Genomic DNA, 288,358 nt, shown 5'->3' with positions numbered 1-288,358 from the left:
CCAAAAAAAATGCGATCTACTGCATTTTCTTTGTCTAGAAAAACAACTCTCATCAAAAGAAATCTATCAAGAAAATCTGGCATATCCTCTCTTTGGTAAACCTCAATGGCATTTTTCAATTTACCACTGTGTTTACAATTCCTTCCTTTTCTTCCCATTTCCTAAATATGACTGCATGCATTTGTTACTCCCCAGTCATGTACTCTACCTGTCCTTACTGAACTGGTTGGCTAAAAATGTCTCATAGCAAATCTGTGATTTGATACAGTTTTATTACCAAATAATTTATTGACTGTTTTTTAGGAATAGAGTTAACCTTTTTCTCCTTTTTCTGTTGAGTGCTTGGGGAAGAACAGCGTAAATCCATTAGTATCACTACAGTCAAGATTTTTCCTTCTCCAATGGCTCAACCTTTATTTATTATTCATTATTTCTTGGTGAAAGAGGGATTGTTAAAGGATTGTGCTAGACTAATTAAATAAAATAGGATCATATTAACTTGTTCTGCTTTGGGATCTAACTTTAGAATCAGGGGCTGAGACTTGGAACTACTTTAGCTAAAATTGAGTGACTGACTTACAAATTCAGGTTGGAAAAAAAGTGAAAATCCAATGCCACTTTTCAGTAGGTCTGACAGTTTGAGATTGCAGTGACTAAAAATATTCCTTATTTAGTGACATGCCCTCAACCCTGGAGATGAGATCTCTTCACCTCCTTTCACGGAATGTCTGGTTTAGAATAGGACAAATAGATGTTTTGACCAGTAACTTAATGTTGGTGTTTGGTTATTTTTATTTTAGAAAAGCATTTTCAGTCCTGATGGATTCAAAAGGTCCCAGGGGCCCTGATCAGCTCTCATCTTCTTTGCTTCCTCAGAGACTTATTCTTATTTAGTGGTCCTGCTTGTGCTGAGCATCTGAAGTCCACAAGTCTCACCTCCCTAATTGTCAGAGCAGGACTAACAGGAGTAGAGCTGTGTTATAAATTTTGACAATTTTAGCTACATGGCTATGGGTCCTTCAGCTGGGAAATACACATTGTTCACTTTTTTGAAAAGCAAAATTGAAATCTACGCTACACCCAGCTCTGCAATTGAAAAGCTGGAGGGCTTTTTTGTTAAATATATTTTCCCTGAGATGTGCATAGCTTTTCCCGTCTCAAAGACTCTCCTTTTGTAGGTCCATCTGTAGTTCCAAAAATATGCAGGCTTTTTACTTTGCGGTAACTTTTTTTTATCACCCACATGAAAGTTCATAATTTTGAACAGATCAAGTGGATCAAAGATGATCTCTGAAAGGAACATCTCTCAAGAGAAGTAGATTTAAGATCTGCTGGGAGAACTCATTCAAAATCCTCCATTCAAAGGCTCTAAGGTAATCTGACAAATTTTGTGACAAATCAGTAATTCTGATTCTATTTGGAGTCATTAGCTTTGGGGTGCGGTGGGCATTTTGCATGGTATGGGTACACTAATTCCTGTTTCTATATCATTACATGACACGACACTTCACAAGTAGTTTCCTGCCAACAACTTTTTTCTTGATTTCTCTGAAAAAAACATTTTTCCCCTTATATCACAGGGCAGTTTATCAACGGATATATAATTTTCCTAGGGCCACCTAAAAAGTAATTCAGATACTTTTGTATTTTATATATTCTGCTTTCTGTAATACTTTAGCAATCTAACTCCTTCACTTTATTTATGGGGTTTGTTACGTATTCCTAAAATTTGAGTAGGGTGTGAATACATGTAAGTGCATTTTTACCAGTAAAACAAGCAAATTAATAAAATGCTTATGAAGTGTATATTAAGAGGACAAAGAGGATAGGAATTTCCTTGTCATTGCACCTCTGCTTTTACCTCAGAAACAGTGAGTGGGCAATTCAAGGGGGAAGAATTCTGCTCTCAGCTAGAAGTTTGAAACCCCCTTTAAATTAATGAGAGTTCCTTACACATATATTAGACCAGAATTCTGGTCACAGAGTTTTAAAATGAAAATTACCTATTTATTTATCTAATCCAGATTTCTTTCAGAGTTAAAGACTTAAAAGTTTGCCTGTACTATAGAGTTGCATCACTGTCTAGCAATATGTTTCTATTTAAAAAAAAATATATACATATAGTCATATAGATATTCTACTGTGGATAGCTGCTCTTATATCACAGAGAAAGATTTTTTTTCTATAAAATCTTTAGAACAGTCTGGCTGAATACATTGTATGTGGTTATAAGAATGTAAGTATCTAAGTTTAACAGGAAAAAGTCATAGTCTAAACTCAATAATTTTACTGAAAAAAACGTATGCTTAAACCAGGGTTGCAATCACGAATTTTAGGCCAATTTCTCAGAAGTGAGTAAGCTCAATGTTGAACCTGTTACACAGCTAATTCAGGTAAGGTCCTAGGCATTTAGATTATCAGATGCTGGTCTGAATAGACATTGTTTCTGTGAAAAAAGGTAAGGGATTTTGGACTAATAACTTGAGCGGCTGCAGAAAGGCATTTCTTTATCCCCAAATTTTATTTGTCATAAAATATTTTTAAAGAAGAGATGTAAAAAAACTGAGTAGTCCTAGCGACTGGCAGTGCTGTTCAAAGGCCATATACTCAGTAGATGAGAGTTAGACCACATCCTTTTCTTATCTCTGCATCAGCTACCCCATGCTCACAGAAAAGCAACCTATTCCCAACCCAGTAGAAGTGTGCTGATCTTGTACATACACCTAGCAGAAAGTAAGTCATTCATTTCACTGAAGGTAGTTCCACAGAAATGCATTAATTAACATTCTTACAGAGTGTCCCATCACTGAAATCAAGTGATGATATGTATAAAAATGAGAAAAAGATTTAGCAATACTTTATTCCTCTTTGCAGAAATGACTGCCAAAAAATGGTTGTGGTACTGAATATCAGTACTGCAGTATATCAGCAGGGATATGAAATACCTTAGTCCTGCATTTTTTTCTGGTTTAGAGGGCAAGTATTTTACATTTCTAAAAGTTAATTAACTCATTACAGAAAGAAAGTTTGGAAGCAAAAGTTTAAGTGAGTCTACAAGCAATCCCAGAAATTTGCATAGAGTAAAGGTGGAAGGAAGCTTATTTTGAAATTTCTTCATAGAAAAATAGGTCAGTATTATTATGAAAAACCTGAGGTCACATTGATTTTAGATAGCTCCACTTTGGTCATACCTGAAAAGGGCAAATAAATATTTAAGGAAAAATATTTCAGATGCACTTTACAGAGTGCTGCTACTTGAGCTAAATGGAAAAAAAAAAACAACAACCAATCCCCCACAACAACCAAAAAGCAAGTAGGCAGCCACCCTCCCTGGCATGTTCAGAGAGATAGATAAATCACAGCAAACACCCCAAGGATCAATGACTCTTAGCTGTGTCAGAAGAAAATTGAATATGAGCCAGCAGTGTGCCCAGGTGGCCAAGAAGGCCAACAGCATCCTGGCCTGTATCAGAAACAGTGTGGCCAGCAGGAGCAGGGAGGTGATCGTGCCCCTGTACTCGGCGCTGGTGAGGCCGCACCTCGAATCCTGTGTTCAGTTTTGGGCCCCTCATTACAAGAAGGACATTGAGGTGCTGGAGTGTGTCCAGAGAAGGGCGACGAAGCTGGTGAGGGGTCTGGAGCACAAGTCTTATGAGGAGCGGCTGAGGGAACTGGGGTTGTTCAGCCTGGAGAAGAGGAGGCTGAGGGGAGACCTCATCGCTCTGTACAATTACCTGAAAGGGGGTTGCAGAGAGGTGGGTGTTGGTCTCTTCTCCCAAGTGACAAGTGATAGAACGAGAGGAAATGGCCTCAAGTTGCGCCAGGGGAGCTTTAGGCTGGATAGTAGGAAAAACTTCTTTACTGAGAGAGTAGTGAAGCATTGGAACAGGCTGCCCAGGGAAGTGGTGGAGTCACCCTCACTGGAGGTGTTCAAGGAATGTGTGGACATGGCATTGTGGGACATAGTTTAGTGGGCATGGTGGTGTTGGGTTGATGGTTGGACTTGATGATCTTACAGGCCTTTTCTAACCTTAATGATTCTGTGTGATTATGTGTTTGTGTGAAGTTCAGGAATATTCTTTGGGTACCTGAGCTTCCTGCCTTTTTACTTGGAAACCACAGTTTTAGTTTGAATGCTTTTGTTGTTCAAGCTATCAGGTAGGAAGTCAAGTCCCTGGTCATTTAGTACTTCACAAGTCAAAAAGACTGTGATCAAGAGAATGTACAGCTTTAAACAGTGAGATTACCACAGAATAAGCCAAGGTCAAGGATGTTGTACTTTCAGTGGTATTGAAAAATACCTAATGTATATAAAACAAATGGAAATGGAAAGAATATGCTGTGCACATACAGTCCAATAAGCCAGTGATGACACTGATTTCACAATTTCTGCATGACATTCCTCACAAATTACTATTAATTCTGTTCAAATCCTACCGTATCTTTGCTTCCTGCATAGTCTAAAAGAACTATCAGAAGATTTTGCAAAAAATCTTAAAGGACGACAAGAATAATGCATATGCTAACTAGGAAATAAGTGTGTCACCATGGTATAAATAAATTATCTACTTTCTCCAAGTTGCAGATGATACATTAGAGTATTTTACTGAAGAATATCTCAGCACAGAGATGCATTTGCAGTAGAGATTCTAATAAAGAGTGGCCATTAAACAGAATTAAGCATATACAAAACACTGAGCACTAAAAATACTGTCTGATTTCATAATTTTAGTTACCACCCATACTGACTGAGCATATCCCAGGGAAGGTACCCAGTCATTCCAGAAGCCGTATAGAACAGCAGTACTCAGAGAGAAGAAAAAAAATTAAAATATATAAGCACTTATGAAAAGACAAGCAGTGTGTCACTTCCCAGCATTTGCCAGTTCACAGCATGTACATTGCAAGAGTACAGCTCTCGTGTGTGTAAAAGGACATTAGGAACTATATTACAAATTAATTTACAAGGTTAAATTACAAAACCCAAAAATGAGGTCTGCATGAAGCTGGTTTACAAAGCAGTGATACTGGCATATTCCATCAGTGTTTCAGTCCTTATCAAGATTTTGAAGTGGTTAACTTCCCTTTAAAACCTGGAAGTTGTTCTCACCCTTCTACTAGGAGTAAGTCAGACTGATTCTTCAAACCAGGATAGAAATACTTCATAAAATTATCCTGCTTGTGAACCTTGGCAATGGACACAATGACACTGAGTGTAGAGAGCTAACCGTGAAGTTCCCACCAGAAACCCTTTACTTATTTTTAGAAACCTCTCACAAATTATTGTGTTGATTCTGTGACTGGAACTTGCATTTCCTGAATCAGGTTTAAACTTCTCTACTGGACTTTTTAAAAGCAAAATGACTGTAGATAAAGACAACCAGGACTCAGGCTACCCCCTGGAGAAAAACCTGGCAAACACAGGAAATAATACTTTTTGCATACTTACTGAGATTGTCAGTGGATGCATTTTACTTCTTGGAAGAATATCAAAAATAATATTCAGGAGCAAAATGATGTTGTAACCCTATATGACAGCCACATTTTTGAGCAAGACTCTCAGGTCATCAGCTTCCAATATACACCTTTTTCTTCCTTCTCCGTATAGAAAGGAGATGCATGAAGTAAGCCTCTGACTGACTTACATTTTGTTTGTTTGCTTGTTTGATGAAATGATCAAACTATATAAAGAAGGGAAACACTGTCATGTGAAATTTTTGATTTTGTCAGAAAACACTACTTTCTATCCAAAGAACAAACAATCCCCCAACATATCATCTCGCAAACAAATTTCTCTATTGTAGCTGACTTGATTTCAGCTGGATTTATATATTCCAGAATCAAACCCTTTCTAAACATCCTGGGAAAAAAGGATCAATGTTCTGTCCATTTATTATGGCCAGACAGAGGTAGCTCATTGTGTCACATAACATCCACAAACTATTCCGCAGTTTGTTTTTTTTCCTTTGGCAGCAGAAATACAGGAAACCCTTTCAAAAATCATGTACAGAACAGGCTAGATAAAAACACTGATTTCTTTTGTTGCTGTTGATGACTAATAGACTGTTTCAAATATGAAAGAAACTATATACAAAAATCAAAATGAGAAGGAAATGAGAAAATGTGAAGAGTGAAGTCTGAGGAAAAACACAGATGCTGCAGTAAAAGGGTTGAAAGAAAATATGATTTTTTAATTACATGAGATTACCTGTGCCTATATACATTAAATTGCAAATTTGCTATTTTCTTACTGTTATAAATCCGACAGGACTTATTTGTTAGGAATTTTAATTATGCATTTACATACCTTTAGTCACACATAGATTGTATGTTTCTAGTGCACAGCTCTTTGTGATAGATTTTCCATATGAAATAGTCTATTGGTCATAAACCAAATAGAAAATAAAAAATCAGTGCCTTCTCAATGTATTCATTCTGCCTTGTAATTGGTATTTACAAGCTAGTGATTACTCTCTCACAGTCCAAAAAAATATAATGGCAAATATCAGATGTTTCATAGTTTGTATGCACTGCTCCTTGCCACTGTGTTCTTCTCTAGTGTAGACTTTAGCAGTCTGAGCTGGGTGGTTGATGGTTTCAGATTGTTTTCCTTTACATTTTTTCATGGCCTTTTGTTTTTCAGTCACAAAAACTTTTTAATGTTTATTCCCTGCTTAAGCAAATATTAACTTGTCAGCTTGTACCTAAATTTCACCAAGCTTTTCCTATTGCACTTAATTTTAAAGAAGAGCTTTGATGATTAAAATGTGTGTCTCCTGGAAAATGAATATTGCAAACATAGAGTAATGTATTCCAACAGTGAATAATGAATAGCTAATAAAAGATATTAAACAAGAAGGATGTCAAAAATGTGTTTTAGCTATCATTAAAAGATCACACTGTCTTCCCTTCCTCTGTTACATACAGTAGCCTGTAGCCAACAGCAAAACTTGATAATAACATCTTGAGACGTAAAGACATTCTATGATCAGTTTCATGTCTTTAGGGCAATAATGAAATCCTAATGTGTAGTAAAAGTTTCTTTGAGTGGTACAGTAATAATCAAATATATTTGTGACTGACATTTGTTCTGTGTTTGTACAGAGAAGGTAAAATATTCTGATTCTTAAATGAACATTTATTTTATATCTACATATTCCTATGTTCCAGGCACCTAAAACTGTTAAAGACTGTGAAAGCAAGAAATGGTCCCTAGAACCTCAGCCTTGAGCAGCTGTAACTACATAGCCTCTCCACGTCTTCTTCTTCAGAAGGACACCACTTGTAAAAGAAATTTTAACTGAACCTTCAGATCCCTCTCATGGGGACGCCGCTGCCCACTTATCTTTGCCCACATCACTATGACCTTTTGCACAGGAAAAATTTCTGATTTTGGTGCTTAACAGAGAGCCTCAAGAGCACATTTTGGAACACAATGAAAAAGCTCATGTAAGCCAGCATATAGCAGAACTGATGCCATCCTGTTTAGTTACTGGCTCAAAGAGCAGTGGTATGCTATAGAGAGTGTTTTTCAGCTTATCAGGAACCACACTGGATTCATTTCATGATTTTAGCACTGAGAATTCATCTCTATTAATATTTCTTAAAAGGTATCGTTCAAGCAACTAATAATCCAACTCCTTTTTATCAGGAAAACAACAGTTAACAGACTACATATTGATGTGCACTTTATACCATAACACAGTAGTTAGAGCAGCCACTGAGATGCAGGGGAACCTGAGCTAAGCTCCCTTCATTGCCTGATGGGAGATAAGTCTGTATCTGCAAATGATTTCATAGTCACTGGAATATCAGCTATTCTGGGTGAGGTACCGCCAGAAGTTGATCCATTTTGCATGGTGAACAAAAAGATTTATTCAGTGAAAGAGGCACACAGAAAGAGAACTTTAAAGATGTCCCCAGGCTTCATGTATTTTACAGACATGAGAGGTATTAATGCAGAGAACCCCATCACCTTTTCTGATGGCTTATTGGGGTCTTCCTGTGGCTTACTGTTAGGCCTCCTTCCCTGCCCTTTTCTAGTCATCCTCCTAGAAAACACAGTTTAGAAAACTTTGTCTTGAAAGACTCAGTGGCAACTGCTGCTCTCTCCTGCTGTCACTCATACTGTCTGGGGAAAGGATGGCTCATGGACCTCGGTAGCAGGTTTGCACCTTGTCCCAGGCACACTCCTCTGACCACCTAGACTAAGCTCCCCTGAATCCATTCTGGGTCGGAACTGCCCTGCCCTGGGACCAGCTCTGTCTGTAAAGGTCATGCACATCCTGGTACAACGCCATAGCTCAGGACTTCTTTGCCACTTGACACGTTAAAGGAAACATAATACCAGAAATATTACTAAACCTAACAATTACTTCTGTCAACTTGCCTTGTATTTTACAGCTATAAGATTCAAGGAAATCTTATTCATAATTAATACCACAGACAAAATAGCAGAAATAATATTAATACATATTTATACTCCATAGCTTTGAATAATTTCAGATACACTTATTATCATAACTAAGCTATGGAATTCTTTAAAACTCTAGTAAAAATGGAAGAAAAAGAGTACTGTATAAGAACTTCAGATTGAGGTCATGTTTTTCAGCTCAGCCAAAACAGTTCACAGATGTCACCAGTTAACCAGAATGAATTTCAGTGGCTCCACCAAAATGAACTGCTTATCAGGTTGGACATAGCATCTGTTTAAAAAGCACTTCAACTTATCAATACCACTCAGAATAAAGATCCGAAAGAAAGTATTATCTCCATCTCGAGCTGCAGGGCAGAAGATGGATGCAGAAGTGTTTTGCAAATTAAAGTTGAATGAATGGCAGCTACACTGCATTCTCCAGACAGCAGTGAAGACCCACTTGAGCAACCTTTGGATTAGGATCAAATCCTAGTAGAAATCTAGAGGCAGTAGCTTGGTAGCTGGATAGAATTCAAAACCTGTAGAAAATGCAGTGAAAATACAGAGGCAATGGGATCCATGGTGATCTCAATGCTGCCAGGGATACACAGGACAAGCATTCACAGAATCACAGAATCACTAAGGTTGGAAAAGACCTGTAAGATCATCAAGTCCAATCATCAACTAACACCACAATGCCCACTAAACCATGTCCCACAGTGCCTTGACCACACGTTCCTTGAATACCTCCAGGGATGCTGACTCCACCACTTCCCTAGGCAGCTTATTCCAGTGTCTCACCACTCTCTCAGTAAAGAAATTTTTCCTAATATCCAGCCTGAACCTCCCCTGGCGCAACTTGAGGCCATTTCCTCTTGTCCTGACACTAGTCACATGGGAGAAGAGGCCAACACCCACCTCTCTGCAACCCCCTTTCAGGTAATTGTAGAGAGTGATGAGGTCTCCCCTCAGCCTCCTCTTCTCCAGACTGAACAACCCCAGTTCCCTCAGCCGCTCCTCATAAGACTTGTGCTCCAGACCCCTCACCAGCTTCGCTGCCCTTCTCTGGACACACTCCAGCACCTCAATGTCCTTCTTGTAGTGAGGGGCCCAAAACTGAACACAGTACTCGAGGTGTGGCCTCACCAGCACCGAGTACAGGGGCACGATCACCTCCCTACTCCTGCTGGCCACACCATTTCTGATACAGGCCAGGATGCCGTTGGCCTTCTTGGCCACCTGGGCACACTGCTGGCTCATATTCAGCCGGCTGTCAATCAACACCCCCAGGTCCTTTTCTGCGGGGCAGCTTTCCAGCCACTCGTCCCCAAGGCTGTAGCGTTGCATGGGGTTGCTGTGACCAAAGTGCAGGACCCGGCACTTGGCCTTGTTGAACCTCATACAATTGGCCTCGGCCCATGGATCCAGCCTGTCCAGATCCCTCTGCAGAGCCTTCCAACCCTCAAGCAGATCAACACTCCCACCCAACTTGGTGTCATCTGCAAACTTGCTGAGGGAGCACTCAATCCCCTCATCCAGATCACCGATACAGATATTAAACAAGACCGGCCCCAAAACTGAGCCCTGGGGGACTCCGCTTGTGACCGGCCGCCAAATGGATTTCACACCGTTCACCACGACTCTCTGGGCTCGGCCATCCAGCCAGTTTTTTACCCAGCAAAGAGTACACCTGTCTAAGCCACGATTTGCCAGCTTCTCCAGGAGAATACTGTGGGGGACAGTGTCGAAGGCTTTACTGAAGTCCAGGTAGACAACATCGACAGCCTCTCCCTCACCCACTAGGCGGGTCACCTGGCCATAGAAGGAGATCAGGTTGGTCAAGCAGGACCTGCCCTTCATGAACCCATGCTGGCTGGGCCTGATCCCTTGGTTGTCCTGCACGTGCCCTGTGAGCACCCTCAAGATGAACCTCTCCATACTCTTCCCTGGCAGAAAGGTCAGGCTGACAGGCCTGTAGTTCCCAAGATCCCCCTTCCGGCCCTTCTTGTCATGGGCGTCACATTGGCAAGCCTCCAGTCATCTGGGACCTCCCCTGTTAACCAGGACTGTTGATAAATGATGGAGAGTGGTTTGGCAAGCTCCTCCACCAGCTCCCTCAGCACCCTTGGGTGGATGCCATCAGGCCCCATAGACTTGTGAGGGTCCAGGTGGCATAGCAGGTTGTTAACTGCTTCCTCCTGGATCATGGGGAGTTTGATTTGCTCTCCATCCTTGTCTTCCGGCTCAGGGAGCTGAATACCCTGAGAATACCTGGTCTGGCTATTAAAGACTGAGGCAAATATGGCACTAAGTACCTCAGCCTTTTCCTCATCCTTGGTGACAATGTTCCCCCTCCCGCATCCAGTAAAGGATGGAGATTCTCCTTGGCTCTCTTTGTTGTTAATGTATTGGTCTGTCTAATTTAACAGCAGTGTCTCTGGGGTAGACCTTTAAATAGGGGTCTGAGCATAACTCTGATGTCTATGTGAGAAGTTGAATCAGATCTCTACTACGATCAGACTTCATTTTCTTTCAGACTTTCTTCCCCCGAAGATAGCACCATGCAGATTACACCATTTCCCTTCACATTTGCTGACGTTATTTGCTTAAAATGGGCCCTAGAAAAAGAGACAGAACCAAGTCCTGTGAACCTTCTCTCTATGAAGCTTATACATGTAAAAAATCATGTAGGAATTCTACTTCTATGAGTGGAAACCTTGAAAACTATCTCAGAGATGAAGACCACCACAGCCTCTTCCTGCATCACGTAGTCTCAAACATCAGAGAAACCCCACCATTATTAAGGGTCCTGAAGTCTGACAACATGTCAATTTAGATTGAGACAGCTTGTCCATGATTTCTTGCACTCACTTCTGACATATATGAAGGATCAAGAAAAGTTTCCTGACCAATTCTGATGCAGTTTGCAAACCTCAGGAAAGCATTTCTCCTTCTGAACCTCCAAGTCTGCTGTGGGGCTTCCTCAGGAACAAAGCTCACTATCCTTTCTCGCTTGCCAATTCTGATAAGGCCATAACTCAAGGAAGAAAATAAGGAAGTCTTCTGAAGTTCCTCAGAAGTTATCATACAAAAATAGAAATTGCCAAGACTAATAAGTTCCAACAATTGTTCATTGATCTGGCAGTGTTTGAGCATGTATGAAAACTTTGATGTTTGTAACTTGAAAGTTTTCAGAGCAGTATCTCTCAAGAAATATTAATCGGGTGTATGCATAATTTAAGTCAAAACTTCAAAGCTTCTGTATCTGCAGAAATCACTTCAGAACAGGAGTATTTATGAGACATTTGAATTATTCCTACAGTGCAAATGAACAAAATGAATACAAGAGGAAAAGTTGAAGTAGAGGAAGAAGAGAACAGGATGGATAACAGAAGAGATTAACTAGAATATAATGATGAAAGGCAGATTATTATTTGTGATTATTATATAGTGCATTATATATATATCATGTATTACATCAATATATTAATCAATACATGAATGTACTGCTGTGATAATTTCCACCCCTGAATATACTGACTTATGTAAAAATGTTTTACTGGGACCTTGTTGCCATTACCTTATTCCCCAAATCACCACTCTACGTGTCTGTGGTAGATTGGCATGATCCTGGTCTTCACATTGTCTGAAGGATTGTGCTTATTCTCTTCATTTGTTGGGCTTCTAAATAGCAGCACTAGGAACCATATTGTACTGCGTTTGCATGGCAAGGTTTGGTAGCAGGGGGGCTCCAGGGGTGGTTTCTGTCAGAAGCATCTAGAAGCTTCCCTTATCTCTGATATAGCCAATGCCAGCCGGCTGCAAGACAGACCCGCCACTGGCCAAGGCCGAGCTGATCAGCAATGGTGGTAGCACCTCTGGGATAAAGTATTTAAGAAAGGGCAAAACCAACTGTGCAACAGCAGTCAGAGAAGAGAGGAGTGAGAATATGTGAGAGAAACAACTCTGCAGACACCAAGGTCAGCGAAGAAGGAGGGGGAGGAGGTGCTCCAGGCACTGGAGCAGAGATTCCCCTGCAGCCCATGGTGAAGACCATGGTGAGGCAGGCTGTTCTCTGCAGCCCATGGAGGTCCACGGTGGAGCAGATATCCACCTGCAGCCCATGGAGGACCCCACGCCAGAGCAGGTGGATGCCTGAAGGAGGCTGTGACCCCATGGGAAGCCCACGCTGAAGCAAACTCCTGGCAGGACCTCTGGCCCCATGGAGAGAGGAGCCCATGCTGGAGCAGGTTTGCTGGCAGGACTTGTGAGCCCATGGGGGACCCACGCTGGAGCAGTCTGTTCCTGAAGGACTGTACCCCATGGAAGGGACCCACGCTGGAGCAGTTCGTGAAGAACTGCAGCCCGTGGGAAGGACCCACATTGGAGAAGTTCGTGGAGGACTGTCTCCCATGGGAGGGACCCCACACTGGAGCAGGGGAAGCGTGTGAGGAGGAAGGAGCAGCAGAAACAATCTGTGATGAACTGACTGCAACCCCCATTCCCCGTCCCCCTGTGCCACTTGGGGGGAGGAGGTAGAGAAAATCAGGAGCAAAGTTGAGCCCGGGAAGAAAGGAGGGGTAGGGGGAAGGTGTTTTTAAGATTTGATTTTATTTCTCGTTATCCTACTCTGATTTTGATTGGCAATAAATTAAACTAATTTCTCCAAGTCGAGTCTTTTTTGCCCGTGATGGTAACAGTGAGGGATCTCCCTGTCCTTATCTCGACCCACGAGCCTTTTGTTGTATTTTCCCTGTCCAGCTGAGGAAGGGGAGTGATAGAGCGGCTTTGGTGGGCACCTGGCATCCAGCCAGGGTCAATCCACCACAGACATCAGTACAGATAATTCGTCGTTGACTAATTAGAGTAGAGATGTGATTAATAAGGTTCTGTGCAGTACAGAGTTGTAAACATCCTGTGTCTTAATAGAGGATCTGATATGTTGCTCAAAGGTGGCTGACAAAGTAAAAAGAAGAGTTGCAAGTAAATAGCAATTCAAAGGAAAAGTTCAAAATAGGGAGATTTTCTGCTCTTTGCCTGGAAGAGGCAAAGAGCAGAAACTAGAGCTGAGCAAACAGTGTAGAAAATACAACAGTTTTTAAACTTGGTTCAAGCTAGCTCACACTGAACATTTTGCATAAGACAAAATCTCTCCTGTCAAAAAGATCATGAAAAGAACAAAAATTAGAGTGGTATGAAAGTCATCTAATGAAGGGAAATGGTGTAAAGGAAACCCATTTTCACTCCCATGACCACGGGAACGTAGATGTCTGGTAACCAATAATTACCTGGAAATAGCTGATGGGTTGAATATGTGTTCTGAATATGCAACACAGTGGATCAGCCAAGGAAAGAATACTAATTTTTTTTTTCCAAAGCTGAGGTCGACTTCATAGTCCAATGAATTAAACGATATTTTCTTTGTATTGCACTTACAGAAATTAGTTCACAGAAAAATGTATGAGCTTTAATAACAAATATTGTTACAACTATTTTTGCAAGAGCTTACACAACAGTTAGCGAAAAGCCCTGTTGTTTTTCTAAACACAGCATCCTTTTTTTTTTTCCCCAAGATTTCATTGTATGATAATATTTCTAATTGCTACCAACTCATTTGGTCCAAAGACAAGAAATTTAAAGAATCTTCCTTCATCTCCTGCTGCACCGTGGGACAGAAGCATCCCCAAACCCAGCTCTATAGGAGTTGTATGACCATGGGGGAAAAAGAAAAGAGATCTGTACCTAACAGCTTTATGAGATGATGGGATACATGGAGATAGTGAAATACTCCCCTTTTCCTTTTCACACCATTTATATGGAGCAAAGTAACGCCGAAGAAATATTAGCAACCAGTAGAGGTGATTGGAAAGAGTTCTTCCACACTGTAGAGATTTTTATTATTTCAATAGTTTTCTGTTTCACATCACAATTACAGTGTCCATAACCCACCAAACAGTGAGATTTATGGACCTCAGAACACCTGAAACAGCACGTTCACTTAGGGTGGGAAAAAGTCTAAGCTGAGACACTGGGTTGTATAACCCAGAATATTGATATAAACCCCGCTTTCACGCATCACAGTTGAGTCTGTTACCATCAGCCCATGCAAAAAGGGTTTGCCTAGCATGGAAGTCTCAGCCACAGAAGAGAAATCTTTCTTACCAAAAGCATCAGTAAAAGCAGTCCATGCTCCTAGGAGCTTAGGTTTCTATGGGCAGTATATTTAATTCTCAGCCAGCTCTAGTGCACCAACAGTCATTCTGTGCCAGTACAATAACTTGCTGAGAAGTATTAAAGCACTGAGTCAGTGCTTTATACAGTTGTGTTTGAAAGGAAAAAAAAATATGCTTTTGCCAGTATAGTTTATTTTATTGGAAGAAATGATATAAATTATAGCACAACACTTCCCTTTCCTGGCACAGGCTGTCTCTACAGAAAAAGCATTTACCAGTAGAGCTGCACCAACTTAGCTATATCAACAAACCTGTTGTAATACATAAAATGCCTGAGACAGGCACAATCAGTCTAAGAGTTGCTTCTGGTGCAAAAGTGGCCTTCAAGTCCTTAACATGAAATACAATCCTAACTTAATTGCATTTCAGTCTCTATAAAGTGATATAATACATGGCACCATCACAATAGGCAAAATATGCTGAAAAGAACACAGTCATTGTCATCAAATAAAAATAGAATATAGGGGAAGTTTAGCCTGGATATTAGGAAAAATTTCTTTACTGAGAGAGAGGTGAAGCATTGGAACAGGCTGCCCAGGCAGGTGGTGGAGTCATCATCCCTGGAGGTATTCAAGGGACATATGGACGTGGCATTGCAGGACATGGTTTAGTGGGCATGGTGGTGTTGGGTTGATGGTTGGACTTGGTGATCTTACAGGTCTTTTCCAACCTTAATGATTCTGTGATTCTGTAAAAAACAGGTGAATAAACTGAATAATCTGGAAAAAATGCTTCATTTTTGTTAAAGTTACTGTCAATGCCTCCTATTGCATTGCTGACCCTTGGACATGATTTGGCCTCTGGGCTCTTTCGGTTGGAAAGTGGATGGAAATGAAAGAGAAAAATCCTAGAAGAAGCAACTGAGAATGCAACTTAGAAGACAGTATCAGCAGAATATTTTCCTCTTCCCCTCCTCGCCTTTAATCTTCACTATTTAGTCTGCCTTCAGATTATAAGGAATTAGATTTTCCCTTGGTTTTCTTTGTTTCCTTTCAGAAACAAATACTTCAAGGTCTAATGGAGATTACTAATGAAAATGTAGAGTCTCAGGTATATTCATAACCAAATGGGTTGACCTCACTTCATTGGAAAATGTGATATGAGTGTCATGCAGATCATTAAGAAGTCTCTGGTATATGACCAGTCACATTTTTCAGGTTTTCATGGAAATGTTTTCAAACATTAAATAAAAGCAGAGAGTTATTCATTGCTGTCTATTGATCCTTTTGTATTTATACCTTCTATTTAAAAAACTGTCAGGAAGTGAGTGAAAACAAAACTAACTGTCACATGACATAACAAACAGTCAAAATTAACTGTGCCACTTCTGTGAAAGCAGCCTGTGTCAACAGTGAGTGGTTAAGAATTATGGTCCATGAGAAGACGCTGTGTTCTCAAAATCCTGCTGAGGGTCAGCGTGTTCCCAAAGTCCAAAATAAAGCAGTCAGGTTTAGTACAGAATGCTCTTTGGCTGAATATTTTTAAACACTTAGGACCAGATCTCATCTGCTTCAATCAAGGCTTGATTACTGAAACCTGTTTCCATAAGGCCCTGCAGAAGGACTAGAACTGCTTAAATCTTCAAAACATCCCTCATTGCCCATCTATGTCCAGAAATACCTGTGTTGGAATGTGTGATTCAAATTCTATTACAATTTTGTTTGGTATTTAAATGCTTTTTGAAAAACCCCAAGGTACTAACTATGGCCCTGAATCAGCTTCTAGGCAATGTAACTTTTGATGGCTTCCCACTGTCAGAAAACGTGTGAGACTATCTTGGGTGTAATAAATATAAGGTCACAACAACAGCCGTCCTTTTTCCTGAACTGAGTTGATACACTAGTCCTATGCTTCCCAGAAATACTTTTGAAGGAGGAAATAATTTTCTCTTGTGAGAAAGACTATCACTTGTACTGGTTTGTACCATAAAGTGTCAGAAAGTGTCCTTCAAGTTCCATGTGTGTGCCATTCAAAGAAAGGAAACCATAAATGCAATGAATGCATAATAATGATGTGTGAATAAATAAATCAGATGGCTCTAAAATAAATCTCCTCTTTTAAAAATGTACTTACATTTTTTTAATTACATAAATTCTAGCCAAGGATCAAATTAAAGACTTGTTAATGAAAGTGCTGCCTTAAATCAGAACCATAAAAGTAAATGTCAGTAGAAATAACTGAGAAGAGACACATGACACTGCACTAAAGTCCAGCTCTGGTATCAGAGTTATCAGAGTTATTAGAGCACGTCATTTCCTTTTGTAAAAAATCATGATTCACAACTACATAAACATGCTTTTCCGAGGAAAGAAAGAGTGCTCTCTTCTCAGATTGTCAGATACTGTTCTGGTGTAAATCAAAATGAGTCTGCTGAAGCAACAAGAACACAGATTTACCTTGGTTGAAAACAGGGTCGAAAATATTTATTTTGTTATCTAAAGAAAAATAACACTAAATAAATGTTGAGATTCTCAATGTTTTAAATGAAACCAGTAGCTTCTTATGGAAGAAATGAACAACTTTTAAATAAAAGTTTTCTTTCTTTCTACTTTGAAAGAGGGTCAGGACCTGCCTACAAAAAGGCTGAGAATGTTTCTCTTCACAATTCAGAGTCTCTACACCCTGAGCTGCTGTGCTTCAAAGGCTTTGCAGAGGAGATGCCCACCAGCTTACACTGATATGCTCTTGCACTAAAGAAACACTGAATGTTTTACCGCAGGGAGAGTCCTCGCTTCCTTTACCTCATGTAACTACACCTGGACTTTTCTACAGAAGGTAAAACAAATCCCAAAATGACAACTGAGACCCAGAGTCACAAGAGGAGAAACCTTCTGCCATCCCTTGGTTTCCTGTCAGAAATTTTCCAGTTTACACAAAAACTTTAGAACACATTTTCTAATAAATTATTTTCCAGTGTGTTTCAGGTTTGGTTTTGTTTTCTTCTACAAAGAATCACAGGTTTGAATGGACATTTGGAGGTCAGTTGATCTTAACAGCTGCTCAAAGGGCCAGTTAGGCTTACATCCTGTAGTAGTCACTCATTAACAACAAGAGGAAAAAAGGCAAGTCTAAAATAAATTTGAAATCTCATTTGAAATAGAAAAACCCTACAACAAGCATAAGAACTGATGAGGAAAGCTGCAGAGTTAATCCCCAGACATAGATAAAGAGATTATGAACAGCTATAAAATGCACATGTTAACAAGATGTGCGCTATATTGAAATGAGGACATCCTTCTGGAGCATCATGAAAGATGTGTCCAAAGATGTGGTGCAGTATTTCCAGGACTCCCAAAAGTATTTGTGCAAAAAAAAAATATACAACAGGATCATGTAGCAGCTGGGAGGCAACGGCACATCACAGTCACGTAATAAGCTTACAACATGTTTTTTCACTTCTAAAGCTCAGATTTGTCATCTTTTAATGTAATATAATAAGAGGGTTGTGTTGTTGTTTTATAAAGTGGGGAGCAGAGCACTTATTCTATTTTTCTAAAAGCAATTTTTTTAACTGTCCGTTAAATTATTATGTTTTGTCCATTTTAAACAATTTACAACAAACACAGTGCTCTATGAGGCATCAGGCACTTGAAACCTCCAGTGGCTGCTGAAACCAGCAATTGTAACTTATTTATCAGAGCTATGGCTATGCTAGAAGCCTGAAAAAATCTGCAAAAGCTACTATATATTCAGATTTCTTTTTCTTTTTTTTAAACATACTTTATTCATGGTCAAAGATAAACATAAACCTACAAAAGAAAGGAAGGCTGATATTAGAATAGCGCATGTATGTCTGCTAAGTGTTTTCTGTAAAGGATACTAAGAGATGTGGAAAATGTTTAGAAAAGAACTGTAGAGTTGATCTCAGGTCTGGAATAAAAATACCTTGCACTGACAGATTTAGAGCATACAATTTGTTGAGTCTGTCAAAAGAAACAGGAGCTGGAACTTGATTATATCATGGAACTGCCTTGACAGGAAGAAAATAAGTTCCAAACACCTTTATAATCTTGAGAAAAAGTACACTGAGAAACAACGTTTGGGGGCTGAAGCTAAACAAATTAACATTTAAAAATTCAGCATGTATTTTTTCATTTGGCTTCCAAAAGAAAGGAATTGTGTTATGTCTGTCTTGTCTGTCTGTCTATACCTGCTCGTGCTTGAGCCTCTTGGTAAATTTCCACCATGTTTGCCACAGAAGTAGATTTATTATCCCAGAAGTACTGTCTCAGAAATGACTAAGTCTCTGCAAGCTGCCAGAAAATAAGCAACTAGAGGAGAAAGACCATGTAGATTCTCCCCAGTGCGGGAAAGACATGTGCTTAGCTCCCATTAGACACCAAAGAATCCCTACTGGAAGAGCTGTTACCCACGCTCTAACTATAAGGAAAAGCTTCTATTACAGCTAACATGTTGCTAGACACTGGAGAATCTGAATTTGAGACATAAATCCATAGGAACACTAGATGTTGTTTCTACTACTTGCAGAACTAACAGCTAAAATGAGGATGCTTAAACTCTGGAGCAAAATAAGAAGGGAAGAAATACACTACCTTAATTTATCGCTATCTCCAATAAGGTCATGTCAGGTTCGTTTTTTATGTACACATGGTAAGAGCTTTTGTCCTGGACAGTCTCACATCTACACAGAAGAGAATATCAAAGGATAGAGGAATGAAACAAAGAAACATCACAATTTCAGAGTCATTATGTGATTAAAAAAGGTATGGGTTGTGCTTCTTGGAGAGCGGCTAGAAAAAATGGGACAATGGGCTATTGCCCATTTCAATAAGAAAGGACACAACTTGAAAGCTACGACTGCTCTGTTAGTCAAGCACAACCCAAGACTGTGGTTAAGCTACAGCTCATGTACTACCCTCACTGTTTTTCCTAAATGCAAGTGTATACATACTGAGTGTGATCCACCTGGGAACAGGAAGCATCTGAACAGCATATGTGTGGCAAAGAAGGCTCGCTGTAGCCTTGTGGTCATGGTTTTAGTACAAATAGAATCATAAAGGAACAAAAACCTACTTCATATAACCAATAGGTCAATGACAAGGGCACTCACCTGGAAGGTGAAGGACATATTTCCAAATCTCTGTTGCTCCTGATTTAGAGCAAGGATCTGCAGCTGGTTTATTGCATCCCAACCAACTCTCCTCGCCCATAAGTTTTAAAGGCAGATTCACGCTTGTCCTCTCCTCTCTCAGGTCAAAACTGTATTTTACTATTTCATGCAACTGCAATAGTGTCATCCAAGAAAATTGCAAAGGAGGTGTTGTCCTTGGAAGTGAGAGACTTGGTCTCAGCTTCCAAACAGGTCTCCTGCTGCTCAACTGGATGTTCCAGCTACTGGCTTAAATAGGCTGCTAACTGCAGTGTCTCTTCTCTATCACTTACGCAAGGTCTGATCCAGCTCTGAGGATGCCTGCCAAATAAGGCCTTGCAGATGATGAGACAGGGAATGTCCAATTTCAAGATCTCGCCAGTATTTGCAGATGTGGATTTGACTGTGTGACTATGTACAAACCACTGTCAGAGACGGCATTTCACGTTCCAGGTTAACTGACAGTGAGACAAGCATTTTCATTAATACAGTGGTGCCTAAATATTGTACATGGGCCAAGAAGCCTATAGAGGCTGTCAAAGTTGTGAATCACATGGCTTCTCACTTTACCCATCTCAGGTCATTCTCCAGTTTTGCACTGCATGACCTGAAATTTCATGTCAAATTGGTTCTCCCCTGGAATACCTCCATTCTTTCTGAGACATGGCTTTCCAAGAGGCAGTCTCCTGATCTGTGCAGGTGCTCTGCGTTCACAGTTGTGAGATTTTTGGCTCACTATTCAACTACACTGAAATACATCCCACATGAATAAGCAAAATTTACCAGGTAATCCAAATTTCCCTGGGTAGCCATTTAATCCTCACCATTATCTGTCTACAAAGCATCTCATCCATGCATTTTATCAACTCTGATCATAAATATATTTTAAGATCATAATGAACAGCATCCAGCCTCATCCGAATATCATCAGTACTCCTTGAAAACCCTTCAGTCCATGATTCCCTTTGACACTTGCTTTTTGGGATTTGCTAGTTAGTGAATTCTTAATCTGTTTAATATGTGCTTGAGTGACAATGTAAAGTGACCATTTTTAATCAGAATATCATGCAGTGCTAAGTTAAAGACATTATAAAGTTCTATTAGAATTGAGTAATCAGTTACCTCTATCAACCAAACTTACAATTTTCTTGGACTGAACTCAGCATCATCGTTCCTAGGCTTTATAGAAGTTGCTTACTCATTGTTATTAGGATGAACTATTAAAAACTATTTCTTGGCTAAGGTGAATTGATCCTAAATGTCTTAAGTGGCCGATAGTATTCATTCCAAGCACTCACAGCAATAGCAGAGAGGTTTCATACCTGCTAACCTTGGAGACCAGTGTTTTCTTTACAGCCCACTTTGTTTATATTTCAACATGGTTCATTTATAGTTTAACAGGTCACTCACTAACGCCTAGGGAACATTACTATTGGAGAACTGTACAATACTGGAGTAAAAAACCTGTGCTGCTGTGAAAAAATGGACATTTTAAAGCCTAAAGTGTTTTCTGATTTGAAGTAGAGACTATTTAGCGTTAATGTCTGGTCTTTTTCCTTTGCCAACATAATATTTTAACAACCTTCTCTTACAAACCAATAGGCTACCATATACTAGTCCTAAGTTTTCTACCCACCCTGAAATGTATAAAGTGAAGAGAACAAACAGAATATTAATTTGATGTGTCAGGAGAGCTTGAAAAAGAGAACAGCGGAAAAAGCAAAGAAGAAACGGGGAAGTTACAAATGTGAATTCTTGCATTTTGCTGGTCCAGGGCACGGGTAGTGCCCTCAAGCAAACATGATTCCATCCAATGGGAGAGTTTCCTGAACACACGATGTAGGGTGCACAGTTACACAGTTAGGCTCTAAAGGGCATTATTTTAACAAAACATGATGGAGTTTGCCATTAAAATTGAAAAAGAACTATACAAATTAAAAAACACGAAAATGAAAAGTCCTAGTTAGATGCTTTTTTTTTCCAGGGTGTTATTTTTTTCCAGAAGTTTGCCCAAATCAAACCACTTTGTTCACCACAATGAATTTTTCAAAAGCATCATCTGATATTAAAATGTCAGCACTTTCTCTTCTGTGTTCCTAAAGATGTCCAACAAAAACTTCTGCCGGTATTTCCACAGTCACTAACAACAGCTGGAAAATTCTTGTTGAAGTTTTAAATTGTTGACTGAAAAGTGATCAGAAACCATTGCGCAACACTCAGAGGAGGCTGACTGGAAAGATCTGATGAGCATTAGTAAGGGTTAGATATGGTCCAACTTGCCCTTATAGTGTAATCAAAATCCTATCTCAAAGTTTTGTCACAGCTCTTATATGAATGACAGCAACAATCTATTTCCACCCAGATTTGTAGCAAGATTGCAGCCAAAAGACCAGAGCATTTGAGGCTTTCTTCCTCCTCTGACTGGGAGGCAGCAGTTTGCTTCACAGACTGCTGATTTCTCTGCAACAGTAGTTCCATTAATACCTGTCTCTTGTTAAAAGGTTACACCCACCCCAGCCAAGAACAAAATAAAACACAAAAGGAAGTAACACTGAAGATCTGTCTATGTTAATATTCCTCTCTATTTTTTCACAACAACAATGAAGGAGAACAGCAGAAACAATTGTTTCTTGCTATCAGTTTGACATAATACGAAGCAAGTGGTTATGGAAGAAATATAGTATTAGCTATCCAAGCATGCATTCAGCCTAGTATGTGCACTCATGTGCGCTGGAAAAACACAGTGCATAAATGCAAACACAACTGTTTGAGAACTGGCAGTATCTCATGTACACGGATGGGCAGTTACATGGAGAAAAGTATGTTCAAAAATTCATTCAACATACTTCATTTCACGCTTCGCTCGAATACTGGATTCACAGATGTTTATGACCCTCCCAAAGCAATGCACACAAATACTCACAGAAGCAGCTTTGGCTGCAAAAATGTTCAAAGAAAGGACAGTCCTAGTACACAGCAATGTGCATCACACCTTCCAGCTTTCTGAAGCATAAATATAGGACACAATCACAGAAAGTGAAAAAGACAAAAAAAATATTCAGGTAGGGAAATGAAGATGCTGCGAGTTTTATATTCTGAATATAAATAAATTCTCTAATATCACTTTCATAATTTTTTATTGTCCGTGTAAATTATCTCCAGTGACATAAATGAAGTAACACTAAATTTATGCTAGAAGGGAGGTAGCTTTGGCATTGAAATGGAACCAATGGAGAACTTCTTTTTACATGTTTTCAAGGGAGCATTTTCTCAGGAGGCATTCATGAATTGATATTGAAAGCTATTTGTGTATTTGGGAATCACTCAGTGAGGAAACAGAAACATCTCACTGCTATTTCCCATTCTTGGAGTATGGTAATGTTGCAAAACCATTATTGACAAAAGCTGCTAAATGTCAGCATCCCCATGAATGCATCTTTCCCTCTTTCACACAGAAATTGTCAGCTATCTGTCTGGCTGCTCCTGTCTCCAGGGTCCTCAAAAGGCAGAGCCAAGGTAGGTAGGGAAAGGTCAGGCCTGGAGTCACACAAAGCTGCTCCCACATGGTTCCCATGGAACTTTTCCAGTGATGCAACTTGTTGTACTGTCCATTCCAGATATGACCAAAAGCAAAGACTCTGGAGACTTTGATCCTGCAAGTGGCCTGAAGGTTGTTGGAGACCAGGCCGGTCACAAGGAACTGCCCCAGGAAGATTCCCTCTTCCTATGGGATGATATGAATAGTAATAATGGCACACACTGTGTGACAATGCCATAAATTACCGATAGAATGTTACACTGTCCTTACAAGCAATGGCAAAAAGTCTAAGGCAATGAAGAATCAGGGCTATTACATTTGGTATTGTCCATTTAGGCAAGACTTCTTGCCCATGTGATTCTCACTATGGGGCTAGATTTGTGACAGATTTCTTTTTTTTTTTCAGTCTGATGATGCTCAATGTCACCATTTTTCAGTCTGATGATGCTCAATGTCACCATTAACCCAAAATGTCACCATTAACCCAAAATGTTAATAGATTTTTGTAATTTTTTCAAAATAACATTTTTGCCAGTACTTGTTATTTTTAAAGTTTTCACAGAAAGAGATGAGTTTTTGCAAAACTTCCTATTTTTCCCTGTCCCTTTATCTCTGTGTGTGAAAGCATTCTCAGACATTTTCCTTTTAGTAAATTTTCTATTAACCTATGAAGTCACATTAGAATGCTTTATAGACAAGTCTTGCTTGGTTAGTTATATTGCAGCAAACTGTCTTCCCTATGTGATTAAAAAATAAATATTAAGCCACCTTAATCCCAAGATATGTCACTATATAATTAACGGCTCTTGTTTGGTACTTCACCTTATAAAAAGATAGTTGATTTTGTTTTTCCAAATAAGTATAAATAATTCAAGAAAGTGTTTTTCTAGGGAGTTTATTACCTATAAAGATGCAGCTTTTAAGATAGCCTTTAGTATAAAATATGTATAACTGCCACATATATTATTAACAGGTACCCAAAATTGTTAGAACAGTACCTTATTACCAGAAAAACAAATGAGAATCCTGATACGGAATTCTGTATCAGAAGAGATGTGTGAAAGTAGACTGTTTTTTTCTTAAATGTATCTGCATTCCCTTCATGGGAATTTAAACAAATCTCAGTGTAAGGGCTTCATGATGTTTTGTCTCATTGTTACAAGTTTAGAGATAGCAGGAGAAAATAAGAGCTTGTCTCACAGAAAGAGAAAAATCATGTCTCTCTGGAAGGGAAAATAAGCATATTTACCATCGAGAGGACAATCTGCTATTTCATTCCTTTGATGCAGTTCGTATTATGATGGTCACGATGTCAGGATTAATTAGACCAGAGGGTGGTGTAAATGCCAAAAGAAAAAGTTGCCGTACATCTGTTCTAATTTCTCTCATGAACATTCCTTCAGTGAGTAAGTGAAGAATGTGGCTTGGGCCATCTGTGACCCAGTTAGAGGGAGCAGGACGGCTTGTTGCCTTGCGGGTGCCAGGACAGGAGCTGTGACAAGAAGGTCAAAGGATGGTCTGAAGAGTGCTGGGGAATTTCCACTCGTATGCGAACCTCTGACTGGAGAGAGGTAGGAGAGACTCTCAGGTGACCTGAGTGACCTTGAAAGGGAAACTAAAAGCTGGATCTTCTCGGGCAATCCTCTCTAGGATAATATTCAGACTGTTAGCAAAGGAATAGGCATATTGATAAGTGTCCATTTATTGATGCAGAAATAGTGCCAGGAAGAAAGCCAGTTAGAATCCCTATGGGAGGAGGAAAAAGTGTCTTCTTACATCAACTTTGAACAGGACTTAAGACACCCAATAGGAAAGAAGGAAAGATGGCAGATGACTCTTTTTAAAGATTCAATACAAGTTTTATGTTGACCTGTACTTTCAATATAAATTTTAGAAAAATGAGATGGGGATGCTTTACATGATATAATGAGCAAGGAGCAAAAGCTGTGTGTGTTTGATTGGCTATCTGTGAAGTCAAAAGAACAGAGCAGATAAGATAAGCCAGCAGAAATTCCACATGTGGTTTTCAAATGTCGGGTCATACAGAACTTGGGGAATGACGGTTAGGAAAATAGTAAAATCGTAGTCAACCTGAATGTATTTCTCACACGCAGCTGCCTTACAGGCACCAAAATTCGGTTAAATTGGGCCAGCAAGAATCTGTGTATTATCTGGTAAGGATTAATAAAAATACTGACAGTCAACACAGAAGAGGATTGGAAAGCAATGAGTTAAAAAAAAAGTAATAAAAGAATAAACTATTTGAGAGCTGAGAAAGTGCTATGTAAACAGCCAAGTGGAGATGAGTTTGTAATAAGCAATAATGGCCATCAGAAAGTCAGTGCAATTTTCTGTTCAATAAGCTAAGGGATCACGTCCTGGGGTTATAGCTTTCCTCCACGTGCTAGGAAAGAATTTAGAGAGGTGTAATTAACAATCATGCTTCTACAGGGATTAGCTGAAGAGAAAAAATTGTACAGGGATGGAAAGGAATTAGCTAACAGCACTGTAATGCCAATAGGAGAAAGCAAGGTACTCAGCTTTGTCAAAAAAAAAAAAAAAACCACAGGAAAAAAAAAGACAGGGAGTTTTTAATAAGGTATCCACTTGAATGGGCATAACTACAAAGGAACACGATTCAAAAAAATAAAGGATATGAATAAGGGTGGGGAAGAGAAGAAATTATACGAAACAGCAGGAAATTTAAGGATAAGCGTTGTGAGAAAGTGTCCCTCACACAAGTGGAGCCTATGAAAGTGAAGAACATCCTCTTCAGGAACTGCTGAACCATATGTCTATAAAAAGCTCCAGAGAAAGCGTTAAAAAGACAGTCTGATGGAGCTAACAAGCTTTCATTAAAGGTAGCTAGGCTAAATAATACACACCTAGAGGTCATTTCCACCACTAATTTTCTATAGCACTTAATTGAATTAATGAAAAGTTGGAACTTTCATTCAAAAGCACATTGAAACAGATAGGCTTAAAATTGTTCCAGGAAGGTGTTGCTTAACTATTAGTTTGATTTACTAGTACTACTAAGCAAAACGATTACCAAGAGATTCTACTCAGAGAAAGAATTGGGAATAATCTCTCAGATCTTTTCACAGGCTCAGAGGTACAAAATAATCCTGACTTTTTTTCGTGAAGGTCCCCGATTTGCTCGAACACCAGCAGTCCTGAATTACTCTGTTACTGTCTTCTTCCTAATGTCTACTATGCATCAATAGTTACAATGGAGAGAGATTGATAGAAAGCTGAGATTTAGTAGCAACTCAGCAATTAAATTGCACAACTAGTCTTTGTTCTACTGTTCCCTGGTGGTTACAATCCTGTTCATTAATCTGCATGTTGATTATAGCCCCTCTGTGATATTGATCTGTGTTTCACAGTCCTGTGATTGCAAGAACATGTAGTTGCCACGGGCAGCTACAGTAATGCATACACTTCAAACTGATGCTGAAATACTTAAAGCTAAAAAGAAAAAAATCTACTGGTCCTTAAATTGATTTGAGCTTATGTACTTTTGCCATGGCAATGTTTTATTTTTCCCTCCAGTCACTGTTAATACAAAGAAAAATTAAACAAATTTGGACAAAAGAAAAAGAAAAAAACACCAAACAAAAAAAACCCCTTAGAAGTTGTTTGACTCGGGGAATCTCACAAACAGTATTTTGTAATCATTGAACCAATTTTATGTCTTTACCACAACTTCTTCCCCTTGTTTAGATATATTTGTGTGGACAAGTACAAGGAAGCCTATTATTTGTCATTTATTCTCTAAGACACAGTGAATGCATTTCTCTTCCTCTTGAATCCTAGTCCCATATTCTGAATCTTCTGTATTTTTATTTGAATTTGCTCTAATGTAACAATTGTTTAATTTGTTTTTTGTTTATTTAAAGAATGCACACTCAGATGGAATAGTCCATCTGTGGATTCATCCATGCTTGAATTGGACGATTATCCTGACAGCTGTCTTCTCTGTGCATCTATGCCACCAGATACAAGACCAGAGGTGAAAGCTCTTGGCTGGAGGAGGCCCTCACATGACACCTGGAAGAAAATCCTGAGAGTGATGTAGGGGGACAATCTGAACGAGAGACATTTTATATATGATTGTACAGACAGAGAAGGTATTACAGAAGACGTGCAGGAAGGGGGAAGATGAATCTTAACACCGAGGCTGCCTGGAAAAAGCATGTAATGTAACAGCAAGTAACAGCAAAAGAAGAGCGGGGCTGGTATGTGTGTGCACCCCAGGAGCCCAACCCTGTCCCTTTGAGAGACAGCCCACTATGTCAGCGACTTTCCTCTGGTGAGGCACAGAAAACACTCCTCAACTAGTTTTATTCCAGATTTCTCTTGTGATGAAAAGGGAGTCACTGCAAAGAAGAAAAAAATGTTGCTGAAAGGAAAACAGAGGGAAGAAAAATGACTGGAGAGAAGAAAGGGACTGATGGGGAAAAAAAGAGAAGTGTGAAATGAATAGAAGCAGCAAAACAAAAAAAACAAAGGAGGGAAAGTAGCATTAAAAAGACGAAAGTTTTTCTGCAATATCCATCTTTAAGAATGAAGAGCAAAACCAGATGCACTACAAAATCAGTTTGATTATCATTAGGACGGCTAACTATAATAAGATATTATCCCAGTCCTGAAACATTCATGTATTTACAACCTGGGGATTTTTCTGTCATTTAAAAAAAAATTTTCTGCCCTGAATCAGGAAGAATTTGAGAAATCTTTTTTTTAAATTGTTTTTGCAACTAATAATACTGGTTCAGCCAATAACCACTAAGTTACAATGCAAATGTGAAAAATTTGGGTTTGGATTCTTGGTTTTACTGGTTTTGTGCAGAGATTTGTACAAGGCTGTCATATATTTATGTGAGTGCCCTATGAGTATAGTTCACATACTATGAGATCCTTGTGTCAGTCTCTTTCAAGATGACTATTTGCAAAGATTATTCAATATCTTCTGTTGGTGCTATTCCATTTTATATGGATTTAAATTATGTAAAATATGCACTGGGTCAAGAACTATGTGAAAGTTCTGCCTCACTTGCAACGAAGCTAATAGCTGAGGTGGTTTAAGACTACCGTAATCACTGCTAAACTTGACACTTCACTAGGGATTACAAATCAGGCTTGATTAAAGTGAACCCATACCTTGGCTGCTGGAGTTCCTAGCTTGACATCTTAATACAAACCTGCCTTTGTTGGGGGAGTTACATGAATATGCTGGGCTGTGAAATGAAGCATAAGAACACGTTTGCACTCCTTCTTGCCAGCAACCTTTGGCAGAGAGACAGAGCAGGCAACTGTGGGCAGCAGCTTCTTAAACTGCCGAGCTAGATACATCAAAAATTTTCTGCCTGACTGTTAATTCTTGACCCAGTGGTAATGGTACCCAGCTGAGAAGGGACAATCCCAAGTCACATCACTTCCAGAGTTAAGCAGAACAGATATTTACTCCTTGCCTTGCTCAGAGAAGTGTCCTGTGTCCGACAGTATCTGGTTCTGGTTTTTCACCAGCACTTCCTGTGGATCACTGAAAATTTTACCAAAAAAAGCAGTTTGTTGAAACAGATCAAAAGCCATGGTGTGTTTACACTTTAGTGAAGCAGTGTGGCTTGTTTTCTGCTTTCTGCCCAGCTCCCGAACCATACAGACACCTTGAACACAACAACAGAGAGCTCTAAATGATCCGGAGATTTTCTCTGACAATATTTTTATTATCAAACATCTGGCTGGGCTTCTTTTTCATTCACTGACTGCTTGATTCATTGCCAGCAGTTCTCTGCCAGTGGAAACATCCACCCCAGTGGACGGCTAACAGCACTATGCCTTTAACTTCTGGCCAGATTTCACAGAGCTTAGCCGGCAGGACAGCGCCCGGACCCTGCAGGGGCTCTCTGGTGCCAGGAGCTGCTGGGGCTTCCTCCCACCACTAATCAGCTTCTTAAACATACACCCAGTTTTAGCTCTCTCTCACAAATTGCATTTTTCTCTATTTATAGATATGGTCATTTCTATGCCTGAGTTTTCTTCTTCTGTTCTGCATTTGGTTTAGCCAGTTCTTGCCTCCTGTTAATTTTCCTCTGTTTTATTTCACATATCCTTGACATTGTCCTCAGAGGTCATTTCTTCCTTATGTTTTACATTCAGGCATTCTGATTTGTTGGCCTAATATTTGTTTTATGAGTGTCCATTTGTTTTTTGATTTTGTTGCTATTGCCTCCATTTTTTTATTGTTATTGCCATTTCCATCAGCCTGACCTTACTCTTTGGACTGCTGCTCTCAGCCTCTAGAACAACACTTCCTCCTGGCTTTGATCCTAAATTACCTTTTTCATGTAAGGCTCATTCAAATGGCATTTAGAATTCAGATTTCCCGAGCTTGATATTGCGAGCCCCACAGTAGTTCTTGAGAAAAGAAAGGCCACCCGAATTTGATTAAGCCAGAAGTGTTGGACAAGCACACTGCAAGTCATCTGTTCCTGCATGGATCAGCCCTGCAGAGCCATCCCTGCTCCCCCAGCTTTGCAGAAGTGCCCTGCCATCTTACTGCTGCTGGCAAGCCTCTGACTCCCAATTCCAGTGGCAACCTGCAGGGTAAGGCAGCATGCGGTGTCAGGACAGTTGGCAGAGTCCAGCCCTCTGTTCGCAAGACCGTGCGATGTTTTACCTTGGCTTTTTCCTTGCTCCTGACAGATGCAGCTTCCACTTCTCTACATTTAATCTTAGCCACGCTCTGTGCTTTGTGTTTGCTCATACAATCTCTCCATGTTGATGCACTTTATCCATCCTTTTATTTATTATTTTAAAGCCTTTTCAAAAAGCCCAGCCAGCCTTGCACCCAGAAGGTTGATTCACCATCTGTTCAAAGTGGAAAACATCAGGGTAAATAAAATTTGGGTAAGGAAGCTCAGAGTAAACAGGCCAAATCTTTCTAAAATTTTGGAGGTGACAATGCATCTTAATCATCCAGTTTTCTGTGTATTGAGTGCAGCCCTCTGCTTTGAAAGCTTTGTCAGTCCTTAATTTTGAACCCTTACTTTCCTTTCAGCTTAGACTATAGCAGATGTGAGATATGGCTGAGAGACTTGAGGAGGGAGGAAGGAGAGTTAACAAGTTGAAGGCATGGGCTTTACATAAAAGCTAGTGTTACATATTTTTCCACATCAAAACACAAAGAATGGGCACTGAAATGACCTAAATATCTTTTTACAAATAAGTGCCTTAGGGCTAGTGGATTTTAATCTCAGATGCACGCTGCACGTGGTTGTCTATCTCAGAAAATCTGAAGCTCTTAATGCTTGCACATGTGAAGGGCTAATTTTTTATGCATTTTTGTGGGGTACAGAAGTGCCTGGAGTTTGGAACTAGACCTTAATTTGCAGGCTAAAGAAACCAAATCTTGATTTACCCAGAATTGCCTTTCACTTGTTTAAGGGGTGTTTCAGCCCCAGAATTTAGAGGATTAAGTTCATCCCTTAATTATTGCAAGTGACCAGGCATTTATCTTCCAGTCTCTAAGGTATTGAAAATTATCCAATTTACGTGAGAATTTTAAAAAAGAAATCAATATGTTGCCGTGATAAACATACTGTCTATCCTTCCTCACACTAGGGAAGCCAGTCAGGGGAAGTTAATTGCCTAGACCCGGCAGTGCGGAGAACAGCATTAATAAATGGGGTGTACCAGTTTGTGCAAAGGACAGATGTGAGTTTTCTGCTCCACTGTACGATGAATTAATTCTCTCTTTTTTCCACTTTTTCTCAATTTATATATCACAGTGACCACTGAAGAACTGTGTTTACTGTCACTTTGGCAAAGTGTTGCCAGAGCCAAATGCTGGCCACATCTTGTGCTGTGTGGCCACAATCTTATTCTTCAGTCCTCATCCCTGAGTCAGATCAGTCTAGAAAAATGCTCAAGTCTGAGACGTAAGTGAAGTCTAATCTGAAGATGGGAATAGCTGAGCAGCAAGGATGGGAGAGATTTGGAAGTTGACCCATGCCCCATCTCACCTGCTGTCAGCTACAGACACCTTCTCTCTCTCTCCCCTCTGTATTACTACTTGCCCCTGGGGACTACAATTTCTGCACTCTGTTGCAGCTCTTACCACAAAAGCTTGCTGCAGAAGAAAAGGTAGGATTCAGAAAACAGTCAAAATGGGGTTTGGCAAGTTGGGTGGTGCTTCAGGCGAGAGCGACTTCTGGCAAAGAGACTGCATAACTGTCAGCTGGGCGCTAGCAAAGACGGAGCTGTTCAGGGCTCCTGGCTTTGCACTTGGCTGAGGAAGGGCGAGATGGCACTCATGGTTCTCTGGCTCCCCTGCCTTCTGCCCACCAGAGCTTGTGCTGTCGCTTATGTGGTTGAAAGATTAGGCCAATTGAGCTAGTTCAGGGGACAGGAAGGAGCTGGCACACCTAACAGAATTGCAAGGCTACTGTGGTTGGAAGAAAGAGAGCCAGCAATGGCATGGGCAGAGACAGCCCCAGCTTCCTACACCCCTTCAGATAGCTGTTAGCTAAAGCGGAACATGGAAGAGGGCAAGCATCATCATGCTGATGGGGGGGGCTTACAAGCACATACCCAAGGAGTTGCTGTGCAGTAGGTATGAGTGTGTAAGAACTGCTCAGCAATAACTAAAACATCCCTGTGTTATCAACACTGTTTTCAGCAAGAATCCAAAACACAGCCCCATACCAGCTACTATGAAGAAAATTAACCCTATCCCAGCCAAAACGAGCACAGTCAGAAAAAGAATTTGTCTAAAATTATAAGGACCTCTCAATCTGATGTGCAGAAGATTTGTGCAGGCTTGGAAGTTATGTAAGCATAAATCACATATCATATATATATATATATACACACACACACACACACTCCATAGTATTTTTAAAAAGTGACTTACTTTTTAAACATCTCCTTTTAAAGCTTCCACTCACTGGGGACAAGGTGTACCATTCAGCTGGTAATTTCACATTGATTTATTCATTCTACTGCTCCAATCTACTGCTCCCCACACACTTGCCAGGGTAAGTCTGTGTGATCCTGCTGTATATCTGCAGGCTAGATAAGGTGTACGGAATATGGATTGAGGCATTCACACTATAGCGCTCTTCCAAGATCATTCAGGATCTAGTCTAAAGTCCAGCAAAATCAGTGGAACTCTTGACGGTGAATTTAGTGGGGTCTGGATCAGGCAATATGTACAAAGACTCTTTAGAAAATATATTTGCAGAGAAATGGCTGAAGAGATCCCTGATACTGTTTCAAGACTAGGCAGTGGAAATATGAAAAAGATATCTGTTTGATCACACATTTTTTTCCAAAAAAAAAAAAAAGGCAAATGACAGGCTAGAAACAAAAAGGATGTCTACATTTCTTTTTAACATGAAAGTTTCTGATAGAGAATGCTACCCTATCTAAAGGCATACTGAATCCATGCAATAGAATACTATAGCAAGCATAATATTTTCATTAAATATTAAAGTCTGTGTCAAAAATGGATGGAAAGCTTTTAAAAATTACATTGGACTTACCCATCAGGTCTGTCTTGTCTAATGCAATGTGTATTATTTCATTAAAATTAGGCACACAGCCTTTCTCTCACCACCTCATCTTTTCCTCTTTGCTGCTACCACTGTAGCACCACTCATGCTAAGATTTTCTGATCTAAGCGGTCTTAAACTCACACCTCCTGAGGGTCTCAGATTAAAGAGCTGCGGTCATAATTCTTCATTCTACAGGGAAAACATGATCATATCTCAAAGAGCATTCTTCTTATCCTCTCATTAACACATAAATACATACATACTCTCACTAATACCATTACAGACACTGGCTAATCTGTATTACTTTCTTTCCCTTTCACTTATCCTTTGGGAAAGCCACTGTCTTATTCTATATATTTTTATATCCAGTATTTTTTTTTCTATTTACAATGAGATTGAGTTCATCTTTTGCATAAACATTTTATTTACATTGTGTGCTCTCTTTGGATATTATATTAATTTTGAACTTTAAAGCTGATTAGCCCTTATACACTCTAGAGTACTTTATTGACATACACACACTTACATACAAGTAGAGAGACTTTAGCTTTGCTGTATATTGGCAGAAAAGGAGTAAATATTGACATTCTAGCAATTCCCAAAATCTCCAGTGAGGACTGACAAGCTGTTGTGACTTGCACTGTACAAAAAAGAAAATTTAATTGCATCATACAGAAAAGAAACAGTAGAGTTATCCCCCATCCCTAGACAATATGTGCACTGTAATTGGGCAAATGCATCAGCAGGCTTTTTCATGTTCAATGGTGTAATTACGTCCCATATTCTCAGAACGCAAACAATTATAGTGCATATAATCTACAGTGTCGTATTTTTTTTAAAAAAAGGCTAAAAAGCACCTCTTGCCAAAACCTGCAGGATATTGTCTATAATATGGCACTCTTTCCCAAAATAAGTGGGTGGAGTCTTCATAAAATGATTTTGCATAATTCTAATGCTATGGAAAAGACCTTACCTGCTCGCTGTGCCATCCTGCTCAAAAACAAAGAAAAAGCTCATCCCATTTACCTTACTCTGATGATATCTAGTTTGTCATTACAGTTACAACTTTCTGGTTTACTTCTGAAGCATCCATTTCAATTGTTATCATAATTATCAGCCCTTTTGTGCATTTTTTTCCTTGCAAAAAGTTACAGACCTGTTTTAGAAAGCCTTCGCTGTGGATGAGCCTATGCTGTCAGACAATTTAGCTCCCCAGCTCCTTCCCAGGCCCCGCTCCCCTGATCTTACACAAACTGTATCTATGTGCCTCAGGTCACTCTTCAGCTCTCTTTTGAAGTGAAGCGATTCGGGAATGGGAGCCAGGCTGGGATACAGCCCACACTTCATAAGCATGACCAGCCAGCTTTGGCTACCTCACCCCTCAAAAACTAGACCAAAAGGCCTTGCACCCCTCAAACTCTGTCCTGCATCTCCCTGCCATGCCCTAGGGCACGTAGTACACACTACCAGCATGATGACGGAAAAGAAAACGAGAGCAGCCTGTCAGGCTATAACACAGCCCTCACATTATTCCAGACATTTTCTTTGAACTGAAGAAAATACACAAAGAAAGCAAGCGATTATTTCCTAGGGCCATAAGCATGCCAGAGCCCGAAGAAGACATGGACCCAGTCTACAGAACAATGTGAGTGAATACAAAAATACGTTATGACTTGGCCTGGGAGCTGGGCACCATTCCCTGGAGCAGATGACTTTTAGCATTGTGGACATAGTCTAGAGGTGGAAGATGTCTGTATTGCATCATCCAAGATGTGAAGATTCCTTGGAAACCAGGCTGAACTGTCAACTGAGTTATCTCCCACACAGGTGTCTTAAAACAGTCACAGAGGCTGTCTGCCATGAAAAAAGTGGTGATTTTCTGCAAGGCCCTTAGATACCAGCAGCTTCAGAAATTGAGTCATCCCCCTCAGAGTTAACACCTGTGGAAAACACAATGGCAGTCATGGAAGTGTCGTTTCGGACCTTGACATCATTTATTTCCTCTTGAGTCCTTTGCTGAGACAGCTACAGAAGCTCTGAAGGTCTCAGGACCTCGCGTCCTCTATGCCTTTGTCCAGGGAAGTATCGGTCACTGGAGATTCCTCCTGGTGGTGAGCAAGACCACCTTCTGGCCCGAAGAGAGTGAAGGAGCAAATCCAGAGTGAATTCTGGAACGAAACCTGTAACAGCTGCCACACCTCAGGAAAGGACACCATTGCGATCTGGAGTCACAGGCAGAGTCGCACCAGGGGAAGAAGAACTGGGATGTTATCTCGGGGTCTGTGTGCTCTGCTGCCAGCAGCATGAGGGTCTCCTGACTCCTAACCATGAGGCACATGTTAGGAGATATAATAGCACAAGTAAATGAACATGTAAATACATAAACATGTGCAAAGTATGACACAGTTCTCCATACGGTTGCTGCCTCTTCTCCATCACATAATCAGGGCTGATTTTTCACTGCTGTAAAGACTAGAAAGAGACAGCTTTACAAGAGGTGATCATCAGTAATTTCAGACAGTGATTTCTTGGCTTGCCTCTACCCATCTGTGGCTGTGCACTGTACCAGATCAGTGGCAGGTCAATCTCACGAGCTGGATCCCACCCTGGTAGGAGCTGCATGAGCATCAGGATGAGCTGAAGTCCCTAACCACAGCAAAACCACCATCTGACAAGGGGAGGCAGAGAAATGACAGGGCAAGAAGCAGAGGCTTAGAGACATTAGTTGATTTGAAAGAAACAGCCAGGCTATTAGTGGAAAAAATGGAGACAGAAACTGAATGTCTCACCTTGATGCAGTGTCCTGTCCTACGCTTGATGCAATTTCATTGCATTCGTAGCTTAAATGAGTAAATATATTCCATTAAGATCAGTGGCTTGCCGATGTGCCAAGTGTTATTGAAGAAAGTAAGGTTGCCATGGTAAGTGCATACACTTTTTCTGTGCAGTAAACAAATAAAATCCAGGTAATTTTTGTGTGTGTATATTACTGTTTCTTGAAGATTCAGGAACAGAGACAATCTCATTCCTAACTATATAAAAATAAAGATGAACACTATTTATGTTAATACTTAAAATGACCAGCAGTTAAAATAAAAAACCATTGACATTTTGTATGTCTCATTTCAAGTGCTTAACTGAGAGAAAATGGGAAAATGGGGCTTAGGGTTTAATTTGAAAACTGTGAATAATTAAGAGTTTTGAGTAATTAAATTAATGTCAGTTAGGTAAATCAACAGTATTACAGTGGTCTGAACATAAATGTGATTTTCCTGCCCTCTATACTGTTTTCATACTGGTTTAATACCACCCGATTTCAAAAGACTTTGTATGTACAAGCTGTGGCATAGACATAAAAAGCATGAAGTCCATTATCTTTGCATCAGGTAATGACTATATAAAACCTGTTTATGATGCATCAAGGTAAGATTCAATAATATCCTGTACACTTTAGATATTATGATTGATATTCATCTCCCCTCACCTACCTGTATCCATCTTTTCTGCACCCTTCTGTTTGTCTAGACTTTTTGCAAAGGCAATGTATGCAATATATGACCACCTGACCTAATTTAGATATCCACATTACAAAGCAATGAGCAACACTGTGTTTCTCTCCATTGACTATGAAAAGACTGGATGAGTAATTCAAATATACTTTTCTTAGTGTCCCTGTTTGCATAGTATTTAACTTCAAGTGCCCTAAACAACTTTATAATGCACAGTCATACCAAAAAATCAAATTTAAGACCTCAAAGTTTGATATTAAAGTTCCGTATAGATTTAGGTCCTCATATTTAAAAATAACTTTAATTTGTGTTACTCTTGTTTTAGTAAGTATGAATAAGACCAGTGAAAAAATGGGTTTGTACGCTGATATAGCAGTTAATGTTTTTGTGTCTTTTAAGGCTTTACTTTTTCAAAGTAGCTGTATATACAAATGGCCTATGATGAGAACCTTGAAATTATACTTCTGTATCATAAGACAAAGATCAGGAGTGCACCTTTGAAGACAATTTCCCATCATTCCCCCAAACCTTATTGCACTTGATTCACATCAGGGAAGCATAGGGGAAACCTTGCACTAGATTCCTTCTGGAGGAAACTGAGTCAGAAGATGCACTTCAGTAGCTAACAGGCATTTAGTCCATGGGAGCAGACCTGAGCTACTCTGAACCAAAATCCCTGGTGTTAGGTCCAGTTTCTCTCTATAGAGGTGCTTCTCACACACACATACACTACTTGCTAATGCAGTCATAGCCGGTGACTCACTGTGTCACGTTTTAACACTACACACTTCATGTGATGTAATTCTGAACCGTATCATTCTTCTTTGTACATTTGTATGAGTTCAACAACTCTTTGGCAATTCCTGAAGAGATGGCACTGCAGTTTTGCTTTGCCATAGGTACTTTTCTACAACGTAGAAGGGACAAAAGATGCGGGCAACAATCCTTTCATGAGCCAAGATGCCGGAATTCAACCTGCACTTTCCTTTGGTTCAAGTGCTTTTTGCCACTTGTATGCCAAAGTAACTCGTTTCTTTAGGAAATGATGATAAATAATTGCAATGCATTCACATTTCTGTCTGAACTCCTGAGGCACTCTGCATCCTTTGGCTCCATTATCCTATCAATAGTGGGATGTACTGCCACTGCTGCTGCCTGCGCTTGTGCTCCCTCCATTAGGACTCAGATCACTCATAACACGGCACACTGCAGCACAAATTCTGTCACTTCTTAAAGAATTTGATCTCTAAAATTTAATTCTGCCAGCTTACACCCTTCTGTCTCCCATTGTACGTATTGTTGATGAGGATGGAAAAAATGTGTAGTGCTGTATTTTGACATTTGTTCTCCAAGTGCCTTCCTTTGGCACTTCAGGCTGTAATTTATCTCATTTGCTTTCTTCTGCACCATGTGATGGAGAATGTGAAATTTGATTCTTGAGTTTCAGCACAGTAGCATTTCCTTGCAGACAAGCTTGACAAAGGTTGTGTTACTACTTTTAGCTTAATTAGACTATTAAAATGATTCATGTGCAGTATTTGAGTTACTTCTTATTTTGCCTTGCTCTTTTCTTCAATTGATTAAATCTCTAGTAATCAAAAATGTTGCATTTTAGTCCTACCACTTATTTTGACTACACTTCATTGTTAGGACTGATCATTTAATAAATATCGAGCAAGCAAGCTGCTCAAAATTCACAAAGTTTAATGCCTAAAAATGTAGTTAGATAATAGTAGCGTTGTATAACTCTGCTGCCAGAGAATAAATAGAAATTTACAATTAACCTCATGGGAAAAGAATTAGGACAATGCCTACTGAGTTCTTTTGAAAATCATGAATGTTTTGCCCAACAAAATGCAAGCAGAGAGCAATCCTTTGAAAACTGTTCTCTTAGAGTCCTAGAATTATATGGTCAAAGAAAGAAGAGAGAATACAGGATCCTGTGGAAAGAAATCTGCAGGTTTTACTCTTGGAGAACCTGCAATGCATAATAAAATTTTGTCCATAGGCTCCGTGAAATCAACTTGTATAATTATACTAATAATAGGAAGTAAAAGTATAATGCTGAAGTGCTGCAAGGCTCAAGACTGTTTTCATGAAAGTCCTTCTCTAGGGAAGAAGAATATAATTAAAACCTTAGTTTTTACAGAAAGTATGGAGATCTGAAGAAAAATAGGAGTTTGAAGGAAAATCATTAGTCTTGATGAAAGTTACTTGATAGAAAATTACAGTCTTCCTTTGCTAAACATGTCTGCTTACAATGTAAGAAAAATGGCTGTATTAACTTTTACTTCACCATTTTTGCTTAAAAGACAGTTGTTACGTGTGTTGCTCATGATTAAACATGCTAAAATATTATTCTTGCAGACAAATAACATTCTCCTGGTGACTCTGATTCTGTGTGGTGATGCCAATTACTGGGAACATCTTAATGACTGCACTGTACGCCAGTACCACCATTATTTGAAGATGCAATAAGTCATCAGCCACGATGGCATCTACTGTCCTTTGGAAAGTTTGATCCCAAGGCCATCACCAGGTGTTGGCTTAGGCTATAAATATCCAGTGGGTTTCATTAATCTTCGAAAAGGAAAATATGGACCAGGGCTCCCCTGCATTTCACAAAACGTGACTGAATGTCCTTGAAGATTAGCCCCAAGAAGAGCATAACTTTTAATTTGCCCTGAAGCAGAAGCGGCATTGAAATGATGACATTTGCATGTGAGGTTGCAAGGAGAGTAATTTCTAGCCACAAGCCTTCCCTGGAAGCTATGGAACAAAAAAATGATTCATTTAAGAACTTGAAAATGACCATAGTGTCAAGTTAGGCTATATTAGACTAGAAAAATATGAGCTAAAGATTGTAAACATCATGTGAGAGCTGCCCGTGAGCAGTGTCTGAAGTTTCTCTGTTCAGAGGCAGCATGCAGAAAAGTATCAGCTTATTTGTCCTGTTATGAAAGCTACATAGTTAGCATAAAGCTATCTATAAAAACACTTGTGTGGCTACAGTGTAAGCATACACTTTGATAGGAAGCCAGAAAGAGTTCTTAAATGAAGGAATTATCATAATTTTGATAGTTCTTTGAAGTGTTTCTCTGATCAGGCAGCGCTGCTTTTCCCATGAGATCACTAACACTGAAATTATTGCTGCTTCGTCAAGACACTGGCTTGAAGCAGAGCAGCAGAAGAGGAGCTCTGCTGTTGCATTTCTTTGTCTCCATCTTTCTCAAGGGAAAATGTGCAAAGATTTGGTAGGGATCTCCCCAAATTACACTCGCCTCTCGCTCAGGCTGCTGTAGGACCAAGTGACTCCTGGGAATCAGCAGTGCCAAAAATTGGGTGGGTAACAGATGAAAGTGTCAAAAAAATACTATTAGCTAAGCTGGACCAGAAGAAAAAGTTAACTGGTATTTCCACAGCAGAAATAGACCTCTGCCACCTTTTTCACAGATACTTGGCAAACTCTAGGGGTGTCCAGCCCTGAGGTTGGGAAGCCAGGGCACGGACAGAGCTGGGAGCCAGCCCACCTCACCACAGCGCCCTGTGTCAATGAAAGACGTCAGCTTGGCTGTCTGCGTGCACAGCCAAGGGCTCACCGGCCACTGGCACAGCCCAACAGCGGGAGATGCTGGGAGGAGAGAGGCAGCAGAGGCCTCAGGGAAGGCCAGCCCTAAAGCAGACGCTTTTCGATTTCATCTGCAGTCACAGCCTGGTAGTTGCCCTGTGCCTCTCTGAGGGCTCTGGGCACGAGCTCCCCCGTGATGCAGCCCGCCTGGCAGCTGAAACCTCCTTTTCCAGCAGACATGAACTGCAGCAGCAGTGCTTTTTTCTCTGCCTTGACTGCTTTGACTCCTCCAGAGACGTTGCTCAGGGTCCTCTCCATCTTCTTTGTAAAGTATGACGAAAATCCCTCACGTTAGCAGGCATCCAGGAAGGTCGGCCATCTGAGTTAATTAAACAGCGCCGCAGTCAGCACAGCCACACATAGATCTTGTATGTTCCTTTTTTTGCTAGAGTTACATTCTCCAAGGCCAGTGCCTCTGCCAGTGATCAAGCATCTGAATTAATTTCATTTTCTCCAGTGAATTCTATTGCCCATTTTCAGAAAAGATATTACTCTTGGTTCAAGCTCTGGCTAGAGTGTTATAGATCACAGCTCTTCTACGACAATATTTTGGAACATGGATGCTAAATACTGAATTATTATAAAAATAAGGATGGAGAATGTAATTACCAACACAGTCAGCATGTTGTCGAATTCACTCAGCACATACCTGTCAGCCCAAACTCCATCAAGAATAAGAAATCTCCAGGGCAGCAGCTCTTCATCTATTCATCAATTTTCACAACTTCTTTTAGCTTTCAAGTTACAAACAGCAGTATTAGCATCAACTGATAAAGACATCATGACCGTGATGGATGGAGTTCCAGAAACATATGCTGGGGATATGACTGATTTCAGAGATTTACATAAATTAAGTGAAGAGGTTGTATTCAGTCTGGTGGAGCCAGTGTCTTGATCTCCATCACCAAAGGAATCTCACTAAGCTATGCAGTCATTTATCAGATGATATGGTAATTAAAGTAGTGTCAGCAAGGCATTTGGCAGTCTCCGCTGAGTATACAGTTCATAAATTTTTGCAGAGGAACTGTTACTGTAGCCAGGATTGTCTGCATGAAGGCTGTACAAACCTGATAGGCAGAAATAGATCTTTTATTCAACCTACTGACAGAGTCGGAGAATATCCCCAAGATTTTGGGCACAAAAGCCTTCTTTAGTCTTGAAACAGAACAACCTACAGATAAGTTCAGATTGCCACTTAACTGTGTTAATTGGTGAGACTGGGAGAACAGAGCAGTTTTTGTACCTGAGGAAGAAAAAGGAGTACCAGCAGTTCAGCTGCAATTGAACAGTGCAGCCCTTAAGCTGACAAGCCGATTACAGAGGGGAGGTAGAAAGGCAGCTGCGTCGGGTCAAGCTGTGAGCTGGACTGGAGGGACCACAGTACTGCACTGTGTCAGCAGATGTGCCTCGAAAGTCTGGGGATCCCATGAAATGCTCCAAAGACAGGCTGTGTCCCTGTTGCATTGAAACTGTCCCTTTCATAGAACACTTTGCAGGAATATAAAGAGGTTGGGGAGGTGTTAACCTTCTGTTCCAGGGTCAGTATTAGTGATAGCTGGATAACAACTGCATCAGTGACAGCCTTGCCAACACACAAGGAAATCTGTTAGCAGATATGAGTGGGAAACAAGCGTTAAGAGTGGTAAGTAGCAAGTCACCATCTTCCTGCCCATTCTGCATGTAAAAACAAGACAACTTTGTATTCACAAAACTACTTCCACCAAAGGCTCTCCAGACTTTTTCCCACCTTTCAATACTCAGACCTCCCAATATCCCTTGGGGGGAAAGTATTATTATGCAAAGGCTAAATGACTTGCATTCTGCTAAGGATAAATGATTTGCCTAAAGACACAGAGCAAATCAGTGGCTTTGATTTATAGCTCTGATCTGGCCTGACTGCAAGGGAAGACTTTTCTGTCTTCGCATGGAGCGCCACTGAAGTCTCCAGCCCCCACTGGAAAAAGAGCCAGCGCGGGGTCAGAACCCGGCAGTCTGAGTCTCAGTACTTGATCTAGGAGAAGGCATTCACCCTTTTTCTTGCCCAAGGTACTGTTTGCGGAGTAATGTCTGCAATGCCTTTGCATTATGTATTTGACAGGAAAAAAATAGAATATAATAAGAATACTGTAATGTGATAATGTATGTTTATATGCATTGCCACTCTTCTTAAAATTGTGTTTGAGCAATCTAGCTCAATATTTCTTGTTTCTATAGAACTCTTTGCTAGCTAATTTTGTAAGTGTGTCTGATCAGGCTCATTTAATTCATCATTTTCGTTTGACTCATTAATCTCTGCCTCTCCTTTGAAAGATAATCTGCATTTAATGGCTATGTTATGTAATATGCAGCAAGGCAGGAATATCTTGCACACTTTCAGAGGGCGATATTGTAATGTGTCACTAGATTTATCTATGCATCAAAATCCCATTTTTAAGATGCCCAAAGTGCTTTCAATTACCAATGGCATGAGTTTCTGAGCACTGCTATAATTTGTTTCTGGGATAGTCTGAGGATCAGAAATCAGAGTCATGTCAGAGTTTTTCAAGGTATAGCCACAATCACACAGAAAAGCTAAAGACGGGAATAAATTAAATTTAAATTATATGATTTATATTTTCTTATCAATAATTACTCACCCCAAAGTCATCCCTTCTGACAATCACTATGCTAAGATTGGTCATGGGCTGATTCCAGGCCCTGGTAGGGGGATGGCTCAAACCCTCCCATTCTTCATGCTCCCTGCAGCTCCCAGTAAGGATAGCAAGGTCTTTGTAACTCTGCTATCGGCAGGTAGGTACAATCCATAGTGGCAGATGTCAATCTACACACCTTTTAGCTAGTGGAAGAAGGTGTTTGGAGTTCTTCAAACATCTTTTACAGACACAAAGTGACAGCAGCTGGAGAAATTTAAAGATGTGACAGGGCAGTAAGTCTGGCCCACTGCTAATTTCGATTAAGTCTTTGTAATGTTTTCCAGACTGGACAGTCAATGGAAGCACTGAGAGGGCATTTGCAGACTGCTCACGTAGGTCTGGTGTTTGTTTTCTTAACATCATCCCATTATTCTTACTGGAGGAGTCACCCTGTCCATTCTAGGAAAACTATGGCACCTCTTCCTTCCCCTTCCTATTGCCTCTAAGGGCATATATTATCAAAGCTGGTGTAAGGATCCAAATATTAAACACATAGATGACCCAACTAATTCAAGATGACATTGCAATTGTGCTTCTTAGATGTATTAGGACTCCTCTTGTCTTCAGATATAATCATAGAAACTTTCTCTCCTTTACTGCATTTAGGTTACTCATAGACTGTCTTAGTCACTGGTCTTTCATCTAAGATTTTCTTAATTATCTTACACCTATTCAATGTACATATATATACACAGACACTTTTTATTTTCAAAAACTCTTTGCCAAGGACTTCATTTTATTAGCAAGTTGAGACACCTAATTAGAGCTATCAAATACCATCTCCCTAAACCCTGTTTTGTTTCTCATCTTGAATTACTTTCTATTTCTTAAATTCTTTCTGAGAATGAAAAATCATATCCAATTGCAGTCAAACCAAAATTGGCAGACAAAGGTTGAACGGTGACATTATGCATTACAGTGTGACCCCATAATGATACTAGCTCATTTTGCTACTATAACTCATTGCAAAGTTGTACCTGCTTTGCTCTGCTAACTCCTCTGGACAATTTTGCAGTGGTACTATTGAGGCTTCTCCATTCTACTGAGTAAATGAATCTGTGAATTATTTTTCCCTGGAGAATTAGCTTGCATTTCGAGGTGAGTCTTATTTCCTGCCCATTATTCAATTCTTTAGGTAGGATCTCGTAAATTTTCCCCATCCTTACTGTTGTTAACTAGTCTGTCACACTGTAAATTTCATTAAGAGGCTGCTTTTTCCTTCCTTTCTGAGAAATCATTAATGAAGATACTAAGACTTGAGCAAACGCAGGCATCCACTAGATATCTCACCCAAGTCTTAAAGATTGCCACTTCTCATTATCTTTTATTAACAGTTCTACAGCCAACTTCAGCCCATGTGAACATGTTTGTTCCCTGGCCACTTTGAGTAAATTTTGAAAGCTGCTGCCAAATGCTTTATTAAAATCCAAATAAATGATAGCTACTGCTCTGAATTCATCCAATGATTTTTCAGTTTTATCAAAAAAGCAATCATCAAGTTTGTCTTGCAAGATCTATACTTGGTAAATTCACACTATCTAATGCTGTTGCTTTCATTGTCCTCCAGAAGTCCAGAAATGCCTTTTCTCTCCAACACTTCTTCTTTAGCATCCTAATGATCGAAGTTAAACTTATTAAAGGGCAATATTCTGGCTGCCTAAGTGTACATAATCATTGTGTGTTGCCACCTTCAATTTTCTGAAGCCCAGTAGTAGGTAACAATTGTTTTAATCTATTCCTCCATTTCTATTCTGCCATTTGCCTACTTTGTTTCTAATAATGGTTTGAAATGTGTGTAGGGGCTGTGAAGCCTAAAGCTGCTTCTTGCTTGATCAAAGCAAATAGTTCATCTTTATACATACTTTCCAGATTATTGACGCTGTACTGTACTGTTCCACTTCCATACTTCTCTCTCAGTATCTTTCTTCACTAAGTACTCAGTGTTCTGGTGCTCTTTTCTTGTCCCAGATTAAAGTGGTATGTTAATCCATTTCAGTCCAATGCCTTTATCCAAGACCATGGGCACTTCTGTTATGTTTTCATATTCCTACAACCTTTCTTTTTTTTTTTGCTACAGCCACCTTGTTCATAACTTATTGCCAATTGCTTTCACTGTGAAGAAAGTCATTGCACCACCTTATGTTTGCCACTATGTATGCTTAGATGCTACTTCTGTTTTTATAATGTAAGATATTGCAAACTGAAAAGACCTGAACAATATAAAGGATTTTCTGTATCAGACAACATCATCTCCCCTACCATGGCATCAAATAGTTAGGAAGAAATTATATTATTCATGAATAAAACAAACTAGAGCCTTGCTCAGAGAATGCATCTGCTCTCTGCCCTTGGAACACTTCAGGAGCTATACTAGTTTTAGCCAAAAGCACTAGTCTGTGTCTGTTCTTGAGTAATGTCATCAGGAAACAGTCAAACCCTAAATACTAATTAAGTGAACAAAAGCTACTATTCCACATGTGGAGTGGAAAAAAAATAATCTGGGTTTAAATCAGGATATAAGAAAGAATAAATTTATCAAATTTGCAGCAATTACCTGCTAACAGAGGATTTTCATCTGTCAGAATAGTATATATCCTCAAACATATTTTGACTAGGATATATTGCTTCCCATCTAACACAAGTGACAGAGGTCTATGGAAAAAACCCACCCTACTGAGACTCCCTTGGTTTGATGTTTACTTTTTAACATGCATGTTCTGACCAACTCCCTGAGTTGGGCTTCAATTACTAATTTCATTTACAGTAAATGGAGTCAGGTTTTCAAAGAAGTTTATCACTTATTTCAGGTTATGCCTTAAAATTTCCTACGTACATTATCCTACTACTGAAATTCATGATATTCACCTTTTCTATCTACCTTACCACATTAACTGCATATTTTATGATGTGATTTATTGTTTTTTTCTCCATTTTGACAAAGGGATCCTTGATAGCAAGCTCAGATTCAAACATCTATCTAGTACACAATTAAACTCAGCAAATCCGACACACATTATAGCAATCAGGCTCTTTGGAAGTAGTGTGCTGCATTGCTTTGCCTCAGCTGTTCAGATCTCTCTAGCTCTGCTAAAATAGGACTGGATAGTACATTAATTGAATCATTACCACTAGGACACACGGAAGCCCCAGTCCTGCTGTAACTTTAGACCAGTGGACACAAGTCTTCTGTTACCAACTCTGATACAAATTAGAAGTTGCTAGCACAATTTAGAGAAAGTGGGTATACTTATTAGGAAGACAAACTCTATCTTGCCCTGCTGAAAGTGACTAAACTTTATTTATTTGAGTTTATCCGCTTGTCTATACATGCCTGCACTTAACCTCCTGAAGTTTGTAGAGTCAGTTCCCATTACGTATTTCCCTTAATCCCTTGGTTTTAGCAAATCTCATTATTTACTTCAGTTTTTCAAATACAGCACAATTAGCATTTTGTGCCTTTATGCCCTGTCAGATTTGTATCTGGTCAGCAGAAGCTGCAAGTTTAACACATGTAGGAAGGAAGTAGTAGACTTCTGTCCTTTTATAGCCTAAACAAATCACTTAGACATTTAAAATGTGTAGCACCATTTCATATCCTATTACAAAGTACAATTGCTGAACACAAGTGAAATGCTTTTAAAATTGTAATTGCAATTGCATACCTAACTTTAAACCTATGAATGACCTTCATTTTCCCATTTATTATACACGTGATTTTGAGTACTTAGCCTCCACAGAAATTCCATGCAGCTATATCAATTAAATATTTGCCCATTTTAATTTAGTGTCATACTGTGCACACAAAAATATTAAAATGCAAACACCATATATGCCTTTGAAATTTTGGTATTGGGTAAGGTCATAAAACAATGAATTATGTAAAGACAGATGCAGAGACAATTTTTACGAACTATGATCCTGATATTTTGTCTTTAGTTTTCTTATTCATCTGACTGTTTTTCCCGTGCTGAACTATGAGTTACTGGAAAATACCCTCAGTGATAAGGAGATTTAAACAGAACAAAAAAATTCCTTAGCCAACCATTTATCTGCTACTGAATTCTGTGAACTCATCTTAGTTCAAGCAAGAGCTCCCCTAAGCAGTTCATATCTTTTAATATTGTACAAGCACTCTGTATACATGGTACAGCTTATGGCTTACACTGTTTTAAAACTAAAGGGAAAAGTCTGCAGTTGCACAGCAGACCAGGTGAAATCCTAACCAAGGCTCCCAGACCACCAGCCTAGACTGGTCACAAGAAGGCACTAACGAAGTCTTCATCTTTTACTCCTTCTTAAACCCACCACATTTAGTGGTTACCATCACCCAGTGTTTATCTTAAGCAGAAGTAACTTGTTTTACAGTTGTTGGTAACTACAGGAAGAATGTTTTAAAATGCATGTGTTTCATTAATCTTACAACATTGGCCGGTGAAGACTTTTTAGTATAAAAACTTGAGCTCTCTCCTATCACACTGGTTCCACTGGAGATTATTGTAACTGCTTGGCATTTAATTAAACCTGTTGATGTGAAATAACCATCTGTACATATTTTTTTCAGTCTTTTAATTCAGCATTTAGCCCAAAGTGCCTTCTCTGTAAGCTTGTCTCAGAGCCACGGTCCCAATTCTTGCTTGTGTCTTGGCTTTTTGTTCATTTGCTCCAGCTTCTTTAGTTGGCCTTTTGCTCTGCTTGTCCTTTACAGCTCCACAAATCTTCAGAAAACAATCAAGAAAGACCCCCTTCCTGCTCCCCAAAGTGCCTTTGCTTTCCAACCTGATGTGTTCTCCTTTGGAGTAACTTATCTGCCTTGAGGTTACCTACCTGCTTGGGTTAACCTGCTTTTAATATCAACCACCCAAAACTTTATAGGCACTTTGAAACGGACAGAACTGCTCTGATTTCCACTTGTCCATATGGAAATACATGCTGAATTTGTGCTAAGACTTCTGTTAAGAAACCATTACTCTAACCTCCATAGAAATGTATTAGAAATGTGTCAATCAGCTAAGCAACTGAGTGGGATGGGAAAAAATGTGTTATATCCATTATTGTAGTGTGGAAACAATATACAGTTTTGGTATTAACTATAAATAGTTAATGGATCTAAAAGTGCATCTCTGAAAATAATAGTGTTTATTAAAATCGTATTTGTGAGCTATTTCATCTTTTTAAAAGGGATGTATTCACATTTGTGCTTGTGCTTATTGGAACCTTTTGACAGTTTTATTGTTGAAAAGTTCAAGGTACATCTCATAATTGTACCAGGAACATGCATTTATCACTGGCAACAGTTCTGTGCCACATGAAATGAATTACTGTAATAGACATGTCATGTAATAGCATCTCATTATCCTCCCCCTCTTCCTCCTCTTTCTTTTTCTTAACCTTCTGCAATGAGCAGGTCAAAAATGATGGTAAGTATAAGAGACAAAAGTGATGCCTGAGTAAGTTCAAGAAGCAAAAAGATGTTTGCAAAAAGTAACGCTGTAGCAATTCCGTGAGTAATTAACATTGTGTTCAATACCCTGCAAAATGAAAATGAGCCCTAATGCTGCTGCTTAGGCCCTAGTAGTTTAGCAGATAGCGAGGCACGTCAGTGTGTCAGGAGCAGGATGGTTAGCACCATGGAAGATCAAGGCCACTTAAATCCTTCTGCCCTGGTTTCTTTATTGCCGCCCTCTAATTACTGCTGAAAGGCGAGGCGATACAAAGGCAAAACCACATAAAATATACCCAGGCTCTCCCTGCTGTTCCTAGAGTTGCTGTGGCCTGAAAAGAGCAGCAGGAGCGTGACAGAAAGGGGAGGAGGTGATGCATGGGAAGCATACCTAAGGATCAAGTCTCACCATGGCCCTGCTGATGCAGTTCTCATTCAGCCTTGCACCATTAGTCCAAATTCTAATGTGCTGACTTAGGACAACTTGGCACAGACACACAGGACAGTATGGGCTAGATTCAGAACAGGGTTTCTGTAATTTGCCCCAAGATGCAAACATTGTTGTACCCTAGCAGGGTACCTCCTTTTAACCATTGAGCAATTTCTGTTTACTTTTAATTAGATTTTGGCTACAGTAGATGTGGCTCAAAGACTAAGTTTCCACATAATAAGGCTTTAATTTCCCAAGCACATCCTCATTATTTCACATCATTTCAGCCTTACCTTCATTACACTTTTCTAACAACTGTCTTTGTGCTCATTTTCCCATCCCATCCATAATACAACCTTGGCCATCAAATATGTCATTCTCAGCACTGTTTCTCTAACACGGGGTTTATGTGCTTGGTTCTCAGAAAAGCCAGGACTCTCACCAGCTGACTGAATTGTTTCTCTCCATTTCCGAGGCCCATGGTCCTGCTCAGTTGCAGTATGCAGGAGTCAGAGCCCTCTGATAGCAGCAGGACTCTGCATGGTGGCTTCTATGCAGAAGGTGTAGCTTAAAGGAAGCTAGGTAATTTTTGGTATAAATAGCAGGAAGCAGGGAATTAGTCAGCAAAACCTGATTTTTCATTGTTAAGATAACAAATACTCCTAAGTCCATTTACAAAGAGAAGGCTCTAACTTCCCTCCCTCCTACTCCCTCCATCTCAGCTGCGGAGCTTTCAAAGCAAACGGGTGCCTTTAAAGTTCTGCTCTTACTGAAGACACTAAGCTGAGAGCAAATAAACACCTCCTCATTTGGTCTTGTATGAAAATGTTCAACTTGAAAGCAGCTCAGCCACCGACTGAAGAGCTGCTGATTGCAGTGGCCGCACTGGGGAAAGAAATAAGCATGTTTTTTGATGTTTGATTAGGAGATGTGCTGCCACCAAGGTTTCGGAGAGAAGTGCCATTTCTCCCTCCTCACATCCTGCCTCCTCTCCCAGGGATGCTTCCAAGGTGGCCATGCACTTCGTCTCGGCTGTTTCAACACTCCCGGAGAGGTATATGCAGTGGAAAAGGGAGGGACAAGGCTCCTTTTGGGGGCAGGGGCATCCCAGCCTTTCACAGTTTATCCTACATACCAATACCCCTTCTTAATGTGAAAGCTCTCTACTGGCCCCCAAGCCACCTCCTCGGGCCTCCTGAACTCCTGCTCCAGACCCGAACTCGGGAAAAGAGGAATGAGGGGTATGTCTCCATACTCCGCTGACGTACATGTACAACATGGTCAAAATTCTAGCCCCAGTATAACACAGTGAAATGTTTAATGGTAGGATACTATAAACATAGCCATTTAAGCCCCAGCTCTGGTTACCTGTGCTCAAAGCATCAATGCTGCCTGTCGTGCTTTGCAAAATCAGGACCTTAAAAATTCCCTTCAGCTTTTCAGCAGACCAAGATCTGCAGTACAGAAGAAAACATCTTTATTGTTGAAGAGAAAAGACATTCTGGCATTGAAAGGTATATTTTGAAAAATACAGGGTTGGCTTTTACTCCCAGTGATGTCAATGTCAAAGCTCCAATTGACTTCAGTAGGAACATGATTGTATCCAATGGGTAAATAATTGCACATATTTCACATCTCATTGTTTCTGAAAACTGTTCTTCAAAAAAGGAAAATAATAGCCTGAATTCAAGGACTCTATTAAAAAGTCATTTGAACTGCATTCCAGTTGAAATCAGTTTTACCAATGAAAAGATCTTTTTGTGTCTTCAAAATTTACATAATTAGAAAAGCACAAAAGACAGACTTTTCTCTCTATTCCAGTCTCAGTCCTGTTAGTCTTGGAGTGTTTGAGATTACTTCCAAGCCCAAATTTTGTATTTTCTCTGGATCTCTGCTTTCTACTAGTCCCAGCATTTTAATCTGTTTTGAAAAATTCCTCACGTCAAAAAATACTTTTTCTTGCATGTTTTTCATTGTAAAACCTCAGTGTATCTACCCAGCATTATTAAACTGTTATCTCAGCTGAAATGGGAACATAATCAGAAGCTGGGTATTATTTATCTTAGCCATGTCTCCACGTCAGAAAATTAAGACAGTGATGAATTACACATTACTATATAAAATTTTATTATCAGAGACAAAATTCAAATTTGTTCTGCTTAAAATACAGAAGATAAAGTTTCTAATTTAAAAAAAAATAATCCATTTAGTCAGTCCTTAGTTAGAGTGGAGTAAGAATTTTATGTTGAACACATAGTGGTCCCATATTTATGGAGTCATTTTTAAAGGCATATAATAGAAAAACACTTTTCTGGTAAACTGTAACAGAAATTAATGTATTTTATTTGGCTAACGGTTTAAATTGCTGATTAGATCTATATTCATTAATTAACATTCTAAGAATAATTCTGCTTTTATTCTCAAATCCTAGGATGCTTCAAACAATAAATGAAAAACCTTGTTAAATTTGGCACTTTTAGATATACGGAGTATCAGTTGGTGTCTCCCCTCTATATGCAAAACATATGCTTTTCTGTAAAAAAGAAAAGAGAGAAGAGCAGTTGGCTCTATATAAAGTAAGTAGTGATTTTAAATTCAGCAAAAACACATCACCATATCCTGCACCTGAAACCTGTGCAGAAACAGGTTTCAATCTACATCACTTTCCAGAAAGACTGTTTCAGCCAGATGCATGATTTCACACATAATTTGAAGCACATGATTAATCCCACAGAAATCAGTGGGACTGCCTACATGCCTATATATGTGGCTGAGTGGTGATCAACACAGCCTCACACCCTGCCTATGTCCAAATGCTTTGCTGCATTGAAACTTTTGAGTAAGCTCTGTAAATACAAATAACCAATGAAAGCTTTGTCAAAGCAAATGATCCAGAATCAGAAGCTATACATGCATGTATATATGGTACATAGAGAACCGTGACATTATGCAATGATCTAGATTTCCTTTAAATGAAAATGGCACTCTCATCTTGCAAACACTCGTTTGTGTGAAACCATTGGTGAACTGTGTCTAAACCGAGCCGGCTCCACCTCTTATTTGACAAAGAACTGAATTCCAAAGAGTACAGATTTGAGAAGTGATGGAAAAATATGTTCTTCTAATTACAGTATTCAGAATTAATCTAAGGCTGAGACAGAATTAATAGAGGGACTCATCCATTATAACCAGCAGCTGCAGGACGATTTCTTTCTTCTTAAGGAGTCAAAAGATCTTACATGTGGAGTCTCTTGGGAAAATAATCCAATTTATTATCAATCCTTTATTTTCAATAGCATGATCCATTTATGTCATTGATGTGTGTGTAGTGGAATAGATCATTAGTTTGCAGGGAACTGGTTTATGTTTATCTTCTGCAAAAACAGAGCAACTGAACACCTTTCAGTAAATCAGACAGGGAGCTACAATCTCTGTTTTTATAAGGCTATACGTCTCACCCACACCAAAGCCTACTGTCCCTCAAACATAAAAACAACATAGCAAAATTACATTTACACATATAATAAAGCTGTCTTTGTACAGGGTAGTTATACAGTAATTACAACGATGTTTCCATTAGAAACTGTCAGAATATTTTTTTTTCACAGAGTGTCTAAGTCCAGGGAAGTCCATCTCTGCTGAAATCTATTGTTTGCAGGAAAAAGAGAGGGTAGTAGCCACACTCTTCACAGTACAGTTTTCTGCAGTTCTCCAAACATATTCTAAAGCTTTATCACATTGGAACGAATTGCAAAGTACTATTCTAACAAAGCAAAAGGAAAACAAAAAACATTTGTCATCCAATATGTGCTACTGAAACATAGATACAAATATGCGAAACATCCTGTACACCATCCCAGCCGTCACCTCAGGGGGCTGTTTTGAAATCAATGGGTTAGATCCTCAGCTGCAATTCACATCAGTCACTTCTTCAACAGATCTACCCTCACCATGCACCAGCGGAGGATCTGCAGCCACACACGTCATCAGTTTGGCTACAGGTTATTTTGAAATTACAGAAATGAACATATTAAGCGGACTGAACCATATCGCAGGGAACCGAGACTGCACCTTGGCTCTTGGCCTCGTCTGTTGTACCAAGGCTATCCTTATCAGGCAAATCCAAGCGATGCTGTCCAGGAAACGTTCGGGCACTCTGGCTAAAGCCTCCTGGCTCGTGACTGCCTGCTGCAGCACAGTCCCCTCTGCTCTCACAACACTGCTCACCTCTGTGTTCTCTACCAATATTGCTTTGATATCCTTAGGAAACAGTGCACGTAAAACAAGCAAAGCATTCAGAAATGCTACTTGGCAAAGTCGCACTTAATTCACTAGTTACAAATCAGGCAAATATAATTGTGTTTTTTCTGAGAAAGGACATTGGGTCTGACCCACAGCACTTGCTCATGTGGGTGATTCTCCTTAAACACATCGCAACGAAACCGGCTCCACACGTATTTTATAAAATCCAACCTCAATTGCATTATCATGTGGGGGTATTCTGAGGTTGAGCTACCCTCCACTGTCAGCATAAAGACACAAGATGGAGCTAAGTTCAACCAGTTTTTTCAAAATATACTTGATTTTCAAATTCTGCTCCAACTAGGGCATGTGGCCTTACTTTGGTGAAAAATCCTTACAGAGAGCACTCCCTTTTCCCCTTCGTTCTCATGGAAAACTAAATTGGTCATGTCAGCATGGACTACTTGCTCAAGTCAGAGCGGTTTCACTGGGTTTCAGTATTGGTTTTAAGATAAGCAGAAGCTTCCACAGGCACATGAGAAACGAAGTGGCCAGTTTTTTACAGTTTTGTATGCAAAAAGGGAACTGTGCAGTCACTAGTGCCATACAGGTTTGTACATGCATCTCAATTTTTTGATGGTAGTAGTACAGTAACTACTATTACTACTATTATTACCACAAATAATTCGTAGTGACATCCTTCCAAACTATTCGTTAGAAAAACGCCCAAGAAGCTCACGGCATTTTCAACATTAACAAAAATATCATAAAGGAGAAGACTGTCTGTGTTCTTACGCATACTTGAAAATTCAAAATATTTGACTGTTTGACGTTACTTCTGAAGAAGGACATTATAATATTCTAGACCTTTACAAATATTTTGGTCAACATTTTCCAGTTGGGGTGACCACAGCTCAGGGATTTCGGTTTTTCTGTGCAATGCGGGTTCACTAGCTGGACCTTTGTTTCCTGCTAGCACAAGACAATGACGCTAACCTCTGAAGATCACCCACAACCCATAACTGGCAAAGGGACCTGCTGTCCTTCCCGTCTAGCTGAGACAAACTTGGATGGAGTCTCTCTGCACTTCAGTGGTTCCCAGCTGTCTTCCTGACCCGGGTGGGCTGGCAGCAGCAGTGGATGATGCAGCCAGCAGCTTTCTGACTGCTCCATCCAACGCTGGGCAAACAGCCTCTGTTCAGGCTGCTCAGAAGCATGACAGTCCTTTTACTCTTTCATGCTCATATCGACACTGGGGCTATAAACCCTGCTTAGGACAGGGAGCCTGATATGCTGAGTACTCGTAACAGAAGTGGTGGTAAGTTGATTATACACATAAACAGTTTTCAAAGCCACATCCCTTATTCCTCAATGAGAAAGTTGCACATTTGACTCAAAGTCTATTTTCGTTGACTTCAGTATCGGCTACGATCTTGTGGAAAACCAAAATCTTATTATGCAGGTACCTAAACAAAGGCACCCTCACCTGCAAATATTGGCTTCACTTTATTCTATCCACATAATCAGACTTACTGACATTTTATGGGAAAATTATCTCTACAGAGGGTTTTTCACATGAAAATATGTATCTATATATATATAAAATTTTCTTTTTTTATTCTTTACTACTAAGAATTTAATTGCATGGTTCAGGATCTTTGCTGTGAAAGCACCCTTCTGCATCAGCCGAGATATTTCCTTTGACACTCTAAAGCTCAGTGAAATATCCACAACAGCCCAAAAGCTACACAAAACTCATCTTCAGTTTCCAACATAGTATCGGAATTCTTGCTATATTCACTGAAAAGATCATCAAAGGTCACAAATTTGGATGTACTTAAGGATATATGAAGTTTTTTTCATCAAAATCAATGTCCAAGTGCTCCCAGTTATAGCAGAAGTGACATTTCATTTCAGAAGAATATTTTCACATTGTTCTGCCCTAGTCACAATTAGTAGCTACTGTAATTTTAACAGCTATTAGCAGTGGATACATGAAAAATTCTACCAGATACAAAATAATAGGCTGAGATTTTTGTAGTGGACTATGTTATAAAAATACAATAGGTATTTTTACAATAGGTATATTGTTACGCTGGCATTCAATCACGTCTATTCATATGTCTTCCTATATGATTTAGTAAGCCATATCAATTAATAACTGCAAAGGATCCTGAGTCACACAAAGGCTGATTAGAGATACAGGCCTCAACAAATTTCTGTAAAATGACACCCAGGGCCTGGGTGAGGTCCACATCCATTTTGCAGCGTCCCCTCTCACTTGAAAGGACAAAATTACATCCTGGATTTGAAAATGCTGAAAAGTTTGGGGTATTTGGCTTCCTAATCACAACTCAAATTATAAAAATGGGGCTCATCTTTAGATAAGGACAAAGGAAGAAAAGGACTGGTAAAGGAGAAAGAAAATCAATAAGATAAATAGATTTTTCTAAGCAGACTGTATTAAGAGTTTTCCATTAGGTGTCAACTATTCTTTAACACACAGCTGTGTGGAACTTCTTATTAAAAAAAGTTTCTAAAGACATATAATTAAATGCAGGGGGGTTGAATATTGTAGAAAACAGCTATAGTTTTGTTGGAGTGAATCCATTTAAATTTAATCCTGAATCAGTGTGAAACAGCAAAATACAAAATATAAAAAATAAAAGAATAGGGAATTATAATGGAAAGGACAGCTCAACCTCAGCTATAGCAGCAATACCAACATTACTAGAATACAGCAATTATATAAGCAATACATCAATAGGCATGTATAATGGATACATTTAGGGCTTGATATCTGTGGTAGACCAGTTGCTCAAGGCCACTAAAATATTAATTTACATCCAACACCAGCTAAATGTGCAAGAACTTCAATTCAAATGAGCAACAGCGGAATTTTCTGTGCACTGTGCAGAATACACAGGCTGAAATAAACTTTCAACTTTGGAACATAGTTAGCCTGCCCTTTATCAGTGGAAAGACCAGAAACTTCTATGTGCATCCTGGAGGTATGTAATTTATCTGTGGTGCTGAAACAGAAAAGTCATCAAAGACATTCTTGAATAAAATTGAAAAGGGACAGACCATTATGCACACTTCTTGTCTCTGAAATCCTCAAAGTTATTCACATTGGAGGGCTTGGTTTTCTGCACACTCTTTGGATTTCATAATTTTGGCCTTCATTACAGGTTAGAGGTTATATTAATAATATTTGGCTTGCTTTTTTATTATAACAAATCTGCATGTGATTTTGTTCAGTAGAAATTAAAAATGTGACGCTACATACTGGCATTGAGGTTGAGTTTGGTCAACCACATAAAACAATACTTTGCCCTTTTAAACGCCTTTCGTCAGAAGATATTCAAGTGCTTTGCTAACATTAGTCAGGCCTCACAACACCCCTGTGAGGTAGGTAAAATACATAGGAGGAGGAGGATTTCACTCAACTTGGACATGATAATGTCTCTGGGCATTAGGTTCACTAGCACTACAACATAGCACAAAGGTTTAGGGCTTACTATAAGGCAAAGAGTTAACAGTACAAGAGCACAGGATTCCCTCTTCTTTTGGTTATGTGTGGTCAAGCTAACATGCGGTGCTACACAGCACCAAACAGTGGATCAAATGCCCACACAAGGATTTCATTCACCCAATCCACAAACAGCACTCTGCACAGTAAAAGACACAAAATGACAGGCTCAAGATGGGTATGACAGCTTAGTTATGGGATGTGTCTACCTGCTCTTGAGGAGCCGAGTACCATCGGAATGAGAGCCCAGAAAAAAATACTTTCTCCACACAACTCTTGGGATAAGCAACTGCAACCATAGAGCGTGCTGGTAACTTCCACACCTTGTGAAGGAAACAGATGGATAAAACGGCTGTTCTCTACTTTGGCTGGCCACATGTTCCCAATCATGACATGGTCAGATGGTTGTGATAGGCTGCGAAGGGATAAAGAAACACTGTCGTACATCTACATTCCCCCTCTGAAGCTGCTGCAATCTGCCTCCTGAAAGCTGTAGTTTTGTGGGGTTTTTTCTCCCTGGTGCAAACATGGGAGAGTATTTGGTCCCCATCAAGTTTATCCTCAAAACTTAGCAAAAATGGTGGAGATGGTCATTGTACAAGTAGCAGTTCCACAGTATCACTGATGTTTCAAATTAAGGATTGAGAAAAAAGAAACAAACATATGATTAAAAGCATCATTCATCTAGAACAGTCTATGTGAAATACAAGGAAACAGAAAGAAAACCATGTTCTCAGTATTAGCCAGTACAAATAAACACACGCACACCCCTCTGTCTCCATATTTCACTTTTCTAAGTTGGCATAAATTGTACATCCCGTATTTGCAAAAGTATTGCCCACACGGAGAATCTGACCTGTCTATCATAATAAATCGCTACAGAGGCTGGTCTACCACATGCAAGACTCTTGGTTAATTTTACGTCTTTGAATGCAAGGTATTCTCCCTGTTTGCTAATTTCCATTTGAATTCTATGATTATTTATAATACTTGTGCACTATTAGCTGCACAACTTACTACTGCACAGGTTGGGTGACCCATTGTGAACACCACTGCCTTGTAAAACTGCTGAGAAGAGGTGGTTCGTGGATTCTGTGTAATCAATGCAAAGCTCCCCTCAAAAACTGCATATGTTCACAGCTAAAACTACATTGTTCCACTGATCAGCAGTGAATAAATGTATGTAATTATAATGAATGGATGATGTCCTTCTCTCTCATTCTCATTTTCTCTCTCCCCCCCTCTTCCTCTCTCTCCTCGCTCTCTATGCTGCTTATTTAAATATGGGAATATGGAGACTGCAGATACAACAACTGGCAACTCAAGAAATCAGCTGGCATCTTTATAATCAGTAAGAGACAATCTGAGTGGTAGACTAATTGGCAGGTAGGAGGAAAGCTGACTTTACATCTCATACTGCCCCAAGTTGGAAGCCTTCTGCATTTCCTTTTCCTTCCTTTCCTTTTGTTCATTGCAACACTGATTGTCGTAGATAGTCTTTGTGCTTTGTATAATGCCCATCTTTGATGTAACTGAACTCACATACAAAATGTGGCTGTTATACATAAGCATGCTAGAATACAGGCAGGGACAGTACAAGCATGCACAAAATAGTCTTTGAAGGGTTTTTTGTTTGTTTTTCTTCAACATTTACATGCACCACTTAATACCATGTTTGGCTGTGTACACTGAGGACTGGATTTCACAAGCATTCATGATCTTCTCTCTGAAAAGCTTCTTGACAATTTCACAAGAGCCCAGTGTAAAAAAAAAAATCCCACAATTAAAAAAAAGGGAAAAAACCACCTTCTCCCTGTAATCTGATCTTGTCTTCATGATTTTAATGTTGAACACTTCTAAAATATCTCCTCTTCCTCTTGCAGAGCTTCATGTTAAACGGTCAGCTGGAAAGACAGATTAGTGTGTCAAGGATTTTCTTAGCCACTGGAATAGTTCTTCCTTATAAAGCCTTTGCCACCGCACATTGGCTTCCACCGTTTCCACCGCACGAGAGAAAGAGGCAGCAGCTCCCTCTTCATAACTCTTTATAAAGTTCTTTAGCTGGAAATACAAGTTATCAGGTTAAATTTGCAGGAACTAAAGAAAGTAAATATTTCCAGTGCACACAAACAAGTCAGGCATTTAGGACAAACCTCCACAATCACTGTTGAAGTAAATGTAGTATCGTGTAGAAAGATTTAATAGGAAATGTAGTAAGACAGCAGACTGTCAATTATACGTGATGCAATTGCTTTGCATCGCACTGGAAGATATTGACATGTCGGTGCCGGATCACATTAATATAATTTCCTCCTCCTCTCCTGCAGCCCAGCTGCTGTACTGCGCAGACAGCTGGGCTGCTCTGAACTTTTATTTCTACCTAAGAAACAAAACTGGGAGCACTGGAAATGCTTCTAATTCAGGTTTATATGCAAATATCAGCAGACTGCAGCCCTGATGCCCTTCCATTTTATCAACCTTCATAACAAATTTATTTCATTTTGATTTGTGGAATCCTTTTGATGATATAATACAGGTCATTTGTTTAGAAAAGGAGGGGATGGTCACAGTATGAAGAGAATGGCAAAATAGCAAGTGGGCGCTCATTTGACAATCTTTGAATGCCTGAAACAGATTCCTTCCTTTATGAGAAATCTTTGACCTTTTTTTCAGCAGACTGAAAAGACCCCCGCTCTGTTCTTGCATATACTCAAATTACAGCACTATCACCTGGATTATTATAGCTGATGGCACTGGTGTGCTTTGAATTACTGTTCTTTTTAAGTGAGAACTGCAAGGCTGTTCTACTACTGTTCTACTGCACAGTAGGTTGCTGGTTATGTTGACTTGTATAAAATTAGGTGGTTTTAGCAACACTTATTCATAGCTAGTTAATTTTTGTTTCCTGTTTCACCTTGTTTATTTAAATCTAACTTCCAACAACACCTCTTTCTGCATGGGCTCAAAACTGAAAAGGCTGATCCTGCAACTATTTCATTCCTATCACAGTCAAAAACATGGGAAGGACCTGGAAACTACTGAAATCAGCCCTTACCTGACCTCTGTACTTTTTAATACCAAAATGTTTACATGGCCAGTTTCTTTTCGGGGAAGTATAAACAACCAGCCTGCCAATGCTATGATGGAGGTGGAAACTAAGGATACAGAAGGCTTCCTTGTGCAGCACAGATACTGAAATCTGGCCAGCACTGTCCTTCCCACCTGGGTAGTTTTGAGGAAACCAGCTGCGGCTCTTGCCTAAGTTCCTGAGGCCACTAGACTTGAGTGTAGACAAGTGGTTGGACACAAAATATCATAGTGCAATCAGAGTTCAATTAATGGTGATTATGCTGCATAAGAACCATTTGGTCCATTTGGGGTAATGTTGAGCAGCTGCTAAGCAGAGCATAACACAACCACACAACTACCTCAGTCAGGGCAGGTGTTAAGTTAAAATGAGAAATCTTTGCAATCTAAATAAGAAGTACTTAGCATTTAGAATGAATTATTGTGGTGTCATTTGGCCAGAATATCAGGTTAATGGCTTTTCTCACATGGAAATATCGTAGGCAATAGAAAAACAGAGAAGGCACTGGCAGCTTCTACTTTCAGCGCTGGGTTTTTTAAGGGCTGCCCTCTGCAGCATAAACTAATGTGGATAGAAAGATCTCATCTTTAGTTTCTCAACCAATAGTCAAGAGAAAAAACCCAAACCTACATACCCAGCCAAGCACAGAGAAGTGCCTGCACCACCCACCTCCTGACACCACCTCTAATCAGTCGGGTGCCTTTGCAATCTGCTCCTCCTCCTTGTGCTCCCCAGCTGCAGCACGGGCCTGCAACTCCAGCTGAGCAACCAGAGTTCCCGGACAACCGACACCTTATTGCTCCTGCCCTGCTCCCTGCTTACAACAAATACAGTCTCACATGCTGAAAGTCATCTAAAAATTACCTCTCTTAGTTCTTCTTCAGTATTGAGGAATTCTGTGACCCCACTGATAAGCTTCGAATTCATAAATAATGCTTCTCCGTACCTGCAAGGGCAAAAAGAAGACGCCCAGAGAGTTAGAGCAAGCACCAGGCCAGCTGAAAATTAGAAAGCAGTCTTCTGTAAGGAAGGGAGAAGACATGGGACCAATTCCGGGGATCCAAGGGAACAGCACTGAATTGGACACTGGTATTCCAGCATTTCATGCTAAAAACCTGGACTGAGACCTTCTAGGCTGAGCCATTTGTAGTTAACTTTTAGTTGGATGCTACTAAGCAGAACGGGCTTAACCACAGCCACAGATGAGAGCTCCAGAGGAGAGGACCAAACCCCACCACCATCTCACACTTAACGAAACAGTTTTCAATGTAGTGGACATGAAGCGGCGCAAAACGCAGGTGCCAAAGAAGGAGCGGAGCAGCAGCTATGGAGAAGTATTCTGGGGAGCTCTTCTAGCTGCGCCATTAAAACAGACTTTTTGGAGTGCTGCAGCCTTCTCTGCATTTTGTATTCATCCACCTCATCTGCATTACAAATAGCCTCTAAATAAGTGAACTGAATCAAATTCTCTTGTTCAAGTACCTGATAATTAAAATAAATAATACTGATTGAGAATAATACTGCCAAAATAATCCCCAGTGCCATGATGCAGCATCTTCAAAGAACCAACCTGGAATGAAAATTTGAAAGCTTGGGCAAGGAATATTTAAAGGGCAATGTATAACGGGGTAGGATATTCAGTGGCAATCAGCAATGACCTTCTGCAGGTAGTTGCTTTGAAACTGGCCATTCAAATCCGCTGCTCCACTTGTTTTTCCACAAGTTTTTTTCAATCCCCTAAATGAAGCATCTACATAATTTACAAGATTACCCAGACTACTCCTGAAGTTTTGCATTTCATGTTGGAATAGTTTGTGGTTTTTTTTTTTTCCCCGAAGTCTCTAGTATGAAGAATGTAATTCCATTGGAAACCGAAAGCAACTCTCTTATTCCAGTCAGATGTCATTCAGCATAGCAAAAGGCACTTGACAATTAGTTATCCTTATCTTCATCTGCACATACATCCAAAGCAATCTCTAGCTAATCTGAACATGACTGTTTTTCAGATAGGGAATCCAGCGCTCCTGTCAGACATGTGTAAGTAACACCAATATACTTCACTGCAATTAAGTTTATCCAGGGGAACAATTCAGTTCATACCCTGCTTTTACAAACTGATTTAGAGGAGGAATTCAAAATTCGAAGTGAAATGAACTAGCACAGTCACAGCTTTCTGTTTTGCTTCTATTAATTCTAAATTAATTACCCTTAAATGCTTAGGTATTGTAAGCTGTAGTCCTTTCAAAAGGGAGAAAGAAAGAGAAAGGGAGAGGGATAGCCCCAGGGAGAGGGATAGAAAGAGGGAGAGGGAAGACAACTGGGTTTTCTTTGAGAAGATTCTGTTTTAGAGATGGTGTACACTGCGTTGCTTGCTACCTTGAGCTTGTGTGAGGGGAAACACAGTTATAGGTGTCAAAAATCCTATTCCCTGACCACTATTAACTGAATTACTCATTGATATTTCAGCAAGTACATCTCTTTTTCCAAAACTTCAGTCACACTGACATATACAGACATCCAGAGGCAAACGCCTCCTGCGGAAAGTACGGATTTCATGGTCCTTTAAGCACGTTTAGGCTTTCTAACAAAGCCCTTTATTATTACAGTCTCAGCTTAGCCTCATAATTGACTGCTTGGAAAATTGGAAGCTTCTCTTGATGGGGTCTTTTGACAAGGTTACCAATCCACTTTACAGAAGTGACCTCATGAAAACCGCTGCAGGGATTTTATTTTTCTTGCAGTCTGTACTGTAGCCACTGTGCAAACAAGAAGTAGCAGAATTCCTTCCACAGAAAATTATACCTTCATGAATACCTGTGTTGATTACTGCCCATTACGCATACCTGGTAAAACGTCAGCCACTAACAGCAGTTTCTAAACGGGCTCTGCTGGCAGAAATTCTAGAAAAGCCACCTCCCAAAATAGTATTTTCCAGGTGTGAAACAAAAGAATAAATAGAAAAAAATGTTTGGTCTTGCAAGTATCTGTTTTTCCACTCTTCACAGGAAAGACAACAGCACTGCACAACCAGGACCTTAAATGCCTGAGCTCCCTGGAAACATCCTGGAGTCACGGGCTCTCCACCTGCTCCTTTACTTCTGGGGATGCGAACCTCCAATGCCTCACATTTGTACAGACTTTGCACTTGTGTGAACTCAACTTGAGAGGCAGCATAGTCCATTTACTTTGGAGAGATGCAAATGGCTTCCCAAATATTGTCAAATTCCCAAATGCTGACAAATGATTCAGCACTTGACAGTGAAGGAATTCTTATAGGCAGATGATGGATTAAATATTCACACACAGACACACACATGAACACACAATGAAAATGATTTAGGAGTCAAGGTAGTGCACGCTCAGGTAACAGGTATTCAAGCGTAATATTTTCAATCCTCTTTTTCAGAATTTTAGCAGTCTTAGTCCCACGGATTTCTTACAAAAGACTTGTTAGGCACCCCAATTTCTAAGTCACCTTTGTAAATGGGATATGAGTGATTCTGAAGACTTTATACACTATCAGTATCTTCTGGACAATGTGAATACTGTAAAAATATAAAGGGATAACAATACTTTGTTGTCATTCTAACTCTTTGACATGCTGTGTTTTAAAGCTAGAGGAAATAGCGTTATAGTATAATTTAATCACCTTCAGCTATTTCATATTACTATCATCTCAAACATCAACACCTTTTGTAATAAATTTAATGGAAAATACCATTGAGATATCACCTTATTAAATTAATGTTTCATACAAAGTACTTTAATTTTAAATAAAATTAAATAATAAATTATAATTGTAGAAAAAAGATGCCTTGGGACAGATGATACTTAAACTATAATTCTACAATAAAGTTTGTATTTTTAAAATGTACTAGTGTGGCAAGCTTAAATCAGAAGCCTAATTTTGCATTCTATCATGTCATGGTTTCACTGAACATTCTAAGGGGCAAGGTGTTAGACTAATTCCACCCTCTCAAAGTCTCTCTTAAAAGGTTTTAATCTATAATTACAAAACAAAGTTATTTTCAATATACATCACATACACACAGCTTGCATAAACTATTTCATTCCACTGCACTGAATCTTTTGGCAATTGATAGAAACTCAACTGGATGTCCCTTTCAGAAAAATGCAACTGCTACAATCCTTTTGGTGGCTCTGACTTGTGTTTGGAGATCAAACTGAATGCAGGTAACAAAGTCAGTGTTGGGCGGAGAGACAGACTCTCTGTTAATTTCTCACTAAAAAAAGGACAGGGTTTTGATGAGGCTTTGCTGATTGTTAGGAACTCAGATAACACAGTGATGCATTCTAAGCAAGTGAGATAAATAAAATTCAAATTTTGGGTGAAGTTAAGCTATTTAAAATTAAAACACAAAAAAAATTGGGCATGTGGCATAGTTCTATATCTTGCCCATTTGTCTACACTGCTTAACCTTGTCCACGTCTAAAATCACTGGTGTTAGCTAGGCTGTCAGATGAACGTACTTGCTAAGGCAGGACGCAACTTCTGCATATGTGTTTGTAGCAATACAGATTTTGACAGATTTATGCCTAAGCTCTGTATGAATCCCTGGAGGAACGTGAAAAATTACTTGCTATCCAGAGCATAAATGCACTGGGTTGCATACTAGTAACGGGTCTGTCATCCACTTTCTGTGTAAAAGTCCAGTTTCTGGAATAATCATACCAGAAGCAGAGGATTCTTAATTTTTAAACTCCTCAGCACTCTTAAAGCTTTTTGGAAATTGTTTTCACAATGTATGCTCCTGCAATATAAACTTCCAAACCCAATTCCAGCTCAAACCTATTTTCCCAGCTGAACTTCTTCTAAAATCCTACTATACTATAAAGTATTATCCAAAACAGCATGAACAACTTTTTGAACCTTTAGGAAAGTTGCACAGTCTCTGAGTTTCCTTGGCTCTTCTTTTGATGCCTTGAAACCTATAGTAAGTTTGTACCTATATTCATCAGGCACTAGGATTTAGTTGCTTAAATACAGCATCTTAAATATACCATTTCAAATATTCTGTGGTACACTAGATGGCTCCTCACAAGTCTAGAATGGAAAAGATCTCCAATACTTTTTCTGCCAACACCATGGGAATGGCCTGGCATGGGGTGTCTGAAGTTCTTGGACACCTGCCTTTAAGAACTTGAACCTCATCCAAGGTCCCTTCTGATCTGTCAGTATCAGATGAGCTGCTGTGAAATCTTTCAGACCCTCAGGCTGTTCTAAAAGAACTAAGCAAATTTCTCATTCATGGAATTAATATAAAAATCTTCAACAAAAAGGATTTTAAAATGTTGACTGGGCTTCTGAGTAGGAGTATGTAGCACTTGTTCAAAGAGAAAGAGAAGTAGGTATAAGGAACAACCCTGTCCCTTCCTGTTCATCTATTTTTAATTCAAAATGTTGCTCCTCTATTACTTGAAACTCAACTGAAACACAGAGTAGAAGGAAAGGGAATGACACTATATTAGCATCTTTTTGAAAATGGAAATGTTTCAAAAAAGGTTTGGTGGTTTTTTCCACAGTTGAAATAATGTTCTTGAAAAGATTTTTTTTTCTATCAATCAGACTTAAAATCAGCAAAATTCCTTTGGGAACTGCTGCTTTTTAATCTATGATGTAAAAGTAGAACTGCAGCACTTGACATATAGATAGAATTCATTATCATAAGCGCAGACACAAACAGTAATAGCTATATATACAGATGATTGCTGAGATAAATGTTTCTATGCATATGTGTGATAATCCATGAATAAATGCATTTATGACTCATATGTATGTATTTCATATTTAGAGACATCTCCATTTATGGATTAGAAGAGAATGGACTAGATTCAGGAACTTACATGAATACATACATATACAATACTTACACAAATTACATCAAAATAAGACAATGAAAATAAATTTAGACTTTCTAACTTTACCTAGCATTTAATATTTTCCATTTTTCTCTGAAAAACTTCCAAGCAAGATCCCTTCCATGTGGATTTCGAGCTACGTGGATTATCACATCAATTGCATCCTGATCCAGGACAACTTCTGAGTTGAGAGACAAATTCAAAAGCCTAGTGGGAGAAACAAGGAAAAAAAATCCTATTTAGTTTCACCAACACATAGTCTAACAACAGCACATCAGAAAACTCAGAAAAAAAAAAAAATCACTGCCAAATGGTTTGTTTAAATCTCCAAGACAGTTCAGTGGTTCACTTCTATGATTCCAAAGACCAGACACATTTATGAATCAGAAAAATCTTGAGATAAAAGAATTTCAGTAAAAGCTGAGTGGAACTTTACATGTCCATTTTCATAAAATCAGTAAGATCAGATTGGTAAATACATTTAAATAAAGGATATGCTACCAAAAAAATAACAGCAATTGTTACAGGATTTCAAACATTTCCAATAAACATAGGAAAATCTGGAAGTGAAAAGACATAATATGTGTCAATTTTCATATACATTAATGCAAAAACATAAGACAGTTTAAACTGACAGTAAGTCTGTGCTTGAAGAGCAAAGTTCTTTCATTTAGACCAAAGCTCAAGTGATGATCCATAAATGTTGAAGTGATTATTAGTAACAGCCAGATAGAGATACATAATATTATTGTACCTGTTAAGCAAGTTTCTGTCATCACTGCAAGTTAAGGCTTCTAATAATATTTTCTTCTCAGACACTGCTGTGGTAGAATGAAATTTCATCCAAATGAACTCCCATACATCTTCATCCATCAGTGAAACTCCTGTACAGTAGACAATGTCTCTCACATTGAGTGGGATTCTACAAAAGAAATCAATAATAGTATTGTGGTAAATAAGCAGCCTCCTGATATTGGAAACACTGGAGGAACATCACTACATTTATGAGACTCCAAAATTAAAGTGCAACAGTAATCTTTTTTTGGAAAATTACACTTGCATCTCTTCACTGCCCCCAGAATCTTCCAGGACACCCTACTGGATTTTCTAATGGGTAACACACACTTGCCTTTTTTTTCATAACACTGTCACATTGCCAGGCGACTATAAATTATGGTCATCCAGTTCATCAACACATAATGTACCACATAACCTCCAGGACAGCTAACATAAGCTCTGCAAATTAGCACGGGATCTTATCACTCTGTTGCTGGGCTCTAAGCCAAATCTCCTCTTCTTGTCCTTAGTACTGAGGTTTTAGAATGAGAGCTGATCAGCCAGAAACTCCCCCTTGCTTGGGCTGTAAAGTGCTCCATCTTCATGTAATAACATACAAGTAAGGAAGGATGTGATGAGATAATGCTACTTAAAAACAGGAGTAAAGAAAATAGAAAGATCTGTTCATTTTTTTCAGCGTATTAATACTAGCACAAAACCAGCTATGCCACAGGCTGGCTGTGAACTGCGATTACTGCTCAAGTAATATAAACTCACACTACAGTTAAATGAAAGCTTCTTGAAGCCAAATTCAGACCTGGTATAGGATGTGCATACGTACCATTTTCTTCTAAAAAGATCTCCTTTGGGCTTTCAATTTCCTACCCTGCTTATGTTTACTATACAAGCATAGAAGCTGAAACATTTGCGAGCTAAAGGGCATTCCTGCGGATAAAGTTAGACATTTCTCAGCTGAATACGTTTCTGATTTGCAGGAAAGAACGCCCTCTTTTTGTTGGTAAAAATTATACCAAAACACAGTTCTCTAGTTACTAATAGCTGGGCCGAAACACCTCTGGAACTTCACATGCAAGACCTATTTAGAAAATCTTGAAGTATATACAGCTGCTGGTGGTGTCTAGGCAGTAATACAGTGGGACAAAGAATGAAATTAACTCTGTAAAATTTGGTATCAAATCTTACACAACACAGAAAGAAAAGGTTACATCAAGACTGTAACTATAAGACTTTTGCCAAAGTCTTATACCATAAACTGGACTATCCCAGTCAAGAACCAAAAAGGTGCTTCTACTCCCATCTATTAATTCTCCAGAAAAAATATTTCTTCCACTGAAATTTTCTATTGTTGGGTTCTGTGATGGGTGTTTTTATAAAAAGACTTCAGCTGATCTGTTTGCCTATGTCTCAGTCCCTGGTAAATGAAACCAGTGTGGCTTTTTAGCATTTCAAAGTTTTGGTTCCTCTTTAGTACTTCAGAAGGAAGTAGGCAAGGTAGGAAACCATATATTGATGATGGTGAAGGGTTAAAACCTGTTGTTGCCTCTATGAGGTTAGCTGGTCCCAACAACTCTGATGGTTCTTGAGAAAAAGAATAAAAGACATATGTAGCTAAACTAAAGCAAAACTGGAAAAAAAAGTGCACTCCTCCTCGTACTGGCTGAAGAACTTTGGGGAATTAATGCCTACTGCTTTTTTGTTATGCTTTTTTCTGAGTCGTACAAAAGTCCTGAGGTTGAGGCTTTATTCATGTTCCCTGGTGAGTGTAGTCATCAGCTCACAGGCTGTATCTGCACGTTTAGATGCAGACAATCACATGAATTCTGCTTCTGCTGAGCTGACATGGCTCAGGATAGAGCTGCTTCTTGGAGCATTTTTAGCAAAGTCCCATGCTAACAGAGCCACAAAGGGCTGTCTTGACTAGTGCTGAGGTATTTTGCTTTTGATGCAGACAAGCCCAGACATTTATTCAGGAGTAAACTCTCCAAAGCAAAACTGAAATGGTAGGCAAGAGAAATGTAATCCATTTTAAGGTTGCTAGGAATATGAAACTTTTAACTATGCACAGCACAAATCAGCAATACTGCCTTCTAAAGCAAAATCAGGTGCTATGCCTCATCTCTGCCATCAACTGCTACCATCTAGCCAGTGTAGATCGGTGCTACAGTGCAGATCCTGTCATGGTTCAAGATCTTATTGTTTCCTATCCTTCCACCACCAAATCACTGCGTGAGAATGTGTCTGTCCCAAGCCGTGCCAGGCAATCAGCATTGCTATGGTTATGACCACATAGCTCAAGCAATCCTTACATGTCACCAGGTTCCACAGTTCCTCCCCCTTGATGCCTCCTTCCATCTTCTTAGATTTTTTTCTTTGATCTTCTGATGCCCTAAAAAGCTTGGCTCGCACTGAAAAAAGTTAGTAACTTTCCTCAGATCTATCCAGGACCAGTTGGTCTTGGCTTATGTATGGTCTATGCAACTGCTTCTGTGGTCCTTATGGAACTGCTATGGCAAGACCAAGGAAAACAGAAAATTCTTAAAGCTTTCCAGATCTACTAAAAGAAAGAGTTTTTAAACATACATGGGCAGTGAAGAAGAAAAGTTACCACTTTCACCAGCCTTTCCATACTACTGAGTTTTGAGTCCCAAAAATTGAGTTATCATTAGTAAAATGTGAGTTTGGTTGACATTTGCAGAATTATCCATGTGAGCTAGGTGATGAATTTCCATTTCACTGTAATGGAATTTCTACTTCTTACTTGAAAGTCTATCATTAAGCCTTTGTTGGGATATTTCAAACATTAATGAATATCAATAGTTTATTTTTCCCCCATTTAACCTTTCTTTCAAAAAGTGCATGCAAAGGAAACTGCATATAATTGAGACAATTACAGAAAATTAAGACTACATGTTTAAACACAAGAAATCAAGACATACTAAAATTAATGGAGCAGATATTTAGGTGCCATCTTTGTGTTGGCTTGTATTAATTTCGAATGAGGCTTAAAGTTTTCTAAATAACTGCAACTCTCTGAAAACTTCGGGTCAGCAATTGCTGTAACATAAATATGCAGACATATACACATACACTGCATAAAATATGAAAGTGGTATTAATTATCACTGTGTCTTGATTTTCTGATACACTAGGTTATTTGTCCTTAAAGCACAACTTCCTTACCAACTTATGTCTTTTTTTTGCTTTTAATTCGGGATTTAATACACTGACAGCAGCCATAATTACACAGGCTAAATCCTGACCATGGGACCAAACAACCTGACCTGTTGCCCCAAACCTGTCTTATCATATCATATCTTAATATGAAGAAAAACTGAACCCAGTCAAGCCTTATTTCAATGAAGGAAAAACTTCCTATCTTGACACACAAACACTAAATAATTTTTTTAGAAGCATACGTAGTTCTTGCTGAGCTTTGCCGGCAGAAATATTATCTTTAGTTTACTGCAAGAGATGCAACTCAGCCAACAGATACTCTAAGGAACTATAAGGCACCTGGAAGAGGTAATTCTTTTCTGGTTGATTGTCCCATAAATTCAGGTAGGAGCTGTGTGCTGGAAGGACTATGACTCTGTATTTGGGTAGTGCAGTCAGCAGCACAGGTACCTAGAAGTGGATGTCTAACCCCAGAAAGGTTAGCATTCCTCACTTCTGAGGTTTACATTTTTTAAATTTACAGTAAAACATAACAATTTAATAGGCTTTCCCAGCTACTCCATCTTTTACGTTCTAAGTGCCAACAGTAGCAATTTCAGCAGCAGTGCAGTCAGTAACCGCAGGATCATTTGCATGCTCTGAGAAGGTAGGATGACTTAAGACAAGTGATGGCACTGAGCCCATGCCAATAGCCTAGATGTTTCTTACTAAGAAAACTCTACAGCCACCAAATCAGTAATAGCATACTTGCAGTGCTGCAGCACATCTACTCAGTATCATCCAACCAATTGCTCCAGGGAAGGTTTTACGTCTCTTATGTGTAAGCTAAGTCATTAGGACAACGTGAAAAAAATCAGAGCCTACAAACCAAGACATCAAAACAAATACTGATTTTAAAGGGCTTAGCTTCAGAAATTACAAAACTTAGGGCTATGAAAAGCTATAAATTATTCCTGTGAGAGGCTCATAATCAGGACTGTAGACAGGAGGGTCTTTTTTGTGGAAATGAAAATTGTTTATGAAAATGCGAATATCCCCAAAGTCATTTCTCTTTAACTATTGCCTAAAGAGAGCGCCTTCTAACTGTATTTTCTCCACTTGTGGGGATTTTTGCTTTCTCACTCCTTTAGACGTTATGGGCCTGCATCATTATCTAAACATGTGAAATCTCCCCGGTCTACAAATCTTTTAATTTTACAGCTTCGTGAAAAATGTTGTTCTAAAATTGCAGTTCCAAGGCACCAGATCAGCATGTGGAATATTTGTCCTATGTATTAACTGAATCAAGTGGATAAAATACCATTGTTTCAGTACTGCTTAGCTAGTAACACTGCAGAACGTATCCCCTTGTTACGTTAAACCTCATCTGGGCCTTCAAAGCTGGTCTCATTTTTAAAGAGCTAATATGATTGATGGCTACTTCAGAAGAATAAAGATAAAATTTTGAAAGCATCACTTTAAATGGCTTTTATATGAACACTGATCCAATTTGTTTAACTTTATTTTTCTTGCTTAAGAGATATGATGGTGAGAATGAAATATGTAGCTAGTAGAGCTCATGTTTAAAAATTAAACACTTTGGGAAAAAAGTTAAAAATTAAACACTTAGAAAAAAATTAATTAAAATCGTGCTGTGCCTTTACAGGGATTTTTTTTTCAAGAGTGAATAATAAAGCTCTACAATGAGCTAGGAATAATCTTCTGAGTTATAATTAATTGGTACATACTTGCTCCTATTTAAAGTATGTTCTAACAATTGGAGATACACTTATAAAATTGGACCATAATTATTTATCTTCTGGGCAAACTGTGTTCTAGTTTTTTAAAATGTAATTGCAAACGGTTTAGACAGTTCTTTGATTAAGAGACAAATTTCAATACCATTTAGGGTACTATTTGACAAAGAAAATTAATCAGAAACATTATTCTTTATTTTTGCAACTATTTAACATTTAACTTAGGCCTATTTTTCTTGATGACTATATTTATATACTTGGTTAATAGGTTACAAGGCTCAGATAAGAAATAACAATGAAGCATTAGTACTTTGTTGGCAGATCTGTAATACAGATTGTGCTATAAGGAACAGCACCGCACAAAGTTTATTTTCTAAGACAGCAGTCCCAAAGTTTAAACTGCCATTCTCTATTACAAACTCCAGAAGCCATGCTGCTGGCACCACTGTGCACACAGAGAAGGGGAGCATCCATGCCCAGTCTGAAGAGAAAGGGCAGAATTTCCCCTTGAAAACTGAGGCACAGAGGTGGGATGGGCTTCACATTCAGGTGCCTGTTACGCACTAAATTCAGGGGATATTAACCAAGGATGTGGCTACTCAGGGTGCCTGCACAGACACCAGGTCTCCTCAATCCCAGTCCTGTGCTTCCAAGCTTAGGTATCTCCTGGGTCTGACTGAGGCAGGCAGAGAATGTATCATCCATCAAGTGATGGTCACTGCTATTGCTCCTTTCCCTTCCTACAGCAGATACCCATAACTAAATATGCAACTAGCACACTCAAGCTCTTCAACACTGATTTTAACAACTGAGTGCTGAGTTAAGCACTTCTTTCTGAGACAGATCTCTGAGCAGATATACCTTGTTTTGTCCTTTCTAGACAGCTTTTGCAACAAAAATATGGTCCTTTCTGTAAAACTGTTTTACAGAGTTCTGGAGAGATCATTCCTGAATGAGAAAATTGGAGACGAATCTATCTAACTTCTAAAGACTGCAAATTACAGAATCACAGAATAACTAAGGTTGCAAAAGACCTGTAAGATCATCAAGTCCAACCATCAACTAACACCACCATGCCCATTAACCATGTCCCACAATGCCTCGTCCACACATTCCTTGAACACCTCCAGGGAGGGTGACTCCACTACCTCCCTGGGCAGCCTGTTCCAATGCTTCACCACTCTCTCAGTAAAGAAATTTTTCCTAATATCCAGCCTAAACCTCCCCTGGTGCAACTTGAGGCCATTTCCTCTTGTCCTGTCACTCGTCACAGAGGCCAACACCCACCTCTCTGCAACCCCCTTTCAGGTAATTGTAGAGAGCGATGAGGTCTCCCCTCAGCCTCCTCTTCTCCAGACTGAACAACCCCAGTTCCCTCAGCCGCTCCTCATAAGACTTGTGCTCCAGACCCCTCACCAGCTTCGTTGCCCTTCTCTGGACATGCTCCAGCACCTCAATGTCCTTCTTGTAGTGAGGGGCCCAAAACTGAACACAGTATTCGAGGTGCGGCCTCACCAGCGCCGAGTACAGGGGCACGATCACCTCCCTGCTCCTGCTGGCCACACTGTTTCTGATACAGGCCAGGATGCCGTTGGCCTTCTTGGCCACCTGGGCACACTGCTGGCTCATATTCAGCTGGCTGTCAATCAACACCCCCAGGTCCTTTTCTGCGGGGCAGCTTTCCAGCCACTCGTCCCCAAGGCTGTAGCGCTGCATGGGGTTGTTGTGACCAAAGTGCAGAACCCGGCACTTGGCCTTGTTGAACCTCATACAATTGGCCTCGGCCCATCCATCCAGCCTGTCCAGATCCCTCTGCAGAGCCTTCCGACCCTCAAGCAGATCAACACTCCCACCCAACTTGGTCTCATCTGCAAACTTGCTGAGGGAGCACTCAATCCCCTCATCCAGATCATTGATAAAGATATTAAACAAGACCGGCCCCAAAACTGAGCCCTGGGGGACTCCGCTTGTGACCGGCCGCCAAATGGATTTCACTCCATTCACCATGAGTCTCCGGGCTCAGCCATCCAGCCTGTGTTTTACCCAGCGAAGAGTGCACCTGCCTAAGCCACGAACCACCAGTTTCTCCAGGAGAATACTGTGGGAGACAGTGTCGAAGGCTTTACTGAAGTTCAGGTAGACAACATCGACAGCCTTCCCCTCACCCACTAGGCGGGTCACCTGGTCATAGAAGGAGATCAGGTTGGCCAAGCAGGACCTGCCCTTCATGAACCCGTGCTGGCTGGGCCTGATCCCTTGGTTGTCCTGCACGTGCCCTGTGAGCGCCCTCAAGATGAACCTCTCCATAACCTTCCCCAGCACCGAGGTCAGGGTGACAGGCCTGTAGTTCCCCGGATCCTCCTTCCGGCCCTTCTTGTAGATGGGCGTCACGTTGGCAAGCCTCCAGTCATCTGGGACCTCCCCTGTTAACCAGGACTGTGATAAAAGACGGAGAGTGGCTTGGCAAGCTCCTCCGCCAGCTCCCTCAGTACCCCTGGGTGGATGCTATCAGGCCCCATAGACTTGTGAGTGTCCAGGTGGCATAGCGGCTTGTTAACTGCTTCCCCCTGGATCATGGGGAGTTTATTTTGTTCTCCATCCTTGTCTTCCAGCTCAGGGAGCTGAATACCCTGAGGATACCTGGCCTGGCTATTAAAGACTGAGGCAAAGACGGCATTAAGTACCTCAGCCTTTTCCTCATCCTTAGTGACAGTGTTCCCTCCCCCGCATCCAGTAAAGGATGGAGATTCTCCTTGGCTCTCTTTTTGTTGTTAATATATTTGTAAAAACATTTTTTGTTATCCCTTATGACCGAGGCCAGATTGAGCTCTAGCTGGGCTTTTGCCTTTCTAATTCCCTCTCTGCAAGACCTAACAAGGTCCTTGTACTCTTCTTCAGTTGCCTGCCCCTTCTTCCAAAGGTCATAAACTCTCCTTTTTTTCCTGAGTCCCAGCAAAAGCTCCCCGTTCAGCCAGGCCGGTCGTCTTCCCTGCCAGCTCTTCTTACAGCACATGGGGACTGCCTGCTCCTGCGCCTTCAAGATTTCCTTCTTGAAGAACGTCCAGCTTTCCTGGACCCCTTTGCCCTTCAGGACCGTTTCTCAAGGGACCCTCTCAACCAGTGTCCTGAACAGGCCGAAGTCTGCCCTCCAGAAGTCCATCGTAGTGGTTTTGCTGCCCCCCTTCCTTACTTCACCAAGAATTGAGAACTCTATCATTTCATGGTTGCTAAGCCAAAGACGGCCTCCGACCATCACTTCTCCCACCAGTTCATAAACAGCAGGTCAAGCAGGGCACTTCCCCTGGTAGGCTCCCTTACCAGCTGTGTCAGGAAGTTATCATCTTCCACACTCTCCAGGAACCTCCAGGACTGCTTCCTCTCGGCTGAGTTATACTTCCAGCAGACGTCTGGTAAGTTGAAGTCCCCCACAAGAACAAGGGCTTGCGATTGCGAGACTTCTGCCAGTCGTTTGTAGAACGCTTCGTCCGCCTCTTCGTCCTGGTTGGGTGGTCTATAACAGACACCCAGCAGCATATCTGCCTTATTAGCCTTCCCCCTCATCCTTACCCATAAGCACTCAACCTTGTCGTCACAATCGTTGCGCTCTATACAATCAAACCACCCCCTAACATACAGAGCCACCCCACTGCCTCTCCTTCCTTGCCTATCCCTCCTGAAGAGCTTATAACCATCTATTGCAGCACTCCAGCCATGCAAGTCGTCCCACCATGTTTCTGTGATGGCGACTACATCATAGCTGTCCTGCTGCACAACGGATTCCAGCTCCTCCTGTTTGCTGCCCATGCTGCGTGCATTGGAGTAGATGCACTTGAGCTGGGCTATCTATTTCGCACCCAACATCGGCATGCCACCCCTAGGCTCATCTCTAGGCAGCCTGGTTTCATCCCCTTCCCCCTTCAAATCTAGTTTAAAGCCCTCTCGATGAGGCTCGCCAACTCATAAGTGAGAATCCTTTTCCCCCTTGAGGATAGCTGAACTCCATCTGCTGCCAGCAGGCCTGGTGCCATGTAAACCACCCCATGGTCAAAAAAACCAAAATTCTGCCAATGGCACCAGCCTCTGAGCCACGTGTTAACCAGGTGCGTTTTCCTGTTCCTTTCAGTGTTCCTCTCTGCCAAATTAATTACTGCTAATCCACAATCGCTACATATAGGGTCATTTTATTGTGATCACACACAGAAATCAGAAGGTAAAAATGCTACCTGAACCAGCTGCCCCATAAAGCCCAGTTTTGTCTTTCACAAGATGAAATCCTCTCTCTTTTCAGACATACTCCTCAGATGGTCTTTCAGAGCACAAACTCCTTGATTAACTCGTGCACTCAACAGTGTTTTTTTTCCTCCTTACACAGTTTTATTGAATTGAGTGCAAGATTCTACTCAAATGTTGTAACAACCTATTAATTAGTTAAATCGCTTCAGCAACATCGGCTGACATTAGCTGGCAAAGCTCCAGTAACATTTCAAAATGCATGAATAGCTATACCTGAGTTTTTTCAGTAATTAAAACTTCTAGGGGTTGAGAACACAGAAGGGATCCATATTATTGTTTTACATTTATCAGACATTCATGTGTGAAAAAAATGAAAATAACTGTCATTTTTTCATGTTTGCTGCTAATGATCTCCAAAAATAGCTGGTGGGCATCAAACCTGTGAAAAAATCTAGTGCCTCTTCCAAGCATCTAACAAAAATAATTAACCTGTTGGCCACATTCCCACAAATACTTATGCAGGTGGTTAAACTTAAGTACATTTATAAGTTCTTGCAAGACTGTAGCACTAGTGTGCCCATGTGAAACAAAGCAACAAAATTATGTCTCTCAAGTTGTTAGAGAGAGAAATAAAAGAGGAGGAAAAGGAAAGAAAAAATGCTTTGTTTGGAAAAACATTTCATTTTCTATCACCTAAGCCAGACTTCATTGAAATGGTCTCAATTAATGACTGGTAATTTGTTATTTACCACTCCCTCAGATCTATGGATAGTTTCATTTATAACACGTTAAAGTCTCCTGTATAGTCCTGCAGTGCAATTTGTTTTTCTGGTGGCATTTCCATTGACTAGTTAAAGGACCATCCAAGTAAGCACACTGCCAATTTAGGCAAGTGAATGGACATGAATCCACTGTTCCTTGCAGAGGAAATACACATTCTGCACAAATGAGTATGGAGGTTTAGTACTCTCAAATTAGGCTTCTTGGTTATCGCTGTCTTTGTTCAAATTACGTGATGGAAGTCATCTTACTTCATTACTTGCACCTTTCTTAAGACTGATAAAGAATTAAGTAGTGCTCCTAACAGCCACAGCAATGTGACAAAAGTCTTTGAAATGGCAAACAGAAGTCACTGGAAAGCCCATATCCACATTATTACATTTAAAAAGATTAAATAAGGTAATTGAGTACTAGAATGCAATCATCCAAGATCCTGATTTCATTTTTTAGTAACCAAAAGTGGTTCACCTGTGGTGCAAAATGACACACAGATGTTTTCTGACTTGAAACCCACAGATTGAACAGGAAAATTCACGGCATATTCTCTTTTCAGAGATCTCTGGCCCCACCTCAGCACCCCAAGACTTCTCAGAACAACCTGTTTGATTAGAGGCCAGAACAGATTCAAATAGCTGGATTTGCATTCAGGAGCACCTGGCAATCTCTATTTCTCCTCATTCATGAAGACAGACAAATGCAAACTTCATTAACCCATGGGCTACTGAATGGATGCTGACTTCAGTCTAATTCAGTGCAGCAGCCTGCACTCCACTGCAAAATTCATCTATTCATCTGAGCATTGCTTTCCTTAAAAAAGGAAAAAAAAAAAAGAAAACCCACACCTTCCTGTCTCTTGTGTTAGAAAGTATAGAGTGAACGTAAACTCAGAACTGCAAAAAAAGAAATCATAGTATTAGAGAGAAGCTAAGTATTGAACATTAGCTCAACTCATCAAATAGCATAGTGAGCTTAGCTCTGTTGATCAAACATTAGCAGATTGTTATCAACCATAAGCATACCACGTGCAAGGACAAGAGACACCAAATTTGCAGACATCAGAATGCAACCCTCACTTTACACAAGTTTGACATGGTAGCTTGACATTTGACATGGTAGTTTGACATTTTCCCATTTTTTTTTCAATTGACAATATGTGCAAGGCAGTATTCCAAGTAAACAAAACGGATCAGAGTGCTTGTGACAGAATAACAATAATAAAAATAGTAAAAATTGCATTAAACCTAAAATCACCCTATGAAGCCCAGATCAATCAAACTCATTTACTGCAAGATTTGTAGGGGTATTGGGACAATTAATTAAGGTACTTTGTTTCTATTTAAAAGACAGCAACCAATAAATAGCAATGGTTACATTTCTAAAGGAGAAAAAAATAAGAGCAAACTGAAGTATCCATGAGTAGCTAGGGGCCTTCCAACGGGTCCAGTAACATCTTAAAGAAACATCGCCACGTAATTGTGTCTGATGCAATACTATCATCTCCCACTGCTCGCTGCTGCATATTAGCAAAAGAATTGCATCACCACAGCTCCACTAACAGAACCAAAATACAAGCACTCCTTTTTCTGCTGAAGGCAAAATCAGCTGTCTCAGTTCAAAGCAGCTCTCTCACATATTCACATGTTCACGCTATCCTGTCTAATGTTGCCTCAAGCAAGCATACATCCACAGTCCACTTTGCCAGCAGAAATATGTACACGGCAATCTGTAGCTGATGGATGGTAACAGTAGCTGGAAGAAAATCACGCCTGCACCCACAGAGAGGTTTGCAAGAACATGCTTTTGTCTATGGATAAGTTATGCTTTGAGCCATCATTGTGTGTATTCACATGTTACCCATTGTTATGATATCTCCTGTCAGGAGTTTACAGATGCAGCTCTCCACACATTCTTTCCTGAACCTCAGAAATAGACATTTACTCAGTCCATCCAAGGCAGAAAGTCTGAAAATACTAATCCTCTTAGAAACATGTTTTTCTTTCAGAATAGATATGTAGTGAAGGTTAAAGGGGTTAACAAGGCTGATTATCAAGCTCAGGCAAGCATTGTATAGTAATTTTGTTAATTTTTTAGGCTGAACCACAATGCAGTTATATCTAAGGAGTGTGAATAATGTATTTCTTCACACATGAAAGAGCTTCACAGGGATGAGCTCAGTTAAATGAAGGTAGATGCAAACATCTTAATTTTCAGCCAACAGTAGCTTCTCTTGTACAGCATTCTGCTGTTGACTGAATCCTAGTAACCTTACATTCTCCAACTACGAGGGAAATTTCAACGTGCTTATATGTTTTCTACTAGGTTTGTATTCTTCCGAACATCAACACGAAAGTTTCAAGGGTTTCCATTGCTCCAGGAGTAGCATACATCCCAACTTAACAGAGTGAAAATGTTTGCCTTCATATCAACTATCAAGTCAGAAGTCAATGCCAACTTTCAAGCAAAATGTGCTGGAGTCATCAGCCATTTAAAAAGAGCAAAATTACTTAAATTCATTGATTAAAAAGACTGTAAGACATACCTTGAATTCTAAGCAGATTTTCAGCTGAAAGAAATAACCCTTCTTTTTTAACAGTTGCAAGGATTAAAATATGATATCAATTCCTAGACCAGTACAAACAGATGTCTCCTTATAGCCTCTTCTACATGTGATGTTATGTGTTTGGTTTGCCCCTTGTAGAGCATGTTCCTTGCTTTAGCATCATGTTTTGCCCTGCAAAAGTGGTAGTGAGCAATACCACCCAAATCCCTTTGCATATTAAGTAATCCTGGTATTTCAGGTACTCAAGCCTCCTTCCCTCAGATGAATGCTCTCATCTTTAGGCTGGACAGCGGTATTATTTCTCTTGCTAATGAAGTAAATACCAGTGGCTGAGCTTCAACTAGAGGAGGAAAGTGTGTTGCAGTGTCTTAATACTGTCCCAAACACCTCACAGATAGGTCAACAAGGTGGTTTTCTGCATGTGGCAGATGCAGGGCTGAGGTACTAAACTGAAGCTCTATCACAATCTCAGAACTACTGTTTAGAAGGGGGTTGAGGAGCAGTTCTCTGCCAGCTGTGTTTGAAGAGAAAAGGAGCAGACCTTTTCCTGCTTTAGAGACACTTTTGAAAGGCATCTTTTACAAGGACCCCTAACTCTATGATCACCATTCACATATTCATTTGATATAGTTATCTTTCTACCTGTAGTGCTGGACCCTAAGAGGGCCCACTCTCTCTTCACAGTCTCATGTTAAGAGGCTCTTCACTCAGCATAGTGGCTGCCACCAGCTTCATTTAGAGGTTCCCAAATCCCCTTGTAGGAAGCATAACTCCAAGCGTCTGATTCTGCCCTGTGAGCCAGGCATCTAAAAATTAAGCACTGCAACACTTGTCACTATTCAAATTCAAGCCGTCAAGCCTCTCAGCTGACATCCACTTTCATGCATGGAGACTAATGTTGCAGATCACATGTATGGTTTTTTTTTAACTGATTCCGTAAGAAAATCTGCAGTGCTACAGTTGGAAATCTAATGTCTTTTTTCCAGTAGTGCTGGAAACACAAAAAGGACCTCTGGCTTTGTGCTATGAATGACCATTATTTTACTTGGTGAACAGTGGCAAATTAGTTGCACAGTAAAGAATATGTAATTACAAAGTACAAACAGTAACTGATTATTATGATTATTTCAATCCCCTACAGTGAAGAGTAGATGGTAATTAATTTCTGGACCTACCAGACTAAATATAATTACTAAAAACACAGCAACTGTAGGCATATGCTGGTAAAACAGAGTTAGATGTTACTGCATTTGTTTATTAACCAACACTTTATCCATAATTAAATGCTATAAGTAAAACAGAAAAAACATTTCAAAATAACTTCTAAAAAGCCATAGATTAAAAACGTGGCTAAAAAGTTATGAATTTTAGCATTTCTACAATATTACTAATTGCACATTCTCTGTTATGCTTATTCTAACTTTAACTGCAGTAACTGCCAGGGAATCAAAAACCTCCTTTACATGATTTACTGCCTGTGCATTTATGTGGTGTTTAACACCACGTATTAATTTAATACTACCGTAATTTTGTATTGCTTAGAATCTTGGGACACAAGCTTAATTCCATAGTCTCATTTTGGGGTCTACTGCTTTGAAGAATTTGTGTTCCTTCCAACATGCACTGCTTGTGAATTAGCTCATTGTACGAAACATCTCGCCTTCCAGAATAAGGGTTTTGGGAGGGGATGGGTGGAAAGGTTGCAAATTAGACTTTATTTTTACTCTCATAGTCAAACTCAAATTATACCTGTATATAAAAATATCTCTGAGCTCTCTGGAACTCTATCTTCATGCTCTGGCTATGCAAACCCACAAAGACCAGGCATTCTGCAACGCATCACACAATGTCTTTGTTCTGTTTCAGAAGACGGAAGGGCATCTACAAGAACTTTTAGAGTAGTTTTCAGCAGATACAACTTTACTCATTGTTGATAAGTAGTGGAACAGGCAAGTATACATATAGTTTCTGTACCTGTCACCAGCTTTCCTCACCAGGAGTTGTCAGAGAAGTCTGGAGATAGATGAGCAGCATGAGTTTCCCCTTCTTTGTCAGGAAACCAGCTCGAAGGGATTCCTACAGATTCTGAGGTGGCTGTTTGCAGTAAATTCACAAACAGCTGTTAAGGGCATCAAACTGAGCAAAACAGTTGACTGATGAGAAAAAATACAAAATGGCACCTGTTGGATGTGCTCTCTGCATTATCTTGTACTTATCTGCTTGCCCTTTGCACTTGAGCTAGCTATTGTCTCTGAAGTGCTAAAAGAAGCAGAGGCATGACTCCAACACCATGTTAATTAAATTCTTACTGCAGAATCATCATCATTTTCCTGGTGGAAAAGCAGGGAAAACAGCCGCTGCTTTATTTTCAAGTTTCAGTCTGAGTTGGTTTAAACTAAGCAAAGGTGATATGGGGTACCTCTGATGCAGCAGGAATCCCAACATTCCTGAGAGAACACTGACAGACCCCTACAAATGTTGTTACTGTGAAACACAAGCTGATTTTATGTCTATCGAGCTGCTATGACTAGTAGCCTTTGCAATGTTGTTTCAATGTAAGTAGATGTGAAAAGAGTCCGCTCATACATTTGTCACATTCAGCATGTGACGTTGCTCTGAGAATTGCAACTAGTAAATTCTGGGGTGGGGAACTGAACAAATACTATTATCTTAAGAAATAAAACATGTCTCTGTCTTCTTTGCAAGTTGTATCCCTATTTATCAGCTGACTGTCAATCTGTATTCTGTAAACACATTTTTTGTTGCAGCTATTTTTCAAAACTATGCAGTTCCTTTGGAGAAATACACTGTTTTAACTTAGTAGCTATTCTCTTCCTCTGCCCTGCTGTGATGCTTTTATCATAATACTCGTCATATGCTGGCAGCCACAATCTTGTGCTCCCAAGAATGGCCCAATAGAAAGGCTAAGATGAACCTTCAGATGGCTCCTTAAATTTATTCCTTTCCTCTCTTGCTCTTGTTAGTAAAGCAATAATCTTTTTTTTTCCTTTTCTGATGCCTCCTTCTTCAATCCTGTTGGAAAGGATGAAGACACAGGGTAGGAGAAAGCTTTGCAGGGTGACAGCTTTTTAACACTGAATAATCTACTGCTGTGCATGCTAACAGATGGTGCTAGGTTTGATTAACTAATTTTTCAAATGAATATCTTAGTAAACTATTTTTGCAGATTTTTTTCCAATGATTCTTTCTCTTTAATCTCCTCTTTGAATTGTTTCATACTGATCATTGCTGCTGACGATAAGAATTCATATAAAACCCTGGGGTATATATTTCATAGTAAACATATCTGGTATCATCTTACACAAGAAAATTCTGCCCCTCACACACATCTTATTTAAAGGTACATAGTCATAGTTTCAAGATAATTTCTTTTAAACTTTTCAAAGTCATATGGGAATGCAATTTCCATTAATGCTTAGTTCATGGCTGGTTTTAAAAGACACTCGGGCACTTATGTAACTGGGTATGCCTGTAAGGGATTTTCAAAGATTGCAAAGACAGACAGACATATTTTAATTGCAAACAAACACCTAATTGGCCCAAGATGTCTCTGAAAAATCCTACATGCCTGTATGTCTACAGAGATCTGACCCTTTTGCAGAGCTAATACAAGACTGGGACTAAAAATGTAAGACTACTTCTCTTCTCTTCTCTTTTTCTTTGTTACTTGAAAGTAAAATATTTTCCTTTAAACCCAAGTATTTTCCTTTAAACCAAAATATTTTCCTTTAACCAAAATATCATGTGATGTACTTATGCAAATACTTCTACACCCACATTTCACATAATCAGAAAATCCATCATTCTTGCTCAAGAAGTCGTGGTCTTAACGTATACTCTGTACTTATCTCATTGTCCATAGATAACTACCTACTTAAATATTTGTATTTTCAGTAATTTAACATTTCTTAGATGTTTGCCTTTAAAAGATAAACTTCATACACCATTCACGGCCTTGCCTCAGCTGAATAAACTTGTGTCTGGACAGCCTAATTTACGTATTTCTTGTCAAACCACTACAGTGCTGCTAAAGCTCAACACATCAGTTATCATATTATTCCCTCTCTGAAACCTTACAAGAGCTTTTCCATGTATTCCTGAATCACATTAATTTCCAAGTCTTCACCCTTAAGTACTTCACAACATTTCCTCCAAATACACTGTTTCATCTCCTTTCTTACTTCTCAGTCCTTCTGCCTCTAACCTCTCTCACTTCTTTAATCACTTGGCACCTTCAGCTCTCTTGCCCTGATAGAGGCTCTGTGTTTGTCTGTCACTACAGTGTTCGCTCATCTTTCTTTAAACCCCTCCTTAAAACCCATCTGGTCACCTTCTAGCATATAATTATGTGACAGCAATTTATCAGGAGTGGTCAGTGGCTATATGGGTGTCCCCTCCACCCACTCATACACGCAAAGTCAAATAATTCATTCTGAAGCCCCACAGCCAGGAACCTCTGCTTCCTCCCATACCACTCTGCAGAATGGGGCACTGTGGTTGGGGGTGAGCAGGAGAGGAAGAGCGTGACAGCTGAATTGCCTCTGAGTAGGAGAAATGGGAAATACACATTTCGGTTCCACTTACCGGTTTCTATTGCTAGAAATCCAATCCGAGATTAACGTTGCAGCCTGCTGGTGACAGTGTTTGTTACCGAAGCTGCAGGCCAACATGATGACTTCCCGACGCAACTCTCTGTCCAAGTTTAAGAAAGCAATAAGGCTGCATTAATGAATGTGTTTGAATGTTTACAAAAAGTTATTTCTTATAACAGTGGCAGCAACTCATAGTTGGGCAACATACCAAAGGTAATAGAGCTATACAAATCTCAGTGTCAACTTAATGCCTACAGCTGCTGCAACAAATAAAGAAAGGTCGTGGACCAAAACCAGCCCCCATTTACACTTATGTGCTCTTTCTGACATCTGTGGTCGCATGAGTTCAAGTTCTTAAATATCCAGTGCAGTCAAATTTTAAATTAAGGCTTAGGAAATCATGTTCTCCAAACTCAGGAAAGAGGAATTTCATCTCACACCATCTTGCTCCTCTCCCTCTAACCCAGAAAGGAAAAATAGAAGGAAGACAAAGCTAGGACATGCTAAAGATGAAACCAAATTTTAGGAAAGTGCATTATGACAACTATATCCTGCAAACAAACAATAAAAAAAATAAATAACAGTACTCATGTTGGTAGGATGCTTGAACAAGCGATTTGTTTAAATTATTCGTTGGCCATCCAAGCTTGAGATACATTGATGCAACTTGTCTTAAAATATACTCCTGAGGGGGAAAAGAAAAATATATTCAGTGTTAACATTTATTTTTTATTTTTTATTTTAAATTGAAATACTATTGACTGTTGAGTTTTTGTTTCTCTTTTTACCCTCAAATAATGTCCTACTTTCCAAAGATTTTTATTTGCATTTTGCAAAGCAACATGTCCACATATAATCCTCCGTCACTGCTATAGTGAGAAGTAATCTATAGAACAGCTATTTGACTAGATGCCTAGGATAAGACAATTTATTGTTATACACCTCATCAATTTAAGAAGAGTTTCTTACAAGCTATTTTGAACTCACAATACACAGCTGAAAAGTTGCAAGAGTGTCAACAGCTTAATTTCTGCTCTATGGCCAATCTTGACTACACTGTGCAGGTTTACCTTTAAAATAATATTGTTTTAATATCCATAGCCATGGCAAAAACATCACATAAGTACAGCCAAATGACTTCAGAATACCAAGAAATGTGGCTGCAAATGAGCTTTGTGCATTTAATGACACTATGTTTTCAGTTTAGGTTCTTGGTGTGCTTAAAGAACAAAACAAGCCCAAGATGTATTTTAGCTTACTTTTACTTTTTACACAGGAGACATATTTACATATTCTGGCCAGTTGTGAAGAAAACCACTGTCATTGTATTCAGCGTAATCTTTTGCCAGTGGAATTTATCAATTTGAAAAAGAGAACTGAGATATAAAGAACCGCATAGGAGAGCATCTATTTTATTATTGTGGATGCCTGGGCGTGTATATATGATGTCAACACAAAAGGAGATTCATAGTGCAGCTTTCTCTAGCAGATATGTTATTCTGTGACTAAAAAGACTTTTTATTTCCTCTGCTATCACCTCTGCTTTCAAAGCTCTCATCAATAGTGATAAAACACAACCCAGCTGTGAATTTTACTGGTTTTATTTATTAAAATTGTGTTTTCTTTACACAGCCATGTTTAAAAGTGAAATAGCAATGGCAGACTCATAAGAATTTTTCTGTGCAATTAACAACAGACTAAACATGCAAGTTATTTCCACATCATTTTATATTATGGCTCTGGTTTGCATGTAGGCCCACATTGCAGGTTCATAAAGAATCTCAGTGTGTCTTTATTAATCTGTAGTATATGTTCTACAAAAATAATTTTCCATGTCAGCAAGTAGCTCTGTGTATGTGTGTGTGTGTGTGTGTGTGTATATATATATAATGTATGTACTTCTACGTATATACATACATTCAGCCACCTCAAGCCTCCTGCTTTTTGAGCATGTGTGCCTCTGGACATACACACACAAGCAAATATATGTTTAAGAAGAAAAAAACATCTTTAAGCATTTCAGGCTTTAGAGAGTTCCTTCATTGAAGGCTTTACAAAATTACATAAAATTACAGTATGTTGGCCATTGAAAATATGTAGACTATATAAAATTCATAGTGAATAAAAAACCCCCAAGAGTCCATAACTGTCACTGGCTGCAGTCAAATTCTGTGTACTTCATCAAACATGCTTCAGTGTAGCTAGTATTTCTTTTTAATTCCAGGTAAAATGTTAAAATGTTTGTCATGTCTATCTTAATTATCTACTGATAGCTGTTATTGCTGTCCCTTCAGACCCAATTATGAATGGGCTTTTGATTCAATGGTGATCTAATCCTTGTTAATTAAGGTAACTGCACTGAATTCACCATGGCTTTTTGGATGAAATAATGCCTACAGATCTTTACTTCTGTTGCATGCGTCCTGTTCAGTTGTGCCTGCATTTGGCATCCTTGCTGAGTTTGGGCATCAATCTAAATATCACCGTGGAGCTCCTCAAAAGAGAAGATCTGGAAATAGATTATTTTGAGTCTTTTAAGTGAAATACTTTATTTGTCATAATATTTTAAGGGAGGGATAATTACCTTTCCTTCTGCTAATCATATATGCCTCAAACAACAGATATCACTGTTCAAATACAAATGAACCAAAGCCTGACAATTGCTGTTTAAATAAAGAATAATTAGGAAGAAAGCTAATATCCCTAGGTCATTTACAGTATCTGGAGAATAGTTCATTTACAGATTGGGGAATAGTTCAACTCTTGGCTTGGCGGGGGGGGAGGGGTAGAGAAATAAAGAGAGAAAGAGAAAGAAAGAGAGAGACGGAGAGAGAGAGAAAGAGAGAAAGAAAGACTGTATCTCTTACATTAAAGATGTTGTAGCTTTCTGTGCGGTCCAGCAATTTATCTAGAGGATAAAGAGCTCGGCTGGCAGCATGCCAAGGCAGAAAATCCTTCTCCTCTGAAAGGTATCTGATAATCTCCAAAGGAATATTCTGAGGCAAATAACCAGCTCTGCAAAATTAAAGAAGTTAGTATTAAATTGGTTTTGCAGAAGATACATGATGAGGCAAAAATGACTTCTTTTTTTCCAAATGAAATTAAAAGGCAGAAAAACATGATAAACTCATCACATTATAATGACATAAAAGTCAGTCTTATAAAAAACAGCAACTCAGTCTCTCCCAACACATTTGCAAGCATACTTACTGGATGAAGGAAGGCATGAAGACACATGAAAGAAAACCAGACAAGCTATACCTACTTTTTATGGATTCCTGTGGCTATAAAAAACATGAACAGTGAAGTAACTGACTTTAAGCAAAAAACAAAAGGAAGGTGCTGCTTTGCTGATTTGTAAGATAGAAAGCTGTCTGCATAAAATCAACAACCCAAGGCATTTTGCTTCAGAGAACATTTCTACTGGCCATGGGCAATTGGGAAGAACTAATGGAGAAGAGCATCCTTTAGTTTCACAGTTCTCCTCCCCACTCTTTTCTCTCTCCTTTAGAGCTGCCTTGTCTTCTATCCACCCTAAGCCATTTTATTAAACTGAAGTGGCATTCAGTGACATCACTTTGGTTAAGGATGTTTCACCACTTTCCACATAAACTATGTTTTTTTCAGGTGGTTATGAATCAATCAACTAGAATTTTACCCCATTCTTTTACAGTCATAAAGGACCTCTCCCTGCAAGGGAAAGAGTTTAGCAGGGTTTCAGGAAGGCTTTTTAAATTAATAGCTTTACAAGTAAAGTGCAATACAGACACAAGTATTTGAAAGCTGCTTTGTAAAACTGAGTACTGGAAACATCAAGCTTTAGGATTTGCACTCATTTACTTTTTCAGAACAGCATTTTTTCTTAACTATCCAGACTGCAGAAACAAAGTGTAACCCTGTGGGTGTGAACTTTCCAGAAACATACAGGTCTATTTTTCTCCTGATGCATGCATTTAAATCCCAAAGGAGTTCTCTACCTGCGTAGAGAGGAGATAATGATTATGTTTTCATTAAACACTTAAAGTCAGCAAGTTGGATTCCACAAGATTCAATTTAACATAGGCTACAATATGATGTATCTTCATAGACTATTCTTCCTCCTTGCTGGTTGCAAATGTTCCCCTTAATTTCCATCACTGTCTGGGGAAGAGATGAATGCATATACCAAACAAAGAAAATCACACAGATTATTATGGGAATGAACCAATACAAACATGTTGATATAAATGTTGATCTCAGTTGTAACAGCATGTAAAAACTACTTTGCTAAAATATTTGAAATAGATTGTTCTTTTTGGTCAGGTCCAAAACCATAGTTTCCTTGCAAGGTGCAGCACATCCATGCAAGCCATTGTTTTTCACACTCTCTACTGGAAGAATTACACCCTGTTCCCTTCATGTTCTCGGGAAAGAAGTGAGTTCATGTAACAGTTTTCAAAAGTATCTATTCCATGCCCTTATGATGACCTACTCTCCAGTCTGCTTCATGTCATCTTTGTCCACATTTTGTCAGCAAGGCTCTGTTCTCAACTCCAGTTACAGTACGTGGTCAAGCAAGAAAAACAAGATAACTTGGAGAGCTCACTGTGTCACTCAGGAACTGAGCAGATATGAAATGAGAACAGTGGTGTTCTTAGAGTGGGTGGCGGACAGGGTTCCATGTATCTGAAGACAGAGAAAGCAAGCTAACTATAAATTACTCCATTTTATAGATCTGCCTTATTTCTGAAGCAGCAGAATATCATCAAGATGAGTTCTAGGTCTTAATACTTTGTAAAGATGTGTAACCATAATTAATGGGGCCAGAAGCAAGCTGGATTGAGTGCAGTTAAAAATCTTGGAGATCACGTTAGCAAAGAGGTAAACTAGCTTGAAGTTGCATATATGTAATTAGTTCCTAATGGGATTTGTGATTATTGTTACTGATAATTTGATTGACATGAGAAAGAGTGGAATATGGAACAAGAGGAATAGCTCTAGGAAACATGCTGCTTAGGGAATAAACAGATGAATGTTTATTACAGCTGCACTAATGGACATTTAGGATCATGCTTCTGAAATGGAATCTCTCTATGCTAAGCGCAAAAGGGAAATCATCACTGGAAACCAAACAGCTTATTTCTTTTAAGCTTCATTTCTCCATAAAGACACATAAGAAGTGAACTCAGCCAGACCTAGCACTTATTTCTGAGCTTTCGGCCTTCCTCATCAGTTTCAAAATCGTGATTCTTAGCTGATGATACTCATCCTGTTCACAACAGAAACTGTTATTCTCATCACTCACTGCTTCTACCTTCCAAATTTATCCGCTCATTCAATTCTGCCTGCCTCTCCCCCATCCCCCACTTTTCCTAATGTTTCCCTAAGGGTATATTCCTTCTCACAAAAACAGATTGTGGCAAAGTCTGAAATTTTCATGTTTACTCCTGAACTTTCTTCTCTTTCTGGATATGACCCTTGAAGACCTTATGCACAGTATCATCAAAATCAACCCCCCAACATCAACAGACTCAGTCCCGACAGCAGGGACGGGGATGAGGGGAGGTCCTTGTGGATGACATTATTCTATGAACGACAACAAATTCATCACTTCAGATCACGTGTTTTGAGGGGAAGTGGTTATGGCTGCTACAATCAATGTTAAACTCTCTGTCAGCACGTGTTGGGCAGATGTGCTTCAAGTACAGCTGCTAAGCTGGACCTCTGAGGGAACTTGAGCAGAGACCTATCTAAAATTCTCTTACAGTGGCAGTGAAGATAGAAGCACTTCCCTGGAGAAAACACAAGTGCTTCAGGAACTTTGCCTTGGCAGAATGTTCTATATATTCTACACTATTTTATTGTGTGGATGCCTACAGAAAACCATGATAGCCCTATTCTTTCAGCCTCAGCCACTAAGCCATATTTATGAACCTCTTAGTCCAAATACACTGCACTCCCAGACTATTGGCCGTTAAATAGTTTCTGGCAAGAGGTAGTGATAAATACATTCATTGTTTTACCTTTTTGTGTAAAATGTGGTAGGTAACATGTATGTTATAAAATATTAAATGTATACTACAGCTTAAAAAGCTTGAGGAATATTTTCATCCACAAAGAAAGGAAAGAGTTTGATAATGGTAATGCCAAATACTGAGGTTGCTAATCTTTGGCATTCATAGCTGAGAAAACAAGATATAAGGAGAATCTCTCATCCTAAACCGTAAAAGAGATAAACCATGAACCATAAAACCACGTACGGATAAAAAGCCCTAAAATCCAGATCACAGATCTAGGAGGTGCGTGAATTGTCCTGGGAGGTAGCACGACTATCATGACAACCAGGTCAGCAGAAGACAGAAATTAGCCAAAGTAGCATGTCTGTGCTCTAGTATTCTGCATCTTCACGAAGCACAGCAGCTGGTTTCTTAAGCTTTGTATTTAATACAATTGTATTCTTTTACTTTACACTAAAAGCTAAGAGTTTCAAGACTCCTCTTTCCCAGGGGCTACTGCATCCAGCAAGATATACTGGCTCACTTGAACAGTGGCAAACTCACTCACCAGCCAAGGGGTGCTGGCATGCTTCTAGGATTCTCCTTCACTAGCCTGGAAGAACTAGGTTCAAAGATGGTTACGCAGGATCTGGTCAGCAAAAGCAAAATTTTTGCATTCAGCGAAGTAGGAAGGAATGGTGAAAGACTCACGAGCGTCACAGGACTTGTGACAAACATACACCACCAGCTGGTGACAACTTGTAATAGAAATCACTTGTGTCATTTATGGAGCAGGATAATAACCAAGATGAGGAAAGAAGGCAGAACAACGAATGAGTCTGTTCTAAATATCTCTGTAAACTCTGATGGAAAAACACAGACCTGCAGAAATGTTAAACAGACATGTTTAACAATTAACATTATAATAAGAAGAAAAGTAACAGTAGCAACCTTCCCATCAAAGGGAAAAATGTGAAATAATTTCCCTGTCATATAATTGTCTGGTAATATTTATTCAAAGGCACTATAGAATATAACATAAGTTAAGTACATACTTTACACATGCAGCTTGATTTATCACTCTCTCTTCCAAAAACGTCACTGGAAGGACAGTGACAGAAATCCTTATTTTTCTTGTGTCTTTTTAGCCATCAATCATATTGCTACCCTTAAAGTCCAGCAAAAGTACTATCAGATATTGTCTGCCAAAGTCCAAATGCATGAGAGCCAGGGCTAAGAGACAAGGTTTTTTTCCAGCTTAGCCATCTCAAAGGAAAATTGAAATATTGTCTGTCACTCAGGGAATAACTGACTATGGGCTATACTGAAACCAGGTAACAAACATAAACACTGCAGAAATACTGTGATGTCCAATCTTATGTCTGGTCTGAAACGGTCACACTGTTTCTCCAGGTATGTCTCAAGTAGCAACCTGAGAATCTTAGCAAGCATGTATCTACAACCACAAAAATTCCACAGAGGAACCTGGGATAATCTTGGCAAGTATCTTAACAGATAAAATAGCCAAATCAAACAGTGTTGATTCATGAACAGTGGCTGAATGCAGGTTAAAAAGTTTACAAAAGTTCATCTTTAGCATCTGGAATGAAAAGGCTGGAATCCACCTTAAGAACTCATCTAGTCTCTCCCCTACTCCTACCAATGTGACTCCTGACAGAAATTTGTCTAGTTTTATTTATATATATAGGATATAATATTTGGATATAATGATATATATAGGATATAATAATTGCCTCTAGCAATGAATATCCTAGGACCACTAGAATTTCAGTACTCCTCAGAGGCATGATAATAAGAATATTATAACTCTGGTCTTTTGCCCTGTAAATATACACAGAAGAGTACCAACAGATCCAACAGATTTCATGTCTTAAATTGAACAGTTGTTTATGCAGCTTCAGTATAAAACACAAAAAGCAGGGGTCCCTCTTTATTGTATTCTAGTTTAGAGGTTTTTGATTGACATCACTGGTCACTTAGAAAGGAGCCCAGACTTAAAAAAGAGCCTCTACAAGCCAGCTCTAAGCCAGCCTTCTCCATACTGAGTCTTTTAAAAAACGTGACTACAAAAGCAAAATTTAACCAAAAAGATCGTATTTGAGACCCTTGGTTGTTTTACCACTTTTTACATAATTGTCCTTATCGATCGGTTTAGGAGTATGTCAATCATTCTGTAGTCACTGTTACATACGAGAACTTTAGCATGTGTTAGAAACATGGCACCACATGAGGTTTGTCTTACCATCTGTGTTCCTGGTTTCACAGTTGCCTGCTGAACTAAAGTGGAGAACAAGAGAACAGGAACATAGACTAGCAAAGAGATCTGTTTTAGTTATTAGACAGACTTCCAGACAAACATCACAGTCCAGAAGGTTTTTCATGCCTAAAGAGGCTGCTGACGAACTGTGGTGAAAAGGTGATATCCCATTTTTACGACAAGGGCAGAGGTTGAAAAGACCTTTCAAAGGTTCTATTAAGTGGCTTATGACATTATATAATATCATAAGCACCAACCCTTAGCAAGGTACTATCCTGCTTACACTGAAGAAATTGCTAGGGTGGCCATTGCTACAAAGAAAAGAGGCAATGAACAAAAAAGACAGTACTGAACGTGGTAATGAAATATCCCTCACAAAGAATTCCCACTACGAATCTCATAGCAATCAAAAATAATCTTCCAATTACATGATATTTTAATGAGTCAGATAAAAGCAGGAGATCTAGATTATATTATGAAACATCAGTGCGTATTCAGCTGCATTCTGACCTTGATTTGTTCTTTACACTGAGCCACTGAACTTATGGACAGATCCCAGCACATTCATTTTCCCCTTAGGGACAAAGTACCAAATGGTAGTGTAATTGCCAAGGGAAAATTATTACTCTGTTCTGAATTATTTCTATCATAAATCCAGCACCAGTCAAACAGACTCTGTCACAAAAACGGCAGGGTTGCTGTACAGTGATGAGAGTCCCACATACAAGTGCACCATAAATCCCTTAGCCCCACCACCCAACAAAGTCATTATAAGTCATGTGTTTAAATCAAAATTAGAAAATCAAGCTGGCAGCAAACTGGTCTGCATTGTTGAAACAATTGAAATGAGGTGATTTACTTGCTGCTGGTTTAAAACTCACCCTGCATCATCTGTTTTGTATGAAATACGTAAAACATGACTAGCTTTTTGTCTGGATAATTTTGAAGGGGGAAAATGCAGCTCTTCAGAACACAGACGTGCAACTCAGATTAACTTCAGTTCTGTTTCTGTGCATGTGCAATATATGAATAATTAGGCTATACTCATTAACCCATAAAGGGACAGTTTAAAGTAAGTTAGGATTCTTATTCATTGATTCATTCTTTTACCTTTAAAGTCAAGTGTGCGGATTAGAATAATTCACAGAGAAACTTGGTGCCAATGAACATTCACATTTAACTGTATTTGGCTTTTTCTAACCCTATTCATTTCTTCTGGAGCTACCAAGGACTAGTGCCCCTACTGATGTATTCAGGATATTCTTTCCCATTCTTTGGCAGCTGAGTAAAACCAGGTTATGTTGAACCCTAACACGTAAAAAAAGCTCTGAGCAAGGCGACCCATGCAACAGGGAAACTAACTCTTGTAGTCACAAATTTCACCTTCAACTCCTGCAAGACTGGGAAATCAAAGATTAAAACCTTATGATGACTGGCATCCACGTTCAACAAGGGGAGCTGGAAAAAGAATGTTTTCTCACAGAAAACTAATGGGCAACCTGTAAAAAAGGTCCCGTGATTTCCAGTATCAAAGAATGATGTACCTCATCTTTCACTCCCAGGGTTGGGCTGACTTAGGACCACATAAGGACTCCGCTTTTCTAAGACATCCAAAGTGACTTAATGGAGGCATTATGATTTGTACCAGCTATGGACTTCCATGTAAACAGGACAGAAATGCACATCTGCTCTTTGATAAATACAACAGCAACATTTGGCTTACAAGCTCATTTTAATTACTAAATTTAATCAGCATTCAATCTCTCCAACATCAAGGATTCAGAGAGTATGACAGTTTTAAGTGAAGCCTGCTTATTATTATGTTTTCTTACATGAAAAATATTTGAGGACTCTTCAAGTGACATTCAACTCCACACAAGAGCATCTGAAGCATCCTACAAAGAATAGTTCAAATTCAATGTAATTATCAGAGTATCACATGGCTTAAATTATCTTGCACAGTTTTAGAGTTGCCACATAAGCAAAGGCTAATACTAATTTGAATGAATCACCTTTGTTGAAAACAGAAAAAACCCCAAAATTTAAAACCCCGTGTTTGTAAAAATGCAACAAAAATTCCTTCAAAATGAAGTTCAGTATCTCTCCTTTCCTCTTCTTCCCCATTTGAGAAGAATGAATTAAAAAAGAGTGCAAGATGAAAAGGAATAATCTTCCTGCTGAAAATTAAGATTAGGCAGTAAATGAGGTATGTCATGTTTTTCATCATCATGAAACCCTGATTTTTGAGAAGTATGTCATTCACACACTTAAAATAACTAAAGAAATTTGAATGTATTTCAGGGGCTAATAGATGTCAATTTCAGATGACTCAGTTATGAGAAGTGTTATTTATTTTCTTTCTGGATGATTTTGTTGGGAAGGGTAGAATGAAACAGCCCTTCTATTCCTTAAGTTGTCAATGGGCAATGGTATCTATGAGAGCATGTTTGAGCAAATTCAAAATTGAGTTTTTTTATTACTATGCATAATATTTCTTCATATCTCTCTTTTTTCCTGTTCTAATGTTTATAATTTGCATATCTGTCAGCCAAGTGAAATATGTGTTTAAAAGCTAGAAACTTCATATGGAAAGCACAGAAGCCTGATCTTGAAAATACACATGCAATCTGAATTTTGTCTGCCAGAACATCTACAGAATTGGATATTATTTCTGTAAAAGCAATTCCCTATAAACATATTTATAACAAAGGACTCTCTGAAATTCTCACAAACCCTCACCTATTCTCTTATCTCCATTTTACAGAGAGAAAACAGACACAAACAGTTTAAGTGATTTTACTAAGATCACCTAGGAAGTCTATAGCACAAACAGCATCCCAGGTTTCTCTTCAGTCCCTGTGCGGTGCCTTAGTCATAACACGGTCCATCCTCTCATTTATTCCTTGATTTCTGGGTAGAGGAAAAGACACTTCTAGCCAGATAGGAAGGAGCTAAACTAGCACAACATTGATTCCCAAAACTTCTCTTAAATTTTATCAAGTGAAGGGACTTTAGTCTAAAGTTTAAAAAACTGCTTTATAAAATCACCAAATGAACACCAAAAAACTTAAAAGCATAATCTGCACTTTGAATTCAAAAGTTCACCCTGGCAGTATTTTCTGCCAAGTGGATAGAACATATACTGACAAAGACCAGACCTCCTCTAGACAACAATCCTGGCCAACAGCAATCGGATGAGCCCAAAATGTAGGATCATTTCTGAGAAGCAATGGTGCAGTCAGGTCAAAACAGCAGGCAAAGCAGTCAATAGCCTAAGGTGGCAGACTATTTTGTTTATGCTGATGAGGCATCGGCATTGTCCTTTCTAGCTAGAAAAATTGGTTATTCCCTTTTATTCATATATCCTTTGTTGATGCTGGGAAAGGACAGGGTGTTTAGAGCAGCATCTCCAACCTCTCGGGGTTGCTCGTTGCTGCCTCCTTGACCAAGGTAGCAGCAGGGTCTTTTGCTCTCCATACTAGTCCTGCCGGACCCTCAGAAAGAAAAATAATGGTGTTCTGGTATAAGGGTAATTGTGAGAGGACAGGTGAGGGAGGTGGGGAAAAAGGCTGACCAAGCAGCTGCAGGGAAGAAAAAGGGGTTTGTAGATGTGAGGAAGGCACAGGCAAGAGGTATATGCTAGTAAGAGAGGATAGGGCCCCCACAGAATGCCATAGGTTGTGAGGCTGGATGAAGACTTTCCCCTGCCCCACCAACACACAGATTCCTGAAGCCATATTTGCACCTCTCAGCCCCCTTTCCAATACTCAAAGTTGCTAAGAAGCCTTCAGCACGCTCCACTCATGCCACTCTCCTCATCTTGTTTAACCTCGAACCCCAAGTTAAGCGTTCTCTTGAAGTGTAATTCAGACCTGATTTAATTAATGTTCCTGAAACAAATTTCACAGGCTGTTCCCCTCCCCTGTCATTACACAGCAGTCCCTGGCATCTGCATGCAACATGGATACATCCATACCAAGCTGACTTCAGAGACCAGCTTGAACTATAACAAACCAAGACCATGGGGTGAAAAGACAATGGGCTAAAAACCATTAACTAAAAATAATTCTTTCATTCCTTTGAAACCAGAGTCGTGGTTTCCTGACAGTTTATTTTGGGTTTGGCTAAGAATAGAGTTAATGTAGTTTACAGGATAAAACAATTACGGCTATAATAACTCAGAAATACCGGAAATAATTGAAGCATAGGCAAATTTTGTGGAGATGCGGATTAACAACATCACCCACTTCTACAGGATAGATGTATACTAGACCAAGACCTACCCCCTGCACTAAAGACTCTGCAGAGAACTCAGATCTACAGTTTCTCTTTTGTGCGTGCTGAAGAGTCTTCTCCAACTTCTTCCCCAGCTCTTAGCAGGTTTTTCTGTTGTCCGGGATGCTCTCGCAGCACCAGCACTTCCCAGGAATGTGCTGTACAATTTGCTTTACTGCTCTTAGCTATGCAACAGGATCAGATGCACATATGATACACTACAAAAGCAGAAGTGACTTTTAGTGTGCTTACTCTCAAGAATCGCTTTGATTCTTCTTGTACAAACATATGCAAACGTTAGCTGAAATGTGTAACTCCACATAAAGCAGATATCAAGACTGTGATATGTCACAGAACATATGGACTGACACGCAGCATATGGAATGAATGACGGCTACCTTAAAATATTTGTAGCTTTCTATTTCCTCTAAAAAAGGCACAGCTGCTCTGGCCCATTGAGAGAGTATTTATGTCAAAGGAAATCCAAGAACTTTTGTAGGAAGCCATTATCTAAATCAGTTGCTGGTGAACCATCACCAAAATTTGCCTGACAGTGAAAGAGAGTTACTATGGCATCTGCTGAAATAATTTAGTTGAGGCCTCACTTATTAAAATAGTATATCTATACCACTATTAATCAAGTGTGATACAAACTATCGATCTAATACTCATTCCCTTAGCTGGTACTCAGAGGCACTAATTAAGGGAGCTGCTTAACGTAACCGTTGTTTACCTCCATGTTGAACTATCAGCAAATGTGATCAGGAGTAATAATGAAGACTGGAGCTAAACTGCCATTTATTCATTTAAATGGAGCCTCTATGATTGTTTATGAATAACCCAAGCAAAACAAGGTCAACAACCCTGGGTGCGGCTGCTGAAATTCTGAAACATTAATTGGGCTAGATGTGATGGGCTTCTACCTTTGTCACCTACTTATTACCCAGTCCCAGATTTTTAAATGAACCCTCAAATGCCTCGACTTTTCCTGACATGACACTAAACAGGACTTTAAGTAACACAAAACAAGTGTAACATGGAACCAATTAGCCCAGATTCGTTGGAAGACTTCAAATGCTACAATAAATGAAAACTTAATCTCTGGAGAAGGAAAACAACAATGAAGATCACTTCAACTCCATAGTTTAGTTTTGTTATGCATGTATTTCCACCAGAAAATTCAAGAAAACATTCTTCCAATTTAGCAGTAATAATTCTGGGTTTTATATGGAAGCGTATAAACTAGAGGCTTAGTTAAAAGATAACTCCATTTCCAGAAATAAAATCAGCTAATCATTATGGGTGGTGGTGCTGCCTCAGGTAGCTGAATGCATAAGATGTTTTTGTCTGAGTGGCAATACTCCACATCCAGGAATTAACTTAAGAAATAAGGAGAGGGTTGGCTTTGATTTGTTGGCTATTGTCTTTAAAGAAAAAAATAAAACAGGGCGTCCTAAAGACATGATTTTCCAGATCCCAAAGGCTGTATTTGGTTAACTGAGACTTACTTTTTAAATTAATTTCTCTGTTCAAGTTGGTGAGAAGGTGATCTGGAGTGAGCATTAGCTTCACAGAGTCACAGAATCACAGAATGACAGGCGTTGGAAGGGACCTCTGGACATCACCTGGTTCAACCCCCTGCCAGAGCAGGTTCCCTTACAGCAGATTGCACAGGAATGCATCCAGGCGAGTTTTGAGTATCTCCAGAGAAGGAGACTCCACAACCTCTCTGAGCAGCTTGTTCCAGTGCTCTGCCACCCTCAAAGTAAAGAAGGTCCTCCTCATGTTTAGATGGAACTTCCTATGATCAAGTTTGTGCCCGTTACCTCTCCTCCTGTCACTGGGCACCCCTGAAAAAAGACTGGCCCCATCCTCCTGGCACCCACCCCTCAAGTATTTATAAGCATTAAGAAGATCCCCCCTCAGTCTTCTCTTCTCCAGACTAAAAAGACCCAAGCCCCTCAGCCTTTCCTCATAAGAAAGATGTTCCAGTCCCCTAATCATCTTCATAGCCCTTTGCTGTACCCTCTCCAGCAGCTCCCTGTCCTTCTTGAACGGGGGAGCCCAGAACTGGACACAGTACTCCAGATGCAGCCTCACTGGGGCAGAGTAGAGGGGGAGGATAACCTCCCTCCACCTGCTAGCCACACTCTTCTTGATGCACCCCAGGATGCCATTGGCCTTCTTGGCCACAAGGGCACATTGCTGGATCCTGGTCATCCTGTTGTCCACCAGGACTCCCAGGTCCCTTTCCACAGAGCTGCTCTCCAGCAGGTCAGCCCCTGACCTGTACTGATGCATGGGGTTATTCCTCCCCAGGTGCAGTACCCTACACTTGCCTTTGTTGAATTTCATAAGGTTCCTCTCTGCCCAACTCTCCAGCCCGTCCAGGTCACGCTGAATGGCAGCGCAGCCTTCCCGTGTGCCCGCCGCTCCTCCCAGTTTTGTGTCATCAGCAAACTTGCTGAGGACACACTCTGTCCCTTCATCCAGATCATTGATGGATATATTGAGCAGGACTGGACCCAGTCCTGACCCCTGGGGAACACCACTTGTTACACACCTCCAACTAGACTCTGTGCCACAACTAGACTCTGTGCCACTAATCACAACCCTCTGAGCTCTATCTATCAGCCAGTTTTCAATCCACCCCACTGTCCGTTCATCTAACCCACACTTCCTAAGCTTGTCTATGAGGATGATGTGGGAGACGGTGTCGAAAGCCTTGCTGAAGTCAAGGTAGACAACATCCACTGCCCTCCCCTCACCTATCCATCCAAGTCATGACATCGTAGAAGGCTATCAGATTGGTCAGACATGACTTCCCCTTGGCGAAGCTTACTTCAGTCATTTTACTTCTGGAATCAACCTTGGAGTCAAATGCACCAGCTTTTAAAGATGAATTCGTGTCAAGGGAGACAATCTGGATTTATACATCGAAAGGCAGGTTGGCACTGCCTTTTCCCTTACCCTCGGACTTTGGTTTTCTAGAGTCAGCAGAACTCAGAGCTTGGAAAGAAGCAAGCCAAGAAGAACTGATTAACAGCCAGAAAACAATCATCATAACTCATCATATATCTGCACCAGGTTCCTGGTTTTGGCCTGGTGAATGAAATGAGAGAGAGGAACTCTCATGAAGGCCACCTGTAGCAGGGAAGTTGCTTAGTGCACAGATAATCCTGAAGGTGTCATTTTTGTCATTGCTCATTTCTGACACAGCTCCCTGATTTGTGAAGTCTACAGGGGCAGGCTTTTCTGGCCTGAAAAAAAAAATCATCTGAAGATTAAGTCAACCAGTTTAATGAGGGGAAGTGAATATGAAGATTTAGAGCCCAGCAAGGAAGGAATAGGGGTGACACAGCAGTCCTGACATTAGTAGAGCAATTTATCTTATTCTATGTGGTTAAGTGGCTTTGAGAGGTCAGGTGCACGTTTCTCTCTGTTAACTGTCAGTGCACTGCAAGGTGATGAGCTCAGATTTACAGGTCTACCTTTGGGATGCCTGAAGTAAAGTGGGAGGCATCCCACCTCACATCCTCACTAACTGATCCCTTATCCTAAGGAAAGAGAAAAACAGGAGAAGCTGACAACATTACTCACACTCTCAAGAAACCGTAGGATCTTTGTTATTTCCTGTGACACTACTTATTGGCGCTATCTGAACTACCCTCTGCTCAGTTTAAGCTTAGAAGAGAACCACAGTTCTATTTGTCTTCTCTCAGCTTTCTCAGTCAACACATCCCATTTACTACAACCAACAAATTTTCAAATCGTACTGAAATTTCATACAAAACATCCCCAAAAGATAAAGGATCTTCAAGAAGAAAGGAAGAGAGACTGCCAAGGTGCCATTCTTGCTCAAGAATTTGGGGCATGTATTTCCATAAGCTATGTTACTGCCAGGGCTACAGCTCTCCAGATCCTCAGGGTGTCTGAGAACAGACTTACGCTTAAAAATCTGAAAAACAAACAAGCTTGAGAGAATTCAAACACAGTGGGCAAGCTGTAGCTTTCTTTTGTTGTTACTACTCAATTCAACTCTGCTTGATTAATTTTATGGAACCAAAATACACCAAGAAGGAAGAAGGAGGAATATATTTCCATATAAAATGGGCAAAACTTTATGGAATTAAATTTATAGAGCTTAAAATATTCCTTGGAGGTATCAATTCATTTATGTTGTTTATTTTTGAGAAATCATTATGCTGGACAGTAAAAGGATAATAAACATTTTGGAGGAATGAAATCAAACACACCTATTTAAAAAATAAAATAAAATGTGGTGCTTGAAAATAATTTGTATGAACCATTTTTTCATCTTTCTCCAGACCTGAATATTATTAATTTTTACTGAAGATAAGACCTGTACTTGTTCCACAAACAAAATCAATTAGCAGTAAAACTACATAGAAATACCATATTAGGACATACCGTATTAGGACAGTGGAAAAATTGAGTCAAACCCTTCTGGTGTGGAATAGACATTATCTGTATCAAGTTCAACAACACACTAGGGAGTACTTCAGAAGTTTCTAAGAAAGATGGGGTATTTTGAAGAAATACAGTCTCTTCAGTAGAGGAAAAAGAAGTTTATGTTAGAAATTCTTTTAAAAAGGACCAGCATGAATTTAAGAAGCTATGTTTTAATTTTTGCATTATTTTATCACTGAAAATAATAACTAGGGATTAAAATAAAAGTGTGTATTCCACAGTTCTCTCCTCTCTCAAAATGTGTATGTTTATAGTTGTAGACAAGAAGATAACACATCAGTGCAACTAGGGACCACGACTGAGGACTGAATTATCCTTAAGAACAGCCAGTCTTCTCAGAAGTCAGGTCTAAACTACCAATTACTACCTCTATGCCTGGTCAATAAGGTTACTCACCTTTTCTCATGTCACAGTCAGAGACAATCGTATGCGTTTAATCTCCCCATCACATAACATTGTATGGGCAGGGAGAAACACACGCTGTACATTGCAGACGGGACCAAATCAGCACTGCATCCACACGGCAGGTAACATCCAAACCATGATACTGCTCCAAAAGAAAGTGAAGCGACTTTCTGCACTGCGCCTCGCAGCCCAGGGAGGGTAAGCTAAGCTGCTTTTAGGCTGATGGTGGCCTTCTGAACGCTGACTTTTTGAGGAAATTGAAAGGGTCTGTGTGATTTTGATAGCCTTCAGAGCTTGTTTTAGGAACACTGCTATGGCATGTCAGAGCACCTGACACAGCAGGGGCAGCTGTGCCACACTGCAGCGTCAGCGTGTGATTCCCCATGGCTCGTCCCAGCAAGAGATTTCCATCTGCTTTCATACTCCCCAAAGTTCAGGCGTTCTGCTGTCAAGACCTGCCCCCAACACACTCCTCTTCTAGCAGTCTCTTAATGCCTTTCTAGTCCTACTCATGATAAAGGAACAGAGCAAGGAATAGGCCTATTCCTGGTCTTTCTCTGTCTGGGAGAGGCGAAACGAAAACAAAAAATACCGAACGCTTCTTAAAAAGGTACCATATAGTCAGCTAGCCAATTAGACTGACTTCAGCATCACTGTAATTGTTTGGGGTTTTTTTAATAGGAAAGATGATAGATGAATAAAGTAAAAAGTATACCTTACATGGCAAATTTAGCCAGGTCCACATATCTTGTTGCTACTCTTGAAATACAGAGCATAAATCTACTGTTTGCAAACATGCAGATCTTTCCTCTCCACCCAGACTGGGTTGTAAGGCATGCACCCAAGGTAATACTACTGACAGGAGTCTGTGAAGAGATTTTAAAGAAACAAAAATCTAGCTATGTATCCCTGTTGGAAGACTATTTCCTCATAAGTCATATCTATGTATGCACATGTGTATACACTGTAAATATTTAGCCCAACTTCTACGGTGCACAAGTAGCAAATGCAGCAGCAGTCCGTTGCACCTCATCGTTAACAAAAGTCAAGTTTTTACAATGTGAAATCTTGTGAAAGACTTCACAGTGCTCTGCCGTAGTTACCTCTGAAAAAGCAGCAGGATCCAGTATCACCATAGAACAGCTTTGGAAAGCAAGTGGGGAATGCATTACTCATCTAATCTCTGGGTGGTTTTTAGGTAGTCAAAATTTGGCCAGACGATGCAGGTTGGGCCTTTAATCAAGACCTTGCCTTTATGCTTCATGAACAAGACATCCTAGAGCACTGGCTCAATACTGACTCAGAAGAAAAACACTCACCTACAAGGATTGGCTTAAGAAACAGCTTTTTTCAGTGTCTAGATTTTCAGAGAAGTCTAGCCACATCTGACTGTGTTCAGTGCATGGAAAAAGAAGAAAGTGCTACACTGATTGTGTGTCACTGCACACTACTTCTCTGAGGTGACAAAACCAAATAAAATTGGAACAGACTGTTACATTACTGAACATTTAGTAGTTCTTTTAATAGTCTAGATATTTCAGAATATTCTGCAATATGCTACTAGCCAGAGAGTACACAGATCATGGTCCACTGAAGTCTGAAGTGATGACCTATTTCTAGTCCTTTACTGTTGCCAATGGGAAGATGCCACAAGGCAAGAATGAGGGGCAGTGCAAAAAGCAAATGGATACTCCTCCTCTCCCCATGACGCCTCCTTCCCTACTACATCTCTGGACTCTTAAGTAAGGGCTAATCGCTAGTTTATGTCATATATTCAGTCTAGCCCTGGCAGCAGGAACGGAGTGGTAGGGCACACAACTGTGTTTTACTGCAGTGATGCTGGAACATCACTGAGCCGTAATTTCTGTGTGACACTGTGCCTGAGTCTCAAACATCTCTGGTGACTGTTTGTAGTGAAATGTACCTCAGTACTGCAGATTCTTGCAAGCCCCTGCTCAAATAGAGCTATAAATATGCTAGCAGAAAGCCAGAAAAGCCAGTAACAGCAGGAATTCTTTTCATCCTGCCTTTGACATCACAGTGTTTTACTGATGCAATGTTCCCAGGTACCTCAAGAATCAAAAAGTCCAAAATGTTCCACTACTTTCCTCTCATTTTACACTTTCACTACCAACATATTGGATGTCCTGATTTCAAAATGGGGACAATTCCATTGCCTCAATTTGTAAAGAAGGCATTACCTAACCAGCACTCTATGTGTTAATTATTAACTCTGATCATAGTAAAACACAAAATGTTGTATAAATTCCAGAAATGTGCAATGGAGTTCTGATTTTCCATTCTGCCTGAAAAGCATCATGCAGAAAATGTCTGTTCTAGCAGATTACAAGAAAAGAAAGATATTGGAAAAATGATATAACAGTACAAGTCAGGGCAAAAAAAAATTCCTGAAGCTTGAAGGTGCCTTCCATCACAAATTAAATACAGCACAAGGGTCAGTTATAAACAAAGGAGAGGCAAGACATTAGGGAGAAGAAAAACAGAAGAAAAAACCCTCATTCATTACAGAAAGAGGAAAGAGATTATTTATCTCCAAAGTGTTAAATTGAACTTGCTGCAAAATTGATCAGACCTCTCCAGACTCGGAAATACCCTACGGCAATTATTGATCAAGAGCAGCGAATGTGCTACAGACCGTGTTTATGTGCCATACAGAAAAAAAAGGGAGGGGAAAAAGAACTAAAGTGTGTTTAAAACATATTTAACTTCGAAACACACTCAACTGCTGAGTTAATGATTGCATGAGTTATTGCAGCCATGAGTATGAGGATAGATTATCTTCAGGAAAACATACCTGGCTAAATTGAACGCATCATCGATCAAGCCTGCTCGATTACTGACAGAGATAACCTGTGAGGGGCAAGCACAAAAATTGAACCATTTAGGGTGATGAAACTGTGAAGGCTCACCTATCAAAGCAGATTTTAGGGATGAGAAGAGCTTACCTCATGGTTCCTTGTTAGCTGATTAATTAGCAGCCTCCAATTCCTAATATCATAGTTAACCCTAAAGTAGCCAGTCTGGTTGATGTTCCCCAGCAACCAACTTGCCTCTTCCAAAGCAGGAATTCTGTGGTGTTCTGGAAACAAAGAACAAGATGGGAAGGGAACTTGGTTTTAAATTTAAAATTTCTGAAGTCATATCTGTTAAATTCTCTCCTTCTTTAAATATCCATGAAGGCAGTAAAATTAATTCAAAGACTTACAAAAACATTGTGTTTGATTAATAATTTCCTTTATCTGTTCTGATGTAGGGAGACACCAGCTGACATTCCTATGGGGACCTTTTACCCACACAGAACTCCAAGGGTGGTTTTTTTCTGGCAAATAGTATTTATACGAAAGGTGCCCATTTTAAGTCTGGTACCCTGATTATTGCCATGCTAAAATAGCTTTCTACAACCATAACTCCAATTCAATGGATATGCTATAGAGAGAAGTCTAAACCTGTGATTAAAAAAAAAAATTCCCGTAGTGTTTCTGCATGTAGTCGATGAAGCTTTTATATTGGATTTTAAATTAACGTATTTCTAGTTGTACAGCTTCCAGCTACTAACCACCGAGAGGCTCCGCTTTAGAGCTAGACCAATTAACCTTCTATCAACTAACCTGTTCTTCCTCTTCCCCCTCTTTTTAAGTAATCACTTTGGGGCTGAAAGTCTAAATTTATTCCAGTATTTGCACAGTCAGGCAGTCCACAAGTATTTGCAGAACTAGGGATTTCAACAACAAAAACGCCCTGAACTCACAACACACACTTCTTTCACTATGGAAAGAATCATCATGGAATGAAGCCTCAGGCTTCAATGTCTCTTGAAGAAGCCTTCTATCTAGTAAATTATTCTCACAAAACTGATCATGAACCAGAACTCACTAAAAATTCAGCAACATTTTTTTCTACTATAATAAAATTAGCTTGTACACTGTTGACAAAAGGAACCGTCTTCTCATGAATTATTAAAAATAAAAAAGAAATACATAAAATTTGTTTTAAACATAATTCCATCAGGGAATTGTTTGGTGTGCTTGAATTCCCTGAAAGTAACGAATGGGGAAAAAAGTTAACAATACAGTCTTAACAATTCACACATACTATCTAGTACCTAGCCTTACTGAAGAAATTGGTTTGTTTCAGCCTTTCTTATAAAAAAGTGATTTCTGAGGAAATAATAGATGACTAACACTACAGATAAAAGTTATGCTTCTCTCTTGACTAAATATCTCTAGCAAACACACAAATAACTATCATTTTAAGGTGCAAAAAATACAGAGGGCAGCAAGACCCCAATCCTAAAACCACCTAATTATATGTTTAACTTTAAATTTGTGGAGTTGCGTTATCCACACAAATTCAGATAAAAAGCTGCAGGACTAAAAAAGAAAGTCATCTTCTCACCTAGGTAGTTCTGACATCATTAAAATCTCTTAAAAATACACTTCTTAGAAATATCAAGCCCAGAGTAACTCAGTAGTTGCCTATTCAATTCAATTGTTATTGCTCTCTTAGGGTTTGTCTAACTGACTTTGTACGAGTTCAATTTAATTATTCTACATAAATAATTGAGAAAAAACACCGGGTGTCCTTCCTTCCACAGGGGTCTGTTAAACACTGGACGATACAGCTCAGTCCTAAGCAAACTCTCTTAGACTGCTCTACTGAAGTTGCTCCTCTGTTTAGATCATTTTTTCACTGGACCTGAAGTCAGAATCACACAGTTGCTCCAGCCTATTTACGGAAGACTTGAATCCTGGTTCCTGTGTAAATCACTGAATCTTATACAAAGAAAAACATTACTGTAAAAATACTGTGAAAGATTGTAACAATTTACAGCATAGTGATAAAGGCACTGCCTTAGAACAGATTTGGATCAAACACCTGCTGTAAAACAGGGAGAGAAGGAATTTGAATCTGCATCTACCCCATCCCATTTAGTTTACCCAGTGTGGTGCTGTGAATACAGCCTGTCACCCCTAAATCTTGGCTATGTTCCTTATCAACCTAGTGGGTTTCTTAAGAGCAACAGCAAAAATACCCACTTCTATATCTGAGAGACTGTTGAGGCAAATGATGACTTTCAGAGTTTCTATGGGTCTTTGGGGGTGTACTGCCATGTGGGGTCAGGAGCAGGCTGAGCACACCTGGCAGAAAGTCCTACCACCTTCAGGCAGTACTGCTTTCCGCCCATGCTTTTCTGTTGCAAACTAACCTTTAAATGCCACCATCACTGGAAGTAGCTACTTGTAACTAGTTAATCCCTGCACCTCTATGATACCTAAAAGAATACCGAATGGGCTATGAGCGCACATTAATCAATATCTGGGTAAACAAATACATTAAATGGAAATTTTCAAAATCAGATCTAATAAAAAACTACATACGTTTTTTCTTGTTTGAGTATTTGTATTAAACTTTGATCTCCAAAGTGAGGAAATTACTTATGCTTTAATAGAGTACTGAATGATACTTGCAGTCAAATATGACAAGTTCAAAATAACCTATTTCACATGTAGCAGCTATGCAACACCTCCAACACATACTGCTTTAATGGAGAACAGTATATTTTCAAAGTTCGATGGCATTATTGCTGTTTTGGTCAGTTTAAATCCAACCATAACCCCTTGCTATTATTTTTCAGTAAGACCACTCATGTGTTGACCTTCTCCTGAAATACAGGACAGGAATCTTTCACGCCTTTCCAGCTCATGTAAGCAGGTGGTTATTTAAAGGGACTGCCTGATGCATGTGCTTCACAGAGTTTCATATAATTTACTGGAATTTGATGTTTGAATCTGTCAATTCTCATGCCTTCCTATAAAAGAAATTCTTTCTTTTGGTGATTACAGCAGTGAAAATTTCTATTCACTTGGGCAATCTGTCCACTTACCACAAACACATTTATTAGTTTCCTGTTAAAAGTATTATAGTTATGGAAAAGGCAGTCATTCAGTGTTAAACCCTATATTAAACCATTCATGACTTTCTGAACAACAACAAAGATGTCATTTGGGAAGAAATCTATCTTTGATGGTTTTAGTTCACCTCTTAAAATTCAATGTAAAAAATACATACAGTTGTATTTGAGATTAAAGGGAAATTTTTTTAATCTTCTTCCATCAGAAAGTGTTCTTCCATGGTTATGTTTTCTCTGGATGCCTCAGAAAATAACACTGCTCTGAAACTTCCAGTTTTGCCACATACATATAGGAGACATTTAGGAGGAAACGGTTAAATTTTATGACATTTGTTCTGAAGTAAGAAAATCAGTTAGGGTCTGATTCTCATTTTCTGTGCTCTGGAAGTGTGAGACAGTCCTCCAGCTGGTGCTAACTGCACGTGGCTTGAAGTTCTGAGCTCTCCCAGCTCTCAAGCAACCTCAACTCCATCAAAACTAGCAGGAATGATGGAAGCCTCCCCCTCCACATGGCAACATGAGCACCTCGTGAGGCAGGTCTGGGCGAAGGGCACCCCTTTGCAAGATGCTACTCCAATGCTGACAAGAGCGTGGGCTAAACACAGTTCTACTACCATTTCAAGTGTTCAGACTCACAGTTGTTATGTTAACTCTTCATTTTATACAACCCCTAGCATACTAGGAAATCAGTTTATGCTGGTAGAATCCCTACTGGGAGAACTGACTCCATTTTCCTGCAAAAATAACTGCACAAGAGCAGCACAATTTCATGCCAACAACAGCAAGTGAAATTTTTCTGACAAAGAAAATGTTCTATGAGGAATTTCATCACAATCACAATATTTTGTGAAAAGATACTGGCCTTAACTAAATTCTGCAAATCTTTTTGCAAGAACTTTTCATATGGGGAGAAGGCAAAACAGAAGAAAAAGTTCTTTCCATCTCACTTGCCATGTTGCCATAGCTCCATGTTGAAAAAAAATATTTTGGTATAGTGAACAACACAATAAATGGAGCACATCAGTAAATATGATCATGTTCTGTCTCACATACTCTCCTCAGACTACCCTTCCATCCATTAACATTCCTACGTGATAGAACTGCTAATGTCTAAGGTGATACACAATGTAAGCAGCAGTCTTCTGTTAGGATCTTTGCTCAGCTGTTGGGATAAGGGGAGTGAATCTGCCTCACTTTGTCAAAATCACGCCAGGACTGCAGGTCTTGTATCCCTGGTCCTCACTATGGCCAGCTAAAGTTGTAAAGCAGGACCTATGTCTTATTTTACTTCACAGTGCTTCCCTTCCTCCTGCTTTCAAAAGGTAAGAGTGGAGTCTGGAAGGAACACGGGTCAAGCTCAGCAGCTGAGTCTCAGAAAGGAAAAAAAAGGGTATTTTCCTAATGCTGCACTAATGCTCTATTCCCCAGTGGGCAGCCCGCAAACCCCAGCTCAGAAGCAGCTGTCTTCTACAAAACGCTTTATGGAGAAGAATCAGACTATCAAGTGACTTACAGTTTAAGTAGAGATTATCTAGTAGGAGATGGCATAATACAGTAAGTTGGGACTTGCTGTTTGGAAAGCAATTGCCCTGTTGAACTTTCTTTCTCCCATCTCATGGCAATCCCGTGGAGACACTAAGAGTCTGAATGAGAGTACTTTAGAGAGGCTGGGAGGTCCATCAGAAGAATAGTTCCCTGGGACATAACAGACCAGTCAAGGTACAGGAGATGGGGATGGAAAGGGCAGGGAGGCAGACAGCAAAGGTGCATCAGTCAGTTCAGCAGCATTTGCTGAGTCACATGGAGATGTTTCCTACCTGGAGCCTGAGCGCCAGAACAATCACACCCAAGGAAGAGCAAGTATGCCTTTGTCCAAAGCCTTGCTCACCTGTTTGAAGTGGATGCTAGCTAAACCTCCTCACTTGAGGTTAAGGTCACTTCTCCTGGATTTGCAGAAACACGACACGTAAGCCTCTGCTTCCACACTTAGTAGGCCTTCAGCAGCAATTGCCAACACCTTCCCGCAAGCCCTGCTAAGCGGTCGTCTTGGGGGGGATGGGGTGAGTTCAAAGCTGGTCCTTGATTTTTTACCCACTACTGATTCTGGGCTGATCCCCAAACACTGTGGACATTATGTTCATGCATCATTACAGCGACCACAAAAGAGGCAACTTATCTACGAGAAACAGAAATATGCCCTGGATCTATGACAGAGCAGAAATTTGTAACATCAATGATTTCCACAGTGCTGGTGAAATCTATCATTCAGCAAACCTGCAAGAAGACTGTAGCACAAAGAGCATGGCAGACATCTTAGTGTGATGTCTTTGACCTCAGCATGGATAAGAAGGCTAATCATAAGATATCTCCTTTGTGACTGGTTAGTTTTCAGAGGTTTAATAGCTGTCACTTGCCTGAAGCAGAACAGCCTCATCCATGGCTATGGGGAGTGAACAGGTAAAAAGGTGGTGGTGACATACCTGTGCAGCACTCTGAGAGCTCCATTTCACATGCCCAAACTGAGCCAGTAAAAGGGTCATCTCATGGCTGGTATATGAACTGATGAGTGGAAAAATGGTTACATAAATGCTATAGCTCACTGGGTGAGGAGAAGAGAGACTGGCAGAAGCACCTCCAAAATTAAAACTTTTCAAAACTATGACTACACACTTTCCACAAACAGGTGTGAAGAGCTACATCAAATATGAAACATCTTGGAGATTACGCACTTTCTCAGACAAGTTGCCAAGGCCTGGCACTGTCTGTTCTACAGGATTTGTTGCAAAGGACAGTGAGTTACATCTCAAAAAGATGCTGCGTAGTTGTAATTTCCAGTGTATCCCTTCACCTTGGTGTTGTGCAGAGTGGACAGAATGAGCTCTGTTGCCAGCAGTTGGGATGATGTGCAATTATCTGAAGTAATCCTGCTCAGCATAATAAAAAATCGGCAATCTGCATGCCTCCCTATCTCTAGTACAGAACCAGACATGGCCAGGATGAGTAGAGAGCAGCAACCCAAGCATCCTACATTCAGTAACTCTCACAAGACTGGACAGCAGCTTCTCATCCCTTGCTCATGAAAATGCCAGCTGGCATTAATTTTCGGGACATGGTTTAGTGGGCATGGTGGTGTTGGGTTAGTGGTTGGACTTGATGATCTTACAGGTCTTTTCCAACCTTAGTGATTCTGTGAACATCCTACAATACCTTGATGAGGTTACTGACATGGTAGCGAAGAGGATGCAAAAATCAGTCATTCTCTTTCTTGTCCTTCTGGATGTACATGAAGCAAGAGGCTCTTCCATCAGCAAATAACCATCCTTGGTGAACTCTAGTGCAAAGCAGGGGGTGTACTCCCCTGGGAAATTGTTATTTAAACTACCACAAAAAAGGAGTATTTCTTGATGGCAACATCTGTAGCTATTTCAAAACTGCCGTGGTTTCATTTCTCTCAGATAACACACAGACAAGGTTAATTTTACTGAAAAATTTAAGTGATATGCCAAGATATCATAATGGCAGTCATTAATTTGGACTGTCTTCATTATTGGCAGCTGAAATGAGGTATGTGATCAATACTACATGACAGACAACAGACAGCTGTTCATCATCTCCTATCTGCTCTTCAGGTTACACTGGAAGCTTCTTTAGCACAGCACTTTAGTCAACAAGAAGGAAACGCCCACTCCTTCCTAAAGAGGGCATGGAAACCATCCTCACGAACAGCATTTCCTCCAAATTTGACTTGAGTATCCACATTCAATTACACTCACTCGAAGAACAATGTGACCACACCCAATCTTCCAAATATCCTCTGGAGTAGTTTGTTTCACCTCCAGCTTGCAGAGTTGTTCCTGGACTACTTGCTGGGACAACACTGAAACTGTGTCCTCTGCACAACAGAAAGTCTTCAGGATTCTTCCCATCCACAAGCATCAAGCCCAGAAACTGGCCTTTCTAGTCTCAGAATCCCACCCACACCCCCATGAAACAAACATACCAGCTGCAGAAAATCTCCAGGAGTATCACAAAGTCATCTATACCAGCTCCAATACATAACAGCATGCACAATGAATTAAGTACATTAAGTACATCGATGGATGATCTTACTGATTATTTTATGTTGAGGGATTCTCCAGCCGAGCTAGACAACAATAAGCAGAAGCAAGAGGCCATCCTTGCTGTAATCATAAGTTTACAGTCTCATTTTCAATGAGGCACAGCAAGTGAGTGAGTGAGTAAGTTACGAGGAAGGACAAGGATAATGACAATAGATCACAGTGGCATTGATTCGCTACACAGGAAACTGATGACTCAGAAAGGGTCCTCTTTAATTTCTACACAGCAGCCACCCCAAAATCATTGTTCACACTGGCCATCACTAATTTGTTGATTTCTTGAAGGCATTCCAATAGGAGCATTAGGTCTTAAAAGAGTGGGTAGTGGTTTTATGGACTTATTCCTCCACAGCACTCTGGATGTAAAAGGCAATGAGAAAGCAACTGTGCAGATAATAGTGATACACTGAACTTTTAAGGCAGGAGTGAAAGGAAGGAGGCATGCATGTACAACCTAATGAGAATGAGATGAGATGAGATGATCAACTCTCTTTGAAGCCAGGGGGAATCTTTCTATTAACTTCAATGAGAGTTCAATCAAGCCCTAAAGAACAAAAGTAGAGCAGGTCATTAAGGCAGACTGTGAAAGTGCAAACAGGTTTTGAACTGTTCTGGAGGTGTTAATATTAAGAAGTATGGCCAATGCAATATAGTTCTGCAAAGTGAGGCAGCATCTCTGTGCTCTGACCAGAGTATGTTTCCCAGGTATGAAAAGTGCCCTGGTCCTAGGCACATTTCTAGACCATTATATCATGGGAGCAGCGTAAAACATATTACATTCTCATAGGCTGCAAATGATCAGAGCAAAGAAACACATACCTTATACCAGTAGAAAGTTGAGATACTCAGATTTCCACTGATCGTGCACCATTCATTTCTAGTCCTGCTGGCTGCTAAGCTGTATGTGACTTATCTTTTACTGACTTAGAGAGAAAAAAAGGAAAAAACCACAGGCTCACACAGGTTTGACTCTTTCCTCTCTCCAGTTAAATTTCTATCAGAGGGAAATCTCTATACCCTTCTAATTTTAAAAGGGGTCAGTTCTCCCTCTACAGCCTATGTGTCGAGGGGATGCATGGATCCTTCTTTTCCCTTCCATATACTCATGATCTATTCAAGTCTCTACATTTCTTCCCTCACTCTCCAATTCCAGTCGAAAGTTGTCAGCTGATGTAGCATGAACTGCTAAGGAAATAGAGAAATTTCTGTGGCGGGATTCCTTTTTTAGGTGCTAAAAACCACTGGTATCTAGCCCCAGCTGTCCTCAGGACAATAACTATTATGATCACCTGAGGAGGGAGAAAATAAGTAGTAAGGAGAATAATGCACTTTTGAGGTCCAGCATCTGGTTATCTAATAAAGAGAAGAAATACTTTGATAGATCAATAAGGAAAATTTTTAATGACAGTAAACATTTCTTAGCCCTGGTTCAGACTATGGATCGGAGTTAAAAATGCCAGAATTCTAAATACTTTGCATTTACTAAGTCATACTCATCAGAAGCTTTGCTATAAAAATATTACATTTAACTTTCACCAATCAATAAAGTGAATTGCATTCATCAATGATTTGATATGTGTTGCTAAAATACTTAGCACTTAGGCACACATTTCTATGTAAAAGCTTTTCATTATACTGTCTAACTTCTGTGATAATTATAAATCTTGCTTGTTGCTCATCCTTCATTCCTCCTCCCTCCCTTCCCAACTCTCCTTTTTTTGTAATTCATTTCGAGTAGCTAAAACTGGGTGCAGAGCAACTAAACAATTATCTAGGATCAATTCCAAAGAAACAGTTGAGGAAAACACAAGTATGCTTTATGAGATTCCACTGGGAGGAAAGTTTATTTTTACCTGATTTGTTAGACACCCATATAATTGCCTCTGATGAGATGTGGCTCGTATTTCCTACTGCAATTGTTAATGGAATCTGCCACAAGTAGCTGCAAGACAAAGGAGGGGGAATCTAAGAACAAAAATACTGAACTGATTCTTCTCACAGCAATCAGGGATCATGTCAAAGAAATCAAAACACAATTTCAATAGCAGTGTAAAGATGTGGATTCTAACAAGTTACTTTGATTTTGAAATGCATTTGCTATTAGCAATAAAACAATGAAAAAGTCATTCATCTTAAAAAAACCCTAAATTATATTTTACACTTTTCACACAGTATCATCATATGAGGACTTTTTTGCAAGGCTTTCCTAATTTAACAAAATGATTCACAAAAGAGGAAATAATGATCTCCCATAGAAAGAAGAGCACTTTTTTACATTTACTTTGAAAAAGAGAAGCTCCAGGTAAAACATGCTTTGATTTATAGGGACTCCAAAGTTTAAAAATAACATACTCTTCTAGCAACTTCTTAAAAAGCTATGATGGGCTTTCATAGCTGCTGGTTTATAAAAACAAAATGAATGGGATGGATCTCCACTTCTTTGCACCATTTATTATCACTTACATGTATGCAAACTGGACAAAACATGCTACATGTAGATTTGGAGATATGCTGTTGTAATCAGACCCCAAATTCCTTATAGGGTATCACAAATTGTTTCTCATTTGGAATAAATGTTATAATGTACTAAGACTTTTAAATAACACCTTTATCTCAATAAACAGAAATTAACTGTATGAAGTCAATCTTTTGAGAAAGAGCTGGAGAGGATGAATTCCTGCGTGTCTTCACCATTACCTCTGTTCCTGAACTCTCAAAAGTATCAATTCACCAACCAGTGAAAGAAGAGACATTTCCCTCACAAGCCTGCCATGTCATTTTGTACACCAGTCAAGGGGAAGCACTCAGTAGTGGTACAGGTGGTATCTTTGTCTAGGGAGTATGTGTGCATTTAAGCAAGGCAGCATGGCAAGAAAATGGCCCCAACTCAGACCAATTTGACACCAAATAAGTATATAATTTTAGACTGATTGCAATAAAACGGTGCAAGGATGAGTGTGGGCAAGTTCTTGATGTCTACATCAGCTTCTCTCCTGCTAGTTCACAGCATTGCAAAACTAGCCTATGGTACTAAAAAAAATTAGGTTTACTCCTTTCCGCTTACCCAGAAACACCACCCAAATGTGTCACAACTGCAGTCAAGACGTGCTGGCTTGCAAGGGTTGCCTTGCAATGCCTGCCTTGCTGGCCTCACTTGAGGACTGGGGGAGGGAGAGACCCCTGCCCTGCCAGCCCTGATGCCGCATTCGGCTCCCAGCTCCCACCTATTCGCGAATTGCCCCCTGCAAGCACAGGGGTTTGCAGCGCTCAGAACAGAACCACGTGTGCCAGGAAACACTTGTCCATACAGCAGTGATTCAGCAGAGACGGGAGATATTTGGAAAACTGTACAGCTGAAAGAGCTATGAGTGACACTAGAAAGAAAACATAGCATTTATCGCCATATGGGAGAAGAAAAAAGGTCCCATGTGATTTCGGGTTCTCTGAATGTTGGTATCATGACACGCTGTGAAAATTATTAGATCTACTTGCGCACCGAAGACATGCTCCACATGCGCACATGCTCTGGCAGACAATTTTTGGATAATTAAGCTGTGGCATTTGAAGTTGCTACTGCCTTTATGAGTCTGCCCACTCCTTGTGCTGGACGTTACCACCCTCCATAGCTCAGCCAGAAGAAAAGGATGTCCACTGGTGCATTAGCTTCTCCAGTTCTCAGTCTGCGGTCTTCACACAAAGTTACCTTCATTGTTGGCTTAACTACTGTTCTGGACTATGAACTGGAGTAAGGAGGTGAAAACATGTATTATGTCCTGCTGCTTCTGCTACAGCGGCAGTAACTGCTGGGTTTGACAGGTGAGGGCAGTCAGGAGATGCTGCAAAGTGATGCATCAGAGAATATTCACTACTCTCTTAAATACCTTATACCTTACTAGACACCCACCAGTGTGTTAGAGTCCACCCAGAAAACCTTCTACGAAATATATAATCTTTAAAAACACACCCAGTTCTACATAGTCAGCTCTCCAGAATGAAAAAGATGCTGGCAAACTGTGGTCGAGAAAAAAAGAAGCAAAATTAAGCATAAAGCTCGTACATTATTTGAAAGAACAGGACCTGTTATTTTGAGAAGGAACTTCATAGCAAGATATTCTGTACATTGCAATATCTATATAGAGAAGAATTCTATATTCCCTTATTTCATTATTATTATTTTATGTTACCTCAAATTAAGGTAAATCCCACTGAAATAAGGACAGATCCTTCTCTGAAACGTGATCTAGCTGTGGAACAGGAGTCACGCAAGCTATCCATCCTCAGAAAACATGTGTGGATTTAGCTGGGAAGATTAGTACTGGTAGATTTAACTTTTATCTCCCCAAGATTAGAGACCTCCTGACGTTCTCGGCACTCTCCAGAACCTCCAAATCTCATCCTCTTGGTTATTGGTTTATCAGGTTAACCACAGATTTCCTTTTAATAGACATCTCCAGAAACCCATCTTTCTTAATTTACTGCTGCTGTTCTCTGTATGTTTACCTGCCTTCTCCTTCCAGTCCTCTTCATTGCCAGTGAAACGTCTGCCGTTGTTGCAGAAGAAGCTGTGGCTAACTTTTTTTATGTATGTGATGGAGATGTATCTGGCTCACCTTTCAAGAATTTTCATTAGGATGACTTCTCCTACACACCATGTCTGAGTGATCTGTATGGACTGTGTTCTCCAGGTGTGACTAGGAAGAAGCAAACTTCTTTGTACTTTTCTATCACACTCTTCTTCTTTACAGAGAAAAGAGGAAAAAAGGGGGCCACTCCCCTGTTTTCCCCCTGCTTTGTCTGGGAGTAGTGCAGATCTTTTGTTTATTCTTTATATGTTGGGAGCACCATCAGCGTGCTCTCTCTATGTGTTTGACTAGGGAAAAAAGCATCCTGTTCCACCTGGCCATCTGCTGCCTGCTGTGACAAACCACTTCCAGTGAAAGTAAGAACCTAGCCTTGAGGGCCCAGTGACTAGGGCAGCAGGACTTGAAACAACCCATATGGTCCTCCTACCCTCAAGAATATGTCTGCAGGAATCGGATGCCTGTTCAGGTAGCACACAGCTCCTGGGTGAAATGGAGCTAACGAACTGTGTGTCCAACCTGCCTGAGATGCTGCTGAGCTTCAGACGGATCCGCACATAATGTTCTTCTGGATACAAACCTGATCACCTTAACAGGGAGCTAAAGGCAGACCACTTAATTGTGGGGAAACTAAGGGCTATTTCAGGAATTTAAGAAACCAACTCTGAGGATGAGGAGGAGAGACATCTAAAATTGGAACAGACATGGTAAATATGAACTGTGCTGAACATAGCATTGTTCAGTCATAAATGTCTTAAAGAGACGTAGGAAAGGGCGATCTTGTTGAAAAGTAGTATAAATAAGTCTTTTACTGCTGATTTACAACTGAGAAACTGTTAATGTGAAATAGTTAAATTTAGGTTGACAGGATAACATGAACAATTAAAAGGAATGCATTGGTGCTTTTTTATTTTTTGATAGCACCACATCAATGCATAATACTGAAGTGTGTTAGCATCTCCATTCATCTCAAAGAATAATCAAAGGGATTTGCTTGATAAAGTAATACAATCTTGCATCTGCCAAGGTACATGCAATACTAGAAGCTAGCTAATTATGCTCTGCTTAGGTTATATAGATTTTTTTTGTCTTGAGCATTACATAATGACTATATAGCCAGTATTAGTGTACTTTATCTCACTCAGAAAATGATCATATTTGTGATGAGTACTTGCTTACACCTTGACTTCCAACAGATAAGAACCGAGATCCCTTCGTGGGCAAATTCTGAGACCATAAAGTATTAAGCAAACACGGTGCCTCACATTTCTGCCTCTGATCCAACAGTAATGTAGTAACATTGGATTTTCAGCAGAACAATTAGCTGGCTTCCTTGTAAAGAGCTGTGCAAAGCCAAAAAAGGGCAGCAGTTTATTTCCTCTGCTGACAAAACAAAGATCTCAGGTCATTAAAAAAGAAAAGGCAAGGTTCCTGGAGTTCCAGATTTTGCACACTTCAACTACTTTTTCACATTAATGAATATTTTTGCTGTAAGCCCATACATTTTCAAGATTCATCTTCCAAGTAACCATAATGTGCCAAGCTTCCACCCACTGCCAGTAGTGAATACCATGTTCTTCCAGCGACATTTCTCCTTTCTCCCCTGGATTCAAAACTAAACAAAGAAGTTCAGCTATTCCTAGTCATTACTCACAGAACAATGAAGATATCTGCTCAATATTCAGAAGCTTATTATCCTTGGCTGCATTATAAAGAGTATACAAGTAATGTGATCGCTTCATGTAAAGTGACAGAACCTAAAATACCACAGCAGAACTTAGCTTACCTACTTTTTGAATGGGAGAGGAAGTGAACAACCACATCTCTCTCTATATCCTTCTGCTTTTACAGACCTCTGGGTTAAAGACTTCTAATCTATCCTGCTGTCCTTTATACAGAAACTATACTTAATCCTTCTTAATGTCCACCTCTATATTTTTTCTATCTATTATACTCTTTTCCAGGTTAGAAAGCCAAGCCTGCCCTCAGTGCTTTGAAGGCACGTCTACCATGGATTAAGAGTGGCATAACTCTTTTCTCTTCTACACTCTTTATACTTTTTTTAATGCTCCTTGCCTACTAATCCCTACTGTTCTATTTACTTGCTTGACTGTGTCTGTACACTGAGCTGATGTTTACAGAAAATTACCTACTGCAACTCCAAGATCTCTTTCCTGAGAGAGAACAGTTTCTTCAGAACCCACCACTCAGTATCTAAGTTAGGACTGTTTTCCCCACATATATCACCTCATTATCAACATTAAGCTTCACTGGTCATTTTATCACCATGTCAACCAGCACTGAGGAATATTTCTGTAATCTTGGTAATTAACATTTGGTTTTACTACCCTCACAAACCTCCTATTACCAGAAAACTCTGTCACTTCACTCTTCCATGCCCTTTATCACACGGCTGAATAGGAAAAACTTCAGCACAGATTTCTCAAGAATTTCATGGGTTATCGCCCTCCACTGAGAAATTCAACCACTTAATTTCTCACTTTTTGCTTTTATTTATTTCTTAACTGAGATCTTCCCTCTTATCCAAGTACAGATTATTTTCTTTAGAAATCTTTAATGAGGAAGCTGGACCTCCAAAAATACATAAAGAACAGTTAAAATTACAAGAGGCTAGATACATCTAGATATAGAAGACGTCTATTAATAGTCTTTGATTATACACTTAGCTAGGAAATCAAAGGAGCGGAACCATGACAAGGTAGAAGAACAGAACAATGTACAGACTTCAGAAAAAAAATTACTATTTTTTAGTACATCTAACAACAGAAGAATAAGGCACAGAATTAAAATGCTATGCAGAAAAGCAAATTAAGTGATCTGCCTCTTAGCAGAATATAGAAAGCATAATTATTTTAAAGTGTAGTGGCAATCATGAACTTAAATCATAGAATGATTTAGGTGGGAAGAGACCTTAGGAGATACAGCCCTCTGCTCAAATGGGCTAACAGCACAGGAAAACAGAGTTTCATTGTAGTTAGAACATGAGATCAGAGCATACACAGGCTGTACATTCAGTGGCATCACACGAAGTCAATCAAGTCAAATGTGGCAAATTATTTGCTATCTGCTTTTTTTCCTAATCCCTCACACTGCAAAGCATCTACAGAACTACTTTCAGAAAAGCTGAATGCCAAAAGCTGTATGTACCTTCAAACAGCTTACTAGGCTGAGAAATGAATTATGAGTTGACTAAATTATCCCAGGCTGGAAAAACAGAAATCATGTACCCATCAGCTGGCACTGGTGAAATCTCAACCATCACTCTTCTGTGATTCAGTTTCTCTGGGCTAAATACAGTTGTGCAAGGTGGTGTCAAATGAGCTGCTGCGGGGTACTTGAGACATCTGCCACAGGCTGTAAGATATGGCAGAACACCTATGGATGCTCCTGTCCGTGTAGTGGCAGCACAGGTCAAGTAAGATACCTGAGGGCACCTTCAATGGCACCAGTCACCTGTGCAAGCAACTAAATGGGCGCCTCCATCCACTCGATGTTGACAATCATACCTTCCACAAGTAAACCTGAGTTTCTGAAGGAAACTTTTTCATTATTAACTGAAAAGGGCAAATTTTCAAATCGAAGCTGCTTGTAAGAAACAGAAGGCTTCAGCACAGATTTTCAAATACACTATTTAAAACAGGCACTGCTGAAAGATTTTATAACTACTGTTTTACATAAAAACTTCCAGTTTGCTGATTCAAAATGAATTTTAGCTGGAAATACAAGTTAATTGAAGGGAGAAGTTAAAATGTGTGAAACTGAAATGTAAGGTACTGAAATTACAGAATTGAAATGAATGTTCTAAACCATTTTTTCCCCAATTTTTGCTTTGATTTTTGCCCTGATTCAGTACAGGGAAATGTTTTCATATGTTGAAAACATCTGTGGGATGGAAATCCATTTCTTGCTTATCTGTAACACTTACTAATCTTTGTAAAGTATTTTGAGAACATAACAATCTAAGACTTCATATCACTGAAGGATATGATTAAAGCTATTTAACACAGAGATAAAGTGAGGCATAAAAATAATTTAAGAGTAAAAAGGATAAAAAGAAAATCCAAGAGTAAAACTGTCTGGTTAAGACACCTGCCTCCTTGTTTTAAACACCAGAACTTAATATCCAAAATGCCAACTCTGTCTCTTCAGTTAAAGACAAAAGTCTGGTACATCCAGAGTGGCTGAAGCTGAGAAACAGGGAGCAAGGACTCCTTGGCATTAGTTTCCCATTCTCAGCTCTCCAGATGGAGAATGCTGAAATTTCATGTACACAGAGACATATGCTTGGGTGAGCAGCGCCGAGTCTGAGGAGGAGACACCTTCCTGGTGTGGCCGCGGCCAACGAACAGTGATGATTCCTTGATTAGGTTAGGATGCTGACAGGGGCATTTCTTATCGAGGGAATACCTTGCTATGAGCCACCTGCATGAACTCATGTTGTTGGGATTTCAGAGATAAAAGAACACGAAAGCAAAGTAATGAGAAAATGTGACCTTTTGGAAAGCAAGTAAGTCTTACAGAACAAAATGAAAACTAAGAATGAAAGATTTGTATTTTTACTTCAGTTGCATACTCGGCTGATCTGCAGAGACATATACAAGTAGTGGCCAGTAAAAGCAGCATTTAGCTGCACGGCTGCAAGAGTTTCTGGCTAATAACCTTAAAGCTTATTATAAAATAAAGGGCACAGAAAGTTGATAACTTGAACTAACTAAAGGATAGTGTGAAGTTTGGACATTAAATCAGTACAGCAGGAAGAGAGTAGAGATCTCTCATTTCTTCTCCTTGCCAAGACAACTGCAATTTCTGTTAGCAAGGCAAAAGAAAGCCTTTGTTTTCAGTGAATTCTGAATATTCAGATAGTGGAAGGTTCAAAGATAAATTGTTAACAGAAAATCTGAAAGTGTATTCAACTAATCTACAAAATTACAAGTCTTGTTGCCATGATACCTGGAAGCATTTAGTCCTAGGCTGAGAGCACAAGCAGATGTAAGGTGGTCAGTGGGAAACAAGTTAAAGCTGTTGAACAGCACAACAGCTTTAGAGCTTCGTACTACAGAAAGCGATTATACATGAAGCAGAACACAGCGGTACCAGAGTAAAATTTTGTAAGCCACACTTTCTAGAGAGATTGTGTTGGGAAAGATAATTTTAAAGCATCACAGAGATTTTCCCAGGTTATTATATAGTATAGTATCTCATTCGGTAAAGAGTATTTCAGGTTCCAGGGGAAGCTCATGTGAATATCACAGGAAATCACATACTTTTATTAAGTGTGATTCTACAGAGTGTTAGTTCTGTTTAATGGATAAGGAACTGACAATATATTCATGTTGTGAATATCATTCTCACAAGACTGAAGAACACAGAGATTTCATTAGATTTAATATGTGCCAGTAAAGTGATTGTAGGCTGTGCCCAGAGGCACAACACAACAGAACAAGATGTTATTCCCACTCTCACAAGTATTACACCTCCTACGTTGAGCCAGGGTGTCAAGGGATTCCTTGTACCCTGTCAGCACAGAAGATGGCAGATGGGAAGGGAAGATTTCACTAACTTTGTAGCAAAGACAAATACAAGATGAAAAATGGATAAAGGAGAACAATTTGAAGTAACTAAGATCAGCTGAGAACAGCTTGGAGGTACTAATTGGTCATCTGCATATGCCCAGTGTGATCTTAATTCCTATGTTCAGACAGAACAAGAAGTGTAGTGCAAGCAACAGTGTGAAACAGGTGAAATACACTGGTAAAGGTAACTGATTAAGTTGGATTCCCCTGCAAGTGGGATGAAAAAGCAGACAACAGCAGACTGTTGCAATTAGCCAACTTGAATTCAGAAAGGACAGCACTTAAGTTTTATTAACTGGAGAAGGCCTGCTGGTGTCCGAATTGGACAGGATTTTCACAAGTCCTGCAGACAGACAATTTCTGACTGCAGAACTATATGCAGTGAGGAAATAAAGAGAGCAGGACACGCTAAGTGTGCCACACCACATTAATTGTGGGATGCATATCAACGGTTTTCTGGACTTGAGCAAAATGAAGAAAGGAAATGGTGCTAAGGTTGGGATCCTGGGGTTCCAGGGGTTCTGCCCTCACTGAAAACTAACAGACTGGTCAACAAGAAAAAGGTAAGCTAAGGCAAAAAAAGGGACAGAGAAGTTAGTAACAGTGACTACATGACCAACTACAAAAAGATAGAAAAAAAAAAAGATTGTGGAAGTGTTTACTCCAAGATCATTCTGGACTATGCTGGGCAGAGGCATTTCCAGCCCCTTTACAAAAGCAAGGTAAGAATTTGAACTCTGTGAATTAAAGACAGTGTTCCAGAATAGTCTTTAGGGAGGTCTATGTGACAGTAATACAGACTGTATTTTTCTCATCCATGAGTCCAGACCTAATGGTGTTAGGGTGCCATGTAATACATGTGCAGCATTGTCCAAGTAAGTAACAAAACTGCAACTGAGGCACACATTGCTCAGAAATTAATGGTCTTTGTGTTACCATCTATACCCAACAGTGTGAAAACCTAACTGAGCTTTTTGTGTCAGTTTCTTTTTTCCCACTAATGCCTCATCTATGGAGGAATTCAACTTTTTAGTCAGAGCAACCTACCAACCAAAACAACTCAATGGAGTCAGCTCTTCATAGGTGCTGCCAGGCAGAGAATGGCTTGACCACCTGGTGGATCTGAACAGGCTCCACACCTGAGGTGTCAAGTTTTTGAAGAGTATTGCAAGTTTTTAATAGAAGTGAACTTAATAGATGCCTCATATGAACAGAAATCAATTTGTAGAACAGTCTTGCCTTTTAACTACTAAGATTTATCTACTTTGCCTGAGGTTCTCAAAGGCTCTGACTGGACGTGTAGTTAGGTCTACCTAATATGTATTTCAGAGGGAAGCAAAAGTTGGTGATTTGGAAGGCATTTGGAATTGTGGGCCTATTATAATTTTGAATACAAATTATACTTAGCTGCATACATAGAAGAAACTATGGATAATCTTTATAGTTTGGAGAAATATTTAGAATTGCGTGAGAGTGTGACTAGGAAGCTTATATTCTAGTCTTGAAAGATGCTACCATATCTGAGATGACTTGCTTCTGATGGTAAGCCTCTTTATTTGCAGTTCTGGCTTAATACAGCTGCTAATTTTATGTATTTGTCTATTATGTATGCTCTCATTTAGAAAATCATGTTAAAAAAGGCAATCATATTGGTATATTCTAAAATAAGGGCTGATAGTTGCTTCTAAGAGCAACTATTTCTAGGATAGATCACGGATTGTTTGGGTTTTTTCTGTATAAGGATCTAAACACAAAGATATGGAGGGAAAAATATTTTCAATGCCAATACAGTATTGCTGGAATGTGTTTTAGAAGCATGTATTTTAATACAATCATTGACACTATAATTCATCTGTAGTCAGAACAGTGATTAACGTGTTTAACAAGCAATGTATTACAGATGCAGATTTTGTGGGTTTCCTTTACTCTGCCATAGTCCTAATTCTTCCTGGATTTTACAAGAATCTTTGGAATAATTTTCAGCAATAAGTAAGTCCTAGAGCCGAAATAGGGAAAACAACTTACATTCTTCAGGAGTCTTATGCCAAATATAATGCTCTTACCGATGCAACAAAACCACAAAGTCCCAGACAAGAAAAGGTTTCAGTGCTGTAACAGCAGTACTAGCATCAAAGAGCCCATGTGTGGCTCTGCACTGTGGGACTGCCTTAAGATGACAGCATGCATCCTCTGTTAGAAAACAGCTGTATGTCTTTGGCCATCCCATATAAACACCACTCTCCTTTGCTTTTTTAAGGGTGGACACAAGGTAATTTAAATGAGTTAATTTGAACTGAATTACCCAATTTGAAAAGAAAAAAATTGCATTGTCTGAAAATAATATAATATTATCTGATTACTAAACCTTCTACAAAGTTCTGTGTAATTTTAGCTTAACATTTCATACCAAAAATAAGTAACAAATCAGGTGGTTATAAATATTATGGGCCTCTCTAAAATTGACTCATTTCAGTGTCAGTGCTAGCAGAGTACCTTACTAAATTTAGAAAAATATTGTGGGCACAGAACAAATACTACAAATTCTTTGTCAGTACATGCTTTCTCCTCCCTGCCTAACATTACCTTTTTACACAAAAGGCTTAATTTCCAAAAGTGACAAGCAGTTTTGGGTGCTGAGTCAGAGATGGATAGGAAGAAGCTGGGTTTAAGCAGTGTTAGGTGTCTATTCTAACAGCAGCCTCTTTACCTTCCAATAAAGGCTCTTAATCTCTCTGGCATCCTCTGTTCCATCTTGCACCAGTGCAAAACGTCCTTGCAAAATTGCACACATGGTGCTGACCATGCGAACCCCATCTCTATGTTGTCCTTTACCGATGAGCGTAGTCCCTTGACTACAGAGTGCAGATCTGAGATTTCTCTGACCAGAGTGGAAGGATGTGTTATGGGCTGAGGAGGGACCCAGTATTATTCCGGCAGGAGTAACAGTAGCATTTTAGCTATGCCTACAATCCTCCAACATGTTCTCAGAGACTTAGTGCCAAGCATTTTTCAGTGTATTCCAATGTTCAGTTCTGATTTTTCCAAAGAATATTGTGAATTTAAGCAAGATTAAAATATAATTCCTATGACAGTTTCTCTTTCCTCAGTAAACTTCCCTAAGAGTCCCCCACCAAAGTATCTTGTCCATAAAATCTGAGATTCTACTATTGAATGTGAAGGCTCACATACAGAGATAAGCAAAAAAATCCATTATCAGCAACTTAAGAAAGCAAAAGGAAGAAGAGGTAAAAAAGGAAGAACATTAGTAGTTTCATCCTCTGATCTACAATGGGGAATCCACATCTCTGATTTTTACGAAGCCAACAAAATACGACATTTATCCACGTTCATCCCTCCCATTACCCTTGTCTCTGCCAAATGCTGTTTGGGCTTTCCCCAAGCTGCTCTTTACTTCACTAAAGCCCCCATCTTAACCATCTTCTCCATTGCCCTGGTTCTCCATACTTGCCTATTCCAGCCACACGACTTTAATGCTCCCAGCACCCGCTCACACCTGCACCCTGCCACACGGCATTCCCTTTCCCTCCCCTGCATGTTAGGCAGCTCCCCACCAGCACTGCTGCCCTGACTCTCCTCTTTGCCTCCCCACCTCACTCTGAATTAAAACATAGTGCTGCTCTCAAGTACATGCTCCTTCCCTCACCATGAAATTGATTTAATTCAGGTGAGTCAATTAACTAGTTCGGGCATCTAGCAATTTCTGAGAGTTAGTATTAGCAAATAAGTGAGGAAAGTGACACAGTTTGCAGTGATAATAAAATACAGCAGCAGCTTTTCCCTCTCAGCCTAACTTCTCTCACGACACAAGTGCTGCGACCGCACAGGAAGCAAGGACACAATACACCAATTTTGTCTTCTTTAGCATTCTGAAAATTCTAACACTGAAAGTTGCCCATATCCTGCACACCAGAGCATCCTGGAAGTTTGCCTAGTGAGAAGCATTTCTCGCAAACAGAAGCTGTGAAACGGTTTTAGAAATAAAGTGTTAAATTACAATTGGCATTTCCGAGATCTTTGCTAGCAGCAAAATCTTGCTGAAGAGACATCAGCACAGATATGTGCTGGAAGAAATTTTAAGAGCACTTCCTATTCTGATTTTATAGCAATGCAACAATCAGAAGAGCCTCTAAAACATAAAAAGGCAAGACAAAAGACTGGGGACTTTCCAGTGGCTTCTACAGAAAAAAAATCCTATTGCAGCAGGCAGTGTGCGGCACAAGTATTGGGCTGGCAAACACCAGCATCCAACGGCAAAGGCACTCCTCCCACAGGCACCTCAGGCAGGCAGGCTGCCTCCAGGTCACTCTCCAAAGCAGCTCTTATGCCTGCTCGTTCGGAGGAGCCGCGCTCTGCACAGCACTGTCCTCTCGCAGGCTGCTGGGGTTAAGGACTGTCCCTATACCCATAGAAGGACAAAATCTATTGGTGTCATAGAGCTGTCCTCTACTAAACACCAGTGTACATGTAAAGAGAAGGAGCTCCCCACACCTTCTCACTCTTCTGCAAGAACAAGTATTTTCAAGTCCCTGCTTGACCAGCAAAACGACTGGTTAAATCAGTATCTGGCCGTGTTCACACACAGTTCTGTGCTCCACTAAGGCTCTTGATTTTTTTCATCTCGTTCCTGATAATTCCATTTCCTCTGTGCCTAATACCGGTACCTTCCTCTCCTGGAGCCCATTCCCTTCATCATTATTATAGATGATATAGAGGCACTCAGGTCAGTCAAGACGAACCAGGGTACCACATCTACTCCCTAGGTAGCAACACAAAAGTTGTTTCTAGTAGAAACGCTGATATAAATGTAATCTTTCAGGTATAGTAAAGATGAAAGGCATAACAAGAAAACACTCAAAGGACATCAGGAAATGGAAAATTAGAGGATATTTTCCAGAGACAGGGAGGTAAATGAGTACTTCTTTTTCTACTGATATTTCGTTAGCCCTTTTTCCTCAGCTTAAGGAACAATATTTGTCCATATTATGATCCTTTTTATTACATAATTAATACTACATAGGCTACATTAATCCACGATCGCTCTAAGAATATCTCAAAGATACTTATCAGCATTCCCCTTGCGCTCCGAACATTTGTTTTGTGTTTAATCAGCCCCTCAGCTGATAAGTGGACAGAGTAAGTTCCCCATAGCTGCTCAAGTGATAATGCCATACAAATAAGTAAGAATACACATGGCAATATCCAAACACAGCTATGCTTTCACTATTCAAATTATTACCAGTAAAGGGACAAGCTCAGCCGTTTTTCTGCAAAGCCTGAATAAATGAGCTTTGTGTAGGAAATTCAGAAGAGACTACAAGGGAAAGTTAATCATTCATCCTGGGCTGGAGTGACTGCTGAGCAGCTCTGCTGCCCATTGTAAAGTCTTTCAGTTGTCGTAATTACTACATGGTGTTAGACCCATGAGTCTGTACAGCTTTAGTTTTGCCAGTCATGTTCCTGGCTTGCCTCATTCGACTGAATTTTCCCGACTCCAACCACACAGAGAAAGGCACAGAGGATTACCACACTACAGCATGTATGAATGATCTGTCTGTATCCTGATTTGTACTTCTTCCTTTTTTCTCTTTCCTCACAGCTAGCTGTGTTCAGTGCCTTAGAAAGACATTTCCCTTTAGGATACTGCCATGAACAAGCAAAGATTAGCTACAGAAACGGCACGCATGATAAGGTAATATTCTATTATTCACTATAATATTCTAATATTCACTATACTAGTGAATATTACCTCAGCAACATGAACTTAACTATTTTGGTAACATTGGAAAGGTTATTTCTTCACTTTTGAAGAAACAAGCTCTGTATATTTTTAAAAGGCAAAACTTATACCCATAACCAGAAAGCTTTGGTCTGCTCTTCAATACAGTATATAAAAGGTTTATGGATTTCATCAAAACTGATTAGTTTATTGTCTAGACCACAGATTATTTTTCATAAGATTTCTTGTCATATCTGTGAGCCATTCTTGTAATGATGGATGAGACTGGTGCCTTAAAATCATCATTTTCTCTGTCAGCAGGCAAACCCACTGAACCCTGTCAGATGGAATATCACCGCATCCCCTGTAGCCTTATAATGTAAGGGCATAATCCGTTCTCACAGGCGTATACAGGAGTCCAGGATTGAACCTACACATAACTAAAGGATTGTTATTTGGGAGAAGAATATTAATTACACAGTTATTACAGGAGTTTTAAACTTTTGCTTGGATAAGCTGAAATTGCTACTGAAACATTGTACAACCACACGCTTCGACATTCAAATCAAAGCCGGTGATTTTGGCCCTTGGGAGGAACGGCATTCCTAGAAACCATGTCTGTCACTGTTAGTTTTATTCTCTCATAAAATGAGAAGTATGGATCATGTGAAGGCATAAGTGTCAAGTAAAATCTGGGTTCAGTTTGCAAAGAAGTGAAACTGTATACATTCTATAATTTCAGGCCAAATGTTAAGAGCTTAGCTTGTCATACAGTCAATTCTATGCACACAAGTAAATGTTCAGTTGCCTCTTTATTTACATTTCTTATGCAGCAGATACATCTGAAAGACCTACTCTGAAGTGACTCTTTCTAAAGGAAGGCAAAGTTAAATTTGCCTAGAGAGGGTCTGAACCAGAAGTTTAATCTCCTCATCACTTTGAAGGCAATAGAACTGACGTTTATTGCTGTGCCATGCAGCCCCACCTCTGGATAACTAAAGACTATGTGGCAGATGGATGCTTTAAGAGCCTTCCACGGAGCCTTCCAGTGCATATTGTGTTGTCTGTTTAGATGATAAACTCCTGGAAAGGCCTGGACTGGTACATTTTTCCGTGTTTTGTGCAACTCTACTATTTATGGTGTTTAAAATGATTGTCACGATTAATCCATAGATAAACCACCCTAAGGAAGCTCTGCAAGAGCAGGGACTTAAATGTGGCATAAATACCATTTGGTCCCTGCTATTTACAGTGCCTATTATGGTTCCCCAGGGAGCCATGCGTCTAATGCCTAATTCATGGGTCACGCAGGGGAGATGAGCACCGACTTTATTGGACTGTGAATTAGGCCACTGATACATAACACCCCCAAAGCCTGCAGGATGACGTTATATATGTGTGTGTATATATATATACACCTCTATACCTCCTACAACATCCACCTGTGCTATGAAGCCATAGGACTTTAATATAAATTGGTGGATCATTTTTGAAAGGTAAAAGGCAAGTTTCACCTTTTGCTAAATGTATATGGTTCCTGGTTTTTGGTATTTATACTTATGTAACAGGACTTTCAAATAGCTTTAATTGGGAAGCTGCAAAGAAGATACATATAATATGTGTTGTATTGCCTGTTAGGAGAGTAAATTCCTGGCAGGGCCTGTGCTGGTATCTGTGTCTGTGCTCGCTCCAGCACTAAATCTTACTTCCAATGTTTAGGAGTTATAATTGTGATAAAATCTGGAGACAAAGTCTCCTAAGAAACCCAGCTTAACTTGTCGTGTTAGTGCAGAACACTACCCTTCCACATATGTGAAGATACAGTTTGAATTCTGAATTAATGTCACATGAAAATAAAACTAAGTCTAATTCTCATCCCTGATGTTCCACATTACAAAACACTTACACGCCCAGTAGTCTTTACTCATGAATTACAGTAGCAGTTACTACAATCAGTACCGAGTACCTGACAAATGTATTTAAGAAAGTCTCTATAGTACTTCAAAGGCTTAACATCTCTGTTTTAATCAATCAAAAAACTAATAATCTCTGTTTTTCTGAGCAGTAAAATCCACTCACATTACATTACGCATATATACACTTGCACAAAAGAAATTTTCAAGTGAATAAGGGAGAATCTCTCTCATGCTGCACTGAACTGTGAATCATGAACACTTCCAACAGTCCATATTCACTTGTTTTACCTCTTTTTCACAAAGGAACTCATTTCAGCCCAGAACTTAAGCATATGCTTAATACCCTGCTAGGTTGTTCCAATACAGCCAGAAAAACAACAGTTTACTCTGTGTCATGTTTGAGTTCCATAATATTCATGTTCTAAGCAAGGATAACAAACTTCTAAACATTTCCCAATAAACATAACTATATTTGTAGGACTTCCTCAACAGGAATATTCTATAAGCTCCAGATGTGTCAAGCAAAATTTGGTATTAAATTTTACATCTTAATGATTTAAATCTGCTGGACAAGCACAGAATACTCAAGGTTGACAGCGTGCCCTCTTTCATGAATAGGTGAACACAGAAGCTTCTAAAGCTAAACTGAAATTCTGAAGCATCAGCTCTATATCCTCGGCCTTAAAATGTGACACAAAAACTGCTCTAAACAGTAAGATGAGGTTTCCCTAGCATCAGCCAGGAATGTCAGCTTGTCTCTGGGATGAAGGAAGTGTGCAGAGTCAGCTTGGAGCAGGAACAAAACAATCCAGGAAGTGGAAAAAGGGTAGGGGCAGAGATGCGTAAGTGCCTGCTGATTTCAGCCAATGTAACAGTCCCCACAGGACCAGTTCAGCTGGCTTCAAAAATGGAACAGCTAGAACCCCCTGCCTTGTCCAGTCCAGCTCTTGACTGCTTCCCGAGACAAGTGAGGTATATACCCAACACATGGTTACATCTGCCTACTCAATGTATGAGCATGGAGAGGTCCACTCCAAAGTACTACTTAAAAAGAAGTATCAGACCTTCCAACCACATGTCAAATTACTTCATGGAGTGTGACAGAATCAAAAGATAAGGACAGGAAATGGATGTGTGATGTAAGACATAAGACATAGTCACAGAGAGAACTGTCAGGATGCAAATGGGCACATTAAAAGCTTTATCTTGTTGTTCTATTACTCCAATGATTTTTTTCAATTCTTTTAACTAGCCTCATCTTTACTACGGTTCAAATGGAAGGGTCACCACATGCTATTGATACCAAGCAAAGCTCAAGAGATTTCTAAAGAGCCATCTTCATAAAAATACACCCATGAAGTACTTACTTAAACAACTACAGCCTCTTGAAAGATATTCATTGAGAAACGTAAGTACCTGTTGTCTCCAAGGGCAAGATCCTTGGGTTTAGCATCACTATCATAAACAAAACGCTCTTGGGAGATCACTATGACATTGTCCGTAGTTTCATTTCCCAAAATAGTGATAACAGGATAACCCATCTGTAGTGTCCATTGATCCATTACTTCTTGGATATTTACAGATTTTCCAACCCTTTTTAAAGCCTTCAAGAAAAAAGAAAAGTTTCAATATATTGAAGCAATATCACCATCCAACATATAAAACTCTTTTTTTTTTTCCGTCCCAGAGACCATAATTAGTTTTAGAGGTTTAAATAACCATCACTCATGCACACACACATATTTACACCCAGTACACACACACTACATAATTTAGCCAACAGTCTCTGTATATCTTAAAAATAAATGTTAAGCAATCTTGCCAAAGAGGAGAGCGACAGTCAGAAAGTCGTATTTCCCACATCATTCAGGCACTTTTGCTATAACAGAAAAAACAACCTGCTTTACAGGGTTTTAAGAAGAGCCACAGAAATACTGGGTGTCTGTCTCCAAAAGATATTCTTGACCAGCTAAAGTTAAAAAATACTCAGTGTTAGTTCATTTGGGGTACCTACAATAAGGCACATTCAAGGGGCCCAATTTCTAAAAGTACAGAGGTTCTCTGTTCTGAAAATCAAATGACTAGTTATTTGAAAATACTGGCCCTCATGTCCAAAGTGAGGCCATGTATATCAAGATATCCCCAGCTCCTTCATAAACTGCACCTGTCATAACACATAGAGGATTAATGTGTTCATATTCGATAACATATGTCAATAAAAATGCTGGTTTACAAGTGGATTTTAGTCTGAAACAAAAAGAGATACTATGGCATCATGGGAGATGAGACTGGCTACAAGGAGAATGACAGGCACCATTTGTTCTTCAGCAATGGAAATGTCCCTAGCTGCCAAACAGTCCTAGATCACAGACTGAACAACCTCTGATGAATACAAGCAGAAGCCAGCAAGAGGTCTTCAGAACTGAAGTTGAAATTGCAATGCATTAGGAACAAAGCAGCTGGCAACAAACATGCTTACAGGTGAGGCAAAGGGAATTACTAGCCTTAACAATAGATTTGAGCATACAGTATAGCCATAGTGGTTATGGGCCAGAATACAGTCTCATTTTTGTTCTATTTTATTAGCTGTGGTTTCTGCTGTTCTTTCAAGATTACAGTCATCCCTCTGACCCTCCATCACCCAGAACTGTCCCACAGGTTTTAACAGAGGAAGACAACACGTGAGAAGCAAGAAAGACTTTTGCAGTGGCATTCAACTTCTGATTAAGACATAGACTTAAGGGCCTGACGGCATGTTACATGTCTCAACTCTCATTAATAGTTAGTACAGACATAGGACTCAGTCCAGTTACCCACACATAGGTCGCTAATGTCATTTAACCTTGACCTGACAATCCAGAAGGGTTATTTCCCCACAGATCTTGTGTCAAATTGATTAGACCCACCTGAATGTCTTGAACACGCTGCTGCACCTCATCTGGCCCTAGTTGCCTATATTTGAACAACTATCTCGAATCTCCAGTCAACAGTTAGTGGTTCCAGCTCATTTTAAAATAATTGTGTAGTGGCTAGTCAACTGAATTGCTTGCTCTCTATGCTCACTGACTATATCGACTAGATTTCTGGGACTCCAGTTGTTCCTATTCAGCAAGTGTCAATTGAGATGTCCCAAAATATTCAACACATCCTTGCAGAACTGGGGGACCTACAGCAGACATGCTTATCTCATGTGGCAGCTGGAAGCCAGGTAGGATAAATGAAGGTAAATGTTGTTAGATCTTTACCAAAAGGCAATTGAATCCAGCACTCACTGACAACAATTGGAGCTTGGACACCTAGCTTATATGTATACACCTGTTTGTCTAGATAAATACAGATGTCTCAGCCTCCAGCAGACTCCCAGCTTTGGTGTCAATAGTTACAACTAGATTGTCATGTTTATACATGGTTTGAGTTGGTACTTGTGCGCAAACTCCCTGACTGTACTCTACATTGCCTTACACTCTGTCTTTATTCTGGAGTGCCCAGACTAGCTCTGTAGGCAAGAAATTCAGGCATGCTTGGCTCACTTTATGAAAATTAAACTCTGCCCTTATAGATCCCTGGACCTGGCTCTAGAAACTCAAGCTGAGCTTGGGCATAGCAACCAAAGGGAGCATGGACATAGCAACTATAAGTCTCTACAGCCTGCCAAATATTATAGTAAACACATATCTGTTTACACCAAACTTTAAAGCTTTAATAGTTTTGCCCTTCACACAAACCATAAATCCATACAAAAATCACAAACACACCTGATGTAAATGCCAAAGCTCAGCACTTTCATGTGCTTTCCAGTTTATGGGCCTCAGCATGCTGACACTAAAGTCAGTAATAGCGGAGTCCGTGAACTATCTTTTACTGCACATCAGTGACATAGCATAAGCAAGGAAATATATTCTAACATAACGAAGAATAGAAATACTGCAAAAAACATATTTTAATGTTGCCACTAGGTTAACTCAAATGGAATTTCTTTCCATTAATTTTTATATTTGTTCTGGGGTCTGAAGATGTCAATATGCACTAGTCACTCCTAACCTCACCAAGAAAAATACCACGCTAAATTCCTGCTTCTTCCTCAGTGAAACAGATTAAAGCATTTTACCTTTGACAATGTGTTCCAGAGATCATTTCTGGCTGCATTGCCATACTTGTGAATGGTTAAATAGTCCTACAGAAATAAAATAAAAATACAAATCAGTATTACTATACACAAGCCAAACAACCAGAGCTGTGAATCACTGCTATTATAAGTTAAATCACACTAATGTTTGCATTTGTCAGAAACCTAGAAATTTACAATATGTTTATCCTAAGGGAGTAAATAAACAGTTTCTAAAGCTAGTTTACAATGCAAAAATTGTTGTTAAAAATTTCCTTTACAGCATTCAATGTTCTTCCTTTTCTGCATAAGTCACTCTATAAGCTAAATATTTTGAATATACATTTAAAATACTTGTCTAATCTCAGAAGGGGTTCCTAGGTAATTCTCGACAATGAAAGGAGAAGCTGCTGAAAAACAGTTCCAGTTGCTATGTTAGCAGGTCATTCTGTGTCTAGTGTCAAAAATTTTCTCACTCAGATGACAGCTAGATTTGTTACAAAAGATTTAACGGAGCAATAGCCTACCTGAACTACAAACTCTTATGTAGGGAGATCCTGGCGCTTCAATGTAAAAATACATCATACTGGCAACTGGGGCTGTAACAGGTTATCACAAAGGCTCTCCGCGACAGGGAACAGTGGAAAAGGGTTGATGGGAACCCAACTCCATGCTTATGGGCAGGTACCTACATGTGTGTTCTGACAACATACGTGACGTACAGTCTGAGGAGGTTATAAATTGAATGCTTTCATTTATGCAACCACAGTTTCAATGACTGAGGGTCCGTTCTTCTCCCATAGCAACCAGAAAGATGATTCCTGATAAGCTACCATCATATTAAATTAAGTTCCCAAATTAATAGTTTAAGCATATGATCAGGTTAGGTCTAGGCCTTTCAGGTACAAAACACTTCCAATTTTTAACGACATCTGGAGAGACAACAGTGTTAGTTTCCCACCACCCTATGCCCCTAGACAACAGCTCATTCAATTACAGAAGTGAAATTCAGCAATGATTATTTGAGTAACATACATTTCAAGCATTTTGATTGGAAGAATTAAGTGAAAAAACACATCAGAGGTTGTAAATCAATGGGTTCTCCTGCATTTGAATTTCTACCATCTTCACTTTACACAGCAGTAGGAGACAAACCCTAATCTACAGCACAATGATAAAACTGGGACAAATTTGCTGACTCTGTTATCTGTGTTTTGTGTGAAGTAAGATACTTTGGGAATAATTAGTATTTGGAAAGCAAATTTTCTGATACACAAATTGTAGCACCTGTGACAGATTTAGCTTTTGTCAGCCAACTCACAGTACAACAAGCAGCAACTCCCATTTAATCACAGGCCAGGAAGGCTAAATGAGAACACTGACTCTGTAAATGCAGTGCCAAGTCTTAACAATGTTATGAGACTAACTTGGAAAAAAGACAGTATTATACAGGCTGCACCTATAGCACACTGTGCTTCGATTTTGTCTAAAACACAGAAACATTTAAGGAACAGTGAAATATTAAATTTCAAATCAAAAAGCTAAAATAGGAATAAACAAAAGTGGAACAAGGTAAATAAACAACAACAAATATAAATGTGCATTTTAAGCAATACTAGAAAATGCTGCATGTATTGGTCCTTCTGAGAGTTGCTTTCAGAATCGTTACACAGCAAAATAAAATGGGTGGAACACTTGAGGATTTACTCCATCCAGACAATAATTCTGTTTACCAATCTACCATTAGACATTAAATTTGACTTCTACATTTTGCAGTCAGAAAGACTGCAAAGAGATTATATGCTTCTGTCCTTTTCTTTTGTGTTTTTTCCCAATCCACATATTGGGAGGTTTAGATGTGCTCATCTCTCAGTTAAAAATTTATTATCCTCTAATCTAACATGTTTCTCACACAAAGGAAAACAAAAGGAATCCTAACATTTACAATGAAATAAGAAAATACAATGATAAACACAACATACGAGTATAGTCCTGGTACCATACAACTTGATCATCCATTTTTTCATTATTTCATGAAAGTTGCATCGAGACATACACATAGCATCAAACTAGGACTATTATTGTATGCATACTACACAAAAAACAGTCCTAAGTGACAGTGTGCATCAAAATATGCTTCCAATAGTAAATCTACATTGCAATCCAAAATCTGAGTGCACACAAGACCAAAAAGTTACTGAACCAGGTCCCATCAAACATCCTCAATATCAGTATCCTGTTTTCAACAATAACCAGTAGTAGACACCTAGAAAGGGTGTAAAACAGGACAAGCATACAGTGATACTTCCTCAGTACACTTTCCCATCACCCAGCACTTCATGGCACAAGGAATCCTGAGCAGATTAGTACCTTTGCATTTAATAGTTATCTTCTGTGAATTTAGCCAGTTGCTTTCTGAACCATATAAACGTTTAGCATTTGCAACACCTTATAAAAAAGCATTTCCCACTTCAGTGATCTGTTGTGTGAAGATACCTGTTTCAAACATCTGCCCACCTGCTGGTTTCATCTGCTGCTCCCTAGTTCTGGCACTAGACACAGTGCATTACTGTTGCCTGCTTCACTGTCCCCAAGCCATTCATGCTTTTACAGATCTGTATCATATGTGTCCTCGTATCAGAGCTTGCTTTTATACTGAGAACACCACCAGACCTAACCACGCCCAGCTATGCTGCAAAGTTACATTTTGTTACCACCATCCAAGCTGTTGACTTCAAAGCTAGCTAGGGTTACCATGACGCAGCCTGAACTTCCATTACCGAATAAGCAGCCTCTCTTGAAGTACCTTTCATGGACAGGCACTCAAAAAGGAAGAGAAAAAGTTTATACATATCAGCATCAAATACATCCCAGGAAGTATTAAAATAGGAGCCAAAGATCTATACATACCCTGCTTGTCTGTTATAAGGATGCAACAAGCAAGAATATAATCCATTTTTCCTCCTGGGGACCCATATCTAAGTCTTAAGCAGCTTGCAAAGGGGCAGAAGACATGTTCTCATTCACTGTAATTCTCCAGGACAGGAATATTAGCTACCCCTTCGCCTTTACATTGAATAGAAAAGAACCAAACCAAAGCAAAGAGAAGAGAGATGCAAGCCACAGAACAGAAAAGGAGGATGATGCTGAAAACACAGTTGCCTGAATCTAAGCTGTGTTCAGCACAGCTCCAAAGCAGGTAAAGTGACTTAAAGCCACTTGCCCATGAACACATATGCCCAGAACCACCTGGCTGCAAGGCTGCTTTCCATAATAAACTCACAAGTCTATCACCTACAAAAGCTGTTCCATCAGCTGGAGTATGCTGGAGCATGAAGATATGCTTCAACCACCTTCCTAACTTTCAGCTATAACCCTATGGTATGTGTGAGGAGAAAAGATGGCACGAAAACCTCGTGAACAACCCAAGACTCAAGAGCACTCTTCTACAACTTCCCCTTTCTCCTTCACTGTAATGCCACCTCTAAACTTTTTCTTTGTCACGGGGAAAGCAGAAAGAGAGTTCTCAGACCCTAGTGCAGTGTCTCTCTACATGGAAAATTAATCACACACACAAAAATGATCATTTGGTTTTATATTTTCAGCAAGCATCCTCTTGTAATATCCTTCTTAACATCTTGGCATTAAAACATGAAGCCACTTTTTGCCAAAAAGAATAACGGAATATGACCCCTTCACCTCTATCAATTAAAAAAAAATATAATCAGACAATGTGGTTTTCTGACATGTGTTTTAGAAATTTTTATCATCAAATAAAAAAAATCCAGAAACTCTCATACCATGAAAACGAAGTCCAATTACTGCACAACCAAAACCTAAGATCTTGCAAAAAATCCCAACAGATTTAGAGTATAAGATAATGCTTTTTCAAATAGTAATCTTAATTCCCCCCCAAAAAATTAAAAGGCTCAGTGCTTTTGAAATTATTTTTTTACTTGAATACTGAAGCAGATAGCTTGAACAATAGTAGAAATAAGAGTACAGTGAAAAGTGCTAAAGGATTTTGAACAATGTTTTTAGTAATGCTGTATTGATTAAGCTTGCAGGCCCTTTATTATATTAGACTTTTTTAAGAAAAGGAGATTATTGAAAAGGAAAAAGTCTTTTATCCCTTTGCAGTCTTAGTTCTCTCAGTACTGCTAGGGATTGAGCCTCTTAGTTTCGAAAAAATTAACTACCCCACCACCCAAACATGATAACGCTCACAACTAATAAAAGGTAGTGACTGATAAATGCAAAGACATTAAACAAGTGTAAAGGGGGAATAAGTCTCCAAACATGTATCTAGCTTTCAGGGGAGACTTCAGATCTATAACCGGGAACTGAAACATCAATTCTAGGACCAAAGTCCTTTCTCAGTTTATCTGTATGAAGTTGACTGGTTGGCTGAAGGAACAGCTCCCGACTTACATGAGTGGTACAGAGATCTGAAACAGATTAACATTGAATAACTTACTTTTTCTCCTAAAGGTAACTGGGAAATTCCAGTATATAAGATGAATGAGGAAAAAGTAGCAAAATATTTTGGCACCAAATTCTTGTGGCTACGTTCCTCTGAATGTCCTTATTTCTCAGGGCTCAGGAAAGAGCAGTCTTGCCTCTACCTCCCTCTTTTGTTTTTCATTCCTACTCCTGGGTGCACATCCTCCTCCCTTCAGCCTACAATATATTACTGTTGAACAGTTTTATACACGACTGCTGTATCTCACCGAAGATTTAGAGCTACTAATAAAAACATTTAGTTCAGGTGGAAATCAGGCTCTAAGACTCTGGCTATCAAATCCAGCATGTTTGTTTTCCCACAAATTTGTATACGTAACCTTAAGCCACCAGACACCATCTGACAGATGCTGGCTTACTGACTCTAACATGCCACCTTTTTTCCCCCCTTTCCTTCACACATCAAAGCTGCTATCGCATATTATCTTGACATTGCCTAACATTCAAATAGAAAAGCTTGGGCACAGGTCAGAGGGGGGAAGGTACTGCATGTGTTTGCAGTGGTGGGTGCCAAACAAGAGGGAGTGAAAATCAGTGGTAAAGCACTACCAGCAAGCTACAAAGAAGTGAAGATTCCCATAAGAGAAGAAGTCTACTGAATAGAAAAGCTAGAAGACCCAACCAGGTTCGCAGTATTTTTCAGCTGTACAACAGACTAACCTTTGAGAAAGAGCCTTAAGGAAGAGAAGTGATCACCCTCCTGGCTGGGCAGTTAGACAAGCCAGACAGGGTACAAAATAAGAAGTAGGTAAATTCACCTTATTGGTCATGGTAAACATTGTATAAGGCAAATTAGATGGGGGTTAACTCTATTCGTGTCAGAATTAATTTGTACCAGTGAGTCAAGCTGCAGAGCTACCTCCAAATTGAAAGAACAGCTGTGATCAGACCACTTATCAAAGCAGTACTGCAAAGCCAGCTAAGAAAATCCTTGGAAACAGATTTTTCCAGGTCAAGTAAGCCAAAAAACTTCTTCACCTTCTACATCAGTTTTACTAAGAGTGCCCAAAACTGCTTCCAGGCAGCCTTGTCAGAAACTGCCAACCTACAGAACACACTAGAGGCATGGAATATACTTTAACTTTCAGGAGTGAGTTCTACTAGAGGATCAAGAATGTCGACATCCTTCCTATACTTTAATCTACTATTGCATTTAAAGGTGTTCCTCAACAAAAAATTAAGTTACTCGCTGGCCACCAAGCCAAGAATTAAACTGATGAAAAAAAGTATTTCAACCTAGGATAACAAAAGCAGCATCAAAATGGTATTGAAACAGCAAGCACATAAGGAGTGTAAGGCCATGCCTGCAGTGTAGACAGTCCCCACCCAGTACTAAAATTATCACATCTGTTTTATATACAGACACAGCATCAAATGCATTCCTGTACTTCCCTTGCACTACAGTTTGATAACACTTTGATAGTACAGCCAGACTCAGTACCTTCCACAACCTCTGCTCCTCTTTGTCCCCATACCCCTGTTTGTGAGGCTACTTTGCAAACTAGACATCTGAAATGGCCTGCCTAGGAAGCAAATCTATCATTCTGCACCCTTCCTTCCTTGATCAAGTACACCAAAAAGGACTCCAAACTCTTCCACTGGTACAAATCAAGTGGTGCTGGGTGGCCCTGATTGGATGGGAACGAGCAGCTGGAGGTAGCATTGAGGAAAATAGAAGGCTGCCTTCCTAAGGCAGTGCCTTCTCCAACTATGTGATGAGTATTATTACAGAGACCAGACAGAAAGAAGCACAGTTCTGATTTCAGAAGCCAGTTAAGAGAAAGATAATCAACGTATCTCATTTGAGGGAAACAAAAACTTTATTTTGAAGTGCATTTCTCTACAGGACATAATCCAATGTCCAACTAATGGTTGACAGTATCATTCTTCATCAATAAGCTAATTTTTACAGTGAATTAGTTAACCTTCATTAAACCTCACATATGGACACTGTCATTCAGAAATTAGGTAGACTAAACTCAGTGACTTCAAGTCACAATGAAAACACTATCATGAATTAAAGTAAATGAAATAACAGTTAACTTCAGTTTTGAGTGTCCACATGGGGCTACAATGAGGTTTAACTAATCCAATTACAATTCACACCTTTAGCTATTTTGAATGAACTTTTGTGTGTCCCTGTATAAACACAGCTTAAACCTTGCTTACTTGGCATTCAAAACAAAACTCTGAATTAGCATTTTACACAACTTTGAACAATCAAAGCATGTAGCTGCAAAGGATAATCTTTATTTTCTTATTATTTCTAATAATTCTACACATACCAGTGGAGCTACCTGTTGAATCCCTTCCAAAAAGAAATTTCTTGGCTAACATATTTTAAAGTGACTACTAACTCTATCTATCTCTTCATTTTCTAAAAGTTGTGTCCCTGTAAGATGCCCAGGCCTGGCACACAGGATTGGGGGTTTTTTTTATTTTTTTAATCTTCTCAAAATGTTTTTTGTCTTTTTCTTTAAATAATAACACAAAAGAATTATTTTATCTGCTCCATACACAATGATAGTTTCTCAATTGCTAATTTATCCAGACTGTATTTTTACCATTAGGTGCATTAAGCAATTAAAAATTCTTAAGACCAAGTAACACTTTCAACGCTACCAATAATTTTACCATGGTACTACAGCAAAGCAGTGTTTAAAATGTCCACTGTCAGGAACTTCTTAGCCAACTTCTAGATTCAAATTCACAAATAGGTAAAAAGAAGTTAAAAAAAGCCTGAGAGGGTGCAACATACTTCGGAGGCATCATGCAAGTATTCACTTCAGCTGTGTTTTGCCTTGTCTTTGCGCTACTATCTCAGTCAATGCATAAAGTCCTAGGGAAGGAAATCAGTGGAATCCCATCAATGTACACCAGCTGAAATTCCAGCCCTTTATTTTCAAAAGGTATATTTAGGTTTTTTTTCACACACAACAGTGATACAATGCTCTCAATCATCAGAAACTGGAAAATATCCACTGTCAACATGTCATATCTGCAATTAAATCATTATATCCAAACAGCAAGCTATAACTACTAATCAGGAAGAGTGATACTGGAACCATATATGGAAATAAATCTTTATTTTCTCTAGAGCCAATGATGCTGAATAGGCTACATAATTATAGTATTTTACTTTGTCCTTTTTCCTTTGTAATTCATAATACTCCCATACGCTCTAACAATAATCAGATCAGCCCAACTGACATTTCCAGCATTATATAGGTCAACGGGATTTTTAGCATTGATTTCAGTGGGAGAAGAATTAGGGCAATGTTGAGAGTATCATCTCATCCACAGTGTTGAAAGTGTAACATCCATTTAGAGGATACAGATAGGACCAGCATCCTGTCCCAAACAGCATGCCATCCAGGCTGAGACACAAGAGAAACTAGTAAAAGAAAGGCGGAGGCAAGAGCCATCATTAAGTCAATGGGACTGCTTTCTTCACTCTAGCTGCTTCTTGTTGATAACAGACCAGTACTGTAAATCAGAAGTAACCCAACTGAAATCAATATGGTCCTGTCATTTTCATTCCAACAGGAGAAAAGAATCAAACCTCAAACCACCGTAAGAAATGCAATTTTGCAATTAATATATCTTCTGCATTGCAACTCAGTGAATCCAATGTGAATCACGGAATCACTAAGGTTGGAAAAGACCTGTAAGATCATCAAGTCCAACCATTAACTAACACCACCATGCCCATTAAACCATGTCCCACAATGCCTCATCCACATGTTCCTTGAACAATGGAGCATCTGAAACAGATTCAAAATTTGCACTCAGGCAAATTTCCAGCTACTTTAAAACATATCCTGCTTTGCTGGGAGTCCTTATTAAAAGATCAGAATTATTAAATGGAGAGGGTTATTTCCCTTCTAAAATTCAGCTTCACATATTAGCTATAAACATGAAGAGGAAGGAGGTTCCATTTTGAAACACAGCAACAGCAATTGCAGTGTGGTGGCAAAACAGTTTGCGTGCAAAGTCTAAAGGGAACAGTTACAAGGATTGCAGAGTTATTGCCTAGCAGATTCTGATGCTATCTGCTGTGCAGTGAGACACCTGCTAGTATATTAAGCTTGGCTTTAAGGAAAAATGTATTTGATGTATTATTTGGTAGTGGTACTAAACTACTGAGCTAAGAAGAAATCTTACAGAAATAAAGCACTCTTTGAAATTGAACTGCATGTATTTGACTGAATTTGTACATTCATTTTAGTTCTGCCTTGTTTGGTTGTATAATACATTTGAACCTAAAACCAGATATTGCTCAATAAATACATTTTTAATGCACACAAAAAATGATGGAATGTTTCCCAGAGATATTTGGATGGTACCTGCTAATTGTGGCAGGTTGGCTGCTCATTACTCTGCATTAACTTGAACTATGCCCAGGGATTGCTAACCAGGCAAAAAATATCTGACTTTTTTGCAATACTTTTTTCTACAGAAACCCCAGAATTAGAATGAAATTAATGCTACTCACTATGACAAGGTAACCATAAATCACTCGAGAAAACTTATAATAAGTATGCTTTGCATGTCACTGTGTCTAGATCATAATGATCTGCAACATTTGTACAGTAACAATGAGTAACAGATAGGAAAGCAGTAACAGCGAAGCTGTTTTGTTGTTTGTATCAACTGAGCAAATGTTTCTCACAGTACAGAAGACCATCATACAATACAGTCACTAGAACTGTATTTAATTTTGCAAAATGAAGACACCTTAAAAATCATTAGCATTTAGATCTGGCTATATGCTACTGTGTCTACCTAGCTACAGCAACTGAACTTTAAATGTATGCAGAGAAAGAGAAAGGAAGAGGAAGAGGAAGAGGAAGAAAAAGAGTGAGGAGAAGGAGAAGAAGGAGAAAGTTTTGATGATGGTCTGTTTATCCTGTAGGGATTCAATTTTTTTCTGACTGTCCTCCACTGGGCTGAACAGAAGTAGATTTATTTAATTTCTGACGTGTATTAAGTGTTAACTAGGAGTTCAATCCTGCAATCTTTGTGCTGGAAATATCCCCACTGACTTCTAAAGAGCGAATGGAAATTTTGATTGCATGAGGACGGTAGAATCGTACACAAAATGTGTACTTCCAGAGCCCTGTAAAGTCTATTGTGCTGCCTCATAGCAACAGAGGCGAGGTTGCCACTGAGCTCCTGTCAGAAAAACAGTATAATTTATTCCAAAAGAAAGCATTTTCTTAAATAGCCGCTCAGCCCATTGATGTTATCATTCTTCATCTTAATAATTCCTATAATAAAAATGAAGGAGAAAATACTCATAACTGAATTTCATTGCAACAAAATAAGAGACGCTCACTGAAAGCACCCCAAGTGAATACGTACGCGGTATCTGTAATATGACTGATTGCAACATTGTCGTAAAGGGCAATCCTGTTCTGAGGAAACAAGCTTAACAAGTTAAGTAAATCATGAGTATGCTAATTGTTTTTCTTTTTGTAAGAAGCTTTAGCAACAGAGCAACAAAGCAACATTTTATTCTAGCTGAAGGACAGCACAACTTTCTCCTAATGAAGGTGAAACTGACTGCAACCTTGCTCTGAACGTGGGCACTGGGGACATCGCTGCCTACTGAGGTTCAGCAGTATCTGCCATTATCACTCTTTCTAAGTCTCCCTGCTGGGACCTCCAGTGTGGCCAAAATGTAACTGTTTGAGCTGAAATCTTGTCTTCAAAATGTCTGTCTCGGAGCAAATTCTTCTCCAAAATTTCAGTCAACACCAGAACAAAAGTATGGAAAAATATCATATTTTACCTTTCCTTGGCACTCTTTCCTTTGAAAAGTTCTGCTGTCCCCATGCACTGGAGCAGAGGTCTAAAGGTCAGAAGGAAAGTGATCTTGTTTCAGGAACTGCTTTTTCCTAGCACTGATCAACTTTAGGTGAGTGAGCAGCTGGAGAGCCCCTCTCTCTCCCTGTACTGATGGCTCACAGCTGCCTAAGCTTAGAGGGAGGTTAGGCCCCTGAAGCAGAAAGCGAAGAGCCGGTCTCTCCCTTCTCTCGGCAATCCCCGACAGCTGGGTAAGAAAACTGCCTCATCCAAATGCTCCAGGGACAAAACGCAGAGCAGAAAGGAGGGAAAAGAGTTAATATAACCAAACAGGAATATTCTGCTAATGCAACATCTTAGGAAAAAGCTCTCCCTGCACAGCACCTATGTTATATCAGGCAAAAACCACCAGCAGTCATGATGGGTGGCTGCTATAATTTTGGGTGCATTACATACGGCCCTGTGGCCTGATCTGTAGCAGAGCAGGACTCTGACTGAACCCAATGTGAAGCCTGTTCTAAGTATCTGAAATTGTTTATAATGCTAAATATTTTGACAGAACATCTTCTTGGGTTTCAAAATAGATATCCAAATTTCATGGATCTTTTTTATTTTAATCACATTGGTCCAAATTCCCCACAAATGTGCCACTCTCACTGATTTATCTACAGCAACATTAATTGTATGACTGACATTTTTTGGAGGTCCACCTTGGTGCCCCTAGAGGCTGAGCTGCAGTGCTCACAGCTGAAGATGAAGCCAGTGGAAGCTGTGCTTTGAACACAGAAACTCCTCAGATCCGTAAATGCTAAGACACATGGGGGGGGAAAAGTGCTGCATTGGGCGCCTCATATTGCGTACTCGACACTAGAGTAAATTTTAACTTAAATTTCTGTGGGCCTAGATCTCCATTTATAAAATAAAGCCATCCCCACCCATTCCCTTCCTATGAGGTTTATGTCTTCTGTTCACTAACTGTTGGTGATGCACTCTGATACCATGCTGGATGACGTTCAAGAAAATAGTATGTAGCAGTTAGGAACTGGGGCTACAAAGCAAATGAAAAGTATACAAAAGTATTGAATAGAAGGACAATTCAGTTAGCATGATCCACTTTGTGAACTGACTCAGACGTTGTCGTATGTAGAAAACACTGGGCAACTGCATAACTAAAAATCCCGTTTAAGGTGCATACAAAAAAGGAAAAGAATGCAAAGATTAAATTAGCTTTAGCATTTCTCAATAACTCTACATTTAAATTATGCATCTTCAATCACATTTTTTTCTTTAAAGAGAAGCATTTTGCTATACACATATTTCAGTATACTCAAATCCTCTTCGAGCTATAGGAAGGACTTCCTTGATATCCAAGTCTGACCTTTACTATGCTGTACATTTTTAACACTTTCAAAGGCAAAAAATATTGTGACACTGCAACTTACAGAAGTTTCTTATGTAAACTTTTATTGACCTACTTAAGTCACGGTGGGAAAAGCTACAGAAGTCCATAACACTGAATTCATTTAACAAATGTAAACATAAAATCCAGAGTGATGTAAATTAGAAGCATGAGAAATGCTGAGGGGCCAAAAAAGGTGAAAGATGTTATCAATCTCGTATGACATGCAGTGTAAAAAACAGTGATGTCAGCTCCTATGAGACTTCCTATGACTTCCTATGCCCTGCTTCTAACATGCTCAAGTTGTCTTGTTGACAACTGTCAGTAGAAGTGAGATAGTTTAAAAAATAAAGGGATCAGTAGCAACTAACTTAAGGACAGGTCATAGCCAGTATGCCCATAGTAATACTTTGATGTTCACCAAGGTCATACACTCTGTGCTCTTCTAAACCAGAGGAAATGGGTGCAGAATTAGCTGAAAAGTACTTTACTCAATATCTACTAAATGCATCAGCAAGGTGAGCTGCAACACCAGAGGTACTCCAGCTATAAAGATGCTCCCGCCTGGTAGCAAAAGTTACATCCTCCCACTGAACGGAAGAAGACTCCAGGTAGTTCCATGTGCACTGCTGATCTGGGGACAGCATCGCAGCGCATTGCTTCACTAAGCCTGATTCTAAGGTAGCTGATTTTTTTTGTTTTTCCAGAAAACTCTATTAAGAAGTCTCTAATGATGTCTCATTTTCAACAGCATACAACTAACTTGCGAATTGGGAATAAATACATAATAAATAGGTATGATAAAATGGGTACACTGAAACCTGTTTAATATACTATGTAAAATAGATTATAAAATAATACTGTGGAAATAGATGAATACATTTCTTGTACTGCTAGATTCTTGGACAGAGGTGGCAAACAATATGGAAAATAGCACATTAGAGCTTTATTTTACACCTAGAAAATTTCTGATAGGCTTTCACATTGACTGCCACAATTCAAACAGAACACAGGCATGCACAGAGGTGTCTAAAAAGCAGAAAATACTAAGCAGTGTGGATGAAAGAAAGTCTAACTAGCCAGCTTTATGATAGTAAAAAGTGATTGAAATCTGAACCTTGCTGTATTTAACAGCCTGCATGTCACATTTCCCCAGACGGCTCCTCTGAAAGGTTGACCAATATGTTTCAATACAGTGGCCACTCAAAAGCACCAAAAAGACAGCGTATATCCAAAGCACTGTATGGAAATTCTTCTTCCAAATGTACAATGTGAAGCCTAAAGTACAAAAGCAGTTAATTTATTACAGAAGCAGAGATTCCTACAGTAACTAATTCAAACTGCTGATGATGCACTAAATCAGAGTGAGTGATGAACACATACATAGCAGCAAGCGAAGTTCAAAAGGATACAGATCTATGTGATCAATGAGCTGCCACATGGCAAATGAAATGCAGTGTTGACAAACGTACTAATAGAGATGGGGCTCCAAAATAATCAAACCAAATATAGGAAAAATTTAAATAAACCAGTGCAGAAATGTCTCATTACAGAGCTGGAGGTGCCTATTTACACACATCTAAATACCAGACCTTCAAATCACTGGGCGTTCTCTCTATATTTAATATGAAAAAAATATGCCTTGCCATAAAGCAGTAAAACCTTCCAGTAAATGTAATACAGTGGCACCAGCCATGTAAGCAACCACCTATTTCAAACACACAGATTAGGAACAACAGACTACAGATTTAAGTCTCACACAAATCTAATATTATATTGCATATTACTGCCCTGAGTGACGACTGAATGGTAAGGCCAACTTACAGTTTCTTCCTCTACCAATCTATGTAGTTCAGAAACAATCAGAGCAAGTGGTGCTGACCAAGCCTCTTCATACTCTAATTGCTGTCCTAGGTGATTCATGGCTTTTTGACTGAAAAGCAACACCACTTTGTAAGAAGGGTACTGGCATTCAGTGGCATGCACCTCTTGAATTTCCCTGGAGCATAAGAAACTTTGCACATCATGAAAGATGGTAGGACTTTTAAAAAGAAAGAAAACACCTACTGTGAGAAGGAAGGGTTTATTAGACATTTTCTACAAAAATAATAGCTGTGACTTTCTCATATGCAAGTGTTACCAGCTGTGGTTATTACTGTCATTATTCAGTTACTCATTACAGCCAATATAACTATGTTCTCTTTTGGTTTCATCTATGGAGTGCTATGTGAAAACAGTAAGAAAGTTCTGTCTTTGTTACTAGATTTTCTGTTTGAAAATGTCACATGATGCAAGACATCATATGTCTTTGAAGAGCTTCCAGAAAACCATACCTTCACTAGGCAGTCTCTTGGCTGCAGTTTTATTGTGGAACTTCCACACTATAATCCAATGGTCTTTCACGGTATATTTACCATGATAGGAACAGGCCAGTTATTTTTGACAGATATGAATCTCTCCAAAGCCATCTACACTGTAAAACTGAGCATCTCTACTACAATTTTACCTCCTTGCAGACTCAAAAGAACTGTTTGCTGAACTGTTAGGGATCATGTGCACCTTTGTACATTTGCTTCAGCTCATATCCATTGTTAAAGAGTATCGAACGAAGACCTCACTCTCTTTCATCAAGTTTTTTCTTCTTTTTAACACAATTGATTGTTTTCTTTGAAATATAAGGGATTTTTCTCCCCTAAGCTATCTTGATCTGCTCTTCAAAGAGTCCACCTACCAGGTGATAGCATGTAATTAGATCAAGAAAAGTGGTAAGGAACAATAAAGGTAGCTATCCCATTTGCTACTTGCTCTAAACCTTATCCTTTCCTCTCCTTAACCCACAGGTTAGCATATTTGTTGTAGCTTCTCGTATATAAAAGTTCTAATTCTGCAGCGTATAATTAGATGATGAATCATACCTTGATTTCGATGAAACCACAAACACTCAATGCAAACACAAATAAAGGGCTACTCTTTTTGGTTTATGCTAGTGTAATAGGACTACAGGAATACTCTTTTTGATCATCTGTAAAATACTAAGAACATATGTAATACACTAAAAAGAACTGAAGTAATATTAGTGTTATTAACACTGATGTTCTCCATGTACTGGAGGCTATGAAAAATAAAGCAAATAAGATAAAGTGAAGATACTTCAGAACTCAGTTACTCAGCAAGCCATTAGAATGAGCCAGAAGGAATGAACCGTCAAATGCACTTTCAGAATATTCGTTATTTGAAGAGATTTATAAATAGTAGTAATAAAGGCTTGATTTTGCAGCTATCCTTGAGAAAGGCCATTTAATTGAATGTTAGAATTCCATGATAAAACTGTATTCAAAGCAACATAATGCTAAATCCCAAGTAATGGTACCGACGCAAAAGAGCTAAAAAGCCTAAACAAATGCATGATAAAAAAGGTAAACTAGTCCTCCAGTTCCCCTTATCATTAGCAAAGCTAGCCTCCCAACTCTACAGCGCAGGAACACTGTTAGATCTACAAAACACAAGGAATTAAATGATTGACAGACATTGCCAATTGTATAACTTGTAGCTTATGAACAAGCTTTTCAACTGCATGTTTTGTTTTGTTCAACCTGGAGACATATGCATGGAAAATCTCTATTTGTATTTCAAATACTTTTTATAAAAGAAGTTAGAATATCATCTTCCTACTGAACTGATGCCAAGACTTTCCCTAGTCAGCTTTTCACAGTTAGCTTTTTCATAGACTTTCATTAGCAAACAGAACAGTTTCTATTTAGAGCAGAACTGGTGAAAAGCAGAAATAATAGGAAACCACTCAAATAAAAAAACAAAGCTCCATTACAACTTTATGGTAATTATGATTATTTAATCCCTACATAGACCTATTCTTTGATCTGAACTTTTTTGTAGATTTATTTCAGGACAACTTTCACACTCTTATTTCTCAAACAAACGTAGAAAAAAATAGAAAAAGGAAGTTTGAAAAGTATGTATTAAAACCTTCCCTTCTGAAACCCTAAGTGGAATACTTTTTTTGCCAAAGTGGTGATACTGAATTTCTATACGAATGGATCTGTGGAGGCAAAAGTTTCTGGCTGGAATATGGTGTTTGCTGGACTAAGAACAGCAGTCTTACTGGCTTAAATGAGATGAGGGTTTTACCCTTGACATAAACAAGATTTTATGAAGGAAACTTTTGATTTCAAGATTTCCTATCTGGATAAGAAGATAAACTACCTGGTATGACCTGGTGCTACAACTAAGAAATTGAGCCAACTGGGTCATGTGAATAAGTTATCCTGCAAACCCTGAATGTCCTATAAACTCTCCAAAAAGTTGTATTTCCCCAGCAGGTTTCCTTTCATTGCCTATTGCATGGAACAAACCTCTCTGACACAACCAATGCATTTATTTAACTTTTGTTTAATATTTTATCTTCCAATTCATTTTGGTTAGAGGTAGAATTATTCTGTTAAAAAATTACCTGATCCCAGACGTAGTTTATTTAAATTTCAAAATGAAAAGCTTACTAAGAACAGATAAGATTGATTGCTCTTTCCATCTTAGCATAATTGTATTTCAGGTGAACATCAATTTACTTTAAAGGACACTTCTAAGTAGCAGGCTGCATCATACATAATTCATCAATCACAGCTGCCTGTAACATGATTTACTCAAGCAGATTTCAATGCAATAGAGGGAGTCGCATTATTTTTTATGCTTTAGCTTGTTTGTTTTTAAATAGTTTACGAAACACTCATTTGTGCTGAATTATTGTTGAAAAGAGTTCATCCTTGATAATCAGCATGTTGAATTTCTTTCTCTTTGTACAGAAATGTTATTTCTTTTAAGAGGCAGAGTGAGTTTTCAAAACATTGTTAAGGCAGAGAGCACTCCATGCTTATCAAAGGTAAAGATAAAGCTCAAGGATTTTGCTACGGGGGAAGGGAAGGCAAAAATACTTATCTGAAAAGCATTACTAGTTTTAGGGCTGTGTGTTTTCTAGCTGGCTTGACATCATTTGTTATTATTTGTTATACCAGCACACAAATGTAACTGAAGAGAAGTAGCTCTTTCTTCAGCTAGCCCTTCACACAGTTGCCACATGGATAAAATGGCTTTTATGTGGCAATCTACACAAAATGGACATAAAACTCTGTGCCAATTAAAGTGCAATTGCTTCATACACCAAGAAATATAGGTGGAACTGGCGGCACCACCTTGTGTGCTACACTACTCAGCATGTCCATCAAATTCAGCTTCAGGGACATGTTGATGCCTCAGATGGTACTGAAGTAAAGAAACATTTCCACAAATAGATGCAAATATAGTTTAAAAACAAAAAAGAGGGAGTGAGAGAAACTGCTAGAAATGCACACCTGCACAAAGACAGAAATGTCTTTACTTACTTGTAAACCCATTTGAAACACAGAGTGACCCATAAAGTTAGCCAACATTCGAATTAGAGCTGCACCCTGTGGGAAATAATAGAGAAAAAAGAAGTTACCGGTTTTGCATGTCAATATTATACAGTAATAATAATATGAATTAGGCATTTCCATCCTACATTATCATCTTAGAAACTTGTGATTAATATAATCCTTACTTGTGCTGGAATGAAAAAAAAAGAGAAGATAATGCAAATGTTTACATGGAAAAGTGAGGAAGTAGACTGATACTGTTAATAACCTGCCCTGTATACTGAATACGGTGCAGGTCGTAAAACACATTCCCTCCACTGCTGGAGCATGGATGTGTCAGCCTCACAGCTGGTTGCCCCTAGCCCTTCTGTGCACTCAGCAGTACTGCACAGTTTTAAACAAGGGCAAAAAACAATGTCCACGCTAAATTCTACCACAGTGATTATTCATAATTTTTTTACCTTCATTATACTACTGTAAATCAGGCTTTAGTGATACTACTTTCCTTGTAAAAGCCTTCAAGAGCTGATGATCTGGAAGTGGATCATTTTCGTAAGAATTTTTAAAAATGTGGATATACATATTTGACTTATTAATAGTCAACTTATTTCCCACACTTTCATGCAAAGAGGTAAGTGCTTGTATAACAACCTTTCTCTGCTTATACCAGTTCTTATCCCTTTGCCCCTTCAGGCAAAGCAGAGAGATCTAAAAAAATTTCTTTTGTTTCACAGGTGATTCTAATTCTCAGTACTTACACCAAGAAACAGATACTTGCCAGAGTAGCATTCTTTAAGGCATCCCTTTTGTGTTTTCTCACTCCCTCTGAGAACCACAGTTGCTGTGTATTTTCCCCTTGCACAAGTGCTCTATTTCAAGCAGAAATATCTTTGCAGATCTGATTTGATGATTTAGCTATAATATCCCACTTTGCAATCCAATTTCAAGATAACCAGCCTTCCAATCCCATTATCAAATGTTATACTTAGTACTGATCACTACACGAGACGGAGGACACTTTTGATTTAAAGTCAGTGAATCGAAGGCCATAAGAAAACATTATGCTAGGACTCAACAACCTCAGCTACAGATGTAGGTTCAGGAATTAGGCTAATGCTCAATTAAAAAATAAATAAATAAAAAGCAACATTTCACAGATTCAAAAATTCACAGTTTCTAAAGCCAAAAGGACTACTACAACAATGTAATCTGACTTCCTGCATTAATAGAGGTCAAACAGTAATTTAGGCAAAAACTCTACTGCTTCTCTTTACACAATAGCATCTATTTTAGGAAGATTCAAGAAAAGGAAAATGTTTCACAGTACTACATAACTTGTCACAACTAATATTTACTCTCATAGCAAAAACGTACACCTTTTTATTAATTTGAATTTCTCTAGCTTCAGCTTTCAGAACAAGATTTTATGTCTTTTCCTGCTAGATTAAAGTTCAAAATAGTTTTGGAATTCAACAGTTGTCCATTTCTTAGACTATTTAACATTTGTTCCACTCATTTTTTTGTATAGTGCCTATTTTTGAAGTACTGAAGGAATTATCTGTAATAACCAACATTTGAAATAATTATATAAATCAAAAACATTAGTAAATTACTAGTAAATCTTAAGAAAACACAACAAGTTCTTCAAATAGGCAGCAACAGCAAATAATACATAGTTACTAAAGTAACTGAAGAAAAAAAAAGAATTCAGGAGATGTTTGTAATTGCTTATAAGAACTGAACAGTAGATAAACCAAAAGATGGTGTTTGTATTATTAACTCTATGCTATGTTTTTATGGTGGTACCTAATCTTACTGGGAGACGAATCTTGTCTGTAACACATAGTAGCATAGAAAATAATCACTATTGAAACAGATTATTACCTGAACAGACAAGACCATAGGTCAGGAAGCATTATTACCGTTATTTTACCAGAGGAACAGAATGAGTAAAGTTCTCAGAGATGTTTAAGCAGATAAATAGCAGATAAACAGCAGATTAAAAAAATGTAAGAAATAGATAAATCTTATTTATCCGATCAGTAACTTGGACAGGGCAACCCAAAACACCTGCAGCAGAACCAAAAATATATAAAAGAGATCAGTCCAAATCCTTAACGACAAAGACATTCTTCCACTCATCACACATCCCTTTTCTTACTCACTTGTTAGTATTCCAGGGTCCCCTTGTTTCTTTTTCACAGTTTAAATTTCACATAGTAGCAATGGGCATATATTTACATAGGCACCTTAACTCTACTGATTTCTCTGAGAAGTAAGGAAGCAAATACCTTCACATGATCTTGCCCAGAGTCTTTTTCTATCCAGAGACCAAGAACTGTCAGACACATGTAAAAGAAAAAATTATACAATTCCTTTCACAGGTAACATTTAGCCACATTGGATGGAACTATGGATGGCCCTTACACACCAAACAAGACAAAAAAGCAATTAAAGACTGAACAGGAGATCCAAGGCACAAAGGCAGGACTACTCTCTTGAGATCCATCCATTTTCACAGCTACTTTAGAAGTACTTTCTACCAATTATTTACCTTCGGGAAATCCAGAAGTCCTACTTACAGCTTCCAGAACAATAATATGCTTGTCCCAGCTGTGCCATCTTCCCCACACAGAGAAGGCAAATGCCTTCTTGACTTATTCGCTGAAGGACAGTATAGGAAAGGAAAAGGAAGGAAAGGAAAGGGATTCTGAAGAAAAAGTGGAAACCAGAAAACCAGAGAATCTCAAGGGGAAAAAAATGTCTTGGGGAGAAGAGAGGAGAAACGGGAGCAAATGCAGCCCTTGGTGTGGAGGGAAAATAAATGGGAGGAAGAAAAGGGAGGAAACCACTTATTTCAACCTTTCTTACATTTTGAAAGTAGACAGAACAGAGAACAGCAATACATTCATAAGAAGAGCAGAAGCAATCAATCCATTCCCAGCTCTAGGAAGGAAAGGGAAAGGCAGCAGACACAGGCACTCTGACTGGAGATGAAGAGAAATGGGTTTGCAGGGAGAAAGATTAAAAAGCAAGAGGAATAAAGAGTAACTGGCATAAGGAAGAGGGGCTTACTGAAAAGAGGAGCTTGAAGGATGCCCTAACCAGAGGGCCCTGGGAGACAGAGGAGGTATGTGCAGTAAATTCAGTTACAGGAGCAATGGAACACATGGCCTTGGGGTCATCAGAATAGCCCAATGTGCTAGCATTTTCACTGCCTATCTGCCTAGCAAGCAGTGAACTAGATGGAGTCCAGAGGACTTACGCTTTCATACCTTCTGAAAGCTTCTCTGACCTAGACCTACAGAAAAATCCTTAATCACATCAAAACTGTCTTGCTGCAGAGGATGCTCTTTGGAACCTGCCAGCATCATTCCCTGAACGGCCTGACTCACAACTGATCTGCTCCCCACTTCACTCTCAGGGCCACTTCTGCTCTGCCAACATTTGTCCAACCGAGGAATGACGTATGGAGTCTTGAGAAGTGAACCTGGCTCTCTTCCAGGGCAGAATGCCCATTTATTGATGATTTAAGTGCTTACCTCCAGGCAGTAGATGACTCAGTACCTTGTTGAGAGGTAGAACACACTGGTTTAACAGGTCTAGTGGAAAGCAATTATTTCCTATTCAAAAAACGTACCTATGTTCCTGCCAGTGTAAAACCTGACTCACCTTAAGCCATTGTACACCATCTTAATAAAAGTCTATTCAGACAAATACACTGGATATTCAGTTAATGATTAATGGCACTATCTGGCTCTGGTGAAGCACTGTTCATTAGCAGATCTCATGAGTGCTTCGTAAGATATTGATATCAATATCCTGCAAACTAAAGGGAAACTGAGGCACAACATAATGTAAACATTTGCCAAAGATCACCCAGCATTCTCCTCATATAACCTATGACACAGTCGAAGCTTCCTCAGCCTCAGCACTGCTATAGGAAAGGAAGGTAGAACATGTCAGCTACTCCATGGAAATTAACTGCACACACAGTCCTTTTCTGCAAAGTACTCCTGGGAAAAAGCATGCTCATGGACAATTAGACAATGCTGGTAGTTTATGCTCTTTCTTTCCCTGAAGAAACTGGTTTGCATACTCACACCATGGTAAAGACCATCCATAACTAAAATTAGGAGAAAAATTCCTTTATATGTGAACTTAACTTGTCTTTGAAACCTACAAAATGCAGAGTCACAGCTAAGGCATTCAGTCTAATTCTCTCCATGCCAAAATAAAATAGTGTGATTGCAACCTTAACCTCAGATGAAATTAAACTAATTTTTAAAGACTCACTCCTACATTTTTTGATCCTGTGGCATCACTACAGGTCACCATTACTGCAAGTTAATTTAATTCTCTGACTTATCGAATGATCTAATTTTATTGTATCTGATTTCTTAAACTAATTGTTTCACTTGCAACTTGCATCCTGTAATCATTTCTTATACAAAAGAAAGTACCAAATGGAATTTTCTTTAACAGGAAAAAAAAGTAAGTCTTACGTATGAACCCACAAAAATACAAGTACTGCATACAACACTGTACTGTTACACAGCCACACAGGTAGGGATACATCTGACTAAATGCAGGTATCTGTAGCATTTGTGTCTACAATTTCTTTAGTTGTTTAGACTTCCTTTACAGTCAATGGACAGCACTAGTCAATTCTGGGTGCACTTTATCTCATCTTAAAGTAGACCTCCAAAAAGATTGGGAGAATTGTACCCTAAGAGCACCCATCTCTTGTAATTCACTCCAAAAGTAGCCTTGGGTGACTAGCTCATATGTACAGATCTGCACTGCAGACATCTAAAGTGAGGTGAGATGAATTCAACTGCATTGTCCAAAAAGGCCATACAGAGACTGATTCCCCGCTCTGTTACAAAAGTTCTGTACTAGTAAGTAGTTCCCAAGAATTTCTGAATTGTGGTGATATAAAACTGGTGTGACACCATCCTTTTCTATATATACAGTCATATATATTGTATCTCGGTTTACTCTACATTGTCATAGCTTCATATAAGACAACCAACAAAGGCAGGTATTCAAGAGAGGGCCCTGAAGAGAGGGTAGTGTGCTTGCTAGCTGAAGGTGGATGTTCTGTACCAAGCAGACATCAAAGAAAAGCACTTAAAGTAATGAACCGGTTGAAGCAGTTGCAGTGAAGGGAACAATGTAAAAATCAGTAAACTACCATACAGGATTATGCAGAAGCTAGGAGGCAAGGGCAAGGGGCTGTGTGTGAAGAGATACAAATGAGCTGTAAACTCATTCAGCATTATTCTTTTAAGGACCAAAAACTATGTTGGTATTCTAAAAAGTACTCATGAGAGAAAAACATCACCAACACAAAACAGAAACCATGAACTACAACTGACTCTTGTAAGGGTGAAATAATCTATCATTTTGTAAATGCATTGGAGTCAGGGAAGGCAAAGAGAGCATAAAAAGCTGACCCAGAAAAAGCATAGCTCTTCTGTCCTCCTTCCCACTAAAACTTATCATTTTTTCCCAGAACATCAACTTCTTTTTTTCTTTTTGGTTCTGCTTTTCTGTGTTTTGTTGGTTTTGTTTTAGCCGTAGAATTGAGATTCATCTGACTGAATGCAGATGCCTACGCTGTAGCTATCTGATGCTTACTCAGTTATATACAGCTAAGCCAGCTGCCTGACTCCTTTTAAAGGCAATGGAGAGAGAAGCAAGCACTTCAGCTCATCCTGATTCATCTCATCCAAAGACATGCAGCTAAAATAGGACAGATTAATTTCACCCTAAAAGTGCCTGTATATCTTTACTGATGATACAGGGAGGTTAGTGGACTAGTCAATTGCAGGAGTCTACACAGTGAACATCCCAAGTGAGATGACAGGAATCACTCAACTTCATCCTGCAACTTACGGAGCAATGTTAGAAAATGTGAAAGTGTAAACAGTGCAAAAACACCTCCCTGAGTTTGCAAAGTCTGAGACAGCATCTTGCAGGCTCACCTGTCTCACGTAACACCAAATATCAGTAATAAGGATTACACAGACCTCAATATATCCCTTCACTGAATGTCCACCTTGCCATCCTTGTTTAAGAATGAAAGCTATTTATTTTGATTTAGTTCAGAATGATCCCTTTTGTGACATAAAAACTAAAATCAGGAAGTACCCCGGTATGAAAAAGTATCCAAGGTGTAAGCATGGAGTGAGGTACTGAGGAGAGGAGCATTGGACTACCAACAAAAATTACATAGCTGAATTTCTAAAAAAAAAAAATATTAGTATGTCAATTTTCCACAAAACCTCCACCCATCCATTTTGCTTTTTTTCCTCTCATTAAAAAAAACCTCAAACCCACATTGAAATACAGGTGATTTATTAACATTCTTCTACTGTGCAGCAGTCAGTTCAAAATTAGTCTTGATTTACATGTAATAGCATCACTTGTTTTTCAAATACAATGGGACACAGATAGGAGGCCTACAGTTATTTTTCTGTATGCTGGTACCCCTGCAATTCAAGATTAAGGTTACTTTCTCTCTAGCTAAGGGAAATGTGAGTTACTCCATCCTTTACCTCAATTACACTAGACTTTATTCATATTATTGTTAGACCCATTATTATCAGCAATAACTACTTACAATCACCTTTATCTTCATTGATTAAAACAAGGCTCAGACCACATGCAGGCACTCATGAAGGTACCATCATTTCCTAAAGAGTTCCTGATTTAGGATGAGAATCAATATACAAAGTCTGATGCCTACTAATATATACCTGATAGATACTAGTAATCTTTTTTTTAATGAATCAGTCACATTACACATACATTAAATAGCTCCCTCCTTAAACTACTTACTCTGAGCTACAGGCAAGGTTCCTCGTCAAAGACTTTTTGTGAATCCAGTGTCTACTGACTCCCTCCAAGAACTCCATCCAGTTAGTGAGACAGAATCTCCCTTTGCAGCAGTTATATCCAGGCAAGACCAACATATTTATCCATATGCTCAGTTATCTTACTCTTTGTATGCTATAAAGTCCCAACCTTGCTGGAGAAGGAAGTAAAACTCATCAGTCTATAGCTCCTAGGACTTCCCCTGGAGCCCCTTCTGGACAGCCCCAAACAATTCTCTGGCACAGCGGCCATTTTTGAGGATGGTCTATGCCCCATTGCCAGAAGTTCTGCATCTCCACATCTGGCTACCTTCAGAACGTGCAGGTGTGTGCCACCCAGTTCTGCAGACTTCCTAACAACTAACTCAGCACTTTTAGATAGTATTTCCCATATACACACCTCAAATTGATAGTTCCTGCAACCTATCAGTCACCAAGAATAAACTGAGCATGGAAATTGACCCATTCTTCAGCAGAAAAGTCCAATGCAAATAATTCATTGCACTTCTCTGTTGTATTCTTAAAAATCTGAGTCCCCCTTGGCCATGATGTAGCCCCTCACCAGTAACCCAGAGCCATACCTGCTGTATACACTCAAGTCAGGCATAAACTACCTTAGCAGAATCACTTAAGAACACACAGAAACTTTCAAATTTTGGTTAAGATGTTTTGAATAATGGTTGAAATTTATCTTTTCTTGATGAAATGTGCTGAAGAAAGAGATTTTTTTTAGAAGCAGCATACGGGTTGGGTTGGGTTTTTTTTAAATTGTTGAACATATTTTACAGTACTCTATCACATAGAAGCCTAACGGTATCCACAATCAAACGGGTTCTTAAGTAAGTGAGTATAATTTCATTTCAGTTCAAAGTTCCTGAATTCATACATTATTATTTATTTCTCAAAATCTTAGATAATTCTGTTAATTTCCAATATTAGAAGAGCATGTTACCAAGCACTCACACAAAGAATGCACATTTGCACATTATTTTTGTAATGTGAACACTAGCCAACAAGTAATATCCAAGTCACGTTCTCCAAAACAATCATTCTTTGTTGGTACTAAGCAACCACAGCTGGATGCCCCATGAAATTTAGCTTATTGGGAAAAACACAGCATGAATTAAAGTGAAAGAACAATGTACATCAAACATGTAGCAAAAATGTGACATTTAAAAAAGAACTCTTACATAAAATTAAAAAACAAAATGGCATCTGTCAAATCCTGGAGAAATTTAACATAAAAAATATGTTTTGAGTAAGTTACATCTGTAGAATTTTCTCAAATGCAGATACAGAATACTGTATACGTATGTAAATGAATTATGCAAAAACTTGGTCAACTGAGTCGCTGTGCCACGCTACATGTAGTGCACTAAATTAACTGAATTGTCACCCTCAGCACCTTAAAGAAGGGGATCAAAAGATGGGAGAAGTCTGTCTGTAATGTCTGTTGAGCAACTGGTGTGACCTTATGCAAATCAATGGACATCCCTTAGTTCTCCTGTAAGCACAACTGAAAACTGGCTAACCACTTTCAAATTCAGCTGTTGCATTTAAACTGTGCTTCCTTAAGCAAACATATTCTCCACTCTTGCTTTTTTCCCTTTTTGCGGAGGAGAAGTCCAACCATTCCTCAGCTCCCTCTCAGGTGGTCATGCTGAAATGTATTTTACCTTCCTACCCTTGTAATCTGAACTTTCTTTCATGGTATATGGCCTTACTCTGATAGTCGTGGAACAAGTGTGTCCTGTTCATGCCATCAGTGACAACACGGTACTGGGGCAGGCTCCTGAGAGACCTCTGCTAAAGTCCTTCTATTGAGCTGTAAAAGCAGAGATAATTGCAAAGCCTTCTCTGGAATCTTCAGCTGTCTCTATCCAAAACATCTCATCTCTGGGAACTGCAGAAGTACTCACTGAAAAATTCTTCTCAGGGAATTAATTAGACTGTATCATGAGTCACCAGCATTAAATCCCTTTTTCATTTTCAGAAACTGAGCACTGCGATACACCAGCTTGGCTATTTTCTGTATTCTCCAATGGCACCTCCAAATACTACAAGAAAAATTAAGCTTAATGCATGTGAATTTGATGAGTGTGAATGTTTCCTTATTTGATTAGGATAACAGAATGTATTTGTTTAAATGAGTAAACATGTGCCTATGATTTCCTCTCTGTGGCAGAAATGTAGAATGTTCAAATGAATTCCTAGAGGCTTCCCCTTTGGAAAACATATGTAAAAGCCATAAAAAGAGGTAAGGAGGAGACAGGTATATGCAGACTATGCAGCACACTAGTACAAAATGTGACAGTATGAGTCTAATCGAAGTTCTTAGTCTGGGCCATCATTTAGTGACACACTGAAGTACCTTAAACACGTAAGCAACCCCACTTAAATTCCACCGCTTACACACATAAAATTAAGCAAGTAACTACGCACTTGACTGAATCTGGGTGTGACTGGTTTCCCTGCACTTGATAACACATTATTAAAAGGGACTACATTCATTAAAAGGAGCCCAAAAAACTATCCCTACTTGATTTTAACAGTACAGACTAGAAAAAAAATCAGTCATTCAATTTATCTTTTTTACTTTTTAAAGTAATACATAATTTTCAATTGATATTTGCTTAACAAGCAGTGCACATCCACAAGTTAACGTGTTGTTGATACTCAGCAATAAAACCAGAATATATTTTTGTAAACAAATTAAACTTACACTATTCTTAAAGCTTTACCTATGGTGTGGTCGAGTCAATATTTTTAAAATCAACAAATATACCAATAAACCTGTAAAGTACTGTGCTAAATCATCAAAGATGCATAAAGGCATCTTATGTTGTTTTTATAGATTTTAAGGCCATTTATCCGATACCAAAACATCACTGAAAAAGCAGCATTATATTCAAGGAGAGCTTTTCACTGGGAAATCATAATCATTTTCTATTCTGACAAACACAGCTGTTCTAGGGCAGGATAATACTGAAATGGTCAGATGGTAAGATGAGCTTTGGTGAAATGTTTGTCTTTCTTAGACATAAATTCTGTTGCAAAATTCAGGGGTAAACGACCATAACTAATCATGTTCTTCAGGTGGATATTGTCACATCATTTTCCTTGAATAATAAAATGTATCAGTCACCTAGACAAAATGCTATTGGGACTCCATTACAACAGGAGTCTTATTTAGCCTCACCACCAAAATCTCTCTTACATGTTCTGACACCACTGACAAGGACAAAAGCACATTATACTTTTTCATTAACTGCTTGTATGAGGAAATCTTCAAGGATGGACAAACACAACAGGTTGATGACATCATTTACATAGGTGGGCCATCATCAGAAGTTAAGTAAGCGGCGAATAAACTAGTGCATCTTAAAATCCACTATATTAAGAATCTCTTGTAATAATAAAACTGGCTCCACAAATCCATGTGTTCCATTAGGATTAACTCACAAAGATTTTCCCTTTTATGATGAATACTTACAGAAGTGTTTACACGGTCAGAGTTACTTCACTTCAAAGAGGAAATGCATCACCATTTTACCAACCAGCTCCACAGAGAATCCAAAAGCAAATTAAGTAAAATAAAACTTAGAATTTGTGATGATTCTCCATTAATGACGACCTTGGGGATCAGTATGATTTGATAGCTATCTATTAATCCAGCCAATGTGTTCTGTAGTGATATGGTATAGCGCTGTTTTTTTTTTTAACTAGAGTATTATGCCTCTAAAACAAAGACTTTAAAAGTCTATGTCTCAACACAATTTATCTTTACCAACCACACGTTTAATCTCATCAAAGATTGAAATCAGGTCTGTTTGGCCAGGTTTGTTTCCATGAAGCATGAAAATTAATATTCCTTTTTTTTTTTAGTTCACAAAATACCACATAAGAATCTCAATCCATTTGCCTAAGACTGATTTGCAGCTAACTATAATTAAACATGCCATTCTACTTTTTCTCTTCTAATACCTCTTTTAAGCTTCAGAAATTAGCCAGTACTTAAACATACCTTTAAAAACCACCAACAACAACAAAACAGTGTGGCAGAGGTTGTTCCAGAGAATTCCCTCCTGAATAGAGGTCCTGCAGGCCTGCACGATCATATTTTGATCAAAATATTGATCATATTTTTATGTCAAGTTTTTTTTCTTTTACTCTATTTCATTACCTCCAGTTTCTTTTCTATTTCTAGTTCTTACAATTTGTTCCAAGTTACTTTAACACTTGTTGCTCTTGTCTTACTGATCTGAACTAGGATGTGTGTCAGCAAAAGTCACCCCTTGCCTTTACTCAGGCATTGTTGTTTTTTGGACTCCTTCAGGGAAAAAACAGAAACTACCTGTAAAGGCTTACAAAGGTGCTTTCTGTTTTGCCCTTTGTTGAAAATGACCATTACAAAGTAGAGCTGGAGAAGCAAAAAAGGCAAGTGCATTTCAGGAACTCTGGTGCATAGGCTGGTACCTCCACGTACACCCACCTTTATCAATGCTTTGTTTTAAGCCATGGAAACATCTGAGACAAAGAGGCACTATTCTGTTCCCTCCACTCCCTGTTGGGGAAAGTGTGAGAAATGATGGCAGGGCACAGTGTTGTGAGCCACTGTTGCCATTTCTGCTTTGATCACCCCCTCCAGCCCTTGGAAGCTGCTGTTTGCTGCTGCCTTTTCATGAGGAGCAGGCAGAATACAAGTCTACCACAACAGGTTGCGTCTTCCCAATTGCTCTACCTCGACTGAGCAATCTAGTCTAACAAGTTCTTCTTTAAAATAAAATGCTTTTATTATTATTTGTGCTCCATTTTTATTATTTCCAATCAAACCCATATACAGTTCTCCCCAGCATGGGGAACGTAATGCTCCTGAAGCGCTGTAGGTGTGTAGTTGTTTACATGCCACACAGAGTTGGTTTCTATGTTTCTTCTTCAGAAAATACTATCTTCGTATACACTAAACACTGTAAAAGGTTAATGATAGTTTGTTTTGAGTCAGGAATGCTCTATTTAAGACAGGTATTTTAAGTATCTTGAAGCACCTGCCTAGTTTTACGAACTAGCACCCACCAGCTGGAGTGGGACAGCCTGCATACTTGAAGTCAGGCACTCTTGGGATGGCTCTGAACTTGAACCTAAAGGTTTCACCAACTCTGAGTTTCAGTGGCTTTCATACTGGAAGCAGTAACAACCTACAACCTTTTTATCTAAACAGAAAGAAATTATTTTCATTACAAGATACTTACGTTACGATGCATTACAAACAAATGGCTCCTGAAAGCACCTTCTGTAATCTGGGCACTGACCTGCTGCACTCGCAAGTCACGGAACAGAAACCAGCATCACGCAAACACGCACCCAGGACTTAATGGCATTCACAGATGACATCATGGCTGAATTAGGCAGGGAGAACAAACAGCTCTCCCTTTACACTGTGGTAAGGGAATGGGTTGCAAAGCCACCTGCCTGTATTGTAGGACTTTTAACTAGCTGGATGCCATCTTATGTTACTGATTGAGTTATATGAATAGTTAAAAATAAAACCTGTTTTACTATATTTTACTATTTGTAACTCTTTCTTTAGTATTTCTTTCACTGTTAATGAGCTGCTCTCACTTTTCTGTGGTCATTTCATAGATGCATATTGTCACAATTTCATTTTACTCATGAACTAAGTGAATTTCACTCTGATACTAATCCTGATTTTACTGGGCAGAATAGATGTTTTGGTGGTTTTTTTGTTTTATGTTGTTATTATAGTGCCAATATCCTTCCCAGTGCCTGAGGAACAGAAGTAAAAAGCACAAAGTTTTAGAGGGCCTTTCGAGTGACTGCAGTTAGCCCTCCTGTTCTTCCACATTCTTGCAGAACATATTATGCTGTAAAGTTTCAAAGAGAATTACACTCAAAAGGGTGAGCAAGCCACTGCTTTCAATTTCTTAAATTCTCCTTTGTCAGAACTGTTATTGCAACATACAGGGAAGCTGAGCATTTTTCTTTGTGCAAACTTTTAGTTGAACAGATTTCCTACTGCAGAATATTGCCTTTGACAGGAGGCAGGGAGCATGCTCCACCTTTATTACTATTAGAAATATATCTTCCTTCCATCACTCAGACACAGAAAGCAAGAAAAAGCATTTTTAAAGTGGCACAGAGTTAAGAAGGAAAAGGAAATTATACATACAAAGGTTTAGGAAATAATGAATTGTTTGCGCTACAAAGACAGGGCCAGTAACTGATCTCACTGCTGAGGTTAATTTTGCTTACAGGGAAGAAAAAAAAGGAATATTCTTCCCTATTCCAGTCATCCTCTTCCTTGTTTTGATTATTATTTGTCACTTGTCACGATGTATTCTACTGGGGATACTTTTATAGTTAGTTACACTCAATCATACTGATCTTGCCTGCTCTTATTGCTGCCAGAATCTTCAACCAGTACACTTCAAAGCATGAAGCAGGCTGACGGAAACGATTTCGGATATTATCTGGTGCTCTACAGTGTCCTTGGTGCCCTTTCATCCCATCTCTTATCTGGCTGTCACTGCTCATCTAGGCCTATGACTCCTTTAGTTCTGTCTGGGATCTCTCTCCCTCATGCTGTTCTGGGTCTGGCTGCTCCCTTTGAGATGTAGCTGTCTTGTTTCTCCATTTTATTATAGCCAGTTGTTCCTTGCCGATTGTTGCTCCTCATGTTATTCTTGCTGCACTCTCTCCTCCTCTGTTGATGCAGCTCTTCAGGGCTGTGATTCCTGCTGTCAGTTATTTCTGGTGTGGAAAGGCTGTCACGCTTCTTGCTTTGATTTAACAATTCTCTGATCCACTCTTGTGTTCAACAGGCTATATTTCCTACTGCACTTGGGATATAACCACTTTTCCCGTCATTGTGGGAGGACACTATCTCACTTCCAGCTGCACTAGGAAGACATATCCACTCTCTGATGTAACTTGAGAGCCTTGAATCATCTACCAGTATTGTTTATTAATGAACTATCACGACTTCTCATTTTTCTCTACATATTTGTGGCCCTAGTGGAGAATGACACGCTCCTATCTGAAGAATGACTAGTATGATGCTTTTGAAAGTAGCAAAACATTACCCTCAGCAGCTTAAGTGGAAAAGCATTGCGTGCTGCAGGGCTGTAGTGCCTGTTTCATTCTGCTTGTGGGATCACCTGAATACCATTCTTCAGAAGTTTATGTCATGAGATTTCTTAACATGTGCCATCGCCGAGGACAAGAAAGTGGAAATGAAAAATATATTCAGCTCCGAGGCATTTAAATAGCACAGTTTCAATGGTCATCTCTGAAGTGTATAGAAAGAGAAAGAGAGGCATATCTTTAAAATGACAGCTGAGTGTCTAGCAGAGATGGGCACTTTAATGGTGTCTAATTGATTTATGCCATATTGATGACAGTAAAGACAATGAAAAGACAATGACATTCTATGACTGTCATTTCACTGAACAAAAATTAGATGGGTGAAAGTTTCATCATTTCAATATCGTGCAGAAAATCGTGACGAGATAAAAGAGATCACATGGACAATCCAAGGTCCCAGGGGGCACAAGGTGGACATTTAATAAAAAAAAATAAAAGGGAATGAAAAAAAACCATACCAAAATGTGGGGAAAAGATATTGCACGTAGTGCTAGACTGTTTAAAAATGAACATTTTATTTAAGACAGTAGAAAAGTCCTCACTGATGTTCCTGATCCAAAGTTTGCTAGAGTCAACAGAAAAAAATTCTGAGAACTTAATACTTGACAGCAATTTAAAAAATAAGTCAGCAAACAACCAAAAAGCCACCCCAGAAACACCAACAACATCATGTCTCCAGCAGGGCTCATTGCGTAAGGCGGACTTTGAGGCACCCGAAAATATCTAACTAAGCACACGCCTGATCAGGTAAAAGCCTTCAGCATAATTTTACAGTTTGGATTTTATTGACATACCATTCATCACAGTATTTATACTGGCAGACCCTAGAGAGCTAGAAGGATAGGCAAATGTTCTAGCTATCTAATAAATGAGCTTGTTTCCCTAGTCGATTTTAAGTGCAAGCTATGCATGCATACATACAAGGTTACATAGGAATGAAACAAAGTAAGATCTACAACATATTAAATTTGCTCTAATTTATCCTCAGAAGGAAACAGTGTCAGTTGTTTGGAGGAAGGTACAGAAACAGTGAAAAGAGCAGCTACGAAGTCAGTTGGGAAAGTTTCTTCCTATTAGATACTGCTTGTATCTAAACCAAAAGGATGCATGGTTACAGAAAATAGCAGACAGACTATCAGACAGAAAAACAAAGACTTCATGGGTGAAAGCATGGGTCTTTTAATCTCCTCACCTATGAAGGTGCATAAGTAAATTCTTCCATTGCCATTCCTCAAAATTTACAGGATCAGGCCCTGCTAGGAACACCTTCAGTGTCACTTAGGGTTCAAGAGAGTGGGCCATCAGGGAAGCTGTGTGGAGACACTGCCGTATCCACTGGGCATGGCACCGTTACACTGAAAAAGGGACCTTTAAATGGACAGATGATAGAGATTGTACTCTAATCTGCACTGTACTCTAATCTGCACAGAAAACAGAGTGATCCTATTAGCCTGCATAAAATAGCTAACAGTATACAGATGTGTCCTACTGTCGTATTTGTCATTTCAATGTAAATGCAAATTACTTAATGCTTGCAAAGTGTTCACAAGATGAAAAGATAAGTGTCAAGTATTACAGTTTACTGTGTGATATTACTATTATCATATTAATTAGAAAAAATAATTAGCTTGAAATAGTAAGATACTGATGTGAGATAAGGCTCTGAACCTACTGAGGTTCAGCTATCACCAGCAAACATATGATTGAAACATTTAAACAATGAGAATGCTTCAGTATGCTAAAAGCTGCTGGCTATTATAGCTTAATTGACCAAGAGTAATGTTTTCAAAACTAGCTAAGGGATTTTTGAAAATGTTACTTGGGCTCTTGAGCACCTCCAGCATTTTACAATATTTTTCTAAGTATTTTGTGTTTGCATATTACATCCTATATCTATTACATGGATACACACACTCTCATTTGCCCATCCGTAAAGTCATAAGATCCTTTCATGGAAGAGGATCAAGTTGAAGTTATTGCTGACTGAGAGAGAAGATACACCTCTTTTTTAGCCCAGAATGAGCACTGGATAAACTGGAGGCTCAGTAGGCAAGTCAGTGCTATGCTGCTGCTGTCTTGTTACGGTCTGATGTTAGGCAGCTAATGATGCAGAAGATTATCAAATGCAAAGGTGATAGTCAAAAGACTTGTAACTGAATCATCAGCAGAGCTCCAGTACAGCCTTCATAGCGGAAGGCTGCACGCAGCAGCCTCTGGGTCACACATCAAGCGTGTTTGGTCATGATATTAAGGCACAGTATTACATATCATACCATGCAGCAGAGAATAATCATGTGGTGTGATGGAAACCACCAGCTTTTGGGCCGTATGCTAACAGTAAGCCCAGTCATATGATGGAGAAAGTGGAAGCGTGCAGCCCTCTCACTCCTGCACAGAAGCTGTTCAGTCCCAAAGCTGGCCAAAAGGCTTTCTATTCATTGAAATACAATTTGAAATTGCCTGCATTTAATACATATTCCTTCATCACCCCAGCAGGCAGTTCCTCCACTCTCACTGTTCAGCAATAACTTCAGAGTTTTCACTAGCTGACAGAAAAATTCTCATGCATAGAAAAAACAGAAAAAACTTTACATTTACCTTTAGCATTTGACAAGTTTTCTAGAGAATTTCAACAGGACAAAGACTGCACATCCTTCTACTTTTTAAAGCATCTAAAACAATTCAGACACTGCCACAAAATAAATAGTAATAAAAAAACTCAAATCTTCTTGCTGAATTCTGACAGCCTCCCAAGCTTATTTATAACACTTAGTAACACTGGATGTGTTGAATGTAATTGGCTAAAATCACTGTAGTATATTCCAAATATATTGCACACAAATTAAAGTTTCCCAACTAGTAGCCACTGTAATGTACATATTTTTACAATGGTATTTGTTTTAAAGATGGAACATGATCTTCTAATAGCTACTGACATATCTATATATAGAGACAGAGAGGTTTAATTAGTCTCACCTTTTTATAAGCAATCCAGTCAAACACCCTGTCAATGTCTGTGGCTTGCTGCACCTCCTGGGACACTGGATGTGAACTGGCCAAACCATCCAGCAACATCACTTCATGTAGGACATCTGTCAGAAATCTCTGCTTTTCCTGAAATACAGCATATGCAGTAGTATCACAGACAAATACACATTTACAACAATACAGAAATGATGCACAGTTATCAGAGGCAGTTGACTAATATGACAGTTGACTGAAATCAGAACTTCTGGTTTGTATGTAAGCCACCGTGACCTCCTACAATCTTGAACAGGTGTATGGAATAGACTCTGACTTGAGATCTTTTGCTACAATGAAACTTGACTGATATTAAATTAAAGACTATTAAATGAATGAAAAAATTTATCTGTAGGTGCAGACTGCAATTCTGATTATGACCATTCACAGTTACAAGGGGTGGGGAGAGAAGCGAAATGGCATAGTCTTCAATCACAAAAATACATGGATGCTACAAGTTGTCAAGTTCATTGCATATACAGGTACAAAAACTTTTGACAGAGATGGGTAAATAAAATTATTACTGCTTTATTTAGTGAAATTTAAGTCACTTGGCTTTTAGTGCCAAGTTTATATGGCACATTGACGTGGGACAGGACAATGAACAGAGCCCACAGCAGTGTCACAGCAGATGCCTGCATTGTCTTTCATAATTCTGGTATAGAAATCCTTTCTCCTCAGGAGCTTCTGTGCTCTACAAACTTTGTAACTTCCACCTGAAGGAAACCATTATTATCTCTCTTTACATGTGGGACAATAGCTGCATGCAGAAGTTAAATGACATAGTCAAAGTCACAGTTAAATCAGAGGCAGGTGCAAGCCCACACAACACCCAACATACTAATTTGTTTCTATACCTTCTATAAATATGGATGGCAGAGGTATGTCAAAACTGCTGCATATTTACTCTGTCAGCAACATTAATTAAATGTTCATGTATACTCTATGAACTGTGCTGCACTCACTTTTACAGTGAAACTAGACGGGACATTTTCAGCTGAGAAATGACATGCCTTAAAAACTCCTCATATTGCATTCATATAGATGTCGCTAATCCAAAAGACTGTGTCAGGAAAGAAGAGCCTCATTTACTTGTTTTTTCAAGTCACAAATAAATGCAAAGAGTGAATTAAAAATTATGGAAAGTTCAAATAAGCTTTCTTCTCCCGGAAATGACGTATCTCTAACGTTATCTCAATTACATGAGACCCTGAGTTAATGTCAACCTAGTGCCATAATAGAAAGAAACTCTAGGGAATACTGCATTTTTTTCAAAAGCCACCTTGATGTCCACAGATAAAATAACCACAAAATTACATAATAAATTCTATGTTTAATTTCTTGGGTGGCAAGGTTTTGGTATCAATGTGTTATGTGTTAATTTAAATTATATTTATAAGACAGCTGAAAAGCTCTTCCAGTGCTGATCCATCTGGAAAGAAACCTTTATGTTAAAATTCATTAGAGCACAAGAAATGTACCTTGAGCTGATTGTATATTCAGGCAATTAAAAACACGGGATGCAGGAAAGCCAATTACCCAACACACTCTTAGTGTGCTCAGCTGGCTGCATGAGGTAAGGTTTGTGAAGGGAAAAGTAATGTCTTGTTCGTATTATTGTTCATTTCCAAATCCTCTCAGGCATATGCAGTTAGTAACTGCCCTTTTTTTATGGGAAAAAAAAGGTGTAGGGAAACAATTATTATCACAGTCCTACTCAGGGGAAAACTGCTGAGGTGTAAAGGATTGTGGATGCTTTGGTTACACCTCACTCACATTCTCTATTAGTCAGTAACGGAGTCCCAATTTCATCAGATGTATGATATGTAATACATACAGGTATGAACACACAGAGGTACGGACCTGTCTCCAAATTCAAGTTTGGATATCACAACTGACAAACAGTTGTGGGGGTGGATTGTTATTGTTTGGAATTAACTCATGAAAAGGACCCTTGTTAATCACAAATTAATACTTTTAATACAGAACTTGGAATCAAGAAAATCAGCACGTAGGAAACATAAAGTGAAATTATAAGAAGAAGAATACAAAAGATATAAAAGGGACAGGCTACATTTTGGTTTTCTGTTTGTTTCTTTGGTTATCTCCTGAAGGGCTGAAAAGGAGCATTTTAGATTCATGATCTCTCATTCAAGTTACCATAGCTGAAAAGTCTTCCTTGAAATTTATGGCAGACCATCACACTGGGATACAACTGAAATAGTTAGTATGCCTCCAAACATGTAAACCTGCATTTTAGTGAGAATTAAGAAGGTTTTTGACCTATAAAGCTAAATTTATTGAACTAAAAGGATTTCCAAAACATTCCCACCTTTTCCCTTTAGTACGAAGCCTCTGAGAGCAGATTTCAAAAGGAAACTCAAATATAACTCCAGGGAGACACAGAAAGAGCAAGAGAGAGGGATTTGCTGGTTGACAGGGGGCCTGCAGCTTGAAGGGGCAACTGCAAACAGAAATGCAGTAAGAAACTAAAACTGCCTTAATTATGTTGAAGAAACACTACCTCAGCTATTAAAGTCCTATCAGCACATTAAGGGGAAAAGGCCAACACTTGTGACCAAACTGCTTATACTGATGGAAGAGGGGCTTTCTATTTCCTAGCTATTTTACCCTACACAGTACAGTGGAATTGATCTGTTTTATCTTGATACATACAGGACTAAAGAAACACCTAGCACAGAAATTGTAAAGAAAATCAATCTTGGAATGCATTTAACGAGGCCAGCGAGCTGTCAACACGGTAGGTAACAGGTTTACAGCTAGACATGAAACAAGGACAAAATGTTGTTCAAGATGACCGTCCTCCGAGAGAGTTCAACTGCAAGAGAAAAGCCAAAGACTGTGATCCAGCTGTAAGGAAAAGAGGGCTTCAGGTGAGTCTTGAGGCTTTTCTTGGAAAGTGTTGATAGCTGCATATAAGTGCAATGGTGTACAGTGCTAACATAGGGTCAGGGCTCTGAGCAGGAGTTGGTATGACAGCAGCAGAAGCCCGGTCTGAAATAAGGACAAAAGTGCTTCCACTTAGATTTGTGCCTTTCTTTAAAGGCAAGCAGGAAGCACCTCCACTCCTTATCTTCCTACTGCCCACTTGGAGTCCTGTCTCCTCATCTCCCCTCCTCAGAGCCCTCCTTGAACTGTGCATAGTCAAAGTCTGGGAGACCAGACCTGTGTTGAGAAGAAAAGACATTTCAGTTATTTCTGGTTGCTTTCCCTCTTACGCTTGAGAATGCTTCCAGGTGCAGGGGCTGAAGTGCTGTTATCAGACGAACATACTTTTCAAAGATTTACATTTTCAGATTATTTCCCAAATATCTGTGGTCACTAGATTCAAGTATTTCTCTCTTCATGGGATTGACTTCTTTTAATCCTCACCAGTAAGACCTTCTCTGTTTGGTACAAGGTTGTCCTGAAAGACTTAGCCCTTCTGAGTGCTCTCCCCTCCTTAGCCAACATGTAATCATTGTGAAAATTCAAATTTCACTGCTTTGGGTAAAAGCAGCACAAAAGCTACAGGTAAGAGGATCAGAAACTTTCCACCTATAACAATTCTTCCACAACATGGAAATAATCTGAAGATTTTTAAATGTGGATCTGTAGTGTAAATCATTCCATAGTAAAAAGAATCACGAGTAAGAAACTGGCTAACCACAAGAAAGCTTTCTGGTTCTGCTTTATTTTCACCTTGTTCTAGGGAAGAAGGTTTATGGAAAGGTAGTGGTCACCCTTTGTGTATTAATCTCCAACAGGATGCCTGTCATTCAACTAGTCTACCTCTAAATGGAAAGAAAGCAATTGTGAAATAACATTTTTTGGCAGAAAAGACTGTACCTTCAAGAGCCATTAAAAATGTATTGCGCATAACAGGATAACAATGATGTATAGAAAGGATTGCTGCTGGTGATTTTACAATATCATATTGAGGCATAATGTAAGAGTACAAGTTAGCATGACAATAATGTAATACTTAAAATTAGTCACAAAAATTATATCTAAAAATTAATATGAAATATCAGGGAAAAGAATTAAAATGAAAAAACTGGAAAACATACAACAGTGGAACAAAAGGAATAGCACAATGAAAGCCAAAACTGATAATTAGTAAGCAGAAGAGATCAAAGGCCTCAATATTAAAGGCATTGTCTTTGTTCTGGGATAGCCATTCAAACAGTTCATGGACTGAGAAATCTACATGAATAAAGCTTAATATTGGTGTGCAAATCTGCAAATGATTTTCCTGACAAAATTGCTGGAAATATCTTCTCCAAAATACAGAGCTTTACTAACCATCAGGAATACAAAGGAGATAAGTGATCTCTCATGCCTGACAAAACAAGCATTTGCAAGACACAATCTTGGGTTTACAGGGAAAGTGCACCCTAGGGAAAAAGAAATAGGGGCAAATTTTGAAAGCAATCAAAGAACACCAGCATATACACTACCAGCAGTTCAGTTCTAATACAATATATTTCAGGGTGAAGCTTAACAAACTACAGAGAAATGTCATCTATGAGGAAACCTAAGGTTCAGTAAAATACCTTAAGGCCAGAAAATATCCAACGGGAGCCAAAAGCAAGTTCTTTCTGCCTACATGCTTATAAATCCTAAGCTGTCATAGCACAGGAGGTCTCCTGAGTACTTGCAAATGAAAGCAACATTTCTTTTTCTTTCTCTCTTCCCAACAGTAATTTTTGTAAATAACTTTAGCAGCTTACAGATTGCTTTTTTTAATTTATATCTCTGCATGTGTGCTTCAATTATGTGCATAGTTTGTTGAAGGAGGCCTGCAACATATTCTACATTTATCTGCTGTGAATATGACACAGTTCAATGTCTACCTTCATAACCCTCTTTCCTGCATTTTCAGTCAAAGTTCTTGCAAACTTTCTGTCCCTTGAGCCCAGTTTTCTGTGCTTGAGAAATTTTCAAACTGATTGACAATTTTTGTTGTTATAAAGTGATGTAGATGTTCTAAGAGTTCGTAGTTAAGGAAAACCAATACCTTTGAGTATCAGGAAAGAGAACTGGACATGTATTTTCTTTTCAATGAAGTGCCAAACCAGATATTCGTGATCACCTGCTTAAGTTACCAAGCAGATGGGTAGTTGATTTGGAGCTTTTAAGCAATTTCACCAGCTACTTGAACTGCTATTTCCTCTCACCACTGTTTTTCAGGTATAGCTTTGATTTGGTTGTACACCAGATCCATTGTGCCAAACGTAGGCCTACAGAATGGGAGGATGCAGTACTAAAAAGGGAGCATTCGAAAAGAAAACAACACATGCTAACCACCAGTGGTTAAAAAAGAAAAGGCCAGTTTCCTTCTCCAACATCATATTTTGTCACCTTGTATGTAGTTGCCTTCACAGAAATAGAGTCATTAAACAAACGAATGAATACAGATCCACTGTCTTCCTCATGCATTTGTCTCCAGAGCATTTTAAAACATTAGGCAACAAAGTATAAAGATTATCCTCTAATTCAAACTCACAGGGGGAATCTGTAGAGGAAATTCAACTCAATTCAAGAAACAGTAAATAGTATTTAAATGAAAAGTGGCTTTGAGATGTGGTTGGTATACTGAGTCAACTTCCAGCAAAAACTGCCAGAGGTCACCATCAATGAGAATACTTTTCAGGTACTCTAACATTTGCTGGATGGATTTTGCATGCCTAGACTCTGTTTCAACCTGAAAGTGATGAGATTCAGTGAGCTAAGTCCTGAAGGAATCAAAGATATTTTGAAGGCACACCAAAAATTACTTATCAGCTTGTGCTCCAAGTAACTGCACACTGCCACAATTTTAAAATAAACAGTGGCAGCACATTCAGGATAGCCAAAAAATTCAAAAAGCAGAGTCTTTCAGTAAGGATGCCCTCAAATATACAGCTACAGCTTTGCCATTGAACTTCCCATATCAACTGTACTTCCCGATGAGAGCGTATTCTTGTTTCAGTAGGGCTACCCTGCAATGAGTCCTTGCCTTGAGGCAAAAGTTGCCATAAAGTTTCTCTCTCTTTTTTACTGAAAACGAAGTGGTTACTAATTCAAAATTATGTGAAATTCAGCCAGTTGACTGAAGTTTCTTTCTGAAACCAAAGCTTCATCTAAACCCTGAACTCAGGAGATTTGAACTCACATGACCCAAAAGCTCTCATCATAATGTCATTTTAACTGCTCTCCCAAGATGAGCAGATAACGACATGAAGAAAGAAGAGACACTGACATTCTCCAAACCTGTACTTAATCTTTTGAATAAATGTTTCATCTAAATGTTGATATTCATTTACGTCTGATCTCTAAATGTTAAGAGTTAACTACTTAAAGTTAAGAATTCCATATATTAATCCACCTTGCCAGAGCATAAAAAAAGAAACAGTGTTAAGGAAGACCATGTGAAGATGGCAATTTATTTTCTTAGTTATAAGCTAAATTTAGTATAAGGATTTCTAAACTGGTATACTTGAAAAGGACTAGTAATTAGCAACAAGAAGATCTTGCAGCTTACCTTTACATATCTCTTTTTTCCTGCCAAAGTCAATTATACATGAGATTCTAGTTAATTTTACATTGAAAGCTTCCCCCATAGTTGAGTTAAAACAGAAAATCATACAAGGACCAACTTCACTGAGCAGTTACTGGGGGGAAAAACACTCCATGTGGTATTAATTAAAGTCTTACTTTATACCAGCATGGGGAGCCTTTAATGAAAAAAGAAGAGATGAAAGTAGTTTTAAAAAACGAGAGGCTGAATTTCTCTCAATGCTGAGCCAGCGTGATATTTATGTTGGGTTAGAAGGATCAAGCAGGCTACAGCTCAGGTCTGAAATGCCAAAATAATAATGAAATAAATCAAAAAGACCCATATCTTAAGTCTACTTCAAAATTTATAATGATTTTCTGGATTTTGTATGAACCAAAAAATGCCTAAAAAACTTTACAGATAGAGACAAATGCTTTAAGAGGCAATCTTGAGAGAAAGCACATTAAAGATATGCACATGTCTAATGGCCGTATTCACTTTTATTATTTCAACTGAGTCAATGAGAAAGATAGGCAATTAAGATCATTTATCAAGAATTTGGGCAGTATGTTGCATGATGTTCAAAGTACTTAATGTAATGAAGTTCAGTTAAATGGTTTCCTATTAACTTTTTTAGGCATAGGTAATTTCTTGCAGCATGTATTTTTAAAACAGAAATGTTGATATGCAACCTCATTATTACTTTCAGCTGCCTGTGGGAATGGCAGGATCGTCTAGACTGTGGAACCTAATAGTGTGAAGGAAGCACGGTTCACTTTAAGAAAGATGAAAGACGCCCTTCCATGTAGACACAAAGTTTTACTCCAAATACTTTAGCACAATTGTTTAATACTAAGAATATTTCTGGCAAATATGACCATCCTTAATTATAAAAGTAGCAAGCACACAAGAAAGTGGGAGATCTTATCCCAGAGCTTCAATGGATAGAGAAGGCGGAGGGAGTCAAAGCTATCACTGATGTACTACACCTTGACTCAGCCAATAAAGTTGTCAGCAAAGCTAACTTTTATATAATGAAGAAAAGGGAGAAGGCAGCTGGGGTCTGAGAAATGCTTTCTCAGCATCAAGCTGCGTACCAACCACTAAAGTATTTGACGCTTGTTTGATGGATGAAAGGGAAAATTACATGCCAGTAATTCCTGCTGTCATAGTCCTCAAAACCTACCCCAATACCAGAGACATTCAAGGACAAACATGATGATTCCTTCTACCAGAAAATAAGGAGGGAAAAGATCAGTCAATAAATTCCTGGATCTGTAAGCCTCAGTTGAATTCCTTACTTTACAAAGCCACGTACAAAGGACTTCAGGATAATGAGAGAAACAAGCAGAGAGGAAGATGGAATATATAGTTGCAAACAGGCCTCTGAAAGCAGGAAGGTGAGCAGGGTAGATGAGAAAAGACAGGGCTATGAAGTGGAAACTACCAGTATGTAATTTTCTGCTGTAATTTTCTCTTTTCTCTGATCCTAAAACTAGCAGAGGCACCTTCCACAGAGGTGAGATTACCTTGTATCAGTCATTAAGATCTTACAGTTCAAGAGCTCACATCCAGCTGCTGTTGCTTTTTGATGGCATGGAGAGACAACCGAAAAGTTATACGGTAAGCCTCTAATACAGAAACCTCATCTCTTTCTAAGTCATGAAATAGCAACAGCCAGGGAATTCACATGGAGATGACTACTCTGAGCACACATGATCAAGCAAAATTCTCTGATCTCTTGGGGGAACAGTTTGCAGAGCCAGTTTTCTTTTTAGAACCATACTGGCAACACAGAAACAATTGTTTAAGCTTCCAAGACCTTGAAGAATGAGATTTAAGAATAAGAATTTGACACATTTCAGAATAAGAATTTCAAAAAACTCTTAATTTGGGGGATAGGCAAGGCAAGAGGCTGAAATGGGAAGAATGCTGAATTCATTTCCATGGCAAATGTCTAATGACTATATAGTAGGGACATATTTCCTGCAAGATCAAAGGTAGCTTCACCTTCAAGAGGTAAAAAGTAAAATGCAGGGACTTACTTTTTAGCTGAGGGAATGAAAAGAGAATTTCTAGCTTTGATCTGAAGTAAGTTAAATTTTAAAAAGAATATAAAGACCAGTGGTGGAACCATGAAGGATCTCCGAATAGAAAGGTCACCTTCCTGTTATAAAACCAGCAAAACTTCGTCCACTTCCTCAGGAGAGTTCTGATGTATCTTATATTAACTGCAACGGAGAATGGACGCCTCCATCAGAATGACTCTTCATTCTGTTCTTCACCCAAAATTTTAATAGGAGGATCCAGGGCATAACGATGGCAAGGGTTTAATAAGGACTGGATTTCCTTTCCCGTTAAGATTATACAAGCCTGATAAAGTATGTAAACACCTTCTGGACGAGACAAGAAATTCTAGATCTGCTAGAAGGCTCAATAAAGTGTTACAGCCCCATGGCAGTTTGGTCAATATTGTTATCCATCCATCTTTCCTGCAGTAAAAGAAGAGCTTATAAAACAATTGAAGAAAAACTGATAAAATCAAGAACCTTAGAGCAGAAAGAAATGTTTAAGAACCTAGAGAAGAAGGAAAAGCCAGAAAACAGGTTTCGGACAAAACCCATGGCTCTCTGCTTTGTGCAGAACCACTGCTATTGGTTTAAGTTACAATGGTGTGAACATGCCTAATGGATAGCTCTCCTCAAGAGTCTCAGGTTCAGCCATACCAAGTCTGTGAATGCCAAATAAGATGGACACTGAAAAATGCTCAGCTCTGCTAAAAGAGAAGCATCTTCAGACAAATAGTAGCAAAACTTCAGGGGCTTACGGAGCTTTAATGGTGAAAGTTTATGTTCCTGTAGCCTATAAGCATCCAACAACTTAGGTAGGAAGCTGTGAATAGATCCATTTGATTCAGATGTATCCACATTGCCCAAGTTGCATTTCCAGACAAAAGTCCTTTTTCTGCAATTGACTACCAGTCTTCTGCTTCTACATTTATCCAAAAGAAAATGTGACAAAAAATGTTTAATAAGCTGAAAATAAGCTGAATTTTACATTTTAGTCCATGGCCTTCTTGAGGAAACTTCCAAGGGTAACATAGTGACAGGACTAGAGGAAATGGCCTCAAGTTGCGCCAGGGGAGGTTCAGGCTAGATATTAGGAAAAAGTTCTTTACTGAGAGAGTAGTGAAACATTGGAATAGGCTGCCCAGGGAGGTGGTAGAGTCACCCTCCCTGGAGGTATTCAAGGAGTGTGTGGATGTGGCATTGTGGATGTAGCTTGATGGACATGGTGCTGTGTGGTGTTGGGTGGGTTGTGGCTTGTTGTTGTTGTGTGGCGTGGGTTTTGTGGGGTTTTTTGGGTTTTTTTTTTTTTTGTTTTGGTTTTTTTTTTTTTTTTCAGGTTGGACTCGATGATCTTACAGGTCTTTTCCAACCGTACTGATTCTGTGATTCTGTGATTCTGTGATTTCAGAACTACAAGAGAAAGAAGTTAACTGTCTAACTTTCGCAGTTCTTTAGAAGAAAGATGATTTTGGCATATTACTCTGTTTTCCTGATGCAAAGAGCTGGGGTATCATACACCATAACATCTTTTATTTTTATTTCACTGGTATGAATTACTGCTGTCAAAACACCACCTAGAATGCTGGAATATTGCTCTGTTTAACCATCATTAGAGAAAATAAGTTTTACAGTTCTTGGTTTTGAAACTGATTCATGGAGCTTGTACTGTATTCTTCACTTTTGAAAAAAAATAAGTTGTTTGAAACAGTTTTTCTTTTTATAGATGCTCACTTTTTATTTTTTCAAGTTTACAAATGTCAGTATGATCTAAATAGCAAATGCACTTTATACTGATAACAAAAATATCCAGCAAGCCAAATTCCAGTAACTACAAATTTGCTTCCTCTTCCTACAATCTCTGTAATAAGGCTGAAACATCACAATATTGATTCCTACTCTAGTCTGCAAAAGAATGCAGCATGTTTAAATGTTTAACTCATCAAGTGTTCCATCTTGCCACAATTTTCTAATTATTTAAATATGTCAGTATGGTTATTTTTATATCAAAGGCCAATGATACCCAAAGCCTTATGAGAAGTTTATGTCTACCTTCTTTTTAATTTAAGAAAAAACATGACAGAGGAATAGTTTTTCAGGCACACCAATATTACTGTAGTTAATTCTAATTTATGCAGCACGTGTCTGATTTCCCAGTTTAACTGTCATACCTTGCTCAACACATTCGTTTTGCCTGTATTCTGCTAAGAAGTCAGGATTTCACGTGATGGGCATGTCATTTGCATAACAGTGAACATTATATTCATTCCACAGAAATCTCAAGCAAATATTCTATATTCCAAATGACTACTAAAGCATAGTTAAACTGATTATGTGAAGAACAAACGATTGATGATTTGAAGATAAAATTCAGTGTATAAACATTGTCATCTATGACATTTCACTATGCTAAAATCATAAAGGCCTGCCAGATTTCATTGCATTCATAATTAGAATCATTCAGGATGTGTTTTTCATAAAGATCAAGAGAATGAGTTTTAATACAGCCAAAGCCAGGTAAACCCAACAAGCCTATCTATGCAAGACAGATGTCAGTTCAGATAAAGATTTATTTTCCTTTTCATAATGCAATTATAAACCAAAATTGACACCTGAAAGAAAAAATTAAAATACTACAAAGAATTAAAGCTTCACAAAAGGCATACCTAATGCAAGAGTACCTGTATAAAACTATTTTAAGAAATTAGCTTTAACTCGTAATTATAGCATCTTCATTTCATGGCACACAAAAGTTAATGGGATAAGAATACTCCATAAATCACCCAGCAATGGGAAAAAACATTTCAGAAGTTAGTATGCAAGAGTTTAAGCAAAACATTCAAGCTACAACAAATCTTTATCAGGCAATCTGTATTTATAACAAATATTTTGCCACATAATTAAACGTGTAAACACAAAAGGATAGCAAACAGAAATATTTCTCCAAAGAACAGTAAAATCTATATAGCAACCTTCAACACGGTCTCACACACAATTTCATTGTCCTGAGGTCTCGTACCTCTTAATTTTTCTTATAAGCATAATATTTCTAGACTACAGCAGTTGATATAAACTGGGACCTGACTAGGTATGATATGATATAACATGATATGATGATAATATAACTCCAAAAGAATGTCCCAGCATGGCCTTCCCAGTTTGCCCTCAGAGAGCTCCAGTATTCACACACCAGTTGACAAAGCATATCCAACTGTGTACAGCTGGAAATCATACTGAAACCTAGATTCTCAATTCATTTACCCCGTTTTAACTTAGCATGTACTGCTAGATGTCTAAGTAATAGCAGGAAGATAAAAAGAGTAAACTTAGGGAGAGGAGAACAGAATACTCTAAGAAAAAATATGCTCAGTTTTACTGTATGGTTTCGCCAAACATTTCTTTACAATCTATCTCATGTTTGTGAATAAAAGTCAATATTCTGAATATTTTCAAAAATGGTCCATGTTAAATTATAACTGCTTTAATCCAAAACGCTTCTGAGCAGAGAGACAGTAGTTATTTTAATGTTGGGTTATGACAGACATGACCTTATGTCTTTTGTAATAAATTGCAGATTACACTTTTGGAATGCTGTCAAATTATTTCACACCTAGTGATTCTGCTTCATTGGACATCTGATAGTTGCATGCATCATTTGGTATTTTTCAGCAGTCTCTGTATGTAACAAAAGCAGGAGTATAACAGCAGAGCAACTTTTCTGTGGAGTCTCCAAATTAACAAAACAAAACTGACTTACCATGTTCCACCCTGGGTAGAGGTAGTCTGTCCCGACAAATTCAAAATAGTGAGCAAAACCTTCTTTCAACCACACATCCTCCCACCAAACTGGAGTCACAAGGTCACCAAACCACTACAAAAAAAGTTCAAATAAACAACCTTTAGGAAACCATGTTTGCATACATCTCATTTATACAGAACACATTCTTCACAAGTTTTAATAAAAGCAGTAGTATATACCACCCACTGAAACTCATTAACTGTTTTTTTCACGTACTAATGAATTAAGCCTTTATAGGATGCTTAAGTTACTGAAGTAAAACATTAGAAAAGAAGAAGCAGGGGAAAAGAAGCGTTGAGGAGAGTATTCCCAGTGTCTGCTTTAGTTATCTAAAGCAGATGCTCACCTAGGTTTAAGGGACTAACATACACAATGGACAGAAAAAGGCTTCTAACTTGAGTAATCCGATTCATTACCTGGAAACTTCACTATGAATAGTGCGAATCTTGAAAAACTGGGAACACAATCTCCATACACCAGACCTAAATTTTAGCATTTCTTCCTCCATCATGTCTGCCCACTAATATTCACAATACCATCGATGCTCAGTTCATTGGCCGGTTTCCTAAGGAAAGCCGTTTTATACAGTCATGCCATCTCCCTGTGGGTAGGACTCAGATGCCTAAAAGCAGGTAGTTGATGCCACTTAAAGAACATCCTAGGGTACCTGGGATACCCACACAGGCCTAGGAAATTTCATACAGGACTTAGAGGAGATCTGCAGCCTTCCCGAACAGCAACCAGAGGCAGAGGGTATCTAAAATGGCACGGGCCACCTGAGTTTATGCAAAGGAACCCTACCCGAGCTGACTGCCTTTCCCATTCCCCCCAGGTCACTCTTGAATCAGAAAGAAGGACAACAGAGATCTCAAAGATAATCAAACTCCTACAAAAGTACATGAAGATCAGCAGCTGAAAAGAGAAGGACCTAAGTTCAGAGCAAGGCAGGAATACGGCCATTAGATACTCTGCTCAGCAGCCACCAACAGCCACAAACCTGTCACAGTACAGGACGTCGGTGTCTCAGAGGGATTTTAGACAGAGCTGGGATGATCATTGGAAGAGGAATGAGGACAAAAATTCAAAGGAAATCAGGCATCATCAAGTCTTCTGCTGATGGATGACCCAGTTTAAACAATTGTAATGGCAATGTGCAACCTGGATCATCTTTAACACCAGTGGTAAGAGCAGAAACACATACACTATTATGAAAACATATTTCATACTCTCTGTAGCATCTTTTTTGCCAAACAAATACCAAAACTTTGTTTCAGTAGAATTCTCTGCCAGTTTTTTTCTTAATGTGAATGAGATGAATTCATAATCAACAGAGATAATTTTGAGTTTTCATGGAGTTTTAAGCTCTGAAAATACACAGAAAAGAAGCAGCAAATAAGTATTCCAGAGGGAGAGACTCATGTCAGAGCAGAGGAGCTGCTGCTGACACTGTAATGAGAGTGGGAAACAAATGAAAGCGGAGTTGACCAGCCAGCGGTTTGCTTTCATGACAGTTGGCTTATTTGAAGGCTTTGTGTGGGACCTGATGAAAGGTCTCGCTTCTGTGCATGTCTTTGTGGAGTGAGAATAGCACCACGGAAGGATCAATGCTGCGACAAGGATCCGTAGTGAACACAGGGGCTCCAAAGAACAGACTACGGAAACTGAAAATACCAGACTGTCACACAATGTTCAGTAAATAGGATTTGAATGAAAAAATGAAGCGAAACCTGACAATGAATGTCACTGACAACCAACTTAAGCATTTACGGAGAAAAGATGAGGTTGACTAAAGTCATATTCACACACTAAGTGAAACTAAACTTAATGGACACTTGGTGATCATAATCTAGTTGCAGGCTATCAATAAACTAAGTCTCTATAGGACCAATATAGATCCTGATCTTAAGAATATTTAACTGAAAAGACAAAGAAACACTGGAAATGCATTCATATAGATAATGCACTTTTCACAATTTGAAATGTTAGAGTAGCATACCACCAGAGGAGTATGAAAGTTATATTTGTACTGGAATAGGTTGATTAAATGATTTCTAATGACATAGCAACTAAACACAATAGCACAGAGTTTACTTCTTGAATTACAAGAGGACTGCTGAACAAATATGAAACCAGGAACAGTCATGGTGTGCTATAACTATTCAGTGAGAGATTTTAAAAAATAAAGGTTGCAAAGTTAATATTGCATCCTCCTGAAACTCAAAAGAATTAATAACATTAATTTATGATGTCACAAAAGAATTTCTTATACACCTTTGTGAGTTTTCCAGGTTTATTTATTAATGATACAACTAAAAGTACTCGTTTAATTATCCACCTACAGGAAGAAGTGTTTTACAGGCATTAAAACAGCATGTGATACCAATATGAAAATGCAGGGAATTTACTTAAACTAGTCTTGAATAGTGTCAGAGATAGTTATGAATGTCAGAGACAGAGCAGTTCCAGAGACTGCAATTAAGGAAGCCAAATTTTCCAGCAGAAAAGTGCTTTTATCTTCCTGGCTGTTACATGTCTGAAAGGAAAACATTAAGTAAAGTAATTCATTTATTTAAGTAATTGTTTATTTATTTATTTGCGTATTTGACTATAGACACCATTTGCCTGGAGTGACGATCATTACTTCTTTTCATTTTGGAAAAGAAACATGAATTGAAATGTATTGATTACATAAATTTCTCATCTCCCTCAGGTATTATGTTCAGCCTGACATGCAGAAGGCACTTATTTTACAGACACACTGAAAGGACACTCTTTCCTATATGCTTTCTTTACAGGTTATTAAAAAAACATTGATTTAGAAATTTTTAATTTTCCTTCTGCTTTCATGCCTCTTTAAGTCAATCTGTCACACCAAGTTTTGTGCTCAGGTAGGAAAACTATCACAAAAAATCATGGTGCATAAATCCAAATGATTCTTTCTTCAAAGGCTGTAGGTGGGACTGATGTGTGATATGCAAATAAAACTGATTACTACCTTAATAGAATTATTTTAATAAATTATGGTAATTATTGAGCTATCAACTTAAGCTGCTAGAAATATGTGTGTTTTAACCAATATCTCATTTGTGTTTTGGGGTTTGGAGCAGAAGCTTTTATGCCGAAACACTTCTTCATATTATTAATTTTTTTAATTAAATACATAAAATGTTCTAAAAGAACACCCAAGCTGAAATATCAAGCATTAGCAACCTACAAAATGACTAAACTAAAGCTACCCATGTAACTTTAATGCATCCCTCCTAAAACATGTACCTAAAATAGATACTTGGTCAAGCATTACAAAGTCACCTGCAAAGAAATAGGGTGTAAAATTTTTACTTACATGCTTTTTACCTGTATTTTGACAACCACAGAATTTCTTTGTCCTTCTGCAATGCTGTCTCTCATTTTCTATCTGTCCTGAACACTGTGCTCAAGCATTAATACCCAGCAGGTTTGGGAATTCTGATTTTAAACAGCCATATCTAAAAGTAACAATCCCATTTCTTAAAATTAATGTGATTTTTCTAATCTTGGGAACAACATTAGCAAAGCAATTGCTGTGTTACTCTAAGTAACAAGGGCCTCATACAGGTCAGTTTGCTACACACTCAGATATGTTCTGTAAGTCTTTAAGTCATGGTTTCAAAATCAGGAGAAATAGGACAATGATACAATTCTTAAAAAAAAGAAAAAAATGTATTTTAGGAGAATGTGTTTTAGAAGAGTTCCCCTTCCTCTCACCTGAAATTTTAAAAAATCAATAAATAAAAAGTAACACTGAAGATATGGATTCTACTTTTGGCCATGCCAGAAGTGATTTTGGTTAATCTTTGTTACTCTATGTGTAAAAATGAGTGGAGGGGAGGAATATTCATGTGCCACCTCAGGTTAGCAGGCGAGATGATGCACTGTAAAAGAGGATGAAAAATTCAGTGAATAATTAACAATTAAAGAGCAGAGGCAAGAGATCCTGGACCTACTCTGGTCTCAGTTCAATACATTTTCAGCTAAGCTAGTATTGTTTACAGTTCCTGCTCTATGTTATCCACAGCTAAAGTATCCTTGAGGGGCTTTCGAGTATGGTAGGATAAAAGCAAAATAAACTAGCTAAATAAAGACAATACTGTGATGGAGATGCTAGATCGTGTTTTGTGGCTTGTATTTTTGGAGGGTTTCTCCCTTTAAACTTTATTTGCAGATGAACAATCCATATTCTTCGTGACACAATTCTGCATCTAAAAAGTAGGAATAATACTTTTTCCACCTGAATATTTTCTATCTTCTCTAGTTATCCAGTGAAGCAGCTGAGCAAGGACCTGATCTGCATGGTACTAAAACAGAAATAGCAGCAACATGAATGGAGAAAGATACCTTTAATTAAGCTAACAGCACTGGAAGTAATATCAACATGGACAGCAAGTAAACCTTCTCATTTGCAATTTTAAGGTCACTTAAAAGCACTCTATGACCGCATTGCTACCCTAAAATAAACTCAAATATAGTTTTCACCCTCTTCATGATCCTCTGATATTCCCAGAACGATGTAAAAAGGCTTCAGTTTCAATGCGAATCAAATAAACAAATTTGGCAAGTTACTGATGTGATAATTGCCCACATCTGAAGTATAAATTGCTTTGGAAGCAGAGGAAATTATTAAAGCAGTGCAAAGAATAACTGGAAGTAATGGAATGACTTCAGAAAAAGGAAGACTTCAGCTGAACGCTAGGAAAAAGTTATTGACCATCAGATTTAATCAAAAGGTTTTAAGGGAAGCGGCATAACCCTGTAACCAGGAGCACTGAACCCAGCACTACAAAATGCACCACACGGAAGAATCTAATACTAACAGGAGCCAGGATTTGATGACCTAATATGTATTTTCCACACCTGATTCCTAAGGCACTGTAATTTTTCTAGCTGAACAGTGTGCTGCTCTATTGTACTGCACAATAAAGAGCATATAGCAAAATCAGATGATCATATTGAGAACAAACCAGCAATAACTTTCAATAAAAAATTCATGTTGTAGTTGAGGACTTCATATTCATCGAAAGATTTAATGTGAAACACGAACATGAACCAAACACTATTATTTCCAGGTTCATCTACCAGAACTTCATTACAAAGGCTCCCTTTTATATGGTATTTTTTATTTGAAGAAAGTGTTAAGAATTTGCATTGCCTTTTAAAGAATACTGTGTAAAGTCACAGATGTAAGGCATGCTGATTACACAGTAGGATTTCATTCATTTTAACCTGAAGGCTATGATTATGCCTCTTATGAGTGCAAGAAAGTGTTTCCTGCCCCCATAGCAAATTTCTTCAATAACATTTGCATTCAACTCAATATTACTAAACACTCATAATGTGTTTAGTTTGAGATAAAAAGATGGAAGAAATGTAAAATAAATTGTAATATGGATTTATTACAAAGTTTTCTTATTGATACAAAAGTTTCTGTACACAAAAAGACTCAATTATCCACTGTTAGTGAACAGAGGGTCAATACCAAATTTAAAAAAAAATGAAAAGAAAAAGAAAATGGAAGTATGTGTATATGTGATGGAAGAAGAAGATGACTACCAAATTTATTTCAGCCAAAATATTTTTTGACATGAACATGAAACTCAGCATGAATCTGCTATAGTTCTGCAATAAATCATTTTCTACAGTTATCAACGTGTTTAGTCTACACACCAACACCACACTCACACACAAGCATACAGAATATAATAACACAGAAGATAGGGAAGTTGTTCATTGCTACTAATTGTCTCTTCTATTCCCATTTTGAGTCTTCCCTGTTTCTGCGTTGCAGTGATGTGTCTTACAGACCTCTGTATTATTTGGAGTCCAGTTACAATAAAAGTTGCAACTGTCTATGTGAATGACACAAATTCATTTTTCAGATTTGAAAAGGAATGCATGGTTTCTGACATTTGTATCAAATATCTGAACACCTTTAATACCTGATGACATAGCTCATGTACAATAACCATGGTGACATCCAGTAGGTACAATATAGAAGAAATGCTTGGATCTAGCAGTATCCTTTGCTCCACAAAAACACTCAGTCCCCAATTCTCCATAGCAGCATATGGATGCTTAGGCACAGCTAACAGATCTAGAAATAGAAAAAACATATGTTAACTCCTTGTGGGAGCTACTATGCTGGAAAGCTATTGTAAGTAAGGGCATAAATGATCACTAAAAGCATTTTAAATAACATACATGTAAAAAACCAAAACTAAATTTCAGCTCTCTAGGAATGTTATTTAGGAAACATTAATAAAATATTCAGTTTTTATCTTATGCCACTATCTGTTCACACATGATTACCATGCTATTGCTGTAACACAGTACTCAGTATTTCTAATTGAAGTTTTCTATACAGAATCCAGCTTATTTACAATACCTTGTTGATTTATTTCTGGGTTTGATACTGCTTCTCATGTTTACTATACCATATCAATGTAATAACACAGACTTTCACCACAAGTATTTTTTATCTTTTCGTTAAAGTGACTCCTTTATGAACATCTTACACAGCAAACTGTATTTAAGGACTGACATTAAGGGGAGCACTGAAGAAATACTGTTTTATAAGAACCAGTAAGACTACAAACTGTTTAGAATCACCAGTCTTACAAAACAAGGCATCTTTCAGTGTGCGCTATTGTTAGCATGCATCCTCTGAGAACAGGACTGCTGACAGCCACCTCTCAGCTCCGCAGGCTGGAACAATGGTGCCATACACAACTTCAGTAGTATTACTTCAGTTTTGTATTCAGTGACAAAATATTAGGAAGATGATGGGAAGGTCCTTCATCAGGTAAAAAAAGAGCAGTGGGGAATTTCTCTCAGTGGCATGAGGCTGAACAAGACAATATTACAATGTCTATCCATGTGTTAGAAAAATCTGACTGCATAAAATTGAGAAGGAGCTAAAATTGACTATCAGTCTGGGAATAAATCTAAAATTACAGTAAATTGACATAAGGAATAAACCAATACACACCGCTGCTTCACGGAAAAAACATCTGAAAGAGCCCAGAAACAACTTGTGTGTCTACAAGAAGCCCAGTGCAACCTGTGTACAAATCAGCCAGAATTTTGGAAGCCACAGTGTCACATCAACACGGTGCTCCCTCTGGTCAAACTAATTAGCCTGGCTTCTTAATTAATTAGCCTGGCTGCTACACTCCTCTCATTTGTCTGTATTACTTCTGGTTCCAAAGCTAGTTCATTCACAGTTAACACAAGTATATCTAGGTGGTACTTCAATGGCTGGGATGAAAAGTCTCTGGGTTGACTTCCTAACCTGAAGAAGAAAAATTCTGACCTGCTTATTCTAAATAATACTCGAAATTTTATCACAGCACAGATCCGTCTCCTAAGTTTGTCTGTTTTGGCTTGCTGATATGTGTGGTAGAACTGGCTTGGAGAACAACCTGACAGCAGGAGCTCTGCTTCAGGATTCACAGGAAGTTGCCACTGAAATTTCAGGAACGGAGAACTTGGATATATTCCAGCACTCTCACAAAGGGCTTGTTGCAAGAAGCATAAAAATCTCAGACTTCTAGTGGAAGCACAGAGTCTAGCAGCTACTTCCAAATACAAGCAAACTGAAAACATCCAAATTGCAAACAGAGACATACTACAAATGGTAAAGAATAAATATTTTCTATAAAGGCAGACGCTAGAACAAGAGCCTAATTAAAGAAAATAAAGCAAAAATCCAAATCATGGTGTTCAAGATTAGACATGCCAGTAAATTCAAAATTACATGCTTTCCTTTTCTTCTCCAGTTGAAGCTCGAAGTGTAATAATTTTTTAGAATAACTGCAATTTGTTATAAATGACATGCAAAATTAAAAACTCGTGTCTGCTATATAAAGAAGGGATAAGGATTAAAAAAAAGAGGGCACAAAGGCTACTGGGTGAAATCACTGACGTTAATGGCAAATCTTCATTAACATTAAACAGAGATCTCTCCCATTCTCAACTCTGTAAAGAAAGCCATAACTTCTCCTACAGCGATTAAACTTTCCTCCAAAAGGCATCTTCAGAAGACAAATAGAGACTCTGTTCTTATTCACACCAATTAAGTTTTTCACAATTCCCCTCAAATAAGCAAAGCAACGCCAAAATAGAACTAGCACGAAAGTAAAACCAGCTCCCTAGTTTTAACTGATCCTTTTGCTTCCTTTCTCTCCTTTGGGTTCATTTGTAGTTTTTGGTCTTTCTTGCCAGTCACAATGGACAGATTTTGTCAGTGTCAGCCAGTAATAAACTGGAATAACTCTGTGGAACTGGGAAACTAGGGTGAGGTCTCATACTAAACACCTTTACAGGCTAATTATAGACTGTCTTTCACTACTTGCGTCATTGGTATCGGTCTGCTGGTTTAGACCAATACTTTATAGCACTGACATACCAATAAAACCTTCCAATCTGATGGACGGCTAACTGCCTTGCAGGTAGACAAGCGCAGAGGGATATTCTAAATCACTTTCATCCAACACAGCCCCATTGCTCTACAAGCCCGGAAACTCCTCTCACGCATCGGCTAATGCTTAAAGGGCTTTTCTGAACAGACAAAACAAAATGTAATAGATAACCCTGTTGGTTTCCAGAATGCTAATCCTTGCAGGTGACATGAGCATACCAATAATGCTGAATGAATTAAGTGTACTACAATGTATGAACACACTTCTACCTTTTCCTAGTGCAGGGTCTGATGCACTGCACTTTAATGCCAAAGAAGAGACTTTCTTACTCTCCAGTGACTGACAGAATGGACTCTGAACATAGTCAGTGTCACAAAAGGAGAAATCTTTTGCTTCTCATTGTTGATGCCTAAACTCTGAATGTCCAAGTCTTGGTGTTAATTTAGAAATTAAATTTTCAGTGGTTGGTCTTGATTGCTCCACAAATTTCTACTGCCTTTAAATAAAATTCCAAACACACCTAGTTTTGTGGCAAAAGACACTACAATCTATATCTTTCTCTGGGGAGTCATAGATGTTTGATTTCAGAGGAACAATGTTTGATGTTCAAGTCTCAACATGAGAATTTTTATTTCCCTGTGTTTATCACACCATTAGAGCACTGAGGAAGGTATCCTGTGCTCCTGGAGGTGACATCTGTTAAGGTTTTAGTGTAATTTTTAAGAAGAAAGGTACAAAAGGAGGGTTGATGATGCACGTTTTGACAGAAATATCGTTCACACATTGTACTGCTCAAAAGTGTTCTGCACTAACTGCAAAATGTGAACTACTGAATATATAATAGCTTGTGTGCATGCTGCATCCAGTTACTCCGCACACTATTTAATTAAATTCTTTGTAAAGCACTTGTGAATGTTTGATTATGTGGATATTGCTGGGGAAATAGAAATGTGTGTTCTTGCTTGCAGAGAATAATATCCTCATACATCATAAAACTGTTACTTGAGATTTCCTGATACAGCAGTGCAGAGTCCTGTGTACCGCTGGAATAATAGAGGGTTTCCACCTCTTGGCCTTCACAGAGACTAAATTCATGACCAAGAAGTAAAAACTATACAGTTAAAATAAAATCACCAGAAAAGCCATCACGACAAAAACATGTTGGAACTTCATGCTAACATACTATACTTCTACAAATATGCGAATACAAGGATAGCATTTGGATGTTTTTTAAATCTATTTCTGTGTGAATCTTATGAAAAACATTTCAAGTTACAAAAATTGTACATAGCTCAACAGCTTTTATTTCCAAGCGTTTCATTAAGGTGTCATAACTACGTAAGCTTACATCAAAATATAATTGTCTGACATTATTAGCAAGTATCATCATAGTGTGAAACAAAAATTAGCGATTTAACACCTAAGTCGGTCACAAAGAGAATCAACATTCGATGTTTTTTTAACTTTATCTATGAACTTAGTACCTGTGTAATTTGAACAAATGACACTGTTTTTCCCTTTCCCCAACTCAGTTATAGTTTTTTCTAGACACCCTTAAAAACCATTAAATTCCTCAAACCACACAACTAGGAGCATCACTCTTGCTTTAAATGAGAGCAGGATTAGAACTGAATAGGATTAAATGTAAAAGAAGATCCAACTCTCTCATGCAGAGTACCCTGAATTTGGGGATCCTTCCCCGCCCCTTTATCATCCTCCTCTTTTACAAACATCAAAGCACCTTTTCCACCACTGTAATTCCACTATGTTTAACCACCTCGGTTTGAAGTCTGATGGGGATACTGGTATAACAGACATACATCCTTACTATACATATAAATATCAGTGTGTGTATAAACACAGACAGATATCCACACGCATGAACACATTTACTAATATTATGTACTGCAATTTTATTTGTTTTAGCTGCCGGTTGCAATGTAACTGAGGGCTAGATCCTGCAGAACATATGACTGTATTAAATTTCTAATACTCAAGGTTGCAGATAAAAAGCACCTACTAGGGGAAAAAAAAAAAAGAATAACTAACTAAATGTGTGAACAATTTCTGCAAATTTTCTGTTATCATACATGATAAGTCTCCCGAATAAATCTGAGAGCCCTGAAACACTGCAACTTGTAAATGAGAACATACAATGAGAAACAAGAATTTTCTGTCAAGCATCTTTACACATACATTTTCCTTAATAAAACCAGGAGGGACACAGAGATAAACTGTTCACTCCATGAACTCCGTATTTTTCCCTTACAATCCCTATTTTTATTACAAAAATTACACTATAAAAATAATATGAATTTACCTACATGCCTCGCACAACATTATTTTCATTCATTTCTTCAGAGAGGCTTTCTTCAAGATTTCATGTGTAGATTTCTTGCTACAAGGTATTTCACTTTTTTGACAACAATTTCAACAAAATAAGAGAAAACATGGACTAATATCAGTTTATTTTAGTCTTGGCAAATGAAAAACTGAAGTATAGTTTTGCCCTTTCCTAATGCTGCATAATGCAATCAATAGCTTTATTAAATCTCTCTAAAGGTCTTGTGCAATTTCCTAAATGAATGTTGTTGTACAAAAAAAAAAAAGAACTATGTACTAAAAGGGTTTATATTTCTGCCACTCAGATTCCTTAATCAAAGCCATTTCTTTTACTAAGAATAAGTAGAAGATGCTTTTCTGTAATGGAATACCATTTAATGATTTATGCAGATTTTAAGGAACAAGCCAACTACAAAAAGAGACAGCTCTGGTTAAAAACCATTAAGTCAAACAGTAGTTATTGTAAGAAATATCAAAATTTTCTACTGATAAAGAACTACTGATAACAGTACTTATAAGATATATCTACACTGGCTACTGAAAAACTTCATTTTCTGCCCTGTTTGCTTAGTATATGACAGAGAAGTTTGTGCTAGAAAACCAAGTTTTCCTGATATATACTTTCATCCCCTTAAAAAGTTATTTGGTGGGGAAAAAAACAAAAAACCCAAGCATCCCAGGGCTTGGTGAAAGCTCTCTGAAGCTGACAGGAAGGTCTCCAACTGACCGCAACAGCAGAACGAAACACAACTAATGGATTTGAATGTTCACCTTGAGACACTTCGAGACGCCTAATTTTCAGAAAATACTAAGTGCATGTTTCCTGAAAATGAAACGATTTCAGTATCTCACTTTTGGCACTTAGGACCTAGGTACCCTAAATTAGCTGACTGTTACCTATCACTTTTATTTAAACTACAACTTAATAGTAGCATTCTATCTTCTCTCACTACGCGCAAAGTACTCAAACACACAGAAGTCGCAAACAACCTGGATGACAGCCCCACAGGAACTCTTCGACTAATACTGCTGTTACCCAAATGCTTATTCTGGCACCCATCAGTTTTTATCTCTGGGACTGCACCACCAATATCCTTCTGTAAGCATGACACTTACCACACATACACGGATATTAGCCTGCAGAGTTAATGCAAAGGTCTAAAACTGTTCATTATTTCAGTAAAATCAAATGGCTTGTTGCAGACCCTGAGGAGAAATCACTGACACACAGCAGTTTATTGCTGGGTTTTTTATTGCTTCTTATTGCTGTACAAAGTATTACTTAACATTAACTGACATAAACAATGGATGGATTTCCAGAGTGTTTGATATGAATGACATAAACAATGGATGGATTTCCAGAGTGTTTGATATGAATGACATAAACAATGGGTGGATTTCCAGAGTGTTTGATATGAATAGCAGATGTTTAATGTGATTTGAATACTAAAGGGTCTGAGAGGAAAAAAAATTTGGGAGAGAAAGCTGGGGAGGTAAGGGGGGATAATAAGCAGTAATACAGAAAGAAAAACTTTGATATTTTTTCAAGCAACTGAGCCTTGACACTGGGTGATGGCTAGTTTACAGTTTAAGAAAATAAAATAGAAACCCGTTGATTTTGACATGCATATTATTAAATTGCTTTCAATTTTCATAACCCCAGTCTATAGAACATTGCTTTGTTATTTCCAAGTATATCAAACGATTCAATGTTAAAATGAAAAATGAATGCAATCGCCCATTGAGGCTGAATTATGTATCATCTTGGTTGTATCGATCTCTACATGAACAATGCCTTTCTTTTAAATAATACCTGGACAGATCATTATGAATTGCTGCACAGTAACAAACAAGAAAAAATAAATCTTTCACAAGTTTGTTTATAAATATAAATCTTTTTTCCCAGCCTTCAGTCTAATGTGGGTATTCTAAACTCTTCTTAGATATACATTAGAACAAAGAGTTAGACAGAACAAACCGAGACACAGACTGAAATCAGCTCAGGCTTCTGTTACTCCAAGTTACAGGGCTATTACTATATATGCATCCCTTACAGTACATACACAACAGATGAACAGAGAAAATACATTCCAAATCTCAATACTGAAAGATCTGGAGAGAAGAAAAAAGAAGACAGCTTTTGTTGCCTTCATAAATACTGTTTCTAACGTAAATACTAAGAGCATTGACGTGATGGAAAATTGCCAACAGCCATTTTCCTACCACCACAGTTAATAGAGCATGAGGATTCTACAGCTGAAAACAACACACCACTGATTACTGAGCACCTCCAGTATGAATACTGCTGCAAAGAAAATGATCAAGTTCCACTGCTGTATTCCTTCCCTTCACTGCAAAACCGAGGTGCAGAAAACTCCAGAAATCCGTACTATGTTAGAATTTTAATGATGAGGTAAAATAAATTTTTTCATCTGGCATACATAAAACTGATTTGCATCACAGTAATAAAAACATGAATGTTTCCATTAGTACAACACTCTATATACCCAGATTTACCTCTTTTATGTTTGCTTTAAAGGGAGATTGTATTCACAGGTGATGGACACAGTTTAGCAGTGAAAGTAGAAAAAGGAATTTTGGGAATACAGGTATGTGTCTCACATTATCAGTGTCTCAAAAATATGTATCACAACATTCCACCTGGAGATAAAATTACAATATAGCTAATCATATGCACTACATCTGAAGGCAATGTTTTTGTGGGGACTGTTTCTATTTCTCTTCTCCTCTCCTCCAGAGTAAGAAGAAGAAATACAAATGGACTGTCCTGGATAGCTCCAGAGATACTGTTTTTAGGTCTTACTGCTTATCCTAAGCCCTAAAATAAAGTTTGTCTTACATTCTTATGCAAATTGTTTAGATAATATTACATTAGGATAAATTTTTATTATCTTAATAAAAATATTTGCTCTCCACTTGCTGATTTTTAGTATAAGAGTTAAAGAAGCTTTGAGAACACTTTTCTGATAAAGACAGGATGTATCTATCTATTCATCAGTTTATTTAATACACCAAGAATCAATAACTTTCTGTGATGTATCACAAAAAAACATCATCCTGAATTCTAGGGAAAAACAAATAACAGAACACATTCTGTTCTTATGCAAGCCCATGCTCTCCCCTCCCCACTCATGCCTGAGGATGTAACCACTTAAACTAAGTCTTGTCACAGAATCCATATTCACCCTCACAAAAGGCTCACAGGAACACCCCAATGGACTGGTGGGACCAAAACGTCCAAGTCAAAGCTGAACTTCTTGGTGCATTTAGATATTCTGGAGAGATTCAACTATGTGAAATGACTCCATTCAGTTCCAGGTTAGCACAGGCACAGGCTGCCAGCAATGAGCTGTGCAGTTACCCATCACAGGTGAAAAATCACAGTTAAAAAGTAGGCGTGCAAGATTGTGACAGAAAAAAAATCATCCTTCTCTACACAGTTACTCCAGATTTCCCACAGAAAAATGCAGGGCCAGGACCTAACCTCTAAGACGCTTCGCTTCCCTGGTGCAGGAAAGCTGAGCAACGGGCTCCACTCAGCCCATGTCCTGGTACACAGAGTCAGGTCATGTCTCTGAATAAAGAGGGTCTTTGCTAAGCACCTTGGGCCCAGAGTTATTCCTGAACCCCACATCATTATCAGCAGGGGGGGAAAAAAGGAATTAAAAGAAATAAGCAGGATTGAAAAGTAGAGTATCTGAAACCTCCACCAGAGCTGAAAAACTCTCTAAGCATGGAAAACAATGGGAAGAGATGGAAATGGTGCTTCGTTCTGCACCTGGAAACAATAGGTACTACTGAGGAGAAAGACAATAATTACAAAGCAGCCTTATTTCTGATAGTTGTTGTTTCAGATATAATTGACGTGTTTAATAGTTTCAATTAACTCAGAGAGGAGAACCCAAACACAAAAGTTTATTACAAAAATGGAAGACTACTGCAATCCATGTAAAAATAAAACTAGAAAGAAATGTTTTTAATCTGAAGTTACAAAAGAAACGTGGTACACTAGAGAGAAGCTGGTGACTGATACAAACTGAACTGTACTACTGAAGTTTGGCAAGGAGCTAACAAGAGCTGAGAACAGAAGAGGTTATGACAGACCTGGGACAAGTACTTCAACAACAAACTACTGGGAGACTCAGGAAGAAGGAAAAGCAGAGCCTGACAAAAAACAGGAGTCATCCAGTCCAGAACAAAGTTCATAGAGATCAGACAGATCTCTAACACAGCAAGATTGATAATCCAATAACCCACCAGAAAAGAAACCTGAGACAGACAATCATGCAGAGCTCAGAGAACATGCAGAGCTGCATACACAGTGACAGCCTGGACAAGCGAGAGTACTCTTCAGTGTGGGGGAAGAAATATTGGAAAGGTGATGGATTAAATCTCTTCCCTCCACCGATGGAGTGAGCATATGCTGTTGACAAAGGGGATGATGACAGCAACACCAACTCCTATTAGTATTTTCTGGGTACTTTTATGACACACAAATGCCCTAGGGTATGGAATTGCTACGCTTTTGCATAGAATATGCCTTGTTAGTTCCTTAAAATCACATTTAAGCCAAATTAAGGTCAAAAATCAGTAACAAATTTTATCAATAACTTTCAAAACAGTCAACATTGTAATGAATGGTTACGAAAGTTACCACCAAATAGACAATATATATGCTTAATGTGTTTACACTGATCCATACTTATATCCATATTGAGCTGGCACTGACAAGCAAGCAATCACGGCTCCAGTCCTTGTGCACACCCTGTTTCATGTTTTCCCTCTATCACTGAAAAATTATTCAGAAGTTCCGGTCTGAGAATTCATCCACAAGAGATGAATTTCTTATGAAGCAGTTTCAGGTGCACTCCTCCACTCCCTCTTAGATCTTCACATTCCTGCAGATCCCTTGGTTAAACCACAACAGGCTTTCACCAATCTCACCTTTGAAATGTTCCTGGGATCTAAACACACTCTTTCATCCTGACTCATTCTGTTTCCCTCATTTTCAAGACACAGTCTGTCCATTTTTCTTAATAGTGTTTGTTCACTTCCTTAGATATGCAAATATCTGTTTGTTAGACTAGAAATTATCTTCCATACTAAACTGGCTGGTAAGCAGCTTCTTACTTCACTGAGGGGATAAAAACATTTCCCCCGCCCTTTGGTAATTAATTTGCATTTTTCAGTACGTAATGTGACCTCCACTGGAGCTTACATCCTGTAACTATCTTTACCTGCATTATACAAAGATCTAAATAGAATAAAATGTATGCAGCTCATTACTGACTGCTAACTGAGATCAGTAATGCTAACACACCAGTAATGAACCACTTTGGGATAGCAGTGGGCTTGCAGTGACTGATCCCCATTGCAGCCTCACTGCCCTTGAAGTCAGAGAGCAGAGTAAGACGATTGCAGGATCTAACAAGTAAGACAACATAAAGAAGGTATGTCTTCCCTTGCTTTTGCACAAGGAAGAACCGATGTAAAATTGGAACCTTTTTTTATTGCCTACAAGGGGAGATATTTTGAGATACCATTGATGTCCAGTATTTCTGTTAGATGAATATGCAAAATTCTGGCAGATACCATTTGAAAAGGTTATGCATTCATCTTGTGATGGCACAGACAGGGTATCAAGTTTTAGACAGTAACACTTCATCTGAAAAAGAACAGGAAGAGAGTGGCAAGAGGCTTTGGACAGCTTTGGAAAGATTAAAAAAATGCCAAGCTAAAACTAAATCAAAAAAAGCATAAAGAGCATGCAATGGAAGTACTGTACCGCAAGTTCAGAGAGCTGTTAATGCACAGAGGTACACAGGCAAACCACAAAGACAGCATTATCATCATGTCTAGCCAACAGAAAAGTGACTGAGATTCCTTGGAATAATGAATTAGGTGACCAAATTTGTGCCAAAAGTATTTTTTTTAATTAGCAACTACTGTAAGCACTACTGAGAAATCCCATTTACAGACATCAGAAAAGTCCATGAAAAGGCAACAAGAACTGAAATGGTTAAAAAAGAGATGTCCCTGTAAACCCACAGCCAATTCAGAATGGATATGACTGGCAACATAAAACTAAATTCTTCAAGTACCTTTAACATCGTACAGTGCTCTAACAGAATCACAGAATGGTTGAGATTGAAAGGGACCTCTGGAGGTCATCTTCTCCAACCCCCTGCACAAGCAGGGCCACCTAGAGCTGGTTGCCCAGGGCTGTGTCCAGACAGCTTTTGAATATCTCCAAGGACTGAGACTCACAATCTCTGGGCAACCTGTGCCAGTGCTCGGTCACCCTCACTGAAAAAAATGTGTTTGGTGATGTTTCAGTTTGTGCCCATTGCTTCTTGTCCTGTCACTGGACACCAATGAAAAGAGCATGGCTCTGTCTTCCTTGCACCCTCCCTTCAGGCATTTATATACACTGATGAGATTCCCCCCTGAGTCTTCTCTTCTCCAGGCTGAACAGTCCCAGCTCTCCCAGCCTCTCCACACAGGAGAGATGCTCCAGTCCCTTAATCATCCCTGTGGCCCTTCACTGGACTCTATCCAGTATGTCCATGTGTCTCTTGTAGTGTAGAGCCTGGAAATGGACACAGCACTCCAGGTGTGGCCTCACCAGTGCTGAGAAGAGGGGAAGGATCACCTTCCTTGACCTTCCAGCAACACTCCTCCTAACGTAGCCCAGGACACCATTAGCCTTCTTTGCTTTGAGGGCACAGTGCTGGCTCATGGTCAACTTCGTGACCACCAGCTCCTTTCTGAAAAGCTGCTTTCCAGCTGGTCAGCCTCCAGCATATAGTGGTGCATGGGGTTGTTCCCTCATAGGTGCAGGACTTTGCACTCCCCTTTGTTGAGCGTCATGAGGTTCCTGTCAGTCCATTTCTCTAGCTTGTTAAGCTTCCTCTGGGTGCCAGCACAACCCTCCAGTGTATCAGCCGCTCGTCCGGGTTTTGTGTCATCTGCAAACTTGCTCAGGGTACACCCTGCCCTGCCATCCAGACCATTAATGAGGATGTTGAATACTACCTCAAATTTAAATTAGCATGACAGAACACAGGTCAGTCAGGCCCCCAAAAATCCGCTACAACTTACAATCCGAGTCCAAAAGAGAATATATTATGCTTAAAATCTGATTTAAACTTTGAAAAAACTGATTTAAATTATGTTTTAAATAACAGCATTTTGTACATTTTTACTAATATATTTGCTGTAAAATATCTTTCTGTTAGTGTGCACGTTTTACTCAGAATGCTACTCTGGAATAAACATGGAACTCGTCATTTCTGTACTCAACAACCATAAGAACTGCAGACTCCACATATTTTGCATTTCGCAAATTTCAGGGTGATTACCAAAGAGCTAAGCAGGTAGCTTGGAACATCAGAAACGCACTAGCTTGAGCTAAAAAAAGACTGGATTACTTCTGAAGAAATGAAGATTCAGTGCTGATGGAACTGAAAGATCCTGCCTCAGAGTACCAAGAAATGCAGTGGGAAAAGCTGAAAACTATTGCCAGAAGGCTTGAGAGACACAGTTGAAATAGATGAGAAACACAGACAGACAAACTGAGAAACAAGTCAAAGAAATGAAAAATTTGTCTGAGACAGCCAGTACGGGCCTAGAAGCTGAGGAACTGTTGCTGAAGGGACTATGCATACAAACAGGAGAAACATTTTGAAAGGATGAAGAAAAGAGCAAGCAAATGAATGCAGAAAGAGAACACAGGCTTAATCCTGAGAACATGATTTAATTACACTTATTTGAACGCACCTTGCTAGGACACGTTTGCAATTCCTCACTCATTCCAGTAAGGTTTTGCAAGTCTTCAATGCACAGAACAAGAGGAAACAAAAACCTTGTGGAAAAGCCCATCTTTTCCACTGCTCAAGTATAAAGAGTTGAAAGAGCTGAAGGTTCATGAGGTATTGAAATAACTCACTTCAGCAACTGTTTGGTTATTAACTAGAGATGTCAACACTTTAGATATTCATACACTCTGCCTTTCTGAAGAACTTTACACAGCCAGAAGAGCTGCACAGAAGTTCTCAGGAACTCTGGAAATGAAAAAAACCTGGGGAGAACTGAAGCTTGAGGATCACTGAAGGGATAGCTTTACATGGTGAAGTTGTATTTGAGATCAAACTATATACACAAAAGGCAGAGACAAAGAGAATTCAATGACCACATGAGCATCAAAGATGTTGAAGGAAAAAATCAGCAGTTAAATAAGCTGAACTAGCAAGAAGCCATAAAAAAGAAGTGTGAGTAAAGTGAGGGTCTAGCAGACAGAAATTCAGTACGACCAATTGCACCTACCAGGTAACAGAAGCTGAGAACCTTCCTGATCAGCCCTTTTATCAGCAACAAGAAACAGACTAAAAAAGATGTAACATGCTCTTCTCCTAAAAAAGTACTACTTGTCCAAGTACAATCTTGTGTATGCCCCATGTTATAATGTGGCATTACAAAGCCATGGAGATAAATATCTGCTCTCAGTACTACTAGTCCACTGAATACATAAACTTTTCCAATTATACAGAAATCAGAATGGCTTCCCTGAGTAGAATTTCATTCCCTGCATCATAGATTTAAACATTAAAGTTATATTAAAGTTATATTAAAGAACCATAACAAAGTTAGGTTCACAAACCTCATCTAAACTTGATAACCTATGAATAATTTACATTATAAAATAATATGTTTTTCATTTTAAAGTGTTTCTATTATGATGACTTTTCTCTTTTAGAATCATAATTTTTTCCATACCATCTTGCTTCATTATTATTTACAGAAAAAACAATTCCTGATCATTCCACTTAAAAGAATCCAATTAAAGATTTTGCTGCATCGGTAATGTTTGATGAAGACTATGAAAGAGCATAAAGGCTTTTCTTTTCAGAAAATATAAGAATAACTTGCACAAAATAAGTATTGCAAAGTCTATTAGAAGAAAGAGAATAACCTGCTAGATCTTCAGTATAATGGAAGGCACAAAAGCACAACTGGTATGGGATCAGGATTTAATAGTCCTTGAATCTAGAAAGCCTTTTTGTTCTGGCTCCTATCAACACAGTGCAGACTACACAGACAATTCAATATGCACCATGGGAGTGTTCTTAAAAATCTTAATAATACCATGCGCAGGACTACAGTCCTGTAGTGAACTTTGTAAGCCAGGACCCCAAGTCATCAAATCATCTACACTGAAAGTATGCAAGATTCACACTGAAGTCTATGAACCAAGTTCTCCTTTACACAGAAGACGTTACCTTCTCCTCATAAAGACAGACTATAAAACAGCCTGAACAAAACAGTGTTTTCATGTGGTAAAACAATGTACAACAGTGTTGGTTCAAATGTAAATCAGATTCAAAAGGACTAAGGACTTGCTGAAAGCAAATTATTAAGTATGTGGAAGATCAAATCCTAGCATTTCACCAACATCTGAGAATGCAAATGAGAGATGCCGAAGAGAATGTAGAAAAACAAAGGAGAATTGGGGGATTCTTTCTTGGTGCAAGCATTAAAAATCTCCTGGTTAAAATTGAACAATGACGATTGTATCAGTGGAGGAACCCTCTCCTTATCTCATGGCTTTACTTGATGAAAGGCACATTATAGTATTTCTATAAGAGGACAGTTTGTTTCGTTTTTTCATGCCATTATTTTGATGCTCTCCAAGAAGATATTTTGCTCTTAAAGCCAATTTTGTTCTCTCTCATTTAGCAAACATTGATTTTTCCCCCCATCTGCATTTCAAATAGAGCTAAAACAAGCAAGGCTGGTTTTGTTTAATACCTTCAAAGGTGCTCAACCTCCTCTGGCTATCCAGAATAAAAATCCACAGCTGTGACTAGTTCTTTATGGATATTCCAATCCCAATTTTCTTCTTCTTCAAAGCTTCAATAGCTGTTTAAAAGGAGTACAATGCAACCTTCTTCGAAGATGACAGGAGAGGTACTGCACTTTGCATTACCATATGTGATCTCAGTACATTCCTTGCTGTCTGCTCTGCCTGGGAGTTCAGCTTGATGTCAGCTTGCAGGTATTACAGTGATGACCAAAGATAGTCATCCACAGAGACAAATTACTAGGGGCTTCAAGAATACCAGCTACCCTGCCAGCAAGAAAACATTAAACAGATATTTATCAAAAGGCACTTTTGTCTCTTGCCACAGCTATACGCTACACAAGCAACTGCTATTTCATTTACAAGTGAATATTCAGTGATGCAGTGACAACACAAATTTCAGTGAATGGAGTGATATGCTTGACAGACTGTTGAAGAACAAGATTATAACCTGCCCTTTCAAACTTCAGCACTTGAAGTAACCAATGGAAAACTTCAGAAGTATCAGACAAAAGACGAATAATGTCAACCATCACTTTAAGATCCAGAAGAGCATATTCATCCATTTGGTACTTAATGTCCTAGATACTCACCTTCTTCCACAGACATTCTCTCATAATTTCATATTATTTATTTTGTGTAATAAATGTATGGGTTAGCTTCACTTGAAAACAAATGTCCAAACACAATGAATTAATTGTATGCAATCTATAATACACAGACATGTATGGATTACAGAAATGTATTCTAGCAACTAATGAAGAAAGGCAAGGAACCCTCATGATAACAAAAGTTATCACAGAAGTTTGCTACTTAGTCTATACAGTAGAAGTTCCTCTGACAGTTGCAAAGGTGGTCATTCCTAGAGATTCCACCTCTTGAAGTGTTTTTTCAGAGTCAGAGAAATATCTTGACTTGTATCAGGATGCAATCTGATCACAATAGTACTGCTGAAATCACAGGTAAGGGAGCTTGTCTCCAGGCACATGAATCCCTGTAATGACTTCTCCACTTGGCCTGCAGAAAATTCAAGCTTCTCCAGACATTCTGGCCTCCCCACAACTCTCATTGTCAATTCCAGCGTATCTCTTCCAGCTCGTATTATTTGTTAACTCCTCCCCTCTTCTAGTATTTTAATGATGCTGCCCTCTTGATCAAAACCCTTTATTCCCTTTTTGCCCATATCAGAGTACTGCCTTTCACCCCCCTTAGGTGTATTTGTACTACCTCGATTCACAACATTTGGATGCTGGAAGGGACTGAAAAAAAAAACTGAAGAGAGAACTGAACCTTGTGTGACTTCACAAGAAAGAAAAGTAGTGGTGTCATCAATCCTCAAAACACCTTCGGATTTATGTAATCATACACCCAAAGGAATCACTCATGTAACAGCTTTATCAGCCTTTCTTATCCAGCATCAGCAATTGCATCTTTTTGCTGCCCTGTTAATGTATCACACTAACATGCCAGGAACTTTCCCCTAGGTCACACTGGCACAGGTCAATAGCATTTTTTCTCATCTAGTCTACTGAATGAGCTATGATCAGCTTACCAAGGTCATATGGGAAATTATGTTTAATACATTTCCAGATACAATGAAGATTGAGACCTCTTGGTCTCCCCTGCTTTCTTTGCAACTTTTGAGGCTTTTACCTTTCGTACTAAAGGTTTTAAGTATGCTGCAAGCAGTTAGGAAGTATTTTGTGGTTTCTTCTGAACTACAGGACTATTAAGTAGTCATCTGCAACTGAAGGTGACTAGATTCACTTATTCAATTGGTTTCTTATAGGTCTGATAATTTTCTATCCTTCTCTCTTCCTCCAGCACAGGATATCAGAAAACCACAGATATATCTGTGATCAGATTTGAGGTTGAAGGTTACATATTGGTGTTGACACAAAACTGTAATTTTCTGCCACTTCCTAGATTTCATACTCTGTTGAGGTCTACTTTTTTTCCAGTAGGCTACTGAATTTGCAGGAGTCTGTGTGTTATTTTGGTTGAAGGAGGACCACTGATCTGTCTTCTTCCTTGCAATATAACATGTCTAAAAGAGCGGTCCAGTTGCAATGCACTTTTTCCTGACTCTTTATGTCAAGTTTCTGCATAAATGTATGAACAAAGCTAGTGCTGCTGAAGTAGAAAGGATTAAGCCAGAGGGCTCAGGAAAAACACCAACTTAGCACATACTTGAAGCAGCATTTGCCTGAACAGTTCCAGGCTACATCTATCTTCTCTTGGCAGGGAAGCCACCTGATGCAGAGCTGCGTCTGCTGGCCCATGTAAGAAATATGTTGGAAGTGATTGAATGGCTCACCCAAATACGCTGAACTGGCAGGCATTGCCATCTCATTGTAATTTTGCATCAATAAATCAACAGTTAAAAGGCATATAATACGAGGTGACTTGAAGTGGCTGTCATTAATTATGTTCTATCTTTTGCTTAGTAACCACCACAACACTGTCTTCAATAAAACTAATCCTAATTACAGTTTGACAAGTTTCCCAAATTATGCTTGTGATTTATTTTAGCATGACAGTTTTGGAAACTACAAGAGCTGTTCATTTCCTTTTTCTTTCATAAGTATATCAAGCAGAGGTACAGTCAGAGATAAACAAACACACAAAAAGTGCCATGTGAACCTCCAGGAACCAGCAAAGCCAGTGTTAGAAAACACTAGTGTACCATGAAAATATTAAAAATTAAATTTGCAGTAACTACAGTATCAGTTTTAGAAACTGATAAAAGGTGGCAACTTCCTTCTGATCTCTTATTGGAGCAAATCAATCAAAAATTCTCTTCTGTACTTCACTAGCAACTCTGTAAAAAAATTATTTTCTTTTATCTGTTTTAAACCAATCCCCTACTACTTTCATTGAGCATCACATGTAGTAGTGTCCCTTGCAGGATTTGATCAACTGTAGTTCTGCATGAATTCATTTACAGTTTATTTTTCCCTTTAATAAACTCTCTGTGAAGAGCCCACTTAATAATATATTTTGTACTCTCAAAGCCAAAACAGTTTTGGATAAAAATAGGGGAGACTAGAAAGAAGGAGGAAAGTAATTTTTAATTTTAAATTCCATCTCTCAAAATAATTCTTATCTGAATCATTTCAATGTTGCAAAATACACTTTTCTTTGTTGCTAGCCTCCTTTTCCCCTGAAAACAAGGGAATAAAAAAGGATGTTACTGTTTTTGTCCAGTTTACAAAAAACATTCAGGATGAAATGTTACAAAAGAGAAAAAAAAAATCAGTCTTCACTGCTGAAAGGTACAGCCAAATTTGGAGAGCTGTGTTTATGTACCATAGCTTCATAAACTCTTAATACTTAGCTTATCAGCTAGCTTTCTAAACTCCTATAAACAGGACTGGAACCTTCATTCTCCAAAGCAGTTTTTCTGCAAAAATGGCAGTCAGAATGAAATAAAACCTTTAAATTCATGTGTTACAAGAAGAATTTCATAATCACACTTCAAAATCATGAAGCTAATGATGCAGCTAATGAAGGAAGTGTCACATGTCTCATATTCTCTGGTCACCCATACCTGGCACTGTTCCTGGGAAAGGCAGAATTCTGGAATTGGCTCACACCTGGCTGCTGTTCTGCTCTCAGCTTTGGTAGAAAATGGCTTAATTATTAAAAACCAAAAGACAAAAATATTATGTCTGCCTTCAGTTTGAAGTGTACACACACCAGCCTTTTCTACACATTTTTGCCTTTAGCTGACATTAGTCCTATTGTGGCATATGCTGGAAAAAATTATGTAGTGCTGGCTGCATAGCTTTAACCATAAAGACTGATTCCTGAGAAGTATCAGCCTCAAAGAACACTAATGCTCTTACTCCCTTACAAGGAGATCGCAAAAAACTTGCAGGACCGGGCTTCTTTTCTCAGCAACCCACTCACACTAGTGCAAAGGCTCCGAGTGTCACTCCCTGCTCTGTTTGCATTGATCCTCAGCTGCTACCTGGGACATTGCAGATAATGCCAATTATAGGGGCCTCAGACTCCGGCAGTGTTTGCTGAGGAGCCTCTGCTTGATCTCACTCCCAGCACAAGGAGGCTGGCACACCTCATGATCCAGAGCGAAGCAACAGATGGGAAGGAGGGGAGAAGAAACAGAATCAAAGCTGTTCCACACTGTTTGCTCAGAGGTTGCCAAAACAGGCACTGACAGCAAGTAGCCACAGGGAACTGAGGATAGCTTAAGTCCTAATTTCTCAGCAGGTGCAAAGCATGGAGATAGCATTTTAAAACAACCCTCTAGGAATCCCTCCATTTTTTTCCCCCTCTCCCTTCCTTTTTTCTTTCTTTTTTTTTTTAAACAGTTTCATCCCCCAACAAACATAATTGCCAGTGGCTTTCAACTTACAGCAACAACCTGGAGGAAACTCATGAGTACTTTGTCAACAATGTTAATATGTAAACCAAAGAAAAAAGACTTCCATTTATAATTTTTTTAAAAAATAGTTGTTTTCTCTGCAAAACAGGCCTAGGAAATGTAAACTGATGCAATCAGGTCCCTAGGGCCTGCAAGAATATGAGACTTCTGTTTCTGTTCCAGTACTGCAGATCTTTCTTTGTCTTGCTCTGTCCCCCTCTCCTAGATTTATACATTTGTATTATACTTCATTTCTACTTGGCATGTATCTCACAGAAATCTCAGAGAACCACCCTGTATGCTCCGGTGCGCAGAGGTTCCCTTAACGCACATTACTGACCACATGCCAAAGACTTTCCTTTGTTATTACTGGTCACTGGGGGACACTTCTCCCAAATCAATGAATCAAAAACTATTCAATGCCATTTAAGGGGAGAAGCAGCTTTTTTTAAGCCCTTGAATTTGGGAGCTGGGTACTTTATTGATAGGGTACTCCAATACCCCATTTTTAAGGACCATTACAAGCAATAGGGAGTATATTGATGTTGGCTAGTTAATTTTTAAATCAGCCTTAAATCAACTTCAAGTGAAACAAACATACTCATTTTCTAAATCCAAACACCAGTTTGCACAGTTTAAAAAAAAAGTATAATGATGATTTAAAGAGAAGAAAGAAGCAGACATGCATCTACTTTGCACTTCAGCCAGCTTTAGAAGTTTCTCCCACACTGTATGGTGTAGTTAGTAAGCCAGTAGTTTTTCTGGCTGAGGACTGATTTCCACACATGCCCTATCTCCTACGGTAGCCTTCACCCTTCACCAGAAAAGAGCCCAAATAACAAGATGCATTCTTTCTCCCGTAACTGAGATCTATCGTTGGAATCCTTCACATTCCAGTCTCCTCTCATTTCCCCATCTTCTGCCAAAAAAACTCTTATTTGTATACTTCAACCCAGGCAGGAAGAAATCTAGTATCTCCACCCATCATCTTGGCATGTCCTACTTTGGAAGTGCTAACGTGTGAGGTGACACCCTGGACTGACAATGAGTGAACCCTCAACAAGTTGTTTCCTATGAGGCATAACACTCCTTTCACTGGAGCAGGAACCATTCCATACTCATTGCCTGACACCGATTGAAACACGTTAATCTCTCTTATTTTATAGAGAGGTACACAGGGGATGTATGTGACCCACACAAAAGGCAACACTGTCTTTTTACTGACACCAGCTATGGTGGTAACAAGTCTCTTTGAGATGATAATGAGCTTGGGATGAAATGAACTTAATCCTGTCTGGAAGGGTACATTGATACCTTAATGAATATCTTAAGCTGACTTTGCACCCAGAATTAGAAAATGCAATCCCTCATCCACTCTGGTGACCATGTAACTCTTGCATCTTGCTTTACTTGAATGCTTCAGTGAGCAGCAGCACTGGGAATGAACAGATGTAAAAATACCACAGCACAAGATTCTCCCTTTTTTCATTTGTTAGCCTCTCTCCCCCTTCTGCCCTTCCATCCCTGTCAATCAGTAGCTGTATCATGTGCTGAAGCAAGAGGGTTTACGTCTCTTACGAAGTCTCAGATAATCTACTGTAAATGAATGCTTTTATTCATCCGATTCTCTTCCTTTTCACAATACTTGCAAGGTTCTGGCCTCGATGAGAACTGGAAGCACCAGGTTTTACAAATGAATCTGCCTCTCCAGCCACAGCCTGGATTTCCTAAGACCCAGCTCTGGGAAAGACCTGCCTGTAGTAAAGCTGGCCATGGCCCCTATCAAAACACGAAGAAGAAAGAAACTGTGTGGATTTGGGAATGATGTGGGAGAAGTAATACAGTACTTAGAGAATATACACTTAAATCAGTATTCGAGTATCCCACAAAATAGAAATAACATCACTGATACAGTTACTGTTACTTCTGGACCCGAGTTGCGACATCTAATTTAAGTGCCAAAAATAGGACATCTGGGTTTTGTCTTTAATGTTTTTTAAGTACCTAGTAGTCCTAGGAGGAAATAGGTTACCATGTCAGGCCTAAATTGTCAGACTTAACCTTCATTACCAAAAGCCCTTTTTCACTGACTTGTTTCTCCTTTCTGCTCCAGGCCTAAGGTATTGCACTAAGTCAAAAGGTTTTACTTCAAACCAATGAACTACCACATAACGTCTAGGTTCCATCTTTCCTATTTGCACATTTTCCTTCCTGCCCACTCCTTACAGACCAATGATAGCTATTGAATTTAAGTAGTAAACAGTTATTTGTTCATAGACAGCTCACTCATTCCTTTACCAAGTCAGGATACATTTACTGTGGAAGAAAAAACAAAATTGTATATACGATGTTTTATATGGTATGCTTTAAAATTAATGTTTTAATATTCTTCCAAAAAGTAGTGTAAAATCAAACATTCAAGGACACAATGAACTTTGAGAAACAAGACATGAAGAATCCTATCAGTCACTGCAACTAGAATTCAGACTTAAAAAGAGTCACTTCTGTCCAGAAATTCTGAATCCACAATATTTTCTGGTAGGAATATCAGAAGCAGAAGACTCTAGACATACTTAAACTGGAGTTTGATGAGTTGTGGATATAGCTTGCAGTCAAACACAGAAGTAGGACTGGGTGCAATGACCCAGGAGGTCCCTTTCCACGCTGTGTCCCCAACTACGTTATGCATTCTGTCAACCTGGCCCTAACAGTCCCTGTATTTTCTCCTATTTTAGCAAGTCAATTTCTACCACTGTGAAAATAAGTCTATTTATTTATAGCAGGTGTACAGGTTAACTTTCTGGGGTTTTGCCCAACAGCATTTTAGAAGAAATCTCAATTTTTGGAAAGAAAAAAAAACTAGCGGTACTCAGAGATGTACAGCTATTTCTGTTCGCTTGTGCTTGCTTCTTGGTCACTTATTCGAAGGATATCAAGATCACACGTGTGCCAAGAAGAATTAACTGAAGACATTCTTAGCCCTTTCAGAAACTTGACACCAAAAGGACAGTTCTGCATGTTTCCTTTAACACACAGTACAAAAAGTAACAGCTTTGAATCTCGAGTCTGAGCCATAAATCAACCAGCATACATAAACCCCATATATGCTGTGGAAGCACACATGGAAACCAGACAGAAATATTACTAAAAATGTTTCCCCCACTCGACATTTCCCACAATTAAGATGGAGAAAAAACACTGTCCTCCACCCTTGAGAGACAGTTTGGGATGTTTATGCAAGGACTGCAGAAGTGAGATATTAACAGCTAAAGAAAACTCTACTTTTGCCTTTTTCAATTCCTTTCTTTGGCATCTTCCAAAAGGACACTGCACTGAAAGGAACATACTCCTTGGTGTTCACAGTGAAGTGACAGATGGGAGGAAGCACTTGCTCGCTCAGCATTTCCCCAGATAACACAACCTTTGACTGAAGAAACTACTTCTAGAAACGCCGATTCACTACTGAGTGGGATACTTTAGCAACAGCAGCAGCAATGTACATATGACATTGGCTTTGTCTCCCACAGTTCAAGGGACACAAAAGGTTACCCAGCAATCACACTGCTGTGGAGTAATGTCATTCTTGTCCTTATTTCCTCAGATCAATCTGCAGCCAAAACATGCAGGTGCTGCCGATCTATCTGAAACCAAGGGAAGCCTTGCTGCAAAAACCCAAGTGCAAAATTCAGCTCCCTTCCCTTGAAACAGTGAGAAGAGTCTTGCCTGTTTGGCGCACAACAACTTGACAGTGGCACCCGATCAGCAAAAGGTCTGTCCTGCAGACAGATTTCTATGTATGTACTCCACAGTCCATGCAGAAATCCTTAAGTCACTTCTCCAGTCCAGAAGGAAATTCAAATTCACGACTACCATCTATTAACTTAAATCTCAAGTCAGCTTTGCAGTGAGGTGGGTTCAGTGAAGTCTGAAGAGGCTTTTTGCCATGTGCCACATGGTCTCCCCATGTTCCACAATTCTGTCTCTAAATATATTTAGAAGCACAATATTCGTATCTCAGTAGCCCACCAGGCACCTCATTTTTGCAATGCCCAGAAGCCCATCTAAAACACAAAGGCACAGCAGACCTACTTCAGATGAACAACATGACCAGTTCAGGAGGCCCATCTACTAGACCCTCCTACCAGAGGGTGGATCTACTCTCACAGAAGGACATATATTCAGCTATTGCACAGAGACTCTGCTGTCTTGAGAATCTTGTTCCCTGGTCTGACACAGGAAGAAACAATTAGTAATTTATATATAAAGGGACAGCTTCTTTCTAGGGATTTGTGTAGTGTTTCCCTGCAATAAAGAGTGTTTCTAACCATAGAAGAAAGCAGCAAAGGTCAGAGAGCATTCTTTGGTCCTGAGCCCAGCATTAAGAGGTGGATTAGAGCTTGTGAAAAAATTCTGAATTTATAAAATTGCTTGATGGAAGCAGATTGTAGCTTTTTCCACACCAAACAGTTGCAAGAAATTGGCTTGCTGCTTCTGCCAGCTCGAAGCTTTGAATCAATGTCTGTGGAAACAATTTCAGGTTTTTCCCATTGACTCTACTGGGCATGGAATCACACTTCAAACAGCCTGTATAGCTAAAGCTCTCATTATCTTGCTGTACCTGAAGATTATCTCTTGGGCTTTTCTCTGTGATTATTTCCTCCAGATGCTTTTACTATATCCTAGAAATCATTTAACAAAATAATGTAAATTCTCTACAAAACAATAGAAAAGACAATTTCTTTCTCAGCCAGTAAAAAGTCAATGGCAAATTATTCTCTCTCTTTTTACATAATTTACTTGGCATATACTATCTTTTGATGTCCGTGTACAGGGGACTATACTAGTTCTTCAAGGGACTACAGCCATATCCTTCTCAACAACCTTTTTCACTGCTAACTTGTCAACATGAGCTTGAAGAAAGATCTCACAGAAAAAGAGAACAAACATAGAAGAATGTTTCTCAGCTGATTAACAACTTTCTAGCAACAATAACAATCTGCCTTCTTCTTCTCCAGCTATCTTAACATTATCCCAGATGATACACTGAAAAGTGGTGACTCATTTAGGCTCATTTGCAAAGGGAAACAGAATTTCCAACTACTTATGCTTTTGCACAGAAATGGCAAGTGTGCATAGAAAAACATTTGAAAGCTAATAAAATATCAGTTTCTTGGCAGAAAGCAAAGAAAAAGAAAAAGCACAGGAAAAATCTGACTCTTTGAAAAGGGGCTGACAAAGAACCACACAATGTTTATAAATCCGGTTTAGAGAAATGCTGACTTCAGTCCATTGCTTTTGTATTTTGAATAAGTGATTCTGGACACTCTTTCATGAGATATGGCCTCACGTTAATATGCAACATATTGGGGGAGGTTAATTATTTGCTGAAAGCGTTTTTTTCTTCATGTATCATTAAAAAAGTGGACATTTATTTTCAAAAAATCCAAATGTCCAGGGGAATCTCTCCTCGCAGCTTATTTTAACCTCTGTCATTTCAACAGGCTGATTTACAGCAGTATCTAATAAACAGTTTTAATGACCCATGTGTGGGGAAAGCAGGAACAAGCAGTAATGGGCTGAACCGCTTCATAAACCAGATTTCTCCTGAAGCCAATGTATGGTATAATCATACCCCAAAATAAAGTCTGAGAGGACCCAACAGGGAAGATTTCCTGGACTTGCAGACTCAAAAAGAAACCGTGGATTCAAAAACTCAACTGAAGACTACTTCTCAGTTTGGAAAGCAAACTGATCTTTTATTTAACTTGAATCTACATTTGAGTAACCTAAGATTTGGTACTTAAGCCAGTAATTTCAAGGAAATCCAAGTGGTGATGGAAAGGCTTACTGGTCTGTTACTCTTGCTACTAATATTTGTACTTCCAGGATGGGAAAACCCTGATGGGGAGAGTGCTGTACAGAGCCATGCTATGTTGAAGTGCTGTCCAAAAGAGCCAGAGATTCCTCAGGCAGGTGTCAGTTGAGAAGGTGACCCCAAACAGTTGTACCATGCACCAACAAGAACGTTACTACTCACGTATCTCTAACAATATGACACATCAATTAGCAGATCACGTTTTTGTGAACTGCACATGGCAGTTTAAGAAAATTTACAGTTAACTTGTAATGTATGTGACGACAAACAAAACACAGCAGTCAGCTAACAATTTGAGAGGAAAGGATTACTTAGAACTGAAAATCTAGGACTGAAAATCCGTATCAAAAACGCCATCGAACACAAGTGAAACTAAACTCTGCCTTGAGCACCTTCCATTAACTGAAATATTCTACAAAATTCTTCTTTCCTAAAGACTATTGAAGGAAATTTGAAAAATGGTTTCTCCTGCAATCAGATACCAGGAAAAAGCTGTTTGAAAAGCTGTCATAAATACTGGTCATATTTTTACAATGAAAGTTTACTATAGCCAATTGCAAACCATTACAGAATCACAGAATCACTACGGTTGGAAAAGACCTGTAAGATCATCAAGTCCAACCATCAACCCAACACCACCATGCCCATTAAACCATGTCCCGCAATGCCATGTCCACACGTTCCTTGAACACCTCCAGTGAGGGTGACTCCACCACTTCCCTGGGCAGCCTGTTCCAGTGATTCACCACTCTCCCACTAAAGAAATTTTTCCTAATATCCAGGCCATTTCCTCTTGTCCTGTCACTCATCACTTGGGAGAAGAGGCCAAAACCCACCTCTCTGCAACCCCCTTTCAGGTAATTGTAGAGAGCGATGAGGTCTCCCCTCAGCCTCCTCTTCTCCAGACTCAACAACCACAGTTCTCTCAGCCGCTCCTCATAAGACCTGTGCTCCAGACCCCTCACCAGCTTCGTTGCCCTTCTCTGGACACGCTCCAGCACTTCAATATCTTTCTTGTAGTGAGGGGCCCAAAACTGAACACAGGATTCGAGGTGCGGCCTCACCAGCGCCGAGTACAGGGGCACGATCACCTCCCTGCTCCTGCTGGCCACACTATTTCTGATACAGGCCAGGATGCCGTTGGCCTTCTTGGCCACCTGGGCACACTGCTGGCTCATATTCAGCCGGCTCTCAACCAACACCCCCAGGTCCTTTTCTGTGGGGCAGCTTTCCAGACACTGATCCCCAAACCTGTAGCATTGCCTGGGGTTGTTGTGACCAAAGTGCAGGACCCGACACTTGGCCTTGTTGAACCTCATACAGTTGGCCTGGGCCCATCGATCCAGCCTGTCCAGATCCCTCTGCAGACCCTTCCTACCCTCAAGCAGATCAACACTCCCGCCCAACTTGGTGTCGTCTGCAAACTTGCTGAGGGAGCACTCAATCCCCTCATCCAGATCATCGATAAAGATATTAAACAAGACCGGCCCCAAAACTGAGCCCCGGGGGACTCCGCTTGTGACCGGCCACCAACTGGATTTCACTCCATTCACCATGAGTCTCCGGGCTCGGCCGTCCAGCCAGTGTTTTACCCAGTGAGGAGTGCACCTGTCTAAGCCACGAGTCGCCAGTTTCTCCAGGAGAATACTGTGGGAGACAGTGTCAAAGGCTTTACTGAAGTCCAGGTAGACAACAACCACAGCCTTTCCCTCACCCACTAGGCGGGTCACCTGGTCATAGAAGGAGATCAGGTTGGTCAAGCAGGACCTGCCCTTCATGAACCCGTGCTGGCTGGGCCTGATCCCTTGGTTATCCTGCACGTGCCCTGTGAGCGCCCTCAAGATGAACCTCTCCATAATCTTCCCCGGCACCGAGGTCAGGCTGACAGGCCTGTAGTTCCCCGGATCCTCCTTCCGGCCCTTCTTGTAGATGGGCATCACGTTGGCAAGCCTCCAGTCGTCTGGGACCTCCCCTGTTAACCAGGACTGTTGATAAATGATGGAAAGCGGCTTGGCAAGCTCCTCCGCCAGCTCCCTCAGTACCCCTGGGTGGATGCCATTAGGCCCTATAGACTTGTGAGTGTCCAGGTGGTTGTTAACTGCTTCCTTCTGCATCACGGGGAGTTTATTTTGTTCTCCATCCTTGTCTTCCAGCTCAGGGAGCTGAATACCCTGAGGATACCTGGTCTGGCTATTAAAGACTGAGGCAAAGAAGGCATTAAGTACCTCAGCCTTTTCCTCATCCTTAGTGACAGTGTTCCCTCCCCCGCATCCAGTAAAGGATGGAGATTCTCCTTGGCTCTCTTTTTGTTCTTAATATATTTGTAAAAACATTTTTTGTTATCCCTTATGACCGTGGCTGGATTGAGCTCTAGCTGGGCTTTCGCCTTTCTAATTCCCTCTCTGTACGACCTAACGAGAACTTTGTACTCTTCTTCAGTTGCCTGCCCCTTCTTCCAAAGGTCATAAACTCTCCTTTTTTTCCTGAGTCCCAGCAAAAGCTCCCCGTTCAGCCAGGCCGGTCATCTTCCCTGCCGGCTCTTCTTACAGCACATGGGCACTGCCTGCTCCTGCGCCTTCAAGACTTCCTTCTTCAAGAACGTCCAGCCTTCCTGGACTCCTTTGCCCTTCAGGACCGTTTCCCAAGGAACCCTCTCAACCAGTGTCCTGAACAGGCCGAAGTCTGCCCTCCAGAAGTCCATCGTAGTGGTTTTGCTGACCCCCTTCCTTACTTCACCAAGAATTGAGAACTCTATCATTTCATGGTCACTAAGCTCAAGACGGCCTCTGACCATCACTTCTCCCACCAGTTCATAAACAGCAGGTCAAGCAGGGCACTTCCCCTGGTAGGCTCCCTTACCAGCTGTGTCAGGAAGTTATCATCTTCCACACTCTCCAGGAACCTCCAGGACTGCTTCCTCTCGGCTGAGTTATACTTCCAGCAGACATCCGGTAAGTTGAAGTCCCCCACAAGAACAAGGGCTTGCGATTGCGAGACTTCTGCCAGTCGTTTGTAGAACGCTTCGTCCGCCTCTTCGTCCTGGTTGGGTGGTCTATAACAGACACCCAGCAGCATATCTGCCTTATTAGCCTTCCCCCTCATCCTTACCCATAAGCACTCAACCTTGTCGTCACAATCGTTGCGCTCTATACAATCAAACCACTCCCTAACATACAGAGCCACCCCACCACCTCTCCTTCCTTGCCTATCCCTCCTGAAGAGCTTATAACCATCTATTGCAGCACTCCAGCCATGAGAGTTATCCCACCATGTTTCTGTGATGGCGACTACATCATAGCTGTCCTGCTGCACAATGGCTTCCAGCTCCTCCTGTTTGCTGCCCATGCTGCGTGCATTGGAGTAGATGCACTTGAGCTGGGCTATCGATTTCGCACCCAACATCAGCATGCCACCCCTAGGCTCATCTCTAGGCAGCCTGGTTTCATCCCCTTCCCCCTTCAAATCTAGTTTAAAGCCCTCTTGATGAGGCTCGCCAACTCATAAGCAAGAATCCTTTTCCCCCTTGAGGATAGTTGAACTCCATCTGCTGCCAGCAGGCCTGGTGCCATGTAAACTGCTCCATGGACAAAACCCCCAAAATTCTGCTGATGGCTCCAGCCTCAAATTACTCATCACCTATGTTTTTTCCATTCTTATGAATTAGAAACCTCAGCACAGTCAAAGCCAAAAAAGGCAAGCATACCTATTTGTTCAAAAATGAAGTCTCGGGCAAGTAGATAAAAGCATTGCATCTATTTCAACAACTTCTTCATTTATATTTTATTACATGAATTTTAAACATTTCTCTGTAAGCACGTTGACATTGACATCCGTTAGCTACCAAAGATTCTGTACGTTTAATACCACTGCAGATAGAAATCACCTGTTGGCATCTCCCAGCTATGTATTTAAAAGTTCAGTGCACTGAGGTACTTAAACAGGTGAAGTTTGAGTCAGTAAAAATAATCATGTACTTAAATTCAAATACATGACTTGTTGAAATAGCTCCTGAATTGAAATCTCCATTGACAAATTATTCATTTGAATGTATAGGCCTGCACAACTCTTTCTCTTCTATTATGTTCTTACTGAAAAAAGTAGCTATTTTCGATGTCCATTGAGGGTATGCAAGTTAACAGGCCTAAAAAAACCCACTGGATATATTTTCAAACTGCCTTTCTTCCAAAATGTCTACTGCTATTTAAAAAACAAAAATTAATAGTATTATTTTTAACCATAAAATACAAGAATATCTTTACAATTGTTATTCAGCAGGAATGCTTTTAACATATTTAGATATCACTCTACACTCTAATGTTACCCATTCCAGAAAATCACTTTAGCAACACTGTTAATCTTTTTATAAACCAAATTTACAAGCTGTAAAAACTTATAAAACCTACAACCTCATAGTCATCATACTTCATAATGTCATATATCTCTGGTCACAAAGATATTCTCCCAGCCTTACCCATCACCATATGAAAATATATATGGGATGTAATTTATTCTGACATGAGACTTTCATTTCATGTTCTGTATTATATATATTTTCAATAGACAATATACAGAATAAATTCTGTGCATCAAACAATACAATTTCATTGAAGAAAAAATAAGAATACAAATTATATTCTATGTGAAGCATACAATTTAGGTTGGGTAACAGTAAGTGATGACAGATTTTACAGCACTTCAATGCTGACTTAATCACTTCACTTACTATTTTGAAGTGATTTTGGATTAGTACGGTTTTAGATGTTAAGGATTCATTTATATACAAACACAATTTACACTGTGCTGGAATTTCTCCAAATGTAAGTATCCATATTTATACCTCCCAAAATGTACAACTATTTTAAGGCATGACGTGGTGAAGGATTTCTTTGGGTTTATTTTGTCCTATTGCAAAAGAAGAATTGAGTTGGTCGGAAGCAGAACATCACCACTGAATTAAAAGACCGTTCTACTAACAAGACAGCCTCCATGCAAATTCTGATCGTTCCTAGCCATGTTTGATTTATGATAGCTGATGGGATTATGGCCTAGTTGAGGCAACCCACAATACACAAATGTGCTATTAGTAGCCATGGTACATTAATCTATGATGATGAGTGCAAAAAAATCTAAAATACTCTGATCTCAATACGTTATGGTTTTGCTCAGTTTTAGTGCACAGTAATGGGAAATTTAAGCACAAACCCATGTGCACTGATGATACACTATACCTTAATAATACATTCAGCAATGCAGTTGTTCAGAACTCTGTTTTAAAAAGCTCTGTGTCTACATAAATACAGAATATGAATGCTCCCCAATATCATCTTCTAAAATTGTACAACATTTTCAGTTTGGATAGTGAATAAAAGAAGGAAAGAAATTAACTTTTGTTAATTACATCAAGATTTAAAAGAAACATAAAGGAAGTTAATAAAGTCTGATCCAGTTGAATAAAATCTCTTAACTGAATACATTCTAAATCAGATTTATTATAATTCCAAGGCTTAAATGGGACATCACCTTTTTAAGACCAAGCAGACAGAACATTATCTTCATGTCAGAAATCATCTTTTTAAAGTGTGTGTTTTGGTGCAATCCCACTTAAAACATAAATCAAGTATGCATACTGAGGACCAAGGACAACCAGCTGGTAGTCCACAAGCAAAGTCAGGCAGTTCATATTGATTCTCAAATCTGCAACTCACCCCAGCTCCTGGCGGCTCTCCAACCACGTGCTGAATTTCTAGTCTAACAGCACCTGGGATTCCCAATCTCACTGCTCATCACAATGCATAAAAACACAAAGGGACGATGTCAAGCAAAGATTGCTGTAATAGAAAAGAGCTGCACATTCAGGTTTAAAGATGGAGATCCGAGTTCAATGTTAGAAGAGCTCCAGTGGATGTAAAAATAACGTTGAGAGCAGAGAAGGTAAACAAAAGGTTATTTATATGCTATTGAGTTCTACAACTATACTGCCTTCACAATCATGTTGGCAGGGATGCAGAACTTAACACAGTAACATAGAAAAGCTAGTATTATCCACAGAGTCATCTCTTCAGTCTACCTGGCAAACCAAATACTCAAGATAAAATTCAAGTAAATCCATAATCCCAAGTAAATCCATAATCCCAAATGTCATAATGTGGGACTTCAGGTGACATAAAGGAAGAAAAAAAAAAAAAATCCTTTTTCCTCTCTATTTTAACTGCTAAAGAAAAAATCTTTTTAAAGAATACAAATCTTAATATGCTGCTAAAACCCATCAAAACTTTATTACATTTTGAGCACATATAAATTTTAAATCTGAAGTAAATCTCAGATGATATTTTTAAACAATCAGGTACAGGATTCAGCTTCAGGTTCCAGTTAACTGGGTCTGAAAACCATAGTACACCATAGAAAAGTATCATGTACAAATGAGAAAACAGCTTGACTCAGAGGTGGGTTACCATCCTGAAATGGCACAACCAGAAAGACTAGAAAAAGATGACAGAGGCAATTAGCCCTATAATTATGACACTCAGCAACCAGTCTATAAAGTCAATCCTCCCCAGGAAAGCAAACAGGAGAAAATACTAAGATTAGATTTTGAAGCAAAACTCAGTGATTGGCATAAAGAAAAATGTAAGCTGAGGTTCTAATACTTCTTTATTACAAAACCCAACAGGTGCATCTGCCATTTGATTTTCACTACCTCCACTAAGGAAAGAAAGATAGAAAGAATCTTTACAGGTACAACTTTGTAATAGAGATGACACAAAAAATACAATCAATTCATGCTGAAAGAAATGCAGCATACTGTATTCATTTGAGAATGTATCCCCTGTAACAGATTTGTGAGAGAATAAAGAAGATGCCCTGCCTTTATTGGGGTATTCCACACACACCTCTAGAAAAGTGTCAGTCGTAAGACAAGGGGGAAATCCATGTGAGATGAATGCACAATGCAACGTCTCCCTCAGAGCAAGAGACACGGAGCTACTGACAAAACAATTAGAAACTTGCGTATTGAGGGAACACCACCAACAAATCAAAACTCATTACCTTTCTATGGCACATACATTTCACTAGCGTGCTTAGTTTAAGGAAGAACACAGTGCTAGAGCATTAAGACAGAGAAAAGACATCTTACTGAAGAGACCCACCCACATGTGGATGTTTATCTAAATTCAGTTTTATAAAGGCCTACATCAGACACGAGGATTTAGCAACTTGAAGACAAGAAAAGCATTATCCCGTCTAAGTGCTGATAGATGGATAAAGACATCTAAAAAAAGCTTTTAAATATACCTATGTGAGCGGTTCTGTATTTTAGTATCATGAACAATACCAACATTATCAGGAATTTTTCATCTTCACACAAAAAAAAGAGTAACACTGCACCACCTGGACTTGTTCATAATCCTTAAGTCAAAATGCCCTGAACCTGGATGTGCAGTGAAGGCAAATTCCTAAATAGGAGTGTTAAAATGAGTTTCAGTGAAGCTCATCAGTCTTACAGATCAAAGAATACACTGTCACAAGACTGGTTCTGCATGGAATTACCTTCCAGGCAGCAACCAGGGGCTTTCTGATGCTGAGGCCCCTGATTTTGATAACACAGATACAACACATATTAGAATCTTCACATATGAATCTTAAAGAGTTACTTTGGAATTATACTTAACTTTACCTTGCTGTACCACCTGTGACTATAACCTTCCTGGGGTTATAGTTTCATGAATATTGGCAGCAGAGCTGTCTTAAGAAGTTCTGAATTTCATCCATAGCCCAGCCCCCCATCCTCATCTCCACATTACAGTTCACTGCTTCTCAGCAGTGCAGCTAAACTGTGGGACCAGCCTGAAAAACAGATCTCTGGAAAGAAGTGGTTAAAAATAACCTCCCAAAAATCAAAGGGAAGAAGATAACTTTACACCACTGAAGTTAATGTCTTATGAAACTGCCTATAGGACAAAGTCTGCTTGCCTTTCTTGGGTCTGGTAAGAGAGTACTGCAGTGAGGATCTGTAAGTGGAGGGGGCAACTAGAAAAAGGTCAGGAGACTTGTGAAATATGGGACATCTAGCCCACAACCAGTAAACAGGGCCCATCTTCCCCATGGGACCCTCAGATAAGGGCTCAAAAGCAAGCACACTGCCCCAGTTCTCTAATTATCCACAGATCCAAACTAATCTCACGCTTGGAAGTGGGACTCCCTGTTCCCGCTCCTGATCCCATGGTACAAACACTTCTTGGTTCTATTGTCAGACTTGGCCCCATTACATGGGATAGCAGAAAGTTGGGAACTATGCCCTGGGAGAGCCTCCATAAAAGTCTGTGGCACCTGCTGACTGGAATTTTATCTATAGATAAGCATTTGTGTAGCCTTAATGAATAGGGTTACAGTCATATGCACATAAAATACAGCCAGAATAATACATATATGCGTGTGTCTATGTGTACACACGTATGGTTGGAAAGATAGATTAATGTTAAAGGAACATTCACAGAAAAATAGTTTTAAGAGGCTAGAACTACTTGTAGGAAGATTTACTTTTATTGTTTAAAATTGCATTATATTCACTTGCACTGTTTTATTTCTCCACTTTGCTATTGCAGTATTAAATTATCCTTCAGCTGAGTACTTGGATTTGACCATTTTATACTCCATATCCACAAATATCAGAGTTGCCACACAGCAGTGGTATTTTGATTGCAAAAAGTGAGCTTTTTTTTTTTTTTTAATTTTCTTTTTAAGAAATAGACTGGTAAAGATAAAACACAGTGAATTCTTCTGGGGCTGGACTTTCATCCAGTTGTCCACAAATGCAATATAAGCATTACAGAAAGCTGTCTGTTCATTGGTACTCTGAATGACTTACAGCAATTCCTGAACATCCTTCAGTGTCATCTGACAACTTTCTTATCTTTGGAAGGTTTTATTAAGAGCTACATTGTATCATAGCTTGTACAATTCAGATCCTTTTAATCACTTGGAAACTGTTGTACAGTTTCTACAGAAATACCTGGAGAAATGGCATGCAGCACCAAACTGCATTTCTAATGCATCTGTTTGTTACTGAGTAACAGCCATGCTGCTTCGTAAAATTCAATCGTCTGTGATTACCTTAAGACAGAACCAAAACTTAAAACATTTCAAGAATATGGAGAAAAGATGCCTAGGAAATCATTTTACATTAGCGGTGAAAAGACATATGATGCTTTTTTCTATGTATCTAAGTTACGTCTGACAGTCTTGTGAAGCTTTATGTATTTCCATGCCTGAGAATTAGCACACTAGGAAGAACAACTCTCAAACTAATTCTAAAGTAAGAAATACCGGAGCCACTTGTATGTCCCTCACATGAAACTGTATCATCAATACTTAATTACGAAAGGATGCAAGTTCCAACTGCCTTCTGTTTCAATACACACTCAAATTTTATCTGACAAGTGAACATTTTATGCAGGTCTGATCAGCAAAACATCTGCCTGCCTTCACCTCTCAGCACTATTTGGCTTTCAGCTGTGCCTCTAAATAGGACAACAAAACCATGGTGCTTCTCCATTTTCAAGATGCATTATGTGTAAACTGCCAGTAGTGATTACAAAATGCATAGGTATTATGACAAATATATTAATATCTTCTATAATTTCATATGAGGAATTCAACCACTGACTTTTGTTACTGCTTTAGGAGTCGCATTATAAACATAGCCATGTGTAATTAAAGTTCTGTCAAAATACCTGTGCTTTTACATCATGACTCTCAAAGGAAATCTATCTGTAAATAATGTCATAGTGTTGATGACAGACCAAAGCCCCTGCTGAATAAAATATATATAGGAGCTCTCTTGCCATGATCAGCTCCACTGACAAGTCCCCTATTGTTGCAGAGCTGAGGGATCAGTTACAAAGACACAGACTCAGGGGCTATTCTGAAATGGTTTCCAAAGGTTTATCTCAGCCACCCCGAGAGACAACAATAGCTGCAGAAACTTATGACAAGGGTCTCCAGAGTACATTTATAAGTTCTTCTCTTCTGCGCATCTTTGTGCATCTTTCCCCTTGCCTTCCCCCACCACCCACTCTGGGATTCAACTGCTCAGTAACGTACAACAGGAGAACTACGCCCAGCCAAGCCAAAGCTGAACACACCAGGAGAAAAAGGGACTTGATCTCTCGAGACTAAAATACTGCCTGAGTTTAACTTCAGTGAGGACTAGCATATGACAAGGAACATATTTTTGAGTTGAACAGTGGGAGTTGGTTTAGCTTAATACACTTTCTGAAGTGTGCTATCACTATGACAAATATGTATGTTCATGAGGACAGCTTTGTTAGAAGCGTTACTGATAAGAATCAGAGAGATCGAAAGAAAATGCAGCCTTCACAGAACTGATCCTGAATCTGGAAATGTTCTGTTTTAAATACACAAGCAGATGGCATTTAAATAAACTAGATGCAAAGAAAAGGAGAATTTATGCACAGCAGGGGAGAACAGGAAAAACAAGTTTAGCAGTATCTGCCAGAGATCTCCACATCATTTTTATTAAGTGATCCTTTTAATGTCCATATACCATTTTAAGAAGCTTGCCAGCATGCGGGGGGTGGAGGGAGCTGGTGGGGGCACGGTGGCGGTAGGGGGGAATCTACAGTGACAATTCACTTGTTTTAATGAAAGTTGTTCAGCCATCTTAATATTTTCATCTTTACACTGAAAATCGTTCGATTCCTTAATGCAAAAATGAAGTTGCTTCAGGCATGGTGCTGCAGATGTAGCATAATTCATTGTGTTAGGATATCTTTTCAGTTACAATACCCCTAGCAAAAGCAATAAAAGGTGAGCACATACATCCCTTTGAATTTCAGTAGCTTACAGAAACTAGCTAGTACAGGTGGAAGGTTTATAACTAAGCCAGCAGAATCTAGGCAGCAGTAATAGGTTTATTCAGCTCTGTAGTTATACTCTTCTTCACATCTTTTGTATGAACAGAAATCTCTGGCCTATTTAAGTCCCACTTTAATGTGCTATAATCTTTTTCAAGACACTGTCATAATCTCTTGAAAGAAACTCCTTATGCTCTTTGATGATATATGAAAATGTATCTTCTTTATGCCTGTATCTATGTTTTTTTACAGTAGAGAAGAAAAATGCAAAAGCTCATTTTATACATCTACATAAAGACTTTTAACTATTTCTAATATTCAGGACATTATCAGCAAGCGGTTACTTTTTTGTAATGCTCACTGCACCAGTAATACATAACTCTTAAGTTTTAGATTTATTAGGAAATAAGAATATTAATTGTATAGATATTTTTGTGTGTGTGTGTGTGCTTCCCTCATCTATTTTCTTTCTGGCACAAAAGATCCATAGTGAAGAAGAATGCTCTTGGTAAGGACAATTAAGGAGTTGTCCTGATCTTGGTGTTACAGTAAGGGTGAATAAGGTCAAAATTTTAAAGTATATATGCATATTTGAAGATAAACATAAGAAAATAAACAAAAGCAAATGCAAGTCAGTTTAAGTGAGTCAGTGGACAAAGTACTTTCTCATCAGTTTTGCCCAGTGAAACTTCTGTTTCTCAAAGTAACATATTTGGTGCCCTCAGAGCAGCATCTAACGGAAAACAAACTTTATCGCAATACCATCTGGAGAGCATAACAAACTACCCCAAAGAAGCACAATCCTTCCAAAACTGAAAACATGGAGAGTTAACAGGAACACTTCTCCAGTGCTGCAGAAAGAAAAAAAAAAAAAACCACCACCAACTTGTTTTCCATTCTCATTTAAGTTTAGCAATGATACTGATATGAAAAATAATTCAAATCACACATTCTTAAAACTCCTAATCAGCATAAAAATGATGTCAGCATTTTCAAAATTGCTGTGAAAACAATTGCTATCTCTGAAAAAGGAAGAATACAATGCAGTATTGTTGAAATCTCCTCTTGGTCTTATCTTTTAGTCTTTCTGCATGGAAGTTGTCATTCCAGCCATTCAGAGACTGAACAAGTGGTAGAAGTTACAGATTAGCTCTGAAACTATAGCCAAGCACCCTAAAACACTTAACTAACAACTCTTCGAACATCAGGCCTACCCTAAGAGAAGGAAGGGAGGAAGCTAGGCAAACATATCAGCTCTAAGTGCCTGGAGTGAGGGGAAGAGGCAAGAGGAAAGTCATTTAAGACTTTCTAGCCCGCCTTGACCAAGAAAATAGGCTATACTGGTGTTGCTCTGTGAGTTTCAAGCTAAATAAAATTGTGCTTCTGAAATAGGAGTCTGAACAGGCTTTGTCATGACATCCGCTCTTCCAGGGTTGGAGAGCCAATGCAGCAGCTACAGGGTTCAGCAAGCCTAACACTAGGCAGAGCTAAAACTGGTACAGAACACATGTTTACAGGCAGGACTGGAAGAAAGAGTCCATTGTAATCATTTATAGCTCTCGTTAAGACTCACTTGAACTTGTTTCTGGGTCTGTCTTGAAACTGAGTCTTCTTCATTCAAATGAAATGCAGGAGGCCAAAAACCTTTACCACAACGTTGAATGAAAAGAAAATACTACTGAAACATATTGCTGCTGCTCCAGTATGTAAAACTATCTGTTTCAATCAATTCACAACAAAAATTCTTAAGAATAAAATTGTCCTGTACTTAAACTGCACATAGGAAAAAAGGTCTGCGTGAACTAGGTTGGTGTTTGATGTAACAGTACTCTAAACTGCCACTTTTTTTTTTCCTCTTTAGCGCAATACCTTGATGTTACTGAGCTTCACAGAAAGCCTCTGCTTCACATATAAGACAGAAAAAAAAAAAAGAAGTCACCATAGTATCCTTGTTTTTTCCCCACACTTGAAACTGCAGAGTTAAATGAAAACTGGAACCTTCATGAACTGAATTCAGAATTATCTTTATTTAAAATTCGTCATATGATTATGAATAGGAACCAGATACACCCAAAATTACAGAAAGTTAAGTCGGTAAACTTTCATACTTACTCAAATGGTGTCATTATGAACATGTTACTGTTATTCTGTTAGCTCTGTCTGTGGATGTACAGATATCTTGAAGATGCTGTTTAAACACCGTTCACTGTAGAAGACTGCATAGGTGGACCATATCTTTCATCAGCAACAGTTATTTCCCTTTCCCATCAAAAGACAAGACAATCGAGCAAATTGTATAATACTTCTGTACTGTTTCAAATGTAGAGAGTATCAGGTTTCTAACTCAATTCTGAGAGAAAAAGCCATTACTTTCTCCTCAGTACTCTATTTAATTGATACAGACCACCACATTACCTACTTTCATTCAAACTAAACATTACAGGCACGATTTTTAACAGGAAAAAATTCCTAGTTTAGCACATTCTACTGCAATCCAATCTTCCTACACACTGGCCAAGGATTCACACATATCCCTCTTCATGCACACCATCTAAATCTATCACAGTATCCTCAGTGATATCATTTCTCTTTCTTCCAAACCCTTCTATATTTGTTTTTCCACCTTGCAGCTCTGACCTCCACATGCTAACTTTCACAGTGCCATACCGTGAACAGAAAGTAACTCTCCCAATATCCTAATGACATATAGCCCTTATCACATACCTATAAAAACCACAGTTCCCAATGCCTATACAAATATGAAGTTCATTGTAGGGCCAAAGCTTAAGCTTTTTTTCTACATATGCTTCTTTAAGACAAAGCTACAGTTGCTGGTGTAAAAGGTTTCAGCTGCTGGTCAAAGTCTCTGATGAACCCTCTCAACTGTCAGATCTAAAAGATTATTAACAATCTTCAGTAGCCTCTCTTAAAAAAAAAATGTTCAAAAGCTGGACATGGTAAAGAGGATTCTGGTTCCAACAATACTATTTTGCAGCAGAAATCAGTACTACCCTTCAAAAATCTGATATTCACAAGTGAACATTTCTGGTCAAGAACAGTATGATTAAGCTAACAAAAAGACAATCACTTGCAGCCCTGGAGAAGACAATCAAGGATGACAGCTCTGCTCAAGAAGAGTGAAAGAAGCTATAATGAAAACTACTTTAGCCATGGCTATCTAAAAAGTATTTTGGAGTCACGCGCTTTTAGGCATTTAACCATCTCGTACCAGGTAAAAGTTCACACAGTTTCCTGGTGATTCCCATAATTTATGTGGAGTTTCTGTGTCTGTCAAAGATCTTACCCATTTTATAAACCCTACAGAAGTATTCACCTCATCTTTTAGCCATCTAAAAAAAACCCAGCCTTTCTGTAACATATGCACCATGTCCCAAAGCAGATTCTTCAGCTGTTCATATTTCTACCTTTCAGGACACTTTCAATGGGGAATTAAAAGCTTTCTGAGAAGCCCAAGTTATTCCCAAGCCTATTCACAGCTCTCCATCACTAAACTGCCTTAGATACATCTCCTTCCCAGGCCTGTACATTGTGAAAGTTTAATGGTACAAATGACGCTTAAATTAAGCTCAGGGTTTAGAATAGAATAGTTCAGTTGAAAGGGACCTACAACGATCATCTAGTCCAACTGCCTGACCACTTCACGGCTGACCAAAAGTTAAAGCATGTTATTAAGGGCATTGTCCAAATGCCTCTTAAGCACTGACAGACTTGGGGCATCGACCACCTCTCTAGGAAGCCTGTTCCAATGTTTGACCACCCTCTTGGTAAAGAAATGCTTCCTAATGACCAGTCTAAACCTTCCCTGGTGCAGCTTTGAACCATTCCCACACGTCCACTAGATCTCTAGTGGACTATCTCACTAGATACCAGGAAGAAGAGCTCAGCACCTCCCTCTCCACTTACCCTCCTCAGGAAGCTGGAGAGAGCAATGAGGTCACCCCTCAGCCTCCTTTTCTCCAAACTAGACAAACCCAAAGTCCTTAGCCGCTCCTCATAGGATGTGCCTTCCAGCCCTTTCACCAGCTTTGTTGCCCTCCTCTGGATGCATCCAAGGACCTTCACATCCTTCTTAAATTGCAGGGCCCAGAACTGCACACAGTACTCAAGGCGAGGCCACACCAACGCTGAATACAGCAGAATAATCACCTCTTTTGACCAGCAGGTTATGCTGTGTTTGATGCACCCCAGGATGCGGTTCGCCCTCTTGGCTGCCAGGGCACACTGCTGGCTCATATTGAGCCTGCTGTCAACCAGCACACCCAGATCCCTTTCTGCCAGGCGCTCTCCAGCCACTCCTCTCCCAATTTATACTTGTGCCTGGCATTACTCCATCCTAGGTGCAGGATCTGGCATTTGGAGTTGTTAAATTTCATGCCATTAATCATTGCACAACACTCCAATCTATCTAGATACCTCTGCAAGGCCTCTTGTCCCTCAAGAGAGTCAACAGCACCTCCCAGTATGGTATCATCAGCAAGCTTGCAAAACTTGTTAATGGTTAATAAAACATTTTTTCTCTTACATAGGCAGTTCCAGCAGGAGACTCTGCCCATTTAAGGTTTGACCCATCCCCAGGAAGATCTCCTCTCCACTAAAGAAATAAGGAACCTAGGGCGATCAGCTTGCTAATTTAGACATGCCATTTGTGTGCCTGAAGTTGAATAAATCCAAGCAAAGTGCCTTTGAGTTAGGCACTGTGTGTCTGACCCTTGAGACACCCGAGTTCCTTTACACAACCCACAGTGGTTACACTAATTACATGGGTGTCTAACTACAGTACTCAGAATGAAATAAATTGAGTTGTAAAATGAGTTTTCAGAGAAACAGTAAATGCATCCCATTAACACTGCGATACTGCAATGTTGTTAAGGGGAAGAAAACCAAGGCCCAGAAACCCAAAAATCTTCATGCAAGTGGCTCGTTTATGCATCACACCTGAAGTTTTCTCAGTCGTTCATAACTGGAGCCTTATAAAGTTTCCCAGTTCCAGTACATCAAGTATTCTGGAAAAGACATTCTGTGCCCCTTTAGCAGAAACACTTGGGAAACTGGAAGACTACAAACATACGGATAACCTTGCCAACTCAGACAAAAGACTGCCTAGCTCAGTATTCTCCTGTCCAACAGCAGACACAAGCAGATGTTCAGGAAGGAGTAAGACCAGGGAAGTATAAATAGCATTCTCTTGAGCATTTCCTAGCTTCTATTTTCAAACTATGGGATTTCTTCCCGTGGAGCACCTCTCCAAGTACTTGTCCATGTCCTTCTTTGTACCTGTATAATCTTTTGCATCTACAATCTCTTCTGACAAGGAGTTTCACAAATCTACCACCTACTGCAGTAACAGTGATCTTTTCGTGTTCTCTGCACCTGTCTCCTAACCTCACTGGGTGGCCCTTGAGTCTTGGTTGGAAAAGGCAGTCAGCCCCTCCACCCCAAATCATTCACAACTTAAGAGTCACAACTGTCCACACATAAAGAGTGCTTGCTTACCTAATCACTCCCCATAGGGTAACTATTCCAGTCTCAAAGATCCTCATAAGAAAAAGCTCTATGCCTACAAAAAAATATTTTTGTGTATTGCAAACTGGATTAAAAATAAATATGATACAAATACATAAATATATTTTATATTCACCAGTTACAGAAACACAATTAAAAACCCTACTGCATATCTTTTTAGAATTCAATAAAACCCAATGCTTTATCCACCCCTCATTTTAACTAGTTTTTATAATGATATTATAGTCTAGGAAAAATCTGGTTTTTTTAAAGACCTGAGTTATTTTTCAGAAATTAAATTAATACAAAAATTATTAGTTTAAAACCCTACACAAGCACCTTCCAGTTCAGACTATGATGTGGGACAAAAGCACATACCTACAAGCTAAGTAGAACTTTTAACTGTGGAAATTGGTTATTCAAATGAGAAAAATCCCCAATTCACATTCATCACCAGAATTCACATCAACTGGCAAACAAATCTACTGTTCCAGTGCATTCAGAAGTCAGTACAGGCCATATAAGACCTAAAATATCTTAAGTCATTGGGTGACAAAAAGGTTCCCCCAGGCTCTCCACAGTTCCCAATAGCAACAGAGGCTGCCAAGACATCAGAGGAGCCCACAACAGGCAATGGCAACCACAGACATCTGACTGCATGTAAGTACAGTAAAAGAGTCTGATCAAAAACAGTCAAGTAGTCAGGAGCGTCAGGAGAAAGTGGTTCCTGTAGAGAACACTAGCTGATTTATTACAATCTCAGATGAGGAGCACTAGTTTCAAATGCTAAGGATCCGTGGAAATGGACCTCAATGACAAAAGAAGTGAGCAAATGAACACAGGTCCCTCCGATATAACAACACATCTGAAGCATCTGATGGTCCTCAGATACTCCTACCACATAGAGTTCAAATGGATGACCACATAGTCAATGGAAATGCTTCACCAAGGATTGCAGGTCCCTTGTCCCCACACGCACATCCCAGCATACAGCACTGACACATATTGCTCAGCAGCTCATACAGCACCTGCATAGTAAGCTGGTGAGTATTTCGAAAACAGAATTCTTTTGAAAAAACAAAATGTATTTTCAAACAAAATAATTACATTTGGTTTAGTTCACTCCTGTTAGAACTAGACAAAATATGAAACAATGTTTTTCATTTTTTAAAACATCTACGTTTGAAACAGGACATTTTCTACAAAACTGACACTGTCATTAAAAAACTTTTTAAACTACATTTTTCAATTTTCACTCCCACTTGAAGGCATTTCACATTTCATTTATAAATAAAATGAAAACCTCCTAAAATGTCCCACACAGAAAATTCTGATTTTTCTTAAAACCTTAATGAAGTACACAATCCTCTGCAGTGGTGACAGCAGCATATCAGGGGATAGTCCCAAGGCTTCAGAGAGCACAAGCACGTTTTCTGAATCAACACATCCTCTTCCCTCAGAAAATTGTTTAAAACTACTGCAAAATCACTATCATAGAAAGACTTTTTAAAACATTTTTAGTCTTTCAATTCACCCATCAGACTATTGTCCCTAACCTTCCATTTTTCTAATTAAAAAAAAATTAAAAAAATATTCAGCACTCCTTCAGATTAAAGATACTAGCACGTTCTTAAACATAGTGATCTTAGTGTTCTGCTGAACTGGGAACAAACATACCTGTGTTCATATGCAGATCAAATTTTCAAAAATATTTACGTCATAGAAAATTTTGACATTTTCCTTATTATATTTACATTAAACAAATTTAACCTTATTATAGCATAACAAACTTTGCAAACTATTTCCTATAGTGTCATTATAGAATAATGAAAGTTTTCAAGCTGTTTTTCGTATTAACTCAACAATTTTACTACAAATACTTGATGAAAAAATACAATTTTAGTTGCGACTATTCCTCCTGTTCTATTCCAAAGAGATCCAAACTGGAACATACTAATTTCCAATGAGATATTCTTAAAAGATATGCCACAGCATAATGATAACGCATATAGCATGTTGAATTGAAAGACCCTATGTTGCAATTGTGAAAGATATACCGAAGCAGATACAGTCACTACTGCCTGCTGCTACCTGGCATCCTCAGTAAACTACCTGAAGTAATGATCGGAGTCCCACTGTTCATCCTTTATATTCATGGAGGTTTTGATTATTTTTTTCCTTCTAAATTTTTGGCACCAGTAATTCTATAACTTCCTTTATGAAATCATCATTACATACCTGAAGCCAGGTATGAAAGGACACACACGAAGTCTGATGCATGTGCCATGTTTAACCCATCTGCGTATTTCTCCAGGAGAACACTGCCTGTAACCCATCATTTAAAGACGACAAGAAACAAATGCCACAACATTCTTATAAAAAATTCATGCAACACCCTCATCTAGCAACATCAATTACTTTATCTATCTCCTACACCGTTAGCTGTAAGACTAATAAAGCTACTCAGCAGGCAAGGGATTTAATGAAATATAGTCTGAGTTCCTGGGAGGATCACCTGTGGTTCCAACTCTAACACTTCTGATCAAATACAAGCTCCCTTCCTGCTGCTGAGCAATAGGCTTTTCTGGATCTTAAACAAACATGCTCTGAAAGAGGGAAAGTGTAATAATACGGTGTGAAGTATTCAAGTGTGTAGGTGAACAATTGATTGTGGTGAAAGAGAGGAGGAGAAGAAACTATTTAAAAATAATAGAAATTGACAGCTTTTACGTACAGGTCACTTGAGCAGCAAAACAAGTTCACAGCAATTCTTTCAATAAGCAACAATACAATTAAGCATATGTACTAATCATCATTAATAATCCACATAAGCCAGCATAAAAAAATACTGCCTTGCACTGTTACAGGTTCCCAGTTTCCACAAATATTTTCAATTCTGTTCCCCATGTAAGGCTGAGGCATCAAGATACAAATATTACAGAACAAACATCTCCTAGTGGCTAGTAAGGACCAAAATAAACAGCATCAAAAAAACCCCAACCCACTTAACAGTGAAAGGTCTCAAGTTCTCTTCCTAGAGTCCCACTTTCTAACAAATTTAAGTACTGTCTGCTTTCTGCTGCTTTCGGTGCAAGGCTGAAAAGGGGACAATTGGACTTCTCTTCCTCTGCAAGGAAGAGATGAAAAATTCCTTACTTATTGATCCTTCTAAACAAACATTCCTTCTTAACCCAAATATTTCTTACCTTGAAAACCAGTACATTTCAGTCTTATATTTCCTTTAAAAAAAACTGACTTAATCTCCCATCTCTGGGTGAACTTCATGTTCTAGGGGAAATCTTACCTAATTTTGGCAGGGAATAGGGCACTTTAAAATAATCTTCATAAAATTCAATGAGTCTCCTTGTAATATTTAGAGCATAGTCCCCCGATCCTCTTCGGATTGCATCAGGCCTTGCATATAACCGTACCTGTTAAAAAACAAAGTGAAAGACTGATCATTTCAGCATCTACATTTTAAAGATATCCTACCTGCAGAGGTGAACTATCCTAACGTTATTGTGAGGTGGCAGAATTATTCTCTTAAAGCCAAATGTGACTGTCATACGTTTGTCAAAACACATCATAGCTGAAAAACAGAACTTCCACAATTAAGGTTACAAAGTTGAGAAGTCACAATCTCCTACTTGTTTGTGTTGCCAAATAAAAGACTTAACACTCCTTGCATCAAAATAAATATTCAAAGAAAAACACTTACATGTGTTTGCTAGAGATATGATGGGAGAGTGGATTAGTATAATGGTTCTCTGCCTACATTGAATGTAGGCAGGATGCAGTGGCTCAGTAGGACAGAAGTTCACGGTTTGTTAAAGGCACATTATATCGAGCCCTGAAAGTCTTAGTAGACTGTGGACTAAAAAAAAACCTAATCGTTCTCCTTTCTTTTCTCTGGCAGTGTCACAGTTACCCTCAACGAGCTATGGAAGACTCCAAAACCAGCCATTTATAAGCTCATTCATGTACACAAACAATTAACATTCCTGAAACCTCCATGACTGCTTCAGGCCTCTGTTTTCAGAAAGCAGTAAGTTAAAGCTGTTTATACAAGCCACAGACTGCTGTGTTCCGTATAAAACAGCTCACATATCTGACTACATGGAGCACCCAAGTGAACAGAACTCACCTTCATAATTCAACACTCAAGTGTGACCAGCTTCCCTCCCCATCAACGAGGCAACGGAAAGCACCATGAGGTTATTCATTATTCCCTGCCCTCACAGGCCTTAATGCTTGCTTAGTGCAAAGATGACATACAGCTAATGGGAACTGTTAATCAAGAAGGGGATAGAAAGGAGAAACACTTTTCACTCTCCCTCCTCATGTGCAGTCCGATAGACATAGTCAAGGGGAAGCAGTGTGTGCTTTGTCTCTAGTGGCTGTGGCAGAAGGTCTCTCCCTGAAGTACATAATGACCTGGTACAAACGAGGCTCTTCTAAATGTCAGTCCTAATAATAATATCCGACTCACTAATACTTTCTGTGGTAGGATTGAATCCCAGCCAGGGTTCTGAGGAAAGCAGTAGGGTAGAAATCAGAAAATATCAATGCAAACATGAAGCAGAAATACCAGTTTGGAAATGTTTCTAAATGCTCTATTCTGGACCAAGAAAAGCCAATGGGATTTTCAGCTTCAGTGAAAGCATTACCAAGTATTGCTTTATTGCTCTCTTCCTGAACCAGTTCAGTTACCTGAGTGGAAACGAGATATCAAACCTCAGTACGCTGTACCTGTCAGTTCTGGTTTAACCCACTATCTTTTTGTTTTCAGTATTCAGACACATTGTTCTCCTTTGTTACTATGTCCATCTGTATATTTTCATCTTTGTGTTGTATTAGACTCGGTGCACAATCAACCATACATAGTTACCACTTGTAATATAAAACAGATAACACTGTAACCTAATGAGACATGTAATAAAGCAGACTTCTCATAATCACCACCTGAAAGCATATAAACCATTACCTGAACACTTCCAAGTCACTATTTTTGTTTATCACTTCCTTTCAAAGTTAACAGTAACATGCACATTAAATGTTCCTTTATCCGTTAACTAAACATATTTTTTAACAAAATAGATATTAACCACAGAGATCCTAATTCAAACATCTCAAAACCTTTAGTTTATGGAAGGATGGTAAGAATCACAATTAGATTTGTGATGAACACTGTTTTGTATCATTAAACCTTTATACACAATTTTGCATAATTGCTTTACTGGCACAGTTGACTGTATCAGCAAATTAGGAAAAAAAGAGTCAGCCAACCAAGTATGCAAAAAATCATTCAATTTGACAGTGGCCAAATGTGTCCATAATAAGGAATAGGACAAGAGAAGGGAAGAAAAAAAAATAGGTACATACAAGAAAAATCAAGATTCAACTTACTGCATTACAATGTGTGTCTTTTGGCAAATGCAGAAAAGGCATTTAATGGTGCCCGAGATGGAGCCCAGGTACCAAAGCTCAAAAACCGCAATGCTGCAAACTTTCATTTGCCACCTGCCTAATGCTGAATACAGTTTTATTTTGCCTGTAAAGTTTCCCTGGGTGCCTCTCTGCCTGCCTAGAACAGCTCTGGACTGCCAGGGCTGCATAACTTACACCGAGGTCACCCCTGAGCTGGAAAACAGTTCAGAAATTACCCGTGCCTTTGCCCAAGTCTCTCAGGGGCTTTGAGGCAACAGGCATTGTCGAAGCACACCAGCCATCTTCAAACGTTGGGTCTCCTTCTGCCTTTCACCCAACAACCACTGAACATGAAATGTATAGAGGAACCTTAGAGGCACCATCGCAGACTTATCCCTGGCCTCAGCAAATTCCTTCTTGGTTAGCAGAGGGCTACCACAGGGGACAGTCTGTGACACTCTGCCTGCCTGGCTGTTTTGGATGACACCTTCTCAGGTGTCATTCATGATATAAGGAGCTTGGTTCAGAGTTCAGTCTAAAGGCTGGCACCTATAAGCTTGAAATTGAAGCCCATTAACTTTCACACACCGATGTCCTTTAATGTGTATGGGCTTTCCTTGTCCATGTTTTACCTCAAAGTCCATAAAATGGGTATTATACTATTTCCTTAGCGTATATGAACATTCTGAGTGTTAAGTAATAAAGACTGTAAAGTTTTCAGACACTACTCCAAAGAGGAGCTTAAGTAAATAAAACAGAATGAAGATCAAGACATGACAATTTTTTTGTTTGTTTACTGCTTTCATTTCAAAAGGCAGATAGGTTGTGTTACTTTATAACTATGTTGGACTGCACAATAATGCATAATTATTACATACTTTCCCACAGGCTCTTTGATCATGATACTAAGAATTCAATTTTAAATTAATTTAAATAAGAGAAAGAACAGAAAATCTTCTGCAGGGTCGGACCTAAATATAAAAAAAAGTGGTATGCGTTCTCCTGCAAAAGATAAATAGGTTTCTAGCTTAGGTGCATAATTCATCACTCCCTGCAATGGCACCTACTGCCCTGCAAATATTAGCAAAGCTCTTTTTCACCATCTTTGCAAGATTAGGTTATACTATTATTTTCATGTAAGAAAGTAGAGAACAAAGAGAGACCGAGACTAATTCTAGGTGCTTGCCTTGACACCCCTCAATGTCAAGTATACTTAACAGTTTTATTGCACACACTTAAAGCACTGTTCTTATTGCAGTGGTGAACACTTTATACAGCTTTGAGTCTGGTCACAGGTGCCTTAGTTTGAGTATTACGAAAATCAGTAACACACGATTAGTGACTAAATGAGACTGTGTCAGATTATGTGATTTGCTCGGCATCTCATAGCAACTCTGGTGGCAGAGGCAGGGAGGGAATTCAAAGATGGCATTCAGCCTCACGGCCACCTGACAGCCTGCACCACACATCTTCCATGTTTGGGAATTAAGTTAAGGACTGTTCAGACAACAGGCATATTGCCAGCAGCACACTGGTGTTGTCCTGATGTAGCATAGTGTGTCTAAATGACAAAAACACTGGAAAAATATTATGAGGGATCATATTAGTAATGACGCTGTCATAATACCTACGAATATAACAAAGTTCACACAGTCAACCTAAATTCTGGGGTTTTTTCTTAACTCCTTTGCACCTATATTTGCAACCATTACCAATCTTTCAACTGAAGTTCTGACTACTGAGAAAAAAAAAAATCCAAACCTCTCATTTCTCTCTCAGATGGAACCAGACTGATCACCTCCTTCCTATCACAAGTTTGAGTAACTAGGTTTGCACCTTCAGTCCTATAACCCAGACCTCCCCTTTGACATTTATAAGATGCTTTTGTTCTTACACCACACAACCACTGATGGAGGAGACCAGATACACTTTGTTAGAAATCTTTCACTTTGGTCAACAGCAAAGCAAGAAGTTATTAGAGTTCCTAAATGAAATCACTGCAATGTGTATTTTCTCATTCTTTTCTAAAGTGAGCAAAAATGTGAGTTGTTTCCCCTTGTTTCCTTTCCAGAAACCCTGGGCTATTTTCATTAGAACTTTAAATAAAGACAATACAATAGCCACACTCAGATACCACCACAAAAAAAATCATCCTGAAGGATTAATTTAAAAATACTAGTAACCTAACTCAAGTTCTTAGAATGACTTTGGCAGCATTATCAGATAAAATACTAAAATATTCCTGAAACTTGTATGATAAATTCCATGTATTTGTTATAAGTGATCAATAGTCTACTTTTCTATAGTTAGTCAAAAGTATTCACTGTACAAAAAGTGTATTTTCACAAATAATTTGTACATATTGCAACATTTTCTGTAATCTCTCTTAATATTTCAGCATTTGTTACATAAAATAACTCAAAGTAATTTAAAAATATTTGTAATACCAAGTTGCCAGAACAGATGAATGTGATTGTAAAATGAGAGCTGTTTCCCATAGTGAGGGACAGTTGTGATATACGCTAAGAAACACGCAACAGATTTAGAACAAACCACATCTAACTAAGGTCAGGTTATTAACTACTGTGCATGAGAAAATCTTCCTGTCTACAGTAGGTAAAAATTATTCATCAAAAAGAAAGTTAGCACTTAAAAAGAAAAAAAAGAGTTTGTCTTGTCTTATTACTTCAGTGTTCCAAAAAAATATGGATTAGTAACGATATACAAAGTACAATGGGTAAATTCTGACAAGTACAAACTGGAAATAGCAATGAACATCTTAATTTCTGGTGAATAGTATGTTCACTAAAAATGTTTCCCCTGTAACAAAGACTAGTGATAATTTCAGCACATAATAAACAGAGGAATGGGTTCAGAAAAAGTAGAACTTTCTATTTTGACATTTTCAAATCACAGCTTTTTTTTTTTTTACTTTTTTTTGGGCATTAAAATTGATGTACATGAAAAAAATAAAAGGGTGAAAGGAATGAACAACAGTAAGGAAAAACCTGCAGTCATTTTTTCGTGTTCTGTGAAATATTTCAGGTCAAATTGAAGGCTTTGTTCAGTTCTGCCTTACAGGTCGGAGGAATACGGAATTCAGTCAGCATTTTGACCGTGGAAATAAAACCACAAAATCCATTATCTACACATGCCTAATTGCAAAAAGACTGTTGTCCAACCTTCTCCCGCTGCAGGAATTCACCAAAGGTGAAGGAAGACCAGAGAGATCCACAGTATGTTCTCCCTCTGGCTCTAGAGGAAGACAGTAATAACCTTTGCTAGAGGTGCCACAAGCCTGCCAACCTGCTTCCCCAGGGCATTAAGGAAGCTGACAACCTGGAAGAAATCAGGATGTTACAGCAAGAGGCTTGCAGGCCTGAAGTGAGCATACACCAGAGCCCACCTCTTACTTCAGAATTAAATATCCACGTCTACATTTGAAGCCCGCTCTTGAAGACATTCTCTATGCCACCTTCTATTTTATGCATGCATCCCCTTTGAAACCTTCATTCTTACAGTGTTGTTATCTTTTTAGGGAGTCTCACCTGGCTTGATATCAAGACATATTTTTATTCTTTCATTTATTGTAACAGTAAAATTTGCTGATCGCAATAATCCCATGTAATACCCTGCACTAATTCTGCAAGGCACTTTTTCTTTAAATGTTTAGCCACTCCAATTGCCATCACTGCCTTCCCTGATGCCCTGGGGGGATCACAGCTCACTGGATGAGAAATACTGCTCCAAAGGAATAAAGTGCACCTCTGTTTTAGGAAGGGAAGCCTTGTGAGAGCAGATGGCTCACTGGGCTCTAACAACCTAACCCAACACCCATGGACTTCAATTGAATGACTCCTGTTAACTACAGGGGCTTTAAATCAGCCTTTCACAGGAGACATCACCAATCCAGCCCCTGGGCTAGGGACACTTCTGCAAAGGCAACCTTCACCAACAGCATCTGCCATGTCTGCAGTCCATGTTTTTAGATCACCACTCGAGGAGCCCTTGTTAGGCAGTGCACAGGAAAAAGAAAAAAAAAAAAAAAAAAAAAAGTCCTTTAAATGGTGGTACTCTGGTCATGACCACTGGTAGTTCAGATCATGCGAAGCAGGACCACTGACTGAATCTTACATTTATATCCCATGTGCTATAAGGAAAATAGCTCTCTGCATCTTGAAAACATCCTGATGCAGAATTTAGACATCAGTAACCATTGCTGTATCCCTGCCACAGCATCAGGTACAAGGCCAGCTTTGTTGCTGAAGAAGATGCACCTATAATCCCAGCCCTTGGTTCACACCATATGATACCATAGACATTGCCACACATATGAATACACAAAACCACTCCCAAAGGTACCCCCATCCACAGAGAGCCTTTGCCCAGCCCTGAACGCTGTCACATCACATAGGCCTGTGGGACCACAAGTGACCTGAACCTCTTGCTCCTTTAGCTTGGCACCATTATAGCATCTTTCCAAGCAAATGTGGCTGATGTTCCAAGGACAGCATCTACCTATTTTGCTACTGTCTAGATTTCCCCTCTCCCTTTTTTCTATCTTTGGTTCATTTTGTTACATGTACTTAAGTTTAAACAGACTGGGAGGAAATGGGTTTACGGAAATTGAGCAGAAGTCTGATGACAACCTTAAATCTCGTTGTCTTCTGAGGCAATCATGAATTAGGTAACCTTGCATCAACACGGGAATCCACTTCACAATTAAGGATAGTTTCCCCCCCCACCTACTTCAAGCAGAATTAAAAGTAACTTTGTCAGGTGTTTTAAAGCAGCTCAGAGTGCTTTCCCATTACGAAACAGATGTTTCCACACATCAACTGGTGTCAGCAATGGCACCCTGGGAATAATGCTTGTTCTTTAATCCCTTCCTCAAAGCCAGCAGACTCCCCATGAACCACTGTTCTTGGGAGGCCCCTCCAACCTAGCTCCAGTCCTCTGTGTGACTATACTCACAGGCTTAGCCCGATGCTGGTACATCTGGGATCTCACTTACGATGATTTTAAAATCTCAGTTCAGAAAGCAGTTATGAATATGTTTAAATAGGTGTTTAACCTCAAACATGCATTTAAGTGTTTCAGAAGGCCCTAACATTTCAAGAGAGCAGCCACTTACAAATTTTAGAAAAGAGGGAGAGAATAGTCCTATGCACTTTATTCAAGATTCAGAATACTTCTGCAGCAAGTGACACACTCAGCTGAAAAACACATGCATTGCCTCTGTACTTAAAAACGTCAATTTACTTGATAATCTGAGATCTCTTTTATTTTTATTTTGCTCAATGACTCTTTTAGGCACAGGTATTGCTTTTATTATCGTTACAGAGATAAATATATGTCCACATTACACATTTAATATAGCAGACAGGTGTCTGGATGCAACAGTCTTGGCTGCGACCTCCCTGGGTCACTTCTGCAAACAAGACATTGCATCTCAAATGAGTTTTTAAATGTGATAAATTCAAAAGAACTAACACTTCACTACATACACGAACAAGCTAGAAGTCAAGTTCCACTGAGAAACAGTATGAGTTGTTTCACGTGTGTGCATAACTCCACAAGTTTTGCACGTCCAAATGCAGTTAAGTTTTGTAACACTGATGAGTGAGGGGAGAGAAGGAGAGAGGTAACTGTAGTGAAATATCAAATCTGCTGTAGTGAACATAGTTAAACTTGATAATGGGAAGAAATGACAGAAAAAATGCCTTGTTTCAATCTCGTATTCATTATTCGTCACGGACAATACCCAAACGGGTCTGTATGGTAATGAAATGTGCTTACCGAAGACCAAAGGGACAGCTCATCTTTGTAAGGAGATGACTTTTCTCCAAACTGAGCAGTCACACTCAACACTGCACTGAGACTTTTTTGGATATAATTATAACCAAAAATGTTTTAGTAAATTTAGAAAATTTTTTTCTTAAAGCTAGCTGGAAACAGTGAGAGTACAGTGACCCAATACTTTCTAAGGAAACACGGTTTTGCTGGAGATTGGGTGGAACTTCCTTTAAAGTAAACAAACATCATTTTTGCATCCTTGCTCAAGACCGCTTTAACTGGTTTAATAAACCAGTTAGAATAAGAGAAGTCACCACTAAAAATAAAGTTTATATGAAAGAAATGGTCACGAAGGGAGTTATACTGGTAGAGAGGTTTCTCAGGAGACGAAACACAAGCACAGGGGTGCCTGACCATTGTTGCAGGGCAAGGGGAAAGAGGCTTCAAACAGACAAAGCAGATTTTTCTGGATAAAAATTCATAGCATGACCCTGAAGGAGAAAGAAGTGAAAGAAACTTCCGGGGTTCCAGATGACAGTGGGAAAATGAGGAATATTAAGCAAAGACATTGCCATGTATTTTCGGAGTTGTGAAAGGGGAAGGGGGGGAATAGTTTTGTACATCTCCTTTCTAAATAAACATGACTGCATGGGAGAAGCATCTAATTGCCTCATCAATTTCTCATCTGAACAAAAACAAATGCAAGTGTTTGCTGACTACTCCAGCCAAAGGTGCAACAATATATTCCACCAGAAGGCAAAGCTGCCACGCAGACTTGCTACAGTCTCTAACTTGAGAAGAGATCATAAAATACTTTTGAAAGTTAATGAGCTGCACTCACATATAAATCTGACCAATGCTCAGCTGGCATAAAATAAAATACTGGCTATGTCACTGACTACGGTGCCATTAAGATTACTTTAGAGCACTCAGGATCTGTATCATCTTGTTGAAATGGCTCAGGGACAGTAAGTGAAAATGTTAACAACTAATATATAGCAAATGTAATTACAACGCCATTTCATAGCCATTTCACCAACTAAGACTGCCACAATTCCACCACCACATACTCAGTCATTCAGCCTCAACTATTCCCTTACATCAGCACTAGGTCTCATCTCACCTCACAGGAAGCTGTCCACCAGATGAGTGGGCTAACTATAGCAACCAGGTGGGTAGTGTCCAGGCAGCCCAGCTTCCTCACCTGGCCACCCATCAGGTCGGTGCTAGAGCCAGCATGAGAAAGCATTTCTGAAGAGAAGAGAGAATTGTGATAAACTGGATACGGATAAACTTGAGTCATTACAGAACTTCAACCTAGGAGGAAAAACTTTGCTATAGTGAGGAATTCAGTGTCTAAATTGTTGAGATTCCCAGTGGTTAAAGCTCCTTCCAGTTCCTTGTAGAAGGTGAAAAATCAGCATAGCTTTAAGAAACAAAGCACAAAGATTTGCATTGTTTGCCTATTACACATAAAAACTCTGTATCGCAACTCCAGTGGCAAGATGATGTGAGAATAGTTTTTTCCTCCAGGAAAAATCTGCAGTAGATGTATCCCAAGGATTAACACCAGTTTCCATTTCCTTTGTGGGACTGGGATTTGATTGACATTTAAAAGAATTCCCTTATTCAGAGTATTTTTCATTGGCTATTTTACAGTCAAAGCATTCACATCACACATCATTCATAAATAATATTTCACCTGCCTTTGGCTAAAAAACAGAGTTACAGAAGTACACAAGTTTAAAGAAAGTGCTAACAAGTGACCTACACCTACAGCATGACCTGGCTAGAGACTGCTCTGTCACAAGCACACAGATGTTACCTTAGAGTGGTTCCATTTGAAATTATAATCTGCAACTACTGTAACTGCTGATTTTTATTTTGGTATTGTCTAGAGACTGTCAATATGACAACGAGGTTCCCGTGTGCTCAGCCAGCTACATAAATAGGAGCAAGGGTTGACTTACTCTCAGATCTTTCTGTCTAAACAGACAGGCAAAACAAAGGGGAAAGGAACTGTTATTATCTCCATTTTATAAATGAAGGATGCAGAAAGATGGGCTTAATATCAATAAGAAAATCTGAAAAAGAGCTGGAAATAGAACTCAAATTTCCTCACTGTCCTAAACTGACAAATCATCTTTTCATCATAAATCATCAAATTCCTATTCCTATTAAAAATTTTTAAAAAATTTTTTAAAACCTGTTTTCAGGTCCCTCAGTCACAGAATCACAGAATGACAGGCGTTGGAAGGGACCTCTGGACATCACCTGGTTCAACCCCCTGCCAGAGCAGGCTCCCTTACAGCAGATTGCACAGGAATGCATCCAGGCGAGTTTTGAGTATCTCCAGAGAAGGAGACTCCACAACCTCTCTGGGCAGCTTGTTCCAGTGCTCTGCCACCCTCAAAGTAAAGAAGGTCCTCCTCATGTTTAGATGGAACTTCCTATGATCAAGTTTGTGCCCGTTACCTCTCCTCCTGTCACTGGGCACCCCTGAAAAAAGACTGGCCCCATCCTCCTGGCACACACCCCTCAAGTATTTATAAGCATTAAGAAGATCCCCCCTCAGTCTTCTCTTCTCCAGACTAAAAAGACCCAAGCCCCTCAGCCTTTCCTCATGAGAAACACGTTCCAGTCCCCTAATCATCTTCATAGCCCTTTGCTGTACCCTCTCCAGCAGCTCCCTGTCCTTCTTGAACGGGGGAGCCCAGAACTGGACACAGTCCTCCAGATGCAGCCTCACTGGGGCAGAGTAGAGGGGGAGGATAACCTCCCTCCACCTGCTAGCCACACTCTTCTTGATGCACCCCAGGATGCCATTGGCCTTCTTGGTCACAAGGGCACATTGGTGGCTCATGGTCATCCTGTTGTCCCCCAGGACTCCCAGGTCCCTTTCCACAGAGCTGCTCTCCAGCAAGTCAGCCCCTGACCTGTACTGATGCATGGGGTTATTCTGCCCCAGGTGCAGTACCCTGCACTTGCCTTTGTTGAATTTCATAAGGTTCCTCTCTGCCCAACTCTCCAGCCCGTCCAGGTCACGCTGAATGGCAGCACAGCCTTCCCGTGTGCCCGCCACTCCTCCCAGTTTTGTGTCATCAGCAAACTTGCTGAGGGCACACTCTGTCTCTTCATCTAAATCATTGATGGATATATTGAGCAGGACTGGACCCAGTCCTGACCCCTGGGGAACACCACTTGTTACACACCTCCAACTAGGTCAGTCACAACATGTTTTTCAAAAAACAGACCTAAATTATATCTCAAACTGTAGACCAGGATCCCTGAAATTGCTCAACTTCAGAAGACATTCTGAAAACTGCAGTTCCCCACATGCACTCATGTCTAAGAGTAACCATCCCATTCTTATAACAACATCTTTTGTCAAGTGGCTACTGTGCTGAGACTATTTAGCTTTGTTTAAAGGGAAAGGCTATTTTGTTATTCACTTGAAAGACATTATTTTAAGAGATTTCAACAAAGTGGTCCCCTGCAAAATAGCTACTAAGTGAAGTGATGTACTTGCCCAGAGCATAACAAAAAACTGGGAGGAGATAGAGACAGACTGTACATGACAATCCGATGAAGATGACTGCAAGGGCACATCGGTACTTTCATGTTTCACATAAATTCAGCACAACCATAGTGGAAACCATAGTCTGGTGGAGATACATTTCACCATACTCATCATATGTTTGCAGTAAATCTTGATTGGTATTAGAAAAAAAAAAATCTGTGGTAAATAAAGAGAACATATGACAAAATACAGTCCTAAGCAAAGCAAAGCAGAAGCATAGTTCATCTGTGACCTCAAATGCATTTACTCAATGGCTAGCTTATAATAGCAGCGTAAGCAAAAGGAACACAGGAAAGTATCTTGTGAGCTCCATGCAAACTTAATAGAAAAACTGTTTGCAAGATAAACAGATTAGTACTGTAAGGTGCTGAGTTTTAAAGTACCCTTTAAAACTTGTTGGCATTGAGGAAACTCAGCACTTTGTAAACAAGTCTGCTTTGTGCTGGATTGAGCCCACAATACTTTTTGAAAAACTGTATCTAGCCCTTAGGTGGGAGAAAAATATGCACGTGGGAAATTTCGTGCTCTGACTGGTATAAAATCCATAACAAAAATAAAAATGGGTTACATCAATAAGAGTAGCAACCATATTAACAGTGAGAGTTCCTTCAGGCTAAAAACTTGTCGGAGCAAAGAGACAAACCATTTGGCCAGTAAAAGCAAAATCCATAAACCACGAAATAGGGAAACAAGAAATCAAATTTTTCGTATGGACACACACTAAAATCCACTAAAAAACCCACTTCATTAAATGCTCTATTTCTGACTCTCAGCTAATATTTTAAATGTTTTTAAAGCCTCCAAATCCACAGAACAATACACAAAGTAAAACAAAAAAGGTAAATGTCCTAATAGTATCCAAACACCTTTGCACAACTAGACTCTGACAAAACCATGGGCAAAACAAGCACTTCAGCCAGAGAAGATAAATTAGGGAAGAGGCAGTTATCTATCAAATAACATCTCCAACCCATGGCTGGAAGGATTCCAGCCCCCTTCTGGGCATACCAATCTCAGTGTAAAACATGAGAATTAGAAGAGAAGAAAAAATCCAAAGCCAAATTACAACTATAAAAAGAGAAAGCAAAATAGAAGGGCTGAATCAATTAGAACATTATTCCTATCTCAGGCCTCCTATCTGAGAAAGGTCAAGGCCACAACCAGGGATCAAAAGTGATTAACCGCCTCACCAGCAGCCAGCAGAGACACAGATGAGAAGTGGCAGATCATATATATATACACAAAGAATCTGAACTGGCAAACAGGCTTTTTGCACCTTAAGACAGAAGAAGCTGCAAAATTCAAGTACTCTGACATATACAAACTTAGACAAATGTGCTAATCAAGACTCTGAGGCATGCTGGTTTTAATCTACAGAACATACATTAATGTAACAATATGTGATCATTTAAATTAAAATAAAATACTATAAAATGTTTAACTGCAGGGTTATTAATCAAATCCCTTCCAATATATGAAATGCTCAGATGTTTATGATTATGAAAAATTATTTTTGCACATTTTATCATTCAAATTACATTCCTCATCTTAAAACCTCCACTACTCAGGACATATTTCCCATTAGGAAGATGCGAATTAATCAGCAATGTCCTCTGCATGCCTACGGAAAAGGCCAATTTGCTAACACTTTCTGATCAGCCACAGCTCAAACACCACATCTGGTTTACATCTGGACAGCTAGCCAGTCAACTAATCAGCTGAGATTTAACTAGGTCTGGATCACTATCACACAGGTTTCCCAAGATAAAGCAATTTGGTGAGAGCTGATGTCTTTATTCATACCAACGTGCTGGGTAGCATTAGATTAAAATAGTTTATTTAGAACAAGATCATGTCTAAGAGAAGAGAAAGGATTAAAACCCTTTCTTATAAAAAAGTCAGGACAATTCCTTCCCCGGGAAGCTAACTAGCACAAAATGCAACAATGGGGTCCAAGGGATTATGGGAAGATGGAAAGAAGAGAAATATTTCTGAAACCTGGGCTTCCCAAACTTTTAGATGCTGCAGGCATGACGGTCATAACACAGGCAAAACTGAACTCACACTAAAAGTTTAAGTCTTAAATAATCAATCAATCAGGCAAATAGGAAGACAGAAGCATTTTTGCCACAATTATTTCTTTAATTCCAAGCCAAATAAAGAGACTGCACAGATACGTTCCTTTGCTGACAGCAGAGCAGATCACCGCTGTTTGAACAGTCCTTCCTTCCCTTTTCTTAGCTGATGAAGAAAGCTATTCCCCTGCTTAGCTTCCAGCTGACATCCACATCAATATAACAGCTTCATTAGTCTCTCCCTTTTTAACACTTTCTTAGAGTCTAAGATAACATTCCCTCTCATGAGACATACCCTGACTGCACAGTGGAAGGTAAACCTTTAAAATGGCAGGCTTTATTTGCTCTCATCCTATCTGTACTCACAGAATAAACTGTGTCTACAACTGGAGGATTTGCACCTCCAAGTATACAGATTAACAAACATTAAGTACAATTATTAGGGGCAATATCAACAGCGTATGGGCAGCAAGAGCATTTGTGCACTTTAGGAAGTACTGACATGAACAAATGCAAAATCTTTTGGAAGCTTCCATGGAATATAAACACTGGAAAGGATAAAGCAGGGACTTTGTAAGGAAGCTTTCTCTAGGTTCAGCATATCAGAACAGGACCTCCAGTAGCTTTTTTTCCACAAGTTTCTGGTGCTTGACTCTACGTCTGGGAGGGCAGTAAAAGTGAAGAACAAAGGGCCTGATCCTGTCCCACTGTTTGTGTACTCTAATTATTTGCAACAAAGTATCAGTGAGGAGTAGCAGTCCCTGTGACTTCGGTAAAAGGCAAACTGCCACTAATGCCATGGGGATATGGGAATATTATTAAAAAGAGAAGGGGACTGAAGGAGCTAGGCAGAGAAAGTATAAACTAATATTCAATTGAAAGTCTTCAGATCAGCATATGAAGTGAAGGACCAGAAGCTTCTAAGAAAAACATTTGTATAAATATCACTGATTAATATTCTGCTGCCAGTTTCGCCGAAAGCTCTCAAGTAGCTTGTTGCTACCACCTCCAAAATATCTACTGCTCTTTTCCCATGAGGGTCTTCAAAGCTGCCATTTCCTATTAGGCTGAGCAAAGGGAAAAAAAACAATGAGGGAACAAGAAAATCCCAGGGAGAAGCATCACTGCTGGATCACATGCTCACAGTGCTGACTGACTCCTTAAACTAAAGGCCAAAGCTTCAAATGTTCCCTGGGACCGGTCAATCTCATCGTCAGCACCCCAAAGAATTAAGCCTTTGAGAGACAATCAGCCTCCAGCTGCTGTACTTCAGGGACTCCCAAACACTACTCAGCCAGCTGCTATTCCCAAGTGCCTCCATGCATCATGCTTATGAATCCAAACAGGCCTTGTGACTTTTACAGCTGCATCTGATCATTGCCCTGCTTGCTCATGAAAAAAAACAAAAGGTTAGTAGTCACAGATTATGGTAAACAATTACTAGGGTACTTCACCTCTGTTTTTCTTTCTAACAAAATGAAAGGGCCTCATTACTTGCAAAAAGAAACCAAACACCCAAACTAACCACAAGATCAGTGCAGGCCTCTAGATCATAAGCTCAGTCTCAGAAAATGGTAACCTTTTGGAGGAGACCACACGTGGAGATATAAGCAACCTCAGCGGCAGTGCAGACCATGCTTGTGAGGAGAGAGCTCCCCTCGTCAGCAAAGCATGGTGCAGAGGAGCTAGCAGGTATGCTGGCACCACTGCGTGTTACAACGCAGCATTGCTCAGAAGCACGTGTATGGCAGAAGCAGAGCCATGTCTGAGCTAATAAACCTTGACTTGCAGCACAGTAAATGACCTGGGACACGACGCTCTGCTGACATTGCTATCCCACTCTCTGTTCCAGAGGCAGCAAAATCAGTGCCAATTAAGGGATCGCCATGCTGTACTTGCACTGTACTCCACTGAGGATTACTCATATCTCCCTAAAAAGAACAGATGTGCTTCACTCATTTTACACCAACACGGGAATGGGGTCAAATACGAGCTGTGCGATAGCTGTAAGTCAGCTGAAGAGCCATCGTTCTCCACATTCTTCTCCATCATTTTCTGCATCCGGACACCATACCACAGACCCTTAAGCAGCAGCAAAGGCTGCTCCATTGGTCTTCTCTAACCCAAGTTTCACCAATGCACTCGGCACAGTCTGCATAGCACACTCACATAAGACCCTGAGAAATTACTCTTCTTTGAATGCTGATTTTTACTTTTTCATTACTGCTGAGTTGGCTAAGGGTTTTTCAGACTCTCAAGTAATAGGCATTCTGAAAGCTCTAGGGTGGTACTGAACAGAAAAAAAGCAGTTTAATAGGTGGTGGCCTTTGAGTTCACAAAAATTGAAGCATCTTCATCACATGCTAGAAAGAGCAGGTATTTTGGAACAAACTCCAAATCCTAGGTCACTGAGGGCTCAGCAATTAAGGAAATAGATCGAGTTACCAGGTCACTCACATAAGCAAGCCAGTAAGCACAGCAAGGAAAAGATCTGATAGCACTTCACTCCCTTTTGGTCCTGCAGCTTAAAAAGAAAACTGGGCCAAGAAAGCAAGTACAAGATTAAGGGTTTGTCTACACTGAACGCTATAATGTTTGAAGAGTTGATCCGTGATGCATTTACTCCCACGTTACACAGCATGATTACAACTATACAGTCTCTCAATTTAAATTAGCATTCTCTACACCTGACCTTAGTGGGTATGTTACCTACCCCTGCTATTTTATGCACCAGTAGCTTTTCTAGCTGTACATCGCACTGCATTCATACGGACCAAGGACTTAAAATCTACAACAATCAATATTGACACAAATATTTAGAAAGTACAGGAACATATGGAACAATATGGTCCTGTGAACAATTCTGTCTCATTTAACTCCCGTGATGAGAGAGTTAGCTGCAACCTGAGTTCATTCTGTGGACCCAAAAACAGGGCTCCCAGCAAGGTTTGTACATTATAATCTAATGCGAAATGAAAAAAGAGCTCTGGTTCAGAAGTTTCCTGTTCACTTGTGGATTCTGGGATTCATATACTAAAATGAAGAAGCTGGAGAGGAACAACCCAGAAATGTATGTATTTGGAGGCCATCTGCAGTCATCTGTGAGCCATGATAAACAGCCAATAGCACATTATACTGGTATGAAATGCTATCCAGAACATTGAATTTTAACTGGGAGGGAAGGGACTTTATTATTGCTATTATTATGATTATTATATTATTATATTGCAAATAGGTACTGCGGAGACACAGCATCCATGATTACAGAGTCTGTGATTCCACAGTCAGCTATTCAAAAAGAAAATTCCAGCTTGCAAACAGTTTGCAGATGTTCAAGACTACATTTATTAAAAATATATTGTCTGATCCAATCAGGAACAAAATGCAAGTCTGCAAAAGTCTTTCAAAGTTGTTGTGGATTCCTTTTTGTGTTTTGATTCCAGTATAGGCACATTCTAAAATGAATTATGTTTCCATTGTGCATTTCCCACAAACAGTGCAGCACTGCGCCTGTGCATAACAATTTGATACATTAATATTATTTGAAAGTAACACAGAAAAGGTATCTTTATTATTTCTTTTGCTAAAATGAAATTAATAAGTTTGTTAAAATCATTTTTTATACTACTTTTAATTACAGTGTAACTTGGTCATGTAAATACTACCACTATAGCCTATAACCCTCTCTGGTAACTCTACTTTCACCACCAAGGGGTTCAGCTGCCTGCATGCCAAGGTCCAGCTCTGGTGTTGCCTAGCTGTGTAACTACTGAAGAAGAGCTATGAGGAAGTCTGGAGGCAGATAAAAACATGAAAGTTACAGAGGTTAAGATTATTGAGACAGCATTATCACTAGCTTAGGGATTCAAGAAGAAAATACCAACCCAAAGGTATAAAACCATACAGAGAGGTTAGCTGGCCCCATTGGGAATCATCACCTCCAGTCATCACCATCACCAGTGTCATCAGAGTTGATGGTGGAAGATGGCAGCTCAGCAACACTGAGGGTCTATTAAAAGGAGCTATGCAGGACAATCCTCCCCCCCAGCCAATGCCTGCCAGGCCAGCAAAGACTGTGAGCCATGGTGAGCACACTAACACTGAGCCTAGTAGCTCATTACCTCCTAGGTATCTTTTGTGTGCATTACCAAACAAGTAATTTTTTCACACTTTTAAGGTGAATGTATCCTGCTTGCAGAATCTTTTTATACCCAGTCCAAGCAAACCAAAGAGGGGTTGAAATAGGCCTTACCTTGGCAACAACAAAATTCCATTACTGGCAAAGCCAATAACCGAACAGACACTAAACATGTGAGTCACACTCATTCTCATGACTTTACAGAATCAGGACGCCTATTTCCCCTGCAATCAACTAATAACAAAGTCATTTATCTTTATGTGAATACAAGAATAAAATACAAACAGCATGTATTTTACTTAAAACACTGTCTGGGGTTACCCATACTGGGCAATTGTGCATTGCCAAGCACGGATTTGATTTTCATTATACTGCACTGACGGCAAAGTCATTTATCTTTTTTCAGCTCCCAGTCTCCTTTTATCTTTTTCTTATGTTTCTGTATTTTCCTCTATCCTGCAGTGTTGCTGAATGCTGATGAGCAGAAAATGGTACAAAACCACAGACAGTCTCTTTCAGATTAAAAGTTCAGGTATGGAAGGTCCAGCTTTTTTCCATCTTAGAGTTCCCAAAGAAGCTGTATATTTGGCATTGTCCAGCTATATAAAGATCAGTTAAACACTTCACTAGCTGTCCTTCTCTAGAATAGACAGACTTTCAAACAATGACATGATGTATCTTTCATGGTTCTAATGTGCTCTCCAGTAAGAAGAGAAATTATCTCCCTGTCAGTGCAGCCTTGGATGTTTTAACAAAAAATAAAGTAACCAATGCAAAAGTAGTTTTCCATATATCAGAACCACAATTTTCACAATATTTTTTGCATTCAACTTGTAGATTACTAGTATTCCATAAAAATCAGGAAAACTGGAAATACAAAGAAAAAAAATCTTCCCAGTGTTCTAGTACTTAGCCTTTAAGCGTGTTAGCATTTCACCAGGGCTATGCAAACAACAGACTTTTGCGATTCACCAGCTGAGCTTGCCATTTTAGTTTGTTCGTATTGAATCAAGTTTACCTTAACCCTGTTTCCCACCAAAACAAAACCAAAGTATTTAATGTCATGACAGACAATACATTCCTCTTGAAATAAAGCAGAAAGTTTAATTTCCTAAGATCTTTTCAAAAAACAAATGTAACAAAACTACAGTCAAAACACTACAGCTTATGGTTAGAGTGATGCTTCACAAAGCAGACACCTCAGGTCCTAAAGATCTCTATGATGTACACATCTGCATACAAGATGGTGTCTGTACCTCCACTGTCAGTCAATGGAGTTCTGTTCAGTAGAGTTAATAGAGCCCAAAGAGTGATTTAGAATATTCCAGAACAGATACACCTACATCAGGTCAGCTGACACTGACTAAAATACACTCAAAGTGTTGAAGATGTTTGTCAACTTCAGCATAGCAATTGCTAATGTTACTAGACTTCTCACACAGCAATGACCTGAACCATAATTACCTATGACTTCTAGCAACAACCTTTATATTCTCTATTCACCTGTTTAGGCGTGTATATTATCACATTGTCAGAATCTTTGTCAGAATCAGCAAGACTTTTCAGTAAAGTTCCATCAAAGTTTCCTGCCACAAAACAGAACATGCAACTGCCACATTCTTGCTAGCCATGGACTCTTCAGCCACACCAGCAGAGACAAATAGTAAGGAATGTCCAGAAGTGATACGGACATATAAGCAGAAAAGTATGCCATCTGTACGGAATTATTCAGAATAGTCATGTGTACGAAATGCTGCAGGTGAATCTCATAATACCGCATGGCTGATGGTAAAATGGCAAATGACATTCAACATTGGTAAGTGCAAAGAAACACAAATAGGAAAAAATAACAGTAACTATACATACACGGTAATAGAGTCTAAATTAGCTATAGCTCAGGGAAGAATTCTTGGGAGTCAGTGTGGACAGCTCTCTGAAAACATCAGCTCAGTGCTCAGCAGATGTTCAATAGGCAAACATGATGTTACAACTGATTAAGGAAAGAATAAAAACCAAAACATTATTATGCCACAGAACAAACTCAAGCATATAAACTTTGAGCACTGCAGGCAGGTGTGGCACCACCCCTCTCTTTCAGTCAGCATTTCAAAGCAGGCACTGTGGAACTTAAAAGGCACTGAGAAAGTTGGCAAGAATAAGAAAAGATGGGAAGTGAATCCCATACAAGGAGAGATTAAGTACTTCTGAGTTCTGTAAAAGGACAGCTAAACCATCTATAAAATCAGGACTGGTACACAAGAAGCAAATGAAGAACAACCAGTCACTGGTTGTCACAGCAAAAGAAGAGGGCAGCCAATGAAAATGTGGAATAAATGCATTTAAGTAAACTAGACACATAAGTAAAATACAGATCTCATTGCCACCAATTGTCACAGACAGCAAAGTGCAACAGCTTCCAAAACAGGTAATGTACAATTACCAAGAGCAGGTCCTTTGGCAGCTATTAAACCAGTGGCCCATGTATAACTCCAGGTCAGGGTCACTGATAGCTGAAATCTATGAGGAATACTCCAGTGGTAGTCATCTCTAAACTGATCTCCATATAGGACACAATAAAATATGTTCCTCTGTGGCTGTTCTTACAATAAGCTTGTTCGGTTTTTTTAAAAGACTGTAAAAAAATATTTCATTATTATCTAACACATGACTTGAAACCTAGCTCTGACTGTGAGTCCCATGCACAGTGACTCTTCCTAGCGGATAATACAGAGGTTTTTTCCCCAACTATAGTGACCAACAAAACTAGACTCCAGGAAATAACTGATAATGGGTTCTTAATAATCAGGAAGGTGAGGTAGAGATAGAAAAACAGTAAAAACATCTCAGCCCTTTGAAGGGTCTCACTTGTAATTCACATGTATCAAGCACCTGGCATTAATTTCTTTACCTGAGTAATGAGAGCAGCTTGTATGTGAAAGAGTGACACCTGCATGAGTCAGAGTGGCAAAATACTTTCATAGACAGTTTTATATTGTTCTTACTCCACAGCTATGATGGCATATCACTAAAAAGAACAGTCACACATTTCCTCCTCCTCCCAAGTTAGATCCATGGACTATCCACACATTGGGTGAGATGGTTCGGCCAAAAGGTTATTGAATTTGTTCTGTAGTTTCCCTTTGGACTACTGCAGTCAACAGGCTCACTGTTTAGCAACAGATCACTAGATCTGACAGAAATGATATAGCAAAAGTGTGCAGGCAAGGGAGGGGGAAACAACTCTGCTCAGTAGCAGCTCTCAGCTACACTGCATTACATACAACACTAAACTGCAACCTAAGGTTCAGCAACATTATTTGAACTTGTTCTGCTGAATGAGAAACACAGAAGTCCTTGGACCTGAAAGGCAGCGAGTCTGAAGTGACTCGATGCCACAAAGCAGCCTCTGAAGAAGAAAGAAAAGGATATGAAAATCTGTGGTTATGGGTTGGTACGTAGGGGGGAGCTTGTCCAAGTTCAGGTGACAGAGCTCAATAAATATGCAAAAGCACTTAATCTTGTTAATGTTTATCGCAACTGTTACAGTAGTTCAACTTCATGAAAACACGCCAGCATCAGTAAATCTCCCCTGCATTTGAGAGGAAGCATCTTTCAGAGCAGGTACGTTCTTCAGGGAAATCAGTTTTGTTCTTTGCTGGACTTCCTCATGTAGGTACTGCAAGGTAACATTGTACTGGTGAGTTCAGTTAGGAAATAAACTGTATAATTAAATGTATTTAAATACTTTAAATGCTGCTAAAGCACATCCATACATACAAAACAGTACTCAGAATATTTCTTCTTAGCCATCAAACCCTGAATAACAGAACTATGAAACGAGGCAACTCTACACTACCAGCTGCACTATGATTCACTGATCCTTTTTATCCTCACAATACTTCATGGTAGTATAATCATTCCTAGTCATGTGTGACTCATCAAAGTATTTTGTAGTAAAGACAAATGTTATAATATGCCCTATTGTAACCATAAAAATGACAAATCTTCATTTCCATACCTAAATTATGCTTTCACTGAACTTTTTCTGCTGCTCAAGCAGCTCTCACATACAAGCTAGTTAAGCATTTCGAAGTTGTTTCATGGCAAGGAGTCCCAAGCTTTCTGAGAGGTGGCCTTCTTCATCCCCTTTCACTTTCTCAAGCCTCCTCATGCTTTCCACATCAGTTTTGAAAAGGTTCGCACTAGGTTCTTAATTCTAAGACAGCACAATACCTCCTCTGTAAGGCTCACATGTTTCTTGTAGCCAGAAGTTAATATAACTTTACTTGGCAGACATTTATATAATACTTCCCACAGCAACTCAGAATGACCAGTCCTCTGTGGATCATCACAAGCCAAGCGATATAGAGACACAAGGAAAAGTTTCAAACTTTCTTTTTCTACACCAAGATACCAAGCTCCCAGTGAAGTCATCTTTCTACTGTCTTGGGGTCTATTAACTTTAATATACTCATTGCTATACTTGTCCACAACAGATGTAATATTTTTAAGTAGAAAACTCAATAGAGTCTACTCTATTTCTTAATCCTCTGCATATCAAAACTTTTTTTAAAGTGATCATCAGGATCAATGGGTGACTGCAATATAATTTTAGAACTGCTCATATTAACTGCCTAAATTTCCAGTTCAGACCAAATGGGCTTGGCTCAAGAATAAACATTAAACAGCTCCCAGGAAAGCAAAGTATAACCTTCTGGGTCTTTTTTTAAATCAAAGACAAAAAGGAAACACCACTCGACATTTCATGGGTAAAACAGCAAGTCACAACAAAGCATACTAAGAATCACAGACCCATGGAGAATCCTAACTAAGCCTCAAACTGAGGAAGGTCTTGGGTTCCAGAAGAAAACCCTGCTATGTACTCATTCAAAATAAACAAAGGGAATAGATAAGAAATAATATACATTCCTTTCCCAGTAGCAACTAGAATAGCAGGAGTTTTTAAATCCAAGCACAAAGGCAAACATACACTTTATATGCATCACAGATGCATACTCTCTGGGCAAGTAGATGGACAAATATTTGCATGAATACAATTTGAGCATGGAATGATAGGAGGCTTCCAAATAAGGGCAGAATGCTACTGGTGCTTATCACAGAAAGGTGATACAGTAAAAGCACCGTGGACTGAAATATATCAGATATTCCCTGTGATCACTCTGTTCTCTTATTCTGGAACCGTATGTTTAACACATTTTAAATATATGGAGTTGCTAAGGAATAAAAAACAAAGATTAATGAAGAGAAGAAAACCAAGTTTGGTTATCACTCCCTTTCCATCACCTGAATCCAGTTACAGAACTTCAGTAAAATGAGAAGAATTATTCCTTTAGTCTGGGGAAAAAAAAGCTTATGTCTTCTCTGATGCAGCGGTAGCCAAAAATGTAAGTATTCATTTTATGAATGCATATACATTCATACATATGACTTTAAATGAAGTATCACATGCCATCACTCATTGATATTCCCACATACAGATTTAGGCTTCTATCTGAATTACTCAGGTTAGACAAAAAACTAACAAACTTTCTCACCAGGTGTAAATCAGTCTCCCTTTTTTCCCCATGGTATTTAAAGTCAAGTTGCACCAGGGGAGGTTCAGGCTGGATATTAGGAAAAATTTCTGTACTGAGAGAGTGGTGAAACACTGGAACAGGCTGCCCAGGGAAGTGGTGGCGTCACCATCACTGGAGGTGTTCAAGGAACGTGTGGACAGGGCATTGTGGGTCATGATTTAGTGGGCATGGTGGTGTTGCATTGATGGTTGGACTTGATGATCTTACAGGTCTTTTCCAACCTTAGTGATTCTGTGAATGAACTTACTCCAAAACAACATTATCAAATTTTAAACATATAGTAACACTTTTCAGTAAAACGAAACACAGCATGATGTACTGTTGTTCAACCATGGACTATGATTTAATCAGCCAGAGGACTGGAGAAGTACAAGAAACACCTATGTGGTATATGAACAATTCGGTAGGCATACTTCTTTCTTTGAAATTAATCCATAGGAATCCATTTCCCTTCTTCCTCCTCCACTTCTTATTCCCTTTTAGTTATTCTTTTAGTTTTATTAACTAATGTACTGCTTGCTGTCCTGAGGATACGAACTCTTAATTGAGGTTCCAATCTGCTATGGCTACCAAACTATCCACTGCTCTCGGGAAAGGGAGGATGAGAGGGGAGAAAGTGTGGGTACCCCCAGTGGCATCCCCAGTGAATGCTAATAACCACCTTTTGCTTCTTATACCCTCCCCCACTGTAGTAATTTAAAATAAATGAAGTATTAGTCTTCTCGTTCTGCCCCACAGCTCCTCTGCATGCTGTGAAACAAAACGCGTTGCTGAATATTTTTCAGGATAATCTACTGTGGGATAACTTTTTTTAACACACTTTAGGTCATTTACCCTTCAAAGAGAAACATAATCTGCTTTCAAATTACACTGTTCCAAATAAGAAGATAACAGACTCAGTTCTCATCTCCGGCTGCTCTTGCTATGTCTCAACAGCACACAGCAGCCAGAAAGCTGCCAGACAGGAGCAGTGGAGGATCTCCTAGGGGCACCGTTCAGTGGAAACAGGCCAACGCAGCTGGTTCTCTACCACCTGTCCCCACCCCACTGCACAAGAGGGCTGCCATGGGACAGGGCCATGTGCCGGGCTCAAGCAGTTGGGCAGTCACAGCAGCCGCTACGAGACGGAATAAATTCGAGAATGAAACCACCATCTGCAAGGCAATTGAGAGTCACCCTGGCTACTCCCACAGCTGCAGAGTTTGCCCTATGCAAACGACACCCTTGGAGAGTAGCAGAGAAGGACTTGTGAAGCCAGTCTGTGCCAGGGTGGACCCTGGAAAAGCACATTTACACTATGAAGCTGTGCCATTCTGGCATCTGATTAAAAAAAAAAATCTTCAGAAGAGGCACCTGAAGTGTGAAAGCACCCTAGAAGAAGAATGAGAGAGTCCTGTTCACCCGACAGACACCTTCATAGAAAATCAAACAAACAGACTAGGTCCTCTACTAGTACAAACGGGGGCAAGACCACCATAGAGCCTCTCCTCTGCTCCAGGCAGCAAAAAAAAAAAAAATAAATGGGACAAAGGCAAAAATAAGATGGCATTTGTGCAGGTTTTCCAACAAAAAAAAAAAAAAACTCAGGTAAAGGCAAGCCTGAAAGGTGAATGTTACAGACACTTGACCATCTGAAAATGAGGGGTTGGACTGGCAACAGTTACGAATCTCTGAAATGCGTGGTTATTTTCCCACCGCTGGCCATAAAAAGTGGGAACAAACAGGCTAAATTGCTTGTTCCTGTATGAAAAATATGATTAAAACTTACCTAAACCCTGGAAGAGTGACTGGTCTATAAATAAATAAAAGTACACATCACTCTCCTCCCTCACAAATACTGTATCTGTCACTCAACTAGACGTCAACTAAGCCACCTGCCTCAGTAATCCATTTTCACTGCACAGAGTGCAGTTACTATGGTAGGTATACAGGATAACACTGGTTTGACTGACAGATGTTCAGACTGGTGCAGGAATGTGTTCACCTTCACGTTGTCCTGGGGTGAGATGCCTCCTACAGATTATTTGGCACTTCATTTTTGCTTTTATAGCAAGAGCATGACTCTTACGGAAACATGTTAATAGACTCTTGCTACTTCTTTGGATGTCAGAAAGCAGAATTAATGTTGATGCCAAGGACAGAGACCTTAACGAATAAGTTAATGAAGTCAAATATGACAGCAGAACGTAAGAGGCATAAGGAGACATGAAAGAATGTAGTACAGAAAGCAGAGCACAGCTTGAATGTTCAGCTTTCACTATGAGTTATATTGTCACAGTAGATACTACTAAGCATATGCTCATTAGTACACAAAAGGAAAAGGAAATAGAGTCTTTCCTCCTCCATCTCCCTCCTTCCCCTACTTGTAATGTGGGAAATGGGAGGAATTGCAGGGACTTCACACTACTCTCCTCTGAGCAAACGGCAGGGAAGGAGTGGAAAGTACTGAGAGGCTCAGACCTTTTTTTCTTCTTCATTAGCCAGATGAAGCAATGCTCTTGAAGGTACGGAATTGCAATCAGGATGCTGCTCCAACTGCCATCAGGCCAGGAATCACATATGCTGCCCCTCTCTCTGCTCCCTGTTATTGCAGGCAAGCCATAAACCTACAAATTACCCACAAATTAAGAAACTGAATTGTGCTTTTCAACAGTCTTCTTGCTACTACATACAAAGTTAAGTACACCGCTGCCACCAGATACTTACAGGTCATCTTCCCAGCCAAAACCAAAACAAAACCATGTTCCCAAACTCAAGTCTTTCAACTCAATAATACTATTTGCAGACTGCAGCTGAGAGTTTATGTTAATAAAATAAATATCACATTTAAATACTGCATGTAGTACAAGTGCTGACAGAGAGCATTTTTTTTAAAGGAGTAAGCACAATACATGTACAATGTTTTCCTAGTGCATTCGACTTGCAAATTCAACCAGAAATCAATAACATGGATTGCAAGATTGCAATTTATGTTTTTAACAGATTCCCTGGCATATTCAGTTTAGTATGGATGCTGATCACGTAAGTTTTTGTTTGTAGCATATTTTGTAGCTATAGTATTTAAAAATTAATAAACTAAAAGTCATTTTCAATATACAAACCTGAAACAGAATGGGTAAACAAATATTGATGTGGTGAATCTGAAAAAGCTACGATTTCTTTGGATTACTATTACTACTAATATTACTACTAATATTACTAACTATTACTACTAATATTACTATTTCCCACTTAACTAAAACAATTCACAATAGTAAGCACTAAACTGGTAAAGCTATTTGTAGAACCAGCCTTTCTGTTGTTACTACAGAGAAAATTTCATACAAGAAAAAGAAAGCACAAACACACCTATCCATGTTGATAACGTGTGCGTGCTTTTCTAGCTCAGTATAACTGCCCATCTCCCATCACATTCTTTGTAACACGTATTTTATTTTTAACTGTTTGATGAAAGCTATTTTAGGGAAGGCAAGAGTGGGATATTTGTAATAAAGACCAAAAAATGAATGAGTATCACCGTACCACTATCAGAGGAGCATTCCGGGACATATAAAGATTAAACATTACAAGTCTGCACTATACCACGCTTCAGAAATATGCCTGGTGCTTCCTGCATTAGCTGCTCTCTGTTTATCAGATAAATGTGTGGCCTCCCAGTGGTAAGCGACGGGCTAACAAAAGTTACTTTTCAGGTATAGATGGGCTTAGAAAGTAGAGCTCAACTCTGGAGCTGGACTAAATTCAGGTTGCAGAAGAAGAAAACTTAATTTTAATTGAGGACTAATTGTACTTTTGTTAGTTAAATCATTCTGCTGTAATCAATTTGCTTACCCACAAAGAATTATCTGGTGTAAATTGCTTCAATGCTGATTAATAAATAATAACTGATGGACAGACTTTGCTGGCAGTTAATAGCCGGCAGCTGAAGAGAGGGCCTAAGGCAGAGCCTCAGGCCTTTAACCCAGGTAGTCATTAACTGACAGAAAATGCCTGGTCTTGAGGTCATTACTGCTATTACATAAACATATTAATGTATTTTTCAAATACAGAATAATTTTCTAAAAGCTACAGGCTGAACTGCACAATAAGTGCAGGGTTACTTCAGAAAGAACTGATGGTTTTGCTTTTTTCTAGTAACTAACAAATGACAGAACCCACTGGGGAAAAAGTTATTCTGAATAGTTGTTCAACCTAATTTTTTTTTTTTTAGGCTATTAATGAAAGTCAGCTCTTCAGTCTCCTCAGACTGATCACCACACTGCAGATGAGGGAATACGCAGCCCAGATCTCCAGCATCTCAGGGAAGGCTAGAACCACTACACTACCTCCAGTCACCTTGTCTTAAGGACAGGTATAAAACCATGGTCCCATGGTGCTGGACCTAAACTAACATGAGCTGTTGGACATGCACTGATTCTGACCTAAGTCTGCTTCTGTGACTCCGTTCACCAGCCCTTCCTGGGCAAAAAGGATTTTTCCCTTGTGCAGAATCAAGCAACTATTATTGCACAGATCACATTTGTGAGACTACTCCATCTTTTTGTGTGATGCCAAGCCAAACTGAGTGAGCCCCCAAACACAAGCCTAAGAGAATTCAGTGCTGGAGCATTTATGCAGGCTCTCTGCAAGCCAGAGAGCACTATAAAACCAGTAATTATCTTATTCTCCTTTAGCCAGATTATTACAGCTCTTCCTCATTGGCCAGGATAAGACTTAGCTGTACTGTAAGGTATTGAATTAAGATTTTTACTAACCAGGAGCTTGTGATCTCTAATTACATCTTAGATAAAGTAATAACAAAACAGCAGCAGTGCAATAAAGGTTGGCCTTATTGTGGTATGACTCTTCTCATAAGATCTTTCTTAGCCTCAAGGTCTTTCTCTGTATCATGACAAATTACTCAGCACTAATGACTCTACAGTAATGTTTAATAAAACTAAAAGCAAGATGTACCTGGCTGTAGAGGTCTCTTCAAAATGTAATGCGCATGATTTCAGACAGCCAGTGGAGGTCCTGCCCTGCGCAGCTGACCAAGCTGTGGTCAGGCCCACACAATGCCAGCCCTGCAACATATGCTGCAACTATTTTGGAATAGGAGCGGGAGTAGCAAAAGTGAAACCATGCAAAATTCTTCTTTCAGCACTGTCTTCCATCGACATTCCTCCTCCCACTCACCACCACTCAGCCAGATAGCCACTTCCTTTCATTGCTGCTCACTCCCATCTGCTCTGGCGCTGCTACACTTGCTCTTCCAACCCCTGCACCCACAATTCCTCCTGATTCCAATCCTTTCCACGCACTTTCCTTTTTTTCTTTTTAGCAGATAATCCCCCTGACAAGAGCCACTTTAAAGCTGTCAGTTGGCACTTTATTTCCGTACCTATCTCCACACCCCATCCACCGCAAAAGAGAAGAATGGTAGACAATGAATCTCCCTGAAAAATCTCTTTCCGGCAATGCATTCATCTCCACTGATATACTCTGCTTTGCCCCTGAGCACTCACTCCTTCCACTAACTGAAAAGAGAGAGAATAAGAAGAAAAAAAAAAAGGAATTAAAATAACTTATGGGACAGTGAGAAGGCATGCAGAATATGGTGAGTTTCCATGTCCATCTGACAAAGGAATGAGAAACAGAGGGTTTGGAGAACAGAAGTACAGCTAAACATGAAGTACAGTAAAACTAAATCCAGACAGGGGAAAAATAAAGTAACAATAGTAGGAAAAGGCCTGGTGGATTGAAAGCACAGATAAAGACAACAATGAAGGAGAGACACAGAGGTGATGTGACAGACATTACAACCCAGCCAGCACTATTCTGCTTTCAAGAATTACTGACAAAGAACATACATAAGAGGTATGATTAGGAAACACAACATAGGAGTAGAAGCAAGCAAGCATGTGAAGGTAAGTGGAGTTTTCTGGACTACTGTACTGTGCAAAGATGACAGTACACAGATCCCATGAATTTCACCAACTACAGCTGGCACAACTGCTAAAGCCATACAAAGATCAGCTAAGGCTGCTTGTAATGGCATCCCTCCTCCCTCAATACAGCATTTCCTCAGGCAGCACCCTGGTAGAACTATACTGCTCCCTAATCCGCAGCAGCATAGATGACTGCACCACGGTCCTTTCCACAGGAATCAAGCCCCTGCTCAAAGGCAAAGGCAGTTGCAGTGATTTCCTGTAATCCCAGATGAATCTGAACAACGTCTGTAATGCATATAAGAAGTCAACTCTGCTTTTAAATTACTCACTCTGGAAGGGATTCTGGTCAGACCCATATGGGCAGAAGAGTTATGCTAATGATTCACATCCACTGATCTATGCTCCTGGAAAAGCACTGCTTGTCTTAATTCCCCTTTCCAAATTAATTTTAGTGTATGAAATATAGAACATCTTAATGTCTGCAAGAACTATACAGGACATATCAAAATTACTATTTTGATTGGCTACCTAAGCTTTCCAAAAGTCAGTTTCTATTTATAACTTGATTTGTATTTGAATCTCATGCTTTGAACTCAAAATTAATTTTAACATATGTCATTCTTTGAGAAAAACTGAACAGCTAACATTTAACCATTTTTGAGGAACAAACCTGCATTTAATCTCACTGTTTCTTTTATTCCTCAGGGAGTTTATCCACCCTTGACCACACCAGTTTAGTAAGACTGATCAGCTGGAAGAGAGGTGAGATTTTAATCATTAGCAAGCTGTCAAAATTTGAAAGGACACTTCCCTACCCCTTAGCCCACACACACACAAAAAATTGCTTTGTGAACCAAAACCAGGTTCAAGAAAGTGCCAAAACACAAGCAAAAGTACATGCAAGCTGAAGTCTTTTAGGCGTCTACTATATGTCTACAAAATAAATACAATATACATTGCATTAATTGAAATAAGATTCCCTAATGCAAGAAATTGCCCATGCAAATGCTTCAACATGGGGGTTCAGTTAATTTTCCTGAACATTCATTCATTCATTTTTAGAAGCAAACTTACTTTTATCACACGTTTACATTCATTGCCATGGATATGGGAGCACTAAATTTTACTGAAAAAGGGGCTTCAGAGGAAACCAAGAAGTTTAGAATTCCATGTGCCCAGTTTCAGGTAATTTCAAATTCACCCAGTAGTGTCCATGAACTCCTGGTATTGCAATACGAAAGACTAAAAAGATAGATTACCTCAGCAATTCATCTGAATGAACACAGCTCTGAAGTGTTTGCTTGAGTTCACACCTTAGAAGATACTCTTTCAAAGAAACTGAACAACAATGAAAGATGATCAGATCATAAATGGACTGAAAAATAGCAAAATATATTAAACCAATAACTCAATGTAAACTATCTTGGTATTCCTGGGCATTAACATACCTCTGTGATAAGGGTACTGTAAAAAACAAGAGCTAAAACTCTAGACTAACCGAACAATTTTATTGGATAAGATACTATCTCAACCTATATAGGCTTTTGGTCTTCAAGTCTTTGCGAAGATTATCCACCGATTTGCATAATTGTTGGCAAAGTCCTGTACAATGGTACTGTCAAGCTGGTGGAGCATATATTTGTATATCCTATATGCACTGAGCCAACAGACTCAAGCATAACTATCAGGCCCTAGTAGCCACAAATTCCTAACAAATTAATACTTGGATGTTCTCTCTGGATTCCTGTTAAACCTAAAGTTTTGAGAACAGTTTTGCCAAATATGAGAACAGCAGGAAGTCATCAATTATTGTCTATAAGACATGAGTGTGCCTCTGTCTTCAATGTATCAAACATACTCAAGCAGCAAAAGTCTGCAGGATACAAGCTCTGAATAACACTACAAGAAAATGTGTCAAAAAGGATGTCGGTCATATCTTTCAAACTGATGGTCCCGAGGTCCATCCCCCACGTTTCATGCATTTGCTTATGCCAGTGTTGGAAGCTGAACTGCTTGCAGCTGTTTCTCAGATGAGTCTAGGACATTTCAAAGTGGGGTAACAGGCTAGTATTATGTAGGACAAACTTGCAAGCATTACACTGTATTAGAGCACAAGGAACACAAGACCTACCTACTGGAGTATACACCAAGAACTTCCACCTTATTAAAGGAGAACCTCAACCAACCAGTGTTTTCTAAAGCTGAAAAATACCAGGCCATTCTTAGCTTAAGACTAAATCCTTCAGCAGGTGGACTACATTACAATGAAAATCATCAACTCCTTCGTGGATAGAAGTCTGTTTTGGTACTGGTTGATAGAGAGTAAGAAATGGCCTGATATCCCACCCTGTTCGACTAGGCCAGTAAACACCTCCTCTTTATCAGGGAGAGTAGTGATAGGATGAGGTAACAGTTTTAAACTGAAAGAGGGTAGATTTAGATTAGATATTAGGAAGAAATTCTTCACCATGAGGGTGGTGAGGCACTGGAACAGGTTGCCCAGAGAAGTTGTGGATGCCTCAACCCTGGAAGTGTTCAAGGCCAGGTTGGACGGACGGGGCTTTGAGCAACCTGGTCTAGTGGAAGGTGTCCCTGCCCATGGCAGCAGCGTTGGAACTAGATGATCTTTAAGGTCCCCTCCAACCTAAACCATTCTATGATTCTATGACTATTATAACAGCCAGAGGCAACCAATTCCTTGTCCCAAGGGCAATCCCTCTTGTACAGATAATTAACTCTCTTCCCACTTCTCCCTCGCTATTTCTTTGCCTTGGGACTTGTGAGGTCCTTTTCAAAATTAACTCAATTCACTGAACTGACAGAGAAACAACCTAGACAAAAAAAGAGACCACACAAAAAAAAACCCACAAACCCAAAGGCTTTCAGCCATTGCAGCTAACCACTGGGACTGTAAGCATGGCCTCAGCAGTTCCCACATCCTTACACTCATAGATTAAAGCACCTCAGAGAACCACTTCCTCCTCCCCTTTCACAGGGCCAGAGGGTAGTGTCATAGTCTGCTGGCCATGGTATGAAAGGGCTGTAAAGCAGTGAAAGGCCCCCAGTGTCCTACCCAGCTGTTACAGTGACAAAAACAAGACTTATTTCCTGATCACTTCAGTATGGCCTAAATGAGGGATACCAATGCAGAGGGTTGTCCTGGGTCCACCTTCCATCAGCGCAGCCTTGAATCTGTACTAGGGCTCTGGCAGTCACACAAAAAACTGGATCAGAGAACTGATTTGGTTGAAAACTTTGAAAATTTTAATTTATTTTTTCAGGTCAGTTTTCAGCCACATCATACGGCTATACAGAGCTGAAGGCTGGCACAAGGAAGGCAAAGAGAAGGTGCGATCAGCTCCCTCCACAACAGCTCAGTGCTTAGGCTAGCTAAAAGTGGTTATGGAGACCTTTCCTGACCTGATCAGCCATGGAAGGGAGGCCTGCAGTCCTTCCTCATGTCCCCAGGCTACAGCACAAAGTCATAGAGCATTTGCAGAAGTATAAGGTAAACACCCCCTTTGCTCAGGCACACAGCTTAAACTGCCGCCTAGCCCTCTGCTTCCAGAGCTAGCTCTGTTTTGTTATTCACAGTAACTAAGAAGGAAGGGTTTCTCTGTATATTCACCTGAAAACTCAAGATGACAGCGCTGTGAAATATTCTATTAAGCTGACAGCGTTTCTCATCTATGTTTTGGCTTGTTATACAGTTCTAAGCTTCATATTTGTAAACAAAACCAAAACTGACATAAATAAAGGATTTTCTCCCTTTTTTTTCCATGGCATAACTCCTGGAATCGTGCCATATTTGGAAACAGCAGCTTCAGAAAGTTAGTACTTCCATCAACCTGGACCTCCACAGGAAGCTGATAGGTTGTAAAGTCCTGCTGCTGAGCAAGAGCTCCAAGATAGAAATTACTTTATTGGCCTCCTGAGCTAGCACACAGCACACCAAGGGACATGTCAGTACTGAAGGAAGGAGACTGGAAACCCTGCCAGTATTACTACTTTCTTTTAATAAATAGTCCCACAAGCACTGGTATTGAAAACACTACAAGAAAAACAAGAGAAAACTTCCCAAGAAAATCGAAGTGAAGTGAAATGCCATATTTAAAAGCTTGAAATTTCATCAGACAACCACACCTACCAAGCTAACCAGTTACAAAAAGCATCAGACAAACAAAAAATGTTAGACAAACCTTCAGGAAAGGTCCCAAACAATACACGCTATCATTAAATAACCTGGCAAATTTTAGGAGCACTAATCAAGAAAATTCTTTAAGTACTTGATGTTATGGTCCCTTACAAAACATGAGGGTTTTCAAAATAACGACATGTATTTGATACAACATTAGAAATACTTACAACTACTCCACTCTTGGTGACTGTTTCCCGGTATGTAAAATTGCACACTGCCCAAGCTAGGTAATATGTGGACATGAGAGGGGTCTGTGAAAAGTGATCTGTGACCCATCCATCTTCTTCAAAAACAGAAGTTTCAACTGGCATGTTCGACAAAGATAAGTAAGTTGCTTGATGCCTGATGCTGATTTTGAAAGTGGCTTTGTAGATGGGCTCATCAAAGCAAGGAAAGGCTTTTCTCGCATGAGTAGGAGAAAACTGTGTAACACTAAGAAACCTAGAAAAGAAGCAAACAAAAAAACAAAGCAATTACTAACTGTGCACAGCACTAGATTCATGGACATACCAAATAAGACATTGCTTGACTATTGTGGTTTAAGGGGGGGGGGGGCGACGACCAAAACTGTACAAAGTATACAGTGTTTGAACACTGCTTTATCAATTTCTTATTACCTGTACTGCAATGCAAGTGATAGAAAGCAATGGTCTACAAATTTCCTACAAATTTGCAGACACCACACTGTTGTTAAATAAATAATCCCTGGCCTCATACCAAACTTCAGGTTCTAGCAACAGTTTTGTTCATCAATATGTAAAAAAAAAGTTAGCCAATATTGGTTATATGATGTAAAACAAGTAAGCACAGTCCTCAGTTCAAACCAGGATTTAACAGCCTTCAGGGAGCTCACTTTGCCCTGAGACACCAACAGGGCGCTTTGCCTTTCTTTGGGCATGAGAACTTACGGTCACATAGTGCACTCAAGAGGGTCATTGTTTTCCACTGCTGATTACTTCTCAACCAGTTGCATGTAAGTCTGAGACACACTACTATACAGCACTGCTGTGACTGTGCAAGTCCAAAAAACCATTCTGTCAGCTTTGCAAAATTACAAATATAAGGAAACGGTTAAACAAGCAGAGAGTAGTTCACTGCTCTTCTACATGTGCTTTTCTTTTCTGGTGTATTCTACAGGAACAAATCGATGTTCTAAGTTAATGGGTCAAATTATGAAAAGATCTGTGAAGGAGGAAAAGACATTTATTATGCCACTGTAGAGAATGGGAAGGCTTTAGTTTGACAATAAAATCTGTAACTGTTTTCTCTGGAACTAAAGAGATTTTAATCCAGATAGAGAATAGGAACCTTTCTGGGTAGATACTTATATTTACACATTTGGAGAAAACCCACGTGCAATGATCTCTTTGCAGAAACAAGAAGCTACACCTAAAAGGTTGAATTATGGGATTCAATAAGAGTGTCTTCTGGAGGCATGCAGGATGAGAAAATTACTATAAGCCAACTACGTAACTGTAAAGGTAGCACATATGTAGGCTTTTTGAGTGGTATTGATTCATGTCTCACTTTCCAAGGTTCCATTAGTACAAATAACCATGCAATTTTAGATACCAGGTAAACATTTATCAGAATTTTAGAGGCTGACTAATCATCTGTTATTCCTCTGACGGAAGAGGATGGGTGGATAGATTTGATATAATGAAAATAGTAGTACCTATTATCAGTCCATAAGCATTATTCTGCAATATGATACTCTCTAATGCTGAGGGAGGAAAAAAATAGGTAGCCCATAAGGTAAATAAAGCATCTAATTAACTTCTTCTAAAACTTCTGGGTTTTACACATATTTTGGAGCATTATTTTGTAAAAAACAATGAAGAAATAAACTTCCGCAAATGTTACAATTTTATCTTGCTATAGTGCATCCATGCCTGAGAGAACTAGATATATGTTTTCCGGTGAAATTATCGCCTCTTTCAAATAAGGCTAATTTTTTTAAAACTTGAAAATTTTTTCCACCACTGAAGCAGTTACCATTGGTCTTTTTTCTAAAATAAAAAGCCTTATTTAGCTAGTAATTATTGAAGGAATGCATCATATCGCATTTTTCTTGTTTCTTTATAAAACATGGATAACTAAAATCATAATTCTGCATAAAGTTGCAAAATGTAAGGTAAAAAGTTGGTGCCAGGTATTCCAGTGTCAATCCAACAAAACCCCATATTATCAGTGGATTTGCACTAGTGCAACAAAGCCAAATCAGCCAATTAAATGAAGCAAAGCAACTTAATTTATATGCAAAGTATTTCAAGTGGACCTGATTCTGCATTCTAGGCACACTCTAAACAGCTACAGACATCAACAGAAGCTTCAAGTGAGCATGGAAAACTGTACTGGCCTGTTATTAATAAAGCAAGAATTATGAACTTCCCTCTGCAATTAACAATTTTAATGAGCTCAGACACACATGTAAATGCATACTTGGGGATTACTGTATATATTCTGACACTCTCTAAACAAAGAAGCTTTTTCCCCCCTCACACTTCTTGGAGATCCTATCAGTACTCTTTAATATTTGTTACGTGTTAGGCCATTGAAACAAGTTCTTCACCAGACTAATAAAACCTGGTAAACTCTGCATCTTTTGTACTTTCACAGATAGATAGATATACCCGCATGCACATAACTGCACAAACACTGGGCAGTCAATATTTCATACTAAAAATACATCAACTATCAATAACAGTGATATTTATAACATGTGCATCACTATCAAACATCGATTTGCTTGTTGTGCCATAAAGCAAAACAAACAAAAAGTTAAAAAATGCTTCCCAAAGACTAAGCCCTTACACATTTTAAAAAAAAACCCACCACCGAACAAAAACATAGTCTGAGTTTATCTATTTCTCTCTGTGTTAGGAGGAAAAAACAAGCAAAACTTCTATAGCACCAAAAGTGAAGACCAGGCTGAGTATTTCATCCATCTCTCTCCACACCTCTCTGGGCACTGACATTTTTATCTCCAATTCCCCAAAATATCACCATAAAAAGTTGTACTTCTGGGAATGACAGCTTTGCAGCCTGTCTTCTGAGCATACCCAGGGCAGTAATTTGCAGGAGTTTTAATTCCACCTCATCTATTAAAGGAAGACATGTTTTTCCTCAACAACCTATCTGTGCTGACATCTTAGTTGTTATAAAATGAAAGAATATGTCTGCTTGTTTTGTCTGAGTGATGTAGGAAAGTTTTTTTTCCTTTTCATTTATGCCAAAGTTTGTTGTTCATTTAAATTATGTGTGCATATTCTTATGGTACTCTACAGTAGCTCTGTATTAAATGTCTGTTGATTACTGCCAGTAAATTCTGGCACATAATGCAAAGTAAATTTGTAGCATACCACTTGCATTTCACATTTCAATTAAAGTAGCAAAGATTTCAGTAAGAAAATAAATACTTTTATGTGGCTATCAACATTTCAGGCTGATTTATGACTTCCACCTGTGAAGACCACAGAAAATGAACTAACTTTATGAAGAAGAAAATATAAAGTGAAGGCATTACTATGTTTGTGAAGCCTCACAGTTAGCCAGAGTTATTCACTCCTCATGTACAACAAAAGTGAAAAATCATGGTTTAGACCCTTTTATAGCAACCGCTACTCCAACAATGTTGCTGTATTTTAATCGAATATAAAGATGTCAAAAAGCTGAAGTCCTGCTGGAACATCAAGGTCTCTCAGAGCATGAGAGAAGCCTATCTACCTATCATAGTAGAAGCCATCCATGTTTAAGGACCAGAAATGGTTACATGTATTACATTAAAAATAGGTTATTAATCAAAATGCAAACTGCTACACTGCAAAAGCACACTCTGAACAAAGAAGCTCCCTGGTCTAAAATGTGTATTATTTACTTCATACTACAGTGAGTCGTTAAGTCTGTGGCAGTTGAAAAGGAGAAACAGTCCTTCTATTAAACACCTGAAACTATAACCACACACTAATTACAGTTTTAAAAACAGCTTTTTACTGAAAGAGATATAAATGAGCTGGTATAAAGAAAAAATGCCACTGATTTCAGTATAACAATGCTACCTTACACAAGGTAAGGATCTCACCCAATATGACTATATTCAAGTGTATTAAAAACAAAGGAACTTGTATCTGAAAAGTTACACAAAGAGTACTGGGAAACACATTTTACCATTGCCTTTCACTCCAGTTCTTAAGCTAGCTTGATGATTCAAAAAGTAAACAGGCCTTTTTTTATTGTTAAAATCATAACTGGGGCATCAGTACTGAAGTGTAATAAAGTAACTTTGGAGAAATGTCACTGCAACACCTATTTGACAGTTCAATTATTCCTATACAAAGTCTAAATACACAATAATAATAAATGCTTAAATAATTTCTTGGGTTTGTAAGGTGAATTATACCCCCTGCTGCCAGCAGTATTTTGTCTTCCAATTTGCCCATTTCCATACAGGTCTGCATAAACTCCCGATTACCCCAGTCATTCACTCCTCAGTGATGAATGGCATTTTATCCGCATCTTTTCCTGCAACCATACTTTTCCAAATTTCCGTTTTATTCCACTGCGATGACAAATCACACAAACTTAATTTCAATCGTGCTTGCGGTTCTAACATCGGGCTGTTTAAAATTGTCAGTAATCATAGTAACGAAAATATGTTTTAATACAAGGGCTGTTGATTTAACTGAGTTGGCGAGCACTCTCTCTGTGTCCGACTTACTTTTTTTGCTCAATTCTTCCAACTATAAACTCTTCACTTCACAGCATAAAACAGTAAGATTCAGGAAAAGAGAACCTGTCACTGCACGGATGTTTCAAGATAGGACAGCTTAAAAAGCAACTAATTCTAAAATGATAAACCCTGCCAGAATTATCAGGAAGCCCATCCCATCTTTCTTTTCTATTACAAAGCCTGATTGTAGTTAGAAGAGAAAACCACCTAAAAAAAAAAGCACCTCTGTAACTGCCTGAACGGGGGCCTCCATCGTGACCCTGCCTACCATAACAAGGGCCTCAATAGGGACCTAAGGACTACAATAACAAGAGTAAATACAGAACAAGATCGAATCTTGTTCTGCATGAAGACCTTGAAAGCTGACCAGGTTTGCCATGTCACAGGGTGTAAATCTGCAGCGATTCAGTTGCAGCAGGTGGCATAAATGTATTCAACGTTATGTGAAATCACATCCCGCCTTTTTCTTCCAATAATGAAATGGAAACAAAACAGCAGAGAAGCTCCGCTCCCCTACACGCTGCTGTTCGTGACCTGGCGAGGCCCTGTCACACGAGGACACACAGCAGCTGGACACAGACACGGAGTCTCCGTTCCGGGATTGCCCCGACAGGGACACAGCGGGCGGTATGTTTTAGTCCTGCCACCCTTGCAAGTTCACTCTTTACCGCCCGTCCGTTTCCAAGCCGCACAGGGGCATCTCCTGACGGGCGGCCAGAGCCCGCAGCCTTCCCACCCGAGGCGGGGGGCGCGCTTCGCCGGAGGCTGAGCCCTCCGCTCACCTGGCGGCGGCCCCGGCTAACCCCTCCACGGCCCGGCCCGGCCCGGCCCGGTCCCCCGCACGGCCCCAGCCCCAAGCCGCCCCCCAGGCCTGCCCCGCGCCCGACCTGCCCCCGCGCCCCGCTCGCTCCCACACACCCCCTCAGCTTCTGCCACCCTCCAGCCGCTCTCCCGACCCCGGCCGGTGGGGCGGAGCAGGGAGGGGCTCGTAGCCGCCCAGTGCCTCCGCAGCTCCGCCTCCCCAGCACCAGCCCTCAGGAGCGGTCGGACGGCGGAGGGGACCCCGGCGAGACAGGCGGCTGCTGGAGGCGAGGCCCGGCCCGCGCTCACCGACCTGCCGGGCGTCCCGCCGCCCTGGCGGCCGTTGGGCGGGGGGCCGCCCCGCCCGCGCGCCGCTCCCCACCCCACAGCCCCCTCCCCCGACAGCCGGCCGGGCCCCGCGCCCTCAGCGCGCCCCGGAACCGCCGGTGCCGGGCGGCGCGGCGACCGCGGCCTCACCCGCCTAGCGGCGCCGCGGCCCGCCGGGTCCTAGCGCCGCCCCGCCCGAAGTTCGGCGCCGGCTGGCGCGGAGGGGCGGCGGCCGCCAACTTCGGCCCGAGTTGAGTTGAGGCGACGCGGCCGCTCCGCTACCTTCTCTCGCCGTGGAGGACGTAGGAGCTGCGGAAGAAGCCCAGCAGCTCGTTCTCGATGAGGGCGTTGTAGATGATCTTGAGGTTGTAACTTTTCTGCACCTCCAGGCTGCGGTTCAGGACGACGACGAAGACCTGGGTCTCGGGGTAGAGGAAGGAGCGGGCCACCCGCACGCCGCCCGCCAGCCTGTCCTCGGCCACGCGGACCGCCTCGATGTGCATGCGGTGGGCGTGCAGCACGATGTAGCGGCTGGCGTTGCGCACCTCCAGCTGCACGTTCACCTCCCCGCTGAAGGTGAAGTTCTCCATGAAGGCGCTCAGCATCAGGTTGTAGTGCAGCGGCCGCAGGTGCCGCGGCAGCCGCGGCCGGGCCCAGGGCGGCAGCTCGCGCCGCCGCTGCCACTCTTCCTCCTCCTCCTCCTCCTTTTCCTCCACCGCCGCCTCCCCGCCCCGCGCCGCCTCCTCCTCCGGCCGGCCGGGGGGCTGCCCCGCACCGGGGGGCTGCCGGGCCGCCCCCGAGAGGCTCCCGTTGCCGCCGGCCCGCGGCGGGCCGTCGGCGGCGGCGCCGCACTCCTCGAAGCGGACGCTGAGCAGCACGGCGATCATGGTCACCGCCAGCAGCGCCAGGATGGAGACGGCGAAGCCCAGTACCAGGCGCTTGTGCACGGCGATGTGCCGCTCCGTGGTGCGGGGTCTCGGCCCCGCCGCCTCGGCCCAGGGGCCCGGCGACAGCCCCCGGCTGCCGTTCCGCAGGGCGGCCTCCTCTTCGATCATCATGGGGGTGACGGGCGGCCGCTTCTCCCGCTTCTCTTCCAGGGCCATCACGGCAGCGCCGCCCCCGCCTCCCGCGGGGCCGCCGCCCCCCGAGGGGGCCCCGAAGGCATGGGAGGCTCCGAGGCAGGGGGGCCCTCGGCCCGGGGGGGGGACGCTCTGCCGCGCCGCCTCTCACTTCCTGACGAGCCGCATCACCCTGGCTGCCGGCAGCCCCGCCGGGGAGCGGCCCCCGGGCGAGGGGACGGGACGGGGTCGGGCAGGAGCCGTCGACGGCGGGCGCTCCCCGCCGTCCGGCCGCCGGGGTCGCGCCGCGTAGGCAACTTGTGCGGCTTCTGCGGGGCAGTTCAGCACATGCCGCCGAGCGCACCTCGGCGCCAAGGGGGAGGGCTCTGCCGCCCCGGCCCCCCCGCTAGCGCCACCGCCTGCGGGGAGCTCTCCTCCCCGCGCGCCCCGAGCCGCTGGGGCCGGGGTCGGGCTCCGCGCCGGGCCCCGGCCGCGCCCGAGCCATGCGCGCCCCGCGCCGCCGCGCAGGTCGGGCCGCCCCCGCGGGGCTCGCCCGGCGGCGTGGACGGCGGCACCGGGCAGCGGCGCCGGGCCCGTCCTTGTCCTTCTCCTCCTGGCGGGGCCGGCTCCGGAGAGCCCCTCCTCGCGGCTCCTCTCTTACTTCGTCTTTTCTGTCTCCTGCAGGTACAGAGCGCTCTCCCGGCTGGCTCGGGCAGCGGCGGCTATATATAGGCACCGGGGAGAGTGGAGGGAAGGGATGGGATGGGGTGGGGTGGGAAGGGAAGGGAAGGGGGGAGAGGCGGGCAAGCCCCGCCGCCCCTTGACTTCAGCGGCTGCTCTGGCTGCTGGCGGTGACGGCGGCGCCCCGGGGGAGCGGGCGGGGGCGGGAGGCGGGGGCTTTTCTCCGGTGTGTCAGCGGCGGCGGCGGGAGCCCCGGCCGGGCCGGGAGGAGGGCGAGAGGCGGGCTGCAGCGGGGACGGGGCGGCTGCCCGGCTGCAAAGCCGCCGAGCCGCCGGACTTCCCGGGGTGATACGCGTGTGAGGGTGCTCTCCACATAAATATTGAACGCCGGTACTGTGTCATATTTATGTAGACTTAATAAAGAGCCGCCGGCTCCGCGTTTGGACGACAATAGCGCTGTCATACTAGCGTGGGGACGGAGCCGACAAAAGGGATAAATACTCCTACTGAAGTCAATAGGATTAATACGCTGAGGAAAATCACTCCCTAAGTGTTGGCTGGGACTTCCAGAAATCCCCCCTGCTGCTACTCCGCGGCCCCAGGACAGCCTTCTCACTCCTGCTCTCCCTCCTGCCCATGCTGGACCCCACTTCTCAGTTGGAGGGATTTAAGGATGTGTTAAATATTGCCGGGGGTAATACACCAACACGTGTCTTCAGTAGTCCTGGGAGTGAACCCCGGTCTGGAAAACTGAATTACTGAATCTGAGCCCACTTCTTCCACCTGCCTGCCCACCCCACCCCCAAACTTTTGCACATAGGGACTGTAGAAATGTAGAATTAATATACGTAGCAGGGATCTAGATCAATGTCTGGAAGCATCCCTGTTCCCCTGATTTTGCTTGCATGCTTCAAAAACTACCTCCATTCATTTTCTTTTTTGAAGCTCTTTAGCTCCAGTCTTCTAAGCAGTTACATATGTCTTTATCCACGGCATTCAGTCCTGTGGAATCTACGGGAGCATATGCTGTATGTCAAGTTAAATGCGTACGTAACAGTTTGCAGAATAAGGGCTTTATTTTCCATCGTGAAGAAAAAAGGGAAAAAAATTAAAATCAAGTCCTACACTTCTTTCATAAGCAAAGCAAATCTGCAGAGTTTCATGAAATGTGATATATTAGCCATTTCACTTCCCAAAGGAATGCCTGATCTCTGTTTTCCCTGAATCTACTACATCTTCTAGAAATGTTATCTGACTTTGTATGCTGTTGCAGAATACAAATGATCATTTACTGACACTCAAACCAGTTTAAGTCTAACAAATACCAGTTTAAGTATAAGGAATTTACCAGTTTCCTTATATATTCCTTATATTTCCTTATATATTCCCATATAAGGATTATATATTGGTCTGCTCTCCCTGGAAGGAATTGAGCCTTTGTTTTTATCTTGCAGCACAGTCTAACAAAGACTTGTTACCTTAACTATTCTTAATCATAAGTATGGTGATACACTTGCTAATTGTGTTTCTATGTCCTAGGAGGACTAAGATTTTGCTCCATATCCAGCGTTCCTACATATTTACTGCAGTGTTATTTGGCTGCCCACCTGTTATAACAGGCCAAAAACCAGAAACGTTTTATTATCTGAAAATAGCCTTCATTATTTCTTGACTGAAGTTTGAGGCAGAAAGGTAGAAAACTATTGCTATGTGATTTGGAAAAAAAGAAACAAACTGACGCTGCAAAATAATGTCCAAAGCTACAGGTTTAGAATGTCAGTTTCTGTATGTTTCATTAAGCCCTTTAAAAGCAGGCACAGAAGAAGTGCCTGAGTGCTTTTAAGATTTTGTACGCAGGCTGTCAGTATCAGGCATTAGTAAAATAGGCAGTGTTTCTCTCTATCGCTTTCTGCAATGGTTCTTATGTTTGTTCCCACCAGCAGCACAGGGAGACATTCAGGCAAAGATGTGCTTCAAGAATAGAAGTAGCTTGGAATACAGTGGAACAGTTTGAGTGTTGTTTATAAATATTTTTAACTTTTAATCACATTTTTAATTAAACACAAGTGAACAGTTACAAGTTTCACAGGTTAAGGGTTTTGTGAAGCCTTCTCAGAAAAGTGGTGAGTACCAGGCAGTTGGCTAAACAGCTCTGCCACTTTTAAAGAGGTATGTACAGCACAGGAGCATCGTTCTGGCCTTCTCAATATACAAATAACAAATACATAACTCTCCAAAACCAGCTGAGGGAGTCAGTCACACAACTCAGCTTTGACAATATTAATCTATAAGTTGAAGGGCCAGTATCAGAGATGGTATGTAAAAGATTTAAGGTGCATGCTAGTAAGAAGCCATGAGGCTAATTCCTTTCAAGCCAAGTTGAAATAGCACAGTCAAAATACTGGAGCAAGGCATGAGTGATGGGAGTTAAGGCTATTTATATTCACCTCCAACTTTGGTCCCATTACTCAAAGCAAGCATCGAGAGGTTTGTGGCCCCCCATCCCCCCGCCCCTCCTTGGGCTTCTTGTCAGTCTGGAGACTTACGATAAGAAGGTGCTGCTAGGTGCAGTGTTAAATAGCTCATGTGCCTTGACTCATCTATCATTCTAAAACTGCACATTGCTAGATTAACCTCTTCTTCATATTAGTAATGATGGGTTTCTAAGATGTAGCTTGACCAGATACAGATCAAGGGAGGTATTAACTTATTAATTTGTTCTCAACTGCTATTCTCTGCAAGTAGTTCTGTGTACAGATTGTTATATATAGACATTTTGATAAGAAATTACAAAAGCATGGGGCTCCCAAGAAACAATTCATGTACGTCTGGGAAATATTGCTGGTTTTCCATTTGTCCACAGTTATAAGCATAGACATGGATTTCATGGGTATTGCCTCTGAAGCTTGCAATTCCTTTGGTCTTTCTGCAAAGACTGTTGGAAAATACATCAGGTCATGGATCATTTTTTTAGCAAAATCCTGATAATGACTCCCAGTTGTTCAAAACTTCCCCTAGGCTATCAACATCTTGTATGCAATCTCATTTTATGAGTTTATAGGATAGGGTTTCAGTTACTCATACAAAATAAAAGAGCATGTCTCACCTTAACTGAATTGCTGTGGAGATGGCCCTCCCTAGACAAGTGTCAGAAGAAACATGGATAAACTTCAGACAACACAGTTTCCAATTCTATACAAGCTTACACTGCGGCCAGCGAAGAGCTGATGAGGGACCCTCATAAAGCTGTGGTTTATGTTACGTTAAGATTGCACAGAAACATCTCTCAGTATTCACATGGGTGCTTTACAGTCTTGGAAGAAAAGCCCTATAAATGAACAACCTTATTGTATATCATGCAGCTGGGTACAGTTCATCCACAGGGGATCAGCACGTTACAGCTTTCCGAGGCTGCCTAACTTTTTCTGCTTTTTAACCCGAGTGATCCATCCTTCATTCATCTGGATATATCAAAGGTTTACAGACAGACTTTATCATACTGACCCCACTCACACAAAAAAACCCATGGTACAGGGCTCAGAAAATGTCCTTCTGTGCAAAGCCCAGAAACAACTGGAATTTATACAGGGAAGAATTACAGGGGAAGAGGACTGCATCAGCCCATATCAGTCAGCGCTCCACTGACCCTTTCAGCCTCAGTCAGGCTTTTCTGTGGTCATAGTTGGATTCTCCTTGCGTACTTCAAAGTCAAGGATACCCACAGCTCTTAATCCCTTCTGTTCAAGTGCTAAAATGGACTACACTTCATAGCCTACTAACGTGTTGGTCAAAACACATCAATAAGGTGACGTCTCAAAGTATTATGAACTGTTCACTTCCCACAGACCCGGCTTCTGCATGGCTGTTACTTACCGCTGTCTTTGGGACCAAGTGGTGGATGACTGGGGCATGACTGTTTCCAAGCCACAACAGGTTGCCAGAGAAGCAAAGAGAAAATTACCAGCCCATCATCTGTTGATTTTGCAAGTTATGCAAAAAAAGTTATTTCCCAAAGAAGTGCCACTGCCTAACAGGGGACTGTTGTGTCCTCCTGAGGCCAAAGGGAGTGGATTGGAACAGTGGTCCTACCTTTAGTGGTTTTTTGGGTTGGTTTTGGTGAGTTTTTTTTCCAGAAGACATTTTCAGAAATATGTCAGGTTTAACATATGGCCCTGGGGAATACACCTTCTGTTTAGTTTAAAAATTGCTTCTAAGAAAAATGCTAAGGGAAAGACTTTCTAATTAAAAGCCTAAACAGCCAAAACACTGGATTGTAAAACAAGCTGACACACAGTGATTTGTGCTGGCTTAAACGTACCAAAAAAAGGAACTTGCCTTCCATCATTCTCCTCTGCTCCTTCTCCCTCATGTCACCTGTGTAAATGACCTTCTTTCTTACTTGAGTCCAGCAGCGTTAAGCACTATTTAAGTTTAGTTTATAATTAGAGATGGCCAGATGACTAGATACAGCTTCATCTTGTATAAGTTTTATTTTTCCTTTTATAAAGGAACAGACATAAGAGGAAGGAGCATGGTGCTGCACTATGCTGTGGGTAAAGTCCTATCTAATAAGAAGCTGGAAGTCTGCCACAGGACAGTCAGGCTCCCTAGTAATCTGGATCCTCTTCTCCTCCTTCCTTTCTCTCTTATCATCACCTTTATTCGGTCGCCTCTCGAGTTGGAAGGAACATCTGAGGAGGCATCAATGGAGTGTTGCCTATGTACCACCAGGCCCCAGTGACCACCCACTGCTTCCCATTCACTCTGTGCTTTGAAATAGTACCGTTGTCATCCTTTGCTGTGGAATTTTCCTCCTTTTTATTTCAATCATTTTAAAACTATTCAGTACTACCCTACTAAATCACAACACTTTTTTTTATTCAAAAGCCAACATTTTCTATCTCAAGTTTTAGGATAAAAATATCTACTTTCATATGAGAATTAAATATTTTAAATTTCTAAATTAGGTGGCTGAGATGCATTATTTTCCCCAGATGTTCTGTTTTCATATTTATCCACAACTATTCAGCAACTGATTTTTCTTTTTCTTCCATTCATTTCTTTTGCATCATTTCAGCAGCAATTTAGAAGGAAAACAAGTGTCCTCATTTTCCACCAGCAAGTTTTAGTTAAAGTATATTTTGATTCCTTTACAAAGACATCGTTTTCTTGGTGTTTTTAAGCACAGCTTCTTGAAGGTGTTTTTTTCCCAAGCATGAGCCATTTCAATTCCACAAGTTCAATAATGCCATGTTGTTAGTAGTAGGGTACAGAGCATAGATATAATACTGCTTGTTTCCTTCACTGAATAATCACACTTAAAACTGGCTAATTGGAATCAATTAGTGGTAAGAAGTTAGTCTCAGGGGGAGAAAAAGAATTTGTGGGAACTCCAAATTGTGTTAGGAATCAACATTTCCACACCTAGATCGTGTCTTATCTGATAGTTCAGCACATTTTCACTGAAAAATACAAGGAGCATGATAGTGGGCAAGGCACGGGGTTATTTCCATTAAAATTTGTTTCAAAGCACATTTTTTAAAAAAATCTGTGGATAATCTCTCTGTCCATTTAACTCTACAATACCTGTTCAGACTTCTGGTACTGGATGTCAATGCAGAGTTTAGCGTGTTTTGTAAAGCATCATAAACATCGTGAGCTCTTTCATTTCTTCCAGTATCCTATTTCCCATTTTACAAGGAAAGAATATGGATGTTCCCTCATGGGTCTCCTGATTTAGCTAAGCTAGACAGTCCCTCCTTATGCAAGAGCACTTGTCATGCTTTACCGTCACCTGCCTCAAGCCCATTTTTGTGTCCAGTAGACAGTATATGATTATGTGAATGTATTTAGTCAGCTCCACCATAACCAGTCATACCGTTCTATGGGCTCCTGGAGTTACTGCAAGGATACATGCACTGATCTTCACCTTCCCAATCATAATACCCTAGGGATCTGTGACTTGCCAAATGTCCTGGATAAGTATAAAATAGAAAATTTTTAAAGAAATGTGGCCAAAATTTAACAGTGGAGGGAAATACAGCCTGCAACAATCCTTCAAGAGGAATCAATTGTAAAAACAGTAACAAGCATCTACAAACAGAATCACTGTGAAATTCCTCAGTCCAAATTCTGATCTCAAACTTTCTCTGAATAAGGACTGCAAAGAAGAAGGTCAGCGTGTGTTTATGGTTGCTGTGTTTTTATAATTGATTCCAACAAAGCACTTTGGTACATGCTGAAACGTGGCTTTCTTTGGGCTAGCCTTTAAAATGGAGCAAGTGCCAAAGGGGAGTCCTAAACAAGGAGAGATAAACTACGGAAGGGAAGAGGAGTTCAGCTGAATGGGCAGGATCGTTTGCCTCAGTGCTCATCTTGGCCAAAATTTGACTGGGCTTGCTTTTACTGGGATCCTGAGGAATAGACACTTTTATTTCCTCATACAATGAATAATGCGAACCAATCGAACGAGGTCTCTGAATGCAGAAGACCAGTTATTGATTTAAAAAAAAAAATAGTAACTGTTTGCAGTGATAAAACTATTCTGAATGCATCAGCAGCACTTAAATGTTAACCAATGTTTAAAATACACAACAATATCCTCCCTAGTAATTCTAGATTCCAGTCTTTCAAGCTATACATGGGTCACTCTTGATTTCCAGGGTGGTTGCAAAGTTGCAATTTCATTAAGCATCAAAATACATTACCAATACATCTGATCATTTGGTGGGTCCCAGAGCACACTAGCAGGTATTCTGTAATACTGCTCACATCACAGAAAAATGTTTTAGAAACACTTTAAGGACTTTTTTTCTTAATGCATTGGTACTATTTTAAGTTTGTCTCTGCAAGTAAACTCCTGCCCCCTATCGCCCGTAATAGTACTGATCCCATAGGCACACATCTCAGAAGAAATAAAAATATTATTGCTAGTCTGGTTATAAAGGTCTAGAAATTACTCTGATGCAATTTATTTCATTATGTTGTAAGCTTCAGGTCAGCAGTCTACAGAACAGTCATGGCTGCTACTCTCTTGTTAGAAAAGTGTTAATCTGATCACTCACTTGTAATTTGGATCTCAAAAGGAGTTTCACGATTAAGATGCTTTTGGTGAGAATTCATACTCATTATCAAAGTGGCAAGATTTAACCCCTGTTGGTATAAAATTCTTGATCACAGAACCATTTTATTTCAAATAATTTGTTTATGTAATAAGACCAGAGCACTCAACAGCAAAGGGATAAAAATTAAGCAATCAAAACATTCCATTCACATTGCAGACGATAAATAATTCCTCATGTTGTATCTCTTACTAACATGACTAATAACTGAAAAGAAGATTTGAGCTTTCAGTTCATTTGAATTCCTTTATTCCTCAGAGAAGAAAATTAATTAACTAAATTTTGATCACAATTATCCTCCTTGAGATTCTGGAACAGTGATAAGTAGACGACCTCCGTCTCGTTCACTCTCTTTAAAACTTAACTTTTGATGTGGGATGGGGGCAATGAACCATCTTTGCTGCTATATAGCTTTAAGGCTTTTCACAAAGTAAAATTAACTGACAATAAAGGAAGCGTGCTCCTAATTAAAATAATATTGATTCAGCATATGGTATTTTGCCTTTGGTTTTCACTTTTTATTAGCCAAGTTGTCACTTTTCTCTTTAGTGCCACCTTGTGGGTCAGCCAGTTACAAAAGCACACCCGTCTCTCCAGCTGCACTAAAAATAGTCAGGATCTGGCATTCAGAGCATCACGGGGAAGGGGGGAGGTTGGTTTTTTTGGGTCTTAGGGTGTCTTTTTTTAAGAAAAAAGCAATAATTTATGGAGAAAATGTTTGCTATACATTTATAATAGGTATGCAAGAAGACAGAACAATCTCTCTGGGATAGAAAGTAATGGCATCTACAGAAAAAAAATCAATGCTCATTTACAGGATAATCATCAAACTTATCTTGGAAAATGTAAGTGGCAAGCTCTGACTTGTGTGATTTTCACCACAAGAAAAATGCTTTTGTATCTGAGTGCCTTTAGTTTTGCAACATCTTTCCATGAGAAGTAAAACTAGATAATTGTAAACTTCCACTGATCCCACTTTCAGAAAAGATGAATGATCCGATGCAACATCATAGCATACTTGCTTGTGAAATTTGGGGTTGATTTGCACACAGCAGCTTCAGATTCTGCTGATGATAAAGCACATTCAAAAATGTATATAAAAAAGTGTCAGGGGACGTATGTACTGCAAAGGACGTTCAGGTTGAGACTTGGCTGGAGTATGGTCACAAGACATGTTCCCTAATACAGCACTGATAATTCAGCTGTCCCCTAACCTTACAGAAGTGAACAAACGTGTCCTCATACATTGCTGGGAGGAACTGTGGACAGTGGAATTATGTTCAGTTTGTTTTCTTGAAAGGAGCAGAGAGAATGTTGCTGATGTTTCTAATTTTTAAAGAGCCCTTTTTGTTACCTTTTATTAACCCTTTTTGTTGCTTTTCTTAATGCGAACAATTTCAGGAGCTACGAGAAAGAAGTTTTTGTATGTTATAAGGCCCCAAACAAAACATCATCTTCATTTTATTCTGCATACACATTAAAAGCAACAAGCCACTTTAAGCTTACAGATTCTGGGTTTTAGGTAGCCAGCTCCTTCACGTTCTCTATTACTAAATACAGACTTATAAAGGAAAATAAGTCATCCCTGAAAATCTCTTAAACCAAATCAAGTAGTCTTATATCAGGTAATCTTGTTGGTAAGGAGAGAGGTCATTTTAAATTGTAGCTCTTGGGTTTTACTGAAATTAGATTTCGTCCTTAAGACATATGATCAGAACGAATGACAGAGAATATAAGACAGTGGAAAATGCAGTTTCCCATGATTAGATATAGCTGTTATTTATATGGAAAGAGACTAGGGAGCTGCACAGGAGTACATGCCACAGCAGGCATTGAAGTTCAGTGAGTTTAGTGAAATTGCCCAAGGATGAAAACCCCAGTAAAATCCCCTGCATATACACCCTACCAACAAGTAGGTAGGTGTCCAGCAGTTTCTCTGAGTCTTAGTTAAATTCAAACACGATGAGTTCACGTCAAGCAAACAGAATAAAGTAGGAAGGATGGTCCAACAGACAGTTCATTAGCCCAGACTGCAAAAAACTTAGCAACTGACTTCCCAGTGCAGCAACAGCCTTCTTCCATAACCCCTGTATTCCTGTACCCCTTTGCTAGCTTTATCCCTCCAAACAGTGGAAAAACCTTTGAGGAAAAGAGCTATTAATGACTGTATGGTGTTTGGATGCTACACCCTATGGAAATACTGAGATAGCAACTGCTGGCACAGCTGATCACATTCCAAAATTTGCTGTGAGCTGAACAGCCACCCGCTGCAAAACATTGATGGGCAAAAGCTTCTTTACTGAGAAGACAGGAGGGGGGAAAAGCAGTTGCAGTAAGGTTGAGTGAAGGATGGCACAGAACAAGTGAGAGAGCTTTCACCCTGTGCTCACATCTCAGCAGTTGCTCAGGATACAGATACAGAGACAGCTGTCTCTGCATGACTCCACCATGCAGCAGTTATTCTTATCACTCTTGCCCCACCTTTTCCCACCCAAACCTTCACACAGACCAGACTATGATCAGTTACCAGGTACTTCTACATATTTACCGGCACCAGAAGACATGCACTGGCAATCTGCCTTTCTGAAAGTTGCACTTACTGGACTGAGGAATGGCCATGTGCTTAAAAAGGGGCTTTGGATATTTCTTTGTTTGGGTTGTTTGGATGTTCTTTTTTTTACACTCCTGAAATGCTGAAAAAGCATTAGATGATGTTTAAGTGGTGAGAGCGTGTGTCATGGCATAAACAAATATTCTAAAGAAAACAGTAACAGGGTACCCAGGACTTTGTTTGTACATTGTTTGTACATTTGTTTGTACATTTGTTTGTACAGACAGTCCTTGTATTATTGTTTGTGAAATACTTAACGGAACAGGGTTCTACGAGGGGTTTTTAGCCTCTGCTGCATCAGAAACAACATATATGCACCGCAAGCTATGCTTCTGCCAGGCCTAGCCTCCTACCAAACACATCAAGCATGATGCCCCCGCGCCCCACCTGGTCAGCAGTCCGACCATCTCACTGGCAGCTACACTCACCACTACCCATGTCTCAAGAGTCAGCCAGTGATGGAGTCATTAGGGGTGTGACCATCTTGCCTGCCCCACTCCTCAGACAGACATTTACCCACATACCTCCCTTGCTGAAGAAGCTGCTCAAGTTGTTTTTGAAAAGCTACGTGCATAAATAATTTCACATGTCCAGGGTTTTATTCTTATTTGACATGCAAGTTCTTCAGAGCCCAGGAAATTCCAATTTTAACACTATATGCATATGCAGATGGCAAACTTTATTTTCCTAGACTGCAGGATAGAGAAGACTAGCAGTGTCACCCTGCCTCAGTAAACACCAGAGCCTTGCCTTTGCAGCATTTTTAGTTACACTCAATGGTAAGTATCTGTACATCTATATAGTATAGTATCACCTTAGAAGAGCTGTGATCCAGCTGGGTTGAAGGAGTTTAGCTGCTTTAAACACTGTGCTGTTCAGACTGCTCCAACGCATTTTTCAGCAAGATCATCGGTGCAAGACCAAGTGCCACGCAGGTGCCACACAGTGATGCCATTACAGGTAGCCTGAGGGTCTCTGCACAGCACCAAGCTGTACTGCACAGCTGAATCCCACCAAGGCAGCAGAAGCCTGTTGCACATACTTGCAACTAAGTCAAGCATCCCCCATCCCATGCTGCCCTCTCCAACCATAAGAGAGCCAGTCCTCACAGATAATGAACAGCTGAAAGTCACACCCTGTAGATGCAAGGGGTTGCAAACTCAGCTACAAGCCCTTACCCTAACTTCAGACGCTCTAGCCCAGCCATTCAGGTGGGAGCAGGGATGGCCAGAGATGCTCTTTCCTGCCAGCTCTAGAACAAGCAATAACAGACCATCCTTCCCTATCTCTCCCTCTTCCGTTGCAGCTTCCTAGCTTCCTGCTTGGCGGTTTTCCTCTCCACATTGCTTTTTCCACCACTCCTGTCAGCCTGTGTCTCTGAAGCAGGGCAGACTGCAGCCTCACCACCTGCTGCCCCATGATGCCCAGGCAGCCGTTTCTTACAGCAGCTTGTTCAAATCCACAGCTTGATCTTGGGTAAGGGAGGTAATTAAGCCATTCATTAACCCTGCCTGAGCTGTGGGCAGGTGGAATGTATTCCCAGGTGTGGGCAGGTGGAATGTATTCCAACCCAGGTTGGACTCGATGATCTTACAGGTCTTTTCCAACCGTACTGATTCTGTGATTCTGTGATTCTGTGATTCACCCCATCCCAGTAACTGAGGTCAGTAGCAGCATCTGTAGGTTATCACCCTGCATATGGACTAGCACTAAGGAGCCCAGGTGCCAATGGACTTTACAGACACATCAACAGCAGAAGGAAGATTAAATCCGGGTGAGATTTTGGAAGGAGTGTGCTCTTTTCATGAATATTCTTTTGTCCTCCCCTCCTCCCCAAAGCTGATGCTTTTTGCTTCAACCACTTCATCCTGCTTTAACTCCCCTGTCAATCCCCAGATGTCTCACCTTGGGTTTAGGCTCCATTCCTCAGGCTTCTCATCGCAGCATCAATCTCCTGGAACACCTCAGTGCTGAAAATCATGATGTGACATTTACAAATAAGATTTTTATATGAGATTTCCAATAAGGTCTCAGATCTCACCATGAGGGCCTAACAGTCTTTGTACAACTAAAATATAGCAAAACAATTTTTTTTTCTGTAGGTTTGATTCTGAAATGCATCACAGCAGAGGACAGTTTAAATATAGGCAGAAAACACTGCTCAGTTGTAAAGCCTCTCAGAATTAACTTTCTCAAAAAATATTTTTAAGGCTGACAAATCATGTGCAAGGTCTTTTTCCAAAGAAGAATTTTTCTTGGATTCATTTAGTAGTTGAAGGTTGTGTCATATGTCACTGGAAAGGTAATTTTTCCTAGTTTATGAAAAATGCCTTGAATTTGACTTTGCTGTCACAGGGGAATAATGATATCTATACAGGTAATAAACTGGCACACAGAGATTGTTGTTGGTAGCTTTGCAAGAAGTATACAATTTTATAGAGGATGATAGGAAGTAACAGGATGGATTAATATCAAATGTGCAATTTATTTATGTAGTGTCTACCTGACTCAGGTTTCCAGCATTTTTAATATTCTTTTAAATATTAATAGTTAAAGCATAGCAAACACAAGATCATTTTAGAGGAGCTAATGTACAGCTCTGTAAACTCAGTAAGTGATGGCTATTAATGTTCTCTTTTGTCTTCCAGCCAGAAAATCAAAGCTATTTAAATTAAAGGATGCGTATAAAAGCTATGTATGTTGATAAGGTGTGCACATTAACGATAACGTTTGCAAACATTCTTTGTAACTTGTGTATGTAATCCTCTCTGTCTGGATAGATGGCCACATTAGCTGGCATCATCAAGAGCTCCTTAAATTATTTTTTTCCTTTGTTTTCTTTAAATTATTAATTTTTAAGCCTGTATAGTAGAAGTCTATGGTAGGGTATAGCAGTGTAGGTATTATGGTGGCACAACCGTGTGTGCATTCAGATGGGTGGGGTATACCTATACAGACTGTTTGGCCCAGGCTGAGGATGGTAGCCAAGGAAGCCTCCTGGTTCGTGGTGCTGAGGCCAAATTTGGACACAGGCAGGCTCCGCAGCTGGGGCTGGTCAGTCCTGGCCCTGCTGCCAGGCAGTGACCACCGACAGCTCCTGCCTCCCAGCTGAGACCCCCACCCATCTGGGAGCTGCTTCGCCCCGCAGTGCCCCAGGGGGGTCGGTCACAACCATGGGGTCAATCACCAAATGGTTGGAGCATAGGGTGGCAAGCCAGGCCCCCACAGCTTTGCTGGAGGCAGCCATCCATGTGCCACACAAGTCCCATGGCAAAAGCACCGGAGATCTCATTTCCTGAGCTGTTTTGAGTCCAGAGTGAGGGGAGCAAAGCTTAGGTTGGTGGCTGGGTGGAAAACAGGCAAGAGAGAGCACAAATGTAGGCTGAGACTATAATCAAACATGCAAAGGAGGCTTAGCTTTAACTTAGGAAGTGATTATCAAAATCCTATGTGACGTACTGAACGCACACCTTTGGCTCATGACAGCTGCAGTAGAGATTTAACAATGTAAAAAGAAGCAAGCATAAACTGATATTTTTTTTTTAATTATCTATCCATTCAGCATGTCCATGCTTGCACCCATATTGTCTAATTAAAACCAGTTAGAGATTTATCCACGTAACTGATCTTAATTTCACATGGAGTGGTCTAGCTAAACCTTGTAGCTGGCTCTGTAAGCCTCAGCCTTAGTATTTATCGTATTTAGCTGTGGTCTAGCCAGGTGTAAAATTCCCCACACACCAACTTGCAACCAGTTCAGAGGCCAGAGACTTTCAATGCAGAACATTTGTCTTTAGGCTCCCTGTTACCAAAAATATCCTGGAAGGGATGAAAATAGAGTGAGATGGCCTTTTGCCCACTGGTAAGTCATTGAATCAGAAGAAATCTTAAATATCTTGGGAAACCACCCTGACAGAGCCAAAACAGAGGACACACAAGGCATCGTTGCTCAAGAAAAGGAGCTTTGTTGGCTTCAGGGAATAGCACAGCAGGATGTAATTACCAGGGCTGTACGCAGAAAGGTGCAGGGACTGCAGTAGCTCCCCAGAGCAGGAACATCTCAGCAGGTTTTGTGGAGGGCTCCAGCCAAAACATGTAGAAGCTAAACTCATCAGATTAAAAACCTGTTTAGATGAAAAAACCTGAGTAGGTGAAAAACCTGTTTTTTCAGATTCTGCATGGGCTGAAGCCCCTTTTTCTCCAACGAAAATGTTTCCCAGTTAAAAACTATCAGAATGGATTGCCTGAAAAGCTTTTTTCCACATGAATAATGCCACCTTAAGAAAACCATGAAAGGTCTATTTATCTGTGGTCATATGTTGGCAACTGTTACTGGAAATATCTGAAACATGATATATATTTTTCAGTGAGATGTGCAGGAACAAATGCTTGTGTTCCAATGTCATCACTAAAGCTTTAGAGTTTTATTTCTGGGATAACCAGGAGTACTCCATTGTCTCCCAAACTTGAGCCCGGATACACCAGCAAAATACCAGATCTCACTTTCAAAGGTGCCACTTTAAAAGAGACCGTTTGACAGGAAAGTTGAATCAGCCTTTCTCTCCTTGGCAAGGCGCCTAATGAGGTACAGAAAAAAGGGATACACCTGTTTAGAAGCCAGCTGAGCCAAAAGGCTTTTTACAGAAATAGAAGGGGATGCTCAGTAAGAATGAGAACCTGAATCATTACTGTCAGGAGCTTGACTGGGTGCCAGGAACAGGGGCACAATGGGAAAGTTGCAGCCACATAATAAATGCCACATCTAAGGCATACAACAGACTGCGGTTTATTTTATTGTTATCTTCGTGTACTACCTCCCCAAACTGAGGATAAATATAATAATGATAATCTAAAAGAATATTTTACCCAGTGCCAAATATTGAAAAAAATTTCTTGCAAATGGCTTCTTGCTCAATAAAAATTAATTAAGGAAATTGTGTAAAAAATATATTTTTGGGGAGAATATGCTCAAACCAATGAAAACAAAGCATCCTTTTGGACAGATTCTGTTGACAATAATCCTGAACACCACAGTTTCCAGCTGATGTAAGACTTGTCACTTACACAGTAGCCGCTATATTAAGTTGCAGATGTGTCTGTCATGTGTTAATATGTATTCCTATGGCAGATGAAAAGTTCAAAATCAATTTGAGCTTTGCCAGTGGCTCCAAAATGAACAGTCATGCACAGAACTTCATATAATGACATTTAAAGTGTGCACAGATGCACCCATCTCACATACACTTTAAATCTTGTATTTAAAAGGAATTGAGCAAAAGTAAGAACTATTTCATACATTTTCCCAAGACTGCTGCAGGAAATAGCAGACAGCTTAAAGTGAAAACAAAATTATTATATGTCTTTCTTCACAAACCAGGAAATTATTCACATTACCTGACACCATGAAGCTCTCTATGGGCAAAGCAAAATTGTTGTAATGATAATTGTATTTAGCATTCAGTTACAATTTGTGTGCTTCTTATTCTGAGTAGAAAGTATAAATGGATATTTTCAGGGAGGAGGGAGAAGAAGGGAGAATCGGACTGTGTCAGATTTAGTATATATAAAAGATTTAATATAAAATGGTTCCAGTTTTGATTAGGACTTCTTGGAGCTACTGTATGCGTGTATGTAAGTTAATAATACTAAGGAAAAAGAAAGCAAACCAGTAGTACCATTCACTTTTCTCTTCATGAATTGAAGTATTTCCTCTCCTCTGGCTTTGTGTTTGGTCCTTCATACTCTTTTTCTGAATATTTGAGTGGATTATCCATTTCCATTAATTTTCTAATTTTATCTGTCAAATATACTCTCTAATTTCCTTAACTTTTTAATAAGACTATGCATGAAAATACATCTCACTGGAAATTGCTTCTGGAGGATGCTATAATAGATGCTTGTCAGGTATATTATATGAAGAAGGTTTTGTTTATTTCTCCATGTCAACTGACACAATTAGGATACTATAAATTAGAATGTAATTCGTGTCCTATGTTTCCTGAGGTCCTCTGAAGGAGCTGAACACTGTGTAACTCGTTACTTCCCCCTAAACATGGCATCTGCTATTTTTTTCTGAAGCAAGCTGTTATGTGTTGACTATCGAAAAATATTTTACAGGGCAAGTATTTTTTGCTCAACAGGGCTAAACCTTATTAGCCTTTGGTAATGGTCTTTTCTAAAGGATAATTACTGTGTGATCAGCACCTGCTCGGAGGAAACGGGACAGTGTTTTTAATGTATAACTAAGTTGCATAAAATACCCTTTACCTTTGTGAGCAGGATTCTCATCAGTGCGTGTTTCATTAGCTGTCAGCACCCCGGACATGTCAGCTGGCCATTGATCATCCTCTGGAAAGGGCTATCTAAAGCATTTAAGATGGAGTACTTCTCAACTGAGCTAGTTTTGAAATCCGAAATAGTGATTATGCAATGCTTATGAATTTCAGTAGTAATGAGGCACAAAGTGCCAGAAACCAGGCTGAACCACCCCTGAGTGGTAGAAGGGACAAGTGACACTAATTAAGAAGTCTTTCTGCATAGCAACTTGGTCCAAAACTTTGTGGGTTGGAGCAGACTTATTGTAAACTGATCATTGTCACGTTACCCTGGGAACCGGTTCTGTAGGCTTGGTCTGGTGATAGGAGGGCAAGCGTGAATCATGCAGTTGTACTCACTGAACTACATAAGGAGTTGTCCGGGCTCAGTGTTTAGTCTGGTCAATGAGGAGCAAAGATCAAAATTGTCCTCAGCACAACTGACTGACAGGTCGGGTCTTTGGAAAAGGGACAGCGTCCTATGGAGCACAACCCTGCTCGTTCATCTGGGCTACCAAAGCTTCATGTGCCTCTGAACACACTGACAAAGTATGGGGACTTACTCTTTGCTTTGCTTTTGTGACTCCAATCCACAGAGCTGGAAGAAAATTGATAGTAAGTTTCTTTTACCTTTCGGAAGTCTATGTAATTATGTTGGTATCCTTGAAAAATAATACTTCAGTGTTATAAACTATTTCAGAAATCCGAGGTTTTGAGCCAATTCCAATATTGGACTTTTACAACACCAACACCCGCCTACCCTTTTCTCTGCTTGATACAGTGGCTGCAAAGCAGTATAGGAAGGTAGAAACCAGTGCTATTTACTTTACTTACTCCTAATTGATCTTTTCCTCCTTCTTTATTCTCTCTCTCCTTCAAATGAGTCTTTTATGATTCTGGGATATGATAAGTCACTTTTACAACTTTAAACCCTCTCACTACTTCATTCTTTTTTTCCCCTTTCTAATACATATTAAACAAGTAATGCGCATCACAGAACATTAGGCAGTTTTCTGTTTCTTTGCTAGGTTTAAGAATGTTATATTTTTTTAATTTATTTTCAATAAAAGTTAGAAAATGACAGCTATATTTGTTTTTTACTATGTAAATTGAATGATAATGGTTCACCAGCTGATTGATTTATTTCTGTTCTTTCCACACTATACTACGTTTCTTGTAAAATATTAGTCTGGTTTAGCTTGGAAGAACTATACTTGACTATAACAAGTCCTTTGCTTTTGAAATTTTAAAATATATAAATAAATAAGGGCAATGTCTGGGCGAATAAACTTTTACAAAAGGCTTAAATCTATACAGGGTTATCCTAAATATTCCTAACAGATCTCAAAAGGTAATGATGCAGAGAAAAGGATGCTCTACAGGACTGCCAGGATTACAGAGGGGTTGCTCATCTTTCTTCAGATCTGTAGAAATGAT

At 39.5% G+C, this 288,358-nt stretch overlaps 1 protein-coding gene across 1 annotated transcript; it reads right to left on the bottom strand.

Annotated features, from left to right (window-relative positions):
* Positions 1–58,251: 58,251 nt before the first annotated feature.
* Positions 58,252–270,239, bottom strand: TRHDE (thyrotropin releasing hormone degrading enzyme). Its single transcript, XM_059817016.1, has 19 exons — positions 269,419–270,239; positions 263,447–263,720; positions 229,843–229,969; positions 185,176–185,330; positions 179,162–179,275; positions 166,753–166,890; positions 149,723–149,788; positions 132,605–132,670; positions 129,913–130,100; positions 112,523–112,611; positions 103,586–103,719; positions 103,435–103,490; positions 86,063–86,210; positions 83,783–83,880; positions 83,188–83,295; positions 66,057–66,224; positions 65,369–65,509; positions 60,287–60,368; positions 58,252–58,395 (listed from the first exon to the last, which is right to left on the bottom strand). Exons 1-19 carry the CDS (start codon positions 270,237–270,239, stop codon positions 58,252–58,254), a joined length of 3,117 nt encoding a protein of 1,038 aa, XP_059672999.1.
* Positions 270,240–288,358: the final 18,119 nt, after the last annotated feature.

The sequence above is a fragment of the Gavia stellata genome, chromosome 4 (genome assembly GCF_030936135.1).
Source record: "Gavia stellata isolate bGavSte3 chromosome 4, bGavSte3.hap2, whole genome shotgun sequence".
Lineage (NCBI taxonomy): Eukaryota > Metazoa > Chordata > Aves > Gaviiformes > Gaviidae > Gavia > Gavia stellata.
This window is presented reverse-complemented; position numbering and strand designations above follow the sequence as displayed.

Excerpts from the sequence above, each read along its gene's own strand:
- TRHDE (XM_059817016.1), bottom strand. The coding sequence starts at position 270,239 with ATGGCCCTGGAAGAGAAGCGGGAGAAGCGGCCGCCCGTCACCCCCATG. Across the intron at positions 132,671-149,722 it reads TGTTTCAAATGGGTTTACAA|GACTATTTAACCATTCACAA; the intron begins GTAAGTAAAGAC and ends TTATTTCTGTAG. Across the intron at positions 58,396-60,286 it reads CTGAAGAAGAACTAAGAGAG|CTAAAGAACTTTATAAAGAG; the intron begins GTAATTTTTAGA and ends TTGTATTTCCAG.